At 48.5% G+C, this 222,737-nt stretch overlaps 2 protein-coding genes across 2 annotated transcripts; both read right to left on the bottom strand.

Annotated features, from left to right (window-relative positions):
- Positions 1-20,210: 20,210 nt before the first annotated feature.
- LOC147725251 (GTPase IMAP family member 9-like) lies at positions 20,211-135,357 on the bottom strand. Its single transcript, XM_086966562.1, has 4 exons — positions 135,300-135,357; positions 109,956-110,078; positions 104,985-105,020; positions 20,211-25,751 (listed from the first exon to the last, which is right to left on the bottom strand). The coding sequence occupies exons 3-4, from the start codon at positions 104,992-104,994 to the stop codon at positions 24,655-24,657; spliced, it is 1,107 nt and encodes a 368-aa protein (XP_086822688.1). The 5' UTR covers positions 104,995-105,020; positions 109,956-110,078; positions 135,300-135,357; the 3' UTR covers positions 20,211-24,654.
- Positions 39,673-85,275, bottom strand: LOC147725252 (uncharacterized). Its single transcript, XM_086966624.1, has 7 exons — positions 85,221-85,275; positions 49,904-50,002; positions 49,067-49,201; positions 48,087-48,507; positions 41,497-41,585; positions 40,657-40,791; positions 39,673-40,097 (listed from the first exon to the last, which is right to left on the bottom strand). The coding sequence occupies exons 1-7, from the start codon at positions 85,273-85,275 to the stop codon at positions 39,673-39,675; spliced, it is 1,359 nt and encodes a 452-aa protein (XP_086822750.1).
- Positions 135,358-222,737: the final 87,380 nt, after the last annotated feature.

Raw genomic sequence — 222,737 nt, forward strand, 5'->3', positions numbered from 1 at the left:
CTGGGCACAGGCTTACATAGAGGCCGATAGCCCTTTGGTGGGCAGCTCTTACCTGCAACAGGAGGGGGTGCATGTGATGGGAGAGAGCGCGAGGCTTCACAGCTGCAGCTGCAGCTTCAGAGGCTTGTGTGCCTGCACCCAATGCCATCAGGCTAGGTCCGTGGGTTGGGTGCATGCTGCAGACGAATTCGCAAACTGCAGGTCAGAAAGTGGGGATCCTGTAAATACTCATTAAAGGGGCTCAGTGGGTAATTCTAAAGCAGCAGAGATTCCAGGAGCGGACGGAGTCTGGGCGTGGAGGACTGACGTGTATGCTTTTAAACTCACAAAAAAAACAGGATAATCCAGTTCCCCACCTGCGAACGTAACATTTCTCCACAAAGGGTGTGTATGACCCTGAGCTGTTGAAAGCAGTCTCTTTGTCCGCTGTAGGTCAGGAGTTTCTTGCCTCGAGTTTCGTTTCTTGTCTCCATTGTTTTTAAGGCGGGGAGAGCTGTGGCCTTTCAGTGCGGGGCGGGTTCTGCACACACCTTTTACCCTTGTACTGCCTTGTCTGGAACAGGTCTCTGCTCCCTGGGGCACCGAGACACAGAGTAAAACGCTGGAAGGGGAACCACTTACGTAAAACCATTGAGGAAACAACCCTTCACCAACACTTCTCACCTGACTCCTGGCCTTAGCTATTTCCCATGCATTACCCCCATTGAGACCAAACTCAGACCCTGCTCAATCCCTGCTCAGACCCTTCTCAGACCCTTCTCAGACCATATTCAGGCCCTGCTCAGACTATGTTCAGACCCTGCTCAGACCCTGCTCAGACTATACTCAGACCCTGCTCAGACCCTGGTCAGACCCTGCTCAGACTATACTCAGACCCTTCTCAGACGGCACTCAGTCCCTGCTCAGACCCTGCTCAGACCCTGCTCAGACCGTATTCAGGCCCTGCTCAGACCTTGCTCAGCCCCTGCTTAAACCGTACTCAGACCCTGCTCAGACCCTGCTCAGACCCTTCTCAGACCCTATTCAGGCCCTGCTCAGACCCTGCTCAGACTATACTCAGACCCTGCTCAGACCCTGCTCAGACCCTGCTCAGACTATACTCAGACCCTTCTCAGACGGCACTCAGTCCCTGCGCAGACCCTGCTCAGACCCTGCACAGACCGTATTCAGGCCCTGCTCAGACCCTGCTCAGACCCTGCTCAGACCCTGCTCAGACTATATTCAGACCCTTCTCAGACGGCACTCAGTCCCTGCTCAGACTCTGCTCAGACCCTGCTCAGACCGTACTCAGACCCTGCTCAGACCCTGCTCAGACCTTGCTCAGACCCTCCTCAGACCCTGCTCAGGTCGTGCTCAGACCCTGGTCAGACCATACTCGGGCCCTGCTCAGACCCTGCTCAGACCCTGCTCAGATCCTGCTCAGACCCTGCTCAGACCCTGCTCAGACCCTGCTCAGGCCCTGCTCAGGCCCTGCTCAGACCCTGCTCAGACCCTGCTCAGACCATACTTGGGCCCTGCTCAGACCCTGCTCAGACCCTGCTCAGACCCTGCTCAGACCCTGCTCAGACCGTATTCAGGCCCTGCTCAGACCCTGCTCAGACCCTGCTCAGATCCTGCTCAGACCCTGCTCAGACCCTGCTCAGACCCTGCTCAGGCCCTGCTCAGGCCCTGCTCAGACCCTGCTCAGACCCTGCTCAGACCATACTTGGGCCCTGCTCAGACCCTGCTCAGACCCTGCTCAGGCCCTGCTCAGGCCCTGCTCAGGCCCTGCTCAGATCCTGCTCAGACCCTGCTCAGATCCTGCTCAGACCCTGCTCAGACCCTGCTCAGACCGTATTCAGGCCCTGCTCAGACCCTGCTCAGACCTTGCTCAGCCCCTGCTTAGACCGTACTCAGACCCTGCTCAGACCCTGCTCAGACCTTGCTCAGCCCCTCCTCAGACCCTGCTCAGGCCGTGCTCAGACCCTGCTCAGACCATACTCGGGCCCTGCTCAGACCCTGCTCAGACCCTGCTCAGACCCTGCTCAGACCCTGCTCAGGCCCTGCTCAGACCCTCTTCAGACCCTGCTCAGACCTTGCTCAGCCCCTCCTCAGACCCTGCTCAGGCCGTGCTCAGACCCTGGTCAGACCATACTCGGGGCCTGCTCAGACCCTGCTCAGACCCTGCTCAGATCCTGCTCAGACCCTGCTCAGACCCTGCTCAGACCCTGCTCAGACCCTGCTCAGATCCTGCTCAGACCCTGCTCAGACCCTGCTCAGACCCTGCTCAGGCCCTGCTCAGGCCCTGCTCAGACCCTGCTCAGACCCTGCTCAGACCATACTTGGGCCCTGCTCAGACCCTGCTCAGACCCTGCTCAGGCCCTGCTCAGGCCCTGCTCAGATCCTGCTCAGACCCTGCTCAGATCCTGCTCAGACCCTGCTCAGACCCTGCTCAGACCGTATTCAGGCCCTGCTCAGACCCTGCTCAGACCTTGCTCAGCCCCTGCTTAGACCGTACTCAGACCCTGCTCAGACCCTGCTCAGACCTTGCTCAGCCCCTCCTCAGACCCTGCTCAGGCCGTGCTCAGACCCTGCTCAGACCATACTCGGGCCCTGCTCAGACCCTGCTCAGACCCTGCTCAGACCCTGCTCAGACCCTGCTCAGGCCCTGCTCAGACCCTCTTCAGACCCTGCTCAGACCTTGCTCAGCCCCTCCTCAGACCCTGCTCAGGCCGTGCTCAGACCCTGGTCAGACCATACTCGGGGCCTGCTCAGACCCTGCTCAGACCCTGCTCAGATCCTGCTCAGACCCTGCTCAGACCCTACTCAGACCCTGCTCAGGCCCTGCTCAGGCCCTGCTCAGGCCCTGCTCAGACCCTGCTCAGACCATACTCGGGCCCTGCTCAGACCCTGCTCAGACCCTGCTCAGGCCCTGCTCAGGCCCTGCTCAGGCCCTGCTCAGATCCTGCTCAGACCCTGCTCAGACCCTGCTCAGATCCTGCTCAGACCCTGCTCAGACCGTATTCAGGCCCTGCTCAGACCCTGCTCAGACCTTGCTCAGCCCCTGCTTAGACCGTACTCAGACCCTGCTCAGACCCTGCTCAGAACTTGCTCAGCCCCTCCTCAGACCCTGCTCAGGCCGTGCTCAGACCCTGCTTAGACCATACTCGGGCCCTGCTCAGACCCTGCTCAGACCCTGCTCAGGCCCTGCTCAGGCCCTGCTCAGACCCTGCTCAGACCCTGCTCAGACCCTGCTCAGGCCGTGCTCAGACCCTTCTCAGTCCCTGCTCAGGCCCTGCTAAAACCTTGCTCAGGCCCTGCTCAGACCGTACTCAGAACATACACCGAGACCATACTCGGGCCCTGCTCAGACCGTACTCAGACCCTGCTCAGACCCTTCTCAGACCGTACTCAGTCCCTGCTCACACCCTGCTCAGACCCTGCTCAGACCCTTCTCAGACCGTACTCAGTCCCTGTTCAGACCCTGCTCAGACCCTGCTCAGACCCTGCTCAGATCCTGCTCAGGCCCTGCTCAGGCCCTGCTCAGACCCTGCTCAGACCATACTCGGGCCCTGCTCAGACCCTGCTCAGACCCTGCTCAGGCCCTGCTCAGATCCTGCTCAGACCCTGCTCAGACCCTGCTCAGATCCTGCTCAGACCCTGCTCAGACCCTGCTCAGACCGTATTCAGGCCCTGCTCAGACCCTGCTCAGACCTTGCTCAGCCCCTGCTTAGACCGTACTCAGACCCTGCTCAGACCCTGCTCAGACTTTGCTCAGCCCCTCCTCAGACCCTGCTCAGGCCGTGCTCAGACCCTGCTCAGACCATACTCGGGCCCTGCTCAGACCCTGCTCAGACCCTGCTCAGGCCCTGCTCAGGCCCTACTCAGACCCTGCTCAGACCCTGCTCAGACCCTGCTCAGGCCGTGCTCAGACCCTTCTCAGTCCCTGCTCAGGCCCTGCTAAAACCTTGCTCAGGCCCTGCTCAGACCGTACTCAGAACATACACCGAGACCATACTCGGGCCCTGCTCAGACCGTACTCAGACCCTGCTCAGACCCTTCTCAGACCGTACTCAGTCCCTGCTCACACCCTGCTCAGACCCTGCTCAGACCCTTCTCAGACCGTACTCAGTCCCTGCTCAGACCCTGCTCAGACCCTGCTCAGACCGTATTCAGGCCCTGCTCAGACCCTGCTCAGACCTTGCTCAGACCCTGCTCAGACCATACTCAGACCCTGCTAAGATCCTGCTCAGACCTTGCTCAGCCCCTGCTCAGACCATACTCAGACCCTGCTCAGACCCTGCTCAGACCTTGCTCAGCCCCTGCTCAGACCCTGCTCAGGCCATGCTCAGACCCTGCTCAGAACATACTCGTGCCCTGCTCAGACCCTGCTCAGGCCTTGCTCAGGACCTGCTCAGGCCTGGTTGAATCCGAGTGAATCGGTCAGGCAGAGTAAAGGGAGAAGGCGGGACATCACGGCATCAGTAACTATAGTTGTGATGTCATACACCGGCCAGGGCTCGGTTATAGAAGAGTTGCACGCATTTGGGCGAACAATCAGGTCATCATCCCGTTTGATGGTGAAGGAAGCGGTGTGGCTAACCCTGAATAGGATGCAGGCTACGCGTCAGCGGATGGCTTGGTCGCGTTTCACAGAGCCGATTGATCAGGCTTCAGATGTCTTGCCTGGCAGTAGCCTTCCTGCACATAAACAACACTTCCCCTCAACGCAGGCACCCTTGCACTATGGTGCAAGAGTGCCTGCATTGGTGCTAGGCTGCTAAATGTGGCACCAAAGCAGGGAGAAATACAGGGCTGCACAGTATTCTTGTATATCTGGTGCAGCCCCGTGTTTCAGAAGTGGCAGAGGGTGGTGTTAAGCCAACAAGGCTAACCCGCGCTCCGTCACTTCTTTTGTAAATATGCCCCTGAAAGCTGCCCACCGCCAAAATATTTCAGACTTCTGATTCTCACAATGCCCATGTTGATCACCATTTTATTTCCCCTCATTGGCCGCGAATCATCTCCTTCCATGCCACCATATGCTTGCTGCTGATAACGACTCACTGTATGGTTATCAGGTCAGATTGAAGAGAACTAAAAACAAATGCTGAAAATAGACTCTTTACCGCTCACTGGAAAGACAAATACTCAACCTTCTCATCTGCATTCACCTCCCTAAAAAGCAGTCACAGAGGTCTCTAAACACATGAGACACAATTCTTTCAAAGACCAGGACCTGAACATGTACTCAACAAATCTCTTAGCCATATTACCTACCACTATTGAATGTAACTTTACATTTATCAATCTGTGATCTGCTCCTACTATGAGGCACCTCCATTCAAAATTCAATCGATACGTGTTGGTGAATTCACCCTTCTTCTATTTGATTCAAACTATTATCCCTCTCAAACTCACTGCAACTTTGTTGTCTATTCTCCTAAACACTGTTACAAACTCTTAGCTCCTCTGTGATCCTTCCCATGCATCTGTATCCTGTGTCATGGTAAACCAATACATTGGGCAAGATTTACAAAGATTATGCCCCTGGATTGTGGAACTTTTTTAATGAAAATCTGTTGAAAAACCTTTCTGGGGATTTGCAAACCAATGCTAATTGGCATTTTCATTAATTTGGAAGGAAAATGAAAGCACACCAGTGCAAAGCTCTGCTTTGTGTTACTTAGCGTGAAGGGGGGTTACATGGATGGAATATGGACGTTCCCTTGCGACCACCCATGCTTTCTGTCCCAAAACCCTGTCTACTAACATTATAAGACAGGGTTTAGCACCAAAAATTAATACTGCTTGAAAGCAGGCTTTAAAAGGAGAATTATGTTCTCCTTTCTTTTCGGACTTTGCATGCGTGCTGAGTAGAACAGCATATATACAAAGTAAGAAAAGGTTTAAAACCTGTCTAGGCCTAGTATTTTGTACTGGAAGGGTTCCCTTCTAGTGCAAAACCTATTCAAGACTCAACAACACACCCTTGCAATATGCCAAAAAGGTGTGTGTGTGATGCCAGTGCTAGGGAGAAGGGAGGAGGGTGATATATCTCTGTAAATATGGCGCTCTCGGGCTCCCTGTCAATCAACGCATTGCAGTTACTTTAGGTGCTACACTAAGTTTTGTGTCACCTTCGTAAATCTGGCCAGTGTGTCCATCATCCTGACCTCCTGGGCCCACCTTTTCTCAATAAGGAGGTCAAAGAACTCTTTTTTGCTTAAAAATCTAATTTGATTGGCATTGTTAGCTACCATCCCAAATAACAATTACAATTGGCTACAAATATTAATCAATGTCAGATAAGTGATCAGACCCTCATCCTTGCAAACACCGGAAGGGAATGTGTGTTAGTTGCAGTTTAAACCTCTACACTCAGGTCTGAGAGTCAGATTTTTGAGTGAACTCTAGCCCCAAACTCTCAAGTGCCTTTTGATGTCTATTGAAATCAGTCTTCTTTATAATAAAAGCTGAGAGCAGTAGTGTTTTCACAATGTCCAAAAGGGCTCCACACTCTTGTTTCCAGTCAATTCAATTCTTTTATTCGATTAACCGTTTTGTCAATCATAAAAAGTACATCATAATAAAACAATACATTATAAAATCATAATTGTTATTAATGCGTTTTAAGAATACAGTTTATGTACATTTACAGCACTTGTACTGACAATCATACAAAGTTCGTTTCCAGGGTTTTACGGATGGCTATACAGGTTTTCAAAAACACAGCTAAATTCTTTGCCACATATTGCGAGTCAAGCTGTTGCAAGGCTAAAAACGCCGGGCGACAGGTCCTCAACCCCATTTGTCGTAACAATGGTAAGACCCAGCGCCTGCGTGGTACTGCGTAGTAGTGGCAAAACAGTACCACGTGCATTGTTGTTTGGGGGGAGACCTTGTCGCATGGACATTTATCCAAATCATGTGACCAGGTAGACATTTTAGGAAAGGTAACTAAACGGAAAAACAAATTAAACCGAAACCTCGTTAATAGGTACTTTTCATGGTTGGATATGTGATATGATAAATATGGTTGGGTGCATGGGGACGTCTGAACCATCAGAATGTGGGCGTTGGATTGTTTAGATACTTCACTGGACATACGGAGTTCCCTTAGATGGGTAAGACAGTGTGCTTTCAGGGTTTTTCTACTCATCTCAGTAATAGCTGAAGGCTCGATGATGTACTGAGTAAAGTCAAGGTCTTTCAGGAAATTGATCACGAAAGACAGCCATGGGATGTTTTTCCAGGCCGACAACTCGAGACAATCTGAGATCAGGGCACGTGTAAGATGGCACTGGGGCTTTGTCCATATGCGGTGCCATAGTAGCATTGGTTGACACCTAACATAATCTGTTAGATAATCTATCCCAAGCTCTATATGGCATCCGAAAGAGGGGGCGCTCTGCGGGAGAGCCAGGAGATATTTTACAAAGCCATTTTGTATTTTTTGTAGTTCATCTGTTTTTACGTAGCCCCAGACCCCGGCTCCGTACGTGGCTATGCTCAGGCATTTTGCTTGATGGATTTTAAGCAGTACTGGGGGAGATGGTTTGCCCATTTTTCTGGAAAAGGAAACGAGGGCAGAAGTTGCACGTTGGTAGAGCAATCTTCTGTTTACCATCGCCCTTTTCCATGATAATTTATCGTCTACGAGGATACCCAAGTAGGGGTATTCCGTGACGCGTTCCAGTTTTGATTGGTCTATGCAAAGATATTTCGAGCTTTTTACCTTGGGGCCTGATTGCATGACGAAGGTCTTGGTCTTATTGACCTTTAGCCCAAGTGAAAGCATAAAAGTGCAATATTTATCTAGCTGTTTCTGAAGTTGCACTAGGGTCCTAGCAAATATTACGGAGTCGTCCGCATAGAGGAGTGCTGGTATCGGGCGCTTATTGATGGTAGGGAGATCTCGGCTCCCCTCCAGCATGGCCGCTTCCAAGCCGTTGGTATATAAATTAAATAAAAAGGGGGCGAGGACGCCGCCTTGTCTAACTCCACGGTTTATTGGAAAAGATGGGGTCAACTCACCGCCTGTGCCAAATCTTACGCGAGCCGATGCGCCAGTATAGAGCTCCCGCAGAAATTTGAGAAGAGGTGGGTCAACACCCAACTTGTCCAAGATGGACCAGAGCTTGGCATGGATTACACAATCAAACGCCGCACTGAGGTCGACGTAGACCATGAAAAGGTTTCCCCGTTTAACTCCAGCATATTTCCCTATTAGAAGTGTTAGGTTTAGTGCTTGTTCAACAGTACCCAGTCCCTCCCGGAAACCGTACTGGAGGTCTGTTAAGATGTTTTTTTCTGTCGCCCAGTCCTGGAGGCGGTCCAAGATTAAGCGGCCCGCAACTTTACCCAGTGAATCCAGGAGGGATATGGGCCTGTAGCACGTAGGGTTGTTTCTCTCGCCTTTTTTAAAGATTGGGAGCAGTATGGAGGAAGACCAAGAGGCCAAAAGGCCTTCTTTTAATACAGCAGCGATTAGCTGGGTGATTATAGGCGACCACAACTCGATGTTAAAAAGAAATATATCTAGTGGTGCACCATCGGGGCCGGGGGCTTTTCCGGCTTTTGAAGAAGATAGTGCGCTTATAACTTCATCAAGAGAGAAGTTAAGGTCAATAGGATATTCCCCTTTCTCAATGGGCTCGGGTACAAAATTTGGTTGAGCGACACTTTCTGCGATGGGGTCACTAAAGATTTTTGAAAAGTGGGACACCCACTCGTCCGCAGACACAGCTACATCCAAATATTGATGAGAGCTACCCTCGCTCAGGAAGGGAGATTTTACCGTTTGCCAGAATAGAATGCTGTCTTTTCTATTACAACTCTCGTGTAATTGGGCCCATAAGTCGTTCTTATGGTCTCTCCTACAGTTATGCTGAACCTGCTTATATTCTTGTCTCAGTTTAGCTATTTTTACTCGGTCCCTAATTGGATTACGTAGCTCTTTTTTTAAGGCGTTTAGAGCTTTCCTGCAAGCCGTATTGAACCAGCCTGGCTCCTTGCAGCGGTCCTGCTTGCGGGTTCGAAAGAGGGCCATCTGGATTACTTTCAGAATTTCCCCAAAACTGGTGATAATTTGCGCTGGGGAGGATGTCTCGTTTAAGCATGTATTAATCCAAGGGAGTGCGTTTGAGATCACAGTGGTTGATGTTTCAACTGGTTCGATTCTTGACCATTTCACACAGTACCCATTGTTTTTGGCCATGGACAATGTTTCTTGGGCCAGAAGGCTTTTCTTAAAAGGTTGAGGCGCACTCAAAATTAGAGATAGTACTATTGTGTTGGGGAAGTGGTCTCCTGAAAGTTCGGATCCTGTACTAAACTGTGAAACAATACCCTTTAATGAATAAGAACATAATATAAAATCAATGGTGCTAAAGCAACCCCTTCCGTGAAAAGTGGGATTAAATTCCACGGGGGGGTCAGTAAGTTCATTAGCGAATGTCAATTCCAATGACATTAGACTACCATTAAAAGATTCACCTACAAGGGAGTGAGTAAAATGTGTCATAGGGCAGTCATTTTCGTCTAGGAGGCCACATTCAGAATTCATATAGTGGGAACACAATTGGGCGTTGAAATCCCCTCCCCAGATTACATTGCATGTAGTTGACGCAAACCTTGCACGTAGATCGCCTACATAAAGTGAAATTTCGGAAACAATTTTAACACATTCTACAGGTAAAAGGTTATTGTAGAAATTAATAAAACAATATGAAATACCATTTTTAAAAGTAATCAGAAGAATCTGGTAATACAAAGAAGTACACTGCAGGGAAATTTTCTTGACTTCAAGCTTGTTAGATACATATACTGCAAGACCCCCCTTTGATCTGCCGTGTGTTGAGGGGCTAGCGGGAGAGTGGAATGTTACGTAACCTTGAATGTGCAGTGGATCAGTTATCCATGTCTCTTGAAAGCACATTATCGTGTGAGAGGTAGCAAAAGCCAACCATGATGCCGATAGCATCCTGGGTCGCAGACCAGCTACGTTCCAGAATAATATCGGCAATAAGATGGCCGCTGGTGGTCCGTTTGCAGTTGCTACCAGTCCGTTATGGGGTTGTTTGCCTTGTGTTGAGGTCGGCTCTGTGCTGGGAGATCGGGGCAGACTTTCATGATGGTTAACACACAGGTTGTTGGAATGAAGGTAAGGCTGAGAACCAACATGTTGGGAGGTTAACTTGGCTGGTGATGATGGGGACGTAGGTATGGGCGACGGTTTTTGAATGACAGGGGAAATTACTGGCATCAAGAATAGGGGCTCTAAAGTGGAGGGGTTACCAACGGCCAGGACATTGGGTGTTGGTGGTCAGTCCACCATCTCCAAACAGTCAAACCTGTTAGACGTGGGGACTCCTCTCCAATCCAAAGAAGGCATGGTGTTTCTGCCTCCTTGTCCCTGCCAGTTTATCCAATCCGTGTTTCTATGTCGGTTCCCTACCTGAGTCCAGTTCCACTCGGGAGCCGGTGGAAGGAGATTAGTTGGGGGGTAGAAGAAAGCTAACCTTTTCGTGCCAATTCCTTCCGAGGAGGTTTGAGCACTCCATGGGCAGATATATTCTATGATTTGGGGGTCTTCAAAAGTTATTATGACGCAATCACCTGGGATGGTTTTTTTCTCTTTCCCTACCCAGGGAACTCTACGGACTGAGACAATGCCATTGTTAATAAATGGGGGAAGTGGTCGATTCAATGACAACCAATGGAGAACCTTATTTTTTAATGACCAACCGGGTTCTTCAGAGTTGACATGCAACGCTGGAACCCCGGTCATGATAGCTACATACGGGGTAGCTTCTGGAGGGAGATGAGCTGAGCGAGGGACATTGCGCCTTGCATTATAGGCCGCATTTTTATTGACTGATGTTTTAGCTGCGGGGCGTGCAGGTGGTGGACCGGAAGAGGTGGCCTTTTGTACAGGAGGGTCGGGCACAGAAGGAATAACAGGTTGTTTTGTGGCTGAATTTGATGAGGTTTGCTGAGGATTGAGGGTGGTTATGGAAGCAGATTTTTGGTGGACCACCGCTGTGGTGGTCACCACTTTAGGAAGTTGTAAAGTTTGTTTGGGGACGGTGGCCCCTGATTTTATCGGTTTTGGAATGGGTTTTGAGTTAGGTTGCCGAGTCACTGGGGCTGCAGGCTTGGTGGTCGTAGTGTTAGTTTTTAATTCAGTTGTCAGTGTGGCTAATGATTTCTCGATCTTAGCTAGAACCAATTTAATGGGATTAAGATGTAATTTAATTAGAGCCTCTATGGAGGCTAAAATAGGCATATCTTGCGGCAGAGAGGTGCGCCCTTTGCCTGTAATACCTTCCGGAACGATGCTACAATTGTCAGGTGAAAGATCAATAGTTTCTGGCAGTGTTAAGATGTTAAGCTGATTTGAAGTTTCCGTTAGTGGTAAGGAGTGAGTTGATAAATGTGGATCAACATTAAATTGGGGCTGGAGAACCTGTTGCGAATCAGTGGGGTTCGGGGTAGGGTGGTTATCTTTTTTTTTCTTTCTGTTTTTCGGGATTGCACCTTCCCGTTGACCCCTGGTGTTCGGGGATAGAGGATTCACCTCCAAGTTGGAAAAAAGAATAGGAGTTCTCTCAAGTGATCTTGAGGGGTGGGGAGCAGAAGGCTGGGATGTTTGTGTTACAGAAAGGTCAATAGATACTGATAGATCCACCGTCCCTGGTACTGACGGAGTTTCGTATTGAGAGTCAGGCACCAAGGGACGTTGTGGTGTTATGGCTGAGGCCAGTAAGCCCAATGAAGAGCGCCTGGCCAAAGCGAGATCTTGTGATACCCTTCTCTCTAATAATAGCACACCTTGGTTAATAGCGTCATGAGCTTTTGCAATGAATTGATCTATGGGACCTATGATCTGGGCAGCGTGCGCAGCTTTACTGTTTCGGGTGATTCTGGGAGACATGCTTAAACAATACAGTAAAAACAGATGCACAACCAGAAACAATAAAGTGAGAATCAAAAGTCCTGGGTATACAGTAACAGATATGGAAAAATGTTAGTGGGGTGGCCCAGTCCAGTCTTACCCGGTCTAGAACGGGCTAAAACGGGCCCGCCCTTGGCCCGGGCTTCGCCTCGCGCTTCTCCTCGCGCGCGTCCCGCGTTGCGTGCAATGCGGTTCAATTTAAAGGGAGGTTTATGCACGGGGGCGTTACCGCCGGGGGAAGAGGCACCAGGTGCAAGAAGCAAAGGCTTCTGGGCCTCGCAGTACCCCGGTGCAGGCAGCCAATGGTGATGGGGTCAAGCGCTTGCTGGGAGCTGACAGGCACTCCGTCGAGCACGGAGAAGCTCCCACCAGCAGCGCGACCTCGATGAAATCAGGATACAAGGCTGAAAGGCTGCACGAAAAGCGCTCCTCGCTTCCGATGCTGTGAGAGTTCCCTTGCAGGCAGTGGTAGGTTTGTGAGTGGCACCCGCGGAGCGGGTGTCACGAAAGGTTAAGAGCGGCAGGTAGGGGGCGTTACCGCCGGGGGAAGAGGCACCAGGTGCAAGAAGCAAAGGCTTCTGGGCCTCGCAGTCCCCCGGTGCAGGCAGCCAATGGTGATGGGGTCAAGTGCTTGCTGGGAGCTGACAGGCACTCCGTCGAGCACGGAGAAGCTCCCACCAGCAGCGCGACCTCAATGAAATCAGGATACAAGGCTGAAAGGCTGCACGAAAAGCGCTCCTCGCTTCCGATGCTGTGAGAGTTCCCTTGCAGGCAGTGGTAGGTTTGTGAGTGGCACCCGCGGAGCGGGTGTCACGAAAGGTTAAGAGCGGCAGGTAGGGGGCGTTACCGCCGGGGGAAGAGGCACCAGGTGCAAGAAGCAAAGGCTTCTGGGCCTCGCAGTCCCCCGGTGCAGGCAGCCAATGGTGATGGGGTCAAGCGCTTGCTGGGAGCTGACAGGCACTCCGTCGAGCACGGAGAAGCTCCCACCAGCAGCGCGACCTCGATGAAATCAGGATACAAGGCTGAAAGGCTGCACGAAAAGCGCTCCTCGCTTCCGATGCTGTGAGAGTTCCCTTGCAGGCAGTGGTAGGTTTGTGAGTTTCCAGTCTGTTTGAAACACCCGGCAACCACTTCCTCTTGGCATGACAAGCACAGAGGGCACTGACCGCTTCATATCATCTACAACTTCTGTCTAATGTAATATATTCTATAGGCTATCCACTGGACTCACAACTTTCTTCCCATCACCTCTAACTTTCTCTGTCCAGTGCCCAATAAATAGGGACGACCCACATCAAAAGAACCCAATAGAACTATAAGGTCTCCATGTGGAGTCCAGCTCTAGAGGGCTCATCTGCAGTGCTGTGTCTTGCAATGGATGCAAAGTCTGTCCTACTCTGACCAGTTATGAAGGCGTGACCGGTGAAGAATGGAGATCTGAAGTTCACACCTGGAGAGAAGCTCATTTATAAGCCTTCCACCCCTCTTCTTATGTGTACACTTCTAACGGCAATGCCTGGAGATCTGTGTTTAGCTATGGGCATCTCATTGATGTGTTGTGTAAATCTGGGGACCTTCTCTGGATTGTGGGAACCAGTTATAGAGGCTTTATGTAAAGAATTGTACAGCATTTTAGTGCCACATGAGGAGGGGTGAAGCGTTCTTAAGTACTTATGCGGTGTCGCGGGACCATTTATGAATACCGCCTTTGGCATATTTTGTTCAGTTTTCAGGTCGAGTCTAGAACAGCGCATTGCTCGACTTTTAGTAAAAAGGGAATTTTCAAAGTGTTACCCAGGTGTTTGCTGGCTGGCCACAAGCTTGAGAGCACATGCGCATGCACGCGCGCAGCCAGACGCCATCTGCCTTTCCTTTGTTGTCATGGGTAATTAAGCGCCTCTCTTCGGGCACCCTTTCATGTTATCGGGCTTGTTATATGTAGAATGAGCGCTTCTGCTAAGTGATCTTGTTTTGTTTTTCTGTTAATGCTTTGCTGCGCCCGTTTGTCTTTCTGCAGACTCGATGCTTGTGTTCCTTTATTTTGAGATGCTTTTAGTATTACTGATTTGTGACCTAAGGAACATTATGGAAATGTTACTCTAAGGCAAAGGATATCTTCTCCATAGTGAATGAGCTCTCTCTGCCAGGCCGTGTCACTCCTCAAACTCAACCATCACAGGCTCTGTGCGATTCACTCAATGCCTATTTCATTGACAAAATTATCACCATCAAGAACAATATCCCCCTGCCTTCATCCTCTTCTCCTCTCCCTTTACCCCCCAGAAATCCTTGCTGCCTGGATATTTTTCCTCCAATTTCCCTCGCGGAGTTCTATTCGTTACTGGATAAAGTGAGCTCCGGCTCCCCCAATGATTGCTGCCCTCCCCAAGTCCTTAAGGAAATCCTCCTGGCCTGCCCTGACCCTCCACTGGCACTACTTAACAACTCGCTGGCAACATGGGTGGCCCCGGACTCCTTTAAACAGGCAGTTGTGATACCGATACTAAAAAAGACCAATGCCGACCCCACGGTCTTGAGCAATTATAGGCCCATCTCCCTTCTCCCCTATATTGGTAAAATTCTGGAGACATATGTCACTCGCTGCCTGAGTGCTTTTATTGAGAGCTCGTCTTTTCTGGAGGCCCAGCAAGCCGGTTTCCGCCCACTTCATTCCACCGAGGCGGTCATTGTGGCTGTGATGGATACCCTGAGAAAGGGCGCCGACAATAACATCTCCCAAGCACTTGTCCTATTGGACTTGTCGGCGGCCTTTGACACGGTCGATCATGCAATATTGATCGACCGTGTCAATAATGCCGGCATTCAGGGCGTAGCTCTCGACTGGGTTAGATCTTTTCTGGATAAGCGTTCCCAGGCAGTGCACCTGTCTACCTTCTCCGCCTCCTACTCCCCCTATCCTGCGGAGTCCCATAGGGCTCCGCTCTATCTCCTCTGTTATTTATTGTGTACATGCAGCCCCTAATAGCTTCCCTCCGCAAAGACTTGCAGTTAATTTTCCCTATTGACACTTCCGTATCCTCCTGCACTAGCTTCCAAACTACCATGCTTGATATATCGGAATGGATGTATCACAGTCAGCTTAAATTAAATCCCACCAAGACCGAGCTTGTGTTGGTGGGCGGATCAGCCAACCCATGGAATGACAGCTTTTGGCCTCCCTCACTAGGGCCTCCTCCTTGCCCCGTCAACTCTGTGAAGAGCCTTGGCGTAGTCATCTCTAGTGACCTATCCATGAGGCCCCAGATTAGTGGTGTCACGTCATCCTGCTTTTTCCATCTGCGTAGGATACGTAAAATCAGTAGATTTCTCACCAGAGATGCACTTATCCTTGTCATCATGGCCCTCGTTATGTCTAGAATTGACTATGCCAACACTGTACATGGGAATTCCTGCATACCATCTCCACAGGTTGCAGCTGGTGCAAAATCAGGCAGCACGCTTAGTCTACCATCAGCCTAAGCACCAGCACGTTTCGCCGCATTTGCGGAGCCTCCATTTGCTCCCGGTGGCTAAGCGTTGCACCTTCAAACTTGGTTGCACGATATTCAAAGCTCTGTCCGATCAAGCTCCTGTTTTCATTTCTTCTAGTTTGAAGCGATATGTTCCCTTGAGAGATCTCCGCTCCACCTCACATAACCTTTTAGTCATTCCTAAAATCAAACGCAAAAAACACGGTGGTCTCTGTTTTTCTTTTTTGGCCCCCAAAATCTGGAATTCCCGTCTGTCTGCCTTCCGACATTGCCCTGCCTATGACTGCTTTCGTAGGATGCTGAAAACGTTTCTCTTCCAGTCAGCATTCGAGTAACCCCCGTTCCTGCCCTCCGCATTTGTTATGAGCGCCATGAAACCGTCCGGTGACCGAGCGCGGTATAAATAATTTTAACATAACATAACAAACATGATGAGGACATGACGAGGAAGCTGGAAACTTTAGGCACATTCTCTTTAAAAGCACAGCATGTTGGCGACTCGTTAGTCGATTACACCTATGTAGCGCTTTAAATCTCAAAACGCTATGGTGGGTGCAGCAGTTATAACTCATGAAATATGGGGTGCAACTCACAAGCAGGGGGCAGGTTTGAATGCACATTGGTTGCAATCAAACTCTTAAGATGATGGGCAATGTGTATCCATTATTCTCTAAGTGATCTATTTTTGTTGTTGTTTCAATTCTTTGCTGCACCAGTTTGACTTACAACGTGCATTCTCTTTCCCCTAACTCGATATTTGTGTTCCTATATTTTGAGATGCTTTTAGTATTACTGTCACACATACAACCACAACCACACACACAACCACACACAACCACACACACAACCACATGCACAACCACCCACACACACACCCACACACACACCCACACACACACACAACCACAACCACACACACACAACCAGACATACAACCACACACACAACCACAAACACACACAACCACATACACTCACACAACCACACACATACACAAAACACACACAACCACACAAACATAACCACACCACAACCACACACACAAACACACAATCAACCACGCAACCACACACATACACACAACACACACACAACCACACAAACATAACCACACCACAACCACACACACAAACACACAATCAACCACGCAACCACACACACAACCACACACCCAACCAAACACACAACCACACACACAACCCCACACAACACCACAAACATAACCACAACCACACACAACCACAACCACACATACACAACCACATGCACAACCACATGCACAGCAACCACACACACAACCATACACACAAATAACCACACACACCCAACCACACACAACCACCCAACCACACCCACAACCACACACAACCACAACCACACACAACCACACATACAACCACACACAACCACAACCACACACAACCACACACACACCCATACAACCAAACACACAACCACACACACAGCCATACACAAACACACAACCACACAATTACATACACAACCACAAAAACTACACACACACATACACACAACCACAACGCCACCCACAACCACACACACACAACCACACATAACCACAACTACACACACAAATAAAACCACACACACAACCACACACACCACCACGCACACAACCACAACCACAAACACAACCACACACAACCACATACACACAACCACACGCACAACCACACATACACACAATCACACACACACCACACACAACCACACACACAGCCACAACCAAACCCACAACCACACACACACACAACCACAACCACACCCACAACCAGACACAACCACAAACACACAACCACACCCAACCATACACACCAGACACACACAACCAGACACACACAACCACACACACAACCACATACACAACCACATACACAACCATATACACAACCACACACACAACAACACCCACAACCACACACAAAACCACAACCACACACAACCACAAACACAACAACACAACCACACACAAAACCACACACACAACCACACACACAACCCAACACACACAACCACAAACACACAACCACACACACAACCACACACACACACACAACCACACACAACCACACACACAACCACACACACACAACCACAACAACATGCACAACCACACACACAACAACCACACATACAACCACACACATATCCATACACACAAACAACCACACACACACACACACAACCACACACAAGCACACCTCACAACCACACCCACAAGCACACTGACAACCATAACCACACATACAACGACTCACAACCAAACACACAACCACAACTACACACACAACCACACACACACACAACCACACACAACCACACACACAACCACAACCACACACACAACCATACACATACACACAACCACACAATTACACACACAAACACTACACACACACATACACACAACCACAACTCCACCCACAGCCACACACACAGAACCACACATAACCACAACCACACACACAACCACACACACAACAACACACAACCACACACAAACACACAACCACACACACACAACCACAACCACATGCACAACCACACACACAACAGCCACACACACAACCATACACACAAACAACCACACACACACACACACATCCACACCCAACCACACCCACAAGCACACCCACAAGCACACACACAACCACAACCACACACAACCACACATAAAACCACTCACAACCAAACACACAACAACAACCACAACCACATACACAACCACAGACACACAACCACACACAACCACACACACAACTACAACCACACACACAACCATACACATACACACAACCACACAATTACACACACAACCACAAACACTACACACACACATACACACAACCACAACTCCACCCACAACCACACACACAGAACCAAACATAACCACAACCACACACACAACCACACACAACCACACACACAACCACACACAACCAGACACAACCACACAAACACACACATAACCACACACAACCACACACACAACCACACACACACATACACACAACGCCCCCACACACACAACCACAACCACTCACACAACCACACACACAACCACAACCACACACCTACACACAAAACCACACATACACATCCAGATACACACACCCACAACCATACAAACACCCACTCACAAATACACACACAACCACACACACAACCACACACACACACAACCACACTCACACACACACACACAGCCACACACAGCCACACACACAACCATACACACACACAACCACACACACACAACCACAACCACATGCACAACCACACGCACAACAACTACACACACAACCACACACACAACCATACACACAAACAACCACAGACACACACAGCCACACCAAACCACCCAACCACAACCACAAACAACCACACATACAACCACAAACAACCACACATACAACCACACACAACCACACACACACAACCACACACACAACCTCAGCCATACACATACACACAACCACAAAATTACACACACAACCACAAACACTATACACACACATGCACACAACCACAACTCCACCCACAACCACATACACCCAACCACACATGACCACAACCATACACACAAGCACAACCACACACACTCACAACCAGACACAAACACACAACCACACACACAACCACACACACAACCACTCACACACAACCACACACACACAACCCCCACACACACAACCATACACACACAACCACACACACAAACACTTACTCAACCACACACACAACCACAACCACACACACCTACACACACAACCACACATCCACATCCACACACACACACAACCATATAAAGACCCACACACAGATACACACAACCACACACACAACCACCCACAAAACCACACACACAACCAGACACACACAACCACACTCTCACACACACACACAACCACACACACAACCAAACACACACCCAACCACACACACACACAACCACACACACAACCACAACCACACACACAACCACACACAACACCACACACACTCAACCACAACCACACACACAACCACACACACAACCACACCCAACCACACCCAGACACACATCCATACACATACCCACAACCACACCCACACCCATCACACCCACAACCACACACACAGCCATACCCCCACACACACAACCATGCACACTCAACCACAGCCACACACACAACCACACACACAACCACACACAACCACACCCAGCCACACATCCATACACATACCCACAACCACACCCACACCCATCACACCCACAACCACACACACACAACCACACACACAACCACACACACAACCACATACAACCACACACAACCACACACACAACCACACACACTACCACACACACAACCGCACACACAACCACACACAACCACACACACAACCACATACACAACCACACACACACACAACCACACATAACCACACACACAACCACACCAAGCATTGGCATAGCCAATAGGTCTTGCCTTTGCGACCTTATAAGTGTTTAGCCACGCAACAGTTGATGTGGTTGCACCAAGGATATTGTGCCTCATAACTAAATACTTAGAAGGTCCCAAAAGCGAGACCTATTGGCTATGCCAATGCTTGTTAAATTATGGTGCACTGATGAGCATTGTGTTGAGTGCAATTCTTGAGCGTTTATCTGTTATGCTGCACAAAGTCTTGAGGAACACCCCATCATCATTGAATAGTTACGGAGGACTCATCTAAATTATTACATACCATTTTGATGACTTTATATGAAGTCTGAATCTAGGTTTCCACAGCTGAAGTGGTCTTTTTCAGGAGTTTTACTGTGGTACCTCAACGTTCTATTCTCTTTGGTGCAGAGCAACGCATTATCAAAATACATAGGTAACTGGAAGGCAAAGTCCTTCAGTACAAGCATCCATGTACATAACAAACCACACATTTCTTCAGCAGGGTGATCAAACTCAATTTTATTTCACATTAGCTAGTGCAACAATTACCAAATAAGACTTAAAAAGTCACTACTAACCAAACTTGAGTACATGCAAATGACCCTATACAAATGATAGGTAAACTATAAAAAATGTTACCCAAATTAAAATAGCAATAGAGTGTGCACTAAAGGTGAATTGTATAACAATGCTGATAACGTAGCCAATTGATTGTCCTGGACATTAAGATAAAAATAACACGAGCCAAATCCTGCTTTGTGACTAAAACATTGGAGAAACCCTTGTGACTACCTGAATGTTGTAATGTTCTTCACCTGTGCCTCCTATTAACTGTACCTTCAATACTACTCATGAATTTGGAATGCCAATGTACCATGGCATGATATTAAGGTTGCTGCATCCTCACCCCCAAAACATGCCCAGAGACTCAGTCAAAACTGGTCCACGGTTATTTGAGTTTCCATCCAGATAGGACTTGACCCTGCAGTTCAGGAGTAATTGGCCCTTTTTATACATGGCTAAATCTGATATGCATATGATCGATAAACTCTTTCTAATTGTACAGTGAGCAAAACAGTTATGGAATCTGACCAAGCACAGCAAGTGGGGTGCAGTCTCAAGTACTAGGAGATCTTCTGCATCTTAAAAGACTGCACATCTTTGTCAGCAAGCTCCACCAACATCACCCCTCACACGACCTCTGCACTAAGCTCACCCACTTCTTCTGCAACAAGATAACCCACATATATGACACATTTACTCCCAACTGGACCCTAGAGACCTTGCTACACACTTCCCCATCTCAACCAAAGAGACCACACTGACGGCCGGGCCCACCAACACTACTAACAAAAGCGCTATCGACTCAAGCGCCCAATCAAACCCCTGCCCATTAACTCAGTATACACCCCGATTCTGAATGCCTCCATCACAACAGCCAGCAACTCAGATGCCTGGTAAGAGGCCACAGTACTCCCCCTCCCCAAAAAGCACTCTGCAGACCCAACACTGATAGCCACTAACAGACAATCTCCCATCTAGAGAAGCTCAACAACAAGCACCTCGCCGACCACGTCGAGAGCCATCACCGTACCACTTCTCAATTCGGTGTCAGATCAAACCACAGCACAGAAACAGCCTTCATCATTGCAACGGATGACATCAATATGATCATAGACAGAGGAGACACTGCTGCTCTCATCCTCAGGGACTTCTCAGAAACGTTCAACACTGTATCCCACACCATCCTCATCAAACGACTGAATGAAGCAAGCATCCAAGCATCCAAGGCTCCTTCTTGACCTCAAGTACCCAATCAGTCAGCTAGTCCCCTACTGCTTGGACGCCTGCAACCTCATCAGTGAAGTACCAAAAAGCTCATTACTCAACCTAGCTGTCTTCAATATTTACATGATCCTATTTTCCAGCATCATCTGCAACCATTGAATCAACATCCTTTCCTATGCCGATGACGCTGAGCTCATTCTCTCCGTTTCAGACAAAACATCTAAAACACAGAGCACGCTTGCTGCCTGCATGACAGAAGTCACTAGCTGTCTCAAACTGAACACCGACAAGACAAAAGTGTGATCTTTGCCAGATCACATGACTCCTCATGTTGGGTGGCAGAGCTAGGAACTACACCCAACTCCACCTCTCAGACTAAGAACCTCAGCATCCTCATCAACAATCAATTCACCATGACCGCCCAGGTCAGCGTCATCACTACGTCCTGCTTTCACATCTTGAAGATGCTGAAGATATTCAAATGCTCCTTATGAGCACCCATAGAGCTGTCACACAAGCCCTCATCACAAGCAAACTAGACTATGGGAACACCCTCCATGCTGGAATCAGCACGCAACTGAGCAGATGACTCCAGATCAGAAAGAACTCAGCAGCCAGTATCAAACTCAACCTAGAACACTGCATGCACATCACATGGCACCTCTGGGTGCGCCACTGGCTTTTGATACATAAATGTTCACTGTTCAAACTCCTCATGCACACCTTCAAAGCCCTACACAAAATAGGCCCAGCTTACCTTCACAGTTTCCTCACATTCAAAACCAAGCAGACACCTCCACTCAGCCAGACTTCTGCTGCCGCACATTCCACGCACACGCAGAACCAGGTCTGGAGGTTGTCTCTTCTCTTGGAATGACCTGCTGCTGCACATCAGAGCTGCCTTTCAATTCTTTAATTTTGCAAGAAACTGAAGACGTGGTTCTCCGACTAGGACTCTGCTTACCCAGACCCATGGCAGCCTAGGACGGCTCCTGCGTCACTGCAAGGATAGAGCTCTTCACAGATCCTCATAACAGACAAACGTAATAATTACTCATTGATTGTTCTACTAAATTTTGACAATTGCAGTACAGAAGGCAGAAAGAGCCAGTTGCAACCTCTGATTTTCTGATTACAAAGGCTCTTTTGGTGGTTGTAGTATGCTCATTTATAATGTGATTTGTGTTCTGGAGGTCAAACCCAACGTCAAGCTTGTTGACGGACTGGAGGTCTGTGGGCAGGAGGTGGGCGGTAGGGTAAACAAATGTTTGTAGCCGGCATCCTGCTGTATGGGCAAAAAGCAGGAACACGTTTGCACTAGTGCATAGCCAATGGGATGACACTGGCTGCGAATATGGTAGGTGAAAATGGGAGTTGGTGCTGGTGAGTAGGGTTCACCCTACTGAGTGGATTAATGAGAGTAGTGTTGCAAGGACCTGGAAGAGAATATATGCAGCTCTGCAAATAACAAGAAAGACTGCACCAGAACTGAAGCCATTGAGGGAGATTTAGGAAGATCTTACGAGCATTGAGCCTTCCAATCAGCGTTCGCAAAGGCACGCACAGGCTCAGAAGACCACAGCAATCAAGAAGATGAGAAAAGGTGGCTTTGGACACCATTGGCAAGCATTAAACAATGATTTACTTAAGCAGCAGTGTAAATGTTGCTAACAGCGTGGGAAAGCATACATATGCAGGCTAATGGTGAGGGCCAGACTTGTTTCCCAATAAGCATGGTGCTGTTACAGCCATTAAAAGTATTTAAAAATGAATTTAACACTCAAAGACCTGATGTCTTGGAAAAGGAGATGGAGAATCATGTAAATAGTGTAAATGGTATAGTGGAAAATAAAATATGTCCTAGTCAGCTTTTCCCTTCTACTAACTATGGCCCAGATTTAGATACAGTTTATGTTGAATTTGTGTTACTTTGTTTAATGCAAATTCGATGCAAACTGTTGTGGTGAAGTTTAAAACCTAATGGAAATCACAACTTTTGTTGAACAGTAATCCAAAAAAAGCAAAGCTGCGTACTGTGATGCCTGAGCCTCACTTTACGTCAATAGGCTTACATGGGGGGTGCATGGGTATGCCGATGCAAACACTCAGGGGTTTTATTGCAAACCATAATCTACAAAGAATTTTAGATGGGGATTTGCACCAAATTTTTTTGAACTGTGAGCTGCATTGTACAGCACACATAGAAATGGGTAATGCTTTAAAGCATAGTTATTGCGCTGGAAGTGTTCCCTTCATGTACAAAACCTATGCTTTACACGATGGAAACATCCTTGCTCTATGGCGTAAGGGTGTGTGTGTATTGGTGCATCCATGCGGAGAGTGTGCCAGTGCCGGAAGAGAGCAGAACTTTGCCAGAGATTAGTATGAATGAGGTATATCTGCCTCCCATTCATGCAAGGCACCACAGCAACTTTACTCGCCGCCTGGTGGGATTTCCCTGTAAATGTGGGCCTAAGGGGCGTATTTACTAAGAATTCATGCCGCGCGTTGCAGGAAGCGTTGTTGCTGAACTGCGTCATGTGATAGGGATAGAGCAGAGCTGCGCTATATTTACACAGCTATGGCACATTCAGCTCTCCCTTGGCTCTGCAAACTTTTGGCTGTCTACTACCAAAGCCGGCACCCTTGCATCGCGGTGCACGGATGCCTGCATTGTATAGGATAGGGGTCGTGTAGGAAGAAACACCTTACTGCACAAAAACAATCTGTAGAGGCATGTTCTTCTTTCTGTGTGTGCACACATGCAAAGATGAATTAACAAGGATAAATAAAGGCATTTCTCCTCGTCATGCCAGGCTCAGGCAGGTGATCCATTTTGGACTAAACCAATTTTTATAATGCTTTGTAAGTATGGGCTTGCGTCGCAATCCGTCGATGGATGCTTGGGAACACCCACGCACCAGCCATGGAATGCCTCCATGATCATGATTCAATGTAAGGTGACATATGCCAGATGGTAAGAGGTCTAGTCGGGCAGTTTCTTCAGGAATTTAGCGAGGGTGTTTGCCACCAGCCCGACGCCCGCCCCTAGCACCGCTCCTGCTAGCATTCCAGCAGGACCTAACGCAACCCCGGAAAGAAGGCCTATCTCTACTGCCCCTAACATCCCAGCTCCCAGTCCCGCTGCCCCCCCTAGAATGGCTCCACCTACAGCCCAGCCGGTTAGGCGTTTGATAACAACAGACTCCGCCTCCTTGCGAACACTCTGAAGTCTTACTTGATACATTTGCTCATTTTTGGCTAACTTCTTTGCAGTTTCATCTTCAATTTCCTTTAACTGCTGATATGTTATTTGACCTTCGCTCATTTCCTTTATCCTTTCAATTGAGTTTTCGCGGTCAAGCATTATTTTTTTTTTCTCCCTTTCTTTGTCTTCTCGGATTCTTTTCCTGATCTTTTTCTCCTCCTGCTGCAGTAGTTTCATAATCTTCTCATACATCTCGTGACTATAGAACTTTTCATTATTCTCCGCCACCATGCGTCTAATGGTGTGAAACAGTTCCAGTCTCTGTTTTTCCATCTCTTCTCCAGTTTCCCTGTTGTTTACAGCGTACACACGGTTTCCAACTGTTTTTATCAGCTCTTCAAACTTCGCGCCAGGTTTGGAAATGAACTGTTCTATTGTCTCTTCTTCTTCCAGGTCCTCTTTCCGGGTAAACAGGACCATCAGGTGCTTCTGCGCCCCCGGCCCGAACAGATCCTGTATTAATTTGACCATCTTGCTCTCCTCCTCTGTGAAGCGCCCCACCTGCAGCACCACGATGATGGCATGGGGTCCGGGGGCGCTGTGGACCACGCTTATGGCCACCTCTTTCAAAATATCCTCATTATAGATTGCTGAGTCAAGGAGCCCCGGGGAGTCGATGACTGTGATCTGTGATCCCTCGTACTCACAACTTCCCTTCTTACACTCCTTGGTTACCGAATTCAACGAGGCTTTGGCGACAAATTCTTTCTTCCCCAGGATGGTGTTTCCGGTGGCACTTTTCCCACTTCCGGTTTTTCCGACTAGGATTATTCTCAGCTCTTTCTCAGTCTGCCGTTGATTCCAGTCACCACAAGCTGTAAAAAAGGGAGACACTGTAAGAGAAAAAAACAGCTATTTGAAACATCAATTAACTTCTAGAAAGGCAAGAGTTGTCAGGAGACCTCTGCAGCTTGCACCTCTCATTGCCCCTGCCAGTGTCACCAATACCAGTGCCAGCAGAGTTACTAACCATCACACTCCTACAAGTGTATGATTCAGAGCATTCCAGGCCACCCACAGCCTTAGGAATGGCATGGAATAGTCTGAAGTGATGTGGGCACACCATTTGACAAGCCGCAGGTAGGGCAAACCCGGCCTGGGTTAGTTGCGCTCCCCTCAGGAGCAGTCCTTGCCTGGAAGTTGGAGACACACTAGTTTGAGGGGATGAGTTTCCCAGTGGATGCACCAGTGGACCAGGGACTAGCCAGTTGGGCTAGATCTTCTTGCGGGGACCCGGGTGACGCCACTTCTGGTCTGGGGGATCTTCACGCACTGTCAGGTGGACAGGGGACGGGAGATCTGCGCGAGACAGACAGTCACACGACACATGGGTCATGCGTCAGCCTCAGGGGGATGGTGTGTGAGTCCCCAGAAGTCCTGGAAAGCCAGGCAATTATTCCGACAAAGGTTTTAGACTGGAGGTTGGGAGGCCAGGTTCAGGTTCAGCCTGACCTGAAGGGTGGGACGACTGTAATTAGTGTCCTGACCGGTTCTTCTTCCAGAGGAACCTCTCCAGTTAGGAGAGGGCAGACCTCTGGAAGGGGGTGCAGAGGGAGGGAGAACCCACCTCTGACACCGGTGCAACCTGAGGGGTTAAACCCTGGGTTGGAGTGGCGTTGTAAGGGTACCCCTCGCGGGAGGAGGAGGAACCCTAGAAGAAGAGGTAGGGGGAGGAGAGCCTTCCCTGAGACTCCTGGTCCGCCTGAGGTTGTAGACCCTAGGCTGGAGAACCAGTGGCAGTCTATTCCTGTCTTGCAGACAGGAAGAGTGGAGAATGGCTACTATGTGCCAGGGGTTACTACCCCCCACTCTGTGAATAGACAAGGACCGGTGGCACCTGGGTGGCCCAGGGCCTGGTCCTGGCCGCGGACAGCTTGGGAGTACCAGTGGGGTAGCCCAGTTGTTCCAGATAGTGGTTTTAGAAGGAATCCCATGGGTTCACCCTGGCGTAGAACAGGAGGGTGTCCCTGCAGTTGCGGGCCCGCGTCCGTGTTCTATCGCCCCAAGCAGGGAAGTCCATCACGGTGGTGATTGGTCTCCTCTGCGTTTTGGCTGGAAGGGGGTTGTGTTGGACTTGGCCCTTCTGGCAGGTTCACCCCTAGACTTTTTGCTTGTAATGGTGACCTGGTGATGGTGATTTTTGGGTTCTGTGCACTTTCACTTTCACCCTTCTAGACATGGCTATGTATGTGCTGTGAAGGTGCTGGCGTGTGATTGGCTGGAGCTGGCTGGGATGCCAGGCTCCATGAGTCATGATGGGTCTGCCCAATGGTGAGTGGGAGATTAGCATGCTGATGGCTGGGGAGGAGTGTACTTGTGTCCTGAATGAGGCTGGGTTTTCCCCAGACAATGCTGGCTCCGCCCCCTGTGGTGCGACTGATGACCCTAGCCCTGCCAGTGAATGAAATGGGTGGTTGAGCAATCAAGAGTGCTCCAAAACCAGCTGCGACTGTTTTCTCCCCCACCCTGCACCCTTAGACAAAGGAATGTGGTGTATAAAAATGGGGCTGTGTCCCCACAGATGTTGTTCTCTTCCAGGATCCTGCCTGAGGGGGCTGCTGCTGTTGCTGGGCCAGAGGACCACCACTTGGACTGTCTCCCTGCCTGGAGACCCAGTAAGCTGGCTCTGGGCCCAGCCTTGCCCCCCCGCCTGCCTAGAAGGACTTTTGCTGGGCTTGTTGGCCCCTAGGGCCTGGGAGCGCTTTTGATTGCCTTTTGGCGCTTGAGAGCGCTGTGTTGTGACCCAGTGCTTAATAGCGCTTTATTTGCCATTTTAGCGCAGGGAGCGCTTTAAATTTCATTTAGCGCTTGGGAGCGCTCTGGGTGCTTTGGCCGGTGCCCACCCGGCATCTTTTGCCAGCGTGCTGTGTTGCTGCCCCAATCGAGTGCCCACCTCGATTCCTTGATAATTGCCAAGCCGGTGCCACCCGGCATCTGCCCCAGATTCCTGCATTGAAGCCTTCCCGCGGGCCGCGCTCTGCCCACGGCGACCCGGAAGCAGCTGACAGGCCGGCCAATTGCTGCACGGCCTGCCCGGAAGTCCCACCCCCGCAGCCCAAAGAGAGGAGGTCATCCGAGGGTGCAGGCAGGGCTCCGGTGCTTTGGAGAGAGAGCTCCGCCCGCCGCCTTTAGCAGTACCTGGCCCCCAGGAGCGGGACTGGGTGACCAGATAGGGGACGCCGCCTCCAGAGACCGGTGAGTGGGGCTGGGGTTCCTGTCCAAGGAGGGGGGCGTCGGGGCACATTGCCGGTGCCCGCCCCCTCCCAGTTGACCCTTCTCACTTTTTTGCACACCCTGCTGGCATTGGTGAACGTTCTTGGGCCCATCCGGTTGAAGGTACGAGTCGCACAGGCTTAGTACGACTCGTACCCCTTCCCTTGTCTGGACCGGCTGCGGTGTACGCATCTCACGCCAGATGAGTGAGATTTGGTAGGGTCCATTGCCGGTAATCGTACGGAGCACACAGGAGCGTTCCAGAAGGTCCAGACTTCGAAAATACAGTACCTGGGCCCTAAAGATACTGCCTAAATATCAGAGAAGGGGTCATTGCCTTTTTGAGTCCCCAGGAGGGGGACTCCAGCAAAGAGGCTCACAGTTGTTTTCAGGGCCCTGAGAGGCTCAAAAGCGCCACAGTTGTTCAGGAGCCCTGAGAGGCTCCTACATTTCAAGAGGCATTTATTGATTTTGAGTCCCCAGAGGGGGGACTCCAACGTTTGTGCCACATTTCTCTTGAGTGCCCCCATTGTTGGTTAGAGCCACGAGGCTCTTGGGGGACATAAGGGCTTTGTGCAGAGCCTGAGAGGCTCCAACGTTGTCCCCACCATCATTGCTTCACAGCTGCCCAGCACTTCGTGGGCAGCTGTCACGTTTAGGCCCCCTGACTTTGGACACAGGGCGTCGTAGCCCCAGAGAGGCCAGTTGGCCTAGGGACTGCCACAGGTGGTGACTAATGTGAGTTCTGGCGCATTTATGATTTATGTGCCAATGTGATTACTGCGCAATTGTTATTGCTACACCTCTGAATGTTTTAGGCATCATGTGTTTTCCTCCCCTGCACCTCTGAATGTGTTTTTATGCGTCATGTGCCTTGTTCTTACACCTCTGAATGTGTTGTTGATGCATCATGTGTCTTTCTTCCTTACACCGCTGAATGTATGTTTATGCATCATGTGTTTTTTTCCCAGGTCTATACCCCTAAATGTATGGTGATATTTAGTTGGTTGTTTTCTCCTAGTACAGGTGGTGCTAGTGAGGTCCTGGTTCCCTGCGTGACCTGTTCCTAAGGTGGTTAGGAGTGCGTAGGTGGTACTTAACCTTTACCAGTGCTTACTGGTTGTGTGCTTTATGCTCTATTTGATGCTAAAGGGAATATTATTCTACCTAGTGCTAAGTTCTAAAAGTGCTGATTCCTGACAGTGGTCCATGTGGCCCTGTCTTGTACATATCCCCTGCAAATTCTGCCCGTGCCTGTTGGCACATTGTAAAGTGTGTGTTTTTATCTAATGTGTTTTGGTGTAATACAAAGGCTATTTTTACATATAACCTTGTGTGGGGTTTCCTTTGTGCTGGGCCTTGGATGTTGTTGCTGGGGTGCGTGCGCAAATACTTAACTCACATCGCCTCCAAGTTTAGCCTTGACTGCTCGCGCCACGTTACCTAGAGGGTGGGCAGGGGTTATCTTGGCGTGTAACTCCCTTGCCCTGACTTAGGAGTGGTGGTCTCTGACTGACTTAGGCGCAAGCCCTGTCCAGCCAGGGATCCCATTTCTAACAGTACCCTGGTGATGTGCCCCAGGTGGTGTGAAATAGATCTGCAATTGCTTGTAAACCCTACTGGAGGAGGCCTTGCTTGGCAATTTGGGATGGTTTATTCCTTTAGGAACAGGGTCAGTCAGTCAGTCGGTCAGAAGATACTTTATTCGGTTAATTTAAAAACCATAAAAGCATTCTATACATAACATAGATTAATAAAACAATGATTAGCAGCAAAAGTTATCAAACATTGAATCAATATCAAAATCAGTTAATGACATTTTTTTTTTAAATCTCAGGTCCTTTTTTATTAAAATTAATTGAGATGAACTAGATAATTTCCTCCTTAATCTAATTGCTGCAGTAGGAAAGTTAGCTATACTAAAAATCTCCCAAACATTAGATAACAGCTGTAAATACAAAAGTGCTGGTTTAACTTGTAAGAAACCTCTATCTTTTTGGATTGGGAGGATAAAACGCTTCCGAATGTGCAAAAAGTGCTCACAAAAAAAGATAAAATGCAATGTGTCCTGGGTGGAAAAGTTGTCACAAGAACATACCCCCAAATCCTCTACCCTCCTCCATCCCGGGGGATCAACAAGAAAAAAATGAAGCTTATTCAACCTGAATCTTACAAGGAGAAAGCAGTGGTTAGGATTGGATACAACATTCAGATATGGTTCAATTGCGCAAGATGTTTTTAATAAGGGTGGGCGTAGTTCGCAAAGTAGAGTTACGCGAAGCTACGCGAAGTGCACTTCGCACTACGCGAACTTCACGTAGCACTACGCGAGCTGCTTAGTAGCATGTTCGCACTGTGCAAGATGTGTTTTCAATGATTGCACAGTGCGGACAAGCATCCGGCACTGTGCAATCATTGAAAACGGCATCTTGCACAGTGCGAGCTGTAGTTTTCTGCTGCTCGAGTACATTATTACTCGAGCTGCAGCTTTCTCAACGCGAACTGGTAGTTTCTCATTGAGAGCGGTCGCGAGCATGCGCAACCACTCACAATGAGAAACCTTACCTCCCCGCGTTGAGAATCTCGCCGGGTTGTCACTTTGCTTGCTCGCGGTCGCGAACATGACGTTCAGGACCGCGAACAAGCAAAAAATGAGCGCTGCACTACGCTACGCTGCACTACGCGTGTTCGCACTGTGCTACGTGCAGCTCGCGTAGTGCGAAGTTGCGCAAACTTCGCAAACTCGGCGAGCGTAGCGTAGTGCTTCGCCCAGGGTTAGTTTTTAACAATTGGTGAGCACATACGGTTGGTTTTGCCAACTCCCTTTCTTCTCTTTCCATAGAAGCAATGAACAAATAAGATTCCTTCGCCCATTTCATATCACCTTTTACTAGCTTGTCTGGTGCGTTAAATAACTCCGGCCGTCCCAATTTTACTGCCAGCCTATGGACGTATCTCATCAGCAAGCCCCCCTCTGTCAGGAATTAAAAAGTAGAAGGGTCGCAAAGAAATCCTCCAGCATCCAGGGCATCCAGGAACTGGGCAGGGCCCAGGGAGGCAAGCCTTCCCCTGGGCCCCAGCAGCAGCACGCCCCTGGTAGATTCAAGTCAGGAAACAAGAACATTTAACATGAGGTCACAGCGTCTTTTTATACACCAAATCGCCTTGTCTCTAGGGTGCAGGGTGGGGTAAAAAACAGACGCAGCTGGTTCTGGAGCACTCTGTTGTGCTCAGCCCCTCTTCCCATTCACTGGACATGCTTGGGACATCAGTCGCACCACAATGGGCGGAGCCAGCATTGTGGAGGGAAAGCCCAGCTCTATTCAGGTCCCCGGTGCATCCTCTCCCTGCCATCAACATGCAGATCTCCCCATTCACCACCGGGGCAGACCCATCCTGACTCCTGGAGCCAGGCACACCAGCCAGATCCAGCCAATCACAAGCCAGACAAACAAATCACATTAACTGCACAGACATGCCAACTTCTAGAAGAGATTAGAGGAGAAAGGCTTACAGGGATAGGAATTCGCTCACCGAGTACCCTAGGCCACAGCGATAATAGGAGGGCCAGTATAAGGAATCCCAAAACACAAAACGGGGGAATAAAAACGCCAGATCAATTAGACCAAATGATAACTTCCGATCGAATTAGGCGGAACAAGGAAATTATACTCGCTCCCCACACTAAGAAAATAACAATAGGGGAAGTTAAGGAAGCGTATCCATTAAGGGAACTAAAAGGCTCTCCCATGGGGGATAAACAGGATAGCCTCCGAATTATATCTTGGAATATTGCACGACTGGCAGCCAAATATGAATCCCAGGAATGGCAGAAGTATATAAACAATTTCCAAATTATATGCCTGCAAGAGACCTGGGCGGTCGACCCCAATCAGTATAGCATAGAGGGGTATAAATGCTTTTCTGTCCCGGCCGTAAAATCACTATCTGGGAGAGCGATTGGAGGATTAATAATATATGTAGACCTCCTCATTCAAGGGACTTGGTTTCATTATAATTGGGATTCACGAAACATACAAGCAGTAGGGTTCCGCTTTAAAAGTAGGCATGGGCGTAAAATCCGTTCCGCTCGCGGATTTTTTGCTTGTGTTCGCACAGCTCGCGGCCCGCGGCGCGGGCAGCAACAATCTCGCACTCGCGAAATTACAAAAAAAAAATAAAAATGGCGGAGGAGTGAAGGAAGGAAGTGGCCCAGTCACCAACTTCCTGTTCCTGTCCAGCAAGTTCCTCCCATTGGGGAGGGGTGAAGGAAGTGCCCCAGTCTCCAACTTCCTGTTCCTGTTTCCTTTCCTGGCCATTTTGGATTCGATCTTGACTGGGAAGGATTACTTTTTGTGGATGCTGCTGGATATTTGGATTTGAGGCCTTTTGGATTCAAAATTTGATTTCACAAATAAGTTGATAAGTTGATTTTCTTTGTGGTGATTTTTGTGTGTGTTTTCCGACTTTTGGGGTGGTTTGGGGGATTTTGCGGGTGTTTTGCCGCGTTCGTGTCGTGAAGCAACAATCTCGCACTCGCGAAATTGCAAAAAGTGCAATTCTGCACCAGAAAACCACCAGCAGGCAGCATAAACCTTCTGAAACTTGATGGATGGCAGTGGATTGTGGTGATTTGTGTTGTCTTTTTTGACTTTTTGGAGTAGGGGTTGGGGGCTGGCTATGTTGGGTGGGGCCATTTTGAGGCATGGTCCTCCTGGCCATGTGGATGGGGGTCAAGCGGCCATTTTGAAGGCAGGCAGTGAGCTTTGTGCCATAGGCCTGCACCCATTTTTCCTTACTTTCACCCCTTGTGCCCAGGTTGAGTCAGTGGTACATGAAACTACAAGCCTCTCTGTGGGCTCTCTTGGATCAATGTTAAATTCCTGTTTCCCAAAAATTTAGCAATTCTTATTTTTGATATTTCCATATTGTGGTGTGCACGTGTGTATTCGAAATTTGATTTCACAAGTAAGTTGATAAGTTGATTTTCTTTGTGGTGATTTTTGTGTGTGTTTTCCGACTTTTGCGGTTGTTTTGGTGATTTTGCGGGTGTTTTGCCACGTTCGCGTCGTGAAGCAACAATCTCGCACTCGCGAAATTGCAAAAAGTGCAATTCTGCACCAGAAAACCACCTGCAGGCAGCATAAACCTTCTGAAACTTGATGGATGGCATTGGATTGTGGTGATTTGTGTTGTCTTTTTTGACTTTTTGGAGTAGGGGTTGGGGGCTGGCTATGTTGGGTGGGGCCATTTTGAGGCATGGTCCTCCTGGCCATGTGGATGGGGGTCAAGCAGCCATTTTGAAGGCAGGCAGTGAGCTTTGTGCCATAGGCCTGCACCCATTTTGCCTTGCTTTCACCCATTGTGCCCAGGTTGAGTCAGTGGTACATGAAACTACAAGCCTCTCTGTGGGCTCTCTTGGATCAATGTTAAATTCCTGTTTCCCAAAAATTTAGCAATTCTTATTTTTGATATTTCCATATTGTGGTGTGCACGTGTGTATTCATAAACGCCTACTTGCAAACTATTAATTGAAGCGCCACATATGCAACATATATTTAACTGATGTTCCTCTGTCTTCGTTTGCTTTTAGGTGCACAAAGTCAAGAACTCCGCATCATCGTTGATCATCAGTGCCAGGAAGAAGTCCTGCTGCGGCCTGCTGTTCCGACATCTGAAGAAGAATCAGAAGATGGGTCCGAAAAGAGGTGCCCGTAGCTCCTCTTGCAAGAAAGATGTCTCTACTAAGGAGAAGAAGAAGCAAGTGGCACCACTTACCAAGGAGTCTGGTGCCTCGACCACTAAATTTATGTGGAAAAAAGAACCAAAGTCCACCATGAGTGCTGCACAGGTAGCCTGTTTATTGGTTCAATCACCAACGACCAGTGATGTTGGCTCAAGTACTATTCAACAACCAAAGCCGCAACAACAACTGCATGAGCTAACAGTACAAGCACAAGTACATGCGCAAGGAGCTGTCCGAGAAGGAGCTGTCCGAGAAGGAGCTGTCCGAGAAGGAGCTGTCCGAGAAGGAGCTGGCCGAGAAGGAGAAGGCCGAGAAGGGGAAGGCCGAGAAGGGGAAGGCCGAGAAGGGGAAGGCCGAGAAGGAGAAGGCCGAGAAGGAGAAGGCCGAGAAGGAGAAGGCCGAGAAGGAGAAGGCCGAGAAGGAGAAGGCCGAGAAGGAGAGGTCCATGGAGAGTTGCAAGTAGAGGTCAGTGAAGAGGGCCATGTAGCGGCGCATGGAGCGGTGCAAGTGGCCACAATGGTTGTTCTTCCCGAAGTATGGGCACAAGAGGAAATTGACTTTGGAGCCGGGGTATCAAGTCAGGAAGACGAAGCCACTCCTCCTGATGATTCATTTTCTCCCAGCTCCCCAGCAAGGAAAAGATCAAGGAGGGTGTGTAGAAGTTCCTCTTCAAGCCCCGCTCCCTCACATGATCTGGATCAAGATTGGCAACCATCTCCGACGTCTGAGAGGGAGGCACACCATGAGCTGAGAAAGGTATCAAATGTTAAAAGGAAGGGCCCCGGAAAGCTCATACTTATGGATCCGAACGTCGGACTTGATGAAGTGGTGCATTCTGATGTTGATGAACAGGATGACAGCAATGACCTAGTCATCACACACATCATTCCAACCACACCGGCCATGCAGCAGACAGACATTTATACCCTATCCCGACGTCATGCTGAGCGTGACCCTGGCGATGTGGCACTGGTAGCACCACCAACGCAGTCATGTAGTACAAGTTCACCAAAACCTACAACTCCCATATTTTCTCACCAGAGGGGAACTCCATCCAGCTCGACTCCCTCAAGTAGGGTTGCTGCAATAATTGCACAACCCAGTAGATGTCTGCAAGGCTCATCCACCACTGCTTCATCTAGCATTGGCAGTATCATCACCTCGTGCGGCAAAACCAGAAGTTTCCAGTCCCCAGTTTGGAACTATTTTAGTGTCCATGCAAAGCATGATAACCTAGCCGTTTGTTCCATTTGTACGACTACAGTTAGCCGCGGTAAGATTGGTACCAACTATGGTACCGGAGGCCAGATAGGTAATCTTGAAAGAAGGCACGCTGTAGAATGGTTTGCGCACCTAGCAAACATCAAGGCAAAGGAATCCCAAAGGGCAAGTGGCCAAAATAAACCCGTACTAGGTGTTTCATCTGAAGATAACGGGGAGGTAGAAGAAGCGTCAGACATTTATCCGGGCGCACCCAGTACCCCTGGCAGCACCACACCCTCCGGAACACATAGGAGGCATGCTGAGAGTCTGGGAGACACACCAATGCGGAAAATGTCAACACTGAGCAGAAGTGGGTCGAAGAAGGCATCAGCATCATCCATTAAACTTGTCCAGCGCAGCATTACAGACATGTTCTCCTCAGATGGGCCATTTCAAAGCAACCACCCAATTGTGCGCCTGTATAACACTAAGCTGGCTAAAATGCTAGCGGTGGACCTTCTCCCTTTTTCATTTGTCGAAGGTGTGGGTTTTCTTGAACTCGTGGCAACACTGGCCCCTAAATGGAAGGTTCCTAGCCGGTTCTATTTTGCCAGGGTTGCTGTTCCAGCACTACATAAAGAGGTGCTTGAGTTGGTTGGGGCAGCTTTGCAGAAGAGTGCTGTTCACACTATACACCTGACAACAGACATGTGGACCAGTTGCCAAGCCCTTGATTACATGTGCATCACTGCACACTGGGTCTCTTTTTCAGGGGTTGCAAAACGGATAAATGCAGGTGGTGACTTGGTCGACATTTTTAAGGGTGCTCGTAAACATGCAACATTAGCCATGTTTGGCATGGAGAAAACTCATACTGCAGACAACATTTTGCATGACTTTAACAAAAAGGTCTTGCAATGGCTGCCCAAAAGAAATTGCAAGGTTGGTTATGTTTCTACTGATAATGGCAGCAATGTAGTTAAGGCCATGGCGGACGGTGACTATTTCAGAGTGCCGTGTTTGGCGCACTGTATGAACATTGTCGTGCAAAAGTTCTTGAAAAAAGAAGCTGCAGTCGACAAAATACTGACCATCTGCAGAAGAATATGCACACATTTCAACCATTCTTTTAAGGCCCGGAAGGAGCTGAGGCGCCAGCAAAATGTACGTAGAATGCCAGTGAAAGCACTTATCCAGGAGGTGGCAACACGTTGGAACTCAACCTTCTACATGCTTGAGCGTCTGCATGAGCTGTTTCCAGTAGTCAATGAGTATTTCTACAACCTGGGTGGTGATACGACAGAAATGATGCTAGCGGTGGAGCAATGGCAGCTAGTTAAAAGCCTGACAGACATGCTTCGTCCTTTTGAGGTCTTCACGCGTGAAGTCAGCAGGGAGGACTGTTCTTTGAGCAAAGCTATCCCATTGTTGCTGAAGCTCGAGCACCAAGTCAAGGTGGTGTCTTCAGAATTAAAGGATGCGGGAAAGAATGAAGCATATGAGTTGGCGCAGAGATTATTACAACGCCTAGTTAGCAATAAACGGCTTGTAAATATCAAGAAACAACAGCACTACATTTGTGCTACTATTCTGGATCCACGTTACAGAAAGCCATTGTTAGGAAAAGTATTAATTCCTTTTGAAACTTCAGATGTTACAGAGTACAAAGGTTGGCTAGCTCGGTCAGCCATTCGTTTTGAAAGAGAGAGGAAGGAAACTGTAGGAGAAGACAGTACTAGTGAATCAGCAGGCCAACAGGCGTCGGATAAAAGCACTTCTTTGACTGTGGCAGAAGTGAGTGTCTTTTCCTCTGAGCCGTTAACCACACCAGCAACCGTATCATCTGCACCAGGCACAGGCGATATGTCTGAAGAGGATTGGCTAAGTCAGCTAGGGTTTGCTTGTCCCAGAAAGGACACAGAAGTGCAAAGTACAGGAATGCGGGAGAACATTGTTTCAATGGTGCAGGCCTACCTGGATGACTCAACAGCGGTCAATATTACTGAGGACCCATTGGCGTATTGGCATGGGAAAAGAAACATATGGCGAGAGCTCACCAACCTGGCTATCAATTACTTGTCTTGCCCACTCGCAAGTGTGTCTTCAGAACGTGCTTTTAGTTCTGCTGGTGGCATTGTGACTTCCAAAAGGTCCCGCCTCTTGCCCGCAAATGTGGAGCGGCTCACCATGATAAAGATGAACCAGCACTTCATACCACCAGATTACAAAGTACGAGAATGCACGCAGGAAGAAGAGGACACCGACCTACCGGAGGAAAGTTCTCCTCAGTTACCACAAGTACTACCGACTGAATTTGCAGAGTATGAGGACGAGTTCATTTTCCCTGACACCGAGTTCTGAAAATGAGTCAATGATTCATTAACTTTATTTTTAGTCCGACTCCTTATTCACTTTTATTCCTGTCTGTCTGTCTTTCTTTACCAAGTGCTTGATCCCATTCACAACAAAACTGTAATCACCCAATCAAAGAACAAGCACATCAGCAGAACTGTCTTGATTTTGATGCCGCAGCATTCACCAGGTTCACAAGTTAGTTGCCAAGAACTCAGTCCTGGTCGTCTATCCTCCTCCTCCAGACTCACCCTATCCATTTCCCGTAATGCTGATGCCTGGATTCCGCACAATGAAGAAACTTACATTGACGAGTCCCCTAAAGAGGTACTGGAAGTAGTGAGTCCTCATTTAAATACATTTTTCTAAGTGTGGCTTTTTTCCTGGATTTGCTTTTTGGCTGTTTGGGGGGTGTCAAACTTGTTTGCGCTTGGGTTTATGGGTCTTGGCTGGGCCATTGCTGGCAAGGTCTATTAAGGGATGAAATTGGTTAGGAGGAAATGGGAGGTGAAAACGTTTAGGCGTTATTGCTCACTTGCCTGTCTTAGGGGTGCTGTCTGTGGGGCTTCTAGGGTTTTGGGGTCTGTGAGCCCCGCTGGCACATTTCGAATGTTGATTGCTTTTGCTTTGCAGAAAAACCACGCCGGGAAACTCCAGTTGGGGCCCTGCTGCAGAACACTTTAGGACACTGTGAATTCCAGGTGGAGACAGCCCTCAAACACAAATTACAGGTAAGATAAGCGTTTGGATGGGAGGTAGTATAATGGAGTATTAGGAGGAGAGGCGAGAGAGTGACAGTGGTACTACTAGTAAACTCCTAGGACTCTTGCTTTAAGAAACTCTGTGACAGGCATTTAACTTTGGAAAACATTTGGCCAATTACAGGTTGCTTTTGCTTTGCAGAAAATCCACGCCGGGAAACTCCAGTTGGGGCCTTGCGGCAGAACGCTTTAGGACACTGTGAATTCCAGGCGGAGACAGCACTCAAACACAAATTACAGGTAAGATAAGCGTTTGGATGGGAGGTAGTAAAATCCAGTATTAGGAGGAGAGGCGAGAGAGTGACAGTGGTACTACTAGTAAACTCCTAGGACTCTTGCTTTAGGAAACTCTGTGACAGGCATTTAACTTTGGAAAACATTTGGCCAATTACAGGTTGCTTTTGCTTTGCAGAAAATCCACGCCGGGAAACTCCAGTTGGGGCCCTGCTGCAGAACGCTTTAGGACACTGTGAATTCCAGGTGGAGACAGCCCTCAACAAACACAAATTACAGGTAAGATAAGCGTTTGGATGGGAGGTAGTAAAATGCAGTATTAGGAGGAGAGGCGAGAGAGTGACAGTGGTACTACAAGTAAACTCCTAGGACTCTTGCTTTAGGAAACTCTGTGACAGGCATTTAACTTTGGAAAACATTTGGCCAATTACAGGTTGCTTTTGCTTTGCAGAAAATCCACGCCGGGAAACTCCAGTTGGGGCCCTGCGGCAGAACGCTTTAGGACACTGTGAATTCCAGGTGGAGACAGCACTCAAACACAAATTACAGGTAAGATAAGCGTTTGGATGGGAGGTAGTAAAATCCAGTATTAGGAGGAGAGGCGAGAGAGAGACAGTGGTACTACTAGTAAACTCCTAGGACTCTTGCTTTAGGAAACTCTGTGACAGGCATTTAACTTTGGAAAACATTTGGCCAATTACAGGTTGCTTTTGCTTTGCAGAAAATCCACGCCGGGAAACTCCAGTTGGGGCCCTGCAGCAGAACGCTTTAGGACACTGTGAATTCCAGGTGGAGACAGCCCTCAACAAACACAAATTACAGGTAAGATAAGCGTTTGGATGGGAGGTAGTAAAATGCAGTATTAGGAGGAGAGGCGAGAGAGTGACAGTGGTACTACTAGTAAACTCCTAGGACTCTTGCTTTAGGAAACTCTGTGACAGGCATTTACTTTGGAAAACATTTGGCCAATTACACGTGAATCAACACGATGACAGTGTTCCGTAAAACAAACTTACTGCAAAACCACCACCCACCAGGCTCAAAAGTAGTAAAAAACAGCTATGCTCAGATAAAGTTTGAAAAAGTATATTTTTATATCCCTAACAAAATAAACTCCTGCAAGACCCTCCCTAACCCCAACAAATAAATAGTCCATCAAAAGTCCCCAAAAACCCCAACTCCCAATTCCCACCCCCCAAAAGTCTCTAAAAAGGGGCAAGGGACACTCTACGGATGCAGGTTGTTGAATTTGGCCTCCAGGGCATCAAACTTCTCCTGGATGATGGCTTGATCTAAACGGAGGCCCTCCACCAGATTATGATACTCCTTCCATCTCTGGACCTCCGCCTCTAGGTTGGACACTCTGCGGAGTGCAAGGCGCAAGCGAGCCTTTACAGTACTGTGAGGAGGTGCAGCCTTTGCTGCTCGGCGGTGGCGTCTTCCAGCACGGCTCCGGTTGGCTGGAGCACTGCGCTTACCGGCAGAACGTGGGGTCACGGAGGAGGATGCAGAAGATGTTACACTGGAGTGCGTGTCGTCCCCCTCCATTTCCACCAGCCGGCGATATTGCGCAACAGTGGCATCCAGCCTCCGTTGCCGGGCAAGTACAGCCCGCATACTCCTGCTCGGTTTTGATGTTTTAGTATTACCAACTATAAGAAGAAAGAAAAACATAATCTGTAACGAATGCTCTTTAAGAATATGATGAACACAAAATGATTCAGCAGGAAGTTGTGTCACAGTACAACTAGCAACTAGCCAGCGCAGTACAAAACTATTGAGGCCAGTATCATGGGCGTCCGCATGGAGGGGCAAGGGGGGGCGCTTGAATCACCATTTCCCTTCCCACAACTCACTTGTATCCTTGGTTTGGTGCTCTTTCATATTAAAGAGATCTGGCAGAAGTGAGTGACCTTTCCTCTGAGCCGTTAACCACACCAGCAACCGTATCATCTGCACCAGGCCCAGGCGATATGTCTCTATCTCTCTCTCTGTCTCCCTCTACCTCGCTGTCTCTCTCTCTGTCTCCCTCCCTCACCCTCCCTCTGGCTCCCTCCCTCTCTCTCTCCTTCTGTCTTCCTCTCTCTCTGCCTCTATCTGTCTGTCGGTCCCAGCCTGCTGTAATTACCATATTGTAATTTGTCACTGGTCCAGCACTGGATACACATCATATGCTATCTAAGAGTCAGATAGTACCATGATCCAGCTTACCTGTACTCCACACCACCGCTGCCTGCTTCCTCACAGTCTGATTGTCCACTTGCGCCGCATCCTCCCCAGAGTCGTCCTCAGACTCCGAGTCGATGACGATCACGTCCGAGCTGGCCCCGCCACCAGCTGTTCCACCTAAAAAATATATTTAAGACTGTTAGATTACACCACTCACTAGTATTTGGTCTAGGAATGAAGAAATTTGAAAACAACAGAAAAAATAATTGACTGTCTACTCTAGTCTAAAGTAAAAATGTCCCTCCTTCCAGGGAAGGCTGTTGTCTTGCTGCACTTTTTTTGTCACAATTGATGAATGCTTGCTTAATTTTAACACACATCTTTTTTCTCTGAACAGACAGACGCTGGACTTCTACGGACAAGAGCAACATCAACTAAACCAGGTGAAAGCTCGGCTCGACCACAAGACATGTGTTCCATTACTCATCAACTCAGCACCAAGCACTTTTCCTTTTCCAGCTAACTTAATTTTAATATATGTGTTTACTTTTACTTTTTTTAATAAAGCTTTTAAACTTGAATAGACTCTGTGGTTTTTGGTCCTCCAAGCTAGAGTGACTGAGCGAAAGGTTTTGTAATTTTTGCAAGGAGGAGTCCGTGCCGCTGACACTACCAAGTTTATACTATAGTATACAGTGTGCCAAACACGCCACTCTGAAATATTATTACTCAGGTCTTTGGTGTCCATAGTAAGGTTTGTGGAGAATTGTCCCTGCAACAGTAGTATTATGGATTGTGCTCCTATCTAAACACTGTTTCGAAAAATTTAAATTAGGAACGCTTGGACAACAATAGGTCCTCTATATTTAAATGAAAACTTACTGGGGCCAGCAAAGAAGCACTCGCCGCCCTGGCCTGCATCATCTTCCTCCTTTGGAGCCACTGCATCCGCTGTTTCTGTCCGCTTGCCCCTGGGCGGACCTGACGTACAACATGAAAGAAAGAACAGAAAAAATTGATGATTGCTGCTTGTCGATGTCCTTGTCAACCAAATCAAACATTTAGAAAGAACAAGAACCAACTATTTTAGCCAAAAAGAGGGCTACAAAGGAAGGACTGCACCTGAGCCTCTACTCAGTCATTTAGGACAATGATGCGTCACTGAAACCCTGCGCCTGCATGAAGCAGGCTTACGGCTTGACGCAGCATTGCTGGAGCTGCGCCATCGTTGCAACGCAACTCCATCAATGAGCCGCCTTTACGGCACCGATGCGTAACGCTTCGGTGACGTTTTGGCACCATGGCGTGCCGCATTGAAAATACGGCGCACCATGGGTGGTGCTGGCGTGCCTCACACTTTGCAGGGATGCACAGGTAATTGCTAATCTGACACTTAGGGGCATACTTACGAGTTCTGGGCTGCACACCTCCAGAGGTGCACCAGAACAAAATGCGTAACTCAAAACTAACCTTGCGTCACGGCAGATGCGCCGCAATTACAATGCGGCAAACCCTGGCGCAAGGGTAGGCAGATGCGTGATGCATCTCGTGACGAAAGAGGGGCGCATCTCTAGAGTCGCGTCGCAGGCGCGATGCAACTATAGCAATGCTCAGGGATGCCCAATACTCAACATACCGCATCAGTCCTTACGCCTGCTTCAAGCAAGCAGGCATAAAGAATTGACGTAGCAGCGTCGCGGAAGTGCCTGCGTTAAATCTTGTAGATTTCACGCAGGCACTTTTGCGAGGCGCACATCTGCCTGACCGCCACCCCCCCTCCCCTTGCGTGGGAACGCACCCATTGTGGCGCAGGCCCAGGTCTTAACGTGGCGCATCTCCTTAGAAGCATCACGTTGTACATGACTCGCAGGGATGCGCCACGTTTACGTCGCTGTGCGTCAGGTAAGGCAGCGTAAACGTGGCGCAAGGGGCTTGTAAATCTGCCCCTTTGTGTCTAGCATTACGCAGTTCTGTAAAGTACACTCATACATTACTCAGCCCAATTAAATGAACACAAAATAGAAAACAAATAAGCAGTGGCACCGCCACAGAGAAAGAGAGCAGTGCACCTGAAATGCACAGAAGATTTTGAAATATTAATTTAGCTCTCCTATCAATGTAATCAGCAGCATTATTGCTCTTTGTAAAAAAGTTAAAGCAAACATTTGCAATATTAACACACAGAGCAAGAGAAAAAACAGAGTAGTGAGTGATGAAAAAATTGCTACTACTACTCACCAAGCCCGGGGACCTCCACTCCCAGCAGATCGAGCAGGTCGTGCTCCCGCTCCAGAATATCGGTCCAGCGATGGGTCACCTGATTATAGGTGCGCTGGACCCCCGTGATCTTAAAAAGGGCCCGGCACACCTGCCCCCACCGCTTCCGACGCTCCTGGCTGTTGGTATAACCGGCAGCAATCCTGCCGCCTGCTGCGATAGTCCTCGGGAGACGGCGCTGCACAAAATAAACGAGTGTGCCCACCTCCTCAGGGCTGAAGATCTCCCTGGGCACCACCATTTCCGCCCTCAAGCGGCCACACGGGAGCCGGGCACGGGCTGCGGTGCCCGGCTTGGGCAGCTTGACAGCTGTCTTCACCATGTTCTGGGCAGGTAAGGAGATAAAATGAAAAAGAATAGGAGTAGAGAAGAAGGAAATAAAAGTTTAAAAAGTACTTGAAAAGTAAACAAAAGTAGCCTAAAACACATAAATATAGACCTAGAAAACAAGAGGGATAGAAAAAAAGTTTAATAGATCAAAAACAAAATAAAATAAGCAAAGGATGGCAGAGATATACAGAGGATAGAAACACCATGCCCAGACACATAGGAATGAATGAAAAACAAGATGGCGGCCGATCACGTGAGCGTAAGTAAGTTCACACGCGATTTCTCTCGCGAACTCGTGCGAACTTGTATTCGCAAGGCGCTCATCGCGCGAGATTACACATAGCGGGCGGAAACGGAAATACGTCACGCAAACAAAATGGCGGCGCCCGTAAACCTTGGGGTAACTCGCACGAGTTCGCGGCTTACACGATCGATTTCGCACGACGCCGCGCCTCGCGAATAGTGCGAAATTACCGAAAAACGAGTTTTGCAAAAGGAAAAGCTATGAGCAGGTGCAAAAGTTCAACCTCATCATTTGTAACCATTCCCTGTAGTGCTTCCTGAAGGGGCCCTCCAGAATTCGGTTAGGTTCCTGTTAAAAAAAAATTACATTGCAACAAACAGGAAAAGGAAAGGAAAGGGAGCAGACAAGCAGGTGCCAGCCTTCATTAATGTCAGTTGGGGCAGGGCAGGTGTTGTTGTAATTTAATTATGCAAAACTTAAGGCACTTAGCAGGTGTGCTTTGCTTTGCCACAATAATGTACACTCACTGGTCAACCAGAGGGTGCTGTGATGACACCGAGGGTGGCATGGGTGTGACAGCCAGAGGGTGGCATGGGTGAACCAGAGTGCCAGTGTTGACAGAGGATGGCAGTGCTTTGTTTGCCCCAATAATGTACACTGGTGAACCAGAGGGTGCTGTGATGACACAGAGGGTGACATGGGTGAGCCAGAGGGGGGCATGGGTGAACAAAGAGAGTGCCAGTGGTGACAGAGGGTGGCAGTGATGAAGAAAGGCTTGCAAGCAGGCTGGGCACGTAGAAACAACAAGTTCGCAAAACTGGCGACCTGACAAGTAAGTTCGCAATTTGCGAAATTGCACAAAAACCTCGTGAAGTTGCAGAAACCCGTGCAAACACCCCAAAAAAAAATCTGCAAAATCCGCGAGGATTCGCGGATTTTGTGGATTTTCGCAATCCGCAAATCCGCAAATCCGCAAATTCGCGGATTGCGAATCCGCAAAATCCGCCCATGCCTATTTAAAAGGTTCAATCTTCTTTTATTAAACTGGTACAACGCGGTAGGCACGATGGGAAAAGGGATCATCACAAAAGAACTGGATTCCCGTCTAGATAGGCAGAATTTATTAAATAAGACACCAAACCCCCCAGCACAATACTCATAGGGTATTTTAACTGCCAAATTATAACAAAGAAAGTGGGTCCAAGGGAATATTTTACGACCAACCAATGCTACAGCCCTACCAACTACGTGAATACCAACTAATGAATAGCAAGGGGTCAGAAAGTAGTGAGTAATGGGCGGAGCCAGCATTGTGGAGGGAAAGCCCAGCTCTATTCAGGTCCCCGGTGCATCCTCTCCCTGCCATCAACATGCAGATCTCCCCATTCACCACCGGGGCAGACCCATCCTGACTCCTGGAGCCAGGCACACCAGCCAGATCCAGCCAATCAAAAGCCAGACAAACAAATCGCATTAACTGCACAGACATGCCAACTTCTAGAAGAGATTAGAGGAGGAAGGGCTTACAGGGATAGGAATTCGCTCACCGAGTACCCTAGGACACAGCGATGGTAGGAGGGCCAGTATAAGGAATCCCAAAACACAAAACGGGGGAATAAAAACGCCAGATCAATTAGACCAAATGATAACCTCCGATCGAATTAGGCGGAACAAGGAAATTATACTCGCTCCCCGCACTAAGAAAATAACAATAGGGCCCGGAAGGAGCTGAGGCGCCAGCAAAATGTACGTAGAATGCCAGTGAAAGCACTTATCCAGGAGGTGGCAGCACGTTGGAACTCAACCTTCTACATGCTTGAGCGTCTGCATGAGCTGTTTCCAGTAGTCAATGAGTATTTCTACAACCTGGGTGGTGATACGACAGAAATGATGCTAGCGGTGGAGCAATGGCAGCTAGTTAAATGCCTGACAGACATGCTTCGTCCTTTTGAGGTCTTCACGCGTGCAGTCAGCAGGGAGGACTGTTCTTTGAGCAAAGCTATCCCATTGTTGCTGAAGCTCGAGCACCAAGTCAAGGTGGTGTCTTCAGAATTAAAGGATGTGGGAAAGAATGAAGCATATGAGTTGGCGCAGAGATTATTACAACGCCTAGTTAGCAATAAACGGCTTGTAAATATCAAGAAACAACAGCACTACATTTGTGCTACTATTCTGGATCCACGTTACAGAAAGCCATTGTTAGGAAAAGTATTAATTCCTTTTGAAACTTCAGATGTTACAGAGTACAAAGGTTGGCTAGCTCGGTCAGCCATTCGTTTTGAAAGAGAGAGGAAGGAAACTGTAGGAGAAGACAGTACTAGTGAATCAGCAGGCCAACAGGCGTCGGATAAAAGCACTTCTGTGCCTGTGGCAGAAGTGAGTGTCTTTTCCTCTGAGCCGTTAACCACACCAGCAACCATATCATCTGCACCAGGCACAGGCGATATGTCTAAAGAGGATTGGCTAAGTCAGCTAGGGTTTGCTTGTCCCAGAAAGGACACAGAAGTGCAAAGTACAGGAATGCGGGAGAACATTGTTTCAATGGTGCAGGCCTACCTGGATGACTCAACAGCGGTCAATATTACTGAGGACCCATTGGCGTATTGGCATGGGAAAAGAAACATATGGCGAGAGCTCACCAACCTGGCTATCAATTACTTGTCTTGCCCACTCGCAAGTGTGTCTTCAGAACGTGTTTTTAGTTCTGCTGGTGGCATTGTGACTTCCAAAAGGTCCCGCCTCTTGCCCGCAAATGTGGAGCGGCTCACCATGATAAAGATGAACCAGCACTTCATACCACCAGATTACAAAGTACGAGAATGCACGCAGGAAGAAGAGGACACCGACCTACCTGAGGAAAGTTCTCCTCAGTTACCACAAGTACTACCGACTGAATTTGCAGAGTATGAGGACGAGTTCATTTTCCCTGACACCGAGTTCTGAAAATGAGTCAATGATTCATTAACTTTATTTTTAGTCCGACTCCTTATTCACTTTTATTCCTGTCTGTCTGTCTTTCTTTGTTTACCAAGTGCTTGATCCCATTCACAACAAAACTGTAATCACCCAATCAAAGAACAAGCCCATCAGCAGAACTGTCTTGATTTTGATGCCGCAGCATTCATCAGGTTCACAAGTTAGTTGCCAAGAACTCAGTCCTGGTCGTCTATCCTCCTCCTCCAGACTCACCCTATCCATTTCCCGTAATGCTGATGCCTGGATTCCGCACAATGAAGAAACTTACGTTGACGAGTCCCCTAAAGAGGTACTGGAAGTAGTGAGTCCTCATTTAAATACATTTTTCTAAGTGTGGCTTTTTTCCCGGATTTGCTTTTTGGCTGTTTGGGGGGTGTCAAACTTGTTTGCGCTTGGGTTTATGGGTCTTGGCTGGGCCATTGCTGGCAAGGTCTATTAAGGGATGAAATTGGTTAGGAGGAAATGGGAGGTGAAAACGTTTAGGCGTTATTGCTCACTTGCCTGTCTTAGGGGTGCTGTCTGTGGGGCTTCTAGGGTTTTGGGGTCTGTGAGCCCCGCTGGCACATTTCGAATGTTGATTGCTTTTGCTTTGCAGAAAATCCACGCCGGGAAACTCCAGTTGGGGCCCTGCTGCAGAACACTTTAGGACACTGTGAATTCCAGGTGGAGACAGCCCTCAAACACAAATTACAGGTAAGATAAGCGTTTGGATGGGAGGTAGTATAATGGAGTATTAGGAGGAGAGGCGAGAGAGTGACAGTGGTACTACTAGTAAACTCCTAGGACTCTTGCTTTAGGAAACTCTGTGACAGGCATTTAACTTTGGAAAACATTTGGCCAATTACAGGTTGCTTTTGCTTTGCAGAAAATCCACGCCGGGAAACTCCAGTTGGGGCCCTGCGGCAGAACGCTTTAGGACACTGTGAATTCCAGGCGGAGACAGCACTCAAACACAAATTACAGGTAAGATAAGCGTTTGGATGGGAGGTAGTAAAATCCAGTATTAGGAGGAGAGGCGAGAGAGTGACAGTGGTACTACTAGTAAACTCCTAGGACTCTTGCTTTAGGAAACTCTGTGACAGGCATTTAACTTTGGAAAACATTTGGCCAATTACAGGTTGCTTTTGCTTTGCAGAAAATCCACGCCGGGAAACTCCAGTTGGGGCCCTGCTGCAGAACGCTTTAGGACACTGTGAATTCCAGGTGGAGACAGCCCTCAACAAACACAAATTACAGGTAAGATAAGCGTTTGGATGGGAGGTAGTAAAATGCAGTATTAGGAGGAGAGGCGAGAGAGTGACAGTGGTACTACTAGTAAACTCCTAGGACTCTTGCTTTAGGAAACTCTGTGACAGGCATTTACTTTGGAAAACATTTGGCCAATTACACGTGAATCAACACGATGACAGTGTTCCGTAAAACAAACTTACTGCAAAACCACCACCCACCAGGCTCAAAAGTAGTAAAAAACAGCTATGCTCAGATAAAGTTTGAAAAAGTATATTTTTATATCCCTAACAAAATAAACTCCTGCAAGACCCTCCCTAACCCCAACAAATAAATAGTCCATCAAAAGTCCCCAAAAACCCCAACTCCCAATTCCCACCCCCCAAAAGTCTCTAAAAAGGGGCAAGGGACACTCTACGGATGCAGGTTGTTGAATTTGGCCTCCAGGGCATCAAACTTCTCCTGGATGATGGCTTGATCTAAACGGAGGCCCTCCACCAGATTATGATACTCCTTCCATCTCTGGACCTCCGCCTCTAGGTTGGACACTCTGCGGAGTGCAAGGCGCAAGCGAGCCTTTACAGTACTGTGAGGAGGTGCAGCCTTTGCTGCTCGGCGGTGGCGTCTTCCAGCACGGCTCCGGTTGGCTGGAGCACTGCGCTTACCGGCAGAACGTGGGGTCACGGAGGAGGATGCAGAAGATGTTACACTGGAGTGCGTGTCGTCCCCCTCCATTTCCACCAGCCGGCGATATTGCGCAACAGTGGCATCCAGCCTCCGTTGCCGGGCAAGTACAGCCCGCATACTCCTGCTCGGTTTTGATGTTTTAGTATTACCAACTATAAGAAGAAAGAAAAACATAATCTGTAACGAATGCTCTTTAAGAATATGATGAACACAAAATGATTCAGCAGGAAGTTGTGTCACAGTACAACTAGCAACTAGCCAGCGCAGTACAAAACTATTGAGGCCAGTATCATGGGCGTCCGCATGGAGGGGCAAGGGGGGGCGCTTGAATCACCATTTCCCTTCCCACAACTCACTTGTATCCTTGGTTTGGTGCTCTTTCATATTAAAGAGATCTGGCAGAAGTGAGTGACCTTTCCTCTGAGCCGTTAACCACACCAGCAACCGTATCATCTGCACCAGGCCCAGGCGATATGTCTCTATCTCTCTCTCTGTCTCCCTCTACCTCGCTGTCTCTCTCTCTGTCTCCCTCCCTCACCCTCCCTCTGGCTCCCTCCCTCTCTCTCTCCTTCTGTCTTCCTCTCTCTCTGCCTCTATCTGTCTGTCGGTCCCAGCCTGCTGTAATTACCATATTGTAATTTGTCACTGGTCCAGCACTGGATACACATCATATGCTATCTAAGAGTCAGATAGTACCATGATCCAGCTTACCTGTACTCCACACCACCGCTGCCTGCTTCCTCACAGTCTGATTGTCCACTTGCGCCGCATCCTCCCCAGAGTCGTCCTCAGACTCCGAGTCGATGACGATCACGTCCGAGCTGGCCCCGCCACCAGCTGTTCCACCTACAAAATATATTTAAGACTGTTAGATTACACCACTCACTAGTATTTGGTCTAGGAATGAAGAAATTTGAAAACAACAGAAAAAATAATTGACTGTCTACTCTAGTCTAAAGTAAAAATGTCCCTCCTTCCAGGGAAGGCTGTTGTCTTGCTGCACTTTTTTGTCACAATTGATGAATGCTTGCTTAATTTTAACACACATCTTTTTTCTCTGAACAGACAGACGCTGGACTTCTACGGACAAGAGCAACCAACTAAACCAGGTGAAAGCTCGGCTCGACCACAAGACATGTGTTCCATTACTCATCAACTCAGCACCAAGCACTTTTCCTTTTCCAGCTAACTTTATTTTAATATATGTGTTTACTTTTACTTTTTTTAATAAAGCTTTTAAACTTGAATAGACTCTGTGGCTTTTGGTCCTCCAAGCTAGAGTGACTGAGCGAAAGGTTTTGTAATTTTTGCAAGGAGGAGTCCGTGCCGCTGACACTACCAAGTTTATACTATAGTATACAGTGTGCCAAACACGCCACTCTGAAATATTATTACTCAGGTCTTTGGTGTCCATAGTAAGGTTTGTGGAGAATTGTCCCTGCAACAGTAGTATTATTGATTTAGCTCCTATCTAAACACTGTTTCGAAAAATTTAAATTAGGAACGCTTGGACAACAATAGGTCCTCTATATTTAAATGAAAACTTACTGGGGCCAGCAAAGGAGCACTCGCCGCCCTGGCCTGCATCATCCTCCTCCTTTGGAGCCACTGCATCCGCTGTTTCTGTCCGCTTGCCCCTGGGCGGACCTGACGTACAACATGAAAGAAAGAACAAAAAAAATTGATGATTGCTGCTTGTCGATGTCCTTGTCAACCAAATCAAACATTTAGAAAGAACAAGAACCAACTATTTTAGCCAAAAAGAGGGCTACAAAGGAAGGACTGCACCTGAGCCTCTACTCAGTCATTTAGGACAATGATGCGTCACTGAAACCCTGCGCCTGCATGAAGCAGGCTTACGGCTTGACGCAGCATTGCTGGAGCTGCGCCATCGTTGCAACGCAACTCCATCAATGAGCCGCCTTTACGGCACCGATGCATAACGCTTCGGTGACGTTTTGGCACCATGGCGTGCCGCATTGAAAATACGGCGCACCATGGGTGGTGCTGGCGTGCCTCACACTTTGCAGGGATGCACAGGTAATTGCTAATCTGACACTTAGGGGCATACCTACGAGTTCTGGGCTGCACACCTCCAGAGGTGCACCAGAACAAAATGCGTAACTCAAAACTAACCTTGCGTCACGGCAGATGCGCCGCAATTACAATGCGGCAAACCCTGGCGCAAGGGTAGGCGAATGCGTGATGCATCTCGTGACGAAAGAGGGGCGCATCTCTAGAGTCGCGTCGCAGGCGCGATGCAACTATAGCAATGCTCAGGGATGCCCAATACTCAACATACCGCATCAGTCCTTATGCCTGCTTCAAGCAAGCAGGCATAAAGAATTGACGTAGCAGCGTCGCGGAAGTGCCTGCGTTAAATCTTGTAGATTTCAAGCAGGCACTTTTGCGAGGCGCACATCTGCCTGACCGCCACCCCCCCTCAGCCTGCGTGGGAACGCACCCATTGTGGCGCAGGCCCAGGTCTTAACGTGGCGCATCTCCTTAGAAGCATCACGTTGTACATGACTCGCAGGGATGCGCCACGTTTACGTCGCTGTGCGTCAGGTAAGGCAGCGTAAACGTGGCGCAAGGGGCTTGTAAATCTGCCCCTTTGTGTCTAGCATTACGCAGTTCTGTAAAGTACACTCATACATTACTCAGCCCAATTAAATGAACACAAAATAGAAAACAAATAAGCAGTGGCACCGCCACAGAGAAAGAGAGCAGTGCACCTGAAATGCACAGAAGATTTTGAAATATTAATTTAGCTCTCCTATCAATGTAATCAGCAGCATTATTGCTCTTTGTAAAAAAGTTAAAGCAAACATTTGCAATATTAACACACAGAGCAAGAGAAAAAACAGAGTAGTGAGTGATGAAAAAATTGCTACTACTACTCACCAAGCCCGGGGACCTCCACTCCCAGCAGATCGAGCAGGTCGTGCTCCCGCTCCAGAATATCGGTCCAGCGATGGGTCACCTGATTATAGGTGCGCTGGACCCCCGTGATCTTAAAAAGGGCCCGGCACACCTGCCCCCACCGCTTCCGACGCTCCTGGCTGTTGGTATAACCGGCAGCAATCCTGCCGCCTGCTGCGATAGTCCTCGGGAGACGGCGCTGCACAAAATAAACGAGTGTGCCCACCTCCTCAGGGCTGAAGATCTCCCTGGGCACCACCATTTCCGCCCTCAAGCGGCCACACGGGAGCCGGGCACGGGCTGCGGTGCCCGGCTTGGGCAGCTTGACAGCTGTCTTCACCATGTTCTGGGCAGGTAAGGAGATAAAATGAAAAATAATAGGAGTAGAGAAGAAGGAAATAAAAGTTTAAAAAGTACTTGAAAAGTAAACAAAAGTAGCCTAAAACACATGAATATAGACCTAGAAAACAAGAGGGATAGAAAAAAAGTTTAATAGATCAAAAACAAAATAAAATAAGCAAAGGATGGCAGAGATATACAGAGGATAGAAACACCATGCCCAGACACATAGGAATGAATGAAAAACAAGATGGCGGCCGATCACGTGAGCGTAAGTAAGTTCACACGCGATTTCTCTCGCGAACTCGTGCGAACTTGTATTCGCAAGATGCTCATCGCGCGAGATTACACATAGCGGGCGGAAACGGAAATACGTCACGCAAACAAAATGGCGGCGCCCGTAAACCTTGGGGTAACTCGCACGAGTTTGCGGCTTACACGATCGATTTCGCACGACGCCGCGCCTCGCGAATAGTGCGAAATTACCGAAAACGAGTTTTGCAAAAGGAAAAGCTATGAGCAGGTGCAAAAGTTCAACCTCATCATTTGTAACCATTCCCTGTAGTGCTTCCTGAAGGGGCCCTCCAGAATTCGGTTAGGTTCCTGTTAAAAAAAAATTACATTGCAACAAACAGGAAAAGGAAAGGAAAGGGAGCAGACAAGCAGGTGCCAGCCTTCATTAATGTCAGTTGGGGCAGGGCAGGTGTTGTTGTAATTTAATTATGCAAAACTTAATGCACTTAGCAGGTGTGCTTTGCTTTGCCACAATAATGTACACTCACTGGTCAACCAGAGGGTGCTGTGATGACACCGAGGGTGGCATGGGTGTGACAGCCAGAGGGTGGCATGGGTGAACCAGAGTGCCAGTGTTGACAGAGGATGGCAGTGCTTTGTTTGCCCCAATAATGTACACTGGTGAACCTGAGGGTGCTGTGATGACACAGAGGGTGACATGGGTGAGCCAGAGGGTGGCATGGGTGAACAAAGAGAGTGCCAGTGGTGACAGAGGGTGGCAGTGATGAAGAAAGGCTTGCAAACAGGCTGGGCACGTAGAAACAACAAGTTCGCAAAACTGGCGACCTGACAAGTAAGTTCGCAATTTGCGAAATTGCACAAAAACCTCGCGAACTTGCAGAAACCCGTGCGAACACCCCAAAAAAAATCCGCAAAATCCGCGAGGATTCGCGGATTTTGCGCATTTTTGCAATCCGCAAATCCGCAAATCCGCAAATTCGCGGATTGCGAATCCGCAAAATCCGCCCATGCCTATTTAAAAGGTTCAATCTTCTTTTATTAAACTGGTACAACGCGGTAGGCACGATGGGAAAAGGGATCATCACAAAAGAACTGGATTCCCGTCTAGATAGGCAGAATTTATTAAATAAGACACCAAACCCCCCCAGCACAATACTCATGGGGTATTTTAACTGCCAAATTATAACAAAGAAAGGGGGTCCAAGGGAATATTTTACGACCAACCAATGCTACAGCCCTACCAACTACGTGAATACCAACTAATGAATAGCAAGGGGTCAGAAAGTAGTGAGTAATGGGCGGAGCCAGCATTGTGGAGGGAAAGCCCAGCTCTATTCAGGTCCCCGGTGCATCCTCTCCCTGCCATCAACATGCAGATCTCCCCATTCACCACCGGGGCAGACCCATCCTGACTCCTGGAGCCAGGCACACCAGCCAGATCCAGCCAATCACAAGCCAGACAAACAAATCACATTAACTGCACAGACATGCCAACTTCTAGAAGAGATTAGAGGAGGAAGGGCTCACAGGGATAGGAATTCGCTCACCGAGTACCCTAGGACACAGCGATGGTAGGAGGGCCAGTATAAGGAATCCCAAAACACAAAACGGGGGAATAAAAACGCCAGATCAATTAGACCAAATGATAACCTCCGATCGAATTAGGCGGAACAAGGAAATTATACTCGCTCCCCGCACTAAGAAAATAACAATAGGGGAAGTTAAGGAAGCGTATCCATTAAGGGAACTAAAAGGGTCTCCCATGGGGGATAAACAGGATAGCCTCCGAATTATATCTTGGAATATTGCACGACTGGCAGCCAAATATGAATCCCAGGACTGGCAGAATTATATAAACAATTTCCAAATTATATGCCTGCAAGAGACCTGGGCGGTCGACCCCAATCAGTATAGCATAGAGGGGTATAAATGCTTTTCTGTCCCGGCCGTAAAATCACTATCCTGGAGAGCGATTGGAGGATTAATAATATATGTAGACCTCCTCATTCAAGGGACTTGGTTTCATTATAATTGGGATTCACGAAACATACAAGCAGTAGGGTACCGCTTTAAAAGGTTCAATCTTCTTTTATTAAACTGGTACAACGCGGTAGGCACGATGGGAAAAGGGATCGTCACAAAAGAACTGGATTCCCGTCTAGATAGGCAGAATTTATTAAATAAGACACCAAACCCCCCCAGCACAATACTCATGGGGTATTTTAACTGCCAAATTATAACAAAGAAAGGGGGTCCAAGGGAATATTTTACGACCAACCAATGCTACAGCCCTACCAACTACGTGAATACCAACTAATGAATAGCAAGGGGTCAGAAAGTAGTGAGTAATGGGCGGAGCCAGCATTGTGGAGGGAAAGCCCAGCTCTATTCAGGTCCCCGGTGCATCCTCTCCCTGCCATCAACATGCAGATCTCCCCATTCACCACCGGGGCAGACCCATCCTGACTCCTGGAGCCAGGCACACCAGCCAGATCCAGCCAATCACAAGCCAGACAAACAAATCACATTAACTGCACAGACAAGCCAACTTCTAGAAGAGATTAGAGGAGGAAGGGCTTACAGGGATAGGAATTCGCTCACCGAGTACCCTAGGACACAGCGATGGTAGGAGGGCCAGTATAAGGAATCCCAAAACACAAAACGGGGGAATAAAAACGCCAGATCAATTAGACCAAATTATAACCTCCGATCGAATTAGGCGGAACAAGGAAATTATACTCGCTCCCCGCACAAAGAAAATAACAATAGGGGAAGTTAAGGAAGCGTATCCATTAAGGGAACTAAAAGGGTCTCCCATGGGGGATAAACAGGATAGCCTCCGTATTATATCTTGGAATATTGCACGACTGGCAGCCAAATATGAATCCCAGGAATGGCGGAAGTATATAAACAATTTCCAAATTATATGCCTGCAAGAGACCTGGGCGGTCGACCCCAATCAGTATAGCATAGAGGGGTATAAATGCTTTTCTGTCCCGGCCGTAAAATCACCATCTGGGAGAGCAATTGGAGGATTAATAATATATGTAGACCTCCTCATTCAAGGGACTTGGTTTAATTATAATTGGGATTCACGAAACATACAAGCGGTAGGGTAAAGCTTTAAAAGGTTCAATCTTCTTTTATTAAACTGGTACAACGCGGTAGGCACGATGGGAAAAGGGATCGTCACAAAAGAACTGGATTCCCGTCTAGATAGGCAGAATTTATTAAATAAGACACCAAACCCCCCCAGTACAATAATCATGGGGTATTTTAACTGCCAAATTATAACAAAGAAAGGGGGTCCAAGGGAATATTTTACGACCAACCAATGCTACAGCCCTACCAACTACGTGAATACCAACTAATGAATAGTAAGGGGTCTGTCGCTGGGTCCCTTCTCGGTGCTCAAAGAGATCCCATCAGACTCCCAACCTGTACCGCCCTACATCATTTAGGAACCTTCATTTAGCACATGGGGAACAAAGAGCCCAGTGCAAGATTTGGCCAAACTCAGCCGAATCTATCACATCAGTCCCAAACCGTCTGTGATGTAATATGTATTAGGTATCAGGAGGTAGCTGAATAGCAGTGCTAAATTGTGTAAATCAAAAAGTGTGTGAAGTGAGAATATCTAAAATTGAGTAATTAATGGGCACCTCCTTTTTCTCAACGATAAAAACAGTGCAAATGGTAGTATTAACAAATAACTAGACAGATGAAAAGTGTGGTCGACATGTTTCTGCAGTTTTACCTCGGGCCCATGGGTCACCTTACTGCTTCATCAGGACCTATTCTGCTACTGCTAAGTATGGTGATACAAATCAAAGTGAAAAACAATGTGAAGAACAAAGTAAATGTCACCTGAAAATCTTTAACTGCCACCTCTGCGAGAATCTAAGACCATTGAATAAGGACTGGTCGTGATGCACTGTACTGAAAGGCCCACATTTTGCACACACTATAGAGGGATGAGATTTAGAGAAGCTAACAAAAAGGCACAACTTGGTCCATACCATGGACCTGATAGAGCTAGGCAGCAATGGAGACGCCAACCCAACATTCAAGGGTAGAGGCTGCCATTCGTACATTGACTTCATTATGGTTTCACCTTTAATAAAAAGAAGCACTAGCAGCATGGCCATTGACACAAGCATATTTAGCGATCACAACCCTCTGGTCTTGGCATTAACAGGCTTTAACTTTAAGAAACCTTTACACAGAATAGATATCATAGAAAAGGTGGTGGACCAGGGGAGGAGGATCAATGGGCCAAGACAGAAGGAGACAAATTTTACAGAAGACTAATAACAGAAGGGCAAAATGCTATAAATATATGCCTTGATCCCAGCATGGGGGGAGCAACGGTGGTCAGTGCATTTGAAGAAATTGCACGTCATGTAGATGATCTATTAAAGACCTCCAAAGGTAGTAAAATAGCTCTCACTCCGCGTTGGTTTGACCTAGACTGCATTAAGGCGCACAAAAACCTCAAACTTAGCCTCAAGTCTTGCCCTAGGGACAACCTTAAAATCGCACAGTATAGATCAGAATACAAAAAGGCCCTGAAATCCCGTAAAAAAAAGCTTACAAATACAAGCGTGGGAGAACCTAAGGGAGGCGGCAGAAAGGGGAGACATGTCGGGATTTTGGAAAGTTATTAATACACCATGTTTACAGGATCCTGGAGTGCCTAAAATAATAAATACCATTTTACCAGAGCAATGGTACACCCATTTCCAGAGCCTTTATAATTATACAGGACAACTAACTCAGGATGAAGGATTAAGGTTAAATCCAACTACGCGATTAGACTTTTCCCTGGTAGAAGTGGAACTGGCAATAGCAGGACTGAGCAAAAACAAAGCACCCGGCCCTGACGGTATACCCCCTGACCTTTACCTGAGCAATATAGACTTGTGGGCTCCACTACTTACGAGGGTTCTGAACGAGGCAGGGGTGGCAGGGCTACCTCGTTCTTGGTCAACTGCAACTATTGTCCCAATCTACAAAAAAGGGAATTGCGATGACCCACAATGTTACCGCCCTATATCCCTCATAGACGTGACGGCCAAGGTGCTGGGCCGTGTCATTCTAAATCGTCTGCAGGAATGGGCGGAGGAGAACCAGGTCCTCACAGATATACGATATGGGTTCAGGGAGGGCAGATCTACCACCGATCAATGCTTGAATCTCTACCTCTTGACAGCCAAATACACCATCGCTGGCAAGCGGGCCATATACATGGGGTTCATGGACTTCTCCGCGGCCTTTAACCGTGTAAACAGAGAAAAACTATGGACCTTATTGTTAAACCTAGGAGTGGAACAAACACTGGTAGACCTCCTAAAAGCCCTACATTGGAACACCTCTGCAACAGTTCGATACAATCATGAGGGAAGCAGGACTGAGCAATTTTTATGTACGAGTGGAGTGAGGCAGGGTTGTATTTTGGCGCCTTTTTTGTTTTCAAATTGTGTGTGGATTCACCCCAAATAGGACATCGACCGGTCGACGCGGTGTTGTTAGCCAGAACACCACTGGGGCTCCAGAAGTTGATCGATGGCTTTGTCAACTTCATCGCTAATCTTGATGTATCTGCAAACCTGGAAAAATCTTATGTCATGACAGCGGGAGGCAGAGAAAAAAGGAACTTCAGCTATAAAATTGGGCCACACAAGATTGGCCAGGTCAAGTCTTTCTCGTACCTAGGTGTACAGTTCGATGAACATTTAAACTTTAAACCCTTGATGGATAAACATGCAGCAAAACTGGTGGCGTCATCAGGGGCCATTATGGGTTACAGGAGAAGACTTGGCAGATGGTCTCCAGAGCAAATGCTAAACCTGTATAGATCAGTATGTTGTGCCAAGGTCGCTTACGGAGCAGAAGTATGGGGTTTTACAGATAAACAACTGCAGCAGATCCAGGTGGAAGAAAACAAGTTCTTCAAAAGAATTTTGAAATTGCCACAGAGTACCCCAGCCTATATCATCCATGAGGAATTAGGGGAGCCCTACATTGAAGATCAAATTAAAATTAGACCCCTCCTCGCCTGGATTAAAATCTGGATGAATCCAGAAGCGGACCTCACCAGACAAATTCGTAAAGGTTGTTTGAAACGTGACAGAGGGGCCCACATTCCATGGTTGAAATATGTAAAGGACTCTCTTGAGGCAATCGGTTGCAAAAACGTTTACACTGCACCTGAATCTTTAAATTGCCAGAATAAAACAATGGTAAAAAAACTTTTTACAGAATGGACTCTCACGACTAGGGCCGATGTGGAAAGGTGTAAGCCTACTGTTTTATCCTACAGTTTATTGGCAAAGAAACAAGGAATGGAACCATACCTCACTGTGATGCATAACGCTCAGGACCGATTCTATATGACTCGGTTTAGACTCAACATGCTACATCATTTACTTGCCGTCCCCTCTGGATTCACTCTAACACTGGAGGCGAAGGGTACCTGCGTCTGCGACGCTAGGTCTCCGCAGGATACCCTTCACTTTGTTTTGCTATGTCCCTTTTATTCTGTTCCCAGACGTAAATTTTTAGTAGGGATCCTGAAAGCAATTAAATTTAGACAAGCAAAAACGTCCCTGAAGTTTCTCCAGGAAGCCTCAGATGCTCATACGTTGTTTTGTACAGTACGTTTTATTCAGTCCTGTCAAGTATCACGCAACGGACGTGACACTAACGCATTTTAGTGTGGTGGTCCGCATCACCGCACTGAAATGTGAAGTCACGCATAATAGAGCTTCCTGGGATGTCAAGGAACTCTAGTAAATCACCATAATCAAGAACTGAAACTGGAGCGCAGCACTAAGCATGGGCGGAAAATCCGTTTCGCTCGCGGATTTTGCGGATTTTCGGTAAATTCGCAATCCGCGAGATTCGCGAATCTCCCGCAAAATCCGCAAATCCGCGAGCAGCGGATTTTGCTCGCACTGTTCGCGTGAGTTCGCGGCTTCCCAGTACAACTTCGCGCCCCGCGAATAAGCGCTAAATTGCAGAAATACGATTTTAGCAAAACTGAAACTACTTACCAGGTTCAAAAGTTCAGGCTCATCATTAGTAGCCATTTCCTGTAGTGCTTCCTGAGGGGCCCCTCCAGAGTTCAGTTGCCAGTTGCAACTATTATGTGACCCTGCTCTGAACCTCAGAATAGTTACACATATGCCACAAAGGTCCTGAATTACAGCTAAGGGAGACAAGCAGGAGCCAGGCTGGAAGTTCAAATCCATTAATCAGCCCCTAATTCATTATTGTCAGTTGGGGCAGGGCAGGTGTTGTAACTAATTTTGCAACAATGAAAGCACTTAGCAAGTGCAAAAGATCACTAATCAGGAAGCACTAAGGAAGCAGGTGCCAGCTAAAAAAATATTCTGTGACACATTAATCAGCCCCAAATTAATTCAGGTCACTTGAGGCAGGGAAGGTGTGCTTGCGTTGCCACAATAATGTACACTGACTGGACAACCAGAGGGTGCTGTGATGAAACAGAGGGTGGCATGGGTGGGCCAGAGGGTGGCATGAGTAGTCAGAGAGTGGCAGTGGTGACAGAGAGTGGCAGTGATGAAGAAGAGTGTCCCAAACAGGCTGGACACGTAGAAACAACAAGTTCGCGAAACTTGCGACCCGACAGGTAAGTTCGCGTTTTGCGAAATTGTACAAAACCCTCGCGAACTGGCAGAAACCCGCGCGAACACAAAAAAAAAATCCGCAAATTCGCGAGAATTCGCGGATTTTGCGGATTGCGAGTTCGCAAATCCGCAAAATTCGCGAACGCGAGATTCGCAAAATTCGCCCATGCTTACGCAGTACGCTCCGATTCCACCTCTAGCAGCCGTCAAGAACGTAAGTTGCGTCAGAGGATAATTCACGTACCCCCTACTCCCCCTCAAACACACACAACGTGGGCCGGGGCATGTATTCGGATACATAAGAAAACAGCCATGAGTCTGTGTGGCCACATTCATTGGCTACTACGTAGCCTGGGGGTGAGGTTAGTGACACAAAATAGGAGGAGGTGCGATCACGTGACCTCCTGCTGCCGCGGCTGCGCGACGAGCGTCCAGTTAAATTGAACTGTTTGGGCGCTGCTCCTTGCATACAGCATTAATTATATAAAAATAATCCAGCAACATGAATGAGAAAGCCGTCCGAGGCACCGGCGGATGAGTGAGCTCACACACTGCTGTATAACCACAGTCTATTTCTTAATACGGCTGGAAACGCAGGAACAAGGCATTTCAAGAGCATGCATTTCAGTGTTTTAATTTGTCTCAGAGTGGGCATCCGTTTATTAAGCCCTGACTCATCCGAAATGAGTTATGGTAATTTGACCGTAAATAGCACGGGCTCTGGTGTCGGAGCCGAAGTTTACACCAAAGTCCAAGCAGAGTTGCCGATCCAGGCCCAGAATTGTAGCCGAGCTGACGCTTGCCACTGGAGCAGTTGCCACGGACACACTGAAGAGCAAAACCAAGTAAGTGACTGATTCACTTAACATTTACCCAACCATAATAGCGGCAGCCACACGAACGCCGGTTTATCTAGCTCTCCGCATGACAGCTAACTGCCGGTGTTCAATTTGGGATGACCTTGTGACAGCCGCACGGGGTCGGGCAGCAGGCAGTGATGCACTGCTCATTTTAGCCAACATATCCTGCCAGGCCACAAAACTGCTTGGCACAATCTCACGAACCACTGTGGGCAGCACATAGATTCCTAATGAATTGGCCAGATATATCTCCTCCCAGGACCAAGATAGCACCGGAGGCCCAGGCAGCCCTAATCAGTGCGACAGCTCCACCAAAGTCAACTTATAGCGCGGCCAGCACCACTTAGTTTAAGTCAAGAGCCTGTATATAGTAGCTCTGGGACAGCCTTACTCGCAGTCTACAGTAGATCTGGTGCTATGGGGCTGGGCAGCAGGCAGTCAGTGGTGTTCCAACTGGGGGGACACCGCTCAGCAGTGCTGGCAATCACTTTTATAGGGGTGAACAATCATTACTATAGTCAAGGATAATACAGTGTCCTGGTAGGCTGTAATGTGTGCCTCGCACTGTTTATTTCTGGTGTTTTCCAGCAGTTGTAATATCTTATAGTTTCTCGTTGCTCAAATGGGTGCCATTTCTGATATTTAATTATGTTTCCCTCGTCTTTATTACTTGATTTTGCTACCGTCAAAGTGTCACTCATAGTCGTTGAAATGTCACTCATAATTCAAGTAAAATTATGAAAATGTCACACATAGCAATCTGAAACCTTGGCAGCTATGTTTATTAGGGTGGCAATGAGGTTAAGGAACACCAGAGAAATAACCGATTGTAATGCCCCATAAACAGAGACCTATTATGGAAATTTCCCCTTCTTCTTTGCAAATGAAATTAATTTTAGCCTATTTTTTAACTTATTTTAAATTCTTTTTATATATATAAAAAATGTAATTGTTTATGTACTTTTATGGTGTCTTTTTAAGTGCTGAATAAAGATTTAAATTGAATTGACATTAACTGCACAGATATGCCAACTTCTAGAAGTGGTACTTCCACACCATACACATTAAATCCACGCACATCTTCGCACAGCATTTAATCTCACTAGTTCGCACATACCAAACTCGAGCCTGCACTCCCCACATATCAGGAACTACCGTGGACACACATATCCCCCATTCATTCCTATGGAAGGGAAGGCCAATTTCACCCACGCACTCAGAGAGAGCGCACACTTTACACTGCGCCACAGTGTTAAAGTGCGCAAAGACCAGAAATCACTTTAATGATGTAACATTAAAAGGCAAAAAGTTCAGGGGTGAACCTGCCAGAAGGACCAAGTCCAACATTAAGTGCGTTAGTATCAATCATACTTTTATTTGGAATGAGCCTGTCTCCTGAAGTAGGTCCTATTAGGTCGACCCCTACACCCACATCACATGCCCATCCTTTAGATCAGACAAAACGTAAACCTTCATACCTAGATTTTTCTGCGAATTAATATTCTAGACTAGTATAAGAATACACTCATGCAATAGATCTTCGGGAATGCAATGTTTTGCACATTTCCCTGATTCTGTACAGAGGATGTTACCTACCACCATATGCCCCTTTCATATGATGTCACATGTAATATATTACTTACATTATTATATAGGCAGAATCTTTTTGAGTGCTATTTCTCAAATTTTTAGAACTCCTTCTTAAGATGTTTCTTAATCAACATCAGAATACAGATGTCAATGATGTAGGTATTTATTTAGCTCCGGTGATTGTATAGATACAGTTAATGCATAGGAAAATAACCTGACATGTTCTGAGGTAATATAAATTTTATGGTCATGTTGTGTTCCCTAGCGAGTACCCCACCGACTCCATGTACGAGTTAAAAGTGCATGTAACTTCCCTCCTGTACCAGCTATGAAGACGCAAATACATTTGCGTCCAACGTTAACTTGTCCTCTTTCAGACCCACCATGAATGGGTTTGATGGTCCGTTCCTAAGTATGCTATGCCAACGTCTTTTTGAAGTGTACTCCTACGTTTTTCAGCCTGGCTGAAAGTAGGCCCTGAATCTCTGCCACCGAGCCTCTTTTCTGGCTTCTGACTGCGAGGGCCTCTGCCCAAGCAGCCCCCGTACCCGTGAACTCTGACTTACTTCTAGCGCGGCCCTCCGTGCTCAGCTCAGCCTGCTGCCTGCCAAGATTGACTATAACCTTCGAGTTATCTGTTTTCCTCCCCGAAGATACATTCCGGCCTGCTAGCTTCAGTAAACATCCTTCCTCAGCTACAGGGCTAAAGGGCCGACCTGTCTTTATGCAAGTAATTCATAGCCTCTGTTGCCATGCTTCCATGGAAGGCCCCATGCCCCCACGCTTCTCATACAGACACTCAGGCGCTTATACACGCACTCACAGCAAGTATAGAATAGCTTCTGCTCTAGAGACCTTTCTGCCCAGATAGCTTAGTTCCTAAACATCAGATATCGGATATGATAGAAGCACAAGTTGATCTGACATGCCAGACTTCTGTCTCTTTCCGCCAGTGTAAATGTCAAGTCCCCTGCACCCCGTCTATCACACGTCATGCAGCTGCGCGCGCATCCAAGCTTCCGATTTCCGCTGACATTGCAACATTCTGTTAGCACCACCCCTTGGTGCCACCCACTTGCGTCACCTATCAGTGACGTTTCTAGCACACACGCCTAGTTTACGCCTCTTGATGATGTACTAGCACCACGTGTATACTGTTATCTTGTCTTCTCTCAGCTGTTACGCCTCTTACATTGAACATTATGATGTAAATCAAGTATATAAGCTATGTATTGTCAATAAACGACGGCGCGCTCATCTATCCCTTCTGACATCCTGTGTGGTGGTCAGAACATGATATCCTGATTCCTTTATGAGGAATAAAACCCTTAGAAACTCTTACACCACGGACTCTGTTTTCCTTCATTTCGATTGAGTTATTATTGATTAAGTACTTACCTGCATAGAAATTAAGAGAGTAAATTAATTATTTACATCATTTTGGCGCCCGAATAGGGACCCCTCCCCCACCTCACGCGCCGGAAGGTGCGTTGCAATCCGTGTCCCCTGCCATCAGTTAGACGGACAACACGTGTACTGGCAGGATTTCCTGCATCCCCCTCTGACACACGGAGGTGACGAAGACTGCGATCAGTGCCCAGACGAGGCGGTGAGGAGTGCGGAGGATCCCGACCAGAGCCCAGCCGAAGGAAGCAAGGTCCGAGGTGTGAAGAGGCCCACCAGTTTTCCGAAGTTTTCCGAAGTTTTCCGAAGTTTTCCGAAGTTTTCCGAAGTTCCGAGTCGAGTCCAGTCGAGTTTTCCGAGGCCTTCTGTTTTCCGTGCTTCCCGGTGAGTACCATTGCTGGGTCGTATCTAGACGGGTTTGGGTACGCAAGTCCGGTCTGCACTGTTTTTAGGCAGTGTATCTGTACTGTTTAGCAGTATATAAAGTATTCCGAATTTCTGCACTGTTACAGCAGTGTATCTGTATCGTTGAGCGGTACATTCAGAGTAGGGGGAAGTTAGCTATGTCTTTAAATGTTTCATGTGATTAATGTCGTGGTATGAATGTGATTGTTCTTGTGTATTATTGTGTTTTTTTGTTTAAATAGTTACAGGCGAAATTAAGTATTAAGGATCAAGCATTTCAGTATCAAGTAGGCACAATGCCGTTTTTTAACAAATTAAAGCAGATAGGAACTAGGAAAGGGATGTTAGAGGAAGAGATTCCAATCCCCCCTAGGGACACTCCAGGTAATTTCATGTATAATAAGCATGGCATAGACGCCATCTTGTATCTAGAGTTATGGACAGATTATACCAAGCACCTAGAGGAAAGATACCGATGGCCAGTTAACGGAACATGGGATGCCGAGTGCATCATAAAAGTAGAAGAAATATTACGGAAAAAGAAAGCTAGACAATCTCAGAAAGACGCCATAGAATTTTGGCGTAAGGAATCACGTAAGCGTGCTGATAGAGCACTCCGTAGAGAAGACAGGCTTAAAGAATCAGAAAAGGCCCAAGAAAACGAATTAGTTACTGAGGGAATTCGAGTAAAAGTAGAACAAATAGATCGTATCCTAAATGGCAAAGTGAACAACATGTATCTTTTGGCCGATGGTACCCCTGACGCCATTTCAGAAATACCGAAAAATTTGCCGTCACCATTAGTTCCAACTAAAGTAATGCATAAGACTACTAAAGACATATTCCTAAATTCATATCTCGAAGATGTAGCGCCAGCTTACACCAATCTGCCTGTTCGTGCCCTGCCTACTGACAGGGCCGGGGGTGGTACTGCCCCCCAAGATCACTCTCAGCCGACACCGAAAAAGACTAGTCCCGTTCCGCCAGCTCCGCCACTTCCCTCACCTAAAACTGATCTGCCGAAACCACTTCAATCAGATCCTACTAAAAGACAAATTCAGATACTGACTACACACAGAGATAATGCCCAAGTTTCCGCTTCAGGAGGTGCGACCGCGGGTCTCCAGACCCCGCCACCGACTCACAGATTAAATCTCAGAGGTATGCAGAGTCCTTTTACGCACAGATCCCCCCGTTCTTCTAATTCATCCCGTCTTGATGCACTAAAAGAAAATATGTCAGTTTGTAGATATGATCCAGAACCTGGACAGGACGACTTAATGATATTAGCGTCTTTACGGTTAAGATCTGCTACTGATAGTTTGTTATGTTATGCAGGAATGAAGGAGCACCTAGATAGAATATATGAGTTCGTTCAAACGGGAAAGGACCCCGACAGTATTAAGGATGCCCTGGAGAAACAGAAAGTTACCATGCAAGCACTGATACTACGATTTTTCATAAATTGTCTAATAAGAGAACGAGACAGGCCCGGAACAGAGCAGAGTGAATTGGATGCATTGAACAAGTGGGGTCAAAATATAGCCGATGGAAAACATGACAGACAAAATTGCATAGAGGCCATGTATAAAAAGATTAAGAAAGCAGTGATAGCAGTACACGAGAAAGAGAAAGAAAAGGCTCCCTCCGAGGAGGAAGAAGAATCTGAAGAACTAGAACCGACTACAGGCACTATAGCATATGTAGGTAAGGGAACTTATCTTAGGAAGGGTATCCGTCCAGAAAGCAAGAGAGTTTTCTTCTCTGCCTTAACGAATCCGAATTCTGCTGAACATCAGTTCCAGGAAACTGATAAACGGCTTCGAGATCGAGTTGGGTACCATGTACTCAATTCTATGGATGAACAAGAATTAGCCCGATCAGCGGTATCATGGGCCGAAAATGCAGACATATATAATGATGACACCGTAGCACAGACATTTCTGAACCTCTCCCCCGACGAACAGAAATTAGCAGGTATATATATGATTCAGCACCTTCTCATTAAGTACAGAAAACATTATTCCGATCCAGGTCCCTTACATGAGACACTAGAAGCACTACTGATGGATAGATGGAGAGGCCTAAGCACTAAATTAGTTCAAATAATTCTAGAACAACGACGCAGATATGACACCTTTGTAAGTCCTGAATATGTTCCCGCCCCACCTCCAGAAAGGAAAATGTACCATATGCAGTGCGGGGGTGGTATTGAAAGTCAGAACCCCTTGCGAGAAGTGCACCCTGTTATGGGTGAGGATAAAATTTTGAAACGCGTGTATGTACACACGCCTCTAACTAAATTAGAACTGTTAGAAATGAAGAAATTAGTACCGTGCCATGATAAAGACCCTGCAGGTTTTCATAGAGAGCTCAAAGACATGTTACTGATGGGGGACTACACATATGATGATATCATGAAAATGTTGAAAGTATTATTGCCTACGGGTATATTCGAGAAATTAAAGGAAAAGGACTGGGAGGTGGGAGACGCAAAGATTGCCTGGGCAGAAATAGAGGATGAAGAAAAGAAACGGGTTCCAGGGTTAGGCCTTGGGGACAAAACTAAAGCATTACCAGGTTTAATAGTACAGGTCCTGCCCAGATTATTGACAACTAGAAAGGAGGATTGGGATGCAATCTCGTCCTGTAAACAGAAACATGATGAAGATACTAGCGACTTTTATTCAAGATTCGAGAAATGTTTTATTATCAATAGTGGCCTCCAGCCAAGTAGCGAGTCGTACCCACATCTTTTTGTATCAAAGTTAGTCGAGAATTCCCTACCGTTAGTTAAAAATAGAGTGTATAAAGTCGAGAGTACATGGCAAGCAAATACGCCATCCCAGATGTTACAAATGTTACAATATCACCAGAATAGAATTAGGGAAGAACAAGATCAGGAACAGAAGCGCATGAAAGACACGAAAATGAAAATGTTAGTAGCCCAGACGGTCCCATCCGACAGTCACAGGAAAGGTACGACCCAGACAAGTCACGCTGCAGCTCCTGTTAAAGGGACATGCAATTATTGCAAGCAGCCAGGTCACTACGTACACGAATGTGCAGTTCTGAAACATAACATAGCGACAGGTAAAACTAAAGAGAGACCGCATCCGCCTAGACAAGACCATAACCAGCATCAGTCTACACAGAATACACAGCCCATGCATGCATCCGCACAGACAGCACAGACCGTAGCAGTACCACAGCCACAGCCCATTGCTGCAACTCAGCAAGTCTCACAACAGATGTACCAGTATGCCCAGTCTGCTTACCCCGAATATTCCCGATATACATGAAGCAGCCTAGAGAGGGAAGGTGGCTTGCCTCTTATCGAGATTCCTGTAGATCAAGAAGGTCCTTATGTACACAGTCAAGTATTGGGGAAAGATAGAAAGTTTTTAATTGACACAGGGGCAAGTCGCACTACAATAAGTCATGACGAAGTTCCAGGGGCACCCCTCTCAGGCTCACAAAATGTTTCCCTTGGTTTTTCAGGACAACCTATTGTAAATGAAGTCTCAGAACCAGTTCCCCTGGCTGTGGGTCCATTATCACGCGTTACAGACCTGTTACTAACAAAATCATGTCCGGAAAATCTGTTAGGAATTAAAACACTGAAGGCTCTAGGGGCTATAATATGCTGCTCCCCGGAGGGAGTTAGACTCTTTCTGCGGGATTTCAAGGGTCATTACGTCCTTCGTGAGTTTGACGTCAGATTGAAAAATGTACCTGATTACTTGTGGGCAAAAGGCCCAACTGATGTAGGATGTATGCACATTACACCATACCGCGTTACCCTCAAGGCAGGTGTTGTATTACCCAGAATCAGACAATACAAGTTACCACCCGATGCTGTAGCGGCTTTACTGAAAATCATTGAAGAGCTCATTGCCCAAGGAGTGGTCGTCGAGACCGACTCAAATATCTGTAACTCACCCATCATTCCGATTCTTAAACGTACTGATCCCAATGCACCGCCAGTATATCGGCTGGTGATTGATCTTCGAGAATTGAATAAATGCATTATCCCACAGTATCCTGTGGTCCCCGATATATCATCTCTCTTGACTGCTATTGATTCAGAAGCAACGTTCTTTACTGTAATTGATCTCAAGAACGCCTTCTTCAGCGTGCCTATTGATCCAGAGAGCCAATATCTCTTCGGATTCTGTTTAAATGGACGCAGTTTCAAATTTTCGCGCGCACCTCAAGGATTCACAGAAAGCCCCAGCATCTATAGTCAAGCACTGAAAAGACAACTGGATTGTATTCAAATGCCAGTTAACACCGCTTTACTACAATACGTCGATGATCTGCTGATCACCGCACGAAGTGAGCCCGAATGTGAAAAAGCATCACTGACAGTTTTACATTTCCTGGCCGACAAGGGACACAAGGTGTCTCCTTCGAAGCTACAATTCTGTGTTCAGCAAGTTGTGTACTTGGGTCACTTGCTGTCCAAAGTGGGGAGACAGCTCACTCCCGATCGCATTCAGTTAATTGTGAACATGCCGCAACCCAAGACACAAAAGGAAGTACGGGCCTTCATAGGCCTCACCTCGTACTGCAGACAATGGATTCCCCAGTATGCATTTCTAGCTAAACCACTCATCCAGTTAACGAGACAGGAGGCAGCGACTTCGACTGTCCTCCCTTGGACTCAGGAACACACACAAGCTTTTGAAGAATTAAAGAAAGTTTTATGCCAAGCACCAGTTTTAGCGACACCATGTTACAGCAAACCGTTTACACTTTTTGTTACAGAACGTGATGGCACAGCGTTGTCTGTCCTCACTCAAGACCAAGCAGGTTCACATAAGCCTTGTGCTTATTTTTCTAGTACATTGGATTCAGTAGCTCAAGCACTCCCTGCGTGCTTAAAGTCAGTAGCAGCAACAGCGTTAGCAATAAGACAAAGTGATTCAATTGTTTTAGGTCATCAGTTAACAGTTCAAGTACCACATTCTGTAGAGGTTTTGTTAAACAGAACCCAGACTCAACACTTAACTATAGCACGACTGACAGGTTATGAATTAACACTATTCCAGCCACACATAGAAATCAGACGTTGCAGCATCCTGAACCCCGCAACACTGTTACCTACAGTTATGACAGATCCAGCTCCGCATGATTGTATAGAAATAATTAATGCAGTAACTAAGCCTAGACGAGACTTAACAGATGTCCCATTGACAAATCCAGACCTGACACTTTATGTGGACGGTTCATGCATGAGAACAAGTACAGGAGAATTAGTGGCCGCGTACGCCGTGACCACTGAAACTGAAATTAAAGAAACACATCGTATTGACACCCTGTCTGCTCAAGCAGCAGAGCTCATCGCTCTGACTCGAGCCTGTATTCTAGCCAAGAACAGAAATGTTAACATATACACAGATTCCCGCTATGCCTTCGGAGTTGTACACGACTTCGGAGTCCTCTGGCAAGAACGAGGTTTTCTGACTTCCCATGGGGCCAAGATACAACATGGCCCCCTCATTCAAGCACTGTTAGAAGCAATACATTTGCCCTCGGGCATATCAGTCATGAAGTGTAAGGCACATACTAAAGTCACAGATTCTGTTTCCCAGGGTAACGACCTGGCAGACCAGACAGCAAAACATACAGCATTGACTTACACCCAGACTACTGATGTGACAAAGACAATAGTCCAGACCCAGTGTATGGCAGTTAGAGATCCCGCCCTAGATGTAATTGATATCCAGACACATGCTACTCCAGAGGAGATAAAGAAATGGACTGAACTAGGAGGGATTCAGACAGATCAAGGTTGGGTGACGAAGGGAAAATCTATATGGTTTCTCCCCGACTCAATGGTTCAAGTCATGATAAATACAGCACATAGTCCTGCCCATCTTGGAGAGAAAGCCATGTTAGACAGTTTACAGAATCTCTGGTACAACAAACACTTACGAGCAGCAGCAAAACAGAAAGTGCGTACTTGCATGATCTGTTGTCAGTTCAATCCAGGTAAAAGCGTCCCTGTTGAGCAAGGTGGATTTCATCCTCCCGATCACCCTTTTGAAGTCCTCCAGATGGATTATATCCAGATGAATAGCTGTAGAGGATTTAAGTATGTCCTTGTAATTGTTTGTGCTCTGTCCCGCTGGACCGAAGCATACCCAGTCCCAGACTACACTGCTCCGACCACTGCCAGACAGTTGGTTCGTGAATTCTTCCCACGGTACGGTTTGCCCCGTGTCGTGTATTCAGACAACGGACAGCCGTTCTCGTCCGAGCTGATGAGACAAGTTTCCCTCTTGCTAGGATATCAGTGGAGGTTCCACTGTGTCCGACATCCCGAAGCAGCTGGCCTTGTAGAAAGGCATAATCAGACACTAAAAATCCGTCTTGCCAAGATCTGTCAGGAAAAAGGGGTCGACTGGATAGTCGCCCTGCCCGTGGCACTATTCTACATGAGGATGGTCGCCCACTCGAGATCAGGGCTATCCCCGTACGAAGTGGTCTTTGGCAGACCGCCGAATATGTGGGGGACGCCCGTTCCGAAAAAGATCACTGATATTGATTGTAACATGTTGACAGATTACCTTGCCTCCTTGATGTCTGCACTCCAATCATGTCGTTCACAGGTTGCCGCAGCCTTCCCTGACAACACCGATGTAAAGGCGCATGAGGTCCGCCCAGGTGACCTGGTAGTCGTCCGGAATTTCGACCGGAAAAGTCCGCTGGAGCCCCGCTGGAAGTCTCCAAAGACCGTTCTGCTTACCACTAGGACCGCCGTGAAAATCGAGGGGAGAAAGGGGTGGGTCCACACGAGTCACATCAAACTATGCAATGAACTAAAAAACGGACTGAAACAGGACTCTGACTCGTCCACCCCCACCAAAGACTGTGTTGAAGCACAAGACGTTACTGTGCCTAAAAGAGAAAAGACTCCTCAAGAACTTTACCGAATGAAGCTTCGATCTAGCAAGTCAGACAGTTTAATTATTTAAGTCCTCCCTTAGGTGAATCGGTTAAATAGTTTCTGACATGTATCCCCTAGATCGAGTTAGAGAGAGAGAGGAAAAGAGAAGAACATATTGCAAATCACTTCGTAGTCACTGCATAGTGACACTAATAATCATGTTTATTCTGAGTATTCTAATTATTATTGCCAGCATTCTGCTTCCTATGTACTGGCCTATTTTCAGGCGTGAACAATCTGCTTACAATGTCTCTGCTGAACACACTTTTAGTGAACTTCCTGCACATGAACTCTCTTACAGACTTGCGCTGCGCAACAATACATTCATTAGTATGTTACACCATTCCCATCAGACAAATAATGCTACAGACTGTTGGATATGTGGCCGACTCCCTCCCTACCAGAATTACAAGGGAGCTCTGCCTCTCTTTCCGTACCCATTCACTCACAATGGCTCCTGTGGAGCATGGTTTAAAATAATTAATTCTTTAGATCCTGATATTGCTGTTTTCGATGGGGGCTGGGTTTGGGGAAACTTGAACTTAGTCCTGCTCAACGTCTGTTATCCTGATCAAGAAGGACTTCCCACTCGAATAGGAACTGATCTAGAAAATGAAGTATATGGATTAGGTAATTACACAATTAGCCTTATGATCCTCACTGTTGAATCTGAAACTGCTCCAGTTCTGCCCCATATGTTAGTACTACCAGTCACAGGTGAATTATGTGTTAGCAAGAAAGGTTCAGTACACGTAGGTCATAGTAAATGCACTACTGTGGTCGAGTTCAGTGACCATGGTAAATCGTCCTTTAAAGCTATCAGTCATTCCTACTTTGTTTGTGGTCATACCGCATACATACGTTTGCCTCCAGATTGGGATGGTACCTGTTACATTGCCTTCCTTCTGCCACCTGTTTTCCTAGCTCCTCCTGATTACCATAGAAATACGAATCTAGCACCGAATAGACCCAAAAGAGATATTCCCCTTGTCGACTACACAGAAACGGCATGGGAACAGTACACTGATTTCAATAAAGGATTCTTTTTCTTCCTAGGACCTGTCCAAAACAGTAAATTAATACGCAGATTAACGAGAACACTCGAAGCAGTAGTGAACGAAACTGCCTCCGCTCTAGGTAACTTAACAGAGGAGCAGTCTGCTATACGGACTGTTGTCCTTCAAAATCGTCTTGTGATTGACGTCATCTTGGCAGATAGAGGTGGAGCTTGTAAGGTCATCGGGTCAAGTTGCTGTGTTTTCATTCCACAAAACGCACCATCTGTCTATCAAGCTATCACCCGTTTACATAAAATTGCAAATCAGATACATCAGAATCCAGGCACCTGGACTTGGTCCGGTTGGTTCTGGACTACGTTGACAGCTTGGGGATGGAAGATCTTATCGTTCCTAGGCATTGGCCTTGTTATAGTATTCAGTTGTTGCCTGTGCCTGCAGTGTGGGCCAGCGATATGTGGACTGTGTGCCACATCCTGCATTGAGCATTCCAGTTGCCTCTCAAACAGTCAAAGAAAGAAAGACGAACATATAATGTTACAAGAACAAACTGATCGATTTATGAGGATCGATATATCATGAAGGGTCCGTAGGGAACAAGGAGGGAATGAGGTAATATAAATTTTATGGTCATGTTGTGTTCCCTAGCGAGTACCCCACCGACTCCATGTACGAGTTAAAAGTGCATGTAACTTCCCTCCTGTACCAGCTATGAAGACGCAAATACATTTGCGTCCAACGTTAACTTGTCCTCTTTCAGACCCACCATGAATGGGTTTGATGGTCCGTTCCTAAGTATGCTATGCCAACGTCTTTTTGAAGTGTACTCCTACGTTTTTCAGCCTGGCTGAAAGTAGGCCCTGAATCTCTGCCACCGAGCCTCTTTTCTGGCTTCTGACTGCGAGGGCCTCTGCCCAAGCAGCCCCCGTACCCGTGAACTCTGACTTACTTCTAGCGCGGCCCTCCGTGCTCAGCTCAGCCTGCTGCCTGCCAAGATTGACTATAACCTTCGAGTTATCTGTTTTCCTCCCCGAAGATACATTCCGGCCTGCTAGCTTCAGTAAACATCCTTCCTCAGCTACAGGGCTAAAGGGCCGACCTGTCTTTATGCAAGTAATTCATAGCCTCTGTTGCCATGCTTCCATGGAAGGCCCCATGCCCCCACGCTTCTCATACAGACACTCAGGCGCTTATACACGCACTCACAGCAAGTATAGAATAGCTTCTGCTCTAGAGACCTTTCTGCCCAGATAGCTTAGTTCCTAAACATCAGATATCGGATATGATAGAAGCACAAGTTGATCTGACATGCCAGACTTCTGTCTCTTTCCGCCAGTGTAAATGTCAAGTCCCCTGCACCCCGTCTATCACACGTCATGCAGCTGCGCGCGCATCCAAGCTTCCGATTTCCGCTGACATTGCAACATTCTGTTAGCACCACCCCTTGGTGCCACCCACTTGCGTCACCTATCAGTGACGTTTCTAGCACACACGCCTAGTTTACGCCTCTTGATGATGTACTAGCACCACGTGTATACTGTTATCTTGTCTTCTCTCAGCTGTTACGCCTCTTACATTGAACATTATGATGTAAATCAAGTATATAAGCTATGTATTGTCAATAAACGACGGCGCGCTCATCTATCCCTTCTGACATCCTGTGTGGTGGTCAGAACATGATATCCTGATTCCTTTATGAGGAATAAAACCCTTAGAAACTCTTACACCACGGACTCTGTTTTCCTTCATTTCGATTGAGTTATTATTGATTAAGTACTTACCTGCATAGAAATTAAGAGAGTAAATTAATTATTTACATCAGTTCCATGAGCCAACTGGAGAAGAAATGTATCCAGAATTTGTAGGAAAGTCAAGCACAGATATATGATAAGACAAAAGCTAGTGAAGATGTTCTGAAGGCCGTTTGGAAGAGAATAATGAATATAGGATAAAAGTGATTTTAGATGCATGAAAGAACTGTACTTTGGGCCTTATTTACAAGATGTTGCCATGGGTCAGGGCTGCATGCCTTCCTGATGCACTGCCCCATGGCAAAAGAAAAGGGAAGGGATGCACCTAATCAATCAGACACTGATCCTGTTCTTTTCCCCCACATTGGCGCACAATGGGCTGCCATGCGCCAACGCAGACACTCTTGCGCCATGGTGCAAGGGTGCCTGCGTCACAATCACAAGAGGTTTTCCCTCTTTGTACGTGTACTGCAGAAAATCAAGGATAAATAAAGGCATTTCTCCTCATTGAGCCTCCCTTAAGCCTCCCCTGGGGAGGTGAATGTGATTGGTGCTGCCTCAGAGTTACCATTCCTCATAAATCTGAGGCAGTGTCAAAAAGACATAGGTGTCGCTTGGAACACCCACAGCAACACCCATTGCACGCCACTTTAATGCAGAAAATTGCGTTAATGGGATGATATTTACAAGGCCACATAAAGCAGTGCAATGCAGCTTAATGCTGCCCAGTAAATTTGGAGCAGGCCCCTATGCCACCCGTGCAACATAAAAAAGTGATGCAACACTGGCGCAGCCTCATTGTAAATGAGGCCCTGTTTGTTTTACTAAGTTGAGAAATGTAATGCAGACATTGGGGGCCACTGGGAGTCCCACATCCCCCGTGGCCCCATTCTGCGCCCCGCATGCTGCAGGAGAAGCCATTGCTCCTGCCCAGAGGGAGCAGCGGTTTATGTTGCTCCCTCTGGGCAGGATCAATAGCTTGCTCTGTTTTGCTGCCGGCATCAATGTGGGCAGGGATATAGAACACAAATCTGTTTCCCGCCAACAGGAGAATTTTTAAAGCTGACTATGTGTTTGCTCCAGTTTGGCGGAAGATTAAAAAATGCTTCTGCCAGACGTGAGCAAACACAATGTTCCCTGCCCACATCGGTGCAGGTAGGGAAACCACTGTGTCCCGAGGTGGATCCCTGGGACACATCTAGGAAGCCAGTCCCAGGGAATGGGGTACCCAAAGACTTTTTAAAAAATCCTTTAATCCCCAGAGAATGGGGCTCCAAGGGATGAATATGGTTCTGAAAGGGGGGGGAGGGGGACATATTAATCAAATTGGTCTTCAAAGGTTGGGGTCCCCTGGGCTGAAAAGGACTCGGGATTGGGGCAGCACACCTCCTCTGCTTAATTAAGGAATGTGTCTCGGGCTGACATTTTAGGGTTTTTTGCAATCCCACAGGAGTCCCACAGGATCGCGGCAAAAATTGCTGCTTTGTTTTCAATTTTCTCCCATGGGGCCTAGGGGGAAGGGTCTCCATTCACTGCCCCCTTATATAATATGTGTTCAACTTCAGGACAGGGAATTAAATCCCCGTGTTCTGTGACAGCAACATATTTCTCATTTTGTTGGCAGACAGTCAGAACACTTGGTCCTGTAGGAGTCTGACACCTGCAGGAAGAGATGGCCCAAGTGAAATAAAGAAAGCTGAACCAATCAGAATGCTCTATTTTTAAATGTGCGCTCCTAAGAGACACGTGTGAGCCTCTTGCTGGCTCAACCATCCAGATATACAAATATTTTTCAACTTTATAATTTCTCAAAAACTACTGAACAAATGTACACCAAATCACAATTAGCACAATCTAAGGACCATGATCCAGCTTCCTGCCAGATTTGGTGTAATTCTATTCAGCGGTTTTTGCTGTAATCCTGCTTAAAGAAGTCTATGGAAAAGGCATGGGGATTTTGCATTTTAAGACTCCCTTTTTTCTTGGCCCCTGCTTTACGGATCACCCTGACATTTTTGATGCACAAACTACTTAAAAAATAGCACATTTTGGGAAACAGGACCAAATCTAATAGCAAAAAATAAATTTCCTATAGAAATACGGACCTACCTGTAACTACCCATATATATATGATAAATTCACTGGAAATTTACTGACAAAACCAAATGTTACAGGGATGTTATAGTTCAGATTTTACTTGAACAAAACAAGTGAAATTCAGCAGTTAAAGTTACCTGAGATAACTATAACTTACCCGTCGCAATGCACTCACATATTACATCACTCATGACATGGTCAGTGATATCACAGACGACATCTCAAAAGACATCACTGATGACTTTATCAGGTGAGTGTAAGTAGTTTTGAGAGCCTATGATTGTTACAAATGTATACTAACGTCCTACAAAAGTTAAATTAGTATAGTAGGTGCGCTACTACTGAGAGATAATACATCTAACATATATTATATGAGTGGCTGTGTGAATCCTTGTGTATATGGGTGTGTAAGTGTCAGTATGGGTGTGTAATTGGGTGTGTGAGTAGCTGTGTGGGTGAGTGAAATGCTGTGTGAGTGGTGTTATTTGCCAGAAAGTGGGAGTATGAGCGAGTGAGTGCAGGCGTTAATAGTTATATGGGTTGTAAGAGCGTGTGTAGTGACTGTATGGGTGAGTAAGTGTGTGTCTGAATGGCTGCATGAGTGAGTGACTTGGTGTGTAAGTGACTGTGTGGGTGATTGAGTGGCTGTTTGTGTGGGTGTTTGATTAAGTAAGTTGGTGTATGAGTAGCTGTATTAGATAGTGAGTGTGTATGGCTGTAAGGGTAAGTAAGTGGATGTGTGAGTGCTTGTAAGGATGTGTGAATGGGTTTGTAAGTGGTTGTGTGAGTGTGTGAGTGCTCTTTTGGGTGAGTGAGTGGCTGTGTTGAAAGTCTGTGTGGGCAAGTGAGTCAGTATATGACTGACTGTGCAGGTAAATTGGTGGGTGTGTGAGTAGCTGTATGTGTGTGGCTATGTGACTGGCTGCATGTGTGAGTGAATAGTTGTGTAAGTGGCTGTATGAGTTAGTGAGTGAGTGAGTGTGTGAGTGGCTCTATGGAGGAGTGAGTGGGTATGTGAGTACTGGTATGGGTCAGTGAATGGACTTGTGAGTGGTAGTGTTATGTGCTCGAGTTTGGCCGTTTAGGAAATTAGTACCGTTTTTGCAGGTACACAAATCCTTTTTCGTATAGTTGCCTTCTCTGCCACATTTATGTCTGACACACATTTTGCATTTGTGATGCTTGAATTGGTTTCACAGAAACACCGACCTTGCTGACACAGAACTCTTCGTGAGAATCCTACCACACTGACATTTTGTTGCACGGTGCTTGCAATGCATCTTTGGTAAATCTTTCTTGTCACTTAACAGAGTCTCCAGCATCCATGATACGTCTGACTTTTACACTGCTTTTGAATGGGAGTTATCTGATGTAGAATGATCAGGGTTGCTTAGGAATGAAGCCAGGGGTTGCCAACGTGGTGACTGTCACTTCAATTGTAACATGTTGCAGAAAAGTCCTGTTTCCTCCTACCCATGTAGTTAGAAGGACATACTGTGCACTTTGACGCCATGAGCAAACTGAAAGCCTTATTGCTTCAGAAAGATGTGGCCTTAACTCGACCAAGGAGACGTTTGACCTTCAGTTGGCTTGTTCCTATTCAGAGATGTAGCCGTTTTTCAGTACTAACTTCCCAAGACATTTCTGGGAGCTGGTCCATCATATCTGTAATATGTCTAATACAACTGGAATTGTAGGGTGTTTTAAGAGCATAGTCTCTGGGTTAGTCAGCACTTCCCAGACGGTGTTCAGAATTATTACATCCCTTCATCCATTCTGTCCTCAAAAACATCTTTGGAGGTCTTCCACTGGTACTGATCCTAGTTGCAGAGCTACCAATTTTATTCTTCTTTCTCTGCAATGGATGTCCAGTTCAGGAATAAATTGAGCTGGCACTGCCTCATGTCCTGTTGTGCCATGGATGAGCATTGGTTTATGTCCTTCCAGCTTATGTGGCTTCCTTGCATATAGCCTGTGTTCTGCTGTCTCTTGTGCACTTACGCGTGTGCCCTGATCCTGTGCTTGGGGTAGTAGTTGGTTGAACCATGGAACATACACATGATGGTGGACATGTTACAGGCCCATGTGTACAGCTGTCCCCTGCAAATACCTCTGCTCCTAACTGCGTTCTATGAGCTTCCCTAGGTCACCTCAGCACCTAGTGGTTTTGATCCAAGCTCTGATTCAATGGAATAGCAGGTGGCTGTATTTTCTCCCTCAGTGGCTGCTGTGGGTGCTGGGAACAGATATCTGCTCCATTGATTTGCTCTGAGGTTTGCCTCTAGAAACGTTGTCTGTGATGCTGGGAACAGCAATATTGGAGCATAGACAAAGAACGCCTCACTTGCAGAAACAGCAATGCTAACATCGATGAATGCGAAAGCTGCCACTTCACTCTCCAAACTGCCCCAACTCATTCCATAACGGGTCTGCTGATATACCGACCTCCGGGTCCACCAGGAAAATTCACCAACGCCCTTACGGAGACGGTGGCACAACTAGCCTCCTCCGCCCCCAACTTCCTTTTAGTTGGCGACCTTAACCTCCACTTCGATGACCCAACAGACTCCACAGCACTCGATCTAATACATGACCTGCGGTCATTTAACATTAGGCTGGTCAATAAAGGACCCACTCATGACAAGGGACATCTCCTGGATCCCGTCCTGACCAATATCGTTGACATTACCACCGGCCCCTCTCTTCCTCTCCCATGGACAGACCATTTCCTTATCCCCTTCTCTTGCCCTCTATTGACAGCCCCCCTACAACCCGCCAAAACCCGTATCACCGACCGACGCTGGCACAAACTTGTCCCAGAGGAATGGGCCAACACCCTTGCCAATTCCACACCGATTCTCTCCGGTGACCCCATCGTCGCTGATGATCAGTACAATCGCTGGATCACATCCTCATTGGATCAACTCCTCCCCAAAATAACCACCCTCAAACATTCCAAACGAGTCACCCCCGCTCCCTGGTATACTCCAGAGCTTAAATTACTCAGACAGGAATGCAAGAAAATGGAACGCTCCTGGAGGAAGGATAAGGATAAGGACAAAAAGGACGCCTACCAAACCGCACTCCAAACCTATAAAACCTCTCTCCAGAAAACTAAAAGTCTATTCTTTCAAAAACGAATAGAACACGCTGCGTGCTCCAGTAAAGAATCTTTCACCATTCTAAAGGAGCTCCTCAACGTCCCCGACTCATCTCCCAGAATCCCACCAGATCCCAAGGCTGACGAGGAAAAATGCTACAAATTAGCCAATTTCTTCACTGATAAGATCCAGAAAATCCTCGATTCAATTCCAACCACCAACACGTACGAGGATATAGAGACCAATAACACTCCTATCTCCCCTGGTCTCACCTCTTGGGGACCAGTAACAGTCGAGGAAGTCGAAAGCACGCTAAATAACATCAAAAGCGGCTCCCCCAGAGACCCTGCGCCGTTACGCTTTCTCAAGAGTGTAGCACCCACGATCGTCCCCCCCCTTACCCAGCTCATTAACACCTCACTGGAACAGGGTATCGTCCCCCCCAATTGGAAAGCGGCAGTAGTCAAGGCACTATTGAAGAAACCTTCCCTTGACCCCGCCGACTTAGCCAACTACAGGCCAATCTCCCTCCTCCCTGGAACTAGCAAAATCGCCGAAAAGCTGGTAAACAGAAAACTATCCCAATTTCTGGAAACCAATGATCGGCTGAAAAAATCGCAAACGGGATTCCGCCCAGGACAGGGCACCGACATCGCCCTCCTGGTGGCGGTGGAAGAGGCCAGAGCACTGCTCGACGCCAGAGGATCAGTGGCAGTGATCCTCCTCGACCTCAGTGCGGCCTTCGACACCGTCAACCACCAACCCCTGATCCAACGCCTCAGGAGTGTCGGCGTGGAAGGAAAAGCACTGTCCTGGCTATCCTCCTTTTTGGGGCATCGGTCCTTTCAAATCTGGGAGAACAACACCCGCTCCTCCGAAAAACCCCTCCAGTGTGGCGTACCTCAGGGCTCTTCCCTGAGCCCCACATTGTTTAATATCTACATGTCCCCACTGGAGGAGGTCGTCACCCCTTTCGGAGTGAGTATCGTCAGCTATGCTGACGATACACAACTAGTGGTCTCCCTATCCCACCCAAGCCAACAACCTGCGGACCTCTACAATTGTCTCACGGATATAAAAGGATGGATGAACCGTTCCCATCTTAAACTTAACGGCTCAAAACCGACATCCTCCTCCTGGGGCAGAAGGGACCCTCCCTGTCACCGAACATCTGGTCACAGAACATCTGGCCACCCTGTTTAGGCCCGCCCCCAGACCCAAAATCCGAGGTTAAGAGCTTGGGAGTCTGGCTTGAAAAAGACCTTTCGTTCGCCACACAGGCAAAGAAAGTAGCCGGGACATGCTTTGGGCTCCTTAAATCTATCCGCAACATCCTCCCTTTACTCCCTCCTACCGCAAAAAAACTACTGATCCAAGGCCTAATACTCTCCAGGATCAACTACAGCAATTCCATCTACCTGGGCGCTCCTGAGGCCACTCTGAACCGGCTACAGAGGATCCAAAATGCGGCTGCCCGGATCGTCACCAACACTCCCGCCAGAGCCTCAGCCAAACCGGCTCTGAGGCTCCTCCACTGGCTCCCGGTCAGGGAACGAGTCCAGTTCAAAGCCCTATGCCTGGCCCACAAATCGCTGCAAAACAAAGGACCTCCGATCCTAGCTAAATTCATCATACCATACAAAGCCGGAAGAGCTCTTCGCTCCGATCAGGAACATTTCATCACCACCCCCAGAGTCAAGAAGGCCCGTACGGGTGGAAGACGCTTCTCGGTCCATACCGCACGTCTCTGGAACGCCCTCCCCCGCGAGATCAGAACAGAACCCAATTATCTACGCTTCAGAAAGAGGCTGAAAACTTTCCTTTTTCCATAAATCCCCTTCTCACCTCCTTGCCCCTCACTCCCCTCTGGTTAACTGTTCCTAGCGCTGGGATACTCACGGGTGACTACGCGCTCTATAAAATGTATTAATAATAATAATAATAATAATAATATAAACATCTGACTTTCCATGTGGTGAGAACGTTTTATTCGGCCGGTTTTTACTTTGAAATTTGTTTTTAAATTACCTTCGTTGTAAGTGGTTTTATATATTATATATGTTTGGATTTCTTTGTGCTTTGGGCCTCCAAATAGCATGAGTGCCTATATTTTAATATGATTTTAAGAAATTTTACTATACACAGTTGTTAGCATTTTATTTTATGCTAACATGTGATTCCCTCGCTTTTAGTAGCTTTTCACTGACATATGTATGAAGAGTGGATGTCATGTGCTCGAGTTAGGCCTGGTATGAAATTATTATCATTCTTGCATATACACAAATCTTCTCCTTAAAGTTGCCTTCTCTTTCCCTCATTAATGTATAACACACACTTTTGCATTTGTGACTCTTAGATTGGTTTAGCAGAAACATCCACCTTGCTGACACATCCATATGGTGACATAGCTATCTGTAGAACACAAACAATGACTACCCGATTACAATCTAAAACCTGAGAAAAGAATGTCATTTTCTATATATAGGCTTTTGTTTCCTAACATAATCATAGAAGACAATTCTGCTGATCTCATTGGGTCTTTGCATGCTCGAACTTTCACCTGGCAGCTGACTGACAACTCCGTGAGGGGTGTCCAGTTTTTGACCAAGACGGGGTCATAAACTCTTACCCATCAGGTAAAGGGGTTAAAGCATCCAGAAGAGGTTTTCTTGGCAAATCATATATTCACACCGTAGACATGTATATTAGAGTTGGCATCATAGGGGTATACTCAATTGCCACAATCTCTTATATGTATTCATAGATAACCTGTCTCAACAAGATGGTGGAGCTCTTTGTTTTACTTTCTGTGTTGACATTCATTGTAACTTGTATTTGCTTCTGTCTATTAATCATTGCAGCTCACATGTTTTATACAAGAATCACTATGGTTAAATAAATATTGAAAATGCCCCTCTGTGTATTCTTTGTATATTTCTCTGAACAAAAGAAAGCACAAGTGACTGAGTGAATGTTTATTGTCTGACACCATGGTACCTGAGAGAACAAGTTGTCCTGTTCTGTGGTTTCCAGCACTGTTCAATCCCTGTTTACATTAGGGAGACTAACAATGGCACTGCAAGCTAGCTAGCCCAAGGGACAACATATTTTACAGAAGTGTATGTAATTAGTCTGGCACAATCCTAAATTTATTTTGTGCATGAACGCACAGTTCCTACTGATTGGTGGAAAGTACACAACAGTTGTGTAGGTTTGTGAGTGAGGGTACACGAGATTGTATGGGGTGTGAGTGGCTGTGTGAGTGGTTCTGTGGATGATATCATCAGTGATGTCACTGACCATGCCATGAGTCTAATATGTGAGATCATAAGTAGTACATTGCAGGGGTGTAGGTTACAATTAGCTCAGGCAACTATAACTGCTGAATTTCACTGGATTTGTAGAAGTGAAATCTAAGTATAACTATAACGTCCCTGTAACCTTTGGTTTTTAAAGTGAATTTCTAAGATTGCTATTTTCAAACTATAACATACATGTAACCAAATTGTTTTTAAGTGAATTAGTTAGTTGTTTTCATTTTATTTCCTAATTGTAACCACTAACCATTGGATGAGGTTCAGAGGGTGTATCAGTAAAATCTGAACTATAACGTCCCTCTAATGTTTGTTTTTTCTCAGTAAATTTCCAGTGAATCATAACTATACCATACCTGTAACCTTTGTTTTTTTCAGTGAATTTTTATGTTTTATTTATTCTATTTCCTAACTATGACATCCCTGTAACCTTTGGTTTATTAAGTTAATTTCTAAGGTTTTTCAAATTCTATTTCCTAACTATAACGTCCCTGTAACTGTTGTTTTTCTAAGTGAATTTCTATTTTCTTTTTAACTAATAGTTTTGTTTGTAGAGTGATGGACAAAGGGGGTGTGGCCTTTGACGACCTGCCAGCAGTCCCTCTGTGTGTGACCTATTGGAGGTAACAGGACAGCTTTTTGGCCCCCTAGGACCATAAGCAGACAAGGGGGCTTCATTTACCAAGCAGTATTGTGCCAGGCAGTGCATTTGCAGAGTAGTGGCGAAAGGGGGCAGGCCTCCAATCAGCTTTCAGTAACCCTCTGTGTAGGACTTACTGGAGGTAACAGGAGGGGTTATTTGCCCCCCCAAGACCATTAGTATCTAAAGGGACTTCATAACCCAACCTCTTATTGTTATAGGCTTGCACCTATACCTGCAAAGAAAAATATGGTGACTAACACCAAACAGATATATTCTGCATCCTTTATTTCCCAACTGTCAGTATAAGGTTGCGACTTTTGGATAGACACCATAGATTGGCAGGTTCAGGGAACTGAGGCCTTCTTTGGAGCTTGCCTCATACCTCATAAAATTATTTTCCTGAACAAAACAGTGCAACAATCTTTCTGTCTTGGAATATCCAAAAGTAAGGATTTGGACACACTTCATATTCCCGCATTCTCATGCTTTGAGAACTGGCAGCATTAAACACGCTTCAGTGAGGAAACACTAGATACCATGACATGTACCGGTTCTTACAATTCGTCAGACCCTAATTAGAAGGGATGGTTGGTTTGGCTGACAGACACACATAGATGTCAATCTAGATTTCTGGGTAACATCGAAGGGTTTAGGATCAATAGGACATATCAGCAATATGTACAAACAGAACACTCGGGAGGGTGACATCATATACTGTTGGGAAGTTGTGTCTTGATTGGCTAAAAACCTCAACACTTTTCCAGGTGAAGCAACACTTGTCCTTTCATTCTGATGACACGGATCTCAGAGATTTACTATCATGTCCCCGGAACCCACTCCTTCTTGTATGGAATACAACAAGTTGTGGAAATTTCTCAACAGGAAGCTGCTGAGAGATTGGGCAAGATCGACAGGATTAACTTAGAAAAAGCTTTCTCTGTGTTTGACAATGGTATGACCACATTGTCATCCAGAATGTATTCACTGTACAACTTGTGTCTTCTGCAATTGACATAATACAGCAAGATATGTCTATTTTACAGCATAGACAGTCACAGCTATGGTTCATTCTAATACTAAGCTGGGCGCTGCAAACATTACATTTTGGCCATGTTCCATCCATGTTGGATGTAATGCCCTCACACACCCTTTCAGGAGTCATGCTTCATCATCTGGGCTTTCTCCTCGTTGGGTCGGCGGTGCAATACCCAACGAGCAACATCTCAAAGAGGGGCTCTTTGGCTGAGATCTTTTATCCAACTGCCATTTAGATGAAGTGTGGGGGGGGGGCAGAAATGCGTAGACGTGTCTAAGTGGTTAAAATAAAGCTAGGAGTACCGGGAATGACTTTATTCTGGAGGTCCCCTACTTTAGTTAAAATCAAACTAACTAGTACTCGCTGGGATATTGTGCTCCCAAGTTACGAGTCACAAATTAGTGTGTGCTGTAGTTGGTCGACATGCTTCTCGCTCTGGTGCAGTGGCTAGCGATTCTTCAGGACCTACAAGTGAAACTAAGTATTCTAGTCAACTGTCTACGTCAAAGTGATTGGTATCTTTTATTCAGAATACATTCAAGTTTAGTATGTACACAGAAAAAATAGTGTTTCCTGCATGATACCTGTGTTGGGCTGCATCTACCTAAATGGTTAAATGTGCAGACAACAACAGTTTCCAGCGGGTACAACAGCGGGTAAAGTCATCCAACATCTGGTTGATCATCCATGTAGTAGCGTCTAGCACCTACCCCTCGCCACCGGAACCGGGTCACAACTTTCCAATTCCAATATTTTCTACAATACCAACAGGTAGGCAGATACAAAGTGCTAGGGCAAGGCTATGTGCATGGGAACCGGGAATTACCATTCAAGTTTACATGCAGGAATGGGGACACCAAAGTTTTCCTGAGTGGTTCCGACTGTGAGGATGCTCTAAGCGGATCCATAGTTTATAAGGACATTTCTCTTCATGGGGCATGCAATGCTTCAGTTGTAAACCTGCTGTGATTCATCCAGTTTCCAAACTGCTCTTCAATGGTAGCTATTTGATGCTGAATGATCAAGATTGTTGTGGAATGGAACCAGGCAATTTCTTATCTTGTCACAGTTAATTTCATAGTCACTTGTTGCACACAAGCACTGTTTCCACCTGCCTGCATAGTCAAGGAGGTAACGCTATGGCCTTCGATAAATGTGTCAAACATACGCTTTGATTCTCTGTGCAAACTGAAAGGCATGCTTTTTCAAAAAGATGTGGCCTTAACTTCAGCCAGAGAGACATTTGATCTCCAGGTTGCGAGGTCCCCGCCTGAGATACAGACACTAATCACACTAACTTCCCTCTGTATTTTGGGGAGCTGGTTCCCCATATCTTTAATACGTCTAATACAAAGGGAATAGTGCACTTTTTTAAATGTATCAGCTCTGGACCGGTTAGTGCTTTACAGACGATTTTTGTAGTTATAGCATCTTTTATACACTCTGTGTAAGGAAGCATTTTTAGAGGGCTCTTTCTTGTGGCAGGAATCCCGATTCAAATTTTTCAGCTCCACAATGGACATACCAGTTCCATACAGAATGGAGATAGCACTGCTTTGGATGTGATGCAGGGAGCGCATGGTACACTGCTTCGGCACACCTCGGCTCCAAGAGCAAAATGAGCACTGGCTCTGGTCCTTCCAGCCTGTTTGACTTCATTGCGTACAATCTGTACTTCGCTGCCTGCTGTGCAGCCATTAATGCTTATTGTTACTATGCCTCGGATCATAATTGGTTGCACTACTGGCCACTGATGTACTGATGGACTCCTTAAAGGCCCATGGTTATTGTTGTCCCCAGCATATTCCATTGCTGATGAAAGCATTATTCGAGCCAGCCTGGGATGCTTTGGCTCCTAGTGAAATGGGCACCAGGTCTACAATACATTTACGGGATGAAGTCTCTCCTTGAGAAGCTGCTGTGGGAATCTTAAACTGAGAAACATCCTAACTTTAAGACTTTCGGTATTCACAGAAGGCATTTAGGAGTTCTAAAGTTAAGACTCCCAACTTCTGAGAATACCGAAATGAGTAAGTGCCTTCTGTGAATACCAAAATGGTAGTAAGTTTAGGATTTTGTCTTAAGTTAGTTCTGTGAATCGGGCCCTCCATGTGTCTAGGGATTTTAAAGTTGGGCGAGGGGTAAGGTAGGGTTGCATTGTGGCCCCTTTTGTGTTCAACCTTTATATAAATGATCTAGATAGGGCCTTGGTCGAGACAGAGGGAGATTTTCTGTATGTAGGGGACGGATCTTCCCATCTTCCTATATGCGGACAATGCTTTCCTCATAGGTAGAACTGCCAGGGGACTTCAAACCCTGCTTGATACCTTTTTAAATTTCATGGGGTCCCGAGATCTGGCTATTAATAATGCCAAACCTTACATAATGCAGGTAGCGATGCAGCCCAAGAAAAAGTATCTTTTTAGTGTAGGCCCCGAAAAGGTCCCCCTGACCACCGATGTTTTGTACCAGGGGGTTTTATTGGATGACCGTCTGAATTGGGGGCCCCTTATCCAGAAGAAAAAGGGGGAGTTTGCAAGGGTAATCACTGCTATTTTTAACTTTGCTGCAAAGATGGGTAAGCGCCCAATTGCAGCAATGTTGAAAATCTATCAGGCCAAAGGCATAGCAACTGCCTGTTACGGCAATGAAATCTGGGGATATGCCACCACAGATGTATTGCATGTGGTCAAGAACAATTTCTTAAAGCACCTGCTGGGTGTGCCAAGTGGTACATCAAATCCTGCGGCTCACGAGGAATTGGGGGTACCTTACATATGTGACACCCTGGCAATGCGCCCCAAAGTGTTCTGGCTTAAGTGCTGGCTAAATAAGGATCTACTTCTCAGCCAGCAGATTATAACCAATTGTATGAGCCTTGATTATATGTCTCGAATACCATGGTTGAAATATATCAGAGGTTGTTTTGTAAAGCTGGGGCATCCTGAACTTTTTTTAAAGCCTGACACAATGGTAAAAAAGGATGTGGAGTTTACAAAGAAAACCTTTAGCTGTATAAGGAAGCTAGAACGAGATGAGTTGGAAGTGCGAAAACCTAGCGTCTGTAAATTTCTGGCACTAAAAACCAACCCATCGACAGAACCTTATCTCCTGGGGTCACTGTCCTCATATGAACGTTTTTTATTGTCCAGGTTTCATCTGGACCTTTTCCATTTGTTATTGGCTATTCCAAAAGGGTGCAGCAGAGGATTTTACTCCCCCTTTAAAGAGACTGAGTTTTAATCAGGTTCGCCCCGCGCTTTTGTACCTGCAACTGTGTAAAGCAGATTGTATCTTTTTCATTGCGTGCTACGTGAAATCTACGGTGAGAATTAGGGCTAGTGTGAGGCCATGTTGAAGTAATTTTTGAGTAACTGCATGTCTGCAATTCTGTGCCATGTTGGAGTACGAAATGTATTACAAAGTTCGGCTAACAGAGTGTGAACAATATCCTTTCATGCTTAAATTTACCAATGGCCAATACTTAAGATATACCTACTGAGCTAAGGGGGATGTTCTGAGGTTCCGTGACGATTTGAACCCGTGTTTTCAACATTGTCGTAAATACATAATTTTGGTATCAGCGAACCGCAAATGGTCCATTTAGTATATCCTGGTGTTTTCGCCATGCTACGAGCAAGAGTACTCCTGCTACAAACACATTTCTGATCTACCCATGGCATCCATCTTAGATCATGGCAGCCATTTTGTGTTTCTTGCCCTCACATAGACAATGGACACACAATGACCTCTGATTGCTTCATTTCGATTAAGGACACGTAGGAGATTCACCTCTCTAGTGACACGTGTACCTTAGAACAGAACACGCTGTAGCTGCATGACTCGACAAAGGCTGCCTCCTCTGCCCGAGGCCAGTCCTGCTATACTGGTTTTCGTACTCTTTGGCCTGATCATGATTAGGCGGCCGAAGCTGGTAACCTTGCCCATTTACGACCCACAAACATCTCTTATCCTGCTTTTCTATCTCCTACACCTGGCTCTGCTCCTTTCCTTCTGGCCCTTTATTAGGGGGAGGTAACGAAATTTACGATGAGGCGGTCCGGTTCTTGAATGAAATGTTGACATGGGATTGTGATGGAATTGTGGGAACCCCTCTTCGTAATGTTTGACATCAGATATTATCGACGATTCTTGTGTAACGCCAAATATTTATTGTTTAGGACACAAAGGTTTGGGAATGTATCAGCATGTAAAGAATTTGCCTGAAGGCCAATATTTAGTATATAAGGAGCAACCCTTCTTGTACAAATCGAACAGGCTCCTAGATACTGCCCGTGTGTAGTTTCTGTGACTTCTGTGTCCCTGCAGTAATAAACCTTTGGTCTTTGACGCCACCATCGAGAAGCCCGTGTTTCTGTTTATTTCTGTTTATTTGTGACTCGCTCTACCGAGCACAAGATGGATGCCAACACTTCCTGGTTTGAAGTGTTGACAGCCAATGAGCATGCAGCTTTCTCGGGAAGGCATGCTGATTGGCTGCCACTGTCTGTCAACACTCCAAAACTGAAATTGTTGGCAGCCACCTTGTTCCTCGGTAGACTGAGGCACAGGAAAGCAGAAAAACAAACGTGTAGAACTCAAAAAGGGGGCAGGGTAGAAACACCATGACCCTCTAGGCCTGCTCAGGGGGTCCCACAAGGACCCCCAAGGCCCCAATTCTTTTTTTTTTTCAAAAAATCGCGGGGTGCGCAAACGGTGCATGTGCTTATAGATATATATATATTTTTCCTTTCGATTTTTCCAGGAACTTCTGGAGGGATTTACACCATTTTAGCAAAAGGGTGATCTGCGAATCAGACACTACCATTTTGCCAAATTTCTTGTAATTCCATTCAGCCGTTCGGGCTGTAGCCGTGTCTAATCGTCCTATGGAGAATAACATGGGGAAAACACGTTTTGGGACCCCCTTTTTTGTCAGCCCCCACTTGTCGAATCCCCCCAAACTTTCAGGGAAGAAGCGGAGCGGGCCATCTTCTTTGAGAAATTCGCGAAGATTCAACAACCGGCGCCAAAGTTATTCCCAATAGAATGTTGCGGATTTTCTATGGAAACTAGGTACTAACTATAACTACCTACTGGCGATATATATATATATATATTCACTGAAAAAACCATAGGTTTCACACCAGTTATAGTTAGGAATTAGCATTTAAAAAACCTATTAAATTCACTGACAAAACCATAGGTTTCACACCAGTTATAGTTAGCTGGAAATTTTACTGACATAAAACCATTGAAATTCCCACGTTATAGTTTGTTGGACTCACTATAACTTGCGCGCCTGCAATGCACTGCTGATGGCGTCACATATTACATCACTCATGACATGGTCAGTAACATCACTCATGACATCACTGATGACACCATCCAGTGAATGTGTGTCTTTCTGAAAAATACATTTGTTTTATATATGTATTTGTAAAGGTCGATGGAAGAATAAATGTTTAAATAAGTGTGTAAATGGATGTTTTTAAAAAAAAAATTGGTTGGTTAACTGGCTTATTAAGTGTATCTTAGTGAATACATATATTAGCGAGTATTGTTTAAATATTTAAATGTTTGTATCAGTGTTTCTCTTTGTGTATAAGTGGCTGCAGGGGTTGGTGACTGACTCACTGTTTGTATGTGTTTTGAAGACAGCATATGTGCAGGACTGTATGGGTGGATGAGTGTGTATATGTGTGTGTTAGTGAGTGAATGACTGTCTCACTAGTGTCTTCATTAGTAACGACATATGTTTTAATCTAGTATATGTGAGTATTGATGTATATAAGTGAGTATATATGAGAGTGAGAGATTGTAGGAGTTCCTGTTTAAATAAGTATGTGTTTCTATAAGTGATTGTTTAAGAGAGTAAGTATGTGTAGGTTTCCTTAGAAGTAAGATGGTAGTGTGTGTATAAATGTATATGCAAATAAATGGATGTTCAATAGTTTATTTGCATGTGTGAGTATGTGTGTGAGTAACTTTTGGATGACTGCTGATGTGTAACAGGATGTATAGGTGTATCACTACATATGATGAGTGAGTATATATAGGAGTGACTATATAGAACTGTTGGTGAATGAGTGGATGTGTATATAGATGGTGGAATTACTGAATTGGTTATTGTTACTGGTTTGGGTATCTCCATTTTTTTGAAAATGTTTGTTTCTATTTTTGAATATGTGTTTCAAGTGTTACATTACACTGAAATTAGGTCTGTCACTCTGTCACAAGGATGGTGTCATCAGTGATGGCATGAGTGATGTCACTGACCATGTCATGAGTGATGTAATATGTGACGTCATCAGCAGTGCATTGCAGGCGCGCAAGTTATAGGGAGTCCAACTAACTATAACGTGGGAATTTCAATGGTTTTATGTCAGTAAAATTTCCAGCTAACTATAACTGGTGTGAAACCTATGGTTTTGTCAGTGAATTTAATAGGTTTTTTAAATGCTAATTCCTAACTATAACTGGTGTGAAACCTATGGTTTTTTCAGTGAATTTCAAAGGTTTTTTAAATGCTAATTCCTAATTATAACTGGTGTGAAACCTATGGTTTTTTCAGTGAATTTCAAAGTTTTTTTTAATGCTAATTCCTAACTGTATAAGACCTGAAAGCCCACCAGGAATCTCCAGTATGCGCCAGGGGACTGCATTGCAGAGAGGTGTAATGAAGCCACAACCCTTTTTACACCTCTCTGCAACGCAGCCCCCGTGCATGTTTGAAGAGGGGGAACTAATTCCCCTTGCATACTGGGGGCCAATTAGCCCACCTAGAACCTCCAGTATGCGCCAGGGGCTGCATTGCAGAGGTGTAATGAGACTATGCCCCTTGTTACACCTCTCTGCAACGCAGCCCACTGCCGCGTTTGCAGAGGGGGAACTAATTCCCCTTGCATACTGGGGGTATCTGGGGTCAACTAGTCCACCAGGAGCCTCCAGTATGCGTGAGGGAGCTGCGTTGCAGAGAAGTGTAATGAGGCCACACCCTTGTTACACCTCTCTGCAATGCAGGCCACTGGCGCGTTTGCAGATGGGGGACTAATTCCCCTTGCATACTGGGGGTCCCTGGATCATATCTGCCCAAACACCGATATTCCGAACGATTGTAAATGACTTTTCTTGAGAAACATTTGGATTTGGATTATCATGTCCTATACTTTGGAATTTTTGAAAGACTGACTTTGAGGATGCTATAAATTACTCAATTCTGCACCAATTGTGTGGGTAAAATTGATACCTAGTCACTTTGAATAAGAATATACTTATGTCTCGTCTGACATTTGGAAGAAATATCTAGTTATATGACAACAGGATACCGACATAACTTGAAGGAAATAAGAACGCCCTGAAGAAGTTCTGTTGTACAGAACGAAACATTTCGGCTGGCTGTGGTACATAAACTTAAGGAAAATAAAGCATTTGAATATACACCAAGATTCAGCGCTTCAATAAGGACTCTAAGTGATATGATTTGATTGGACTCATTGTGAAAGTGGTGCTGTGCCAAACTTTGGAATATTGTCCACTACTCTCTACTACTTACTCTCTCCTACTCCACTACTCTCAAATACTCACTCTCTACTACTCATTCTCTACTACTCTACTACTCTCTCTCTACGACTCACTCCCTACTACTCGCCACTCACTACTCCCTACTACTCACTATCTACTACTCTCTACTACTCACTCTTTACTAATCTCTCTCTCTACTACTCACTCTTTACTACTCACTACTACTCTCTACTACTCACTCTCTACTTCTCACTCTATACTACTCTCTACTACTCACTCTCTACTACTCTCCCTCTACTACTCACTCTCTACTACACACACTCTCTACTACTCTCTACTACTCACTCTCTACTACTCTCTCTCTACTAGTCTCGACTACTCACTCTACTACTCACTCTCTACTACTCACTACTATTCTCTCTGCTACTCATTCTCTACTACTCTCTACTACTCACTCTCTACTACTCACTGTCTACTACTCTCTACTACTCACTCTTTACTATTCTCTACTACTCACTCTCTACTGCTCTCTACTACTCACTCTACTACTTACTCTCTACTACTCTCTACTACTCACTCTCTACTACTCACTCTCTACTACTCTCTACTACTCACTCTACTATTCACTCTACTACTCTCTACTACTCACTCTCTGCTACTCTCTCTACTGCTCTCTGCTACTCTCTACTACTCACTCTCTACTCTCTATTACTCACTCTCTACTCTCTACCTCTCTACCTCTCTCTTCTTCTCTCTCTACTAATCTCTACCTCTCTACCGCTACCTCTCTACCTCTCTACCTCTACACCTCTACCTCTCTACCTCTCTACACACGCACACATATACAGATATATTCATATATATATGCATATGCATTTATATATATGTATGTGTATGTATAAAAAAAACAACAAAACATTTTTTTTTAAACAGCTACTTTTAAAACTGTCATTCTTTTTCCCCATGGTACGCTCCCAGGTACGCTCCCCGGTGCGCGTACCGGGCGCTCCCCCCGCGAAAATAAAAAAAAAATATTTTTTTTTGCCCCGCGGTGCCCTTTTATGGCCCCCACATCAAACCTAGGGGGTCAAGGGGGGGTCTACTCTGCCCCCTTATGGTCATTTCCCCCTTTGTTTTGGCCACCTCTCGTGTCTCGATCCTACCGAGACACAAGATGGCGGCCGCTCCGGACTGTTTAGAATGTTTACAGACACCCCAGAGCCAATCAGCTTTCGGCGCGCAAGTCGCATGGCGCGCCCGGTGCGCGTACCGGTGCGCATACCGGAGCGCGGCTATAGATATATATATTTATTTGAACCTTAATTACTCAAAATCCACTGGAGCACATATCTTGAGACATAGCAAAGGCACATCGGGCTACCAGTCCCTACAATTTTGCCAAGTTTGGTGGAAATCCATTCAGCCGTTCGGGCTAAAAGTGAAATCGACCGCCCTATGGAAATTATCATGGGGAAAACGCGTTTTGGGACCCCCCTTTTATCTCAGCCCCCGCTTGACGAATCCCCCCCAAACTTTCAGGGAAGGACCGGAACGCCGCGAGGCCATTTTGAGGAAATTTTCAGGCAGATTCGTCAACCGGCGCCAAAGTTATTCCAAATAGAATTTTGAGATTTAACATTGAAAAAAATCCTTACTATAACTACCTACTGGCGACCGCCAGTAGGTAATATATATATATATATATATATTCACTGACAAAACCATAGGTTTCACACCAGTTATAGTTAGCAGGAAATTTTACTGACATAAAACCATTGAAATTCCCACGTTATAGTTAGTTGGACTCACTATAACTTGCGCGCCTGCAATGTACTGCTGATGACATCACATATTACATCACTCATGACATGGTCAGTGACATCACTCATGACATCACTGATGACACCATCCAGTGAATGTGTGTCTTTCTGAAAAATAAATTTGTTTTATATATGTATTTGTAAAGGTCGATGGAAGAATAAATGTTTAAATAAGTATGTAAATGGATGATTTTAAAAAAAAAAATTGGTTGGTTAACTGGCTTATTAAGTGTATCTTAGTGAATACATATATTAGCGAGTATTGTTTAAATATTTAAATGTTTGTATCAGTGTTTCTCTTTGTGTATAAGTGGCTGCAGGGGTTGGTGACTGACTCACTGTTTGTATGTGTTTTGAAGACAGCATATGTGCAGGACTGTATGGGTGGATGAGTGTGTATATGTGTGTGTTAGTGAGTGAATAACTGTCTCACTAGTGTCTTCATTAGTAACGACATATGTTTTAATCTAGTATATGTGAGTATTGATGTATATAAGTGAGTATAGTATATATAGTGAGAGATTGTAGGAGTTCCTGTTTAAATAAGTATGTGTTTCTATAAGTGATTGTTTAAGAGAGTAAGTATGTGTAAGTTTCCTTAGAAGTAAGGTGGTAGTGTGTGTATAAATGTATATGCAAATAAATGGATGTTCAATAGTTTATTTGCATGTGTGAGTATGTGTGTGAGTAACTTTTGGATGACTGCTGATGTGTAACAGGATGTATAGGTGTATCACTACATATGATGAGTGATTATATATATGAGTGACTATATAGAACTGTTGGTGAATGAGTGGATGTGTATATAGATGGTGGAATTACTGAATTGGTTGTTGTTACTGGTTTGGGTACCTCCATTTTTTTGAAAATGTTTGTTTCTATTTATGAATATGTGTTTCAAGCGTTACATTACACTGAAATTAGGTCTGTCACTCTGTCACAAGGATGGTGTCATCAGTGATGTCATGAGTGATGTCACTGACCATGTCATGAGTGATGTAATATGTGATGTCATCAGCAGTGCATTGCAGGCGCGCAAGTTATAGTGAGTCCAACTAACTATAACGTGGGAATTTCAATGGTTTTATGTCAGTAAAATTTCCTGCTAACTATAACTGGTGTGAAACCTATGGTTTTGTCAGTGAATTTAATAGGTTTTTTAAATGCTAATTCCGAACTATAACTGGTGTGAAACCTATGGTTTTTTCAGTGAATTTCAAAGGTTTTTTAAATGCTAATTCCTAACTATAACTGGTGTGAAACCTATGGTTTTTTCAGTGAATTTCAAAGGTTTTTTTAATGCTAATTCCTAACTATATAAGACCTGAAAGCCCACCAGGAATCTCCAGTATGCGCCAGGGGACTGCATTGCAGAGAGGTGTAATGAAGCCACAACCCTTTTTACACCTCTCTGCAACGCAACCCCCGTGCATGTTTAAAGAGGGGGAACTAATTCCCCTTGCATACTGGGGGCCCCTGGGGGCCAATTAGCCCACCTGGAACCTCCAGTATGCGCCAGGGGCTGCATTGCAGAGGTGTAATGAGACTATGCCCCTTGTTACACCTCTCTGCAACGCAGCCCACTGCCGCGTTTGCAGAGGGGGAACTAATTCCCCTTGCATACTGGGGGTCCCTGGGGTCAACTAGTCCACCAGGAGCCTCCAGTATGCGCGAGGGTGCTGCATTGCAGAGAAGTGTAATGAGGCCACACCCTTGTTACACCTCTCTGCAATGCAGGCCACTGGCGCGTTTGCAGAGGGGGGACTAATTCCCCTTGCATACTGGGGGTCCCTGGATCATATCTGCCCAAACACCGATATTCCGAACGATTGTAAATGACTTTTCTTGAGAAACATTTGGATTTGGATTATCATGTCCTATACTTTGGAATTTTTGAAAGACTGACTTTGAGGATGCTATAAATTACTCAAGTCTGCCCGAATTGTGTGGGTAAAATTGATACCTAGTCCCTTTGAATAAGAATATACTTATGTCTCGTCTAACATTTGGACGAAATATCTAGTTATATGACAACTGGATACCGACATAACTTGAAGGAAATAAGAACGCCCTGAAGAAGTTCTGTTGTACAGAACGAAACCTTTCGGCTAGCTGTGGTACATAAACTTAAGGAAAATAAAAGCATTTGAATATACACCAAGATTCAGCGCTTCAATAAGGACTCTAAGTGATATGATTTGATTGGACTCATTGTGAAAGTGGTGCTGTGCCAAACTTTGGAATATTCTCCACTACTCTCTACTACTTACTCTCTCCGACTCCACTACTCTCAAATACTCACTGTCTACTACTCATTCTCTACTACTCTACTACTCTCTACTACTCTCTCTCTACTACTCACTCCCTACTACTCGCTACTCGCTACTCCCTACTACTCACTATCTACTACTCTCTACTACTCACTCTCTACTACTCTCTCCCTACTACTCACTCTTTACTACTCACTACTACTCTCTACTACTCACTCTCTACTTCTCACTCTCTACTACTCTCTACTACTCACTCTCTACTACTCTCTCTCTACTAGTCTCTACTACTCACTCTACTACTTACTCTCTACTACTCACTACTATTCTCTCTGCTACTCATTCTCTACTACTCTCTACTACTCACTCTCTACTACTCACTCTCTACTACTCACTCTTTACTACTCTCTACTACTCACTTTCTACTGCTCTCTACTACTCACTCTACTACTTACTCTCTACTACTCTCTACTACTCACTCTCTACTACTCACTCTCTACTATCTACTACTCACTCTACTATTCACTCTACTACTCTCTACTACTCACTCTCTGCTACTCTCTCTACTGCTCTCTACTACTCTCTACTACTCACTCTCTACTCTCTATTACTCACTCTCTACTATATACCTCTCTCTTCTTCTCTCTCTACTAATCTCTACCTCTCTACCGCTACCTCTCTACCTCTCTACCTCTACACCTCTACCTCTCTTCCTCTCTCTACACGCACACATATACACATATATGCATATATATATGCATATGCATTTATATATGTATGTGTATGTATAAAAAAACAACAAAACATTTTTTTTTAAACAGCTACTTATAAAACTGTCATTCTTTTTCCCCATGGTACACTCCCCGGTACGCGCACCGGTGCGCGCACCGGTGCGCGTACCGGGCGCTCCCCCCGCGAAAATCAAAAAAAAAATATTTTTTTTTGCCCCGCGGGGCCCTTTTATGGCCCCCACATCAAACCTAGGGGGTCAAGGGGGGGTCTACTCTGCCCCCTTATGGTCATTTCCCTCTTTGTTTTGGCCACCTCTTGTGTCTCGATTTTACTGAGACACAAGATGGCGGCTGCTCCGGACTGTTTAGAATGTTTACAGACACCCGAGAGCCAATCAGCTTTCCTCACGCAAGTCGCGTGGCGCGCACGGTACGCGCACCGGTGCGCGTACCGGTGCGCTGCTATAGATATATATATTTTTTTGAACCTAAATTACTCAAAATCCAGTGGAGCACATATCTTGAGACATAGCAAAGGCACATCGGGCTACCAGTCCCTATAATTTTGCCAAGTTTGGTGGAAATCCATTCAGCCGTTCGGGCTAAAAGTGAAATCGACCGCCCTATGGAAATTAACATGGGGAAAACGCGTTTTGGGACCCCCCTTTTATCTTGGCCCCCGCTTGACGAATCCCCCCCAAACTTTCAGGGAAGGACAGGGGCGCCGCGAGGCCATTTTCAGGAAATTTTCAGGCAGATTCGTCAACCGGTGCCAAAGTTATTCCAAATAGAATTTTGAGATTTAACATTGAAACTTATACAGCTACTTATAAAACTGTCATTCTTTTTCCCCATGGTACACTCCCCGGTACGCGCACCGGTGCGCGCACCGGTGCGCGTACCGGGCGCTCCCCCCGCGAAAATCAAAAAAAATATATATTTTTTTGCCCCGCGGGGCCCTTTATGGCCCCCACATCAAACCTAGGGGGTCAAGGGGGGGTCTACTCTGCCCCCTTATGGTCATTTCCCTCTTTGTTTTGGCCACCTCTTGTGTCTCGATTTTACCGAGACACAAGATGGCGGCTGCTCCGGACTGTTTAGAATGTTTACAGACACCCGAGAGCCAATCAGCTTTCCTCACGCAAGTCGCGTGGCGCGCACGGTACGCGCACCGGTGCGCGTACCGGTGCGCTGCTATAGATATATATATTTTTTTGAACCTAAATTACTCAAAATCCAGTGGAGCACATATCTTGAGACATAGCAAAGGCACATCGGGCTACCAGTCCCTACAATTTTGCCAAGTTTGGTGGAAATCCATTCAGCCGTTCGGGCTAAAAGTGAAATCGACCGCCCTATGGAAATTAACATGGGGAAAACGCGTTTTGGGACCCCCCTTTTATCTTGGCCCCCGCTTGACGAATCCCCCCCAAACTTTCAGGGAAGGACAGGGGCGCCGCGAGGCCATTTTCAGGAAATTTTCAGGCAGATTCGTCAACCGGTGCCAAAGTTATTCCAAATAGAATTTTGAGATTTAACATTGAAAAAAATCCTAACTATAACTACCTACTGGCGACCGCCAGTAGGTAATATATATATATATATATATATATATATATATATATATATATATATATATATATATATATATATATATATATATATGAATGCTCCGTTGCCATACCCAAAAATGAGCCGCACCCATGTGACTGCGCCCGCCTCTGAGGAAGAAGGACTTTGCCTTCGAAACGCGTCAGGCACATCGCGATTGCAGCTGTCAAATTGTACCCACTAGCATCATCCTGCTTGTACTGCTCATTAAAGGCTTGCCACCTCTAGTCCAGCGTTTGAGTGCGGCTCATTTTTGGGTATGGCAACGGAGCATTTATATATATATATATATATATATATATATATATATATATATATATATATATATATATATATATATATATATATATATATATATATTACCTACTGGCGGTCGCCAGTAGGTATATATAGTTAGGACCTAGTTACCATAGGAAATTCTGAACATTCTATTGGGAATAACTTTGGCGGTGAATGAGGGATCTGCCTGTAATTTTCCCTAAATTTGCCTCGCTGCGCTCCGCTCCTTTCCTGAAAGGGGGGTCCCAAAACGTGTTTTCCCCATGTTAGTTTCCATAGGGACATTCTGACAAGGCTACAGCTCGAAAGGCTGAATGGAATTACACCAGATTTGGCCAAATGGTAGGGACTGGTATGCAGCAGTGCCTTTTGTATGTTTTGTGTGAATCCCTCCAGTAGTTTTTGAGAAAATTGAATTTGAAATTTTTCAAATGGCATTTTCTAAGGGACCTTTAGACACGTCTACAGCCCGAACGGCTGAACGGAATTACACCAAACTTGGCAAAATGGTAGGGACAGGTATGCAGTAGTGCCTTTTCTTTATTTTGTGAAAATCCTCCAGTAGCTGTTGGGAAAATTGAATTCGAGCAAATTATATATCTATATGCGCTCAACATTCCATTGGGAATAACTTTGGAGCCGATTGAGGAATCTGCGTGTAATCTTCCAGAATTTTGGCCAGCTCTGCTCCGCTCCTTCCCTGAAAGTTTCGGGGGGATTCGTCAAGCGGGGGCGAAAGGGGGGTCCCAAAACGTGTTTTCCCCATGTTAATTTCCATAGGGACCTTTAGACACGGCTGCAGCCCGAACGGCTTAATGGAATTACACCAAACTTGGCAAAATGGTAAGGCCTGGTATGCACATGTGCCTTTGCTATGTTTGGTGAAAATCCCTCCAGTAGTTCTTGAGGAAATTGAATTTGAAAATTTTCAAATAGCATTTTCTATGGGACCTTTAGACACGGCAACAGCCCGAACGGCTGAACGGAATTACACCAAACTTGGCAAAATAGTAGGGACAGGTATGCAGTAGTGCCTTTTCTATATTTGGTGAAAATCCCTCCAGTAGTTGTTGAGAACATTGAATTTGAGCAAAGTATATATCTATATGCGCTCACCGTATGCGCACCGTACGCGTACCCTTACGTGCGCGAGCAAGTTTCTGATTAGCTGGCAGTCGACTGTCAACATTCCAAACTGTCCAACCCAGGAAGTGTTGGCCTCCATCTTGTTTTTCAGGAGAACTGAGGCACGAGAGAGCTCAAAACAAGAGTGGGAAAAGGGTCAGGGTAGAGACCCCCCAACCCTCTAGCACTTCTCAGGGGGTCCCAGAAGGACCCCCAAGGGCAAAAAAAAAAAAATCGAGGGGTACACATACTGTACGCGTACGGTATGCGTACCGTGCGCGTACCCCGCGATTTCAAAAATATATATAATTTTTTTTTGCACTTGGTGGTCCTTCTGGGACCCACTGAGAAGGGCTAGTGGATCAGGGGGTCTCTACCTTGCCTGCCCCCTTTTCGCGTTTTCCACTCTTGTTTTGTGCTCTCTTGTGCCTCACTTCTCCTGAGAAACAAGATGGCTGCTCAGGTGGTCCCAGAAGGATAATAACATATATAAACGTTATCCGCTAATAGAATTAGCATTTACAAAACCTTTGAAAATTATTGAAAAAAAATATAGGTTTCACGCCTGATATAGTTAGGAATTAGCATTTAAAAAACCTTGCAAATTCACTGAAAAAACCATAGGTTTCAGGCCTTATATAGTTAGGAATTAGCATTTAAAAAACCTTGCAAATTCACTTAAAAAACCATAGGTTTCAGGCCTTATATAGCATTATAGTTAGGAATTAGCATTTAATAAACCTTGCAAATTCACTAAAAAAAACATAGTTTTCAAGCCTTATATAGTTAGGAATTAGAATTTTAAAAACCTTGCAAATTCACTTAAAAAACCATAGGTTTCAGACATTATATAGTTAGGAATTAGCATTTAAAAAACCAATGAAATCGCTCCTATATAGTTAGTTGTACTAACTATATTTTGCGCACCCGCAATCCACTGCTGATGATGTCACATATTACATCATTTATGACATGGTCAGTGACATCACTGATGTCATCACTGATGACATCTCAAATGACATCACTGATGACATCACTGATGACATCTCATTTGACATCACTGATCACATCACTGATGATATCATTCATGTGGTAATACGATGCACCTCCTCACACTCTAATATAACCTTTGATACACCCAGTGTTAAATACAGACTACCATTCTTGAAACCATTGACACACCAATACCAGTTACTACATACGCACTCACTGCTTCCTAGGTCTACACACACAGTTACTCATTCACCGATAGAATCACTCATACATACAGTCACTCATCAATACAACACTATCATATGCGCTCATACACCTATACAGACACTCACACACTGCCACTCATCCATGGAGTTACTCACACACCTAGTCAGTCATGCAAAGAATCAATCACACTTCCATTTCCTCAACTATACAGTTATACACACAACACCTTACATATACTAACACATAATTACTCTCTTATACAATCACTGGTACCAGTACACAATGATCCATACAGCCACTCGCACATTCACTGGCTCTCATGTATAGTCATTTATATATGCCAACTCTCACATGCACTGTGTTTTACATATGTACTTACTTGGACATGTAGCACTGAGATATCCATTCACTCACCAACACACCCATGCACACAGTCAACCGCCCATATAGCTGTTTCCACATGCACTCTTGAACTCATACGCCTAGTGAATCAACTGCTCACACATCTATGCACAGAGTCACACACCTCCCAGCCACCCACACACACACTCAGTCTCCCATTCAAATACTTTGGCAACCAATCAAAACCCATATAGCCACTCATATAGCCACTGATCAACACATGCAGCAGCTTACACAAAAACAGACATACTGATGCACACATTCAGACAGTTTAATCACTAACCCATGCATTTAGTAGGACTCATTTAATCACTCACTCATACAGTCAGTCACGCACCTAAATATGTCAAACATATTTAAACTTTACAGAAACACACAGTCACTGGATGATGTCATCAGTGATGTCATCAGTGATGTCAAATGAGATGTCATCAGTGATGTCATCAGTGATGTCATTTGAGATGTCATCAGTGATGTCATCAGTGATGTCACTGACCATGTCATGAATGATGTAATATGTGACATCATCAGCAGTGGATTGCGGGTGCGCGAAATATAGTTAGTACAACTAACTATATAGGAGCAATTTCAATGGTTTTTTAAATGCTAATTCATAACTATATAAGGTCTGAAACCTATGGTTTTTTAAGTCAATATATATATATATATATATATATATATATATATATATATATATATATATCCGGATAGCTGCTCCAAAATACCACTACCCACGTAGAACTCTGGCAGGCAGCAAGGCAAGCAGACACGGACCCAGATTAAGTGCAAATTCTTCTGCGTTTATTTGTCGGCCATAACGCGTTTCACCACCGGAGTGGCTTGATCACATATGATATATATATATAAATAGTCACTAAATAACTGGTTAGCAGCATCCAGACCAGCAGTGGGTAAACGTGGGCTACATGTCTCTCAGATTTCGACTTGGTATTCATGTGCACACATTTGTATGGGAAGCAGATGACGAGAACAGCAGATAGAAGTCAGCAGATGGTTCTGATCCCTGAAGGTAAAGTATCTCACCTTTGCTGTGAGCTTGAAGGACTAAAGGGCCATTCACACCTCTTTTTCAGGGAAACATTCTATGATGTGGGATTCGCAGTGAGGGTAATAAGATAATTGGGCGGGGATGCTTATATAAGCCACACAGAGACAGGAGGAGTGTGTACATCAAGAACAAGAGATCACCCTGGACCCAGTATTAAACTTGCTCTACGATTGATGGTATATGTTTGGTGAAGGAATTGTTCATAAAATTGGATGACATCTATTTTTGGTAAATGCCAGTGTTAGACCTGGCACCTTGGTGTGGGTCTTCATTCCATGTTTTCTGTTGCTTCGTGTGTTTTTGCTGGTGTTAGATGCTTTGTGCACTGTGCTACTGCTGTCCAGTGCCAGAGTGCAAGTGCTCCCTATTGTAAATTGATGTATGGATTGGTGACTCCATGATTGGCTGATTTAGTTTACTTGTCAGACCCTTGAGCAGTGCACTGAGTGTGCCCAGGGCTTGTAAATCCAAATGCTGCTGGTGGGCTTGCAGCACTGGTTGTGCCACCCACAGAATCAGCCTTGTAAAATGTGTCTCAAGTCTGCCATTGCAGAGCCTGTGTGAAGTCTGGTACTGCCATACTGACTGGGCAAGTGCACCCACTTGCCAGTCCCTAAACCGTCCATTTGCTTCCTATCAGACACCCCTATGGTAGGCCCAAGGGCAGGGTACATTGTAAGTATAAGGTAGGACAAGCCCTGATGTGTGTGGCATGTCCTAATAGTGAATTACAGCCATTTTCGTTTTTCACTATTGCAAAGCTAGCTGTTCCCCATAGGCCAGAATGGGCCGTTTGATTGCTACCTCTAACTGACTCAGGGAACTAGGTAGAAATTCGAGTTTAGTATGCCTGAACTCAGAATGATTAAATACATAGTTTAGTGAAATTGGTTTTAACATTCTGTGTTTGAAAATACCACTTTTAAAAAGTAGGTATTTTCTTGTCTAACTATCCAAGCCTGCCTCTGCTAGGTTGTGTATTCCTTGTCTGGAGTTTGAGTGACAGGGGCTGGGGGATTTCAGGAGACAGGGTAAATCAGCACAGTGCTGAATAGAGAGATCTGCATCTAGATGGGTGGGAGGAGTTGCACCTGGGACCGGAATAGGGCAGTGCCTTCCCTCCACAATACTGGCTCCACCTCCTGTGGTGCGTCTGATGTCTCTGCCCTGCACTTGAATGGGAAGAAGGAGTCATAGAAACAGAGTGCTCCAGGACTGACCAGAACTGGTTTGGACTAGGCATAGGCCTCTCTGCCTTCAGAGAAGATAAACTGTATATAAAAGAGCAAACCCAGACCCCAGAACTTTAGATCACTTTTGGGAAACAAGAAGGAACCTTTACTGAGGAGAAGAACCAGAGAGACTGAGTAGAGACAATCCCTAAGCTGAAGTGCTGCTTGGGGGATGGGCCTGCAGTGGTTGCCTAACTGCCAAAGAGAGAAGAGAGGAACTTTGTGTGTACTTTCATCAACTTGTGAAGGAACTCCATGGGCTTGAGAAAAAGCTTGCCTCCTACTGAAGTCTCAGGGACAATAGACTTCACCAACCAGCTACCCAAGAGTTCTTTGGAAGTGCTGCAGCTGTGCTGGACTTTCTGAGGGACAGCTTGTCGCAAGGAGCTGGAAGCACGAGGAAGAAACATGTCGCCGCCACTGCTACTGTTGTCGCATCACTGGAGAGGGGTGTCGCCACTGCAGCTGTCGCTACACATCTCAGTAACGTCTCGCATCACCGGAGAAGTGTATCGCCGCCGCTGTCGTCACATCACTGAAGAAGGGTGTCGCCGCTGCAGCTGTCACATCGCCGAAGCGGCTCGCATCACCGGAGAACCGTGACGCCGCTGCAGCTGTTGTCATTACATCTCTGAAGAAGGGTGTTGCTGCTGCAGCTGTCACATCGCCGAAGCGCCTCGCATTTCCGGAGAAGCATGTTGCAGGGCCTGTTGTGGTTCAGAAGAATCATTGAGTCGCTGCACGGCTGTCTGGCGTGCATGCATCGTGTCGCATCAAGAAGAAGACACCATCTTCGTTTGCATTGCACCGGATCTTCATCGCATCACGGCGTTAAGGGTCGCACCGCCATGGAAGAGCAGTAGGAAACCGACGCATCACCGTTCCTGCGTGTAAGGAACCAACGCATCACCTTCCCTGCAACACTTTCGTTGCATAGCGTTACACATTCTAAGGAACATTGAACTCAAATTGTCGCATTTTACTATCTAAAGTGAACTAAGTTAATTCTACCATTTTAAGTACAGTATTGTGCATTTTTGTCGTTTGTGGTCTTGTGTTAAACCTAATTAAGAATACTTATTTCTAATATACAACTGGTGTGGTTTCCATCTGTAGTGTTGTCACTGGGTAACTGTATGTGTTCACAAATGCTTTACACACTGCCTCTGAGATAAGCCTGTCTGCTTGTGCCAAGCTACCAATGGGGTGAGCAGGGGTTATTTTAGGAGTGTACCCCCTTACCATGACTTTGTCAAAGGTACCTACCTCTGCCAACTAGAGACCGCCAAATCTAACAGCCAGAGATACTGACGGTGGTAAATTGTTTGAGCATTTTCTTGAGTGACTGTGTTGCGGTGTAGAAAGAGTAAAACAGAAATTGAGGTAGGTGCTGACATAGACAGAGATGAGGAAGATTGACACATTTCATAGTAAATTCCATGAAGTTTAGTTTCAGCCTAACTTGCATCAAGCGGGTGATATATGTAGAGCTGCGTGGTGAGACAATAATACATGAAACACTCTGATATTTTTTAAGAAATTGCCCTGAAAAGGGTCACAGTAGGCAGTTTAAGCCTCGGTAAACCTGTAAATCTGTAGCAGGTTTAAAGCACCTGAGTGCCACAGTAGGTACATATCACAATTTTACCTATAGACAGGTTTTGATTGGTGGATAAATCAGGCAGTGCTACCCACTCTTCCTGTCTCCATTCTCCCACTGTACATTTCTGCTTAACCATAACTTTACCCCTCATGCCCCTCTCCTTTTATGATTTGCCAGTGCTCTTTCCATCCATTTTGCTCACTGTGCCTTTTCCACAAATTCTCACGCTCTGTTATCACACAGTGCTATTCTGTATGTCACAAACATATTCTTGTGCTATGTCAGTGGGTTCCCCTACAATGTCCTATTACCCAGGGAGCCTCCTGGCAATGCTGTGAGGAACACTTTAGTAAATGCCCCACTACAGCAGACACTGTTGAATCAGCGATTGCATTTTCTAAACAGCTTACTTTCTTATTTACTCACTCTTTGCCATGGCGCCTTCCTTTGGAGGAACAGGATCTGAATGAAAAAACATAATAAAAATTAGAAAAACCCGCTCACTGCTGGATCATTATACTGATTAAATATATGAAAAGTGTACGGTAAAGAGAAGGCATGCAGGTCTTTGGCACACACAGACAAAAGACACTCACATGCAATTTGTAATCGATGGACAATTAATAAAATGCTGTTCACAACTGGTGTGTTGACAACGGTGCGGGTATCTACTTATCAACTTGAAGTATTACTACTTCCGTCTATGAGCGAAGTAACAGTGAGGCACAGAGTATTCCTTCTCAGGTATACTCTTCAAAGCTCACCACTGGGCATACTGTTCCTCCCATCACTCAGGTCAGACATACATTCACTCCCTCAACAAAACCAGGAACCTCAGAACTCCTAGTCCCTCCCATATCCACTGACCTATGACAGGAGAGGGTGTTGTAACCTACTTATGCTTGTAAGAATGTTAATGTGAATTGTAGGTAGGTCATGTTAGAATGGATAGTGTCATAGTGTGTTGTCATAGTGATGTCATAGCTTCTAATGTCTTTGGAAGTAAACCATATCAGTTATTTCAGTTGTACTGCTGCTGGTTGGATGAGATTCTTTCTACAATAAATCTTCTAAAGAAACTACTTCTGTCTTCAACTTATTAGTGGACCTGCTTCACTGGCGTAGTCGGCAGAGAAAGAAGAAAATGATCTCAACAAAGGAATGGTGAGGAGCACTTCAAAAGCATAATTTAATTTACACTACTGAAAAGATAACTGTTCTTGGATACACTTAACAAGCTTGAAGTTTACACAACATAAATGAGCGTTTGATGCTGTTAGGTAGTGCTAAAGTTTTTAGCACTATAGATCTTACCTCAGCGTATCATCAAATCGAACTTGAAGACTCATGTAAGGATCTTACCTCTTTCATAACTCCTTTTGGTACCTTTAGGTTTAAGCGAATGCCTTTTGGTTTAGTGTCAGCTTCCTCAGTCTTCCAGAGGGTTATGGAGAAAGTTTTACGTGGTCTTGAAGGCACTTATGTTTACCAAGATGATATATTGATATATGGTGATGATGAAAGTCAACATGATGGAAGACTTAGAAAGGCCTTAGAAAGGTTGTCTGAGCATAATTTAACTATTAAAGCCGAGAAATGTAAATTTAGGACAGATTCCATAAATTATTTGGGACATAATGTCATCAGAGGTGGTGTTAAGCCTAAGCCTGAATTGGTTAACACCATTCAGGAGATGAGTTTGCCTTCTTGTAAAAGTGACCTGATGAAGTTTTTGGGCGTTGTTGAGTAGTATTCGAAATTTGTAAAGAATTTTGCTGATTGTGCGGTCACCATGAGACACTTGTTGAAGAAAGGAGTTGACTTTGTATGGTCGGAGGAATGTGAAGATGAATTTTTGGAAATCAAGCAGACGCTTAATTCTGCTTCTTCTCTCAGTAGCTTCAACCCAGATCTCAAGCTGATTCTTATCACTGATGCAAGTGAGAAAGGTTTAGGTGCAGTGTTGCAACAGATGGGTCTGGATGGAATGCAAACTATAATGTTTTTATCTCGCACTCTTAGGGATCCTGAGACAAGGTACTCAGTAGTTGAGAGGGAGTCATTGGCTGTTTTTTGGGCAGTTAAGAAACTAAAAAAAAATCTTTGGGGTGTTGAGTTTGAAGTGCGGACGGATCACAAACTGTTAATAGAGATATTCAGAAAAAAAAGGTCTTAATTTGATTTCTTCAAGAATAATGAAATGGGTGATTGGTTTGCAGGATTATAATTTTGTGATTCATTAAATTCCAGGATTGGAGAATAAAGTCGCTGATGTTCTGTCTCGTTTATCCCCAAAATCGGAGGTTGTTGATGAGGAACCTGAGGATAGTGATGAGTGGGTTTGTGCAATTGAACATAGTGTAATTTCTGAGGAAAAATGGTGTGATGAGATGTGTGGTGATGAAGTTTTGAATGAAGTTATGAAGTTGATCAATAAAGGTTGGATGAGTAACAAAGAAGGATCTGACGCCTGTAGGAAATTTTGGCCATTGCAAAATGAGCTTGCTATTGACAAAGGATTGCTATTTCGTGGTACATGGGTCATTCTGCCTACTACGCTTAGAAAGGACATTGTTGATGAAGTACATTCTACTCATGATGGTGTGTCAAAATGTAAAGAGAGATTGCGAATGACTTACTGGTGGCCAGGAATGGATAACCAGGTAGAAAGTATGGTACGTGATTGTGTTGCGTGTTCATTTAGTGATAAGTCTAAGTGTCCTCGTGTACATCCCATGGTGTTAAGAAGACATCCCTCTGGGCCTTGGCAAGATGTAGCTTTGGATATTTTAGGTCTGAGTAGTATTAATGGTACACGATTTTATGTGTTAGCGGTTAGTGACATGTTTTCACGGTGGCCGGAAGTGCTCTTTTTATCAAGCATTGATTCTAAGCATATTATTAAATGCTTGAAAGATTTATTCTCAAGAGAAGGGATTTCTGGTTCATTATTGACAGACAATGGTGTTCAACTTGTTTTCGAGGAAATTAAGAAGTTTCTTTCTTCTAAAGGAGTCATTCACAAAACCTGCTCTATTTACCATCCCGAGGGAAATGGAACGATTGAGAGGTTCAATCGAGTGATTAAGGACACTATATCAATGGCAAAGTCAGCCTCTATTGACTGGAAAACTGAAGTTTTAAGAAAAGTTGAGGAATATAGATTGTTTCCTCATTCCACAACAGGGAAAACACTGTTTTTGTTGTTTAGAGGTAGAGTTCCTAACACTAGCATGGAACCAGGATGGGTCAACAAATATGAAATTAGCAGAGGTAAAGAAAATAAATGTGATGGTGTTGAGGTTAAAAGAAAACATGAAGAGAAAGCTAGGGCAAGAAAATGTTATTTTGATGCAAAGAAAAGTGTTGAAACAACTAAGGTAAAGGTGGGAGACATGGTCATGATGAAACGTCCTGGTTTAATGAGTGGTGCTAGTTCAAAATTCTTGAAACCTATTAAAGTCATTAAAGTTTTTAGGAATGCTGTTAAAACTCAGGATTACCGCATACGGAATTTAAATAGAGTGTTTGTTGTTAAAGGAAGGTTAGATTACAGTTGTTATATTGTTAACTTTCATAATGCGTATAGTGTTTAAAGTTTTAATGGGTATAAAAACTTTTGAGCAGCTCGCCATTGAAAACGACGACGAAACCCAACACCAAAAGACACCTATGCAGCCGGCTTCCCTGGGTGAGGTAACTTGAGTACTCTGGTGCTCCCGTGGGTATTGACTCTAGAACTGCCTAGTTATAAAGGGGTTTTGTCCTAGTCCACTCCTAAGTGTCCTTAACTTGTAATTTTCCAACCGCGACTTTCCCCATGGAAGTTAATGGTGATTTGCGGCTGTGTTTATACACTGCACACGTCCCCCGTGGGTCCCCTGTGTCACTACCTTGGGTGGTTCCTGGTGGCCCCAGCAGTTCTAAAGGCTCTAGGCCTTGTATCTAAGTTGGTCCCGGTTCTTATACCACTTTCTTAGAATATGGTTTGTGACGCCCCTAGGGCTAATCATATTGTGCTAATTTACTGTGTGCTAAATAAGTTTACTTGTGTACTTTACAAATACATATTTTATGTTATAAGGAGAATTTTAGAGGTCCTGCTGGTATGGGGATTCCCCCTATCTGTGTGTTTTGTCATATAGTTTCGGCTTGCAGTTCTTATATGGGTGTGAGGGGCAGCCCAAGGCTGTGCCACACATCACTGACAAAGGGTGTGCAGGAACTTGCCACAGTTGACCAGCACTACCAGTGCTCTGTACAGCCATTTGACATTTGTGATACATTTCTTGGCTAACCAAATCTGTGGAGAGTGCAGGACGTATGTGCCCATTCTATTCTATCAAATGCATTCTCAGCCTCGAGAGAAAATGCTACCATCTTGTTAAGTGAATCCCTGATAAAGCATAGTACATGCAGTAATGTGCGCAGGTGATCTTGGGAGGTCCTGCCTGGCACAAACCCTACCTGAGTATTATGAACAAAAGTGGGGATTACTTTTTTGAGTGTGTGGTAATATCCCAGCCAGGATAGATATTGGACGGTAACTATTGCAAAGTATTTGATTCTTTTATGCCTTGGGGAGGAATCTTTGCATGTTCTGCCATTATGGTCTCTAAAGGCCAGAATGGCCATTGCTTCTTTCCATTCGAGTAGTTATGTGGCCAGGAGTCGGATTGCCTTCTCATCCGGTTTATAATATCCGGCCTTGAGCCTAACTAACACTTATTCGGTTTTACCTGTGAATAGGATGGTAAGTTCCAGTTTGGCCTTTCCAAGTAAGTGCCTGAGCTCTACGATGGTCTACCGAGATAGTCCCTGGACACGTTTTGAATGTCTCATTCCAGGAACGCCTGTTTATTGGCTCGATGCCAATTGTCAATCCCTGCATTGATCTCGAGTCATCCCCTGATCATGGCTTTTGTGACTACCTGTAGAGTCTGAATTTGGTATAATGGGGTGACCCAGTGCCCCGCTGAACCTTGGTGTACAAGAATGTGGAAAATGTTGGCTCTGTCGGGTACAGAATTGATTCTAGGTTTACTGAATTATAAGAATAAAAAACAGTACTCAACATCTTCAGTAATAATAAATGTAAGAGAAGGAAGGACAAACAACACACCAAAAGAATGCGTGAATCTGAAGTTGTATTAAGTGATAATTCAATATATTGTTTTACATTTTATGATGTCAAGATAACATTAGAAGGCTGCCACAGTTCATGAACATATGAGTTTTTCAAACGGTGCAAGTGATATTGTGAAAAAAATGCGAAGAACGTGATGATTGTGAACAAGATACATACAGTGCTCTATGGTTGGTTAAAAACTGGTCATTCAAAGAACATCCATTCCTAGGTACATAAACCTCTGCTTGGGAATCAAATTTCCATTTCACCTGGGGCAGAGAGAGTAGGGTCAGGATGATGACAGGCACGTCGATGTTTCGACCCAGAGGAGTGCGTGATTGATTAGTAGGCACAGCGGGTCTTCCTCAGGACAGAGCGAACCAAGGGCCAGCCTGATTTGAAGAAAGAAAGAAAGAAAGAAAAGTCTTCAGGGTATGGTCCACCGTAGGTTGGATTCAAAGACATGATTGGAGTGAGGTCCTTGTGGAACTGTGCTGCCTCATTGATGTGATTCATCACTATCAAGGACCTCACTCCAATCATTTCTTTGACGGTAAGTAGTGATACAGGACTTCAGTTGTTCTTTCTCGATTGCAATCAGGCTGCAAATTGGATTACAAATGGGCTAGTGTTTGCACCCAAATTTATAATAGGCAAAACCTGGTGCCACCAGTGCGAGCAAATAGCAAATATGTGCTATTCACTCACATCAGAATGGGGAATAACACGTCTTAGTGGCATTTTAGTACTCAATTCGAAGTATCTTAATTGAAATTAGTGGTAAATAGTGCACCTGTTAATTTCTGTATTCTGCATTAATACAAATTAGAGAATAAATAAAACAAACAAAGCACTTACCTACGTGGGGGGATGGTAGAAACGTAACTGAACTAGGGTGACGAACCGTCCGTAAATTTCACGGACCGTCCGTCATTTTAGTATGATGGCCACAAGGCGTCCGGAATTTGGGGATCTCAAATTACGGCCGCCTTACAGACATACTAAAATCGAAATGGGAAATCTGAGTTAGGTATGCTGTTAAACATGCGAGAGGCCCCGTGAGTTTAAAAATTTTCAGTCGGTGCCTCTCGCTCTTATCTTTTAAACTGAAGAGGCTGCCTGCAGCGGGCCCTCCCGTACCTCCCTCTGCAGACGGTGGAGCGACCCATTGTCAGTCTGAGACTGCAGCTGATTAGCACTTTAGCATGACAATGGGCCCAATTGTAGTGACAGCATGTGGGGTGCCTTCTCCTGCAAGGGACTAGGGCAAAGCATTTTGCTTGTCTTGGCGCCACGCTGGAGAAAATAAAAATAAAATAACTAACACCGTTTTCACTGTACATTTAAAAGACAGACTTCAACATACAAATAAAAAATACTATTTATTAATCTGTATTGTTACAAGCACAAATCTTGATTGCAGAAAGGGCCCCATGTTGCTTTGCAAAGTTGCGCGCACACTGAAAAATGTGAACTGCACAATTGGCTCAACCTTATATAAGCTTATTTTGGCTTGTATTTATTTTGGTTGTCTATTTACTTACTTATATATTATTGTGCCACCTCCTCCGATATGTCTGTAAAACGTATGTTTTGTCCCAAATCATTGTCCTGAATTTTGACCTTCTGTCCTGAATTTTGACCCTTTGTCCTGAATTTTTACACTGACCGTCCTGAATTTGCACCATGCCAGTTGGTAATCCTAAACTCAATTTATGTTGCAATTAGAAGCAAAGGGCAACAGGCAATGAGAGCCTCAAACTGGAGAGGCAAGGCAGAAGGGTGACATGAGTGTCACAGGGACCCGTAAAAGACATAGACATGAAGTGGTAGAGATGTCTTGGCAAGAAACAAGCTAAGGCAATTACCACCAGCAGCAGGTAAAGAAGCATTGACAGCTCACGCAGTGATAGGTGCTGGTGATGGCACAACTAGAAAAAGTTATATAGGGGTTCTGCCCAAATAACCCTCCAAACCTGGGCTAGATACATCACAGGGATGAAAAAGTAGAAAAAGGGGGGGGATGTGGAGGGATAAATTTAAAAAAAAAAAATTCTCACGAGATATATTTAATTATCTTGTGGTGTACAATTATTAGTCCAGCGTATCATTTCACAAATTTCCAAACACAAATATACACATCACAGGACAAGGTGGCACACGAAATAATAAGGGATAAACTATACATATTTATCTATATACATCATACTAGTGCATTATATACATTACATATAAACAATACATATAAACAAACCTAGTGTACCCTACAGAGGAGAAAAATATTATTAAATCAACTATATTCACAAAACCTTCAAGTGATATAAAGCTGCAAAGGAAGTCCTCTCAGCGCCTAAGTTATAAATTCTTTATACACAATAATATAAAAGGGAGAGAAAAGGCGCCAGAGATGAAACACAAGAATCAATGTAAGCGGACTCCTTAGAATGGTGTTGACGCAGTCGCGGTCGCGTTTCTGCCATATATTTCTTTAGGCTTCATCAGGACACAGGTACTGGAAACTTAAGGGACCTGCCCACATTACAGGGGATCCTAGATGGACGCGGCAACCTTCTAGATGGTTGTACACATCCACAACAAATGAATGGGAACGTCCACTCGAATGTCCACTATAACGTCAGCCAAATTACACCGGGTCTGCGTGTATTGCGTTCAGCTCCTTAACTCAGCCTCAAAGAACGGAACCACGGCACGTCCAAGCAACCAAACACTCGGACCTGCACCCATCCGCGAAGTCGACAGTGATGGCACAACTAGCGGAAGAATCTGTGACTGTTCCCCGAAGACAGGAAGAGCATTGAGCAAACAAACCTAACCATGTTACAAGCAGGAAAGGAAGTGGATGACTTCCTGCCAAGTGCTGAATCCAACAAATCCTGATTGGTTGGAGCAGACTCACCCTTTGCTCATTTCAGGCCGGGGGCCTGTGCCAGCAATCCCCCAGCTGTTTCACAGCGCAGGGTTGCAGCCTCCCAAGTGCGCATATCAAATTTTCTGGCAGTAGACAGACAGACAAATCTGATGTGCACTGACCACCCACCTGCAGATGTCATCCTGCAATATGCTGGAACCTGCCCCTCCCCCACAGCACACTTGCACTAGCGCAGCTGGCGGCACACAGACAGGTGAATAAATAAAATGGTAAATGACCTTAATGTATCTGTGTTTACCAGCTGCTCTCAAAGCAGGTGGGGCGAAGCTCCTCCACTAATTAGGTGGCGCCGCCTCTGGAGTAGAGTGGAATTTCCTACTATGGATTGGTGTAGATTGGAGTGGCATAGAGTGTAGTTTGTTGCAGTGTAGTAGCATGAAGAGGAATAGCACAGTGAATTCTCAAGGATGGACACTGGTGCAGGCCAAATGCCCAAAGTCGATCGAATCTTATGCAGCTCTGTTTGATATATGGAGAGCTTGTTGGGTGTTGTTGGGCTGCTTTATATCCAGATCAATTGGAAGTAGTCACAATATTCAGTTAACGTAACGAGACGCTGCAAGGTCGTCCAGCACTACTCACGGGAATCTCTCTCGGGCTGTGATTGAAGAAATCTCACCAGGTGGTGCGATTTCTTCAATCACAGCATTCGGCCTGCACCAGTGTCCATCCTTGAGAATTAGCTCACCTCAGTTGATATACTAAAGGGGTTTTAACCTTATGAAAAGCTTAGTCCTGATGATGGTCTGACAGATGAAAACATACAAGACCGAAACGTCGACCTATCACATCAACTCCTCAACATTGTTTGTTGTAAAGGACACCATGAGACATTTATGATTTTGGTTTTCTTTGTTACCATTGGAGCTGATGTATTGTTATGAATTGACCTGTTGACATGGATGCCTTTCATAACTTTTATGTTAAGAGCTTTGTCCTATGTCTATCCCCATGAATTTCGTTATTTGATTAATCTTTTACATAAATAACTTTGAATATTATTCTTTTTTGCTGTGTATTTCTTCTCTGTACTGTATTTGTTTACTTTTCAACTTGAATTTTGGAAATAATTGTGTAGTAATCCTATGGATGCACTGGGTTCAATCTATTGAAGAACCGCTTAGTACAAAACAATTGAAGTGAAGTAACTTTGTGAACTAAATCCCTTGTAGCCATCCTTTACTTTAATTATACATTGCCCAAGCCTACAAGGGTATATTAGGTTTCCCACCTTTCTAACACAATTTCTAACTATAACGTACCTGAAGCCTATGGTTTTCTCAGTGAATATATATATATATATATATATATCAACTACAAACTACTCGCTGCGCGAGAATACAGTGGGCACTCCAGACGGGGGTAGGAAATGTTCTTTTTATTTAAATATGCAACGTGTCAGCTCCCTGACGCGTTTTTCATGATTTCTGTCCTCCATGCCCTATGACTTTCCACTTCTGCTCCTTTTTCTCTATGGGCTATATTTTTCCTGTTCCATTTTGATCTTTTACCTCTCTAACATTTTTCTCCTCTGATTCCATCACCAGTTTATTTTCCCCTTTTCTCTTGTGCCACTGTTTCTTTCCCTTTCTCTAGCTCCCCTCTTGTTCCCATTTCTCTTTTGTTTTGGTTTTCTTTCTTCTCTTTTCCCTAGTCTCAACTCAGCTCTATTTTCTTTATCCATCGTTCTTTTACCTACCTGTCTTTCTCTTGTCTTCATATACCCCTCTACCCTCCTGTTTCTGTTCCTTACACCTTATAATCCTGTTTATCGTTTCTCTTTCTTTTCTTCCCGTTGATAGCTTTCTCCATCTGTGTCTATCTATCCTTCTTTTCAATAATCCCAACACTTGCCCACTTCTTCTTTTTATTTGTGCCCTGCAGTGCTCATCTGTTGCCCTGCCTTAACTACCTTTCCTCTCCCAAGAAAGTAGTGGCATTTACATACATTTACAAACATTACAGGACAAGAACCATCAGACAAGCAGTGAAGTGTAGGTGTTATGCAAGGTGTAGTGGACTGCATGCATTGGGGGTTGCTGCCGCATTGTTTGCTTCCAGAGAAACCAACAGTGAAAACCGGCCCACCAGACTCTAAAGCAGGCCCCCGAAAAGTCGAATAGATGGTCCACACCCTGACCTGAAATACCAGCTCTTCTGGCACTGCCTGATTTCCAAAGACTGTCCTGCTACTGCCCTGGGCAGTGGTAATGAGAGAGAGGGTACTGAGCCTCATGCATGGCATTTTTATTTCCAATTCAGTTGGTGAAGTACTGCCAACTCACCTCTTCCCCGAGTGTTTTTGGAATTCCACAACAAGAGCCTGACACACCGAAGGCTTCGTGGATGCACAGTTCTCCAGCCCTTAATTGTAAATCTTCGGTATAGGTTTCCTTGGCTTTACAAACAGTCCCCCTCTTAAGGTGCAGAGAGGTACACAAACAGCGATAGGACACCGGCAGATAGAGCAGCTGTACTTGCAACTTAATTTGCGTGCTTCTTGCACTCCACTCACATAATTTTGTGCACATCGCAGGCAGGCACGTAGCTGGTCCGGAATGTTAAAGAAAGGAATAGTTGGACAAAGATCAGCAGCGGATGCATAGGCCAGGCCGAAGCCCCCCAATCCAAGAGGGGGGCACCTAGCTCTCTCCCTCACCTGCAGCTTGCCTTGGGTACAGGGCATTTAAAGCACTGATAGTGTGTCACACCAACCGCCACTGCAGGCACCAGCGCACACAGGCCTAGAGAAAAAGAGACAAACTGGTGCTTCAAGAGCAGCCCACACCCACAAAGGTGTGCACCAGCGCTGGTAACTTGGAGAGAGTTTAGGGGATCCCACCCTTCTTTATCCTACTCAACAGCCTGCTTCCCCGGCAGGTGCGTGGCTTCGCAGCTAGGCTTGTGAACCACCACACTCGGCCCCCATCAACCAGGAGATGGCAGCTGCCCACGCCAAGAAAGCTAGATTGTTCACCACCGAACTTCGAGAGTCTAGACACACTTGCTGTCACCTCAAAAAGGCCTCGAGGAACACCCAATCCACAGAAGCCCACAACTTCAGAGCCGCCTCCAACGCCCACCACCAACACATCAGAAAAACAAGGAAAAAAGAGATTGAAGACAGAATCTCCACTCATGCACAGAACAACAAAGAACTCTTCAAAATCATCAAGGAGTTCGCCCAACTCACCAGTGAGTTCACCGACATCACACCCTCACAAGACCTCTGCGACAAACTCAGCACTTTTTACCACCACAAAATCAAGAGCATCTACGACAACTTCGACAAAGACAACCAACACACTGAACCATCACCAACCACCTCCGACACCCTGAAGCCAGCGATCAACAACTGGACAGCCCTTACCACCGAAGACACACTGAAGACGATGAAGTCAATCCACTCCTGGGCCCCCAAGGACCCCTGCCCCCACCACATTTTCAACAGAGCCGCCGTCACCATCCCACCCATGCTCTGCCACACCATCAACCACCCTCTGGCAACCGTCTCATTCTCTTATGACTGGAAACACGCTGAGATCAACCCCCTCCTAAAAAAAACCTCGGTGGACACCATCGACCTTAAAAATTACAGACCCATCTCCCTGCTCCCGTTCCCAGGGAAAGTCATTGAGAAAGCCATCAACAGCCAACTCGCCACATTCATCGAAGAGCACAACATCCTTAACTCCTCCCAATCCGACTTCGGAAAAAACCACAGTAAGGAAACCGCCCTCCTTGCTGCAACAGACAACATCCATACGTTACTGGACAAAGGGGAAACAGCAGCCCTCATCTTCCTCGAGCTCACAGCGGCGTTCGACACAGTGCCCCCTTATACGCAGACTCCATGACGCAGGAATCCAGGACAAGGCCCTCAACTGGATCCGCTCCTTCCTCTCCGGCAGAATGCAGCGGGTCAGACTCCCCCCTTTCCTCTCAGACCATACACCTACCACCTGCGGCCCTACGCTCTTCAACGTGTACATGGCTCCGCTCGTCCTCATCATCAGAACCTATGGACTCAACATTGTGTCATACGCAGACGACACCCAACTCATCCTCTCCCTATCCAACAAACCCAACTCCTCCAGGCATAAGTTTCAGGAAGGCATGGAAGCCATTGCCAAATGGATGAAAAACAACTGCCTACAACTAAACACCAACAAAACGGAAGTCCTCATCATGGGCCAAAACCCAGATGCTTGGAATGACACCTGGTGGCCCCCCACCCTCGGAAGCCCACCCACCCCCACGGACCACGCACGCAACCTGGGAATCATCCTGGACTCAGAGCTCAAAATGGACCGCCAGATCAACTCCGTCTCGTCCTCCTGCTTCCACACCCTCTGCCTCCTACGTAAGACCTGTCGGAGGGTAGGGTCTGCTTCCTATGGTCACCCCCACTTTTTGTTGTGATTCTCAGTTTTTCGACTTTAGTGTGGCTGTGGACCTGCTAATAAGGACCCCAGCCCAGTTGTGGTCACCCTTGTGAGCCCCTGTATAGAGTACCATAGGTACCCAGGGCATATGTGAACCTTAGGCCTACCAGGGGCTGCAGCATGTATTGTGCCACCTCTGGTTTACCTTCCAAACTGACACGACAGGTCTGTTTACACAGCCTGAGTAAGGTGGTGTAAACAACCCTTACTTAGATATAGTATACCTATATCTATATACACATATAGACACATATACACCTATAAGTCACTCCTACGGCAGGCCTTATCAATCCTGGAGGCAGAGTGCTTGGTGTTATGTGAGAGGGTGCCCTAGCATGAGCTGAGCCCCTCTGCAGCTTTTAGAACCATCTCCTTATAGCTGTTCTATGATATAGCCATACCATATACTCTTAAGTGCATTATAATCCTCACGGTTAATACTAACTTTGGTTTGGCTTTATCAAAACATGTCATGTAAGGTGACAAACACTTTGGAATACTACCCCCCCCCCCGCCAGTCTTGGCAGCGGGGGTAGCATTCCACCCTTCTAGAGGGAGAAGATATGTAGTTACTACTTTACCCGGTTACAGTTAAACAGAGCCTCAGCATCCGAAAATGGATGCTGCTTCCACAGACACGAGTCTGACCTCCTGTTGCTGGATGAAACTCCGTCAGGGGAGGCCTGGACAATAGGTTTCCTGTCCAGGGAGGTGACAGCACCTCGCCAGACAGGCTTTAGTGTATTGGGACAGGGAGGGCTGCATTCAGTGAATGCTTTCCAGACACTTCCTGGGGCACACAAGGTCCTGCATGCATTTCCCAGTTCAAACCAGTTGCTGGGACACTCTGCCCCAGCTCTGGCACGAAACTGGACAAAGGGAAATGGGTATAACCACCCCCTTCCCAGGTCCACCCATAGGGAACCTTAAGGGTAGTCCAGCCCTTAAACTTAGTATAAGTATAGGAGCCCAGTCTCTAGGACTTTAGATTACCCTGGACGAAACATGTAAACATAAATCCTGGACCTGCGACATTCCGTTTCGACTGGAAGACAATTCCCTTGTGGTCAAGGAGTGACCTCCCTGTTCAAACAGGCACCAACAGCAACTTTGCCAGTCTGCATTTTTGAGGCTCTCGCCGGATCCTGAAGAAACTGTGACACAGGACACGGACTTCCAGACATCTCTCACCCGACCTTCGCTCACAGCAAAGCTGAGACCCGTGGTGGACACGAGAGACGTGGGAACAGAACTCTTGGATATCCTGCATTTTGCATGCTGCACTCACTTCACGAGGTAACTCAAAGTCGTGCAGTGGGGTGCTTGAAGCCCCAGACCCGAGCATCATATGCACCGAAGCTCAAAGGCCCCCACTCCACGAGTGACCCATGGGACCCGCTTTTGCCTTTCAGCTTCACGCGTCTTTGCAGTTCCTAGTCCGTTGGCTCGTAAGCCCCCCGAAGACTTTACTTTACATCTAACTTGCTTTCCTAGTTCCTCAGGCCTTGCTGGTCTGCACCGAAGCCAATCTCGACATCCTGCGTGGGTTGCGTTTGCCAAGGCTTGTTGGGTCCAGTCCGGATACCGACACTGCAGTAAACTGGATCCTTAGTGGGACAGCTCGAATCCAGCTCCTGGTCATCGTCGACGCCTCCTGGTCCTCGAGGCTGAAGAGACAAGCTTTACATCTTCACCTGAAATCACCCGACATCTGGTGGCATCTTTCTATCCACATACTACTGAGTAACTGGAGGTCTATTCATAAAGTGTGCAATGCATGTCTGACCACTAATCTAATAACTGTGCAAGGTACTTCTTCAGGTAAAAAAGTATCCATCAGTCAACTCTTGGTTCCGCCCTTGTCCTCATTTGGGACTCCTTTCACCAAGGAGAAACCTCTTGCATCAGTTTTGAATGTACTGTATGCACAAGGGCAACCTAATGTAACTCTGTGGGTAGAGGATGTAACTATTTAGAGGCGACTGGAAAGCAGTGCGAAAAAGTGAATGAAAAAGGTGAAAAAATGTGACGGGATTTAAAAATTGGATAAATGGAGAGCTAAATAACTTTATTAGGTGTCTCTCCTATTTCCAAATCTAAAAGCCAGTGCGGGATCATAGCAGTTTTAGCAAATATCTGCTATATTGATGTAAATGGCCAACATGTTTCAGCAGTGAGTGGACCTCCGTAAGTGTCCGCTGCTTTCTTCAGGACTGTATCATCGCTACTGCAAGGTAATCAACATACTACATGTATTCAAATGAACCAAAAAAAAATGTCACCTGGACCTGGATGTGTATAGTCTTTGAGGGAATGTAACTGTGGATGGTCTCTAAATATTTCCCTTGGACCCTCCTTATATCGGTTGTTTTATTTTTTTGGGCATCTTTCTATCGCCGCCCTGGTCACTGGCAAGTGACCCAGACTCTGTCCCTTCTGCTTTCAGGTTCTTCAGATCTTCGATTCACTCTTGGATCCACCCGGACACTTTTCCGCTGGTCGCTTGCAGCATTCTTTGCAGCTCTGCATTGAAAACAACGACGAAGCCCGACACAAATAGACACCTATGCACCCGGCCTCCCTGGGTGAGGTAACACAAGTACTCCGGCGCTCCCGTGGGTCTTGACTCTCGAAGTGTCCTATTTTAAAAGGGTTCCACCGTAGTCCACCTGGAAGTGCCCTTAAATTGTATATTTGTAACTTCTACATTTCCCATAGAAAGTCAGAGGTAACCCGCGGCTGTGTTTAGACACTGCACGCGTCTCCTGTGGGCCTCCTACTTCCTAACCTTTGGATTTATAGAGTAGCCCCAGCGATTCCACAGGCCCCAGGCCTGCTTTCTAATTCTCTCATGGTTCTTATACCACTATTTTAGTATATGGTTTGTGTTAGGCCCCTAGGGCATAACGTATACTGTGCAACTTATTGTATATTAACTAAGTGACTTGTATTGTATTTTTACCTCTGACCTCATAAAGAGTGCAGAGGTGTCGTAAATTAGCAGATATCAGGTTAGCATTCGCTGAAGCTACGCACGATTTCAATGTTATGTTGACCAGGTTTCATAAGCCATTTTACATTCCCAGCCTCCATTTTGAGTATCTGCACTACCTCGTTGTCACCATGCTCTTTGTCCTGCCTCTTCACCAGTTGACCACATGGTCTGCCCAACAACAGGCTATATTTAGCCTGTTGGTCAAGATCCGTGCATGCGCCATCAAACCACATCTGTTATTAATCGATCATCATTGAAAGATGTTTTTCCAAACTGGTCAAGTTGTAAAACCTCCTCCCACATGTTGGATTTGTTCCAGAAATGTCCTCATATGTACATAAACTCGTCTTACGTGTCTGCCGCCTACTTTCCAAACTCGTGTGAGAGTATAAAAGAACCACGTGCTTTCTGTTCGGTGTGATACTTCTTGCATTACCGAAGGGTGCTGTTCGAATGTACCACCACCCCATGGGGTCCTAATAAACACCTCTTTTGTATTCCAGTTTCCGTGCCAACTTCTGTTCTATGTTAAAGAGTTACTTGCGGCATATGCATACTCACTGAAATTAGATACCACAGAGGGGTTGTGTTTAGAATAAATACATATATATTTGATATATTCTTTGTGTTGTGTCCTTTCATTTGGTACTCAAGGGATTATAATTGGTAAAAACAACTTGCTTAATACGCTCTCTGAAGTCGTAGCCTGATGACTGCTGGTCCATGCTACCACTAGGATAGCTTGTCTATAAGGTTGACTTTACAACCATCACCAATAAGGATCAATTAGACTGGTGCAAGGTGCCCACTAGAACTAGTTGACATCATATGCCAGGCTAACTTCTCACAAGACCTTCAAATGGATCCCCCTCGAAGACAGAAAGACTGTCACTCACGCCATGGTCGCCAGCAGGCTCGACTACGGAATGCACTCTATGCCGGAATAAACAAAAACCTCACCCGCAAGCTACAGAACATCCAAACCACTGCCGCAAGACTGGTGCTCATCCTGCCAAGACACTGCCACATCTCCCAGCACCTGCGTCACCTTCAAGATGCTAACCCAAGCTCACAAGGCCCTTCATGACACCGGACTAGCATACCTGAACAGCCGACTCAAATTCCACGCTCCCCAAAGGACCCTACGATCAGCCCAGCTCTCCTAAGCCGTGGTCCCCTGCACCAGAAAGACCAGATCGGGAGGCCGTTCCTTCTCCTTCCACGCGGCCAGTGCCTGGAACGACCTTCCGCTCCACCTCAGACAGATAACATTGCTCCCCATCTTCGTAAGAAACCTCAAAACCTGGCTCTTCGACAGACCCCCTCTTTAATGGACTGGAACCTGCGAACTCCCCCCACACCCCAGGCGCCTGAGACCCTTACGGGTGAGTAGTCACGCTTAACAAACACCTGATTTGATTTAAAACACCTTCCTGGGCATATGACTTGTGATAGAAGCAACCACGTCCGGTCTGTCAAGGGAGTGGGGGTGGTCTTAAGGGTGCAGTACCTACTGGATGTTTTGTTCAGTACTCCCTAAACTCTTTACAGCAGCTGCTCCCTCTCAGACACCTCTGTGTGTCTGATGCATGCAAAAAAGATGAGGGGGCGCTCACCTGCCCGGATGCGGTGCACCAACTGGCCTCCTGGTCTTGTCTGTGGTATCAGGTGCGCAACGCCCATTGAGCCCAAAGGGCTTCAACTCCCCACCCCTGGGAACACCCCCTAATTTTGTGTGTCAGCCCGAGCTGAGACAACTTCCGGGGCGCACACAGCCACACCTGAGTACTTCACAGGTCTTTAAAAGACCATGTACTTGTTAGTTCTGGTTTTGTTGTTCTTTAACCCCTTCTTAGAGGCCCTGCATCTTCACTCTGCCGATTGCTGGAAGAATCAGATCCCACCCCCCTGAAATTTTTATTTTCCCCATTCCTCCCCCTGAAATGTCACTCTAGTTGCGCCTCTGGCAAGTAATTATCACCTGCTTTGAGCATCTTGAGAGGAGGCGACTGATCCACGACCATCTCTTCAAAATGAGCAACTTCCTTCAAAAAACGTTTTTTTAAGGATGCGATGCCAGAAGCCGGTCTCATGTTTTCGTTGTCGGTGTAACCTCTGCTATTTTTTTTAATATTCGACTCTGCGATTCCGATACTGAACCTTTCTCTGGCTTTCAAGCTGTTCGAGCGCTAGGTGATCCTCGTGGGGAGAGCGCCTTTTCATCCGAAAGGCAAAGCCTGCAAACAGCACGTACAGAACGAGCCCCGAAATGACAGTTTCAGGTATTAGTGAACGCACAAATGGCCTGGATCTACCTGCATGGTTTCAAGCGTCAGCTGTATTTGTTTTTCCCTTTCTTCATTTTATTTCCATAAACCAGCTATTACAACGCAGCCTATTTGTAATTTGAATCACGGGACGAAAAGGGCACTCTTCCACTAGGAATGATTGCCGCTCCTTTTCTGGTAAAAAAAAAGCAGGAGGCAATATATAATAACCTAAACCTGTTTAGGTCTGGAATGCGCAAACGTTTGCTTAGAAGTGAAACGAAAAGTAAGCTCACTGGCGGAATTAGCGGAATTTGGGTAATTTTGCGTTCCAGGGAGAAAGTTGAATTGTCAAAAATTCAGCGATTTGCAGCTTCGTGGAATTTTTTGCTTGTTCGTGCTTTCAAAATGTGTGTTCGCAAGATATTTCTCCCCGAGCACGCAAACAGCGTTCGCAAAGAGGAAAAAAGCACCGTGAATGGGCGGAACAAGCAATTCCACGTGTTCGCTGAACTTTTGCGTGCTCGCAGAGATTTTTTACCGTTTCGTGGAGCTTTGCGTAGCACGACTAAGCAAATTCCGCCCACCCCTACACACATAAGCACATATATACAACCAAATCTGATGGGCTGCGCAGATAGAAACCGAGGGTCCCAGAGAGGCCTTGAGTGGCTGGCCAGCTGTAGCTTTAGTCCTGTCTCCAACCCCCATTGCTGTGAGACAAAATGTCTGATCTGAGCGCGTTATTAAAGTCTGTGCCATCGTGCCCTGGCAGGGTCAAAATGGCCTTTCATTCATCCGAGGTCAGTAAAAAGAGGGCTGGTTCCCCTTTTTAGGTCTCGCGACCTATCAATGCGCGCAAGGGCATTGAGCGGAGCGAGAATTCAAGTGCTCAACATCCTCGTGAAACCAAGGGTTTCATTCGTGCGGTTTTCTTTGAGTTCACGTGAATCACGTGACCAAACAAGCACGCGCATCAGCCTCCCTCCCTCCTAATTGCATTTTTTAACGGCCGCACAGCACATCAAAGGGCTTCGCCCAGCGTGCGCTCTGCGGCTTCGCCTCCCCTAATTAATCATGGCTGGCCGGCCGTACTTTCAGTTTCCCGGACGCTCATCTTCTCGCTTGTTTTTTTATTTTCATTCCCGTTCGCCAATGCTTGTTCTCATAGGGAAACTTTGTTCTCGAATCTCCCAAAAAACACACACACAACACATACTAGTTTGAATCCATTCTAAACAGGCAAAAGCTATCTTCATAGTTAAACAGCAACCGAGTGGTTCACATGTCATTGTTTTTGAGCATTTTCCTTTGATATTATGTACAGATCCACAAAATTGCAAGCTCGTTTTTTTTACCTTTGATAAGTGAAAACGGAAAAACCTATCTGACAAGGCAATAGCATTGTTTTCTGTAGGATCCCATGTGCAACAGTGAAATAAATATTTCTAAACACTGAGTGACGGCACTCACTTCTCTGCCTTCGCTTACAATGGGCTGCGTGGATTCTTTGCACCCTTGGGCGTGCTTTTCAAAGGTAGCACCTACTGAAGGACGAAGCTTGACGGACAAACCCTAGGTTCATTTCGGTTCCACTACAATACCTGTCCTATACATGTTGACGTGGAAACTGTTGTATTTGCTTAGCAGCCCACGGTGGGCACTGCTACCTTAGATCCCGGGTGTTATTTTTTTAAGTGATATCGCATGCCGGAACACTACAATATCAACGAGATTCCGCAATATGAAGGCCATCACCACACAAAGAAGTCAGTGACCAGTATTTCCAATATTTTAAAAGGTAAAGTAAAATAAAAATGGGTAAATTAATAAAGAAAATTCTGTAAGACAGACGACCGACCATTGCGTGTTATAAATGGGTATATTTAGAAGATTCTATTCAAGGCACAAGTTTGCTGCCTTCTTCCCGCGGGTTATAGCAGCCCGACTTCCCACTTCAGCCTCAGTCTGAAAAGCGGCTTGAAGCATTCATTTACTTCTGCCTTGGCTTGTCTCTGTGAATGCACAGCAGTGAAACGTATACCTTGCATTACTACTGCTTTTTGCTCTTCAAAGCCCCATTTCTGCTCTCGGCTCTGAGAGCCGGCCCTCGCTGGATGGCTTTTCAACACAGCCCATTTTACCCAAGGGTGAGCAGCACGTCTTCTCAGTATGTAGGCTTTCTGCCTTTCACATTGCTTTTGGATACAGTAAAGGTTAAGTTGTTTATTATTACCTCTTCATGCACGCATCTAGCATTTTATAAGCGCTGTTAAACGTATATGGGGACTGAGTCACACTAAAATAAACCAGTTAGCCCGGGATCACACAGTATTGTGGTGTGGAGGCGTCAGGTTTACAACTATAACTCCTGGAAGGAGAGTCCGCAATTTAACCACAGAGACGCATCTCTTGAAGCAATCTCTCCCTCCATTATCTCATTCTCTCTATGCTTCTCTTGCTGATCCAGTCTTTCTCATTGGTAATTTAAAATGTACAACGTATGGTTACAGTAAATGTACATTTTCCCTTTTATTTTTTACTATGTATTCCTTGATTAAAGCGCACTAATTTCTTTCAGAGCTGTGTAGCTCTATTTAAGAAACTGTAAATAAAGAAATTAGATGTGTTTTTCTGGTGCTGGATAATTCTGCAGAAAAAAGATATCACTAACCAATTTCAGCACCTGTGGGTCAACCACCACCTTTCTATGCTCACTATTATTAGCAACATTTCTATCTATCTATGAAACCCACTAAATACCAATTTGCGCCACACAATGTGCCTCCCCTCTGCAGGACGTAATGTCACACAATCCCATGCCCACTGCACTCCAAACAAGCATTAAAAATGCAACCATACTCCATTCTCGCCATACTCCATTCTCACTATACTCCATTCTCGCCATCCTCCATTCTCGCCATCCTCCATTCTCACCACTCGCCATACTCCATTCTCACCATACTCCATTCTCACCATACTCCATTCTCGCCATACTCCATTCTCACCACTCGCCATACTCCATTCTCACCATACTCCATTCTCGCCATACTCCATTCTCACCATACTCCATTCTCGCCATACTCCATTCTCGCCATACTCAATTCTCGCCATACTCCATTCTCGCCATACTCCATTCTCGCCATACTCCATTCTCGCCATACTCCATTCTCACCATACTCCATTCTCAGTATACTCCATTCTCACCATACTCCATTCTCACCATACTCCATTCTCACCATACTCCATTTTTGCCATACTCCATTCTCGCCATACTCCATTCTCACCATACTCCATTCTCACCATACTCCATTCTCACCATACTCCATTCTCGCCATACTCCATTCTCGCCATACTCCATTCTCACCATACTCCATTCTCGCCATACTCCATTCTCGCCATACTCCATTCTCTCCATTCTCGCCATACTCCATTCTCACCATACTCCATTCTCACCATACTCCATTCTCGCCATACTCCATTCTCGCCATACTCCATTCTCGCCATACTCCATTCTCGCCATACTCCATTCTCACCATACTCCATTCTCACCATACTCCATTCTCACCACTCGCCATACTCCATTCTCACCATACTCCATTCTCACCATACTCCATTCTCACCATTCCCCATACTCCATTCTCGCCATACTCCATTCTCGCCATACTCCATTCTCGCCATACTCCATTCTCACCATACTCCATTCTCGCCATATTCCATTCTCGCCATACTCCATTCTCACCATACTCCATTCTGGCCATACTCCATTCTCACCATACTCCATTCTCGCCATACTCCATTCTCGCCATACTCCATTCTCGCCATACTCCATTCTCACCATACTCCATTCTCGCCATACTCCATTCTCGCCATAATCCATTCTCACCATACTCCATTCTGGCCATACTCCATTCTCACCATACTCCATTCTCACCATACTCCATTCTCACCATACTCCATTCTCGCCATACTCCATTCTCACCATACTCCATTCTCACCATACTCCATTCTCGCCATACTCCATTCTCGCCATACTCCATTCTCGCCATACTCCATTCTCACCATACTCCATTCTGGCCATACTCCATTCTCACCATACTCCATTCTCGCCATACTCCATTCTCGCCATACTCCATTCTCACCATAATCCATTCTCGCCATACTCCATTCTCGCTATACTCAATTCTCACCATACTCCATTCTGGCCATACTCCATTCTCACCATACTCCATTCTCGCCATACTCCATTCTCGCCATACTCCATTCTCGCCATACTCCATTCTCGCCATACTCCATTCTCGCCATAATCCATTCTCACCATACTCCATTCTGGCCATACTCCATTCTCACCATACTCCATTCTCACCATACTCCATTCTCACCATACTCCATTCTCGCCATACTCCATTCTCACCATACTCCATTCTCACCATACTCCATTCTCGCCATACTCCATTCTCGCCATACTCCATTCTCGCCATACTCCATTCTCACCATACTCCATTCTGGCCATACTCCATTCTCACCATACTCCATTCTCGCCATACTCCATTCTCGCCATACTCCATTCTCGCCATACTCCATTCTCGCCATACTCCATTCTCGCCATACTCCATTCTCGCCATACTTCATTCTCGCCATACTTCATTCTCGCCATACTCCATTCTCACCATAATCCATTCTCGCCATACTCCATTCTCGCCATACTCAATTCTCACCATACTCCATTCTGGCCATACTCCATTCTCACCATACTCCATTCTCGCCATACTCCATTCTCGCCATACTCCATTCTCGCCATACTCCATTCTCACCATACTCCATTCTCACCATACTCCATTCTCGCCATACCCCATTCTCGCCATACCCCATTCTCACCATACTCCATTCTCACCATACTCCATTCTCACCATACTCCATTCTTGCCATACTCCATTCTCACCATACTCCATTCTCGCCATACCCCATTCTCGCCATACTCCATTCTCACCATACTCCATTCTTGCCATACTCCATTCTCGCCATACCCCATTCTCACCATACTCCATTCTCACCATACTCCATTCTCACCATACTCCATTCTCGCCATACTCCATTCTCGCCATACTCCATTCTCGCCATACTCCATTCTCGCCATACTCCATTCTCACCATACTCCATTCTCACCATACTCCATTCTCGCCATACCCCATTCTCGCCATACCCCATTCTCACCATACTCCATTCTCACCATACTCCATTCTCACCATACTCCATTCTTGCCATACTCCATTCTCGCCATACTCCATTCTCGCCATACTCCATTCTCACCATACTCCATTCTGGCCATACTCCATTCTCGCCATACTCCATTCTCACCATACTCCATTCTCGCCATATTCCATTCTCGCCATACTCCATTCTCACCATACTCCATTCTGGCCATACTCCATTCTCACCATACTCCATTCTCGCCATACTCCATTCTCGCCATACTCCATTCTCGCCATACTCCATTCTCACCATACTCCATTCTTGCCATACTCCATTCTCGCCATAATCCATTCTCACCATACTCCATTCTGGCCATACTCCATTCTCACCATACTCCATTCTCACCATACTCCATTCTCACCATACTCCATTCTCACCATACTCCATTCTCACCATACTCCATTCTCACCATACTCCATTCTCGCCATACTCCATTCTCGCCATACTCCATTCTCACCATACTCCATTCTGGCCATACTCCATTCTCACCATACTCCATTCTCGCCATACTCCATTCTCGCCATACTCCATTCTCACCATAATCCATTCTCGCCATACTCCATTCTCGCCATACTCAATTCTCACCATACTCCATTCTGGCCATACTCCATTCTCACCATACTCCATTCTCGCCATACTCCATTCTCGCCATACTCCATTCTCACCATACTCCATTCTCGCCATACTCCATTCTCGCCATAATCCATTCTCACCATACTCCATTCTGGCCATACTCCATTCTCACCATACTCCATTCTCACCATACTCCATTCTCACCATACTCCATTCTCGCCATACTCCATTCTCACCATACTCCATTCTCACCATACTCCATTCTCGCCATACTCCATTCTCGCCATACTCCATTCTCGCCATACTCCATTCTCACCATACTCCATTCTGGCCATACTCCATTCTCACCATACTCCATTCTCGCCATACTCCATTCTCGCCATACTCCATTCTCGCCATACTCCATTCTCGCCATACTCCATTCTCGCCATACTCCATTCTCGCCATACTCCATTCTCGCCATACTCCATTCTCGCCATACTCCATTCTCGCCATACTCCATTCTCGCCATACTCAATTCTCACCATACTCCATTCTGGCCATACTCCATTCTCACCATACTCCATTCTCGCCATACTCCATTCTCGCCATACTCCATTCTCGCCATACTCCATTCTCGCCATACTCCATTCTCACCATACTCCATTCTCACCATACTCCATTCTCGCCATACCCCATTCTCGCCATACCCCATTCTCACCATACTCCATTCTCACCATACTCCATTCTCACCATACTCCATTCTTGCCATACTCCATTCTCGCCATACTCCATTCTCGCCATACTCCATTCTCGCCATACTCCAGCTCCTATAAATTCAGGCCAGGGTGAAATTCTGATCACACCACTGAAGTTAGCCAAATTCCCATTACTTGATTTGGTGTACTTTTTTAAGTAACGCAGCACCTCATGGATAGATTGAAACCCTTAGGATGGTATTACTGGACATATTTGTCCACAGGCTCCTTCACTTAAAAAATATCCCCTTAGATACTGTTAAGCAGAATGTTGCAATGTAGTCTGGGCCATTACTACAGTTTCTGTGTTAAATATTAAGAGACACCATTACACCACTCAGCAACACCACCACATCACTCAGGGATAGCTCCACACCACTCAGGGACACCACCACATCACTCAGGGACACCACTACATCATCACTCTGGGACACCACCACATCACTCAGGGACACCACTACATCATCACTCAGGGACACCACCACATCATCACTCAGGGACACCACCACATCACTCAGGGACACCACTACATCATCACTCAGGGGCACCACCACATCACTCAGGGATAGCTCCACACCACTCAGGGACACCACCACATCACTCAGGGACACCACTACATCATCACTCAGGGACACCACCACATCATCACTCAGGGGCACCACCACATCACTCAGGGATAGCTCCACACCACTCAGGGACACCACCACATCATCACTCAGGGACACCACCACATCACTCAGGGACACCACTACATCATCACTCAGGGACACCACCACATCATCACTCAGGGGCACCACCACATCACTCAGGGATAGCTCCACACCACTCAGGGACACCACCACATCACTCAGGGACACCACTACATCATCACTCAGGGACACCACCACATCATCACTCAGGGGCACCACCACATCACTCAGGGATAGCTCCACACCACTCAGGGACACCACCACATCACTCAGGGACACCACCACATCACTCTGGGACACCACCACATCACTCTGGGACACCACCACATCATCACTCAGGGACACCACCACATCATCACTCAGGGACACCACCACATCACTCAGGGACACCACCACATCACTCAGGGACACCACAACATCACTCAGGGACATCACCACACCACTCAGGGACACCACCACATCACTCAGGGACACCACTACATCACTCAGGGACACCACCACATCACTCAGGGACACCACCACATCACTCAGGGACACCATCACACCACTCAGGGACACCACCACATCACTCAGGAACACCACTACATCACTCAGGGACACCACCACATCATCACTCAGGGGCACCACCACATCATCACTCAGGGACACCACCACATCACTCAGGGACACCACCACATCACTCAGGGACACCACCACATCACTCAGGTACACCACCACATCACTCAGGGACACCACTACATCACTCAGGGACACCACCACATCACTCGGGGACATCACCACACCACTCAGGGACACCACCACATCACTCAGGGACACCACTACATCACTCAGGGACACCATCACACCACTCAGGGAAACCACCACATCACTCAGGAACACCACCACATCACTCAGGGACACCACCACATTACTCAGGGACACCACCACATCACTCAGGGACACCATCACACCACTCAGGGACACCACCACATCACTCAGGGACACCACTACATCACTCAGGGACACCACCACATCATCACTCAGGGACACCACCACATCATCACTCAGGGACACCACCACATCGCTCAGGGACACCACTACATCACTCGGGGACACCACCACATCACTCAGGGACACCGCCACATCACTCAGGGACACCGCCACACCACTCAGCAACACCACCACACCACTAAGGGACATCACCACACCACTCAGGGACACCATCACACCACTCAGGGACATCACCACACCACTCAGGGACACCACCACATCACTCAGGGACACCACCACATCACTCAGGGACATTACCACACCACTCAGGGACACCACCACATCACTCAGGGACACCACCACATCACTCAGGGACACCACCACATCACTCAGGGACACCACCACATTACTCAGGGACACCACCACATTACTCAGGAACACCACCACATCACTCAGGGTCACCACCACATCACTCAGGGACACCACCACATCACTCAGGGACACCACCACATCACTCAGGGACACCACCACATCATCACTCAGGGACACCACCACATCACTCAGGGACACAATCACACCACTCAGGGACACCACCACATAATCTCTCAGAGACACCAGCACACCACTTAGCAACACCACCACACCACTCAGGGACATCACCACACCACTCAGGGACACCACCACATCACTCAGGGACACCACCACATCACTCAGTGACACCACCACATCACTCAGGGACACCACCACATCACTCAGGGACACCACCACATCACTCAGGGACACCACTACTTCACTCAGGGACACCACCACATCACTCAGGGACACCATCACACCACTCAGCGACACCACCACATCATCACTCAGGGACACCACCACACCACTCAGCGACACCACCACACCACTCAGGGACATCACCACACCACTCAGGGACACCACCACATCACTCAGGGACACCACCACATCACTCAGGGACACCACCACATCACTCAGGGACACCACTACATCACTCAGGTACACCACCACATCATCACTCAAGGACACCACCACATCACTCAGGGACACCACCACATCACTCAGGGACACCACCACAGCACTCAGGGACACCACTACATCACTCAGGGACACCACCACATCACTCAGCAACACCACCACACCACTCAGGGACATCACCACACAACTCAGGGACACCACCACACCACTCAGGGACATCACCACACAACTCAGGGACACCACCACGCCATTCAGGGACATCACCACACCACTCAGGGACACCACCACATCGCTCAGGGACATCACCACACCACTCAGGGACACCACCACATCACTCAGGGACACCACCACATCACTCAGGGACACCACCACATCACTCAGGGACACCACCACATCACTCAGGGACACCACCAAATCACTCAGGGACACCACTACATCACTCAGGGACACCACCACATCATCACTCAGGGACACCACCACATCACTCAGGGACACCACCACATCACTCAGGGACACCACTACATCACTCAGGGACACCACCACATCACTCAGGGACACCACCACACCACTCAGCATCACCAGCACACCACTCAGGGACATCACCACACCACTCAGGGACCCACCACATAACTCAGGGACACCACCAAATCACTCAGGGACACCACTACATCACTCAGGGACACCACCACATCATCACTCAGGGACACCACCACATCACTCAGGGACACTACCGCATCACTCAGGGACACCACCACATCACTCAGGGACACCACCACATCACTCAGGGACACCACCACATTACTCAGGGACACCACCACATCACTCAGGGACACCACCACATCACTCAGGGACACCACTACATCACTCAGGGACACCACCACATCATCACTCAGGGACACCACCACATCACTCAGGGACACCACCACATCACTCAGGAACACCACTACATCACTCAGGGACACCACCACATCACTCAGGGACACCACCACACCACTCAGCATCACCACCACACCACTCAGGGACATCACCACACCACTCAGGGACACCACCACATCATTCAGGGACACCACCACATCACTCAGGGAAACCACCACATCACTCAGGGACACCACCACATCACTCAGGGACACCACCACACTACTCAGGGACATCACCACACCACTCAGGGACACCACCACACCACTCAGGGACACCACCACATCACTCAGGGACACCACCACATCACTCAGGGACACCACCATATCATCACTCAGCGACACCACCACACTACTCAGGGACACCACCACACCACTCAGGGACACCACCACACCACTCAGGGACACCACCACATCATTCAGGGACACCACTACATCACTCAGGGACACCACCACATCATCACTCAGGGACACCACCACACCACTCAGGGACACCACCACATCACTCAGGGACACCACCACACCACTCAGCAACACCACCACACCACTCAGGGACACCACCACATCACTCAGGGACACCACCACATCACTCAGGGACACCACCACATCACTCAGAGACACCATCACACCACTCAGGGACAACACCACATCACTCAGGGACACCACCACATCACTCAGGGACACCACCACATCACTCAGGGACACCACCACATCACTCAGGGACACCACTACATCACTCAGGGACACCACCACATCATCACTCAGGGACACCACCACATCACTCAGGGACACCACCACATCACTCAGGGACACCACTACATCACTCAGGGAAACCACCACATCATCACTCAGGGACACCACCACACCACTCAGGGACATCACCACACCACTCAGGGACACCACCACATCACTCAGGGACACCACCACATCACTCAGGGACACCACCACATCACTCAGGGACACCACCACATCACTCAGGGACACCACCACATCACTCGGGACGCCACCACATCAACACTCAGGGAAACCACCACACTACTCAGGGACACCACCACATCACTCAGGGTCACCACCACATCACTCAAGGGCACCACCACATCATCACTCAGGGACACCACCACATCACTCAGGGACACCACCACGTCACTCAGGGACACCACCACACCACTCAGGGACACCACCACATCACTCAGGGACACCACCACACCACTCAGCAACACCACCACACCACTCAGGGACACCACCACATCACTCAGGGACACCACCACATCACTCAGGGACACCACCACATCACTCAGAGACACCATCACACCACTCAGGGACAACACCACATCACTCAGGGACACCACCACATCACTCAGGGACACCACCACATCACTCAGGGACACCACCACATCACTCAGGGACACCACTACATCACTCAGGGACACCACCACATCATCACTCAGGGACACCACCACATCACTCAGGGACACCACCACATCACTCAGGGACACCACTACATCACTCAGGGAAACCACCACATCATCACTCAGGGACACCACCACACTACTCAGGGACACCACCACACCACTCAGGGACATCACCACACCACTCAGGGACACCACCACATCACTCAGGGACACCACCACATCACTCAGGGACACCACCACATCACTCAGGGACACCACCACATCACTCGGGACGCCACCACATCAACACTCAGGGAAACCACCACACTACTCAGGGACACCACCACATCACTCAGGGTCACCACCACATCACTCAAGGGCACCACCACATCATCACTCAGGGACACCACCACATCACTCAGGGACACCACCACGTCACTCTGGGACACCACCACATCACTCAGGGACACCACCACATCACTCGGGGACACCACCACATCCCTCAGGGACACCACCACATCACTCAGCACCACAACAGCACTGTCCTTGCTGGCTAACAACAAGCATTCCCATAGCCAATAGGACTCGCATTAGGAAAGTGTAAGCTATTGGCTTTGTAAATAACAATGCTATTAATTTATATATTTTCAATGCCAACACATATTAAAAAAATAATTGTCATTTACAATAACAATAGCTCACACTTTCCTAAAGCGAGACCTATTGGCAACGCCAGTGCTTGTTTAAATAGGAATTGTGGGTGTTTTTGTAGCAAAACGCTTTGGATGAATGCGTCATATAAATATTAAGTGACACACCTCACCTTCAAGCATACAACTCCTAACTTGGGGGTTGAATTGTCACTATGTGGCACATGTAAAAACGCTATATTTCCCTGCTGAAGTGAATACATATTTCAGAAATGTGACTGGTCGGTCGTCATGGTGGGTTGGACGATATGTTTTGGGAGGACAACCACAGCCCAGAGACAGTCCCCCCCCCCTCTGCCCTGTGTAAAGCCAGCACCGCTCCCAGCATCCACCGGGCCCCCAGGGGAGGGCACACTTGCATCCATTTAATACACTTTCCCCCCCAAGGGCGGCGCTAACGAGGCGCAGACAGGCTCCGGAGGGGGTGAAAGGGCCCCTGTGGGGTCGGCTTTGCTTTCCTTGGGGCTATGGAAGCTGCCTCCCGCTGGGAATGACGCATCTGTACAGGTGTTTTACTAATCTGGTCCGCCCACGGGGGCCACATTGATCTGCATCCATGTTCTGTCCTCGTCTGACCCTGATGACTCCCCTGAGCTCACGATCGCTGCCAGAGAGGCCATCAAATGTATGGTCATTGCATTGCTGTGCACGAGTTTACAAATAAAATCCCACCACGGAAGAAATCTAACAGATAAAATCATCTGGGCATTTCCAGTGGAAGGACACTCACCTCTCTCGGCCGCGGCTCCGTCTCTGCCTCTCGGCGCTTAGGAATAAAAGCTCAACCCTCAGGCACGGGTGTTGTAACTCCCCCCCCCCCCCCTCCCCTTTAGCTCCCCCTCCGTCGTCATGTTAAGAATGCGTGTAAAGTGCTGATGACATCCACAGGGGGGCGCCACAGACCCACAGAGGCTGACTCCCGGCGCTGCCCTGTGTGTGAATGAAGGACCGTGCTCTCCTGATCAGACCCACAGAGGCTGACTCCCGGCGCTGCCCTGTGTGTGAATGAAGCACCGTGCTCTCCTGATCAGACCCACAGAGGCTGACTCCCGGCGCTGCCCTGGGTGTGAAAGAAGCACCGTGCTCTCCTGATCAGACCCACAGAGGCTGACTCCCGGCGCTGCCCTGGGTGTGAATGAAGCACCGTGCTCTCCTGATCAGACCCACAGAGGCCACTCCCGGCGCTGCCCTGGGTGTGAATGAAGCACCGTGCTCTCCTGATCAGACCCACAGAGGCTGACTCCCGGCGCTGCCCTGTGTGTGAATGAAGCACCGTGCTCTCCTGATCAGACCCACAGAGGCTGACTCCCGGCGCTGCCCTGGGTGTGAAAGAAGCACTGTGCTCTCCTGATCAGACCCACAGAGGCTGACTCCCGGCGCTGCCCTGGGTGTGAATGAAGCACCGTGCTCTCATGATCAGACCCACAGAGGCCACTCCCGGCGCTGCCCTGGGTGTGAATGAAGCACCGTGCTCTCCTGATCAGACCCACAGAGGCTGACTCCCGGCGCTGCCCAGTGTGTGAATGAAGCACCGTGCTCTCCTGGACAAAGACCCACAGAGGCTGACTCCCGGCGCTGCCCTGTGTGTGAATGAAGCACCGTGCTCTCCTGATCAGACCCACAGAGGATGACTCCCGGCGCTGCCCTGTGTCTGAATGAAGCACTGTGCTCTCCTGATCAGACCCACAGAGGCTGACTCCCGGCGCTGCCCTGTGTGTGAATGAAGGACCGTGCTCTCCTGATCAGACCCACTGAGGCTGACTCCCGGCGCTGCCCTGTGTGTGAATGAAGCACCGTGCTCTCCTGATCAGACCCACAGAGGATGACTCCGGGCGCTGCCCTGTGTGTGAATGAAGGACCGTGCTCTCCTGATCAGACCCACTGAGGCTGACTCCCGGCGCTGCCCTGTGTGTGAATGAAGCACCGTGCTCTCCTGATCAGACCCACAGAGGCTGACTCCGGGCGCTGCCCTGTGTATGAATGAAGCACCATGCTCTCCTGGACAAAGACCCACAGAGGCTGACTCCCGGCGCTGCCCTGTGTGTGAATGAAGCACCGTGCTCTCCTGGACAGACCCATAGAGCCTGACTCCCGGCGCTGCCCTGTGTGTGAATGAAGCACCGTGCTCTCCTGGACAAAGACCCACAGAGGCTGACTCCCGGCGCTGCCCTGTGTGAATGAAGCACCGTGCCCTCCTGATCAGACCCACAGAGGATGACTCCCGGCGCTGCCCTGTGTCTGAATGAAGCACTGTGCTCTCCTGATCAGACCCACAGAGGCTGACTCCCGGCGCTGCCCTGTGTGTGAATGAAGCACCGTGCTCTCCTGGACAAAGACCCACAGAGGCTGACTCCCGGCGCTGCCCTGTGTGTGAATGAAGCACCGTGCTCTCCTGATCAGACCCACAGAGGCTGACTCCCGGCGCTGCCCTGTGTGTGAATGAAGCACCATGCTCTCCTGGACAAAGACCCACAGAGGCTGACTCCCGGCGCTGCCCTGTGTGTGAATGAAGCACCGTGCTCTCCTGGACAGACCCATAGAGCCTGACTCCCGGCGCTGCCCTGTGTGTGAATAAAGCACCGTGCTCTCCTGATCAGACCAACAGAGGCTGACTCCCGGCGCTGCCCTGTGTGTGAAAGAAGCACCGTGCTCTCCTGAACAGACCCACAGAGGCTGACTCCCGGCGCTGCCCTGTGTGTGAATGAAGCACCGTGCTCTCCTGGACAGACCCATAGAGCCTGACTCCCGGCGCTGCCCTGTGTGTGAATGAAGCACCGTGCTCTCCTGGACAGACCCATAGAGCCTGACTCCCGGCGCTGCCCTGTGTGTGAATGAAGCACCGTGCTCTCCTGGACAAAGACCCACAGAGGCTGACTCCCGGCGCTGCCCTGTGTGAATGAAGCACCGTGCCCTCCTGATCAGACCCACAGAGGCTGACTCCCGGCGCTGCCCTGTGTGTGAATGAAGCACCGTGCTCTCCTGATCAGACCCACAGAGGCTGACTCCCGGCGCTGCCCTGTGTGTGAATGAAGCACCGTGCTCTCCTGATCAGACCCACAGAGGCTGACTCCCGGGCTGCCCTGTGTGTGAATGAAGCACCGTGCTCTCCTGATCAGACCCACAGAGGCTGACTCCCGGCGCTGCCCTGTGTGTGAATGAAGCACCGTGCTCTCCTGATCAGACCCACAGAGGCTGACTCCCGGCGCTGCCCTGTGTGTGAATGAAGCACCGTGCTCTCCTGATCAGACCCACAGAGGTTGAATCCCGGCGCTGCCCTGTGTGGGAATGAAGGACCGTGCTCTCCTGATCAGGGCCCCACAGAGGCTGACTCCCGGCGCTGCCCTGGGTGTGAAAGAAGCACCGTGCTCTCCTGATCAGACCCACAGAGGTTGAATCCCGGCGCTGCCCTGGGTGTGAAGGAAGCACCCTGCTCTCCTGATCAGACCCACAGAGTCTGACTCCCGGCGCTGCCCTGTGTGTGAAAGAAGCACCGTGCTCTCCTGGACAAAGACCCACAGAGGCTGACTCCCGGCGCTGCCCTGTGTGTGAAGGAAGCACCGTGCTCTCGTGATCAGACCCACAGAGGCTGACTCCCGGCGCTGCCCTGTGTGTGAATGAAGCACCGTGCTCTCCTGATCAAAGCCCCACAGAGGCTGACTCCCGGCGCTGCCCTGGGTGTGAAAGAAGCACCGTGCTCTCCTGATCAGACCCACAGAGGTTGAATCCCGGCGCTGCCCTGTGTGTGAATGAAGCACCGTGCTCTCCTGATCAGACCCACAGAGGCTGACTCCCGGCGCTGCCCTGTGTGTGAATGAAGCACCGTGCTCTCCTGATCAGACCCACAGAGGCTGACTCCCGGCGCTGCCCTGTGTGTGAATGAAGGACCGTGCTCTCCTGATCAGACCCACAGAGGCTGACTCCCGGCGCTGCCCTGGGTGTGAAAGAAGCACTGTGCTCTCCTGATCAGACCCACAGAGGTTGAATCCCGGCGCTGCCCTGTGTGTGAATGAAGCACCGTGCTCTCCTGATCAAAGACCCACAGAGGCTGACTCCCGGCGCTGCCCTGTGTGTGAATGAAGCACCGTGCTCTACTTATCAGACCCACAAAGGCTGACTCCCGGCGCTGCCCTGTGTGTGAATGAAGCACCGTGCTCTCCTGATCAGACCCACAGAGGCTGACTCCCGGCGCTGCCCTGGGTGTGAAAGAAGCACTGTGCTCTCCTGATCAGACCCACAGAGGCTGACTCCCGGCGCTGCCCTGTGTGTGAATGAAGCACCGTGCTCTCCTGATCAGACCCACAGAGGCTGACTCCCGGCGCTGCCCTGTGTGTGAATGAAGCACCGTGCTCTCCTGAACAGACCCACAGAGGCTGACTCCCGGCGCTGCCCTGTGTGTGAAAGAAGCACCGTGCTCTCCTGGACAAAGACCCACAGAGGCAGACTCCCGGCGCTGCCCTGTGTGTGAATGAAGCACCGTGCTCTCCTGATCAGACCCACAGAGGCTGACTCCCGGCGCAGCCCTGTGTGTGAATGAAGCACCGTGCTCTCCTGATCAGACCCACAGAGGCTGACTCCCGGCGCTGCCCTGTGTGTGAATGAAGCACCGTGCTCTCCTGATCAGACCCACAGAGGCTGACTCCCGGCGCTGCCCTGTGTATGAATGAAGCACCGTGCTCTCCTGATCAGACCCACAGAGGCTGACTCCCGGCGCAGGCCTGTGTGTGAATGAAGCACCGTGCTCTCCTGATCAGACCCACAGAGGCTGACTCCCGGCGCTGCCCTGTGTGTGAATGAAGCACCGTGCTCTCCTGATCTGAGGTTCCGTGACGATTTGAACCCGTGTTTTCAACATTGTCGTAAATACATAATTTTGGTATCAGTGAACCGCAAATGGTCCATTTAGCATATCCTGGTGTTTTCGCTGTGCTACGAGCAAGAGTACTCCCGTTACAAACACATTTCTGATCTACCCATGGCATCCATCTTAGATCATGGCAGCCATTTTGTGTTTTTTGCCCTCACATAGACAATGGACACGCAATGACCTCTGATTTCTTCATTTCGATTAAGGACACGTAAGCTTAGCCGGAGATTCACCTCTCTAGTGACACGTGCACCTTAGAGCAGAACACGCTGTGGCTACGTGACTCGACAAAGGCTGCCTCCTCTGCCTAAGGCCAGTCCTGCTATACTGGTTCTCGTGTTCGTTGGCCTGATCATGATTAGGCGGCCGAAGCTGGTAGCCTTGCCCATTTACAACCCACAAACATCTCTTATCCTGCTTTTCTATCTCCTACACCTGGCCCTGTTTCTTTCTTTCTGGACCTTTATTAGGGGGAGGTAACAAAATTTACGATGAGGCGGTCCGGATCTTGAATGAAATGTTGACATGGGATTGTGATGGAATAGTGGGAACCCCTCTTCGTAATGTTTGACATCAGATATTATCGACGATTCCTGTGCAACGCCAAATATTTATTGTTTAGGACACAAAGGTTTGGGAATGTACCAACATGTAAAGAATTTGCCTGAAGGCCAATATTTAGTATATAAGGAGCAACCCTTCTTGTACAAATCGAACAGGCTCCTGAATACTGCCCGTGTGTAGTTTCTGTGACTTCTGTGTCCCTGCAGTAATAAACCTTTGGTCTTTGACGCCACCATCGAGAAGCCCGTGTTTCTGTTTATTTGTGCACCGAGACAGGTAGAACTCCGGGGTCTTCGGGTGTTATCCCTGACACCTCTGGACGGAACCAAAAAGTCCAGAACTCCAATTGGCGCCCAACGTGGGGCGACGTCATTCGGTACCGGTCCAAAAGCCTGAAGAGTTCGAGAAGCTTCGTGTGAAGATTCCTGAGGGAGGCGCCCCACTTCATCGATCCCGGCATATCGCAAAAGTAGCCCGACGTTCTCTTCCACGAGGGTTCCCGTTCAGGACGGCTGCAGTGGTCCGTTGCCTTGACCGTCGCCCTGTCTTGGACCCGAGGTGCAGTCCTTAGTATGGCGAGACAAGACGGTTTTCTCCTTGGTGACGTCTTCAGTGCCTCAGTTAAGTATTTAGTGGTTGCTAGTTGGTTGCTTCGTGAGGGTTGTTAAAATCCTTTTAGTTCTTGGTTTGGTTTGGTTTGGTAAGATTATCACTGGTTGTTCTGGTTAAGGTAATCTATTGGTTTAGTTTGGGTATCGATACATTAGTTCGTTTTTGGTAGGCCTAAGTTCTTGGTTCGAGTGCACATTTCTGTTTGTGTTTTTGTTCGTTCTGTGTTCCGGATTATAAAATGGTAAGTCGGAAAAGTTGTATGTTGTCGTGTTTTGGTTGCAACAATGATTCCCGGTTGGAGGACTCATGTCTGGTTCCTCCGATTGGAACTCCTTTATATGATCTTTATTGTAAACATGGTGTGGGTCCGATATCTTATAATGAGGTGTGGGTCCGTTATACAGACAAAGACGGTGTCCTTAGTTGGCCACTGCATGGTAGTTTTGAACCTGAAGTCCTTGACAATTTGGAAGTGAAATTGTTTAAGAAGAAAGCCCGGCCGGAAATGTTTGATTCTTTTCGTTATTGGCGAAAGGAATCTAAACAGAGAGAAATTAAAAGATTGAAGAAAGCACAGAAAGAGCAGGAGTTGACTTTAGAACAGGCTGCTAAACAGCTCCAAATCAACGAGTCTGAGAAGGCAATGGAGGTAGCTACTAGAGAGCGTAATTTAGCGATCGACAAATGCTACCCTGCCTTGCCATCGAGTACAACTAAGGCGGTAGAGGATTCCGAGAATGATCCTTTGCTGTCTTATTTGTTACAGTCACCCCCACCGTATGCACAGGGTGCTATAGTTCCTCCTTTACCCAATGTTCAATTGCCGGTTGCTGGACAACCTGGTATTCCTGCTCCTGCTCCCCTGAATCAAGCTCCTGTACCACCTGTGGTCAATGTGAATGTTCCTTCGGCACCCCCTCTTCCTGGGGTGCCGGCTTCTTTGCCTATACCTGTATCGCTTATACCTACTGTTTCACAAGCTACCTTACTTAACACTCCTACTGTTCCTATTCTATCTGTTCCAACTGCGACTGTGTTTTCTACATCTGCTAGTATTATGACTCCGCTTTCTGTTCGTTGGAGAATCACTGATTCTGTCTCTAATATTCTGTCTCCTTTCTATAAAACTTTAATTAAGACTCCTGCCTCTGAGTCTGTGCAGAGACGTAGTCAGCTTCCAAGCACTGAGGAACGGGGAATCTTAGATTCCACGGCTCTCAGATGGATTTCGAAGAGTAGGAGATATAGTACGAGAGACGTATTAGATACTTTTATGCAATGGAATGAACCAACGCAACGATATGTTTTCGACGAGATGTGCTCCCTTTTGCGTGATGAATTAGAAGAAGATGATTCTGAATCGAACTTAGAAGAATTAATTAATGTTCAGAAAGAGTTTGCTGCAGGTACGATAATTGGTCAAAATATAAAGGAAGCGATGGAACTAATTTTAAGCTATAGGAATGATCCGTCTCTTCGGTCACCGAGAGATTTAGAGAAACAAAGTACGAAGCAGAATCGCCAATATCCAATGAGGGAGGTTCCACCAATTTGGCGTGAAGCTGTGCAAGCTGATGCAGTGAATGGTATTGCTGCCGCTCCGGCGCAATTCCAAAGAGTGTGGATACACATTCCATGGAAGCGAGCTGTAGTGTTAGCGGTGAAACAGGCCTTGCCAGATCCGCGTAAGAATCCTGCTGGATACTATAAAGAATTAGCACAGACAGTTGAGGCTTGTGTGATGAATCTAGCGGACATTGACATGTTATTTGGGAATGTAGTTCCGCAAACAATTTGGGCCAAAATTCGTAAAGAGAATCATCCAGTTGCCCTAGGTGGTGATTGGGCAGCTATCATAGCAGCGGATGGTCAGCAAATAGGTGGTTCCAAACCCGAACCTCTAATTGCTAATCTTCCAGGTAGGATAGTTGACTTAATGAAGACTCTGATGCCAGCATTGCGTGTTAACTGGGACAAGTTGTCCGCATGCAGGCAGAAGAAAGACGAAAGTGTCTCCGACTTTTTCACAAGGTTCGAAGAGACTTTTGTGGATCACAGTGGTCAAGATATGAGCACAGAAGGAGGACAGAGATTGTTTGTCGATAAATTTGTACACAATCTGCTACCAGAGCTTTGCAATAAATTGAAAGATTCCGAGAGTGCGTGGGCTGTCTCCACAACTGCGCAAATACTTGCAACTGCACAGTATTATGAAAATAGGGATAAAGAGGAGAAAGAGAAATCAGATAAGAAAACGAAAGATTTAAAAACTAAAGTTCTTTTGCAACAGGCATATCCGCCTCGCATGAATCAAACCAATACACAGCAAGGGTCGTATCAAAGGGCAGATTATAGTTCACCGAGGCCGCAATATCAGTGGAACCAGTGTGCCTACTGTAAGAAAGAGGGTCATTATAAAAATGAGTGTCCGACCTTAGCGCAAAATAATGCTGCAGCAGCTCAGAGAGGTCGTGGTGGTTCTATGCAAAATTCTAGAGGTCGAGGAAGAGGTGCTATGCCTCCACAAACGAATGATCGCCCTTCTAATCACTTTGATCAACGAAATGGACAGTCTGCCCAACAAAATAGATCCCAACAGTATCATGTTGAGGACTATTGTGAAGTAGATGAGGGATTTCAGCAAACTGAATACTAGGACAGCCATGGACAGAGAGAGGGAGTAGTATCAGTTCCAGTGGATCAGAGTGGGCCTTATGTCGCAGTAGCAACATCAGGTGTAGTCGAACCGTTTCTGTTGGATACTGGTGCCGCAAAAAGTTCTATCATTCATGCGAAACTCCCTGGCGCACCTTTGTCCGGCTTAACAAATATTTCCGTAGGTTTTTCAGGCGCCCCTGTTTGCAATCCAGTATCTGGTCCTTTGTCTATTTCTGTTGGACCGTGTCAATTGAAAGCACCCCTGATTTTGACGACAGGTTGTAATGAAAATCTGCTTGGTTTAGACTTGTTAAAACGCCTATATGCGACATTGTACTGTTCTCCGTCAGGAGTACAGCTTACATTGGGTAAAAGAATCACCTCTCCGATGTACTTGTCAATGGATGCACTCCCGCCAGAGCTGCGTTCACTCCCTGATACTCTTTGGGCGACTGGTCCTAACGATGTAGGCCTTTTGGAAATACCACCATATGTAGTCACTTTGAAAGCAAATGTTAAATTTCCACGAATTCCACAATACAAGATCTCTAGTGAAGGTGAACGTGCACTTTTATTGATTGTGCAAGACTTGATTAAGAAAGGTGTAGTTGAAGAAACTAGAGGTAATGTCTGTAACAGTCCTGTATTACCGATTTTGAAACGTACTGATCCTTCAAAGCCACCAGTGTATAGGTTTGTTATCGATCTAAGAGAGGTTAATAAGATTGTGGTTCCGCAGTTTCCTGTGGTTCCAGACATCACTGCATTGTTAACGTTGATTCCTGCTACAGCTACATGGTTTTCAGTTATCGACTTGAAGAATGCCTTTTTCAGTATTCCAATAGCCGAGGAAAGCAGGGATATTTTCGGCTTCTCTCTAGGAGGTCGAAGCTTCAGGTTTAAACGTGCTCCACAAGGCTATTGTGAGAGTCCATCTATTTACAGTCAGGCATTAAAAAGTCAGTTAGATTCTTTTGTACTTCCACCTGGTTCTGCTCTAGTACAGTATGTCGACGATCTTCTGGTGGCTGCCGATGACAAGGAAACTTGCAAAGCAGCTACAATTTCGTTATTGCATCATTTGTCTAATTTGAATCATAAGGTGTCACCTTCGAAAATGCAATACTGCTGCCAAGAAGTGACCTACCTAGGTCATCTCTTGTCAAAGGAGGGAAGGAAGTTGACCCCAGAGAGAATAAAACAATTACGCAGATGAGTGTTCCCCGCACACAGAAAGAAGTACGTGCCTTTTTAGGTATTACCTCATACTGTAGGCAGTGGATCCCAAATTTTTCTCTTTTAGCAAAACCATTGGTAGCTTTGACTGGGAAAGGTGTTCCGAGTCCGGTGCCATGGTCTGCTGAATGTCAGGAGAGTTTTTCTGAGTTACGTAATGCACTATGTTCAGCTCCTGTGTTGGGTACACCAGATTACAGTAAACCATTCACGCTCTATGTTCACGAGAGAGAAGGTTGCGCGTTGAGTGTTCTGACACAGAGATTTGGTGATAAACAACGCCCTTGTGCGTATTTTTCATCAACATTAGATCCGGTAGCTAGAGCATTGCCTAGTTGTTTGAGAGCTACAGCGGCAGCTGCAGCTTCCATTCGACAATCTGCTGGTTTGGTGATGAACAACATGCTAGTGGTCATGGTTCCTCATGCTGTGGACACACTCATGAACCGAACCAAGACGCAACACCTTACTAGTGCTAGATTATCAGGTTATGAGCTGACATTATTAGCGAGTCATATTCAAATCAAAAGATGCAATGTATTGAATCCAGCAACATTGTTGCCGACTAATCAAGAGTCGAGTGATTCTGAACCCCATGATTGTTGTTTCAGAACCGAGGAAGAGACTAAAGGACAAATTGATTTGAAAGACACTCCATTGTCAGATCCAGATGGCACGTTGTATGTTGATGGATCGTGCTTTAAATTGGAGAATGGTGATGTGACTGCTGCCTATGCAGTAACGACTTTGAGTACGATTGTGGAGACTGCAAGAGTGAGCCAGAATTCTGCCCAAGCTGCAGAATTAATTGCTCTAACGAGAGCGTGTGTTTTAGCAAAGGGAAAGAGAGTAAATGTGTTCACAGATAGTCAGTACGCATTTGGCGTGGCCCATAGTTTTGGCCGTTTGTGGAGAGAAAGAGGTTTCATTACGTCCCATGGGACTAAGATTCAACATGGTCAGCTAGTTAACGACTTGTTGGAATCTCTAACCTTGCCGACTGAAGTTGCGATTGTGAAATGCAGTGCTCATAAAGCAATCACGGATGATGTTGGTCGTGGGAATGCTTTTGCTGATGAAACCGCTAAACAGACAGCTAGAAATATGATGAGTAGGATGTATGTTGCAACGTCTGCGAGATGGATTTCCGAGTCTGGAATGTGTGAGGATACAGTGGAAAGTGTGAAAGAGATTCAAAAAGAGGCAACTGAGGAGGAAAAGCGTGCATGGAAAGAAAGTACAGGTAAATTGGACTCGAGTGGATGTTGGATTGATTTGTCGGAACAACAGCGTTGGATGTTGCCTGATGCGTACGTGCTTGCAGTGGTAACAATGGCACATGGAGTAGCACACATTAGTTCTAAAGGAATTTGTAAGATGTTGGCTCCAGTTTGGAAGAATGATGGGATTAGTAAGTGCGCAGAGAGAGTGGTGAAAAATTGTATGGTATGCCTGATGCATAATCCTGGCAAGGGAGTCCCCACACCTGCTGGTCACTTCGCTCCTCCCTCTTGTCCCTTTGAAGTGATTCAGTTAGATTTCATTCACATGGATCGTTGCAACAACCTAAAATACGTCCTGGTGGTAGTTTGTGCTTTCTCCAGATGGATCGAAGCATATCCACTAAAGGACAACACTGCCCTATCAACTGCCAAAATCCTTCTTAAAGAATACTTCCCTAGGTATGGAATGCCACGGATTGTATGGTCAGATAACGGAAGTGAGTTTGTAGGGAAAGTTATGCAGAGTGTGTGTGCCGGTTTAGGGATCAAGCAAAAATTCCACAGTGCAAACCATCCCCAGTCTGCTGGTTTAGTTGAGGGTTACAATGGCACCCTCAAGCTGAAACTTGCTAAAATACAGGCATCCACGGGTTTGTCCTGGCCAGACGCACTACCCTTGGCTTTGTTATCAACAAGAGCGACTGTACATTCTAGAGTAGGGCTTAGTCCTTATGAAATAATCTTTGGTCGTCCCGCGAATATTTGGGGAGTGCCAAGGCCGAAAGAATTCTGTTCTCTGGAATATCCAATGTTGATTGATTACCTTTACGACTTGACTGCTAAATTGAGTCTTATTCACCAACAGGTTTTCGACGCATTGCCAAAGCCACCGGAGAGTCCAGGCCATCAGCTGAAACCTGGCGACCACGTTGTGGTACGGAACTTTGCGAGGACGAAGAACCTTCAACCCAGATTTGTCGGCCCCTATCAAGTACTACTAGCAACGAGAACTGCTATCCGAGTGGCTGGACGCAAGAACTGGATCCATACGACGCACGTCAAAGGTGTGCCTCTGCCGCTTCCTTGTGATAACTGGGTGAAGAAGGGAATTGGTGCCTCTGAATTTGAACGAACGCCCAGGTTTATCCCTTTCAGCGATGCCGAATTGATAACTGACACATCAAACTCTAGCTCTCCTCCTGAAACTACTTCTTTGACTTCTGAACACCTGCCCTCTACATCGGAAGAAACTTTGCCTTCTGCGAACTTGAACATTGTAACCTCTGCTGATGAGACACTGTTTCCAGATCAAACAGCTCCTGCAAAACTGAGATACAATTTACGGTCTCGCAATATGGACAAATAAAGCAGGAAACTGCCTATTGTAATATTTGAATTTTGACACTTTTGCTTTCAGCCAGGAAGTTTGCTATTGTTTCTATTGTTTTAAAATTGCCTTGCCGTCTGGGCAGCCGTAGGGTCGTGGCTGTGTGCCTAGTTGAATCTGCGGGGGTCAGACACAAGGTCGATCTTTCTGTTAGTTCTGGGAACTCCCAGGGCTGATAGAGGCATTTTCATCTACGTACACATCATCAGTGGTCGCGAGCGGATTGTAGAAGATGGAGCTTCCTGAGCTGCAACGAGAAAATGTGATTTATGTTCGCAGAAATAGACTGTACAGAATTCTCCACAGCAAATGCTTTTTAATGCAATGTGCTATTACATTTTTAATTGTTTTGATAACATTGGTGGGTGGAATAGCCTTTGGTGTGAATTTGATTTTTATGCCAGTAACTACAGTACCTCCCCTTGATCCTGCTACTTCTACTGTTTCTTCTGTGCACTCTTTTCACTCGTTTCCTGAACACGAGCAAGCTCTACGCTCAGAATTCATCAATAACACATTTGTACAGCTCTTGCACCAACACCAACTGGTAGTTAACACTACAGACTGCTGGGTGTGTGGCTTGATACCCCACACTATGGATAAAGGCATTCCCTACCTGGTTTTGCCTTTTAGCTATAATGGATCATTCCAGGCCCTTCAGACCATTTTTGCTTATGCCCTCGAAACCTATCCTCCGCGTCCACCACGTTCCACTAAATACAACTCTGCCAACAAAGCTTTAGTTCAGGGAATTATTGACATGATTAGAGACGTCAATAATACTCCATCTTACCCTAGAGATGAATTACGGGTATATTTGAGTTGGAACTCTTCAGAGTATCGCCTTAGTTTGGGAGAAAGCAAACGTAAAAGCTCAACTCCAATCTGGGTCGTGCCTCACAGAGGTCAGGTCTGTTTGCAAGGAAATGGGAGAAATCCGAGAGCTCAGCTAGGGAGGAGTGAATGCATTGAGACCTATGTGTTTCCGTCTAACTCTTCCCCTGCCTTCCTTACTGCTAGGGGTACCTACTTCATCTGTCAAGACAGAGCATATACGTGGTTGCCTGCTGACTTTTCAGGCTCATGTTATATTGCTCGATTGTTGCCTCCAACATACACTGCTTCGTCTGATTATCACAAGACCAGAGTAGCAAGAGGTGTTTTCAGCAAGGAAGATACCGCTGGTCAGGAAGCTGGAGACTTCTTCAAAGGTTTCCTTCCGTTCTGGGGGCCTATGGCCAATAGTAGAAACATACGTCAACTAACACGGGTAGTTGAATCTACTATTACCGAAACTGCTGGTGCCCTTAGCAACTTGACAGCTGAGCTTCAGGCGGATCGACTCATGACGTTGCAGAACCGTATGGTTCTAGACGTAATACTTGCAGACCGAGGTGGGGTATGCAGAATGATCCAATCGAGCTGCTGTGTCTTTATTCCCAATAATGCTCCAACTGTTTATGAGGCGATCTCTAAGCTACACAAGATTTCCGACTCTATTCATGTAGACAAGGGAAACTGGTCCTTCATGGAGTGGTTTTGGACTCTGATATCAACGTGGGGATGGAAGGTTCTAATGGTTATTGGTGTCATTCTAGTATTCCTGTTCTCGTGTTGCCTGATTATCCAGTGTGGTCCCGCTCTGTGTAGTCTCTGTGCTGCAACCTGTTTTAGAAAACCACCTGCGTTTGGAGAAAAGGCGCGAGAAAGGATGATGATACAACAGCATGTCACTGACCTGATGAGCATAGAACTAGATTCTGACATAGACTGAGTAATTGCCTATGTAAGGGCAAAAGGAGGGTCTGAGGTTCCGTGACGATTTGAACCCGTGTTTTCAACATTGTCGTAAATACATAATTTTGGTATCAGTGAACCGCAAATGGTCCATTTAGCATATCCTGGTGTTTTCGCTGTGCTACGAGCAAGAGTACTCCCGTTACAAACACATTTCTGATCTACCCATGGCATCCATCTTAGATCATGGCAGCCATTTTGTGTTTCTTGCCCTCACATAGACAATGGACACGCAATGACCTCTGATTTCTTCATTTCGATTAAGGACACGTAAGCTTAGCCGGAGATTCACCTCTCTAGTGACACGTGCACCTTAGAGCAGAACACGCTGTGGCTACGTGACTCGACAAAGGCTGCCTCCTCTGCCTAAGGCCAGTCCTGCTATACTGGTTCTCGTGTTCGTTGGCCTGATCATGATTAGGCGGCTGAAGCTGGTAGCCTTGCCCATTTACAACCCACAAACATCTCTTATCCTGCTTTTCTATCTCCTACACCTGGCCCTGTTTCTTTCTTTCTGGACCTTTATTAGGGGGAGGTAACGAAATTTACGATGAGGCGGTCCGGCTCTTGAATGAAATGTTGACATGGGATTGTGATGGAATAGTGGGAACCCCTCTTCGTAATGTTTGACATCAGATATTATCGACGATTCCTGTGCAACGCCAAATATTTATTGTTTAGGACACAAAGGTTTGGGAATGTACCAACATGTAAAGAATTTGCCTGAAGGCCAATATTTAGTATATAAGGAGCAACCCTTCTTGTACAAATCAAACAGGCTCCTGAATACTGCCCGTGTGTAGTTTCTGTGACTTCTGTGTCCCTGCAGTAATAAACCTTTGGTCTTTGACGCCACCATCGAGAAGCCCGTGTTTCTGTTTATTTGTGCACCGAGACAGGTAGAACTCTGGGGTCTTCGGGTGTTATCCCTGACACCTCTGGACGGAACCAAAAAGTCCAGAACTCCAGATCAAACCCACAGAGGCTGACTCCCGGCGCTGCCCTGTGTGTGAATGAAGCACCGTGCTCTCCTGATCAGACCCACAGAGGTTGAATCCCAGCGCTGCCCTGTGTGTGAATGAAGCACCGTGCTCTCCTGATCAGACCCACAGAGGCTGACTCCCGGCGCTGCCCTGTGTGTGAATGAAGCACCGTGCTCTCCTGATCAGACCCACAGAGGCTGACTCCCGGGCTGCCCTGTGTGTGAATGAAGCACCGTGCTCTCCTGGACAAAGACCCACAGAGGCTGACTCCCGGCGCTGCCCTGTGTATGAATGAAGCACCGTGCTCTCCTGATCAGACCCATAGAGGCTGACTCCCGGCACTGCCCTGTGTGTGAATGAAGCACCGTGCTCTCCTGATCAGACCCACAGAGGCTGACTCCCGGCGCTGCCCTGTGTATGAATGAAGCACCGTGCTCTCCTGATCAGACCCACAGAGGCTGACTCCCGGCGCAGGCCTGTGTGTGAATGAAGCACCGTGCTCTCCTGATCAGACCCACAGAGGCTGACTCCCGGGCTGCCCTGTGTGTGAATGAAGCACCGTGCTCTGCTGATCAGACCCACAGAGGCTGACTCCCGGCGCTGCCCTGTGTGTGACTGAAGCACCGTGCTCTCCTGGACAAAGACCCACAGAGGCTGACTCCCGGCGCTGCCCTGTGTGTGAAGGAAGCACCGTGCTCTCCTGATCAGACCCACAGAGGCTGACTCCCGGCGCTGCCCTGTGTGTGAATAAAGCACCGTGCTCTCCTGATCAGACCCACTGAGGCTGACTCCCGGCGCTGCCCTGTGTGTGAATGAAGCACCGTGCTCTCCTGATCAGACCCACAGAGGCTGACTCCCGGCGCTGCCCTGTGTGTGAATGAAGCACCGTGCTCTCCTGATCAGACCCACAGAGGCTGACTCCCGGCGCTGCCCTGTGTGTGAATGAAGCACCATGCTCTCCTGATCAGACCCACAGAGGCCACTCCCGGCGCTGCCCTGTGTGTGAATGAAGCACCGTGCTCTCCTGATCAGACCCACAGAGGCTGACTCCCGGTGCTGCCCTGTATGTGAATGAAGCACCGTGCTCTCCTGATCAGACCCACAGAGGCTGACTCCCGGCGCTGCCCTGTTTGTGAATAAAGCACCGTGCTCTGCTGATCAGACCCACAGAGGCTGACTCCCGGCGCTTCCCTGTGTGTGAAGGAAGCAGCCTGCTCTCCTGATCAGACCCACAGAGGCTGACTCCCGGCGCTGGCCTGTGTGTGAATGAAGCACCGTGCTCTCCTGATCAGACCCACAGAGGTTGAATCCCGGCGCTGCCCTGTGTGTGAAAGAAGCACCGTGCTCTCCTGATCAGACCCACAGAGGCTGACTCCCGGCGCTGCACTGTGTGTGACTGAAGCACCGTGCTCTCCTGGACAAAGACCCACAGAGGCTGACTCCCGGCGCTGCCCTGTGTGTGAAGGAAGCAAGATGCTCTCCTGATCAGACCCACAGAGGCTGACTCCCGGCGCTGCCCTGTGTGGGACTGAAGCACCGTGCTCTCCTGATCAGACCCACAGAGGCTGACTCCCGGCGCTGCCCTGTGTGTGAATGAAGCACCGTGCTCTCCTGATCAGACCCACAGATGCTGACTCCCGGCGCTGCCCTGTGTGTGAATGAAGCACCGTGCTCTCCTGATCAGACCCACAGAGGCTGACTCCCGGCGCTGCCCTGTGTGAATGAAGCACCGTGCTCTCCTGATCAGACCCACAGAGGCTGACTCCCGGCGCTGCCCTGTGTGTGAATGAAGCACCGTGCTCTCCTGATCAGACCCACAGAGGCTGACTCCCGGGCTGCCCTGTGTGTGAATAAAGCACCGTGCTCTCCTGATCAGACCCACAGAGGCTTACTCCCGGCGCTGCCCTGTGTGTGAATAAAGCACCGTGCTCTCCTGATCAGACCCACAGAGGCTGACTCCCGGCGCTGCCCTGTGTGTGAATGAAGCACCGTGCTCTCCTGATCAGACCCACAGAGGCTGACTCCCGGCGCTGCCCTGTATGTGAATGAAGCACTGTGCTCTCCTGATCAGACCCACAGAGGCTGACTCCCGGCGCTGCCCTGTGTGTGAATGAAGCACCGTGCTCTCCTGATCAGACCCACAGAGGCTGACTTCCGGCGCTGCCCTGTGTGTGAATAAAGCACCGTGCTCTCCTGATCAGACCCACAGAGGCTGACTCCCGGCGCTGCCCTGTGTGTGAATGAAGCACCGTGCTCTCCTGATCAGACCCACAAAGGCTGACTCCCGGCGCTGCCCTGTGTGTGAATGAAGCACCGTGCTCTCCTGATCAGACCCACAGAGGCTGACTCCCGGCGCAGCCCTGTGTGTGACTGAAGCTCCGTGCTCTCCTGATCAGACCCACAGAGGCTGACTCCCGGCGCTGCCCTGGGTGTGAATGAAGCACCATGCTCTCCTGATCAAAGACCCACAGAGGCTGACTCCCGGCGCTGCCCTGTGTGTGAATAAAGCACCGTGCTCTCCTGATCAGACCCACAGAGGCTGACTCCCGGCGCTGCCCTGGGTGTGAATGAAGCACTGTGCTCTCCTGATCAGACCCACAGAGGCTGACTCCCGGCGCTGCCCTGTGTGTGAAGGAAGCACCGTGCTCTCCTGATCAGACCCACAGAGGCTGACTCCCGGCGCTGCCCTGTGTGTGAATGAAGCACCGTGCTCTCCTGATTAGACCCACAGAGGCTGACTCCCGGCGCTGCCCTGTGTGTGAATGAAGCACCGTGCTCTCCTGATCAGACCCACAGAGGCTGACTCCCGGCGCTGCCCTGTGTGTGAATGAAGCACCGTGCTCTCCTGATCAGACCCACAGAGGCTGACTCCCGGCGCTGCCCTGTGTGTGAATGAAGCACCGTGTTCTCCTGACCAGACCCACAGAGGCTGACTCCCAACGCTGCCCTGTGTGTGAAAGAAGCACCGTGCTCTCCTGAACAGACCCACAGAGGCTGACTCCCGGCGCTGCCCTGTGTGTGAATGAAGCACCGTGCTCTCCTGATCAGACCCACAGAGGCCACTCCCGGTGCTGCCCTGTGTATGAATGAAGCACCGTGCTCTCCTGATCAGACCCACAGAGGCTGACTCCTGGCGCTGCCCTGTGAGTGAATGAAGCACCGTGCTCTCCTGATCAGACCCACAGAGGCTGACTCCCGGCGCTGCCCTGTGTGAATGAAGCACCGTGCTCTCCTGATCAGACCCACACAGGCTGACTCCCGGCGCTGCCCTGTGTGTGAATGAAGCACCATGCTCTCCTGATCAGACCCACAGAGGCTGACTCCCGGCGCTGCCCTGTGTGTGAATGAAGCACCGTGCTCTCCTGATCAGACCCACAGAGGCTGACTCCCGGCGCTGCCCTGTGTGTGAATGAAGCACCGTGCTCTCCTGATCAGACCCACAGAGGCCACTCCCGGGGCTGCCCTGTGTGTGAATGAAGCACCATGCTCTCCTAATCAGACCCACAGAGGCTGACTCCCGGCGCTGCCCTGTATGTGAATGAAGCACCGTGCTCTCCTGATCAGACCCACAGAGGCTTACTCCCGGCGCTGCCCTGTTTGTGAATAAAGCACCGTGCTCTGCTGATCAGACCCACAGAGGCTGACTCCCGGCGCTGCCCTGTGTGTGAATGAAGCACCGTGCTCTCCTGATCAGACCCACAGAGGCTGACTCCCGGCGCTGCCCTGTGTGTGAATGAAGCACCGTGCTCTCCTGATCAGACCCACAGAGGCTGACTCCCGGCGCTGCCCTGTGTGTGAATGAAGCACCGTGCTCTCCTGATCAGACCCACAGAGGCCACTCCCGGCGCTGCCCTGTGTGTGAATGAAGCACTGTGCTCTCCTGATCAGACCCACAGAGGCTGACTCCCGGCGCTGCCCTGTATGTGAATGAAGCACCGTGCTCTCCTGATCAGACCCACAGAGGCTGACTCCCGGCGCTGCCCTGTTTGTGAATAAAGCACCGTGCTCTGCTGATCAGACCCACAGAGGCTGACTCCCGGCGCTTCCCTGTGTGTGAAGGAAGCACCCTGCTCTCCTGATCAGACCCACAGAGGCTGACTCCCGGCGCTGGCCTGTGTGTGAATGAAGCACCGTGCTCTCCTGATCAGACCCACAGAGGCTGACTCCCGGCGCTGCACTGTGTGTGACTGAAGCACCGTGCTCTCCTGATCAGACCCACAGAGGCTGACTCCCGGCGCTGCCCTGTGTGTGAATGAAGCACCGTGCTCTCCTGATCAGACCCACAGAGGTTGAATCCCGGCGCTGCCCTGTGTGTGAAAGAAGCACCGTGCTCTCCTGATCAGACCCACAGAGGCTGACTCCCGGCGCTGCACTGTGTGTGACTGAAGCACCGTGCTCTCCTGGACAAAGACCCACAGAGGCTGACTCCCGGCGCTGCCCTGTGTGTGAAGGAAGCAAGATGCTCTCTTGATCAGACCCACAGAGGCTGACTCCCGGCGCTGCCCTGTGTGGGACTGAAGCACCGTGCTCTCCTGATCAGACCCACAGAGGCTGACTCCCGGCGCTGCCCTGTGTGTGAATGAAGCACCGTGCTCTCCTGATCAGACCCACAGAGGCTGACTCCCGGCGCTGCCCTGTGTGTGAATGAAGCACCGTGCTCTCCTGATCAGACCCACAGAGGCTGACTCCCGGCGCTGCCCTGTGTGAATGAAGCACCGTGCTCTCCTGATCAGACCCACAGAGGCTGACTCCCGGCGCTGCCCTGTGTGTGAATGAAGCACCGTGCTCTCCTGATCAGACCCACAGAGGCTGACTCCCGGGCTGCCCTGTGTGTGAATAAAGCACCGTGCTCTCCTGATCAGACCCACAGAGGCTTACTCCCGGCGCTGCCCTGTGTGTGAATAAAGCACCGTGCTCTCCTGATCAGACCCACAGAGGCTGACTCCCGGCGCTGCCCTGTGTGTGAATGAAGCACCGTGCTCTCCTGATCAGACCCACAGAGGCGGACTCCCGGCGCTGCCCTGTATGTGAATGAAGCACTGTGCTCTCCTGATCAGACCCACAGAGGCTGACTCCCGGCGCTGCCCTGTGTGTGAATGAAGCACCGTGCTCTCCTGATCAGACCCACAGAGGCTGACTCCCGGCGCTGCCCTGTGTGTGAATAAAGCACCGTGCTCTCCTGATCAGACCCACAGAGGCTGACTCCCGGCGCTGCCCTGTGTGTGAATGAAGCACCGTGCTCTCCTGATCAGACCCACAAAGGCTGACTCCCGGCGCTGCCCTGTGTGTGAATGAAGCACCGTGCTCTCCTGATCAGACCCACAGAGGCTGACTCCCGGCGCTGCCCTGTGTGTGAAGGAAGCACCCTGCTCTCCTGATCAGACCCACAGAGGCTGACTCCCGGCGCTGCCCTGTGTGTGAATGAAGGACCGTGCTCTCCTGATCAGACCCACAGAGGGTGACTCCCGGCGCAGCCCTGTGTGTGACTGAAGCTCCGTGCTCTCCTGATCAGACCCACAGAGGCTGACTCCCGGCGCTGCCCTGGGTGTGAATGAAGCACCGTGCTCTCCTGGACAAAGACCCACAGAGGCTGACTCCCGGCGCTGCCCTGTGTGAATGAAGCACCGTGCTCTCCTGATCAAAGACCCACAGAGGCTGACTCCCGGCGCTGCCCTGTGTGTGAATAAAGCACCGTGCTCTCCTGATCAGACCCACAGAGGCTGACTCCCGGCGCTGCCCTGGGTGTGAATGAAGCACTGTGCTCTCCTGATCAGAACCACAGAGGCTGACTCCCGGCGCTGCCCTGGGTGTGAATGCAGCACCGTGCTCTCCTGATCAGACCCACAGAGTCTGACTCCTGGCGCTGCCCTGTGTGTGAATGAAGCACCGTGCTCTCCTGATCAGACCCACAGAGGCTGACTCCCGGCGCTGCCCTGTATGTGAATGAAGCACCGTGCTCTCCTGATCAGACCCACAGAGGCTGACTCCCGGCGCTGCCCTGTTTGTGAATAAAGCACCGTGCTCTGCTGATCAGACCCACAGAGGCTGACTCCCGGCGCTGCCCTGTGTGTGAATGAAGCACCGTGCTCTCCTGATCAGACCCACAGAGGCTGACTCCCGGCGCTGCCCTGTGTGTGAATGAAGCACCGTGCTCTCCTGATCAGACCCACAGAGGCTGACTCCCGGCGCTGCCCTGTGTGTGAATGAAGCACCGTGCTCTCCTGATCCGACCCACAGAGGCCACTCCCGGCGCTGCCCTGTGTGTGAATGAAGCACCGTGCTCTCCTGATCAGACCCACAGAGGCTGACTCCCGGCGCTGCCCTGTATGTGAATGAAGCACCGTGCTCTCCTGATCAGACCCACAGAGGCTGACTCCCGGCGCTGCCCTGTTTGTGAATAAAGCACCGTGCTCTGCTGATCAGACCCACAGAGGCTGACTCCCGGCGCTTCCCTGTGTGTGAAGGAAGCACCCTGCTCTCCTGATCAGACCCACAGAGGCTGACTCCCGGCGCTGGCCTGTGTGTGAATGAAGCACCGTGCTCTCCTGATCAGACCCACAGAGGCTGACTCCCGGCGCTGCACTGTGTGTGACTGAAGCACCGTGCTCTCCTGATCAGACCCACAGAGGCTGACTCCCGGCGCTGCCCTGTGTGTGAATGAAGCACCGTGCTCTCCTGATCAGACCCACAGAGGTTGAATCCCGGCGCTGCCCTGTGTGTGAAAGAAGCACCGTGCTCTCCTGATCAGACCCACAGAGGCTGACTCCCGGCGCTGCACTGTGTGTGACTGAAGCACCGTGCTCTCCTGGACAAAGACCCACAGAGGCTGACTCCCGGCGCTGCCCTGTGTGTGAAGGAAGCAAGATGCTCTCTTGATCAGACCCACAGAGGCTGACTCCCGGCGCTGCCCTGTGTGGGACTGAAGCACCGTGCTCTCCTGATCAGACCCACAGAGGCTGACTCCCGGCGCTGCCCTGTGTGTGAATGAAGCACCGTGCTCTCCTGATCAGACCCACAGAGGCTGACTCCCGGCGCTGCCCTGTGTGTGAATGAAGCACCGTGCTCTCCTGATCAGACCCACAGAGGCTGACTCCCGGCGATGCCCTGTGTGAATGAAGCACCGTGCTCTCCTGATCAGACCCACAGAGGCTGACTCCCGGCGCTGCCCTGTGTGTGAATGAAGCACCGTGCTCTCCTGATCAGACCCACAGAGGCTGACTCCCGGGCTGCCCTGTGTGTGAATAAAGCACCGTGCTCTCCTGATCAGACCCACAGAGGCTTACTCCCGGCGCTGCCCTGTGTGTGAATAAAGCACCGTGCTCTCCTGATCAGACCCACAGAGGCTGACTCCCGGCGCTGCCCTGTGTGTGAATGAAGCACCGTGCTCTCCTGATCAGACCCACAGAGGCTGACTCCCGGCGCTGCCCTGTATGTGAATGAAGCACTGTGCTCTCCTGATCAGACCCACAGAGGCTGACTCCCGGCGCTGCCCTGTGTGTGAATGAAGCACCGTGCTCTCCTGATCAGACCCACAGAGGCTGACTCCCGGCGCTGCCCTGTGTGTGAATAAAGCACCGTGCTCTCCTGATCAGACCCACAGAGGCTGACTCCCGGCGCTGCCCTGTGTGTGAATGAAGCACCGTGCTCTCCTGATCAGACCCACAAAGGCTGACTCCCGGCGCTGCCCTGTGTGTGAATGAAGCACCGTGCTCTCCTGATCAGACCCACAGAGGCTGACTCCCGGCGCTGCCCTGTGTGTGAAGGAAGCACCCTGCTCTCCTGATCAGACCCACAGAGGCTGACTCCCGGCGCTGCCCTGTGTGTGAATGAAGGACCGTGCTCTCCTGATCAGACCCACAGAGGGTGACTCCCGGCGCAGCCCTGTGTGTGACTGAAGCTCCGTGCTCTCCTGATCAGACCCACAGAGGCTGACTCCCGGCGCTGCCCTGGGTGTGAATGAAGCACCGTGCTCTCCTGGACAAAGACCCACAGAGGCTGACTCCCGGCGCTGCCCTGTGTGAATGAAGCACCGTGCTCTCCTGATCAAAGACCCACAGAGGCTGACTCCCGGCGCTGCCCTGTGTGTGAATAAAGCACCGTGCTCTCCTGATCAGACCCACAGAGGCTGACTCCCGGCGCTGCCCTGGGTGTGAATGAAGCACTGTGCTCTCCTGATCAGAACCACAGAGGCTGACTCCCGGCGCTGCCCTGGGTGTGAATGAAGCACCGTGCTCTCCTGATCAGACCCACAGAGTCTGACTCCTGGCGCTGCCCTGTGTGTGAATGAAGCACCGTGCTCTCCTGATCAGACCCACAGAGGCTGACTCCCGGCGCTGCCCTGTGTGTGAAGGAAGCACCGTGCTCTCCTGATCAGACCCACAGAGGCTGACTCCCGGCGCTGCCCTGTGTGTGAATGAAGCACCGTGCTCTCCTGATCAGACCCACAGAGGCTGACTCCCGGCGCTTCCCTGTGTGTGAATGAAGCACCGTGCTCTCCTGATCAGACCCACAGAGGCTGACTCCCGGCGCTGCCCTGTGTGTGAATGAAGCACCGTGTTCTCCTGATCAGACCCACAGAGGCTGACTCCCGGCGCTGCCCTGTGTGTGAAAGAAGCACCGTGCTCTCCTGAACAGACCCACAGAGGCTGACTCCCGGCGCTGCCCTGTGTGTGAATGAAGCACCGTGCTCTCCTGATCAGACCCACAGAGGCCACTCCCGGTGCTGCCCTGTGTATGAATGAAGCACCGTGCTCTCCTGATCAGACCCACAGAGGCTGACTCCCGGCGCTGCCCTGTGTGTGAATGAAGCACCGTGCTCTCCTGATCAGACCCACAGAGGCTGACTCCCGGCGCTGCCCTGTGTGAATGAAGCACCGTGCTCTCCTGATCAGACCCACACAGGCTGACTCCCGGCGCTGCCCTGTGTGTGAATGAAGCACCGTGCTCTCCTGATCAGACCCACAGAGGCTGACTCCCGGCGCTGCCCTGGGTGTGAATGAAGCACGGTGCTCTCCTGATCAGACCCACTGAGGCTGAATCCCGGCGCTGCCCTGGGTGTGAATGAAGCACCGTGCTCTCCTGATCAGACCCACTGAGGCTGACTCCCGGCGCTGCCCTGGGTGTGAATGAAGCACGGTGCTCTCCTGATCAGACCCACAGAGGCTGACTCCCGGCGCTGCCCTGGGTGTGAATGAAGCACGGTGCTCTCCTGATCAGACCCACTGAGGCTGACTCCCGGCGCTGCCCTGGGTGTGAATGAAGCACGGTGCTCTCCTGATCAGACCCACTGAGGCTGAATCCCGGCGCTGCCCTGGGTGTGAATGAAGCACTGTGCTCTCCTGTTCCCCTCAGCAGGGTTTCGGATCAAGGTTCAGATAATTTAAGATAGCAAACAGGCCGGCGTGGAGCAGCAGGCTCATGCCTCCGTCACCTTTCTGCACATAAACAGTCATTCATGGCAATTTGCTGCATCTATATGTGCTTCGCAACGCAGCACACAAAGAAACAGCAAAGCCGAGGAGAAATAAAGCATTTCTTCCTGTTTTGCGTTGTTAAGACCAGTTGTCCATAGTCTTAGTGTTGGCGTTGCCTCCTATTAACGCTGCCCTTGTAAATAGGGGGCAGTGTCAAAATCAATGGGTGTTGTGGCAGAACGCACACCGAAACCCTCAACGCATCCTTGTGATTAAGGCAAGGCCCCGATCACCACCGGAACGTCGATAAAAGTGATGTTCCTGTGGCGATGCGGCTTCTAAATATGCCCCCTTGAATCTATCCCTAGGAGGTACAATGTTTACCTTTACTTCATCACTATCTGCCCGGAAATGCTAATTTGTGACAATTTGCGTTACTTTTATGATGCAAACGCAGAGGCTCATTTACAAGCCCCTTGCACAACCGCTGCGTCCCTTTTTGTGTCGTACCGATGGCGCATTTAACTGCTCCATATTTACAAGGACAGGAAAAGCCACCGTGCTTGACTTTTCCTGTCCTTGTAAATATGGACCTTTACCTCCAGCACTTTGCGTGAAAAGGGCGTTCCATGGGTGTGGCTCTGGGAGTTCCCACAAAACACACGTGGAACCAGACACATTTCCAGATTGACGAGGAATCATGAATCTGGAAGTGCGGGTGAATGCGAAGCCTCCAGGGGAGGCCTACGGAGGCGCAACGAGGAGAAATGTATTCACTTCTCCTCGTTTTCTTTTCCTCTTTCCCTGCGTGCTGCATTCTGCAGCACACAGAGAAAGCGGAAATCACCTCTAATGATTGTTTTCGTTCAGGAAGGCGCACCTTCCTGCACATAAACAATCATTGATCAATGCCAATTTTAAACTTCTGTGCGTGCTAATGCAGCATGCAGAGAAGTTGAAAAACAGCATTTTCCGGATAGTTTTTGTGCAGGAAGGTGCGCCTACCTGAATAAAAGCAATCTCCCACGAAGCAGGCATCCTGGCTCCAGGGTGCAAGGGCGCCCGCGCCGGCGCATGGATGCAGTGTGTGCGCCAGCGCAGGGGGAAGCGCAGAGATGCCGCATATTGCTGTAAATATGTCGCATCCCTGCGCCTTGAAAGTGACTCAGTGCTGCGCAGCCAAATGGCTTGTGTGCCTGCACCCAATGCTAGCAGGCTAGTTCCGTGGGTTGGGTGCCTGTGATGGAGAGAGAGCTCGACGCTTCGTGTGTGTCTGCACCCAATCCCAGCAGGCTAGTTCCGTGGGTTGGGTGCCTGTGATGGGAGAGAGCTCGAGGCTTCGTGTGTGCCTGCACCCAATCCCAGCAGGCTAGTTCGGTGGGTTGGGTGCCTGTGATGGGCGACAGCTAGAGGCTTCGTGTGTGCCTGCACCCAATCCCAGCAGGCTAGTTCCGTGGGTTGGGTGCCTGTGATGGGAGAGAGCTCGAGGCTTCGTGTGTGCCTGCACCCAATCCCAGCAGGCTCGTTCCGTGGGTTGGGTGCCTGTGATGGAGAGAGAGCTCGAGGCTTCGTGTGTGTCTGCACCCAATCCCAGCAGGCTAGTTCCGTGGGTTGGGTGCCTGTGATGGAGAGAGAGCTCGAGGCTTCGTGTGTGCCTGCACCCAATCCCAGCAGGCTAGTTCCGTGGGTTGGGTGCCTGTGATGGGAGAGAGCTCGAGGCTTCGTGTGTGTCTGCACCCAATCCCAGCAGGCTAGTTCCGTGGGTTGGTGCATGTGAGGGAGACAGCTCGAGGCTTCGTGTGTGCCTGCACCCAATCCCAGCAGGCTCGTTCCGTGGGTTGGGTGCCTGTGATGGAGAGAGAGCTCGAGGCTTCGTGTGTGCCTGCACCCAATCCCAGCAGGCTAGTTCCGTGGGTTGGGTGCCTGTGATGGGAGAGAGCTCTAGGCTTCGTGTGTGCCTGCACCCAATCCCAGCAGGCTCGTTCCGTGGGTTGGGTGCCTGTGATGGGAGACAGCTCGAGGCTTCGTGTGTGCCTGCACCCAATCCCAGCAGGCTAGTTCCGTGGGTTGGGTGCCTGTGATGGGAGACAGCTCGAGGCTTCGTGTGTGCCTGCACCCAATCCCAGCAGGCTAGTTCCGTGGGTTGGGTGCATGTGAAGGGAGAGAGCTCGAGGCTTCGTGTGTGCCTGCACCCAGTCCCAGCGACTAGTTCCGTGGGTTGGGTGCATGTGAGGGAGACAGCTCGAGGCTTCGTGTGTGCCTGCACCCAATCCCAGCAGGCTAGTTCCGTGGGTTGGGTGCCTGTGATGGAGAGAGAGCTCGAGGCTTCGTGTGTGCCTGCACCCAGTCCCAGCGACTAGTTCCGTGGGTTGGGTGCCTGTGATGGGAGACAGCTCGAGGCTTCGTGTGTGCCTGCACCCAATCCCAGCAGGCTAGTTCCGTGGGTTGGGTGCCTGTGATGGGAGAGAGCTCGAGGCTTCGTGTGTGCCTGCACCCAATCCCAGCAGGCTAGTTCCGTGGGTTGGGTGCCTGTGATGGGAGAGAGCTCGAGGCTTCGTGTGTGCCTGCACCCAATCCCAGCAGGCTCGTTCCGTGGGTTGGGTGCCTGTGATGGAGAGAGAGCTCGAGGCTTCGTGTGTGTCTGCACCCAATCCCAGCAGGCTCGTTCCGTGGGTTGGGTGCCTGTGATGGGAGACAGCTCGAGGCTTCGTGTGTGCCTGCACCCAATCCCAGCAGGCTAGTTCCGTGGGTTGGGTGCCTGTGATGGGAGACAGCTCGAGGTTTCGTGTGTGCCTGCACCCAATCCCAGCAGGCTAGTTCCGTGGGTTGGGTGCCTGTGATGGGAGACAGCTCGAGGCTTCGTGTGTGCCTGCACCCAATCCCAGCAGGCTAGTTCCGTGGGTTGGGTGCCTGTGATGGGAGACAGCTCGAGGCTTCGTGTGTGCCTGCACCCAATCCCAGCAGGCTAGTTCCGTGGGTTGGGTGCCTGTGATGGGAGAGAGCTCGAGGCTTCGTATGTGCCTGCACCCTATCCCAGCAGGCTAGTTCCGTGGGTTGGGTGCCTGTGATGGAGAGAGAGCTCGAGGCTTCGTGTGTGCCTGCACCCAATCCCAGCAGGCTAGTTCCGTGGGTTGGGTGCCTGTGATGGGAGAGAGCTCGAGGCTTCGTGTGTGCCTACACCCAATCCCAGCAGGCTAGTTCCGTGGGTTGGGTGCATGTGAGGGAGAGAGAGCTCGAGGCTTCGTGTGTGCCTGCACCCAATCCCAGCAGGCTAGTTCCGTGGGTTGGGTGCATGTGAGGGAGACAGCTCGAGGCTTCGTGTGTGCCTGCACCCAATCCCAGCAGGCTAGTTCCGTGGGTTGGGTGCATGTGATGAGAGAGAGCTCGAGGCTTCGTGTGTGCCTGCACCCAATCCCAGCAGGCTAGTTCCGTGGGTTGGGTGCCTGTGATGTGAGACAGCTCGAGGCTTCGTGTGTGCCTGCACCCAATCCCAGCAGGCTAGTTCCGTGGGTTGGGTGCCTGTGATGGGAGAGAGCTCGAGGCTTCGTGTGTGCCTGCACCCAATCCCAGCAGGCTAGTTCCGTGGGTTGGGTGCCTGTGATGGGAGAGAGCTCGAGGTTTCGTGTGTGCCTGCACCCAATCCCAGCAGGCTAGTTCCGTGGGTTGGGTGCATGTGAAGGGAGACAGCTCGAGGCTTCGTGTGTGCCTGCACCCAATCCCAGCAGGCTAGTTCCGTGGGTTGGGTGCCTGTGATGGGAGACAGCTCGAGGCTTCGTGTGTGTCTGCACCCAATCCCAGCAGGCTAGTTCCGTGGGTTGGGTGCCTGTGATGGGAGAGAGCTCGAGGCTTCGTGTGTGCCTACACCCAATCCCAGCAGGCTAGTTCCGTGGGTTGGGTGCCTGTGATGGGAGAGAGCTCGAGGCTTCGTGTGTGCCTGCACCCAATCCCAGCAGGCTAGTTCCGTGGGTTGGGTGCCTGTGATGGGAGAGAGCTCGAGGCTTCGTGTGTGCCTGCACCCAATCCCAGCAGGCTAGTTCCGTGGGTTGGGTGCCTGTGATGGAGAGAGAGCTCGACGCTTCGTGTGTGCCTGCACCCAATCCCAGCAGGCTAGTTCCGTAGGTTGGGTGCCTGTGATGGGAGACAGCTCGAGGCTTCGTGTGTGCCTGCACCCAATCCCAGCAGGCTAGTTCCGTGGGTTGGGTGCCTGTGATGGGAGACAGCTCGAGGCTTCGTGTGTGCCTGCACCCAATGCTAGCAGGCTAGTTCCGTGGGTTGGGTGCCTGTGATGGGAGAGAGCTCGAGGCTTCGTGTGTGCCTGCACCCAATCCCAGCAGGCTAGTTCCGTGGGTTGGGTGCCTGTGATGGGAGAGAGCTCGAGGTTTCGTGTGTGCCTGCACCCAATCCCAGCAGGCTAGTTCCGTGGGTTGGGTGCATGTGAAGGGAGACAGCTCGAGGCTTCGTGTGTGCCTGCACCCAATCCCAGCAGGCTAGTTCCGTGGGTTGGGTGCCTGTGATGGGAGACAGCTCGAGGCTTCGTGTGTGTCTGCACCCAATCCCAGCAGGCTAGTTCCGTGGGTTGGGTGCCTGTGATGGGAGAGAGCTCGAGGCTTCGTGTGTGCCTACACCCAATCCCAGCAGGCTAGTTCCGTGGGTTGGGTGCCTGTGATGGGAGAGAGCTCGAGGCTTCGTGTGTGCCTGCACCCAATCCCAGCAGGCTAGTTCCGTGGGTTGGGTGCCTGTGATGGGAGAGAGCTCGAGGCTTCGTGTGTGCCTGCACCCAATCCCAGCAGGCTAGTTCCGTGGGTTGGGTGCCTGTGATGGAGAGAGAGCTCGACGCTTCGTGTGTGCCTGCACCCAATCCCAGCAGGCTAGTTCCGTAGGTTGGGTGCCTGTGATGGGAGACAGCTCGAGGCTTCGTGTGTGCCTGCACCCAATCCCAGCAGGCTAGTTCCGTGGGTTGGGTGCCTGTGATGGGAGACAGCTCGAGGCTTCGTGTGTGCCTGCACCCAATGCTAGCAGGCTAGTTCCGTGGGTTGGGTGCCTGTGATGGGAGAGAGCTCGAGGCTTCGTGTGTGCCTGCACCCAATCCCAGCAGGCTAGTTCCGTGGGTTGGGTGCCTGTGATGGAGCGAGAGCTCGAGGCTTTGTGTGTACCTGCACCCAATCCCAGCAGGCTAGTTCCGTGGGTTGGGTGCCTGTGATGGAGCGAGAGCTCGAGGCTTCGTGTGTACCTGCACCCAATCCCAGCAGGCTAGTTCCGTGGGTTGGGTGCCTGTGATGGGAGACAGCTCGAGGCTTCGTGTGTGCCTGCACCCAATCCCAGCAGGCTAGTTCCGTGGGTTGGGTGCCTGTGGTGGAGAGGGAGCTCGAGGCTTCGTGTGTGCCTAGACCCAATCCCAGCAGGCTAGTTCCGTGGGTTGGGTGCATGTGAGGGAGACAGCTCGAGGCTTCGTGTGTGCCTGCACCCAATCCCAGCAGGCTAGTTCCGTGGGTTGGGTGCCTGTGATGGGAGAGAGCTCGAGGCTTTGTGTGTGTCTGCACCCAATCCCAGCAGGCTAGTTCCGTGGGTTGGGTGCATGTGAGGGAGACAGCTCGAGGCTTCGTGTGTGCCTGCACCCAATCCCAGCAGGCTAGTTCCGTGGGTTGGGTGCCTGTGATGGGAGACAGCTCGAGGCTTCGTGTGTGCCTGCACCCAATCCCAGCAGGCTAGTTCCGTGGGTTGGGTGCATGTAATGGGAGACAGCTCGAGGCTTCGTGTGTGTCTGCACCCAATCCCAGCAGGCTAGTTCCGTGGGTTGGGTGCCTGTGGTGGGAGAGAGCTCGAGGCTTCGTGTGTGCCTGCACCCAATCCCAGCAGGCTAGTTCCGTGGGTTGGGTGCCTGTGATGGGAGAGAGCTCGAGGCTTCGTGTGTGCCTGCACCCAATCCCAGCAGGCTAGTTCCGTGGGTTCGGTGCCTGTGATGGGAGAGAGCTCGAGGTTTCGTGTGTGCCTGCACCCAATCCCAGCAGGCTAGTTCCGTGGGTTGGGTGCATGTGAGGGAGACAGCTCGAGGCTTCGTGTGTGCCTGCACCCAATCCCAGCAGGCTAGTTCCGTGGGTTGGGTGCATGTGATGGAGAGAGAGCTCGAGGCTTCGTGTGTGCCTGCACCCAATCCCAGCAGGCTAGTTCCGTGGGTTGGGTGCCTGTGATGGGAGAGAGAGCTCGAGGCTTCGTGTGTGCCTGCACCCAATCCCAGCAGGCTAGTTCCGTGGGTTGGGTGCCTGTGATGGAGAGAGAGCTCGAGGCTTCGTGTGTGTCTGCACCCAATCCCAGCAGGCTAGTTCCGTGGGTTGGGTGCCTGTGATGGGAGAGAGCTCGAGGCTTCGTGTGTGCCTGCACCCAATCCCAGCAGGCTAGTTCCGTGGGTTGGGTGCCTGTGATGGGAGAGAGCTCGAGGTTTCGTATGTGCCTGCACCCAATCCCAGCAGGCTAGTTCCGTGGGTTGGGTGCATGTGAGGGAGACAGCTCGAGGCTTCGTGTGTGCCTGCACCCAATCCCAGCAGGCTAGTTCCGTGGGTTGGGTGCCTGTGATGGAGAGAGAGCTCGAGGCTTCGTGTGTGTCTGCACCCAATCCCAGCAGGCTAGTTCCGTGGGTTGGGTGCCTGTGATGGGAGAGAGCTCGAGGCTTCGTGTGTGTCTGCACCCAATCCCAGCAGGCTACTTCCGTGGGTTGGGTGCCTGTGATGGGAGACAGCTCGAGGCTTCGTGTGTGCCTGCACCCAATCCCAGCAGGCTAGTTCCGTGGGTTGGGTGCCTGTGATGGGAGAGAGCTCGAGGTTTCGTGTGTGCCTGCACCCAATCCCAGCAGGCTAGTTCCGTGGGTTGGGTGCATGTGAGGGAGACAGCTCGAGGCTTCGTGTGTGCCTGCACCCAATCCCAGCAGGCTAGTTCCGTGGGTTGGGTGCATGTGAGGGAGACAGCTCGAGGCTTCGCGTGTGCCTGCACCCAATCCAAGCAGGCTAGTTCCGTGGGTTGGGTGCCTGTGATGGGAGAGAGCTCGAGGCTTCGCGTGTGCCTGCACCCAATCCAAGCAGGCTAGTTCCGTGGGTTGGGTGCCTGTGATGGGAGAGAGCTCGAGGCTTCGTGTGTGCCTGCACCCAATCCCAGCAGGCTCGTTCCGTGGGTTGGGTGCCTGTGATGGAGAGAGAGCTCGAGGCTTCGTGTGTGTCTGCACCCAATCCCAGCAGGCTAGTTCCGTGGGTTGGGTGCCTGTGATGGGAGAGAGCTCGAGGCTTCGTGTGTGCCTGCACCCAATCCCAGCAGGCTAGTTCCGTGGGTTGGGTGCCTGTGATGGAGCGAGAGCTCGAGGCTTCGTGTGTACCTGCACCCAATCCCAGCAGGCTAGTTCCGTGGGTTGGGTGCATGTGAGGGAGAGAGCTCGAGGATTCGTGTGTGTCTGCACCCAATCCCAGCAGGCTCGTTCCGTGGGTTGGGTGCCTGTGATGGGAGACAGCTCGAGGCTTCGTGTGTGCCTGCACCCAATCCCAGCAGGCTAGTTCCGTGGGTTGGGTGCCTGTGATGGGAGAGAGCTCGAGGTTTCGTGTGTGCCTGCACCCAATCCCAGCAGGCTAGTTCCGTGGGTTGGGTGCATGTGAGGGAGACAGCTCGAGGCTTCGTGTGTGCCTGCACCCAATCCCAGCAGGCTCGTTCCGTGGGTTGGGTGCCTGTGATGGAGCGAGAGCTCGAGGCTTCGTGTGTGTCTGCACCCAATCCCAGCAGGCTCGTTCCGTGGGTTGGGTGCCTGTGATGGAGAGAGAGCTCGAGGCTTCGTGTGTGCCTGCACCCAATCCCAGCAGGCTAGTTCCGTGGGTTGGGTGCCTGTGATGGGAGAGATCTCGAGGCTTCGTGTGTGCCTGCACCCAATCCCAGCAGGCTAGTTCCGTGGGTTGGGTGCATGTGAGGGAAAGAGAGCTCGAGGCTTCGTGTGTGCCTGCACCCAATCCCAGCAGGCTAGTTCCGTGGGTTGGGTGCATGTGAGGGAGAGAGAGCTCGAGGCTTCGTGTGTGCCTGCACCCAATCCCAGCAGGCTAGTTCCGTGGGTTGGGTGCCTGTGATGGGACAGAGCTCGAGGCTTCGTGTGTGCCTGCACCCAATGCCAGCAGGCTAGTTCCGTGGGTTGGGTGCCTGTGATGGGAGAGAGCTCGAGGCTTCGTGTGTGCCTGCACCCAATCCCAGCAGGCTAGTTCCGTGGGTTGGGTGCCTGTGATGGAGAGAGAGCTCGAGGCTTCGTGTGTGCCTGCACCCAATCCCAGCAGGCTAGTTCCGTGGGTTGGGTGCCTGTGATGGGAGACAGCTCTAGGCTTCGTGTGTGCCTGCACCCAATCCCAGCAGGCTAGTTCCGTGGGTTGGGTGCCTGTGATGGGAGACAGCTCGAGGTTTCGTGTGTGCCTGCACCCAATCCCAGCAGGCTAGTTCCGTGGGTTGGGTGCATGTGATGAGAGAGAGCTCGAGGCTTCGTATGTGCCTGCACCCAATCCCAGCAGGCTAGTTCCGTGGGTTGGGTGCCTGTGATGGGAGACAGCTCGAGGCTTCGTGTGTGCCTGCACCCAATCCCAGCAGGCTAGTTCCGTGGGTTGGGTGCCTGTGAGGGGAGACAGCTCGAGGCTTCGTGTGTGCCTGCACCCAATCCCAGCAGGCTTGTTCCGTGGGTTGGGTGCCTGTGATGGGAGACAGCTCGAGGCTTCGTGTGTGCCTGCACCCAATCCCAGCAGGCTAGTTCCGTGGGTTGGGTGCATGTGAGGGAGACAGCTCGAGGCTTCGTGTGTGTCTGCACCCAATCCCAGCAGGCTAGTTCCGTGGGTTGGGTCCATGTGATGGGAGAGAGCTCGAGGCTTCGTGTGTGCCTGCACCCAATCCCAGCAGGCTAGTTCCGTGGGTTGGGTGCCTGTGATGGAGAGACAGCTCGAGGCTTCGTGTGTGCCTGCACCCAATCCCAGCAGGCTAGTTCCGTGGGTTGGGTGCATGTGATGGGAGAGAGCTCGAGGCTTCGTGTGTGTCTGCACCCAATCCCAGCAGGCTAGTTCCGTGGGTTGGGTGCCTGTGATGGGAGAGAGCTCGAGGCTTCGTGTGTGTCTGCACCCAATCCCAGCAGGCTAGTTCCGTGGGTTGGGTGCCTGTGATGGGAGAGAGCTCGAGGCTTCGTGTGTGCCTGCACCCAGTCCCAGCGACTAGTTCCGTGGGTTGGGTGCATGTGAGGGAGACAGCTCGAGGCTTCGTGTGTGCCTGCACCCAATCCCAGCAGGCTAGTTCCGTGGGTTGGGTGCCTGTGATGGAGAGAGAGCTCGAGGCTTCGTGTGTGTCTGCACCCAATCCCAGCAGGCTAGTTCCGTGGGTTGGGTGCCTGTGATGGGAGAGAGCTCGAGGCTTCGTGTGTGTCTGCACCCAATCCCAGCAGGCTACTTCCGTGGGTTGGGTGCCTGTGATGGGAGACAGCTCGAGGCTTCGTGTGTGCCTGCACCCAATCCCAGCAGGCTAGTTCCGTGGGTTGGGTGCCTGTGATGGGAGAGAGCTCGAGGTTTCGTGTGTGCCTGCACCCAATCCCAGCAGGCTAGTTCCGTGGGTTGGGTGCATGTGAGGGAGACAGCTCGAGGCTTCGTGTGTGCCTGCACCCAATCCCAGCAGGCTAGTTCCGTGGGTTGGGTGCATGTGAGGGAGACAGCTCGAGGCTTCGCGTGTGCCTGCACCCAATCCAAGCAGGCTAGTTCCGTGGGTTGGGTGCCTGTGATGGGAGAGAGCTCGAGGCTTCGCGTGTGCCTGCACCCAATCCAAGCAGGCTAGTTCCGTGGGTTGGGTGCCTGTGATGGGAGAGAGCTCGAGGCTTCGTGTGTGCCTGCACCCAATCCCAGCAGGCTCGTTCCGTGGGTTGGGTGCCTGTGATGGAGAGAGAGCTCGAGGCTTCGTGTGTGTCTGCACCCAATCCCAGCAGGCTAGTTCCGTGGGTTGGGTGCCTGTGATGGGAGAGAGCTCGAGGCTTCGTGTGTGCCTGCACCCAATCCCAGCAGGCTAGTTCCGTGGGTTGGGTGCCTGTGATGGAGCGAGAGCTCGAGGCTTCGTGTGTACCTGCACCCAATCCCAGCAGGCTAGTTCCGTGGGTTGGGTGCATGTGAGGGAGAGAGCTCGAGGATTCGTGTGTGTCTGCACCCAATCCCAGCAGGCTCGTTCCGTGGGTTGGGTGCCTGTGATGGGAGACAGCTCGAGGCTTCGTGTGTGCCTGCACCCAATCCCAGCAGGCTAGTTCCGTGGGTTGGGTGCCTGTGATGGGAGAGAGCTCGAGGTTTCGTGTGTGCCTGCACCCAATCCCAGCAGGCTAGTTCCGTGGGTTGGGTGCATGTGAGGGAGACAGCTCGAGGCTTCGTGTGTGCCTGCACCCAATCCCAGCAGGCTCGTTCCGTGGGTTGGGTGCCTGTGATGGAGCGAGAGCTCGAGGCTTCGTGTGTGTCTGCACCCAATCCCAGCAGGCTCGTTCCGTGGGTTGGGTGCCTGTGATGGAGAGAGAGCTCGAGGCTTCGTGTGTGCCTGCACCCAATCCCAGCAGGCTAGTTCCGTGGGTTGGGTGCCTGTGATGGGAGAGATCTCGAGGCTTCGTGTGTGCCTGCACCCAATCCCAGCAGGCTAGTTCCGTGGGTTGGGTGCATGTGAGGGAAAGAGAGCTCGAGGCTTCGTGTGTGCCTGCACCCAATCCCAGCAGGCTAGTTCCGTGGGTTGGGTGCATGTGAGGGAGAGAGAGCTCGAGGCTTCGTGTGTGCCTGCACCCAATCCCAGCAGGCTAGTTCCGTGGGTTGGGTGCCTGTGATGGGACAGAGCTCGAGGCTTCGTGTGTGCCTGCACCCAATGCCAGCAGGCTAGTTCCGTGGGTTGGGTGCCTGTGATGGGAGAGAGCTCGAGGCTTCGTGTGTGCCTGCACCCAATCCCAGCAGGCTAGTTCCGTGGGTTGGGTGCCTGTGATGGAGAGAGAGCTCGAGGCTTCGTGTGTGCCTGCACCCAATCCCAGCAGGCTAGTTCCGTGGGTTGGGTGCCTGTGATGGGAGACAGCTCTAGGCTTCGTGTGTGCCTGCACCCAATCCCAGCAGGCTAGTTCCGTGGGTTGGGTGCCTGTGATGGGAGACAGCTCGAGGTTTCGTGTGTGCCTGCACCCAATCCCAGCAGGCTAGTTCCGTGGGTTGGGTGCATGTGATGAGAGAGAGCTCGAGGCTTCGTATGTGCCTGCACCCAATCCCAGCAGGCTAGTTCCGTGGGTTGGGTGCCTGTGATGGGAGACAGCTCGAGGCTTCGTGTGTGCCTGCACCCAATCCCAGCAGGCTAGTTCCGTGGGTTGGGTGCCTGTGAGGGGAGACAGCTCGAGGCTTCGTGTGTGCCTGCACCCAATCCCAGCAGGCTTGTTCCGTGGGTTGGGTGCCTGTGATGGGAGACAGCTCGAGGCTTCGTGTGTGCCTGCACCCAATCCCAGCAGGCTAGTTCCGTGGGTTGGGTGCATGTGAGGGAGACAGCTCGAGGCTTCGTGTGTGTCTGCACCCAATCCCAGCAGGCTAGTTCCGTGGGTTGGGTCCATGTGATGGGAGAGAGCTCGAGGCTTCGTGTGTGCCTGCACCCAATCCCAGCAGGCTAGTTCCGTGGGTTGGGTGCCTGTGATGGAGAGACAGCTCGAGGCTTCGTGTGTGCCTGCACCCAATCCCAGCAGGCTAGTTCCGTGGGTTGGGTGCATGTGATGGGAGAGAGCTCGAGGCTTCGTGTGTGTCTGCACCCAATCCCAGCAGGCTAGTTCCGTGGGTTGGGTGCCTGTGATGGGAGAGAGCTCGAGGCTTCGTGTGTGTCTGCACCCAATCCCAGCAGGCTAGTTCCGTGGGTTGGGTGCCTGTGATGGGAGAGAGCTCGAGGCTTCGTGTGTGCCTGCACCCAGTCCCAGCGACTAGTTCCGTGGGTTGGGTGCATGTGAGGGAGACAGCTCGAGGCTTCGTGTGTGCCTGCACCCAATCCCAGCAGGCTAGTTCAGTGGGTTGGGTGCCTGTGATGGGAGACAGCTCGAGGCTTCGTGTGTGCCTGCACCCAATCCCAGCAGGCTAGTTCAGTGGGTTGGGTGCCTGTGATGGAGATAGAGCTCGAGGCTTTACAGCTCCAGCTGCAGAGACTTGTGAGCCTGCACCCAATCCCAGCAGGCTAGTTCCGTGGGTTGGGTGCCTGTGATGGGAGAGAGCTCGAGGCATCGTGTATGTCTGCACCCAATCCCAGCAGGCTAGTTCCGTGGGTTGGGTGACTGCTGCAGACGAGTACGCAAACTGAAGGTCAGAAAGTGGGGATCCTTTAAATACTCATTAAAAGGGCTCAGTGGGTTAATGCCAAAGCTGCAGAGATTCCAGGAGCGGACGGAATCGAGTCTGGGCGTGGAGGACTGACGTGGATGCTTTTAAACTCACAAAAAACAGGATAATCCAGTTCTCCACCTGTGAACGTTTCTTGCCTGAGTTTCGTTTCTTGCCTGAGTTTCGATTCTTGCCTGAGTTTCGATTCTTGCCTCGAGTTTCGATTCTTGCCTGAGTTTCGTTTCTTGCCTCCATTCTGTGTGAGCTTTAAGGCGGGGAGAGCTGTGCCCTTTCCGTTTGAGGCTGGGTTATGCACACTTTCACTGCATAGCCTGAACAGATCTCTGCTCCCTGGGGCACCTAGAAACAGAATAACAAGCATTTGCAATGCAACGGTCTCGCCTTTGCCAAAGTTAGAGCTATGGGCATTGTAAATGACAACATTTTTATTTAGACAGATAAATAAATGGCATTGTCATTGACAATGCCAATAGCTTAATCTCTGGCAAATGCGAGACCTATTGCATTTGCACCCCCACACACACACATACACGTGTTACCATCCTTGTGGGCATTATTTCCTCCATCTTTTCTTATTTCAAGGATGCTAAAAAAGCCTACTTTGGGTAGTAATAAACACTTATAATTAAGTGCCATATATATAGTTATTAGTGAGATAACTAAAGGACAGATACATCCGACATTCTAACAATGCATGCAGGTTTTGTGCATACAACCTTGGCAAAGTCAAAAAGCTAACCCCGCCCCTTGTCCCACCTTAGCTCCTCCCTTAACTCCGCCCACTGCTCTTTTTGGTGAGTACCTGCACTTATTTTTTTCCATTTAAAGCACTGCCTGGAACAGATCTCTGCTCCCTGGGGCACCTAGAAACAGAATAACAAGCATTTGCAATGCAACGGTCTCGCCTTTGCCAAAGTTAGAGCTATGGGCATTGTAAATGACAACATTTTTATTTAGACAGATAAATAAATGGCATTGTCATTGACAATGCCAATAGCTTAATCTCTGGCAAATGCGAGACCTATTGCATTTGCACCCCCACACACACACATACACGTGTTACCATCCTTGTGGGCACTATGTGTGAATACCTGCCTTGTGGGGACTATGTGTGAATACCTGCCTTGTGGGGACTAACCTTTCCCAATGTTTTTAAAACACACTAATAACAGACATTTTTTAAGAAAAAATTCTTGACACAGGATCCTGCTTCTAATTTGCAAATATATTGTTATTTAATCGTGCGCCCGCACCATCCTTGTGGGGACCTCGTCCGCCCGCACCATCCTTGTGGGGACCTCGTCCGCCCCGCACCATCCTTGTGGGGACCTCGTCCGTAACACTATTTGTAATTGAATGCAGTCGAAGGCACATGGCTAACTGTTTATTTCATCAACAATATACACAAACAACATTATAAACTATTCCTATATAAATTGCTGCACATATACTAGGGGTGTACATTAGAGACAGATTATGTTAATGTACCAGAAAATATCATATCATGCTGAAAGAAAGACACTTCAAGCTGTATTGAACCTATTTATTAGTGCTTTAAATCTTAGGAGATAGGGGAACTAACACAAAGGAATTAACATATGGAACCAAGGAATATCGTCAAGTGGACCCCGGAGCTTGATTAGATGTTCAAGTCCCCACAGAGATAGTTGGTGAAGATCATTGTGTTTAGTCTTCATAGAAATAGTGACTACATTAAAAGCTGAAATCCCATTATGAATATTGGGAAGATAATGATGTTCATGTCCACACAGAGGCTGGGTGTAATTACAGGAATGCTCAAGTCCCCACAAAGATGGTGTGTGATTATAGAGATGCCCAGGTCCCCACAGAGATAGTGTGTGATTATAGAAATGCCCAGGTCCCCACAGAGACAGTGTGTGATTATAGACATGCCCAGGTCCCCACAGAGATAGTGTGTGATTATAGACATGCCCAGGTCCCCACAGAGATAGTGTGTGATTATAGACATGCCCAGGTCCCCACAGAGATAGTGTGAGATTATAGACATGCCCAGGTCCCCACAGAGATAGTGTGAGATTATAGACATGCCCAGGTCCCCACAGAGATAGTGTGAGATTATAGAAATGCCCAGGTCCCCACAGAGATAGTGTGTGCATGTCCCCACAGAGATAGTGTGAGATTATAGACATGCCCAGGTCCCCACAGAGATAGTGTGAGATTATAGACATGCCCAGGTCCCCACAGAGATAATGTGTGATTATAGACATGCCCAGGTCCCCACAGAGATAGTGTGTGATTATAGAGATGTGAGGTCTCCACAGAGACAGTGTGTGATTATAGACATGCCCAGGTCCCCACAGAGATAGTGTGAGATTATAGACATGCCCAGGTCCCCACAGAGATAGTGTGTGATTATAGACATGCCCAGGTCCCCACAGAGATAGTGTGAGATTATAGACATGCCCAGGTCCCCACAGAGATAGTGTGAGATTATAGACATGCCCAGGTCCCCACAGAGATAGTGTGTGATTATAGACATGCCCAGGTCCCCACAGAGACAGTGTGTGATTATAGAGATGCCGAGGTCCCCACAGAGACAGTGTGTGATTATAGACATGCCCAGGTCCCCACAGAGACAGTGTGTGATTATAGAGATGCCGAGGTCCCCACAGAGACAGTGTGTGATTATAGACCTGCCCAGGTCCCCACAGAGATAGTGTGTGATTATAGACATGCCCAGGTCCCCACAGATATAGTGTGTGATTTTAGAGATGTCGAGGTCCCCACCGAGATAGTGTGTGATTATAGACATGCCCAGGTCCCCACAGAGACAGTGTGTGATTATAGAGATGCCGAGGTCCCCACAGAGACAGTGTGTGATTATAGACATGCCCAGGTCCCCACAGAGACAGTGTGTGATTATAGACATGCCCAGGTCCCCACAGAGATAGTGTGTGATTATAGAGATTTCGAGGTCTCCACAGAGACAGTGTGTGATTATAGACATGCCCAGGTCCCCACAGAGATGGTGTGTGATTATAGAGATTTCGAGGTCTCCACAGAGACAGTGTGTGATTATAGACATGCCCAGGTCCCCACAGAGATAGTGTGTGATTATAGAGATTTCGAGGTCTCCACAGAGACAGTGTGTGATTATAGACATGCCCAGGTCCCCACAGAGATAGTGTGAGAGTATAGACATCCCCAGGTCCCCACAGAGATAGTGTGAGATTATAGACATGCCCAGGTCCCCACAGAGATAGTGTGAGATTATAGACATGCCCAGGTCCCCACAGAGATAGTGTGTGATTATAGAGATTTCGAGGTCTCCACAGAGACAGTGTGTGATTATAGACATGCCCAGGTCCCCACAGAGATAGTGTGTGATTATAGACATGCCCAGGTCCCCACAGAGATAGTGTGTGATTATAGAGATTTCGAGGTCCCCACAGAGACAGTGTGTGATTATAGACATGCCCAGGTCCCCACAGAGACAGTGTGTGATTATAGAGATGCCGAGGTCCCCACAGACACAGTGTGTGATTATAGACATGCCCAGGTCCCCACAGAGACAGTGTGTGATTATAGACATGCCCAGGTCCCCACAGAGATAGTGTGTGATTATAGAGATTTTGAGGTCTCCACAGAGACAGTGTGTGATTATAGACATGCCCAGGTCCCCACAGAGACAGTGTGTGATTATAGACATGCCCAGGTCCCCACAGAGATAGTGTGTGATTATAGAGATTTCGAGGTCTCCACAGAGACAGTGTGTGATTATAGACATGCCCAGGTCCCCACAGAGACAGTGTGTGATTATAGACATGCCCAGGTCCCCACAGAGATAGTGTGTGATTATAGAGATTTCGAGGTCTCCACAGAGACAGTGTGTGATTATAGACATGCCCAGGTCCCCACAGAGACAGTGTGTGATTATAGACATGCCCAGGTCCCCACAGAGATAGTGTGTGATTATAGAGATTTCGAGGTCTCCACAGAGACAGTGTGTGATTATAGACATGCCCAGGTCCCCACAGAGATAGTGTGTGATTATAGAGATTTCGAGGTCCCCACAGAGACAGTGTGTGATTATAGACATGCCCAGGTCCCCACAGAGACAGTGTGTGATTATAGAGATGCCGAGGTCCCCACAGAGACAGTGTGTGATTATAGACATGCCCAGGTCCCCACAGAGACAGTGTGTGATTATAGAAGTGCCCAGGTCCCCACAGAGATAGTGTGTGATTATAGAGATTTCGAGGTCTCCACAGAGACAGTGTGTGATTATAGACATGCCCAGGTCCCCACAGAGACAGTGTGTGATTATAGACACGCCCAGGTCCCCACAGAGATAGTGTGTGATTAGAGATTTCGAGGTCTCCACAGAGACAGTGTGTGATTATAGACATGCCCAGGTCCCCACAGAGACAGTGTGTGATTATAGACATGCCCAGGTCCCCACAGAGATAGTGTGTGATTATAGAGATTTCGAGGTCTCCACAGAGACAGTGTGTGATTATAGACATGCCTAGGTCCCCACAGAGACAGTGTGTGATTATAGAGATGCCGAGGTCCCCACAGAGACAGTGTGTGATTATAGACATGCCCAGGTCCCCACAGAGACAGTGTGTGATTATAGACATGCCCAGGTCCCCACAGAGATAGTGTGTGATTATAGAGATTTCGAGGTCTCCACAGAGACAGTGTGTGATTATAGACATGCCCAGGTCCCCACAGAGACAGTGTGTGATTATAGACATGCCCAGGTCCCCACAGAGATAGTGTGTGATTATAGAGATTTCGAGGTCTCCACAGAGACAGTGTGTGATTATAGACATGCCCAGGTCCCCACAGAGACAGTGTGTGATTATAGACATGCTCAAGTCCCCACAAAGATGGTGTGTGATTATAGAGATGTGAGGTCCCCACAGAGACAGTGTGTGATTATAGACATGCCCAGGTCCCCACAGAGATAGTGTGTGATTATAGAGATTTCGAGGTCTCCACAGAGACAGTGTGTGATTATAGACATGCCCAGGTCCCCACAGAGACAGTGTGTGATTATAGACATGCTCAAGTCCCCACAAAGATGGTGTGTTATCATAGAGATGTTGAGGTCCCCACAGAGACAGTGTGTGATTATAGACATGCCCAGGTCCCCACAGAGATAGTGTGTGATTATAGAGATGTGAGGTCTCCACAGAGACAGTGTGTGATTATAGACATGCCCAGGTCCCCACAGAGATAGTGTGTGATTATAGACATGCCCAGGTCCCCACAGAGATAGTGTGTGATTATAGACATGCCCAGGTTCCCACAGAGATAGTGTGTGATTATAGGGATGCCCAGGTCTCCACAGAGACAGTGTGTGATTATATACATGCCCAGGTCCCCACAGAGACAGTGTGTGATTATAGACATGCCCAGGTCCCCACAGAGATAGTGTGTGAATATAGAGATTTTGAGGTCTCCACAGAGACAGTGTGTGATTATAGGGATGCCCAGGTCCCCACAGAGACAGTGTGTGATTATAGACATGCCCAGGTCCCCACAGAGACAGTGTGTGATTATAGACATGCCCAGGTCCCCACAGAGATAGTGTGGGATTATAGAGATGTGAGGTCTCCACAGAGACAGTGTGTGATTATAGACATGCCCAGGTCCCCACAGAGATAGTGTGTGATTATAGAGATTTCGAGGTCTCCACAGAGACAGTGTGTGATTATAGACATGCCCAGGTCCCCACAGAGACAGTGTGTGATTATAGACATGCTCAAGTCCCCACAAAGATGGTGTGTTATCATAGAGACGTTGAGGTCCCCACAGAGACAGTGTGTGATTATAGACATGCCCAGGTCCCCACAGAGATAGTGTGTGATTATAGAGATGTGAGGTCTCCACAGAGACAGTGTGTGATTATAGACATGCCCAGGTCCCCACAGAGATAGTGTGTGATTATAGACATGCCCAGGTCCCCACAGAGATAGTGTGTGATTATAGACATGCCCAGGTTCCCACAGAGATAGTGTGTGATTATAGGGATGCCCAGGTCCCCACAGAGACAGTGTGTGATTATAGACATGCCCAGGTCCCCACAGAGACAGTGTGTGATTATAGACATGCCCAGGTCCCCACAGAGATAGTGTGTGATTATAGAGATTTTGAGGTCTCCACAGAGACAGTGTGTGATTATAGGGATGCCCAGGTCCCCACAGAGATAGTGTGTGATTATAGAGATGCCCAGGTCCCCACAGAGAGGGCATGTAATCTAAACTATATTGGGCAGACAACGCAAAATATCAGAATCAGCATTGTTGATGTTTCATTGATGTAGATTAGATTACATGGGCATGTAATCTAATCTTTATTGGCCAGACTACGCAAAAAATCAGAATATGTCAACACCACAGACGCGTGAGATGCCAAACGTCCATTGCACCACTTGTGTAACATTTCACCATTCAAGGGCATGCAGAAGACAACCAGCGTTGGCGAGTAATTCATGCGATGCAATCGCCACCCCATGACTCTGACATCAGTGGTATTCTAAACAAGGACGAATTTAAATGGATTTTACGCTCGGATAGTCTCCACTCTGGATTAAACCGCATGGATGATTGGACTAACCAAATTATAATAATTAATAGAATGACCCCCCTCTCTATACAATACCGCATCGTTGATGTTTAGCCTTTTTGCGCTTAAAGATAACGGCACTTATATGCTTATGGTCCATCTCGTGTGACTTATATTCTGCTGACCTGTTTCTATGCCCACTCATGTTACATATGAATGTCACCTATGTACACCCATGTTTAATAAGAATGTCAGACAATGTCCTCATTTCCAATTGCTTACTCTGTCGTGTTCTAATCCCACGACTGCTGCACAGTGACCTAAAGTCCAATCTGGTCATTCTGTCCTGATCTGAAATATTGTTGCGGTCATATGTTAATGATTATCCGCAGATTTTACCGTTGTTGATCCTTTTTCTTATACTTTTATACGCATGCACTTGCCAACTTGGGTGGGACATTGTTCCTCTCCATGTGACCTCCTATTGACCAACCACCTGGATACTCGAAGTCCATGCTGAATGTATCAGCCCCGGTTGGACACCACTACTCGGCGCCTGAACTGTATCTCACTCACTACATCTACAGTAAGACCATTTCCTTATCACCAACTGCACAATTTAGGCGTTACAGTTGGATCACGTACGCGTACATTGCCTCACCCTCATGCTACTCTGCGCATATGTTCATGCCTGTAACCCACCATACTGGGTCCCCAGCATGTGGTGTTTCACCCGCAATTAATTTAGTTTTGCCCACACTGGTGTAAGCGCAAACGCCCTTCCAGTCGCCCTACCTGCTTACTTACTCTTTCTCCCTTTACCTTCTCTCCCTCCCCCTTCCCCCCCTTCCCTCCTTGCCCTTTTACCCCTCTGCCCCACCTTATCCAGGTCTTTTTTGATTCATTAGTCCTGATGATGATCCCATAACCCTTGTTAGGGATTGTAACATCGTTGACAACCATGTTTTACCTCTAACCGTCATTTATGATTTATATGTTTCTTTTATTGTGACTGCTGTTACTTTCAAATTTTCACTAATACGTCACTTTAAGTTACTGCCTGAGGTAGGGCGCTAGAGGGCGCACCGCAAAATGGCCGCACCTCTGTGAGGCTCTGCCTGACCGAGCCAATATCTGCCAAATATCAGCTGCATCCACTACTTTCTATACTGGCTGTTGGAAGGTACAGCCATCCTGTGGCCTGTGTTATCACTGCGTGCTGTTGGTGGCTTCCTCAGACCCCGACAGCGGACCTACTGCAGACTGCCATCCCGACCGCGAGGCTATGCGAAATGGCGGCCCGCCTGGAGTGGTGGGCCCGCATCCTCGCCTGAACCTGCCTGCTGTGCTTATCGCTGCACCCGTGTTCCCCTTCTGGGGGCTGTGCACTGCTGGAGCCCTGGGGTGTTCGGACCCCCGCTGGGAAAGGGCGCTGAACATTTTGCTGTGCATTGTGAGCTGGGACAGAAGGGCTGGATCGGAGAGTGCAGGCGACGAACTTCACGCCTAAGGTTTCTGTTCTGTGCCTGAGGAGAGGTCCGGGACCGCTGCTGGAGTCACTGCGTCCCGCTGGCGCTGGCGGTGGTGAGTGGGGTCGGAGCCTGGTGGAGGCCAGGGTCGTGGAGGCGGTGCTGGGCCTAGTGCCGGGCTGTGCCCTGCGAGCTGCTGCGAGCGAGGGCGGCCGGGTTGTGGCGGCGCTGCGGCTGGTCTGCCTGAAGCCGCAGGAGGATTGCTTTGATCCGGGCGCTAGATGTGCTTGCGCCTCCTTGTAGGCTGCGGGGTGGTGTCACCTGTTTGAGACCCCGAAGCAGGCCGCGGGTCCTCGGCCTAGAGTAGTTGCTGACTGACATCGGTGCTGGGGGAGGAGTCGATGTAGGGGCTGCCTGCTCCCTTTGTGTTCGCGGCTTATGCCACTGATTTCCTGCTGATTGAAGGGTGCGGCCTTTGTCACATCGAGTGATTACACGGGGAGATATCTTTTTTGGTATATGAACTGGACCAGGGACAGACTAATTTGCATGTAGCCAGGTTCTGAGCTGGGATGGTGCAGTGAGCTAAAAAACGGTGATGGATCAAGCCCTGATCTGTTGACTGGGTAGGAGTGTTCTGCTTAATTCAGATACTCTGTCCATCACCACCCCCTTTTCTGAATCGTTTTGTCCACCATAAGCGTGGAAGGGTATGCTCTGACATGAGTCCCTTGCTCACTGCACCATCAGGATTCAAGCAAGCCTGGCCGAAGACGGCTGTAATACCAGAAACCGGTCCCCGGAAGCTTGTTTCCTTTCCAGTAAAAGAATTGGCTTGGTAGTATGGTCTGCCCTGTTCCCATGATGCACTGGGCCAGGGACAGACTAATTTGCATGTAGGCAGGTTCTGAGCTGGGATGGTGCAGTGAGCTAAAAAACGGTGATGGATCAAGCCCTGATCTTTGGACTGGGTAGGAGTGTTCTGCTTCATTCAGATACTCTGTCCATCACCACCCCCTTTTCTGAATCGTTTTGTCCACCATAAGCGTGGAAGGGTATGCTCTGACATGAGTCCCTTGCTCACTGCACCATCAGGATTCAAGCAAGCCTGGCCGAAGACGGCTGTAATACCAGAAACCGGTCCCCGGAAGCTTGTTTCCTTTCCAGTAAAAGAATTGGCTTGGTAGTATGGTCTGCCCTGTTCCCATGATGCACTGGGCCAGGGACAGACTAATTTGCATGTAGCCAGGTTCCGAGCTGGGATGGTGCAGTGAGCTAAAAAACGGCGATGGATCAAGCCCTGATTTGTTGACTGGTTAGGAGTGTTCTGCTTAATTCAGATACTCTGTCCATCACCACCCCCTTTTCTGAATCAGCAAATTTTATTAGGCATTTGCGACAGCCCTTTCTCCGCGGTTATTGGAAATGTATGCAGAGGCCTATGATGCCGGGACTCTGCCACCGTCGCTCAGGGAGGCCTTATTGGCCACCCTGCTAAAGCCGGACAAGCCTCCGAATCTCTGCGGGTCATATAGGCCACTTTCGTTCATAAATATTGATACCAAAATATTGGCCTAAATGATAGCCACTAGACTCCAGCCTCTTGTTCCTCTGCTGGTCTTACCGGACCAGTCCGGTTTTGTGATGGAAAGATCTACTGCGCACAATCCCGGCACTTTGTTTTCCACGCTACACTATTTTGAACCCGACTTCCAAGCCGTAGCTGTGTTATTGGACGCAGCGAAGGCGTTTGATTCTGTGCACTGGTCTTACATGTTTACAGTCCTAAGCAGGATGGGATTCCCCCCATTTTTCGTACAGTGCATCCGGGTTCTTTATAGCGAGCCTGTTGCTAGGGTCCGGGTGAATGGTAGGGTCTCGTCCTTGTTTCCTATAGGACGTGGAACGAGGCAGGGGTGCCCCCTGTTGCCCGTACTTTTCTCTTTAGAGATAGTATGGAGAAGTGTGGCTCACTGGTTAGAGCAGGCAGACCCTGAAGCAGAGGTCAGACCCGGGACCAGGGTTCAATTCCCGACGCGGCAGGGTCTTGAGCTCAAATGTCCATGGACTCGATAATTCTCGCTTCGGTGCCTGACCTAATCATGGGTTCACACTCTGCAACTCTGGGCATTTAGCTTGCTTAATCTCCACAACGGCCCCCCCCCCCCGGCGGTATGCCTGGCTTTCACCTTGGGGATGCCCTGTAGGGGCTATCTCACGGGGAAAAGCCAGGACGGGTTCCGAAGGCAAGCGCGGAGATACCCCTGCGGGGGTCGATTCAGGCGCTATATAAGAAACATAATAATATTAATAGAGCCTCTAGACTGCAAGCTGCGCCAAAAGCATGCTGCTGCGGTGCTACGGTTCAGACAGCGCCCGCTAATTTTCTCCCTGTACGCGGAGATATGTTGCTCTTCGTCCAGGAACCCTCGACTTATCTTTCTGCGGTATTGAGGGAGTATGTCCAATTTGAAAGGTTTTCTGGTCTGGGCATCAATTGGTCCAAGTCTGTGTTGTTTCCCATAACAGAGCGCATGTAGGAGGTCGAGCTGGACTTTCCGCTCTCTTGGACTTCGGAGCCTGTAAAATATCTCGGGGTGATGATCCATAGAGACCCGGCTGTTGTGGTCACGGAAAATTATGGACGAGCCAGGCGGAACGATGGGCACGCCTCCCCTTGTCACTGGCAGATAGGATTGCCGTCGCCAAAATGGTGTTCTTGCCCAAAATGCTGTATTTATTTATTGATATTCCAATGACATTGAATGTGGCGCTACGTATACTGGAAGGGACTGTGATTCAATAATTGATTATATATTTCTATCGATAGGTCTTCTTAAATTCGTGATTTCTTATAACGCTGTATCGATGCCAGCGAGCGACCATAACCACGTGGGGATGGAGCTAGTTAATGGCTTCGCCCTTATGAATTCTACTGCTTTATCTCAGGTTGTTTTACCAATTAAGACTAAAGACCAGGGGAGGAGGATCAAGTGGGGACAGGTAGTACCAGATGATTTTTTTCTCACCATAACCACTGAGGCTGCAGAACAATTGAACATCTGTGTTGATCCCCTTTCAAAAGGCGAGGAGGTTCTAACCTCATTTGAAGGCATCTGCCATATAGTATCCCTGAATCTAATATCCAAAGGTCAGGGAGGGAAAAATAGACCGGCATTAGGCTGGTTTGACACTACCTGCAGTAAAGCCCACAACCGCCTAAAAAAAGCACTTAATACTCGCCCGAGGGATATAGCCTTTGTGTGGCAGCTGAGAAAGGATGACTCCAGGGCAATCCAAGCACGTAAACATGATCTAAAAAGGGAAGCCTGGGTTGAGCTCATGGATAAAGCTACTTTAAAAAATAGCTCGAAGTTCTGGTCTATAATAAATACCCCACTGTTTGCACGTGATCAAAACGAGGAAGTGGAACTTAATATCCCTGAGGTTGACTGGCTTAACCATTTTGAAAAAATGTATGGAAGTAACATGGAGCAGGAGCTCTTTGAGCTCCCTGCTTCTGAATTTCCTCCAGCGCCAGTAAATTTCAACATAAATGAAGTCATTGAAGCAATCAAGAGTAGCGCAGGTCAAAAGGCACCTGGACCCGATGGGGTTCCTTCGGATATGTTTAAGGCTATCTCGTTATATTGGGCAGATATTTTATCTAAAGTTTTTAATGCTTCGTCTGTTGTGGGATTCCCGAAATCTTGGTCCAGAGCTACTATAATCCCCGTGTTTAAAAAAGGCCAGAGGGGAGATCCAAGATGCTATAGGCCCATATCATTATTGGACTCCTCTGTTAAGATCTTAGGAAAAGTTGTACTAGCCAGAATAACATCTTGGGCTACCAGGAATAATATCCTGACGGATGTACAATATGGCTTTAGAGCGGGGAGTAGCACAGAGGACCAATGTCTTAACCTTCACTTGATAATATCAAAGTACACGAGGGCCGAAAGGGGATCTATATTCCTAGGCTTTATGGACCTATCCACAGCTTTTGATCTAGTCAATAGATCAAAGCTGTGGATTATGCTCCTGACAATGGGTCTTGAATCCTCTTTGGTACATTTACTGGTGGAGCTGCATAAAGATCTAAATGCCTCCATTAGGATGACTACCGACGGGAAGTGTACTGCGAGCTTTAGGTCCCGACGAGGGGTACGCCAGGGCTGTATTTTAGCCCTCATGTTGTTCACGTTGTACGTGAATTCGTTGGAGGCCAACCTAACAGCTGTAATTCAGGACATACCGTGCATGGGGGGGAGGCCAATCCCGGTGCTCCTCTATGCCGACGATGCGGTGCTGATAGCCAGGACCCTGATTGCCCTACAAAAACTCCTTGATTCTTTTGGATCCTTTATGTCCAATCTGGACTTGGTCGTTAATAGTGCCAAATCGCATACAATGTCAGAGGGTTGTTCCAAAAGCAAAGAAAAAACGTTCTTCTGTGGCAGTAAAGTTATCTCCGGTGTAAAGGTTTTCACCTACTTAGGTGTAGTGTTTGACCAAAGGGGAACCTGGGGACCGCAGCTAACCTCCAAGGCAAATGCTGTTAGAAGTTCTGCTTCCGCAGTCTTGGGGTTCGCAAAAAGACTAGGAGGGAAACCTATAGAGGGTATTCAGGCCATTTATGAAGCCAAATCAGTTTCTATAGCACAATATGGGGCAGCAATGTGGGGATACACAAAAATAGACTGCATCCAAGTGGAAGGAAATAAATTCCTAAGATCATTGCTTGGTTTGCCCCAGCAAACAGCATCTTATCCCCTACACCTTGAATTAGGGGTGGGATTTATCACTGATATGCTAAAATTAGCACCCATCGTGCTATGGATAAAACTCTGGTTAAACCAGAACCTTAGTCTGAACCATAAAATCAAGACTGCATGAAACTAGATCACGTGAGGGATATCCAGTGGTTGTCATATGTAGAGAATGCTGCTGCAAAGCTAGGACGCCCTGAGATTTTTGGAAGACCAGAATCCCTATGTAAAGAAGATCTATTATGGGTGAAGACCAATTTCATCAGGCACTGTGACGCGGAGCGAGAGGCGGAGGAACTGGGCAAACTCTCAGTGAGGAGTCATGTAATGATAACTACCACTCCTGAGATGGCGCCCTATTTGTCAGTGGTTACAAACTTTTTCCATAGATGGTTACTGACAAAATTCCGTTTCAATCAAATTCATACGGTCTTATGGGATATGAAAATCTGGTGTAAGTTAGAGGATTCTACCCCATGTAAATGTGATGACAAGTCTGTTCAGGATACTGCGCATTTTCTATTTTTTTGCCCTTGGTATTCTGAGCCCCGGAAGCGATATGTCAAACCTTTGCTGAAAGAGATGAGTTTTTCTCAGTATAAACCTGCACTGCTATTTTTGTCAATGTTGGAAACCCCTGTCATTATGTATTGTATTGCTAGTTTTTTGACAGCTGCTGTAAGAATTAGGAGATTAAGATTGGACTTTTAATGCTGCAAAACATCCTTTTTAAAACTGTATTTTGTTTATGAATTATCGATCGTGGGGTTTTGTATGGAATGGGAATCGTGCAATAGTTTTCCTATTAATAGGGGGAAAAAAAGGGGAGAAACATGGTTTTTAAACTTTTATCATGAATTTAATTGTATTAATTTGACTTTTTATCCTGTTTTTAACATGTACCTAATATGTTTTAGCATACTTTTATGATTTTAATTAATCGAATAAAGTGGTTTTGACTGACTTGACTGACTGACTGAATGTGGCGCTATTCCACGCGTTGCAGTCGGCCCTTTTTTTGGGGTGGTAAGCAATCCCGTTGCCGCTGGGACCTTCTGACGCAACCTTTTGGCAGGGGTGGTTTTGAAGCTTCTGATTTCCGCCTGTACTACATCTGTGCACAGGCGCACTTCACGCATTACTGGTACTTCCCACACACAGCACCCCCCACACACAGAGAGCCCCCCAAACACACACAGAGAGCCCCACACACCCACAGAGAGCCCCCCCACACACAGAGCCCCCCAGACACACAGAGCCCCCCCACACACAGAGCCCCCTCACACACAGAGCCATCACACACATACAGAGCCCCCCCCACACACAGAGCCCCCCAAACACACAGAGAGCCCCCCCCACACACACACAGAGCCCCCCACACACACAGAGCCCCCCAGACACACAGAGCCCCACCACACACACAGAGCCCCCTCACACACAGAGAGCCCCCTCACACACAGAGCCATCACACACACAGAGCCCCCCACACACACACAGAGCCCCCCAAACACACACAGAGAGCCCCACACACACACACAGAGCCCCCCACACACGCAGAGAGCCCCCCACACACGCAGAGAGCCCCCCACACACACACAGAGCCCCCCACACACAGAGAGCCCCCGCCCATACACACAGAGCCCCCCACAAACACAGAGAGCCCCCAAACACACACAGAGATCCCCCACGCACGCACACAGAGCCCCCCCACATACACAGAGCCCCACATACACACACAGAGCCCCCCCACACACACAGAGCCCCCCAGACACAGAGCCCCCCCACACACACTGAGCCCGCCACACACACAGAGAGCCCCCCCACACACACAGAGCCCCCCCCCACACACACAAAGCCCCCCCACACACGCAGAGCCCCCCCACACACAGAGACCCCCCGCCCACACACACAGAGAGCCCCCCAAACACACACAGAGCCCCACACACACAAACAGAGCCCCCCCAAACACACACAGAGCCCCCACACACACACAGAGAGCTCCCCCACACACAGAGAGCACCCCCCCACACACACAGAGCCCCCGACACACACACACACAGAGCACCCCACACACACAGAACCCCACCCACACATAGAGAGCCCCCCCCACACACACACAGAGCCCCCCACAGACACAAAGAGCCCCTACCACACACAGAGCCCTCCCCACAAACAGGCCCCCACACACAGAGAGCCCCCCACACACACAGAGAGCCCCACCCCCCCACACACACACACAGAGCCCCCCCACACACAGAGAGCCCCGCACACACACACAGAGCCCCACACACACAGAGAGCCCCCCACACACATAGAGAGCCCCACACATACACACAGAGCCCCACACACACACAGCGCCCCCCACACACACAGAGCCCCCCCCACACACACACAGAGCCCCCCCACACACACACAGAGCCACACACACACACACATACACAGAGCCACACAAACACAGAGACCCCCCCCATCCACACAGAGAGCCCCCCCACACACACACAGAGCTCCACACACACACAGAGCCCCACATACACATACACAGTGAGCCCCCTACACACAGAGAGCCCCCCCCACACACACAGAGCCCCACACACGCATACACAGAGCCCCCTACACAGAGAGAGCCCCCCAAACACACACAGAGCCCTCCCCATACACACAGAGAGCCCCCCACACACACAGAGAGCCCCCCACACACAGAGCCCCCCACACACACAGAGCTCCCCCACACACAGAGAGCCTCCCACAAACATAGCGAGCCCCCCACACACACATAGAGAGCCCCCACATACACAGAGACACCCCACACACAGAAAGAACCCTCCCCACACACACAGAGGACCCCCCACACACACACAGAGCCCCCCCACACACACACAGGGCCCCCCACACACACACACAGAGAGCCCCCCACACACACAGAGCCCCCCTGTTGGACTTGGCCCTTCTGGCAGGTTCACCCCTAAACTTTTTGCTTTTTAAATGTGAATTGGGGATAGTGATTTTTTGGTTTCTGTGCACTTTCACTGTGTCCCAGTGGAAAGTGCGTGCGCACTCTGAGTGCGTGGAGTTAGGTTGGCCTGCCCTCCCATAGGAATGCATGGGGAATGTCTGTGTCCCTGGTAGTTCCTGATGCGTGAGGTGTGCATGCTCGAATTTGGTATGTGCGAACTCGTGAGAGTGAATGCTGCGCAATGGTATGTGCGGCATGTATGTGTCTAGTGGGGAAGTGCCACTTCTAGACATGGCTGTACGTGTGCTGTGAGGGTGCTGGAGTGTGATTGGCTGGAGCTGGCTGGGATGCCAGGCTCCATGAGTCATGATGGGTCTGCCCGGTGGTGAGTGTGGAGATTAGCATGCTGATGGCTGGGGAGGAGTGCACCTGTGTCCTGAATGAGGCTGGGTTTTCCCCACACAATGCTGGCTCCGCCCCCTGTGGTGCGTCTAATGACCCTAGCCCTGCCAGTGAATGAAAGGGGTTGTTGAGCCCATCAAGGGTTCTCCAAAACCAGCTGCGACTGGTTTCTCCCCCACCCTGCACCTACAGACAATGGATTTAGTGGTATAAGAAGGGGCTGTGTCCCCATCCAATTGGTTCTGCTTTTGGATCCTAGCTGAGGGGGCTGCTGCGGTTGCTGGGGCCAGGAGGACCGCCACTTGGATTGTCTCCCTGCCTGGAGACCCGGTGAGCTGGCTCTGGGCCCAGCCTTGCCCCCTGCCTGCCTCCAGACCTTGCTGGAGCTTTTGCTTTTGCCCTTGCGCTTAAGAGCGCTTTATTTCTCCCCTAAGCGCTGGGAGTGCTTTATTTGTATTTCAAGCGCTGGGAACACGTTTCCTGTGGTCCCTAGCGCTTAGGAGCGCTTTATGTACAGAAGCCGGTGCCCACCCGGCATTGGACCCGTTTTGCCGATTTTTGTCCGAGCGAGTGCCCACCTCGCTTTATATTTTAATTAGAAGCCGGTGCCCACCCGGCATTGCCCTGTGTTTTGTTTGATTACTTTAAGCCGGAGCCCACCCGGCATTGCCCCACCGCAGCCCAGGAGACCCTGCCGGGCCGCCGCGCTGCCTACGGCGACCCGGAAGTCCCGCCTCCTTACCCCCAGGGCTGGGCTGCCATTGGCGGCCCCGAGCGGAAGTCAGGCGGATTGCAGCGTTACGGGGCCAGGCCGGAGAAGCAGGAAGCAGCCGGCCATGTCCATGAGGCTCCCCAAGTGAAGAGGAGCCCTGTGCTGCCGGAGAGGAGAGCCGTCCCGCCAGCGAGACAGCCGGTGAGTGGGGCCCAAAGCGCAGAATCGGAGAGGAGGGCGTCGGGGCACATTGCCGGTGCCCGCCCCTCCCCGTCAGTGTGTAGAGCCGATTGAGGCTCTTGGGGCATTTTGCAGTGATTCTGAGTCCCCCGTGAGGGACTCCAACAACCCCGCATTTCTGTTTAGGAGCCCCGAGGCTCCTGGGGGCAAATTGTGTAGTGAGAGCCCGAGAGGCTCAGGGCATTCCCGTTCTTGAGCCCAGAGGCTCCCCCTGCCCGCAGTTGTTTGACGAGCCAGGCGAGGCTCGGTGCCAGTTCCTGTTCTTCGAGCCCTGAGAGGCTCTTGCGCCCACAGTGATTTTGCGAGCCCACAGAAGGCTCGAGGGGGCAGCTCTTGTTCTTGAGTCCCTAGAGGCTCTGAGTGCCATATTTGTTTTGCGAGCCCTGAGAGGCTCTTAGGGGACACGAGTGTTGGTCAGAGCCCCGAGGCTCCCACGCAGTACTTGCCCTCACCCTTGTTCTTGAGCCCACGTGGCTCCAACATTGCCCATCAATATTTACAACTGTCCAGCACTTAGTGGACAGTTGCTACATTTAGGTTTGTGTTCTGTGCTGCCTGCAAAGCCTACCCTGACATTTGGACTCAGGGCATTTCAGCCCTTGCAAGGCCAGTTGGCCTAGGGACAGTCACAGGGGGTGACTTATGTGAGTTTAGCGCAATTGTTCTTTTGCTGCACCTCTGAATGTGTTGTTATACGTCATGTGTCTTGCTCTTACACCTCTGAATGTGTTGTTGATGCATCATGTGTTTTCCTGCCTTACACCGCTGAATGTATGTTTATGCATCATGTGTTATGTTCCTATGCTTATACCCCTACAGGTATTGTGATACTTAGGTGGTTGTTTTCTTGCTAGTACAGGTGGTGCTAGTGAGGACCTGGTTCCCTGCGTGACCTGTTCCTAAGGTGGTTAGGATTACGTAGGTGGTACTTACCGGTTACCAGTGATTACTGGTTATGTGCTTTATGTTCTATTTTGTGCTACAGTGATTTATATTCCATGTTCTAAGTGCTAATTCTACCTAGTGCTAAGTTCTAAAAGTGCTGATTCCTGACAGTGGTCCATGTGGCCCTATCTTGTACATATCCCCTGTAAATTCTGCCCGTGCCTGTTGGCACATTGTAAAGTGTGTTTTTATCTAATGTGTTTTGGTATAATACAAAGGCTATTTTTATATATAACCTTGTGTGGAGTTTCCTTTGTGGTGGGCCTTGGGTGTTGTTGCTGGGGTGCGTGCGCAAATACTTAACTCACATCGCCTCCAAGTTTAGACTTGCTGCTGGCGCAATGTTACCTAGAGGGTGAGCAGGGGTTATCTTGGCATGTTACTCCCTTGCCCTGACTTAGGAGTGGTGGTCTCTGACTGACTTTGGCGCAAGCCCTGGCCAGCCAGGGATCCCATTTCTAACACCCCCACACACACACACAGAGCCCCCCCACACACAGAGAGCCCCCCCACACACAGAGAGCCCCCCCACACACACAGAGCCCCCCCACACACAGAGACCCCCCCACACACACAGAGAGCCCCCCACACACACAGAGCCCCACCCCACACAGAGAGCTCCCCCCACACACAGAGCCCCCCACTCACTGAGCCCCCACACACACAGAGCCCCCCACACACACAGAGCCCCCCACACACACACAGAACCCCCCACACACAGAGAGCCCACCCACACACTCAGAGCCCCAGACAAACAGAGAGCCCCACACACACAGAGCCCCCCTACACACACAGAGAGCACCTACACACACAGAGAGCCCCCCATGCACACACAGCCCCCCACACACAGAGCCCCCCACACACAAAGACAGAAAGCCCCCCCACACACACAGAGCCCCCCCCCACACAGATTCCCCCATACACACAGAGCCCCCCACTCACTGAGCCCCCCCCCACACACACAGAGCCCCCCCCACACACAGAGAGCCCCCAACACACACACAGAGCCCCAGACAAACAGAGAGCCCCACACACACAGAGCGAGCCCCCCTACACACACAGAGAGTCCCTACACACACAGAGAGCCCCTCATACACACACAGCCCCACACACACACACACACAGCCCCCCCCCACACACACAGAGCCCCCCACACACAGAGAGCCACACACACACAGAGCCCCCCCACACACACAAAGACCCCACAAAGACACACACACAGAGCCCCCCCACACACACATAGAGCCCCACACATACACAGAGAGCCCCCCCACACACACACACACAGACCCCCCACACACAGAGCCCCCCCCCACACATACACAGAGCCCCCCCACACACACATAACCCCCCCCACACACACAGAAAGCCCCCTACACACAGAGCCCCCCACACACAGAGAGCCCCCCACAAACACAGAGAGCCACACACACACAGAGCCCCACACACACACACGGAGAGCCCCCCCCCCACACAGAGGGCCCCTCCACACACACAGAGCCCCCACACACACAGTGCCCCCCACACACACAGAGCTCCCCACACACAGAGCCCCCCCCACACATACAGAGTCCCCCCACACACAGAGCCCCCCACACACAGAGCCCCACACACACACACAGAGCCCCCACACACACAGAGCCCCCCCCACACACAGAGAGCCCCCCCATACACAGAGCCACACACACACACACAGAGCCCCCACACACGTTCAGAGCAGCCCACACACACACAAAGCCCCCCACACATACACACACACAGAGCTCCACACACACAGAGAGCCCCCCCACACACACACATAGCCCCACACACACACACAGAGCCCCCCCACACACAGAGCCCCCTACACACACAGAGTCCCCCCACACATAGAGCCCCCCCACAAACAGGGCCCCCCCACACACACACAGAGCCCCACACACACACCGAGCCCCCCACACACACACAGAGCCCACCCCACACACAGAGAGCCCCACACACAGTGCCCCCCACACACACAGAGCCCCCACACAAACAGAGTCCCCCCACACATAGAGCCCCCCACACACATAGCCCCCCCACACACACAGAGCCCCCCACTCACACACTGAGCCCCCACACACACAGAGAGACCCACACACCCACAGAGAGCCCCCCGCACACACACACACAGTGCCCCCCAACACACAGAGAGTCCCTCACACACAGAGAGCCTCCCACACACACAGAGAGCCCCCACACACACACCCACACACACACACACACACACACACAGAGCCCCCCCCACACACACAGAGCCCCCCCCACATACACACAGAGCCACACACAGGGATCAGAGGCCAGAAAAAAGCCATATCTTGATCGGATACAACAACCGGCACGGTACACTTGATATAAAAAGTTTAGACTTCGTGCCCTCCCATCTGGAGCTCACCAGGCAAAATAGGACAGGTATCTCATGAGCAGTGATCTTTGTCATTGTGATTTTGGAGGCAGAGATGCGATATTGCACTTTATGCTTTCACAAGATTACAGATAGTTCCTGCTAATTATCTCATAATGTTAATTGTCCGGTTCCCTCCAGCTGTAGGCACGGTCTCTGCCCCAGTACCACAGGTCCGTCCCTGACCTCGGTGCCCCCTCGCTACCGCTCGCTCTACCTCCTCCGGTGGGCTCCGCATTTCGTCATTTTGTTATTTTGTTTTTACTGTATTACTGTATTTTACTGTATTCTCTCTGTTGTGTGCCTATTTCCTTAGGATTGTACCCACTTCTGTGCCCCCCCGCTATCTGCTTCCCGCCGCTGCTCCTTCGCGGCCCGCCCCCTTTTCCTTCTGTTACCCCATTGGCCGCCCCGCTCCTGCCTCCCAGCTGCTTCTCCCTCCCACTTCGCCTCATATGGAGCCTGCACGCACGCGCAGTGGTCACGCGCAGTAGGCGAGCCGATTGTGTGCCGAAGGCGCGCCAAAGGCAAGCTCGTCTGCGCCCGTCTGCGCCTGGACCGCGCCCAGCACCAGAACCCCTGGCCCTCGACGATGCCAGCGCACCCGACAAACTTACGACGCCGCCACACTTCACGCACTCAATGCCGGACGGAACCCCGCCTGCTACCGAGCCACCCCGAAACGCACCCACGGACCCTTCACCTGCCAAGCCTGCCAATTCACCTGCCTCCGAACCAACACCGCACCCGCCAAGCCGAGCACCAGCAACAACCACCTCAAGTGCATCCTGCTCAACACCCGCTCCATCCACAGGCACGCCGTGGAACTCTGGAACCTCCTCAACACAACCTCACCAGACGTCGCCTTCCTCACGGAAACCTGGATGAACACCTCCTCAGCCCCCGACATCGCCATAGCCATCCCGGACGGCTACAAGATCACCCGGAGGGACCGCATCAACCAAACCGGAGGAGGCATCGCCATCGTCCACAGAAACACCATCCGCATCACGACCAACTCCGACGACACCCTCACCGCTGCCGAACACCTTCACTTCCAGATCCACACCGACCCCAAGACCACCCTCAGAGGCACTCTCATCTACAGACCCCCGGGACCACGAACACAATTCAGCTAAGCCATTGCAGACTTTATCAGCCCGCACACCCTCACCTCCCCTGACTACATCCTCCTAGGGGACCTGTCAGGATCCTCCCTTATAAACGGTCAGCAAGGGCTCTCAAAACGGGGAAACAGGACTGGCGTCTGACTCATTCCTGGACCAGGGCGTGGAATTCACGGAATTCCACGATGGCGGGTGAGCAGGACAACTGCCAGCCTAAGTTGCCAGTCTAGTGTTTCTGGACATTCCAGAACGGAGTTCAGGTGAGGCGCGCGCTCTATCAGAGCTGCGCACTTCACCGAGAATTTAGCCTGAGTCAGTCAGAGAAATTCCTGTCAGTGTAGAAACGTTTTCAAGAACGTATTTTCTGAATCTTAGAATTACTTTAAAATATATAATCCTAGTAACGACACAGAATAGTCGTTTTCTGAAGAGATAGTCACGTAGGTAGAAGCTCCGCATCTGGCAGAAAAAAGACTTCAGGACGCCTCAGTCAAAGGCTACACATCGACTCTTCAGGAGCAGCGAGAGCAGTCTTCACGTTGAGGAAAGCAGCGTTACACGGAGCTAAGTGACAATTAAATCTAGACAGTTTTCCGCTGCAATTTATATGATTACAGACAGTGACAACTACTAATGGAAAGATAATTGTTGAGCCATTGAGTTTGAATATCTAGACACAGCAACGAGGAACAATAAGTTTTCCTGGAAGGTGTAAATAGTTCGTTTAAAAACTATTTGGGCAATAACTTGTTAGAAAAGGAAATAAATGCTTACCAGATAATAGTGAGGTGAATCACTTGAACAGGAAGGCAGCAGTTCTAACAAGAAAAGAGAAGAGACAAGATACAGACCCCAATTACCAAGATAACAGAATACAGTACTGGTAGGTCAAAAGATATAAAGATAGATAACAGAAAATGGATAGAGAGAGAGCAGGAAATTAATCGATTTACTGTTTTGCAGATGAGGTTTCACAAGCCAGTAAATAACACTAGAAGAAGAATAAAAGACACAGAGTTGCAAAATGTGGTAGGTTAATGGGCTCGAGAGTTATACACCAAGAAAATAGCAAGAGTGGAATTACTAATTGAGTTATTTTGTTTTAGTGAGATTGAAACACAATAGACAACTCCAGATAAAAGGAACCTCACAGTAGAAAGAAGAGCTACAGGTCTACGCAGTCCCTTGGGTATGTAAGATTAGACACCAAAAGAAGCAGGTAGAGCGGAGTCTTGGTTTAGGGCTAAAATATTTGTATGTGCTTAGTATTCACAGGAATCTCGTTTGGCAGATTAAGTCAGAAGAGGATTCATTGGAGTACCGAGGGAACCGGACCAGTCTCTTCTGTGCTTTTCTTTTCTTATGGTTGTTTTCTCCACTTTTCCCCTTCCCTTTTTCTGATTGCTTGGAGTTATGTTTTCACTCTGACTCCGACTGATTGGAGAGAGGGAGTTGGAAAGTTGGCATCTTCTGTTCCTGTGCAAGTCGACATAGAGACAAGAAAAGAAATTCGCACCCAAACGCCAAACCAGAGCCCCCAACTGCCACCCTCTGCACCTGGACCCCTGTCAGCACCGAAGACACCACCCACATGATGAACACCATCCACTCCGGCGTCCCCACCGACCCCTGCCCACACCACATCTTCAACAAAGCCGACTCCATCATCGCACCCCAACTTCGGGACATCATCAATAGCTCCTTCGCAACCGCCACCTTCCCGGAGAGCTGGAAACATGCCGAGCTGAGCGCCCTCCTCAAGAAACCCACCGCGGACCCCACGGACCTGAAGAACTTCCGCCCCATCTTGCTCCTACCCTTTCCAGCCAAAGTCATCGAAAAGACCGTCAACAGATAACTCTCCACCTTCCTCGAGACCAACGGATCCCTCGACCCCTCACAGTCCGGCTTCTGAGCAAACCACAGCACCGAGACCGCCCTCATCGCAGTCACCGACGACATCAAGTCCCTGCTCGACAACGGGGAAACGGCTGCCCTCATCTTCCTGGACCTCTTAGCAGCCTTCGACACCATCTGCCACCGCACCCTGATACAGCGCCTCAGCAACACCGGAATCCAAGGAGCGGCCCTGGAGTGGATCATCTCGTTCCTCGCCGGAAGGATCCAGAGAGTCCGCCTCCCTCCGTTCCGTTCCGCGGCCACCAAATTCATCTGAGGCATTCAGCAAGGATCCTCACTCAGCCCCACCCTCTTCAACATCTACATGAGCCCTCTCGCAGCCATCGCACACCAACACAACCTCAACATCATCTCCTACGCCGACAACACCCAACTGATCCTCTCCCTTACCAACGACCCCGCCACCACCAAAGCCAAACTCCAGGAAGGTATGAAAGACGTCGCAGAATGGATGCAGATCAGCCGTCTGAAACTGAACTCAGACAAGACGAAAGTCCTCATCCTTGGACCATCTCCCTCCGCTTGGGACGACTCCTGGTGGCCCCCTGCCCTGGGCAGCGTGCCCAAACCAATGGACCATGCACGCAACCTGGGCTTCGTCCTGGACTCCTCCCTCACGATGACCAAGCAAGTGAACGCAGTCTCATCATCCTGCTTCAACAACCTGCGCATGCTCCGAAAGATCTTCCGATGGATCCCCACAGAAACCAGGAAGACGGTCACCAGGGCCCTCGTCACCAGCCACCTGGACTACGGGAAAACCCTCTACGCTGGAACCACAGTCAAACTCCAGAAAAGACTCCAGCGCATTCAGAACGCCTCAGCACGACACATCCTGGACATCCATCGCCGCAGCCACATCTCTGCCCAACTGAAAGACTTGCACTGGCTCCCCGTTAACAAGAGGATCACGTTCAGACTCCTCACCCACGCACACAAGGCTCTCCACGACATGGGCCTGAAGTACGTCAACAGCCGCCTCACTTTCTACACACCCACCCGCCAGCTCCGATCCGCCAGCCTCGCCCTTGCCTCCGTCCCACGAATTCGGAAATCCACCGTCGGAGGAAGATCCTTCTCCTACCTGGCAGCCAAGACATGGAACTCACTCCCCACTCACCTACAGCTGACCCGGGATCACCTCTCCTTCAGGAAACAACTCAAGACCTGGCTGTTCGAGCAGTAGCGATCCCCCCCCCTCAGCGCCTTGAGACCCTCACGGGTGAGTAGCGCGCTATACAAATTCATTGATTGATTGATTGATTGGTTATATACATTTCTCTGTTTACAAACTCACACTGACGCTATAACCTTTTATTAAAACAGATGCTCATTGGTAGCTTCTGAAATATGGTCTGCCTGGCGTATGCAGCCAAGAGAGATACAGGGCTCTCGTGATTCTGGCATTCTTGTACTAAAGTGGCCAATCTGTGGAGATTGAGATTTGGATGAGTTTAAACAGCTTGCATTTGTATTTTAGGACAATCTTTTGGCATCTTTAGAGTCTTCCAGGGCATACAATATTCGCGTTACACATTTACCTGCTGCCCACAAAATGCGAGTGTAAAGTTTTTCTTTTAATCTCGATACACTAATAATTTTTTTTTTTTAAATATATTGCTATGGTGTGCTGAGGGCAATACAGCTTGATTGCTTGATTGCAATTCTCCCTAGTCATGTCAAATTATAAACACACACGCATGTGAGGAAATGTATTTTTTGAACGACAATCATTTTTACATGACTCCATTGATTTTTACATTGCCATCCGGGGTCAAACACTTTCCACACGACCCACCTGGTAGTTTTTCCTGATGTACGAGGAAAATTCTATCATCACAACAAAAATCCCTTTTTGCAGGCCTGCATTTCTGCCCAGGAACTGTCACCCGCCCAACCCCCTGTTCTCTGCAGTTTATCAGAAAGCCACATGGCCCTCACCCCAGGTTAATGACTCATCTTTCCTCTCCTGCTCCCAGCCTGATAACACATCCTTGACATCCTGATCAGGTTATCTGGACAATGGTCTGACTGCTGGCTCCTAATCAGGGTGGGTAAACAATGACTTGAAAGACCCGGCTTTGATCAGGCAGTTTAACAATCACCTGAAAGAAAGAGCCTGATCAAAGCAGCGTGGACACTGCTCTGTGTACCAAGCCTTGACCAGGTCACCAACTACAAGCATAGAGTGGACAATGCTCTGTGTACCAAGCCTTGACCAGGTCACTAACTACAAACACCACCTGGGTCCAGCTAATCAACAACAAACACTGCCCTGAGTGAATAATGGACGAACAGCCAAATTAATGTACTAAGAAACATATAAAAGGCATGTAAGCTACCTAGTGAAGTAGCAGCCTCCTCTGTCTTGTCTATGACTAGCTTGGGACTCTGTTCCATAGCCCGGGCTATTGAATAAATCTGGGTTCCTCCTGCAGACGAAGGCTCCTGTGTCTCCTTTTACTAAGCATGAAGGGTATGGAAGATTTGGGCGGTCCCCCCGCCGCCGAGACCCTGTAAGTGGGTTATTCCGGTTCTGATTGCTTTGTCACTCACAACCTCATATCACGGTTTACGGGGGTTTGCCAAACCCTCCCTTACACCATGGTATCAGAACGGCAGGGAACGGAACACATTGCACAGCAAGGGGGGTGTAAGTGTTAAGGCCGGAAGAATGAGTGCGGGTTCCCTGCTGCAGGAGGTAGGTGTCAGAGCTCGTGCTTTCGATTTTGGGACTTAAAATCTGTGTAACCGTAGGGCTCAACTTAAAAGCTAGGGAAAAACAGAAAGCATTGACAGTTAATGAAACAAGTCAGAAAAGCAGGACAGAGAGAGTTCTTCCAATCACTTACCGAGCTGAGGTGGCATTTCCGGGCAGTCAATCTGGGGGGCAGTGGCCAGCGCGGGCACCCCGTGAGCCTCCTGGGTTGTCGGTATCCTCAGGATGGTGCGCTGGGTGTTCTCCGGCAGCCACGGGCGGCTCTCTGTGTCCTCTCACAGAACCTCGTTGCCCCCATCCATCCTGCTTCCCCCGCCTGGGTCCTCGGGCGGCCGGCTAGCTTCTCCCCGCGGGGCAGGGGGTAGCGTGGCATTGCGGTGGGCACCACCTGCAAATTGCTGCACGTCGGCGATGAACCAAAAGATGCCCCGCTCGCTGCCAACCAAGTAATACACCAGGGTGACACTGAGGTACAGGGCACAGAAGAGCACCAGCAAGCGGCATGCCTTCTGCAGAGAGGTGCCCGGCAGCAGTAGAGAGGGCTGGGGCTCCCTCATGCCAGCGGCAGCCGCAGAGACTCTGGGGCGAGGGGGCCGCACCGAGCGGCAAGGGAGCGAGCGGAGCTCATATGCTCGGGCGGCCAACTTTGCCATCCGCCTCGGGAAGCCCAGAAGAACGCAACTCTGGGAAGTTTGCTTTGGGATGGGGAGGGAGGAGTGGCTAGGGAAACAAAATATCCATGAGTTATTTAATACTTCACACAGGGCAAGGTTAAACCCCCTGCATGGACGAGCCTCAGGCTGGCTGTGACACCCCCCACACACACGTGGACAGGCATGATATGCCCGTAGCATCCTCCTCCCTCCGACACCAGAGCCTGCATTTATCCTTCTGCAGCAGAAAGGACCACCCTCGCTGTTCACTGCCCTTTGACGGCAGGGCCTGCATCACCATCACTCTCCCCTTAAGGGCACTCTAATCCCACCCCATCGCCGCCCCATCCTCATTCTATTCTCAATCACGTACCTGGCGCACTATCCAATGAGAAGCCTGCACTGCTCCCAGCACTGCAACATGCCCCCCCACCTACATCAGAGGGAGAGGGGTGACTCCAGTTCAGCCAGCCGGAAGCGGAGCTCTCCTCATTACCGTCAAGCCCCGGCTTCATAAGGCACCCAGCGGATGATGCCTCTCGGCTGGGCAGGACGGCTACAATGAATACCGAGGCAGCCGGTACCGCTCCACATACAGACCTCCACTTGACAGTTCTGGGGACTTACTTTCAAGTTCCAGACCCAACACCTTGAAGTAATTACATTGTTTGGTCGTCTCACCTCCATATCACCACCAAATTACCTCTCCCACCCACCGTGCAACAGCGACTAAATAAACTGTTCTATCGTAAAACAAATGGACTGGCATAGCACGTTTGTAAATGACGGCACCTTGTAACAACAGCACACTCTAGTAACTGTAATGCTAAACAAGCAAGCTCCGGATGATCACTGCCATCTTCCACCGAGGCGAAAGAGAAATGCTTCGGAGGAAGGCAGCGTCACTTTGGGATTCGGGGTGTGTTTTTCGTTCTCTCCTCTTCCCATTGGCTGGAAGGATCAAATGCCAGCCAATGGGAAGAGGAGAGAAAGAAAAGAGAAAGACAGTTAAAAACGCACCCCCGAATCCCAGAAAGACGGGGCTTGAATGGAGTGATGCCCCTCTCCTCCAATGGCTGGCCTCCGTTTAGGAAGCAAGCCAATGGAGAAGAGGGGCGGGTTCAAGCCCCACTCTCTGAAACATCTGTTTTCTCCCAGTGAGACTGCGCAAGCGCAGCCTTCGCTAGGCACAACCTAAAAAGTTGGAGAGCGGAGAATCACTTGTGTCAAACCATTGATAAAACCCTCCCTTATCAGTATGGCATAAATTGGAAGAATCTGTTATTCATCCATTCCCCTTCTCCTCGCTCACCCTCCTCGCTCGTTCAAATCTCCTACTATCCCATATCTTATATCTACTCTTTACTCGATTCTTACTAAATCACGTTCTCCACTTCAGCTATTTTTGGATTCCTCTGTTTGGTATATTAAATCTATTCAAATGTCTAAATGTACTATCTTCTGGAAGGATTGGATTATCAAAGGGATTACACAGGTTGAACACTAAATGCATAAAACGCAGCTTTTATCTTTTCAGGAAGTTCAATCTAAATATAATTTATCCGCCACGTCTCTTTCTAAGTTTGACTCTTAGAGACGGATCGTAACTCAACAGCTTTCTCTTTTATCTGATATCTCCTCCTCTTCACTTGACTCTTCTATTCAATCGTTACCTACTTCCCTTTCTGTTCGGGCCTCTCATATTTACAAATACCTCTTTTTTTCTCTACCTATTAATCCCAAAAGTAAGATTGAACTTTTATGGGAAACAGACTTGCAACATACCTATTCTATACACACATGGAACTCCATTTGGGCTTGGATACACCAGACTGCATGCAATGCTAGTACCACTCAAACACTTTACTATGTTGATCAGAGACTATTTTTAACCCCAATAGCTGTTTCTAAATTTAGCCCTGCCCTATCTCCTAAATGTTGGTCCCGTACAAATACTCCAGGCACATATCTTCATTCCTTATTTCTCTGGCCCAACATTTCCGTTTTTGGGACAAAAGTATGCAAGTCACTTGCCTCTATCTGCTCCACTAACTTCCCTTTTGATATTCACTCCATATTTTTGGGTGGTTATTCAACACGCTGGTTGAGTGCTCGTAAACTTGTCTCATTTATAGATTTATCCATTGTAATTGCCTTTCAGGTTGGAAACTTCGAATTGGAAGGATGTCTCTAAAGTCTCCTTTTCCACCTGGTGGAATCTTTTATGTCCTCATCACAGGCTAGATAGAGCTTTCGTATCCACCTCTCAACAGCTTATTTGTGAAGAGGCCTTTTGGCCTCCTCTCACTGATTATATTTCTTCCTCTGCATTGCATGCCAAAGACCGTAACTTTGTTTTTCAGCCGCCGTGAGGGCAGCGCTTATTCCTTTTTTGTCTTTTCATAATGTTCATAGCCTAAGATTGTTTGATAATAATTGTGTTCTTGTACTATTAGTCAAAGGAAAGTTTTACCAGTATATATGATATTCTTTGCTGATACTTTTCTCTTTTATCTCCTTCCTCCTTATCTTTTTCTCTCCTTTTTCTCTCTTCTTTCCTCCTTTTTTCCCCCTTCTGTTCTCCTATTTTGTTCTGCTATTTTTACCATGGTACTTTTATCTTCCTTCTAATATTGGTTTTTATTCTTGTAATTGTACGATATCTTAGGTTTTTTTTAACCATCTGCTTTTCATTTTTTATTCTTGTTATCATATGGATTTGTACTTCATGTTCTTTATTATATTTTTATACCATTTTTTCTTTATCTATTTTAATAAAGCTTTCTAAACACACAAAAAACCCATCAACGAAACAACCCGCTCACCAACACTTCCCACCCTTCCCTCGGCTTTAACTATTTCCCACTCCACCCCCCTTTAGTCCCATCAAGAACTAAAGCTGACCAAATGGTAACTTCCCACCGTCTCATGAGCTCTCAATTCTGTCCTTTGACACAACACGTGATTGTCCCGCCTCCTCCCCCTAGAGTAGGCCTAGCTCTTGGTTGTCCATTCTGCCCCTCTATACCCCTTCCTACCTTTCTCTACATTTAGCTGCCCCTCTCTTCACCTCTCTACCCCTGCCTACTCTTCTCTACCCCTCCCTACCCCTCCTTAGTCCTTCCTACCACTCTCTACCACCATACCTCTCTCTACCCCTACTGCTTCTGTGATTTATTCCCCCACTGATCCATTTCCCCATTCTTGGGACCCTACCTCTGCCACCAGAAAACACCTCCAAGGTGTTCTTTTTGTCCCCCCACATTACAAACATTCCCATTCCTGCACACATGTCAACAACTTCTCTAAGTGCACCCTGTTGTCCAGCACTGAGAAGTGCACACCGTCACACCCAAGCACTAGGCATTCATGCCCAGTCTCTGTGTTTTATCAATTTTGATTTCCAGGACCCTGACCTCTCTCTTCACCTCTTTTCATTCCCTATCTATCCCTCTGGCTCCCTGGCGCGTCCACCCTTTCTGTGGCCGGAGAGGCGTCCAATACATGGTTGCCCCGTCCCACCTCTCTGCTGTAGTATCCAAGGGCCTGATGTAGGATTTTGCAGTGGGATACCCCCTCCCAAACATGATAGATATTCGTTCTGCAGCACTACAGGTGCATTATATGCTGTAGCGCGTGCTGTAAGTGGGACGGGGTATCTTTCTCGTTTCTGACAGAGCATCGCATGGCCAAACTAAGAACCAAGTCCTAAATCTTGAATAATGTTTATTAATTCTAATCTAATGTATCTAATATAATCTGATTAATTATAATCCTGTTGCATGTACTGGGTAATTTTCCCCTGGATATAACACGACCACCTCCAGCCATGTCAACCTCAACCTCATTTTCCATAATATGAGCGTCAGCTGACCCCAACACATGCCACCCAGGTGAAACCAACATACCACCACTTACTCCAAACCCATTCTCACTTGCTGTCCAAAGTACTGTCTTCTTGCATGGCCTACATTCCATTTTACAACAGAATAACCAGATTGTTTTCATTTTAAAATGTGTTTCTTCCTACTCATCCTTCCAAATACACTTGCATATTGTTAAGTCTGTCTACTAGCAGGTACACGCTTACCTCACACTGCCCCACATGGAGCCCCTCTCCCATCTTCCTCTGCAGTTCCTTACTTGAACCCAGTCACATTCCCCCTCTTGCTGGCCCTATTCTGAAGGAACACATTCCAACCTCACTTTACTTCCTTCCCCCATTTCCTCATAACTCCTAACCTTGGAGTAATCTGCTGGCAGAACTGACTTCCCCAGGGCTCCACCTCTCAAAGCCAGAGACTCTTTCTTCCTCCTCACAGAACATATTCCACCCTCTCCAGACCTTCTCATTGGGACCACACACCCTATCCCTTTCTGCTCCATCTTAGTTGTCTTTAATGCCCTTTGAATCCTCGCTCACCTCACACCCTCCCTTCCAAGTCCCCAGTAATCCTTCAAACCACTTCCTCAAATAACTTTAGCGTTAATATTGCTCCACTTTATGGTCTTTCCCAGGTGGAAGGGCACACAAACCTCTCTGGCTCCTCGATGGGTCACGCTGACCATGGCAGCTCCAGGACAAGAGAACTTTTCATCTTAAAGCTGAGCCAGGCCATGAATATGAGACGCAGGAGCGGCAAAGGCAGTGCTGGGGTTCTCTATCAACATTCCAAGTGCACCAGTGTGTGTGTCACACCGAGTTAGAACAGTGCAGTTTAAGAGGGTCAGTGCGCAAGAGAGGGGCTGTCTGAGGGCCCGATTCACAGAACCAACTTAAGACAAATTGCTAAACTTACTACCAATTTGGTATTCACAGAAGGCACTTACTCAATTCGGTATTCACAGAAGTTAGGAGTCCTAACTTTAAGACTCCTAAATGCCTTCTGTGAATACGGAAAGTCTTAAAGTTAGGATTTTTCTCAGTTTAGGAGTAGTAAAGTTAGGACTGAAGTACTGCAAAAAGAACATAAAGGGCTTTACCTACCAACAGCCCAAATCCCATTACTAAATAATCAGTCAGTTGGCAGTGAAGAAAGTTCAATTATTTATTAAGCAAAATACTCTATAGAGGAGCCTCTCTGTCCGCACCCATAAGGTGCACGGAGAAGACTGAAGACTTACAGTCAGAACAGAACAGATATACTTTAGATCAACACAAGATGGCACCGTAAATGGAAAAACACCACTTGGCCCCTTAGCTTCAGGAAAGGACCATATATGGCACAGCTTGGATAGGAACAAGGACATAGCTATCTCTTACTGGGGAGGGTAAGAAGGGTGACTCCCTTTCATCTCGGTACCGGGAGCACAGCGCCTTTAGGAATGTGCTTTTCACCTCTGAAGCCAGATGCGACCTTGGGTCTCAGGACAGGGAAAGAATAGTGTGCATTGAGCTGCTTTCTATAACTCAGATGAACTGGGACCTGACAGCTGCTGGAGAGTAACATGTGATCACAGCAAGAAGGCATCCGTCTAGTTCCCGGCCTACTCCATTAGTGGGACAAATTGAAGAAGGATAACCCTTTTCCTACCAACTAAATCATATGTGGGTTATGTTATATACATATGAAGCACAGAGGATATAGATACATCATGCTAACACAATATACATGTTCTGACACTCCGGTATATGTGAGAAAATCTCATTTTTATCCCTCAAGGACTCCTAACTTTAGGACTCCCAAATGCCTCTGTGAATACCGACAGTCTTACAAATTGGATTTTTCTCAATTTAGGACTCCTAAACTGAGAAAAATCTTAACTAACTTCTGTAAATACCGAAATAAGTAAGTGCCTTCTGTGAATACCAAAATGGTAGTACGTTTAGGATTTTGTCTGAAGTTAGTTCTGTGAATCGGCCCTGAGACTTTAGAAGACTTAGTCCCAGACTAACAAACTAACTTGCACTGAACATGATTCCAGGTTGAAACCTCATGTGTTTATTAAGAAAAATGATGGTTACAGAAAGCAAAGAGTAATTGGTCAAATAGGAAATTAGCATAATCAAATGAGTGTAACTCTGCAAAAAGAATGACTTAAAGTCTGCCTTTGACGAACACCCAAGAAAGAACTAATTACACAATCAGTAAACAGAGGGTAATAGTGTCTGTTCCATAAGAAAGGACAAAAGGCTGTGGTAAATATATAAGTGTAAATCAATAAACAGACTAACACATAGTCTGATCACTTAAATGACCAACTCGCTCATCTCCAAAATAACACAACTTTCATAATGTTTCAGGGTACAGAAGTCTTATAATAGTAACATTCCGAGGCAACTAAGGATCTGGCGAAAGTCAGTTCTTGTACATACTCAATGATAGATACAGGCTCAGTGCACTACCATGGGACTACTAAATTCATTTTATTCATAGTAAATGTATTTTAAATAAAAAGGTTTTGATGATATCATTCATGATGACGAAACAATACAACAACATTACAATCAATATAACAATACATAAAAAGCGTAAATATACATTACTAAAACCAATAACTAGACATCATATACAACGACCAACAAACAGTTATGGTAAGGTGGTAAAAACCAAAGGTGGCAAAACGTATAGCCCAATGCAAACCATGGACTGGCCTCCATTTCCAGGAGACTTGCATATTGCTACAGAGGGATTCCTGTACCTTGGGGCCTTTATTACCCCTATTCCCACAAGCTGTCCCACACAGAATATACAGCGGGTACTATCACATTTAAGCAAGACGCTGACTGGTGGGGAGGCCTACCACTTACCATAATGGGGCGTGGAGCCAAGTAAAAATGATTTCTCCGGCCCAATTTCTGTATGCATCACAAAACACATATCATCCCCTACCCAGATTGATATTTAGGGAAATTGACTCTGAGCTCCCTGCACTCCTCTGGCCGAAAGGACACCCCGAATTGCTTTAAAGACCCTACAGTGCAACTCGTATAATGCGAGACTTGTGCTTCCTGATGTTGGGGCATATTATTGGGCAGCTCACCTTACACCCATCAATGATTGCATACAGCCCTTCTCACTCCTTCTGACAACATTTCAACTCCACACCTCCTAATTCCTTAAATATGCACAGTTGCTGCACACATGGGGGCAGAGGGCATGGAAGACACTGAATTCCGAGAATATGCACCTCTGGAAGGGAGAATACTCCAGAAGGAGTTAACCACCAAGGCGGTCTCCGTCACCTACAAAACAACACATATGAATATGCCCGAACCTCTGGGTAAATTGAGGGAGACATGGGAAGGAGACTTGGGGGTGATGGAGGACACGGATTGGGAGGCCGCTGTGATGCACCCTAGAGAGGGGTCTGTCTCATTGAATTCAAAATCCTTCATCGGGTTTACTACGATAGAGAAATACTACACAAAATGGGACGTGCGGGGTCTTCTCGGTGCCGGCGCTACTGGGCTTCTCCAGGCAACTTCCTCCACATGGTATGGGCCTGTCCACATGTAGGGACGTACTGGCAGACGATAATTGGTGAATTTAACCTAATCCTGTGCCCCTCTATTCCACTAGACCCTAAATTTATCCTTTTGGATATTCCTAGCAACATCGATATCCCTCGACCTTAACTACTTTTGAGTGCACTGGGTTTGGTGGTGGCTAAGAGGGACATTGCACAACATTGGGGCATGCAGGAAACCCCTTCGTTACCAGAATGGAAGCGGGTTATGGATCTTTATATGGCGGCAGAAAGGGTGTCATATAAAGAGCAAAGGGTGTCCCGGAAAATTCACAAAAATATGGGGCAGCTGGATGAGATACTGTGGTCTAACCCAAGGGGCTGGGGACTCACAACATGCTGGAACCTGGGAGCCCTGGGAGGGGAGCGCGATGGGGATCACAGTTATATTTTAAGGTATATTGGGGTGGTGGAGGCAACTCTGCTCTGGTCATATACTATGTTGATCAGATGGCTACCAGATATGAGCATATCATGCAAATTAGCACAGTTTAAGTGCAATCTGTTGGTATTGTTATGTGAACATGTCATGTTTTTACATCTAATGAAAAAATGTAAATATGTTATTGAAAAAACAGAGCTGTGACTCGCATGCACCACGTTACATGGTGCAAGCGCAATGCAACCGCGGCCATAAATGTGGCCTTAAGGGATCAACCTAAAAAGGGCTTTGTGAAGCACTACTAGGGGATTATCCCTGGCCCCTCCCACATGTTGAGATCCAGGTCAGAAGCTGTGTGTTTCCAACAAAATCTAATTGCCCTCCAGGCAGCTGTATTAATTTTCTTTATTTATCCAGCTGTCTGAGCATGAACATTTTGGAGCAAACTATTAAAGTTTCCTAGAAATCTAGATAATTTAAAGTGTTTTCCTTTTCTCTAGCAGCAGCCAACATTTTAGAAGAGGAAAGTGGTAAATTTAAAAATAAAATAATGAGAATGTGTTTCCCCCATTGACTTCTATTGAAGCAGAAGCAGTTTCAGGTGGGAGGCAGGCAAAATAAAGCCATTTTAGGCATCAAAAATCCAAAGTCTCTCAACTAAATGGGGGTTATTGGCATGTATGCAGATGGAAGGAGGGCGGTCATTACCTTTAGACCTCAGAGTGCAGTGCTGTGTTTGAGAGCCCAGGGCCACTACTAATCTACATGGACTTTTCAGTGCAACTGTCACCGTCCCTTGTACGATCAACAAAAGAAGCTACCCACATGTTGGTTCCTCTGAGCCGAGGACTTGTGCGCTCACACTAAAAGCCCTGCTTCTATTGCACTTTCTGGCATGTGGTAAATTTCATATTTGATACGCAGTTGGGGGGGAAACATCCATAACCCTGCAGGCATTACTCCGCACTGCTATTACAACGCTGCTATTACAACACAAGTCGTTACAACGACTTTCACTGGAGGGCGCTGTAGGATAGTGAATAGTTTAATTTTCTATCCAACACCTTCCCTACTGTCAACGTGGGCTGGAGTTGGAATAGAAAATTAAACTGTTCCACTATCCAGCGCCCCCCAACGCAAGTCTTTGTAATGACTTGCGTTGTAAAAACTGTGTTGTAATGGCATGCGGGGTAAAAGCCTGCGTTGTAATGCCATACAACCCAGTTGGGTGGGTGTAACCAGTCAATGATGATGGCTTGATCCCTTTATTATGAAATGGTCTTATAAAGAAACCAGGATTGATGCCTTTATTGTGAAAAGCATATGTGAAAGTCGATAGGCATTCAAGTGTGGATTATTATGAATTTATAGTAAAGAGTACAGATACAAATTGTTTTACATGAAATCCCACAGATTCCCATAGTAGGCATTGATTTTATTTAATGTTATTTAATGGTTTTTGTAGAGCGCGTAGTAACTCCGAAGAGCATCCCAGCGCTGATCTGCTTCTCCAGGGGTTATAGCCAGTTAGTGAGACTATATTTGCGGGAAAAGTAGGGTCTTTAGGGTTTTCCTGAACTGGAGATAGTTCGGTTCTGTCCTGAGTTTCCGGGGTAAGTGGTTCTGGTGTGACAAACCGTGGGTATGGAACAGCTGTTCTGTGGGAACCCTTGTAAGGCTGTTTTAGGAGAGACAGTATTTTTCCTACACATCTGTAAGTTTCAATATCTTTTAAATTTATGTCTGGTGTTTGCCTTGTGCAAAAGCTTAGGCTCAAGTAAGTAAGCATGTTTGCTTCAGTTAATTAGAACCAAAAACATTTGTACAGGAAATAAAATATAAATCCTTTCGGCAGATAATGTAATAATACCAACAATTTGTATATTGATCTTAGATTTAAACTTCATGACATGAATTGTGCAGCCACCATTAAAATACCTAAAGTGGTTAATTATTTAATGTACAAAAAATAGATCATAAATCAATAATGAAGAATGGCTCTGAGGACCTGGCTTGGCAGTTTGGTCTGGACTGTTCCCATGAGGCACAGGGTCAAGGCTGATTTGCATATGGCCATGTCTGAACTGGGGTGGCATGGTGAGCAAAAGAATGATGGATTTAACCCAGATCTCTTGACTGGGGGATGAATGTTTTGATTTGTTCTGCATTCCGTCCATCAATTGTGTGTCTTTTGCTTTCTCGCCCTATGTGTGCCAGGTATGCCCAGACGTGGGTCCTGGGCTCACTGTGGCACTGGAATCAAGTTATCCCGGCTGATATGGGGTGAAACCCCAAAACTGGTCCCAGGATGCTTGTGTCTGTTCCAGGAAGGACCTAGCTTGGCAGTTCGGTCTGGACTGTTCCCATGCGGCACAGGATCAAGACTGATTAGCACATGGCCAGGTCTAAACTGGTTTGGCATGTTTTGATTTCTTCTGCATTCCGTCCATCAATTGCGTGTCTTTTGCTTTCTCGCCCTTAATGGCTCTCAAAGGCTGTTTTTTTCAGGGACTTTAGCGGTTACGGATTGCGAAAGATTGAAATTCAGATGCAGTCCATCTTGATTTATAAAGAAACAAAGAGCAGCCTGTTGGAAGGTGGTTTATTAGTAAGGGCAGGTATCTGCCTACACTTAGTAATACACTAAACAAACAAATAAAGTCCAGTCAAGTCTCAATAAATTAATTCTTGCTTAACCCTTGGCAGCCTGGCTCACAAGCAGCCAGGCTTAACTTATGCGACAGGTGTGTAAAGCATATAAAAACATGAAAGACAGTAAATAGGTAAGACAGAACACATAATAAAAATCCAACACTAATTCAGAAACAATAGAAAATATTTTTATGATTAAAATGACACCAAAACAACAAAAAACCATTGTAAGAAACCGGAGATATGATCTATTAAAGATTAATGTATAAAAGTTACTGAATCACATTTTGCATTTGCAAGTCGATATTACGAAGGTGCGTTTATGGCGCTGCTTCCTAATACCGAATTGTACTTGTATGTATGAATGTTTTGCAACTAGAATTTGTCGCGAAACAGTCATAATTAACAGACTCCGTAGAGGAGGTGGTAACCCATTTCCAAGGGACCCTTCTCCTTTGTGAATGTGGGTGACTACTGCCTGCTCTTAATAAATGAAAAGGAAACTTTGAATTTATTTTTGTGCATCTGACCTGTGGACCATTGCGGTCGGCCTTACACTTTTAGTTGGTGCTGGTTAAGCGCGACTAGATGTCCCCAGTTGGTGCTTTATGCTTTTAAGCACTAGAAGGCACTTTATGGGAAACGAACTGCTTTACAAAAATAATTGCTTTATTTGAAAAGCAGTCAGAGACATGGTGTTCTCCTGACCCCAGCAGGCCACCATCCCTGTGATTGTAGCCAATCACAATGGGTCGCAAATCTGTGACCTGCCTCATGACTTTTGATGAGGCGGGTGCATTTGCGACTCATTTGAGTTGTAAAAAAGTGCAATTAGAGACCAGAAAAATCAAATGGTTGCACATCTGGCCCTTGGTAACTTGAGAAAAGTAGATTCTATAACTTTTCTTTTGCAATTTTCATAATAAATCTGACCTTGGAACGTTGTTGGATTTATTGATACTATTAATTTGGTGCTTTGAATGAATATTTATGCTTACTCCTGTCAAAAGTTAGACGTTATTAAAGTTTAATAAAGCCTTCCCATGTTAGCCGATGGAGCTAATGTACTACACTCGGGGAACAAGAAAACTGGCCCTTTTTCCACCACTAGGGCACACAAAACATCCTTATAAGATCCATGCGTATTATTGCAATGCGCCCTGCACTTGGGACACCTAAGGTAGACCATAGGGGTCACTTATATGTACAACTAAGTGCCAGCCATCAGCCGGCTAACAACGAGGAGCACTGTGAGACAGCACTTGTTTGTAATCTGCAGTGGTTTATTTGTGGGAAATAAAGATAAGTCATACGTGTATTCAAAGTCTTTATTTCATTCCTTTGGGTTCATGAATCTGGAGTCCTCCCCACCAATGACCTCGACACAAAAAAACAAGGCAGGTAAGTCACCCTGTAATCCTAGGCTGTGGTACCAAGGGGTGCTGGTTCAAAACAGGATAAGTGCACTATACAGGGCTCGATTCGGGGTACCACGCGGGTGGACGGCGTCCCCCCACTTATTTTACCGGGGGACGCCATCCCCCCTGCTAAACAACTGGACTTCACTCTTTGGCCTCTCTGGGAAGAGGAACTCAGCACCTTTCTGTGACGTCACTTCCTGTCGAAGAGATCACTTCCGGTGACAGCGTCCCCCTCACTTCTTTTTTTACGACTTGTGCCCTGGCACTATATAATACTAGGGTATGAGTGAGCGCCATTAAACCGAGCCTGTATTTCTGCTGTGCGCGTGAGGCGGGTTTTAAGGGGTGCTGTGACATTGCATGTGCTTTTTGTGCGTAGGGGAGCCAAGTAGACCAGAGTCAACCTTAAACAAGAAAGAAGCTGCTCTTGGTTCCGATGCTAGGGGTTATTGTGTTGGGTGACTGTGCGTTCCTGATAGGGTTGGCAGCTCCTGATAGGGGGGGGGGAGGGTTGTGTATGACGGGACACACTCTTGTTGTTTTTTGTGTAGGTGTTTGAAGCCACGCCCTTAATTATTGTAGCCCCCCCGCCCCCCGGGGAGAAACCCATAGTTTTTTAATTCCACTTAAAGTCCTGCCGGTGGTTAATGCACTTGCTGCAGAGATCTGGGTGGAGGCCATGTCACGGGTCTGTGTCACCATAAAACGGCTGAGGGGGTTCATGTCCCTGCTGCAAAGCACAACCTAAAGCGCAGCTCAATGACTCCTGCTTTATCCAGGTAGCTCAAAGGGTTACGGCTTTTGTCGCAGAGGTGCTTGTGTTACCCACAGGTGATAATGTAGAAATCCTTGTACAGCGGCACAGCAAGGTATAACCCAGAATCAAACAGCTGCACGCAAACTGGAAGAAGCACACTCTTGTTTTCGTCAATCATTTCTTTGGTATAACGTTCTTTGGGCAGTGATAAATGCATACCAGCAAAGATAATCCCAAACCCTGGGCCATATTATCAAGAAAGGGCGATACATTATCCGCATTTTTATCGGCAGGAAACTGCCGCTAAAGTGGCGATAATGGGCTGATAACAGGCCCTTGAGAATTCCTATAGAAGCCCAGGTTAACACCAGAACCTTATTTTGCCATTTTAACCCAGCTTAACACCGTCTGAATAAAGGTTTCACATCATTAGTACCAGTTTAACACCAAAGTACAGTAATAAGCAGCAGGAAGGAGACCAGTGAACCTGCAAAGGTCCCTCCACTGCCAGCAGCTCGCGTTGCTGCATTTTTAGTACTTTTGATGGGTCTGAGCTGGAAGAACATTTTCTTTTTTTTGTGAAACCTTCAGAATAAGCAGCAGATGCTGAATTATGAGGCAAATGTGGCAAATCCTTTATTCGGAAGGGAAACGTCCCTGCGGCCAAGTCTCATAAAGCCAATGGGCCTCAAGCCATGGGACCCTCCCCCTGGGGCCCTCCCATGGGCCCCCCCTGGGACCCTCCCCCTGGGACCCTCCCCCTGGGACCCTCCCCCTGGGACCCTCCCCCTGGGACCCTCCCCATGGGACCCTCCCCATGGGACCCTCCCCCTGGGACCCTCCCCCTGGGGCCCTCCCCTGGGACCCTCCCCCTGGGTCCCTCCCCCTGGGTCCCTCCCCCTGGGACCCTCCCCCTGGGGCCCTCCCCTGGGACCCTCCCCCTGGGACCCTCCCCCTGGGGCCCTCCCCTGGGGCACCCCCTGGGGCCCTCCCCTGGGTCCCTCCCCTTGGGTCCCTCCCCCTGGGTCCCTCCCCTGGGGCCCTCCCCTGGGACCCTCCCCCTGGGACCCTCCCCCTGGGTCCCTCCCCCTGGAACCCTCCCCCTGGGTCCCTCCCCCTGGGTCCCTCCCCCAGGGACCCTCCCCCTGGGGCCCTCCCCCTGGAACCCTCCCCCTGGGTCCCTCCCCTTGGGTCCCTCCCCCTGGGTCCCTCCCCTGGGGCACCCCCCTGGTGCCCTCCCCCTGGGGGCCTCCTCGTCATACATAGCATTCCCTGCACATTGACTCACAACTTGTGTGAGTCACTGCACCCGGACAATATTTGTGCAATTAACGTGCTCTGACTCTGCGCGGTATTTTGCGTGCTAAGTGATGGACCTGAATATTGGACCCGGCAGGGGCCCATTTCAAAGTACATTTGTAATTACTGGTCGGTCTGAGCACAGGCAGGGCTCGTGCAGGTGAAGCCCTGAGTGTCGCCTGCAAGGGCGACACCAGCAGCTGCTCCAACAGATAACAGACCCAACCGCACAAAGTATGCCAAGTCCCTGCTGTGTCTGCAGTGAGGCGATTAGAGAGAAACACCGACGCGCATGAACATGCAAAAATAACACAAATGGGCACTCATCTATTTGTGGAAGGGCCACCGCTCTAGAACCAGGCCTGACTAAACCATATGTAAACTAATTCCACCATATGTATCTTTAGTATTCTCCTCTTACTATTTATCTCATGTTATTCTCCTCCCTAGCTGCTCAGCCTGTATGACTGTTCTAAATGGAATGTTTGGTGTGTGAGCTATGAGTGGAAGGCTTGAGTGACTGTGGAGAGTGACAGTTGATGAGTGGGGCTGAGCAGCTAGCAGGCTGCTCCTGGTGGGGCTATGAATGGAGTTATCAATTGGCTATGTATTGGCTATGAATTGATTGTAACTTACCATCTACAAGATTTAACCACCTTTTGACTAACGTGTGAATAAACCTCTTGGTTTACATCTAACCAGCGTAGCGTGGTTACTACAGTATCTTTATTGGCACACAAACCTTTAACAGCATTTAAAGTTAGTGTCAGCTCCTGAGGCGAGACACAGATTACACGTTCCGAAGGAAGTGCCACATTTCGCAGGATCTTTGTAGGTTGTTCTTTTACATTCAATCACGTTTGGGTCTTTTAAGAATTCTTGGATTCGTGAGCCTTTAGTCATAGAAGCAACAAATTAAATACTACAAGTCCCAGCATGCTTAGCGGTGCTGGCTGAAAAACTGAACTCGCTGATAATTCCCACTTCACGACATAACATAAATGGACAAAGGTGCTACTGCTACTTGATAAGAGAAGCAGACGAAGAAAATCATTGGTAAATGCAGGAACATATGTACAGTCAATAAAAATTAAAAAGTAAGTGGCAAGCACTGAAGCCAATGAAAAGCCATGAAAGAGAGGGGGCAGGGTGTAAAGCCCATTTTAACTTTATATTAAAAACAATAGATTTCACAAACACATCTATGACCACCAGCATGCGTTGGCCATCTTGGAGGTTGCAAAAGTCTGCAATGGCTCGCTGCCAAGGGAATGGCGGCATGTCTTCAGGGATGATGGGTGCCGCCGGACCCGTAGGCCTGGTAGCTTGACATAGGGAGCACTGACAAGGTGCCTGCTCTACCAGTGTATCCAGACTGGTAAACCATACCTTGCACCTCAATCGAGACTTCATCTTGACAACCCCTAAATGAGCAAGATGGGCAACATCAACCACCAGCTGTAACAAGCATCAACACTCCTGGAACAACCAGATGGGATCCTATCAGGAGACACCTTTCAGGGGAGACAGCAAGTTCATCACGAGCATTGTGCAGGGAAGCCAACATCAGACTGCGTCGTCTCTGTGATATGAGGCTTTGCCCAGCAGGTTACACCACTTTCCAGACAACACATTCGAGATGCTCAACTGGAGGCACTCATCCGTGGCGGTTGCTTTGACGATCTCGTCGAGCGAGATAGGGAGTGGCCGGGAGCGTTCAACAACTAATCAAACATATTCCTCTACTTTTTCTGCGTCAAGCTCCTCGCCCTTTGTGGCAGGACGGGTGTTATAAATGGGATTTTTGGCAGGCTAGGACATGTGCCAAAGCCAGGCAGAAACCCCCACTCTCATCAGGATAAGGGAGTTGCATTCCTAACATAACCCCTGCTCACCCCCTTGGTAGCTTGGCACGAGCAGTCAGGCTTATCTTAGAGGCATTGTGTAAAGCATTTGCACATAACCAACAGTAATACAGTGTAAGCACTACAAAAGGACACCACACCAGTTTAGAAAAATATCCAATATTTTTATATATTTAAGACAAGACCAAAAATGATTTAAAAAAATCCACAATACGGTACTTAAAAATCCCCAGTTATCAAAATATGCTTTAAAAACAGTTCCATGATGTCGATAGCTCCGTCCGGGGCTATCACGGCGTCGTGAGCAAACAAATCCAATCAGTTTTGGCGGGCCGCAGCGTTCGGGCCAGCTACGGTGTCGGGAAGACCCACAAACAGTACCTTTTGGAATGCAGGGCAGCGGCGACCTCTCGTTGAGATTCCAAAAACACAGCGTCCACAGGCGTTGGTTCCGGAGGTCATTACAGGAGTCATCGGGCCCTGTAAGTCACACGCGTTGCAGGTCGATCTCCTCTCTTTTGGAGTCAGGAGCCCTAGCGTCAGCAGACGTTATGTGCTGCAGTGCAAAGTGCAGCGGTGCGGCGTGCGGTGCCCTCAGGTCACGGTGTGAGCAGCAGCTTGGTGGCGGCATCAGATGGCGTCATCGGTGAGACCAGGGTCGTGGTGCGAGGTGAATGCTGTGTTCGTCACAGTGCTGGCAGGTCACTGTGTAAGCAGTGGCGTCGTGTTGCTGAAGTGCTGTTGTTGGCTGACAAATGGGAGTCGATGGTGCCGGCGTCTGTAGGCCATGGCTGCGGTGCGGCATGAGGGAGATGTATCATGTAACTTTACGAGCGGTGCCCTTGAACCATGGTGCTAGCAGGGGCGTACATTTTGGAGTCGAGCGGCGGCCTCGGGGAGGCCAAAGCATCGTTCTGAAGCGAGGCAGATGCAGAATGCAGTGCCCACAGGTCGCGGTGCAAGCAACGGCTCTGCGGCGGCGTCAACAGGCGTCGTCTGTGAGACCAGGGTCGTGGTGCCGTGCTGCAGTGGTACTCTCTGTGGTGCCCAGGCTTTGGCATAAAGTGAGGCTGTGTGGAGTGCTGTGCCCACAGGTCGCGGTGCGAGCAGCGCTCGGTGGCGGCATCTGCAGGTGTCGTCAGTGAGACCAGGGTAGCGGTGCGGCATTCCGGCAGTGCCCTCTGCGGTGCATGCAGGACACTTAGTCAACAGCGGCGTTGTAGATATCATTGGGTTGCCTTTCTTCTGTCGCAGCATCAAACACACAGTCCCCAGTGCTGAGGACAAAAGAGCTTGAAGTCTTTGCTGTTCCTGAGACTTCTTGAACTGGGGGCAAGCTCTACCTCAAGCCCTTTGAGAAACTCACAAAAGTAGATTGCAGAAAGTTCAGTCCAGTCCTTTCACTGCCCAAGACAGAAGCAGCCCCTGCCGACCAACACATCAAAGCACACAGTAGAGTGGTAGTCCCTCCTCACAGCTTCTCCAGCTCTTCTTCTTCTTGGCAGTCTTCTTGATCCAAAATAGTTCTAAAGTTCAGGGGTCTGGGCCCCAATATTTGTACACAAAAATCTTTTGATCATCTAGGAAGAAGGTGTCTGTGCCCAGCCAGAACCAGTTTTGCCTTCTGTGGTGTGATTTCCCGGCAAGGGCTGGTGACGGCATTGTCAGAAGCAGACCAGGCCCTGTGAGGTGCAAGGAAGTCTGCTCCCTCTTCCCCCATCACAGCCCAGGTCCATTCAGTCCTTTCTAGATCTACCTAGACTATCGGGAGCCACCCTTGCTTCCTAGCCATCTGTCGTCCAAAACCCAGACAGGCAATCCACATTCCACCAGAGGAACACGAGATGACTGAGCAAGAAAATACATACTTCCTAAAAGTTGTTTTTTCAAACACAAAATGTAAAAATCACCTTTTTCTAAAAGATGCATCGTTAGATTCGGAGTTCAGGCATACTACATTTTATTTTCCCACCTAGTTCCCAGGGCCAGTTATTTTTATAAGATGCTATAAACAAACTTCCCATTCTGTCCTATGGGGAACAGGTAGCTTTGCAATAGTGAAAAACAAAATGGGCTGTAATTCACTATCAGGACATGCCACACACACCAGGGCATGTCCTACCTTTCACATACACTGCACCCTGCCCACAGGGTACTTTGGGCCTACCGTAGGGGTGTCTGACATGTAAGAAAAGGGAAGGTTAGGACTGGCCAGTATTTGCACTGGCCGAGTCAACATGGCAGTTACAAACTGCACTAAGACTTTGCAATGGCAGATCTGAGGTTCCTTTTCCGTGTTGCTCACATAGGTGGCACAATCACTGCTGCAGGCCCACGAGTAACATTTGATTCACAGGCCCTGGCACACTCAGTGCACTGTACTAGGGACTAACAAGTAAATCAAATATCCAACCATGGGAACACCAATCGATAGCACAATTTATACAGAGAGCATATGCACTTTAGCACTGATCAGCAGTGGTAAAGTGCCCAGAGTCCTAAAACCAACACAAACAAGTCAGGATAAAATAGGAAGAAGAAGCAAAAGGTTTGAGGATAACCCTGCAAAAAGGGCCATTTCCAACAGGGGGCATGCCTCGAAAGATAGTCAGCAGGATTCTGGGTCCCTGGACAGAAGACCACTGAAACGTGATGTTCCTGTAATTGGAGGATCTATTTTTTGATGTGGGTGAATGCTTGAAGGAGGAACCCATTAATAAGATATCATAGGCTTATGATCTGTGTGGGCTATAAATGGTTGACCGTAAAGATATAGATGAAAATGTTGGTACCCATAATCGACTCGCATTGGCTTAGTTTTCAATGTCGGAATAACGTTGCTCCATTTCTGTCAGCGCATGGCTGGCGTGAGCCACTGGAGCCCACTCACCATTACACTGTTTCTGAGACAACACCGCCTCTAGGCCAGTAGGGCTGGCATCAGCAGACAGTTCTCATTCCATTGCAGAATCCAAGTACACCAAAGTTGTGTCCGCCGTCAATGCCAGTTTGGTGGCTCCGAAAGCTTTCAGTTGGGCAGGTCCCCAGTTCCAATCAGTGTTGGTTTTGCTCTTCTCCCTGAGGGAGCAGTAAGGTCAGTAGGATATCAGATGAAACAGCCATACTTGGTCCCATCCCAAGAAAGCTTCTCACTCCAGACACTGTGTTGGGGCGGAAGCAGCCTGGAAGTCTTGAACCTTGACAGGATTGAGTGAAACTCCTTCTTGAGAAAACAGACATCCAAAAAATGCTATCTCCTTTTCAAGAACAGCACACTTTTCTCTGTCAAGTGTCGGTCCATTCTCTTGGAGGCGTTGGAACACGGTCCTCAGCTGATGAAAATGGTCTTCTAGCATGAGGGTGTGGACCAGAATGTCGTCACTAACATTGAGGACACCCTTTAGTCCGGCGAGGACACTCCTGATGGTGTCCAGAAACACTTTGGCTGCGCTTGAGATGCCAAAGCTGAGCGGCTTATACCTCCTCAGACCCACATGGGTGGAGAAGGTAGTGATGGCCCAGGACTCGGGGTCCATTAGCATTTGGTGATAGCCAGCTTGCAAGTCCATTTTTGAAAAACATCTGGAGCCATCCACTTGTGCTACAATATCACCGACTGTGGGTGTCAGGTGCCGTTTATGTTTGGTAGCCAGGTTGGGTAGGCGCATGTCCACACATTCAAACTGCCCCAGGTTGCTTAGGCTTACATGCCACAACAATTGGGAACACCCATGGAGTTGGGCCGCTCACCTTTTCGGTTATATCCACCTTTTCCAGTTTTAGGAATTCCTCTTCCACCTTTGTTCTTAGGTGGAACAATATGTGTCAATGCTTCAGGGCCACAGGTTGGATTGAGTCGTCGATATGCAGACGTATTAAACGGTTTTTAAGACAGCCTATGCCTTCAAACAATGGTGTGAAGTGAGCCATCAAGTCATCCACATTTTCTTGGTGTATGTTGAGGGCAAAAGCGATGATCTAAAGGCACTCCACTGTTCGTCAGCTTATAAGCCTCCTGCTGTCTCCTTTGGTCACATAGATCTTGGTACAAATTGAATGAGATTAATTGGTGATTTCTGTTGTGAAAACCCCGACCAATGGAAGTAGAGAGGTGTATCCATATGCAAATACTTTGGTAGGGGTGTGCCTCAGGGTAGGTGGTGCCGGTAAGGTGAGTATCACGGACTGTAAACAAATAAAATTATTTACTGTATAGCTAATAAAAACTGTTACAATATACAATACAATATAACAAAAAAGTACTTTCCTGTGCGATCTTTTGTGCAAAAAAGTACAAATTTTAAAACAACCGTTAAATAAAACGATAAAAAGTCAGTTATTCTTGGTTTCCTAATCATTTCGGAAACAGATTTTAAATTAGCCAGCGCAAATTGAAGGTTCAAAAAGTTCAAGCTTGTGTTAGATTTTAAGTGAGATTTTTTTTCAAAGTTAATAATATATATAATTATTCAAAAAATGAATTGTGGATCCGCTGAGTCCATCGCATGTAATATCACTGAGCGGCATGTGAGAATTCCTTTTTCGTTGAACTTTGCCTTTAGTAAGCTCCGATGATCACAATCCAATACTGGACAAATGCAGATCAAGTGGATGATATCTTGTACTGCAGCACCACATAGGTTACAATCTTTAGGGGACCGGTATCCTCCAGCCAGGTTGGTCCGCATTTGTTGGCAGTTTGCCCAGGCGTAGCTTTAGGTATTTTAGTTTTAGATGTGGTGGAAAAGCATAGCTTAAATATGCTGCAGGTGCCGGCCTTTTATAGGATTGTATTATCATCCAGCCGTGTGCACGATGACTTAGAGTTGTTTTGTCTTTGATCAATGAGTGCATGACTTCCTTTTTTACGGTCTGCTTAAATGATGATACTGGTAACTTCCTTTTCCACACTGACGCCATCTCTGTAATTTTCAAGGAAGAGTTTAGGTACTTTGCATACTGGGAATTGTGATTGCTTTGCAGGGCTTCCCAAAGAGCAGAGTTAATTTCTATTTCGCGATTGAGCCAGATGTTGTACCAAAATTTGACTGTCTCGTATTTTTTATGCAATATTTGTGACTGCAAACCAAATTCGAGGCGAACCTGTGCAGGTGAAGCATCACATGGCAAGCTGAATACACGTTTGTACACTCTTATATGGATTTTATCTAAGAGCGGAGCACTCCTTCCACTCTGTACCACACTGCCGTAAGCTATCGTCGGGAGTAGCTTGGCTTTGATAACTGTGAGGAGGGGAGTGAACAGAGGGCCTTTTAGCTGCTTGGATAAACTGCAAAATGCATGCAGTAAGGCTGTTCCTTTTTTTTCGATAGCATCGAAGTGCGTGGAGAAGGTGAACCGTCTTTCCAGATGTATCCCCAGGTATTTGTAGCTATCCACTACTTCCAAGTTCTTATTATCAATTGTGAAGTTTAGCTGTTTTATATACGACAATGCGTTATGATCATGACCTTGGTTTTTGTACTGTTTATTTCCATTAGGTACTGTTTAGTGTATTCAGCCAGTTCATGCATGAGACGTTGCAGTCCTATTTTCGTTTGACTGAGGAGGACAACATCGTCTGCGTAGGGTAGGTGCGTGAGGGGCAATGTTCCTAGCCGTGGAGGATGTGCATTGATCCCATCTAGCCTTGATGACAAATCCGCCATGAATAAATTAAACAAATGAGGAGCCAAGACGGAGCCGTGTTTTAATCCTTCACTGGTTGTGATCTTCCGTGTTAGCCTTTGGCCATTATCACTCTTAACCTGCATCCAGGTGTTAATGTAGAGGTCCATTATTGGGTTTAAGATCGTATCCGGCAGGCCCTGCTGCTTATGTTTGGCCCATAATGTTTGTCGGCTAACACGATCGAAGGCCGCCTTGAAGTCCACGAAACATAGATGTAATGCTTGACGCTCTTGTAGGCTTTTTTCAGCTATCAGGCTTATTGCTATGGTGTTTGCCATGGTACCTATGACACGCGAAACCCTGACTGATTTACAGGGATTTTTTTGTTATGTATGCGCCAGTGTCAATCAGCGCCTGCACCTGGTGGCCACGGAGGAGTATGCTACACTTCAGGATGTGCTTTCAGGACTACCCTTCTAGTGGCAATGCATATATCACGTGGACCGCACCCTCGACATCATCACCATCATCATCATTCTTGTCTCCTTCGTCTACTGAGATGTCTGACGCAACCAGTGTATTGACCGGCTTGGGCCTCTGACCTCTCAAGGGTGATGAGGAACGACAATGTTTGCCAAGTGGTTCAGTTTGTTGTATGCTGAGCATCGCTTGCCTTGCAGAGGGCAATTTCCTTGGTGAGAGTAAGAGCCTATGCATCCATAACATGTTTCTGGTGCTGACGTACTCTTTCACGTGTCCAGGGCTTTCACCCTGATGGTGTTGACTGGTTCGGGCTTGACCTGTTGCTGCTGTGAGGACTCGCACTTTGGATCGTTCTTTTGACCTACCCATGGTCAACATGTCTGCCACTGACCTTCTCGGGACTTGGAGAATGCTCTCCCTGAGCTTGGGCGAGGAACAACCCTGAATGGCCGCAAAATAGGTTTTGAGACCCTGCACCCAATCCTTCCATTTTTGCTGCCTGAGCACATGGGGGGGGGGCATCAACCAGAAATGGCTCCACCGGGCGTTATGGCTGTCCTGCTGGTCACACAAGTGAAAGAGCAGATGGGAATATGAAGATTAGTCGCACTAGTCACTTATCCCCCTTCCTGGATATAGAGTTATTGGAGGTATTTATATATTTTTTTACAGAGTTTTATATAGCGTGAACTTGACCCGGTATCAAAGTGCCACATGAGGACACATTCATCTTTGTTAGGCGTGGGGAGATACCGGGCCATATTATCAAGGGTATTCTTATTGCCCTAATAACAAGGCGGCGCTAACATGCATTAGCGCATGTTAGCAGCCGAATTTCTAACGCTAATGAGATGCAAAGTAGGCGTGCCATCCCGAAACAATATGAGAAAGGTCGCTAACACAACATTGCGGTATTTACACTGTGGCCCTGCAACCGCGTAACTATGAAAAAAGTCCCGCTAACCGCAGTTTTCGCCGGATTATAACACCTCAAAAAAATCTGATTTAGCCATCTCGTCAATGGGAGGTGATTTGTCAGGCTAAATCCACCATGGCGTTTTATCAAGCATTTCCCTATCGCTGAGGTTTTATCGCTGGATTTACAGCAATATTCATGCATTTCGCCAATATCGCTGGATTTTTTATCGCCTAGGAGATAAGCGTTGATGATAACGCGCTAACTCAGTGATGGAATCCAGCGATAGCTTGCGATAAGTAAAACAGCGCTGAGTTCGCTTTGCGATATTTATGTCAATTTCGTGATAATAAGCCCCTTAGTGATTTGCCCAGATTCACAGGATGTTCAGCGTCATTGCTGAGACTCAAACCCGGTTCCCCATATTCAAGGTCGACCGCCCTAGCTGTTAGGCCAACTCCTCTCTTAATGTCTCTTATTACACATGGTGAGCACCAAAATCAGCCCAAGATGTCACCCAGCAAGTCCCACATGTACAGCAAGGCGTCGCTGCACGTGTGTATGTCCGAAGGTATGAGCAGAGGTCAACAACCTTGGGCAGCTTAGAAACACTGTTGGTGCGAAGGGGAAGAAAAGGCCATCAAAAACGGCTTCTGCAATGGGAGGAGGAAGCTCAACCTACCACAGAATAATGAAAAATCAGCCACGCCCCCTTTTTTTCCACCTGGAGAGGGGGGGATGAAGACTGCATGAGGCCGAAGCAGTTATTCAGGCCATCGAGGATGAATCTGCTGGAGCAGCCGGCCGGCCTCTGGGATGGGCGAAGCAAGCCCCCTGCGTCACCAGTACGACACTTTTTGTGTCGTAATGGTGGCGTATTTTCCTGCTTCATATTTACGATGACAGGAAAAGCAACCCTTTGTGGCTCTTCCCGCTCTTGTAAATACGTCCCCTTTTACATGCAGCACTTTGTGTGAAAGGGGTGTTCCCTGGGTGTTGCTGTGGGTGTTCCCACGCAACACCCATGGAACACATTTCCAGATTTAAGAGGAATCGTAAATCTGGAAATGCGTTTGAATGCTACACCACCCCGAAACGAGGAGAAATGTTTAATTTCTCCTAGTTTTTCCTCTATTAATGTGTGCTGCTTTCTACAGCATGCATTGGAAGAGGAAAGTGTCTGTAGTGATTGTTTGTGTGCAGGAAGGGGCCCCTCCCTGCAGGAAAACAATCTGCCCATGACACAGGCATCCTGGCTCCATGGTGCAAGGGCGCCCGCGCCGGCGCATGGCTTGCATATTCTTGTCAAT

This window comes from Lissotriton vulgaris, chromosome 4_1 (assembly GCF_964263255.1).
Source record: "Lissotriton vulgaris chromosome 4_1, aLisVul1.2, whole genome shotgun sequence".
NCBI classification, from domain to species: Eukaryota; Metazoa; Chordata; class Amphibia; order Caudata; family Salamandridae; genus Lissotriton; species Lissotriton vulgaris.

Excerpts from the sequence above, each read along its gene's own strand:
- LOC147725252 (XM_086966624.1), bottom strand. The coding sequence starts at position 85,275 with ATGCGCTCCCTGCATCACATCCAAAGCAGTGCTATCTCCATTCTGTAT. Across the intron at positions 40,792-41,496 it reads GTGCTTCTTTGCTGGCCCCA|GTGGAACAGCTGGTGGCGGG; the intron begins GTAAGTTTTCAT and ends TATATTTTTTAG. Across the intron at positions 40,098-40,656 it reads AGCGGTGGTGTGGAGTACAG|TTGGTAATACTAAAACATCA; the intron begins GTAAGCTGGATC and ends TTCTTCTTATAG.